Raw genomic sequence first — 288,358 nt, 5'->3', positions numbered from 1 at the left:
ATGCATATCTCACGGAGCACTGCATAAAACTGGACCTCAATATATTCAAGACAAACTAAAACCCTATCACCCTCCACGTACTCTAAGATCAAGCTCAGCCGGCCTCCTAGTCATACCTAAAACAAACTCAGTCAGGGCGGATCATCATTCTCAGCCTTGGCACCCATGCTGTGGAACGCACTCCCACCCCACATCCGCCTAACTGAAGATCTAATATCTTTCCGCAAACTACTGAAAACTTGGCTCTTCCCCTAAAACCAACCCGTACGCAAACTAACCCAAACTGATTAACAGCATCTCAATGACACCAACCCAACAAACTACTAGATCTTGAATAACAATAAGACAAACAATATAACAAAGATACATGCGAGACAACTAATAGCCACTAATGTAAACTAAAAGGACAAACAGAATAGAAAGAGTAAGATAGATCAAAGCAGTGAAGCGGATAAAAAGAATAAATCGTGCGAAAAAGTAATGAGGTTTAAATTAATGACATGGATGTAATGAGTGCAAAGGACACAATGAACAAAACGGGCGAAAAGAATAAAGAGAAGAGAATGGAAAGATGAATACAAGAGAATAATTGAATACACAGACAGTTGACACCAACGGTTTGAGTGCATGGTATAAATAGAAAGTACAGAATAGACGATTCAAGTACATGAGACAAGTGTAGTGCATGAAACAGAGAGAACACGGAATGGTTGACAAGTGACATGGCCTGAAATCGATAATGCATGACGAAGGAAGGAAAAGTGTGTAAGAGTGGATGAATGGGTAGAACAGACTAGTGGGTAGATCGGACGAGTGTATGGAGCAGACGAGTGTGTAAGAGCGAACAAGTGCGTAAGAGCGAGTGAGAGCGTAGAGCGAGTGAGAGCGTAGAGCGGGTGAGAGCGTAGAGCGGGTGAGAGCGTAGAGCTGACGAGGGCCTAGAGCAGAGGAGGGCCTAGAGCAGAGGAGGGCCTAGAGCAGAGGAGTACATAGAGTGGACGGAACGGGTGAAGTATGTGGATAGAATAGGTGACGTATGTGGACGGAACGGGTGACATATGTGGAAGATACTGGTGTAATAAGTGAAAGGTACAGGGAAGTATGTGGATGTGTCGTGATAAGCTGCTAGGCGCTTGCAGTAACCTGCATTTGCACTAACCCACTGAGCTATCGTGTGTGTATTAGAGCCTATTCGAAGCGTGGAGGAAAATGCTGACATCAACCAGGACTCTCGAACTGGGTGAGCCTGCATGCTTGCAAGGGGTTAATTGCGAAGGCCTTTTCTGAAGACATAAAACATCTAGCATTTGCAAGAGGCTCTATGCAGCCCTTGGGAGCCAGGCACAGCTTTGCTTGTCTTCGCTCTGCGAGTCAGGTGCACTGATAAGGCAAGAATGTCTGATCTTTTCAAAACACAGTGCCCGAAGCCTGGGAGCCAAGACTGGCTGTTTCCAGTCTTGTAACTTTCCAAGCAAAAAACATGTTTACTGCCGGGAAGGGAGAGCCTAGAAGCTTCTCGAAGAGCTGACACGTCATGATGATTGACGTGCAGCTCCTAATAAGAGAACTATACTTGGACCAGGGAAGGGGGGACTCATCCTGGGCTGTTGGAAAGACGCGCGCATCAAGAAGAACAGTGCCTGGACGACCAGCTGTGCACTATCAGGGCCGAGACTCCTAACATCACATCCCCGCTCTGGTGTAGGACTGTGGGGGCTTGGCCAGTCCTCCCCTCCTCTTCTGAGGAGTGCCGGGCACCTGTAGCGGCGAGGGTCCTGGGTGTGATCAGATCGTACCTTCATCTACATTTCATTAGGAGCGTAAGACCAAATAATTGCATATTCATCTGTGATTGATAATTGGCATTATATAGCTTGCACTTTCCATTTCCACATTATTATAAATTGCTGCTTAGTTTTCATTAGCCACTGTAGATAATAAATGCAAGCATCATATATTCTGTGTGGTTGGCTTTTTTCCAGACTGAGATCATCGTGTGTCTTAAACCTTATTTGTGTGGGTAGGTAATTAGGAGTGATTTACTTTGCACAAAGGGCTGGATCCCAGGGAGGTGCGGGTACTGCTTATCACTACATTTGGCGCTGTGAGCAGGGTTTACGAGCACAATGCCATTCTGGAAAACACATGCAAAAGATGAATGCAATGGGGAAGATAGTGCACTCTGTCACATTCCAGGATGGCCGGCATCAAATGCTTGGTCGGGTGTGGCAGATATTTTGCATCGGTACTCGGCACCGAGGGCATGGGACATGCTTGAAAATGATGTTTCCCCGGCGGTAATTAGTAAGTGCTTGGAGAGTTTACCGCTTGAGAGATGCAGAAGGGAGCTAAAGGCAGCAGGAAACATAGGCTGGTTATTCCTGCAGGCGCTCAGAAAGGTGCATGAGAATGAATTGCTTAAAGATGCGCAGATTCGCAAATTAACAGATGAGATTTCCCTGCTCCAAGAGCAACAAATTATTATGAGAGAGACCCTTGAATCGTCTGTTAAACGGGCTGATCAGATGGAGGACAGGTGTGCCTCTTTAGCTGTGCGTGTAGCCACGCACAAGCGCAGACAGCGGCGGGGCAATCCGTCAAAGATAATGATTCGCGCGCTAATTAGGAAAGATAACTGGGACCAAATTTACGGTCGGGTGAAGTCAGTGATAGTGAAACTGAGCAAGCATATGACTGGAATGAGTCTGTTGAAATTAGACTTGCTGAATTAAATTGTTCTGATGAAGAGGAGCTGGAATGTGCTCCAAAGAAATGTGTTTATCTAGCGCGGCCGTTAATCACTAACAAGTCAAAAGGCCAAGCTGGCGGTGCAAATATTCAGAATGCAAGGATTGTCCGCGATTATACACAGACAGAGCTTTTAGAGATTGCTAAGTTATTTAGACAGAAGCCAGGTGAAGCACTTCTGAGATGGTTCCTTCGCCTCTGGGACACGGGTGCCGATAGTATCTTCTTAACCCCAGAGGAACTGTTAAAGATGGGTTCACTCACTACTAATGTGATGTTGGGACAGATAGTGCGCGGTGCGCTCGGACAGCAAGGTTCTCATTCCTTGTTTAATTGGCTTCAGACTGCCTTAATGACTCTGTATGGGAGTCCAATGGATATGGAAGAGAGTTGGGGCGGTTGGCAATCACTAACTGAAGCAACAGATCAGCTTAGAGAGATGGGTTTGCAGTGTGCACTGTACAGTGCAAATTTTGCAGGGCCTGACATGGAGTGGTTTACAGCTGGCATGCGCGCACGTTTGTTAACAAATGCACCGAGTCACATGAAGGGCGCATTGCTTTCATTGCTGGGTCCACCGCAGGGCAAAGCCATTGGTGAAGTGGCACTTCCGTTAGGGCAATTAGAAGGGCTGGATGTGCGTAAAGCAGCGCGCCTAGTGGCTGCAAACAATGATTCAGAGAAAAAGCGTGGTAAAAATGTAAAGTCTAAAGAGAAAGCTGATGCTGTCGAGATCACACGCAGACAAATGTGGGTGGACCTGCTAAAAGCAGGAATCCCAAGGGAAGAGATAGATGGTAAACCCACATCTGTGCTGCTTGAGAAATGGAAAAAATTAAAAAGACAGGGATTGCAAAAAACTAAGCCCTCTGCACCCTCTGAAGAGGAGGTGTTAAAGCCCAAAGTGCGAGCAAAAGGTTACCCTGATTTGGCAAAGGACAAGTGGGAGGTCCCAGACCCCATTTTTGATTGAAGGGCTGGCTCTGTCTTTGAGGTACGGTTAATAAAGAGAACTAGTCCCAGAGACAGACGCCCTTTTGTGCCACTTACCTTGTACTTGGATGAGAAAGTAAAACATGTTTTGGCTCTACTAGACACAGGAGCTGAGGTAACCATTCTGAATGGCAATCCCAGTAAATTATCTGGTCCCAGAGTTTTGGTCAATGGTTATGGGGGAGCAGAAACTGTTGCAAAAGCCTTTAATGTAAAAATGTCAATTGGCAAGGGATTGCCTTTCACAGCAAATGTTTTGATTGCAGATATACCGGAGTACATCCTTGGCATGGATGTGTTGTTGGGCAAAAGTGTGACTACAGATTTAGGCGAATTTGTTTTTGGCAATCGAAAAATCCATGTGAGAGTTATTAACCCCGTTGTGGTTGGGCATGCCAAATGGTCCCCCTTGCATTTACCTCCTCCTGCTGACCCAGTGTGCGTGAAACAGTACCGGTTGCCAGGAGGACATAAAGAGATTGGTGAAACTATTGAGTCATTGGTGAAAGCTGGCATAATGAGGCCGGCAGTCAGTCCATTCAACTCGCCGATCTGGCCTGTCCGCCGCCCGGATGGGGCATGGCGTCTGACAATTGATTACCGCATTTTGAACAAGAAGGTGCCGCCCTTAGCTGCGGCGGTGCCAGACATCATCACCCTGATTGAAAACCTTACGAGAGAAGTGGGTGAATGGCATGTGGTCCTTGACCTGGCCAATGCATTTTTCTCCATTGATTAAATTGCCCCAGGGGTATGTGCATAGTCCCACTCTGTGTCATGGATTAATTGCCAGAGACTTAAAGATGGTGCAATTGGATAATGTATTTATTGCTCATTACATTGATGACATCATGCTGACCAGTGTTGAGAAAGAACATGTAGAAAACGCTGCTGAAAAGTTGATCACACACATGCAAAATCGGGGGTGGGCCATAAATCCCAAAAAGGTACAGGGGCCTGCTCAAGAGGTGAAATTTCTAGGTGCAATCTGGTCTGGGTCAGTTAAGAAAATTCCTGACCCGGTAATTGATATGGTTCAGCAGATGGCTCCACCAGCAGATAAAAAAGAGGCACAAAGATTCATTGGGTTAATGGGGTTTTGGAGAAATCACATACCTCATTTAAGCCCGATACTGAAACCCATTTACAAAGTCACCAGAAAGAAACATGACTTTACATGGGGCCTAGAGCAACAGACTTCCTTCCAACAGGCTAAAGAGGCATTGCAAAATTACATCACGCTGGGGCCCCTGACAAAAACTGATCCTTTTTAATTGGAAATTCTTGTCTACAATGACGTGGCTGTGTGGAGCTTGTGCCAAAAGCAAGGACAGAAAAGAGTGCCACAGGGGTTCTGGTCAAGGAAACTCACAGATCCTATGACAAGATACACTCCGCTTGAGAAACAAGTTGCTGCAGTGTACTGGGCTCTAGTTGAAACTGAAAGAATCACAGGCGAGCAACCAGTGACAATTTGCACAGAAATTCCAATCATGGGCTGGGTGCGTGACACTGCTGCAAATGGGAAAAGTGGCAGAGCACAAGACGCCACTCATGTCAAATGGAAATGGTATTTACAGCAACGTGCGAAAGCTGGCCGCACAGTGGTTTCCAGACTGCAACAACAAATGCTGGAGGCGGTAGATCTGGAAGCGATGCCTGAACCAAACACCCCTGTGGCGTTGCCAGAATCTCCCTTCAAAGTCGCACCCGCCTATGATACATTGACAGAAGAAGAACAAAAGTCTGCATGGTTCACGGACGGCACCGCAAAGTATGATAAAGGGCAAAGACACTGGCAAGCTGTTGCATTCCAGCCCCACCGAGAAACACTGCTAATGAGAGAAGGTGTGGGAGGATCAAGTCAGTATGCTGAACTGCAGGCAGTGGCCTCCGTGATTGAACAGGTGAAGGAAACAGACTGCATACATATACACAGACAGTTGGGCCACATATCAAGGCCTGACACATTGGGCACCGGCATGGAGAAGAGATGGTTGGCAGATCAAGAACACACCGATCTGGGGAGGGCCAGACATCTGGGAAGAGATGTGGTGCAAAGGTGAGAGGTGCAAAATCTGCATTGGGCATGTCGATGCACACATGCCCCCTGACACCTCACTGGCTGCCCTGTTCAACAATGAAGTGGACCAAATGGCAAAGATTCGCCCAGTGACAACACCGCAAGAAGCTGAGGTGCTGCAAGGGATGGCGGATTGGGCACACCAAACCTCAGGGCATCTAGGGCAAACAGGAACTTATCAATGGGCAAAAAAGAGACAATTGCCCATTACCATGGATCAAGCCATACAAGCTGCCTCCCAATGTTCTGTGTGCAGTGAAGTGAAGCACTACCCTCTGGAGAGGAAGCCTCAAGGCCCTTTGAGAAGAGGTGAAAGAGCTGCTAGCGTATGGCAAGTTGACTACATTGGCCCTTTACCGCCCGAGAATGGAAAGCATTATGTGTTGACCATGGTAGACACATACTCTGGACTGCTGTTAGCTTATCCAGTCGCCCATGCAGATCAACGGGCTACCTTGCAAGGCATGGAATACCTCATCAGACACTATGGCATCTCGGATGAAATCCAATCAGACCAAGGCAGCCATTTTGCTGGACACAATGTGCAAGACTGGGCACTAGAGCAAGGCATAAAATGGACACTGCACATCAGCCGATACCCAGAATCCTCTGCTCTGGTGGAACGTAGCAATGGGCTGCTCAAGCAACAAATAAAGAAGCTGACTAAGACTCACACTCTCAAGGGGTGGTCCAAACATCTGGCACAAGCACTGTTTGAACTGAACAATCGTCCACTGGGAAATCGCCAGACACCCTTTGTGAGACTGACAAGTGCGAAAGTGGAATCTACAAAGACTCTTGGAAAACCGACAAAGAGGCTAAGCTGCCTGTGCAAGCGACTGCAGGCAGCATTGGACTTGATCTATCTACCTGTGAAGATGTTATACCGGCGGGGCAAACCAAATCCATCTCGCTGGGTATTGGCATCAAATTGCCGGCTGGCACTTATGGACGCATTGCTGCACGATCCAGCCTGGCAAAACAAGGCATTGACATATTGGGAGGTGTGATTGATCCTGATTATAGAGGGACTGTTTCGGTACTTTTACATAATGCTGGTGCATCTGCAGTACCATTAACCAAATATGACCGAATTGCACAATTGATTTGTGAACGAGCAGTTGTCCCCCTAGTAGTAGAAAGCAAGCAATCCCCAGACACTACATTGAGGGGGGAAGGAGGCTTCGGTAGCACGGGAAAAAAGGTGTGGGTGCACCATCCTAACAAAAAGCCTGAGGCTGGGGAAGTGTTAAGTCAAGGTGTTGGAAGTACTTATGTTGTACTTTTGCATAATTCTGATGTGCCTGTTTATATTCCTGCTACTAGGCTCACACCACGAACGTAGAGCAGTATAATAATTTGGCATTTATATAGTGCTACGAACCCTCAGGTATCTGAGCGCTGCTTATTATTACCCACGGTGTGTGGTGCGTATTTATCGACCTCGGAAGGATGAAAGGCTGAGTTTGGCCCTGCAGGGATTCAAACCGGCGTTAGCAAGCTCTGCACCGATGTCAAAGCGAGCGCTCTACTCGCTGTGCCACTAGTATGAAAGGGATGGACTTGCCTTGCTGTGGGTGCTCCTAGCCTGCCAAACCAACGCTTTCTCTGTAAAGAGTGGGTTATTGCAAGACACTACATGGACTCTGAGAATCGCATGCACTACACCTGATGCTCCAGTCCTGCGTGATAACTACAACCGCACCGTAACCTGTGAGAAAAGCGTTACAAATGAGTATCCACATGGAACTGCAAGAGTTCTAGATTGGCACATTGTCGGACACCTTTTATCACTAACTCATATGACTGGCGCTTATGAAATCTTAGGTCCAAAGGCTTCAGTGAATGGATCAAATAATTTGTTTGATGTTTCATGTTTCTTTTGCCCCAAGAACTGCAATGAGTGAGTGTACTCACCAAGATTTTCTGGACTATAACTTGACCAAATGCCTTTCATACAATTGTACGTTGAAACAGCCTCTACCAGATGGTAGTATGGTGTTTGTATCAAAAACCAATATTGTATATGGTAGGCATCCCACTTGGAGGATGGTGTTTTTCAAATCACACAAAGTAGAAACTGTGAACATGCTAGATTTTCCAGTAGTAAGACAACAATTAAATTGCAGACATGTGATGCACGCTTCCATCATTTCAGAGGTACACTTAGACATAGACTTGTCACGGGGCAATGTCTCCTTAGTACTACCAAGCTGCTATAAATGGAGTCGATTTCTATGGCCCATCACCAAATTGCACGTAGCTAGGGGTTTAGATTCATTGATTGCGGGTGCAGCGGGAGTGGGAACGGGGGCTTTAAATGCTTTTGACATAGAAACTGTGCGCAACAAGTTAGCCACTATGGGTTCTGATGCCAGCGGCGCTATAAAACTTCTGGCCCAGTGGGGCCCATTGATAAGTCCTACCCTGCGCAACACTGCTACAAGTATTGGCAACCATTGGAAGTGACAGAATTTCAGCTATGAAGACATTTTCTCTGCCATAGGACAGGTCAACAAAACTGCTAAAGACACACGATGCATTTTATGGCAAACTTTGCTAAATCAGCAGGTGTTGGCTTTCCGCTCCGAATGGGGGCGACTATCTTCAACCCACTGGCACACAGAGCTACAGTTACCAGCAAACATATGGATTAAGCCGCTTGCTTTTGATTGCATGAATAACACCTGCCATGCGTTAATGCAAGTTAGTAGGACCGCTTATGCTCTAGAAATATGGTGCCCTTTTATAGTATTGCCTATGAAAATCAATGGTTCCTGGTGGGTTCCGCAAATACGAGGGGAATGGTTAGACAGCCAAAACTACACCATCCACAGTCACACCTGCATGCCCTGGGATCAGGGGTGGGTGTGTCCCCTAACTGGGAGGGTTCCGGACCCATGCATACATCCCGTAGCAGGGGAGTGCACCTGGATGCAATACCACATAAATGGGACTGACATCTTCCAGATAGATCAGCAGAAAGCTTGCGTAGTTACTAATCATTCCTTGCTTATTAACAATTATAGGTTATTAGGGAATCCTCAAGTATTTTGCGTAGATCAAGTTGTGACTATCTTAGACATTGTTACTCATACCCTATATTCTTTAACCCAGTGGTCTCACACTACTCTGCATGATGAGCTCACGCATTTGCTTAACTGGACTCTATCCTATGGATTGATTACTGCCCGGCTTCAAGCTATTAGAAAGTTTGCTCAAACTGCTTGGAAAGATTTCCAGACGCTAGCTACCCGTTATTTCTGCAGAGTACAAGCTAATAATCGACAGAAACCAATTGATCAAAACTGCTGACCATCTGCAATCAGTTACTACTCACCACTGGTGGGATATATTCACTGGATGGTCTCCCTCCTCCACTAAGCTGCTTAATATAATACTGCACCCATTGCTGTGGTTGCTGATTTCCCTAATATTCATACTTATCGTCTTCATTGGGCTCTTGCGCAGAATGTCTTTCCTTTATACTAGAATGACTGCGCTAGAGAAATGCTTAATTGGCCTACAGCACACTGTGCATGCTTCCAGATCATGGAACTGAGTCAGCATTTTCAGGCCTCACTTCGAAAGGGGTGGAATGTCGTGATAAGCTGCTAGGCGCTTGCAGTAACCTGCATTTGCACTAACCCACTGAGCTATCGTGTGTGTATTAGAGCCTATTCGAAGCGTGGAGGAAAATGCTGACATCAACCAGGACTCTCGAACTGGGTGAGCCTGCATGCTTGCAAGGGGTTAATTGCGAAGGCCTTTTCTGAAGACATAAAACATCTAGCATTTGCAAGAGGCTCTATGCAGCCCTTGGGAGCCAGGCACAGCTTTGCTCGTCTTCGCTCTGCGAGTCAGGTGCACTGATAAGGCAAGAATGTCTGATCTTTTCAAAACACAGTGCCCGAAGCCTGGGAGCCAAGACTGGCTGTTTCCAGTCTTGTAACTTTCCAAGCAAAAAACATGTTTACTGCCGGGAAGGGAGAGCCTAGAAGCTTCTCGAAGAGCTGACACGTCATGATGATTGACGTGCAGCTCCTAATAAGAGAACTATACTTGGACCAGGGAAGGGGGGACTCATCCTGGGCTGTTGGAAAGAGGCGCGTATCAAGAAGAACAGTGCCTGGACGACCAGCTGTGCACTATCAGGGCCGAGACTCCTAACATCACATCCCCGCTCTGGTGTAGGACTGTGGGGGCTTGGCCAGTCCTCCCCTCCTCTTCTGAGGAGTGCCGGGCACCTGTAGCGGCGAGGGTCCTGGGTGTGATCAGATCGTACCTTCATCTACATTTCATTAGGAGCGTAAGACCAAATAATTGCATATTCATCTGTGATTGATAATTGGCATTATATAGCTTGCACTTTCTATTTCCACATTATTATAAATTGCTGCTTAGTTTTCATTAGCCACTGTAGATAATAAATGCAAGCATCATATATTCTGTGTGATTGGCTTTTTTCCAGACTGAGATCATCGTGTGTCTTAAACCTTATTTGTGTGGGAAGGTAATTAGGAGTGATTTACTTTGCACAAAGGGCTGGATCCCAGGGAGGTGCGGGTACTGCTTATCACTACAGGATGGTATGGGTGAAATACGTGGATGGAGTGCATAAAACAACTTAGAAATACACGTAACTGATCGGAGGACATGGAACAGATTCAAATGCGTGGGACGGATTGGAGTGTGTGGGACGGATTCGAGTGCATGGCGCGGATTGAGTGCATGGCGCGGATTGAGTGCATGGCGCGGACTGGAGTGCATGGCGCGGACTGGAGTGCATGGCGCGGACTGGAGTGCATGGAATTGCGCAACTTACATTGAATGGAATGCATGGAACGTTTGAAAGAGCATGTAACCCATCATATCACATCACCACCATTACTCCCTTCTTTACACCACCATTCAACTAGCACACAGAGATACTATGACACCATTCGGTATAGCTGTTCTCATACCAACATCCACCTTATACTCCCCATTACTTACACACACCCCAGCCAGGCGTTCTCCTCAGGCCTAACGCAGACACAGTCGGTCTGGATAAATCCTGCCAGAACGAACACATACTCCTGATCTTTCAACCACCACACCTACCGCTAAGAAGCAGCTATTACACGAATGCCACACCAGCTGCACACATATCCGGTGCTCACACGCATCTTTATTTATTTATATTTATATATCGCGCAAGCAGCCCAGGGGCATTGAGGCGCCGTTACTTGCAATAACTTAGTTACAGGGTACAGGCAAGACTTTGACTCTCTCTACTGACTTGAACTTCGGTTCCCAAGGGCGTTCAACCTACCAGCGCCTTCAGACCATACCAATGGTACATAAGGCGCTACATAAATGCAAAGTAACATAACATAACAAGGTCATCATTAATGTTTACCTGAATAGCACAGTCTTGGTCCAAGGCCCTCAGGCCAAACTCCTCTTTGATAGCCGCTTTCCACGCCTTAATTTCCTTTCCTCTCCTGTTCATGCTCTCCCTCCTTCGGCTTCCTTGCCTCTTCTCTGCCACCCTCCTCCTCCTCCTTTGCTACCTTGCCCTCCTCTCCTACCCTACCTCAGGCTCCTTCAACACCTCCGCTCATCCCGGATAGTCTACAATCCAAGAATGGTGCACCGCCAATGATCTTGGCCTGAAAGCCAACAAGACGGAGATCCTCTTTATCGGCACCCCTTTCCATGCACTCTCTGACTGGCATCCTTTTGCCATCTTCCTGCTCCCACCTGCATGGCTAAGAACGTCAGGGTTCTTAATGACTTCACTCTCCTTATCTCCTCACATTTCTGACGTCTCTAACCAGTCAAACTACTAACTTCACCTCCTCAGTTATTTTTCCTTTCCTCTCCTTCCCCCAGAAGCTCACTGTCTCAAGAGCCCATGCCTTCTCTAGGATGGACTACTCTAACAGCCTCTTCTTAAAAATCTGCCTGCCTCTACTCTCCGTCCTCTCCAACTCATCCTGAACAGGACTGCGAGATTGGCTTCAAGCCCAGCGATCGCATCTCTCCAGCACGGAAACCTCTCCATTGGCTCCATGTGGCTGCAAGTATTCAATTCAAGACCATTTGCATTGTCCACAAGGCCTTCTGGGGCATGGGACCAAAATATCTCCCGCTTTCTCTTATGAAGTATCCCCCTACTCGAGCGCTTCGCTCTTCCACATCCAACTCCTTGAGGGTCAATCACTTTTCCAGACAAAGAGCTGGAGGCAGATGCCTCTCTTCGGCTGGCACCTCCCTCTGGAACAGCCTCCCTGCCACTGAAACTTGAGCAGAACCATCTCCAATTAAGGAAGCTGCTCAAGACTTTGCTTCTGCCTTCTCACTTCCTCTTCCCTGCTGATCTCCTGTCTGTCACTGCACTGGTTACCCTCTGAACCCCAGGACCCTGCCCTCAGTTGCAACCCTGCACTTGGGGCTATATCTGTAACCCTACAGTCCCCTTACCTGCACTTCCCAATCACCAGCACATAATCTGCGCTCTGCCTCCTGCTGGCCGCACATCTTTTTCTTGCTTGTTTTTGTGCTTTTGTTGATCCTATGTACTGCACTTCTCCCCCTTTACTCTCCCTGCACTTGAGCGATCTCAATGTCACTGGGTGTAGTTAGATCGTTGTCTTGTTCCCCCTGGTTCCCTTCCCATGCTTTGTTACGCCTTGAAACACTGTGCATAGGCGCACTATAATAAAACATATCATGTATGACATTGCTGTGGTGTTGTCCGTGTTGACCAACACTGTTGATTAACCTTGTTTGAAAGATTCAACACTATTCTGATGGCTAGGAGTTGCAGTAGGTTTATGTAATACTTCCTTCCTCTTGTGATCATGTTCCTTGGGATGTTAGTTCTTGGCCATGTGCAAGTCACTGGTTTAGTGTACGCATGTATAGCCGTGCATGTGGGACTATGTATATGCATGATGCCATCATACTTTAATTACCTTTTGTCCTATGTGGTATTTGGTGATCTGCACTAGGATCGCCTGCGCTCTTTCCTCCAATAGGTGAGCCTGTGCTTGTTCAGACTACTATGGTACAAAGGAACCGTTTAATTTGTGATGGAACTAGGCTCGACTTTGGTTCGTTGATGGTGAAACCTTGCATGTAGAAAAGACTTACACTCCGCGTTCTCTAGGCATAGCTGCAGACTTGCTTGCTATGAGCTCATTGTGTAGGTAGGGATAGACTGGTATGTTCTCGGTGCATAAGTGGGCTGCCACTGCTGCAAGAACATTTGTGAACAAACGTGGTGCCAATGCTATTCCAAAAGGTAGAAGCTTGAACTGGAGGTTCTGTCATTTCAGCGACAGGATTAACAAATATTTTTCAATAAAAAAAATTAATTGAATTTGATTTTCCTTTATTTTTGCCGGGAAGGGGGGGGGGGGGGGGTAAGGATCCCCCCCATACCCTATTGTTTTTTTTCACAATTCCCAACTCCCCCATGCCTTATATGCAGCCCCCACATATATTTTTCAATGAGTTTTTTAATTGAATAAAATGCAAATAGAAAAAAAACATTACAAAAAAGTCTGGACGTTGTACCAAACTGGAAGGGTCTTTCCTCTACCTTGAATTTTAGGAATTTTCTGTGACTGGGGAACATGGAAGTATGGATCTTTCATGTGCAGTGAGACCATGAATATTCCTCTCTTTGGCAATGGGATGGCCTCCTGCGGTTGTTCATCTTGAACTTGTGGTTTTCCGTACCAATCTAGCACTTGTCTCAACTTTCTGGTCCACACAAAGGACAAAACAAAAAGGATAAAACTTGTGGGGTACGCAATGTGGTGGTACGGGTTAAATTGAGTCCTTTGGTAGTAGGGATTCAACCTCATTTTGTAGCAGTTCCTGGTGTTCCATTGTCATTTTCTTTCCCCACAGTGGTAGACTGCAGGGAGGCTTGTTCAGTAGCTGATGCAGTACCTCTGGAACACAAATCCCAATGATCTGATGCCCTGCCATGCACGTGATGCATGGGAGGGGGGGAATGAATACTTGAGTTATGTGTGGGGGGTGACCCACTAGTGGGTTTGTACTCTACTCCTGGTCTTCCCTCTTAGCATATTTCGTGAAGGTCTTTCATTATCTTTTTTAGCACGTTTCAGGGCTATACCTGTGTGCCAAAAAGGTAGGGCCCTTCCAGGAGTAGCCAGAGTTCCTGGTTTGAAACCTGAACTCCTGAGCTGGTCTTCCCTTAAAGCGCCACTAGCTGAGTCACAACATTCTCACATGTAATGACATAGAATCCAGGAACAACTGCACCTGGCAAATGGACAGAAAAACAGGCCAATTACAACAATAGTACTAGAAGCACAGTGGTTGAGATAGAACCAATGCCTCCGCCACTGCATTTGAACACCTAACCCACATAGAAGAATCTGGCCTCATGTGGCGATTGGTTGGAACATAGATACACATCAGAATACAGCAAGGACCAAGACAAAACATTCAGTCATGCTGTTCACCAATTCTCCGCCTGCCTACGCCTTGCATCTCTTGACAGCAGAATGCAGAGCAGTCCTAGGATAATTTCAGGCACGTGGAATACACAGCGAGTCACTAGCACTGACCCCATTCTTCTCAGTACCCATCCACATGCCATACTACATGGGTTGCTTTTCTACCGGAGCCTGGCCAGCCCGGCTAAGCTTTTTTCAGCCAAATTATATATATACATACATATACACACACACACACACACACACCACAATCGTGCCCAAGGACCTCCAACACTCAGTTGGGTGCTCCCACTAACTGCACATTGAAACTACAACAATGGTAAAATTGGCACTATACAAATGACAAGTACAATACCTCTCGATTCGATTATGCTGTCCCTGCTATTTGTCAGCCACTTGTTTTTGCTCCGTCGAGACAATTTTTGATTATAGCATTTACAGAAAATGTCCCTTGTGCTAAGATCTTTCCAAATGTTCCCTGTATTTCCTCAGGTATGCGCATCTGGCCAAGCTCTCCATTTCATCCCATTGGGATCTGTTGTATGGCCATTAGCGCCATAGCGTTAACTATTCACATGCTGTATGCAGCAGATGAGGCAGCCCTCTCCCCAGTGTACGTATGCACCCACTTTCCTTATCTGGCAGGTGTTCAGTGGCTGCCATAGGTAGTGTTGCCCTTTTGTGTCCTGTGGTTATGACTAGGGAATCTGGGGTAGGTTGCCCCCTTATGCATAGGGAGTCTGCAGGCGAGGGTTTATAATGTTTCTCCACTCTGGTGGGCAAGGGGGTTCACTGCCCTAGTGGAGGCTGGTTTTAGTAGAGGGGGCTAACTCTTCTTTATGACATCTAGTACAGGTATGCAGTGCATGATCTTCTTTAATAATATTCTATGAAATCTACTTCTTTAATGTTAACGTTAAAGGATATTTGTACCACACACTATCACCACCTAAGTGGTTCCCCTGGCGCTCTGGCGGCTCTGAAAAAGCGAGGGGGGGAGTTATGTAGTGGGAATGAGCTGGAAAGTGCAAGATCGCAGTGATGTGCTGTTGGCAGCCTCAGCCCAGTTAGTCTATTGGCTGGGCGTGGGGTGTTCTTCGGTTGTGCTTGTCATGTGCTGTTGTGCATGTCTATGTGTGGTTTGTTTTGTTGTTGCAGTGTAGTGAAGTTTGTGTGGTTTTCTGCATTTAAGGGTTGTGTTTGGTTTCAGTGGTGTATGCAGAAGAGTGAAACTGTTAGTGGGTTAGTTATTGATTCAGGACTGCATGCTTGGTCTAGGCTTGGCAGGAGTCAAATCAATCATTGAATAACATCTCATGTGGTGCATGCTAAGCTTAGGCGTTCCCTCTATGTGTGCATATGCTAACATTCACAATTCTATCTAAATGCGATGCAGGCTACGTTGAGGATTCCAACTAAGTGCTTTAGTAGGTTCTTCTGCCAGAACTCCAAATTTCAGAGCTGCTTGTGACCAAGTCCAAGTTTAGGAAAGGGTCTTCCATAGCGGATGACGAAACATGTGGCTTTCTCTCATATGGTAAGGGTATTTGTGTAGTCATCAGGTTCTACATTCTCTTAAGGGTCTAGGAGAGTCTGAGCCCTATGAGCGGTCCTGTAACTCATGTTGTGAGCAGCTGGTCTCCTGTGGGCTTTGCTGTTCCTGAACCCTTGCCATATATGGGATACATTACTCACCGTAATCGTATTTCTGATGCTTGTATCTGCTTAGATTCACATGCTGTGCATAGGCCGACATCTAGTGGAAGCTGCGGAGTATTAGTTTGTTTTTCGAAACTCGAAAATGGGCGTCGACACAGGGCGTGCCAGTAATACTATCCCTAGTGTGACGTCTACTGTACCCAAGATCCCCCACGCGTCTAGGATCCTCAGATTGTATTTTTTCTGACATGAGGAGTAGCGGGAGTACAGATAATCCAAGCAGATAGACAGAAAGGTAAGACTACAAGCAATCATGCTCCTTCTCTCAGAGGGCAGGAAGGGTGGGTCGCATGTGAATCTAAGCAGATACAAGCATCAGAAATACGATTATGGTGAGTAATGTATCCCTTCTGAGGCTTGTGGAATCTGCTTAGATCACATGCTGTGCATAGATTAGCGAGCAGTACCTGAAGGAGGTGGGATGTGAGAAGGGTCATGAGCAAATAAGTGTCTTAGAACTGCTTGTCCCACTTGTGTATCTACCTTGGAATGGGTGTCAATGCAGTAATGCTGAGTAAAAGTGTGAATAGAGCTCCAAGTAGCTGCTTTGCAAATGGTGTCAAGGGGTACATTTGCAATGAAAGCCAGAGTGGCCCCAATGCCTCTAGTAGAGTGGGCTCTTGGCGTGAAAGGCAGAGTTCTTTCAGAGAGTGAGTAACACAGCTGGAATCAGTTAATAATCCACTTCGAGATGGCACCTTTAGAGACACGATCCCCCTCTCTGCCTGTAGCTACGGAGACAAACAGTTGATCTGTTTTTCTTAGCGGTCTGGTTTTATTTACATAGTAGAGGACCGCCCTACGCACATCTAGGGTGTGTAGTTTCACCTCAGCCGAGCTTTGCGGGTCCTGGAAGAAAGCCGGAAGCTTGATGGACTGGTTTACATGGAATTTAGATATAAATTTAGGTGAGAACCTAGGGTGTGTGCGTAAAACCAGTTTGTCTTTATGGACAGTAAAGAAGGGATCCTGCACCGACGGAGCCTGAATTTCACTGACCCTTCTTATAGAAGTAATAGCTACTAAGAAGGCCGTTTTATAAGTCAGGTGTTTGAGACTGCTTTTATGCATGGGTTCGAAAGGGGGGCCCATGAGCTTGGCTAGCACCACATTAAGGTCCCACCCTGGTGGTGGGTTTGAAATAGGAGGGTGAAGTCTCTTTACTCCTTCCATGAAGGCTTTAACTACTGGTACTTTCCACCACAAAACCTTGCTATGGGAAGTTGTGTAAGCCAAACAGGGCTGCCAGGTGTACTTTCAGTGAATTAAAAACCAATCCTGCATCTAGCAGGTGGAGCATGTATGTAACAATAGTGGAAGGAGTGCAATCAACCGGGTTGATTGATCTACTCTGGCACCAGATAACAAACCTCTTCCACTTGTCAAAGTAACAGTGCCTTGTGTTTGGTTTCCTAGATTCCTTTAGGATGTCCATACACCTCTGTGGCAAATTGAGATGTCCAAACTCTATGACCTCAGGAGCCATGCTGCCAGGTTCATTGAGTTGGGTTGCTGGTGCACCGTTTGACCTTGGTGCTGGGACAGTAGGTTGTACTAGGCTGGAAGTTTGATGGGCTCGCACACCGCCATCCTGCGTAGGTGTGGGAACCACGGTTGTCTTGCCCATGTGGGAGCAACTAGGACGAGCGTCATTGACTCTCTGTTCATCTTGTTCACCACTTTCCTGATGAGGAGTTGGTGGAAAAGCGTACGCAAACATCCCTGACCAGTTCATCCACAGGGAGTTCCCCTGGGAGTCTGGTTGGGGGAACCTGGATGCAAATCCCGGGCATTGTCTGTTTTCGCTTGTGGCGAATAAGTCTATAGTGGGGAAACCCCACTGAGAGAAGATATTTTCTACGACCTCTCTGTGTAGAACCCATTCGTGTTCCTCTGGGAGGGAGTCTCTGCTCAGGGCATCCGCTAGGGAATTGAGCTCCCCTGGAACATGTTGTGATGACAGGAAGATGTTCCGTCTGAGGGGCCATATCCAGATTTTCTGGGCAAGCTTGGACAGATTTGGCGAGCGAGTCCCTCCTTGCTTGTTCAGGTAGAACATGGCTGTAGTGCTGTCCGTCCGGATTTGCACTGACAGTTTTAGTAGGTGGGGCTCGAACGCCTGAAGCGCTCTGAATACTGCCAGAAGCTCTAGCAGGTTGATGTGGTTCTTGGCCACTGAGTGAGACCAGAGACCCTGAGCTGTGTGGTGGAGATGGTGAGCTCCGCACCCCGTCAGGCATGCATCTGTAGTGACTATTGCCTGTACTTCAGGATCGTAAAAGGGTTTTCCCTGTGCGAGATTCTCTCTTGTACACCAGTGAAGGCTTTGTACCAGTGTTGGCGAAACGACCACTAGATCGTCCCACTGACCACTTGCCTGAGACCACTGTTTCGCCAACCATTCCTGCATGGGAAGCATGCGCGCGTGGGGGACCAGGTAAATACATGACGCCATCATGCCCAGTAAACGCATTGCTTTGCGTACCGTTATTTGTTGACCGGACTGATAATGCGGAATTTGCAGTAGTATATTCCGAATTCTTTCTTCTGAAGGAAAGGTCAACCCCTCTTGGGTATCTAGGATTGCTCGTAGGAATTGTTTTGAGGTGCTTGGCACTAGGCTTGACTTTTTCTCGTTGATTGAGAAGCCTAACTCGTGGAGGAGGTCGATAGTGCTTTGAATGTTTGTCCTGCAAATTCCTGGGGTTTCCCCCGTTATGAGCCAGTCGTCCAGATAAGGGTACACTGGGATTGTCTCCCTGCGTAGGTGTGCAGCTGCCACCGCCAGTACCTTGGTGAATACCCTTGGTGCTGAAGCTATCCCGAAGGGCAGTATCTTGAATTGGTAGTGTCGACTGTCCACCTTGAAGCGCAAATACTTTGTGCGCTGGGAACATGGAAATATGAAAATAAGCATCTTTCATATCCAAGGTTGTCATGTAATCCCCCTTTTTTAGGAGGGGGATTACCTCTTGTAGCGTGGTCATAAGAAATTTTTGGGGCTTGACATACTTGTTGGCAGGCCGTAAGTCCAATACTGGGTGCATTGTCAAATCTTTCTTTGGCACAAGGAAGTAAGTTGAATAAATACCCTTGTTTGCCTGGTGTCCCGGGACGAGTTCTATCGCGTCCTTTTCTAGCAGAATGGCGATCTCCTCGAGGAGAATGTTCTGATGTTCTAAAGAATGTACTCTTTGTCGTGGAGGATGGTTTCGGGGACGCTGTAGTAGTTCTGTACAATATCCTGTGGATACTGTTGACAGCACCCATCTGTCTGATGTGATTCCTTCCCAAGCCTGGGTGAAGTTGGAAATGCGTCCCCCTACTGGGGTTGCGTGAGAAGGGACACTGAACTGAGCGTCACTGCTTTGGTGGAGGCGTGCCACCTCCCTTGTTGGGGCTGCCTCTGCCCTTACCACGACCTCTCCTATTACCCCTGCCGTAACCCTGGGTAGACTGTTGGTTGTTGTTCCACTGTGTACCCTGCCCCTGGGAATAGGTAGATCCTCTCTGGGAATTTTGGCCGCGTGGGCGACGAAAATTACTATTCCCTCTCTGGTTAGGGGGTTTATTGGTTAACTGGCCAAGGGACTTGAGTGTTTCGTATTCGTCCTTGGCATTTTTCAGTGCGTCTTCGACCGCCTTACCAAACAGATCGGTTTCCACCGGTTTGTCCAATAATGATGCCTGGGTTACTGCCTTAAAACCAGACTACCGTAACCACGCATGTCTCTTGATAACAGTGCCTTCCGCTATCAATCTGCCTGCGTTGTCCGCGGCGTCGAAGATTGCTTTCAAAATGCAACCAGACACGGCTCTACCCTCTGCGGAAATCCGAGATAACTGGCCCTTTAAAGGTTCAGGAGCAGAGGCTATGAGTGCTGCGACTTCTTCCCACTGATGGCAGTTGTAGCTGGCCAACAGGGTGGTGGAGTTTGCAATCCTTGCTTGATAGGCGGACGTTGAGGCTACTTTCCTGCCGAAACCGTATAGTTTTTTGCTCTCCTTGTCGGGAGGAGCTTCGGACGATGACAAGGGTGTTCCAGCCCTCTTACGAGTGTTGGTGACAACTAGGGAGTCTGGCTTCAGATGTCCTCTTATATAGAGAGGGTCAGACTGGGCCGCCCTGAAAAGCTTTTCAACCCTGGGATTGACTGCTCTGGTGAGGTTCGGGTTCACCAGGGACGGATCTATTCTCCGCTGAATGGACTTAAGGGATGGTCTAGTAAAAAATTTTATTTAAAAAATAGATAGCCACATAAAAAAAATACTAGCATTCTCCGTTTTAAAACTTCCTATGTAAAATTTTGAGCTATTCAAGCTCAAAATTCGCAAAAGCAAGCACAGGGGCGCAGCCATTTTGTGAAATGGAGGCCCTCCTGTGCTGGCTTTTGCGGCACTAATGAAGGAAAAGCCAGCCAGCTGTAGTAAACAAAGGCTACAGCTGGGTGGCTTTCCCTTCATTAGTGCTGTAGGCGGAGGACGGGGACCGGAGACCAGAGCAGGAAAGCTGCAGCTGAATCTCGGTAAGTGCTATTTATTTATTTTACAAAAAATAAGCACTAGCTGCGGTTTTTTTTCTAAGTTTTCCGGGCTGGAGGAGCCCGGAAAACTTAGAAATAAAACCGCAGCTTTAAAAACGCTGTATTTATGTTTGCGGTTGCTTTTGAAGCGACCGCAAACATAAATACAACGTTATTGTGTTGGAAAACGCGGTTTTTCTTTCCAAGTTTCTCAGGCTCCTCTGGCTCGGAGGAGCCTGAGAAACTTGGAAAGAAAAACCGCAGCGTAGAGCCAAAGTGAAAGCCACAGCAGGCAGAAACACACGCGGTTATGTTTACATGCCGCGTAGTGTTTCTACCTGCAGCCGATTTCCCATTTGGGGCTCTCGGGCTCCTCGTGGGGAGCCCGAGAGCCCCAAATGGAAAAGCAGATTCAGGCAGAAACAACGGGGTTGTTTTCCGCAATGCCGCGTTGTTTCTGCCTGAATCTGCTTTTCCATTTGGGGCTCTCGGGCTCCCGAGCCCGAGAGCCCCAAATGGTAAAGCAGATTCAGGCAGAAACAACGCGGTTGTGTTGGAAAACGCTGCGGTTTTTCTTTCCAAGTTTCTCAGGCTCCTCCGAGCCGGAGGAGCCTGTGAAACTTGGAAAGAAAAACCGCAGCGTTTTCCAACACAATAACGTTGTATTTATGTTTGCTGTCGCTTCAAAAGCGACCGCAAACATAAATACAACGTTTTTAAAGCTGCAGTTTTATTTCTAAGTTTTCCGGGCTCCTCCAGCCCGGAAAACTTAGAAAAATAACCGCAGCTAGTGCTTCTTTTTTGTAAAAAAAAATAAATAGCACTTACCGAGATTCAGCTGCAGCTTTCCTGCTCTGGTCTCCGGTCCCCGTCCTCCGCCTACAGCACTAATGAAGGGAAAGCCACCCAGCGGTAGCCTTTGTTTACTACAGCTGGCTGGCTTTTCCTTCATTAGTGCCGCAAAAGCCAGCACAGGAGGGCCTCCATTTCACAAAATGGCTGCGCCCCTGTGCTTGCTTTTGCGAATTTTGAGCTTGAATAGCTCAAAATTTTACATAGGAAGTTTTAAAACGGAGAATGCTAGTATTTTTTTTATGTGGCCTATCTATTTTTTAAATAAAATGTTTTACTAGACCATCCCTTTAAGGATGGGGATGGTCTGGGCAACAGGCCTCCTTTCTCCCACTAACTCTTCTGCGAAGTCCCTTTCCTCCTGGACACCGTGGGTGTAAATGTGGAAATGTTCTGCTGCGCGTGCGAGAACCTCGTTTAGGAGGGGTTGGTTATCGACCGGGGAGTCGGCAACTGGGGCTTCGTTCTCTACCGGGGAATCTACTCTGTATGTTTCCGGGTCCTCCTCTTCTTCCTGATCCTCATCATCCCCATTGTAGCCCGTCCCGGTTTGCTCTTCTACCATACCAAATTCTTGGTCCTCACCAAAGGAAGCCTCTCCTTGAAACAGTGAGTATGGTCTTGCGTATGGTTGTACCTCGAAGGGTTCTGACCTCATCGGAGTTTCAAACCGGGGCTTTTTACTCGGGGGGGGGGGGGGGGGGGGATAGGATCAGTAGAGCCTGAGGGTGTCGCCCCTTGTGGATCATACGAGAGGAAATGTTCTGGATTTTTATCATAAAAATCAGCCAAAGAAGGCAATCTTGACATGACCCTATCTATGTCTTCACTGGACCATTTTTTGGAACTGGGAATGACTCTCTCAGCAAGTCTATGGGATTTATCCTGAGTAGCTTTGCTGGTCTTAGACATATCAGCAGACCTGGTTTTGTCTGCCTGTTTAGGGGGAGTGGTGTGTTTCACAGGTGTGGAAGAGTGCAAAGGTTGTTTCTTCTGCTGTTTTCCCCCCTCCCCGTGCATGGAAAAATGTTTTCCCTGTCCTTTAGTGGCTCCGGAGGTTTTCGACGCCTGGCGTCGAGGATCGGTGGGGGTGTCCCTGTCCTTCGAGCGTGGGGCTTCGCTGGCTTTAACTGCGGGCTCCGACTCCTGGAGCGCGGCCTGGGGGTGGAAGTCGTCTTAGTCTTCCGACGATCGAACTTCTGTTAGCCTAGGGAGCGAGGCACTCTTGGCAAGAGTGGATGATTGTCTGGAGTCATGCAGCGATCTTGATCGAGAGCGCCCAGAGGACACCGAATCGGACCGTTCCGTTTGTGCCTCTTTCCGAGAACTGGACATCGTCAAGTCTCGGTTGGACTTAGTGTGTGTAGTATGTGAAGCGCTTGTGTCGCCGGGGGTCTTCCCCCATAGCCGCCCTGCCGGACGACCTTCCGAGGTCGGGGACCTGCGCTCGGCTGTCTTTCGACGCCGTAATGCCCTCGCCGTCCAAAAGTACGGCATCGCTGAAGGCGCCCTCCGCTGCCATGGCCGCCTGCCTGGCGTGGTGGGCCCAACGCTTTGTCGAACGGTCCTTAAGTGTCTTAGGTTTAAACCTACTACACGCTCTGCAGTTCGCTTCGGGGTGGTCCCTCGGCAAGCAGAGATTGCACGTGGCGTGCCTGTCGACCCAAGGGTATTTGCGATTGCACTTGGGGCAGAATTGAAAAGGGGTACCCTCCACACGCACCTTGAGGCAGCGGGCTGTTAAGTGTAGGAAATGTATAAGGTGTACCTATATACCAAGAGTGTAGAGTATGTACCACCCCCCACTCTCCCTACTTGCAGGGCCGAGGCCAGAGGCCTTCCAAGGCCCGGGCCGAGGCCAGAGGCCTTCCGAGGCCCAAATCCGTCGTGCAGCAGCCGACGGTCGATTTCTTCTCAAGCCGGCGTAGAGTGTCGAAGTTCGACGTTGAGGTGGGGAAGGATGTCAATAGATTATTTAAAATTTTTAGCAAAAGTATGGCTAAGGCCAGGGGACTCCGCAAAATGCTTCCGACCAGTATGGCGGAAAAAAACAATCTGAGGATCCTAGACGCGTGAGGGATCTTGGGTACAGTGGACGTCACACTAGGGATAGTATTACTGGCACGCCCTGTGTCTACGCCCATTTTCGAGTTTCGAAAAACAAACTAATACTCTGCAGCTTCCACTAGATGTCGGCCTATGCACAGCATGTGATCTAAGCAGATTCCACAAGCCTCAGAAATATATATATTTTTTTAATAGTTTTCACCTGCCTATAGACTGAGGTCCTCTTTTAAGGGTATTCATGGATCTCAATAAACGAAACCATTTTGGCAGCCTAGCTACATGTCTTTCATGGACCACTCTTCCAGAGTGGTGTCGCTCAGCGACAGAGTGGCTGGAGTCCAAGTCTCACCATCTGCAATTTCAACCTCTGGGCTACCACACCCCCAGCCCCATCATCATCATCATCATCATTGCAGTGCTCCTCCGAGACGGATATGTCCACCAACATTTTGTTTTTCATCGACCCCAAAAATGGAGCCCAACTCCAAGTAGGTCTGCTTTTGTGTGGTGGTGCAGATGTCTTGGGGATATTCATGTCTGTGTTTTTTCCATAGCAATCCGCAGCGTTCAAAAGAGAAAATAAACATCTACCACCCAACAAGACCACTCAGATCAAGCAACAACATTTGCCTAGAAGCAAAACCATATAAAAGAAAATGTGGAGGATCAGTTTTCTCTCACCTGGCTCCGATAACCTGGAATGAGCTACCAAAAAAAAACATACATAACACAAGAGATCATAATTCAGAAAACTACTCCACCTTGGCTCTTCGCCCCAGAACCAGAAGGAAACGACTGGGAAGCATATAGGCAGCATGAAGAATCCCAGAGAGGGAACCCATCCTCCCTAACTTATCTTCCCTAACCAGAGGGCAGGAGGAAAATGCCATTTCCACATACCACTAAGCCAAAGAGAAACATAGGTAGGTTAGGTTCTCACTTGGCAATGGGCAAAGAGGGTATGGGGAAGACGCCATATTCACATACCGCTAGTCCACAGAGGAAACATAGGCAGTTAAGGACCACCAACACGGAAATGGGCAGGAAGGGAGCTTAATCCTGTAAGCTATACATCGCCAACACCAGGAGGAGCTGGGGGGGGGGGGGGGGCTAGAACCCGCCTGCTTCAACCAGGTACCCAAACCACTAAAAAGTAGCACAGAGGAAAACTTCCACCCCATCGTACCTGCCAACTACATAGACAAAACTACAATACCAAACTCACAGGGTAACCATAGATGTGGAAAAAAAACGACTAAGAAGGAAAGACACCCCCAACCCCCAAAAACAACACTAACCACAACTAGAAAACCTCAACTTTCCCCATACAGTTTTCACAGAAACCCATGCAACCACTCCCCGCACAACAATATGCACGTACTTCACCACACTGCAACCAAACACAACCTGTACCAACAGCACATGGGACCTCTCACCAATCCAATAACCACACTCCAGCTCAGAGCACAGTGAAAACCGAACTGATGCTGCCAACAGAACATCACATCTCTCACTCTCCCACTATACCCTACTAACCCCCTCTTTCAGATGTGCCAGATCGCATGGGACCACTTCCGGTGGTGACAGTCCACGGTACAAATACCTTTAACATTATTCTGTGTTGTATGCTATGTGGGCATGGTCACCATTTTTCGGTGTAAGCGACCTCTGCTCTTTTCAAAACCAACATCCTATTTGTGTTTTGGCTTGTATTTAGCAGCCCAATCAATCACCAGGGGATTTCTCCCAAACTTGAAGTTGGCACTTTTTTGTTTTCCCTTGTTGCAAATAGGTAGAATATTGGGTGCCCCCATGTAGCAAAGATCTGCAGGAGTGCATGGGTGTGGTTACCACTCATGCTCTGGTATTAAAACCGAGCAAGTCTGCCAGACAGTTATGTTTGTGTGGAACATGTGCTTTGATGAATGTGTTCCAATATATCTACCAGTGCCAAATATTTTGTGCGAGAATGTATTGTCATTTATATAGCCCTTTTGTATGGCTTCAATGAGTTTTGTGGTTGAAAAGCCATCAGACACCGAAGTCCAGCTATGGGAGAGTTGAGTTCAGTTTAAGATGAGGGTGTGCATTCTGCCAAGATTAGGACTTGGGCGAGCTGGCTAGTTTCCAGTAAGCAACCGAGAGGTCAGGTGCTGTGGGCAGTTTAGGCAGATTGCTAGTGCAGGACAATATGTGAGCCCAGCTAGACTGAAATTGGTCATAGGTTGTCACTGCATACTCATGGCAGCGGTGTTAATAAGTCGGGGTTTCAGTGCAGACTATTTGTCATAGCCATAGCTGCATTCTAGAGTGCATGGATAGGGAAGCCGTGCCTGCGGCATGTGTCCACAGACATGGTGAAATGTATACATACCACAAACTCTGACAGAGTTTATCTTCAATGTCGCTTTCCTAGGTCTCCCAAGGAGAATGGCTTGTCTCACAAACAGAGCCAGAACTTGAGCAGTGGGAGAAACATCTACGTTCGAGGCATCACATTGGATGGAAAGTCGCCTAAACCTGAGATACAGCAGTAAATGGCAAACCACCTAGATGGCTAACAACCAATGGAGAAACATCCAAATTTGAGTCAGCAGTAAATGGATAAAGGCCCTAGATCTGAGAGACAGCATTAAGAGGAGAAACATTCAAAGATGAGACTCAATAGTAAATGGAGAAACACCTGCATTTGGGACACAAAAAATGGCCAGTTCTTTTGAGTGTTCAACCTTGCTTGTTGATGTAAAACATTGTGGTTTGTTTGTAGGAGGATCCCCTTCTTTGGTACCATCTGAAAGGAAATCAGTGCCATTTTGTGAGCTCTAACCAATGCATGTGGTAGCGTTACTGCTTTGACCATTTTCCTTGTGCAGCGAAGAGTTGACTATGCGCTCCCCATACTGGCAGATACATCGGTTATTGTGCTTTGTGGCAGTAGAGCAATTAAATGTCTTCCTTGGATCGTATTGTCAATTGAAAGCCAAAGACTTCTTTAGTTTAATGTTGGCGAGATTACAATTAGATCGTCCCACAGGCCTGTTTGTGACCATTGCGTCTTAAGTCACCGCTGTATTATGTACCTCCTGAGACATGCATTGGCATTATGAAGATGCATGATGCCACCATGCCCAGGAGGCCTTATCTTTGACAGTTATCATCTGACCAGACTGAACTGTGGGATGAGTGTAACGCCGGTACACTTTCTAGTGTAGGATAAGCTGTTGCAGATTGAGAGCTTAAAACGGCCCCAAGCAGTATGCAGCTGGACATTTTCTGTTTGATCGAGTATCCCAGGCTGTGTAGCAGATCTATGTGTAATGTTTGTGTACCAGACACTACTGTGCATTTTTTTTTCTCCAGTTGCCTAGATAAAGATACACTGGAATTGCTTTGCACCATAGGTATGCTGCAACTGAGCAGTTAACACAGAAGGTGCAAACACATAACCGAAAAGGAATAACCTTGAATTGGTAATGATTGTTTTTGCATCTGAGGTACTTTATATGACTTTGGAACATTAGAAATGAAAGATGCATATTACGTCATCATGAAGTTTCCTCTTTTTAGGAGCAGTATGTCCTCCTCTAGGGTGTTCATGCTGAACGTTTGCGATTTTACATATTCATTTGCAGATCTTCGATCTAGCTCTGGTCTCAGTGGTCTTTTTTGGAACTAGAAAATAAAGTGTTTGCTTTCCTGCGTTTACCTGTTCTGTTGGTACTCCTAGCGCTAATTTTTGGATGAGTGCATGACTACTGGTCACACAGTTTTGATATTCGCCTGATGAAGTAACTGTTAGGGGGAAATTTCATTTTAGTGCTCTTTTTAGTGCTCAATTCCTCCCACCTTAGAGACCCCTCCACCCCCAGCTCTTTTGCTGGAGTTTAGGATTAACCAGGTTACTCACCGTAGTGACCACCTTACTCCTAGTCCATTGTTCCATTTCCTCCATACTTATGGGACATCCCTCCGTCCTGTGGGACGGGACCAGAACACTGAGAAAGCATCAACATTTTGCAAAAATGTTAGTCCTTCCTCTCTTTCTGCGCAGGGCACAGCATACGGCCGTAACCCCGCCCATCTTGGCTCCGCCCCACACATCACCCATCAGTCCTTTTCTATGGCCAGGTCAGAGACCTTTAAGCAATAACAGAGAAACCTTATTAGAGGGGACGGCGGGTGGGCGTATGGAGGAAAGGGGACTACGGACGAGGAGTAAGGTCGTCACTACGGTGAGTAACCTGGTTATACTCCTACGTCCTGTCCCCTTTGCTCCATACTTATGGGAGATTCCCAAGCACTACTCACAGGAATTATAGGATGATGGAAAATCCCTTACTGAAAAAGTTTCTTCAGCATGGCCTGGCCAAACTGAGCATCAGATCTGGAGCTCAGGTCTAGGCAGTAATGCTTACAAAAAGCCGATGGGGAGGCCCAAGTAGCCCCCTTTGCGATGGTCTCCCAGGGGACATCTCTCTGAAGGGCAACTGCGGCTGCCTTGCCCCGCACCAGGTGTGCATGAATACCTTTAGGAGGCTGCAGTCCTTGGACAGTGTAAGACTCTCTAATACAGGCAGCGATCCATCTGGAGATAGTCGCCTTAGAGGCCTGCATACCTTGTAGATTACCAAAGGTCACCAACAGTTGGTAAGAGCTCCTAAATTCGGAAGTTCTGTCTAGATAGAACTTAAGAGCCCTTCGAACATCCAAGCAGTGCAGAACCCTTTCCTCTTCTGAAGCAGGGTTTGGGAAGAAGACCGGCAGGGAGATTGATTAATTCAGATGGAAATCAGAGACCACCTTTGGCAGGAAAGAAGGGTTTGTCCGTAGGACCACCTTATCCTTGTGAAAAACCAAGAAGGGATGCTCCACCGACAAAGCCTGGAGCTCACTCACACGCCTCGCTGAGATAACGGCAACCAAAAAGGACACCTTCCACGACAGGTGCTTGAGGTCCACCGTGGCCATTGGTTCGAAAGGTTTATGGCACAACGCCGTAAGCACCACATTCAGATCCCACGACGGGTGCGTATTACGAACAGGGGAATAAAGGTGTGTCAAACCTGCGAAATGTCTCTTAACCTCTGGATTAGACAGAGTGTAAGAACATTGGTCCGTAGATAGGTAAGCGGATACCGCCAAAAGATAAGTTCTGCATGACAGAACGTGAACTCCCAACTCTGCAGGTGGGATACAAATGACAATACAGTGTCAACTGTAGCCGTCCTTGGGTCCAGTTGTTTGTGTAAACACCAATGTCAGAACCTGAGCCATTTGCTCCTGTACTGAGACCTAGTCGACGGTTTCCTGGCTGCCTGAATAATGCGCATGTTATCCGCAGACAGGTTGAGATGTTCTAAAGACCTGCATTCAGGCACCATGCCGCCAAGCTGAACGATTGTGGGGAGGGGTGCCACAGCTGTTGATTCCCCTGGTGAAGAAGATCGGGACTCAACAGTAACTTGATCGGTGGACACACCGACAGGTGTTGAAGTTCTGAGAACCAAAACCTGGCCGGCCACCACAGGGCTATGAGCAGGAGAGAACAGTTCACCATGTTCTTCAGCTTGCAAATCGTCCGGTGAATCAGAGGCAGAGGCGGGAAAGCATAAGCCCTCATGTTGTGCCATGGAATCCCGAGAGCATCCCCCACAGAGTAGGCTCCACGCCCGTTTCTGGAGGCATACAGAGGAATCTTCTCGTTTGCGGCTGTCGCAAAGAGGCCCACTTCCTGAGTGCCCCAACGCAGGAAAATCCATGAGAGGATCTCCGCCTTCAATACCCACTCGTGGCTGACTATCGTCCACCAACTGAGGGCATCTGCCATGACATTCAGCTGGCCTGGAATGTGTACTGCAACTAGCCAGACACCATGACGTACCACCCCCTCCCAAATCTGGATGCACAGGCCCCCTTGCTTGTTGATGTAATACATTGACACCACATTGTCCGTGCGGATACGGACCACTTTGTTGGCAATGATCGGTCTGAACGCCTTGAGCGCTAGGAAGGTCGCCAGAAGCTCCAGATTTATGTGGAGGAGCTTGTCCTGAGGCGACCAAAGATCTGTGACCTGAAGAAGATCCAACATCGCACCCCACCCTATAAGGGAGGAGTCTGTCGTGACCGTTACCATAGGGGCTGGGTCCTGAAAACCCACCCCCACCGACAGGTTGCTGAGAGACGACCACCACTCCAGTTCCGCTCTCATGGAAGCTGGAATCATTATCAACTTGGAGCCCGGATCCACAGCCTGACGCCAAGAACTCCGAAGAGCCATCTGAGTCAGCCTCATCTTGAGGCGAGCAAGAGGAAGAGCCAATACGCACAAGGCTATGAGGCCCAGAAGCCTCTGGAACCACCAGGCTGACATGCTCTCCGACTGCACAAACATCTGACACGTGGCCAACAGATCCCCCATTCTGTCCCCCGTCAGGTACACTCTGCAGTCGATCGTGTTCCAGCAAAAACCCAGGAAAATAAAGTCCTGTGCGACCGTCATGGAAGATTTCCGCCAGTTCACCGACAGCCCAAGATGGAACAAGAGCTGAAGGGCAGACTGAAGTTTGCGCGTGGCTTTCAACAGGCAAGGGCTGCGTAAGAGGCAGTCGTCCAAATACAGATACACATGGATACCCTGCAGACAAAGATAGGCCACAATCACCAACATCACCTTCGTGAAGACACGCAGCGCCGAGCTGAGGCCAAAAGGAAGCACTCGAAATTGGAAGTGCTCCTCTCCCACAGAGAAACAGATCTGTGTGGATTCCAGATCAGAATATGCATGTACGCATCCTGAAGGTCCACCACGCTGAGCCAATCGCCCATCTGCAAGGAGGACCGTATCTGGCCGGGTGTGATCATCTTGAATGTCTCTTGGGGTAGGAAAAGATTGAACTGGGAAAGGTCTATGATGGTGCGCAGGCCAGCCTGGTTGGGTTTGGGCACCGTAAACAGCCGGGAGTAAAGCCCTCCCATCGCTCCCCAAGGGGAACGGGTTCTACAGCTGAGGTCCAGCAGTTTCTGAAACTCAGCTTTTAGGGAGGACGATCCAGACTGCTTGAAAGGAGGGTCGAAGGGTGGGGTAAGGGTAAGCGGAAGCCCGCCCGAGCGACTGACAAGACCCACCTGTCCTCGGTGATGGTCTGCCACACCTCCCAATGAAACTCAATGCGTCCTCCCACCGGAGTCTTGTGCGAGCACAGAACCCTCATTTGGCAGGCTTTTCAGTGGTACTACCACCTGAACCTGAGGAGGAGGCTGAGGAGCGGGAGAAAAACCGAGTCCGTTGCTGCCTCTGGCTGTTATTACCCAAAGGTGTATCCACTCCGCGGGATTTCCGATCTAGAAACCCTTTGAAACCAGAGGAAGGGCAGCTTTGCGACAATGGTCTCTGGGTTCTAAAAGGAGTTTTAACCAGGACGGACGGAAAATGACTTAGCTGTCTGGGTGCTGTCCTTTGTTTTAGTCAGCTCCACATCCGTTGTGGAATGGAAAAGCTTCTTACCGTCAAACGGCAGGTCCAAACACCTTGTCCTGCACCGCCTTTGAGAATTTGGTGGCATGCAACCACGCCTGTCGAGAGGTATCAACTCCCAGCATCAGGCCCTGAGCCGAAGTGTCGATGTGATGAGCTGCGGCCTCCCCAGAACCTGAGTAGCCGTCGTAGAAGAGGATGCTGCAGGCCTGGACTGTAAAGTGGCCGCAGCCACTACCGTGGAGGAAGGGGGGGTGGACAAAACGATAGGGCCACCTCTTCCGAAGAATGCAGCCTGTATCGCGTGTCAATTTTCTTATTGACGAAAAGTCCAGAGTGTGGTTTTTGCCAGACCCTACGGACCGTGGCCAAAATGTCCTTCTGCAAGAACAGGCCGGTACGCTCCAAAGGAGACAAGGTGATAGCCCCCCGAAAGCATACCCTCCTGCGGTGCGGGTGCCTCAGGCACTGGAACATCCAATAGGCAAATCATGTCCAGTAACCGGTCGTGAAAAGCTCTAATAGAGCGGAACTGGTCTTCGCTGTCCTGATTGCCCTGCGCATCATCCGACAGGTCAGGGTCGTGCTTAACCATGTCAGGCACCGCCTTGTCCATGGGGGACAACAGAGGCAAGGGAGGAAGGGTCGGGTAAGGCACCGTAGGCAAGAGTGGCGCCGGCGGATCCACCAGAGGAGCAGGTGGAGGCACCCCCCTAAAAAGACCCTTGAAATACTCCCTCATGGGGTCAGTACGCATGAGTACCTCAAATTTACCAAAGAAAAGCGTCCTCCGGAGAAAGCGTTGGAGCTGCCGGAGAAGGCCTCTCATGAGGGGGAAAATTCCACAGACGCAGAGGAGAGGGTTGCCAAGCCGGCCCATCCCCTGAAGTGTCCACATAAATCAAGGGCGCCAAACCCACAGGCAGCGAGATGTTATGCGGAAGAGGCATCCGAGCATTCCAGTTGTAAACTGGACGGAACGGGTGCGCAAACGGAACCTTATGTTCACCTACAGAACCGCTCCCCACACCTGAGGCTGATGGCGTTGTGGGAGAAGCACCCAAAATGGCTGCCATGGTTGTGGCGGGAATGGCTGCCATTTTGCCGTCACCTGAGGGGAATTGCAGCACGTGTGGAAGTGAGGTAGGGGCCCCTGTCAGTGGATAAGGGGTCTTCATTTTAGCCTTTACGCAAGCTACCTCGGCTGAGTCTGTACTATGCGGCCTGGAATGTTTCTGCGACATACCAATAGCCAAACTAGCCTTCACAGGAAGGACCTCGGCACTGCCGGTAAAGGAGTAACTTCGACTCCTTGCCCCCTCAGTAGTTCTGGCATCGCCACAAGAGCGGGAACGGTGAGAAGGGAATAGTTTCTTACCTGTAACTCCATTTCTCCAGCATTGGTATCTTTCATGGATTCACATGCTTAGAATATGCCCCGTCGTCAGGCTGGGAATCCTCGGTAAGTTATATAGACATTTTCCATAGGAAAACTTCTGACACTTGTGTCCCATCTACGTCGTTTTGGGCCGCGTACGCCAGCGCCACTAGGACGTAGAGGTATAAATAGCCCCACCCCCGCGGCTCCCTCAGATTTCGGCCCCCAAAGTAGAATGGGGGGGGGATCTCTGGTTTGCATGCTTAGGGGAGGCCAGCGGGCGCATGTGAATCCATGAAAGATCCAATGCTGGAGAAGGGAATAGTTTCTTACCTGTAACTCCATTTCTCCAGCATTGGATCTTTCATGGATTCACATACTTAGAATAGATTGTATAGCAGTATCCCCCAACGTTGGAGGTGTGTATGCAAACCAATATCACAATAACCATAATGCATATTTACCATGGCGAAACATCACATTATAATATGTCAACAGTGAAAGCACAACACTTTAAAGTACATTAGCCGAAGGATGTAACCCCTTAATTGGGGCTTACCTTATTGAAACAGGTGCCGTAGGACTGCACGACCCATCTGTGTATCCTCAGCATGTTGCTGTTCGAGGCAATAATGCCGGGTAAACGTGTGTGTGTGTGTGGTACCGACCAGGAAGCCACCTGACATATCGCCCCAGCAGAATTCCGGACCACAATGCAGTCGACGAAGAAGTGGATCTCGTCAAATGGGCCCTCGGACGCTTTTCCAGCGGTTTTCAGGCTTTTGAGCGACAAAAAGAAATGGCAGACACCCATCGGGCTAGTCCTTGTTTTGAGATCGGTTTACCTTTAGCCGAAGGGCCATAAGCCACAAATAGTTGTCTCGTGTCTCTGAAGCTTTGAGTGCGATGGAGGTAAAACTTTAAAGCTCTTTTCACGTCCAATGTATGGAGAGTCTTCTGCGCAACAGACAAAGGTGTTGGAAAAAACGTCGGCAGCACTATAGAAGAGTGCTTATGGAACATTGTAGGCACTTTAGGAATGAAATGAGGATTAGTAGCCAACACAACTTTATTACTGAAAAACCTCAAGTACGGTGGATCGATCACTAATGCTTGTATTTCTGACAGTCGTCGAGCCGAAGTAATAGCCACCAGAAAAGCCAACTTCCACGACAAAAATTTCAATGATGACGATGACATCGGCTCAAAAGGAGCCTTCATCAGCGCTGCCAGAACCCGGTTTAGACTCCAGATTGGAGGAAACTTTTTCGTGGGAGGAAAGGTTCGGAACAATCCTTTAAGGAAATGTTTAATCAGCCGGTCACTAAATAACAGAGTCGAATATCTCTTCCGGGTAAATCTCGAAATGGCAGCCAGATGCACTTTTATGGATGAAACAGACAAGCCTTTTTGAGCCAGGAGTAGCAAGTATGGTAGAAGCTGTTCCGGTGTGATATTAAACGGAACCAAACCTGGTTGACCTACGCTCCATATGCAGCATCTCTTCCATTTGTCTGAATATGAAGCGATCATGGACGGCGCCCTTGCAGCTTGCAAAATGCGACGGCAGTCTGCTGGAATCGCCAACGTACCAAACTCAGAGAAATCAGGAGCCAGGCTGTCAGACTGAGGCTGTTCGGGTCGTGATGCCAAACAACCCCTTTCTCTTGAGACAGAAGGTTCGGGATCTTCTGGAACCTCATTGGTTCTGCCAATGAAAGATGGAGTAGATCGGCGAACCACACTTGTCGGGCCAGGATCACCCGACATGGAGATCTGTGGATCATTGCAGCGTCCGACGTATGAGCGGAAACGGGGGAAAGGCATACAGAAACTTGTCCGTCCACAGGAAGGAGAATGCTTCCCCTAGTGAGCCTTGCTGTGGCCACCTGCTCGCGTATTGTGGGCATTTCCTGTTGTCTCTTGTCGCAAAGAGATCGAGGGCCAGACTACCTCATTTCTCGAAGACACGGTGTAGTTGTTGGTCGTTCAGTTCCCATTCATGTAGCCGATTCATCTCCCTGCTGAGGGAGTCTGCTTGCACATTGACTCCTGGCAAGTGGAACGCCAATAGATATATCTTCTGCTGGAGGGCCCAATGCCAGATCTCCTGGGCTTCGGTCGACAGAGTTCTGGAGAGAGTTCCTCCCTGCTTTCTTAGATAAAACATTGTTGTTGTGTTGTCTGTCATGATCCGTACAACTGATCCCTTTGTCCGTGGAAGAAAGGATTTCAGGGCCCAACGCACCGCCCTTAACTCCAGCACATTGATGTGAAGGCCAGACTCCTCCGATGACCAACGACCCTGAACCTGTAGGGAATCCAGATGAGCTCCCCATCCAGTTAGAGAAGCATCCGTCACCACTGTCATCTGGAACACAGGTTCCAGCAAGGGCATTCCCTTTGTCAGATTTATGGAAACTCTCCACCATTGAAGCGCCTGCACGAGCTTGCTGTTGGTCACTTTGTCCGACCAACGCCCTTGACTGTGCCCATCGATCCGCCAAGAATTCCTGAATCGACCTCATGAAGAGACTACAATTGTTGATTAAGGGTATGCAGGACGACATGGTCCCCAGTAGGGACATGTACCTTCACACTGACACTCTGGTGTCGACTTTCCAATCCGATGCTTTTTGCTGTAGTCTCAGAACCCTTTCGACAGATGGCTTTACCAGTCCTGACTGCGCCTGGAACTCCGCCCCCAGAAAGACGGTCCTTGATGGCGATAAGGAGGACTTTTCGAAGTTTATTGCGAAGCCCAAACTTTGTAGGAGGCACATGGTGGCATTCAGACTTTCCTGTGCCCTTTCCGGAGACAATCCCCTCAATAGCCAATCGGCCAGATAAAGGTACACATGATGACCTTTCCTTAACCAGGCTGCTACTGGAGCCAGACATTTTGTGAACGTCCTGGGAGTCCAAATGGGAGGACCTTGGAACGGATAGTGGGTTCGTCCGACGACGAACCGTAAAAATCTTTTGTGTCGTTGACGCATCGAGATATGGAAGTATGCGTCCTGAAGGTCTAGCGACATTAAATAATCTCCCGGTTGTATCGATCGGATCACCTCTTGGAGTGTAAGCATCTTGAATTTTAGATTCTTGAGCAGTTTGTTGAGAGCTCGTAGATCCAGAATGGGACGCCATTTTCCATTGGGTTTCTTGACGACAAAGTAATGGGAGTACACTCCGTCCTCTTTCTGCCACCGGGACCAGTTCTATAGCGCCGTTTTGCAGCATAAGCGCCACCTGTTGCATTAGTATTTGAAGGTGGGGCTGCGCCGAGAACACCGGTGGAATGTGTGGTGGCTTGCCCTTGAACTGTAGAGAATGGCCCAGATGTATCGTGTCCAAAACCCATTGGTCTGTTATGCGCTCCCACTTGTCGACGTGACAAGACACTCTGCTCCCCAGGACGTCCTGAAAGTTGTCATTGCTGCCTTTTGGCCCGTTTATCCTTAGTCGACGAGGAGTAGGCGCCTCGTCGTCTGGAGGTTTGGTATCTCTGCCTTTACGAGTAGCTTGGGCTGCACGTCTGTAGCCTTGGGAAGAGTAGGAGGGTCTGCTGAAACCTCGGTCTCTAGATGATCCAAACCGGGAGTTACCTGATGCTCCTCTGAAAGGAACGAAAATTCCTACCACCCTGGAGGGCTCCAAGAGAACGAGCCACGTCAGAATCTTCTTACATGCCCTTCAAGGCCTCATCCACTTTCTCCCCAATCAGGTGTTCTCCTTCGCACGGCATATCCAGTACCTTATATTGTACCTCTGGTCTGAACGTCGTGCACTTAAGCCAGGCTTGCCTTCGTAACACTACGCCATTGTTGATTTGCTTAAAGCCTGATTCCGCCAGGTTGACAGCAATGTTAATGGAATGATTGGAAGCCTCTTCTCCCTCACGTACGAGCAGCATGGCAGACTTCCTGTGTTCCTCAGGCAGATGGTCCAAGATCGGAGCCAACCGATGCCACATCTCTCTATCATACCTGGCCATAATAGCCAGGGAGTTGGCTGCTTTTACTGTAGTCGTTCCAACCGAAAGCACTTTCTTGCCAAAAGTATCTTGCCTCCTGGCTTTGTTGTCTGGCGGGGTCGTGCATTTGTGTTGAGACCTTGCCTTTCTGGCCGCCGCGGCGGATACCACCGATTCCGGCAAAGGTTGAGACGTCAAGCACTTGGGAGTCGATTCCGGAGGCTTGAATTTCTTTTCAAATCGACCTTTTATTGCCGGTTCCGAAAAAGGACGACGCATGGTTTTTAGTCCCTCCTGCCAGACATGTTCTAAAATGGGGATAGCAAATATCGACTTTCTTCTCTTGCTCACATGATCAAAAAGGAAAATCTTCTCTCTTCTTCTGGGACTAGGCCAAACTCTGCACATGCCTTACCCATCATGGCATGGAAAGCACCCATGGCTGCGCCGGACTTTTTGGAGTTTCCATCTCCGCTTCAGAGACCCATGTAGGGTCCCTTGAGGGGGGATAACGAGATGTCTGAACCAGACCCTTCACGTTCCGACTGACTCCGGCAGCTCTCCTTCCTGTGGGCGAGAGCGATCTTCCTCAACCGGGTAAGCGGTAGGAATTCTGGTTGTAGGGCGATGAGCCGGGCCTGGCTCGTCGACGACTGGCGTAGCCTGTAACACTGTCGGGACACTAGGATGAGGTAACCGTGTGTCAAACCGCTCCAACAGCTTCTGTAACGTGTTCAACACCTCCAGGGACAGAACTGTATGGGGATTCAGTAAGGAAGAGGTAACTGGAATGGCACTTCCACTCGAGAGCGACACCGAACCAGTTGGTTGCAATCCCAGATCGGTTGGATGTGCGACCGGACCACGGTCATCCTCCGCCGACGAGATGGAGAAAGCCGCTTCTGGTTGCAGCAAGGCCTCAGGCAGGATCAGATCGAAAACCTCCAGTTGCCATCCCACCGACGGGGCCACCGTCGACGATGACATCTTTTCCATAGCCGCTGTTTGACCTGACGAAATAACCGTAGTCACCGAAGACAAAGCAGACATCGACGATCGGACAGTCTAAGTCTGTGGCGCAGGGCCTTGAGGCGTTCCCACCATTTTTGAACTCTACTTGTGGGACGAGGACTCTCGACTCGAGGTAGACTTATGACGGTCTCCTGAGGAGAATTTCGATGGGTCTTTTCTCTCCTTTTTAGAGGAGGAAGAAGAAGCCTTATGTGAAGAGGAGGACCTTGCAGGATGTTTCTCCGAGGGGCGTTTTTCAGATGAACGCGATTTCTTCGCCGGAGGCTCCGCCGACACGGAGCGACGAGGGGGCACAGGAGGCTTAGATCTCGAGGCTGTAGAGCCTACCTCCGATGCCGGGTAAGCACCCGCTCCGTCATTGAGCCAAGTAACCAGGCGTCTGTTGCAGTCTTTTAGGGTCTTTTGTGAGAAGCCCTGACAGATCTCACACATGTCTGCCGTATGATGAGGGTGAAGACAGTAAATACAGTCCGTATGCCCGTCTCCTTCATACACTTTCTAAGACCGCATGTAGCACACAGACGAAATAACGCCTTTCCAGACACTTTTTTCGAAAGAAACAGTCGAAGAAGAACGCACAACCTAATAAAATAGTAGATACTTCAGGTAATCCCATGGAAGACGGTTGAAATCTGAGGGAGCCGCGGGGGCGGGGCTATTTATACTTCTACGTCCTAGTGGCGCTGGCGTACGCGGCCCAAAACGACGTAGATAGGACACAAAAGTGTCAGAAGTTTTCCTATGGAAAATGTCTATATAACTTACCGAGAATTCCCAGCCTGACGACGGGGAATATTCTAAGCATGTGAATCCATGAAAGAGCCAATGGTGGAGAACAGCCTTCACCGAGAAGGCCTTCTCAGGCCTCTCAGAAATGTTGGTTTCCTTAGCCTCTGTACGAGGGACCTCAGACCCAAGGCCGGTAGTAGCCTTTCCAGCGCGGGCCTCGAACATGCGTTCGGTAACACCAAGTCCTACCAAGGCCTCGGGGCACACCCCGTTACTTTTGAGGGAAGCCGACAAAGGCCTCAGAGCGAGCTCCGGTACCTCACGACTCAGTAGAACTATGTCTACAAGCAGCCCCCACAGGAGGAGCCTCGGAGCGTACTCCGGTATCCACAGGCCCCTTACGGAGACCCTCCGATAAAACTCTGGTACAATTATTAGACCCAGAAAGCACCTCAGGGCAAGCGCCGGTGATAGAGCGGTCGACGCGCCTTCCGGCTCAGGTAGAACCCGGGAAGGTGTCTCCCGCCAGGGGTGCTCTGAAAAGTAAAGAATTTACCAGGCGTTTCCTTCTTTTCAGCAAAGAAAGATTGAAAATGCGATGGAGGAGTATGTCGAAACACCTCCTCCCAACGCTCTAACCAAGGTTGTAGTGCCCAGACCGAAAGGAAATCACAATAAAATCAGGAGTCCCAACAGTGATCCGGACCCAAAAAACACTGAACAAAGGATGGAGATCCGCCCTCGCGAAGCGTCGATGACAGGAACAATCTGGAAAGTCTAGTTTAAACAAACTATTACGTGTTTGCTAGTGAGAGCCGGAGAGGAGGGGGAAAAAAAGGAAGAAAATCTTCTGCAGATGCACGTGCGTCCAGTCCCGAACAAGCAGAGAAAAAGTGATGGGCGATTCGCAACCCTGGAGAGAGTGAGCCCTTTTTCTCACTGTGTTTTGACTAATTTGGATTATGTGTTTCCTTCGGTTTTGGAGTCTGACATCCATAGGCATTTACTTTCTGTATGATGACAAAGCACCTTCAGTGCAGTGACAAAGAAACCCTTTAGATTTCTCATAAGGTTTAAATACATTTTCTTGTGTGAACTACAGTTCCCAAAAATAGTGCACAGTTTTTACTTAACGTTTCTCTTTGTAGGTTCAGCACACACCATCTTATGTGGAGTGCTGGAGGGGGGTTACTTAGTAGCTCCTTATCCTACCTACTTATGCAAAACATTGTTACCTTCACTACTTTAAATGGCTGGTGGCAGTTAATTGTCCTACCATTGTGCTTTTCTACCACAGGCTGAATCCTCAGCTGCAGTATAGCACCCATGGGTGACCATTTTGTCAAAATGACGGTCTTTTTTTTGCCATTTTCTGTTTGTGAGGTCTTTCTTGGGTTTTACTCTGCACACCAAGCCAGGTTTCAGCCCTTTGTTTTGCCTTTGGCAGGCTTCAGTACTGAAACCCACTTCTGGCTCCAGTGTGTCTGGAAGGGCAGGACGTGGGGAGGCTCCTGAAACTCCCGTCCTTTGTCTTTAGAAATGCCCAAATGCACCCAGTCCTGAATGGCCAGCTGGCTTTTAAGGACAGCCACCCTGCTGTTTGAGTGACAGCTAGGCTGTGCATGAATGGGAGAAACCTGCTTAAAAGGCAAGGGTTTTCGGACTGAAGACAGTCGACTACTGGGAACAACAACTTGGCAAAAAACTGAACAAAGCTTGCTGCATCCTCCTGGACATTTTAATGTCCTAGTAAAGCCCTGCTGCTGTGCTGAAACTCCTGTTTCTGATCGACAAGAGAAGCTCCGAAGGGACGACTTCTTCCCTTGGGTTATTGCGACCAACTAAATCACACCCCCACCCTCCCTGAGGCAAACTCCACTGGAGCATCTTCCCCAACTGGCTGCACTTCTTGGCTGCTGCAGGAACAGAGTGCCAGGGGTCAAGAAATCTGTAGTCACGTGCAACATCTATAAGCCAAAACAAAGAGGTGATGGCTGGAATGAATCTTAACCATGGCTGGAATGAATCTTAACCACTGGCATTGCTCTGGGCAACCCTCCAGACTACCGTTCTTCGCCTGCCAAGCCATTACAGAAGGGGAAAGACTATATGCAAATCAGGCTTGGCACCACCCCAAAAGGGGCAGTCCAGCCCGAACTACTAGGTCACATTCCTTCTGCACGAGACCACAAGCATCCCCAAACATGTTTCACCCTTGTTGGGGCTCATCAGGAGTAGCTTGGGTCTCTAGGCCCAGCAGGCACGGGACCCACGTCTGGGCATACCCGTCCCACTCGGGGTGACAAAGCAAAAACAAAGAGGTGATGGCTGGAAGGTTTAGAATGAATCTTAACCACTGGCATTGCTCTGGGCAACCCTCCAGACCACCGTTCTTGCCTGCCAAGCCATTACAGAAAGGGAAAGGCCATATGCAAATCAGGCTTGGCCCCACCTCAGAGGAGAATTGCCTAGCATTTCAGTGCTGGACCGCCGCAGGGCAGGACAAAGACTGATATGTTTGGGATATTTCTTCTCTGTGAAAGATAGTGAGCTAAAGACTCCGGGTAAGGCTCTTGTAACCAGGACTCATGTCTGGCAGAGAGTCTCCCAGGACCCCCCCCCCCCCTTGTTATTTGCATATCTCAAGTAACTTTGGGTCTCACCCTAAGTTACTAGGGGAATCCAGACGTGGACCCCTTGCTCACTATTCTTAGAGAGGCACAGCTACACCCTACTGATGAGGTTCAACCAGACCGAAACACGTGTCTGGGGTTGCTGTTGGTACTCTTGTTCAGAGGAGAGTTGTGTAGCCTTCCGGTGGCTGGACTGCCCCAGGGCAGGGCAAAGACTGATATGTTTGGGATATTTCTTCTCTGTGAAAGATGGTGAGGTAAGGCTCTTGTAACCAGGACTCATGTCTGGCAGAGAGTCTCCCAGGTCCCCCCCCCCCCCCCCTTGTTATTTGCACATCTATAAGCCAGCCAGAAAATCCAGGAGTCTCCCCAGGACACTCCAGTAGCAGGACGACCAGAGTGCAGCACTCAAGGAGTGAAGGAAGCCCAACCGGTGTTCAAGATATGCAGTGGTGCCATTTACTGAGCACTGAAACCGCAAAGTGCTGCTGACCTGAAAAGCACCGTAGCTGCCGCCGACCAGTGAATTGCTGCCGCAGGAGTCCTCCAGACCTTCTTGTCCCCGCGACTGAGGCCCAGGAACTCATCACTGCAACCAGATAAAAGCCAGCTAGACCACTCTAACCAAAGGTACTGTTCTGACTTGGGGTACTTACCTCAGTGTCTTCAGCTTTGCTCTTCTCAGTTGAGACTTGCAGTAGCTACTTTGCAAAGAGTTGATTTTCGGCTCTACCCATCACAAGTGTAACAGCTTGTGAGCCTACAGTGATCTTTTTTTTCATTTTTCAACAAACTATCTTTGTGCAAGACTTTGCTATATATGAAGTGACTCAGCACCATAGAGTCTGCTCCAATTGACTTTGGCTGTCTTGGCTCCCTGTAGAAGTCTAGTCCATTTGACTTTGATATTTACTGTCCCTCAGGTGATAACTAGGTTTTTAACTATTATTGCTGGAAAAGGTTTTGGTCTAGACTTTATTGAAAGATGTAAGTGCTCCCATGCTCTGAGAACCTGGTTAACCATTTTCCTTTCTACCAACCTAAGAATCTACAAAATGTACTAGTGGTATATAAATGCTATTACTGTCCTAGTTAGTGAAGTCACCTCAGGGTGTAGAAAGTGTGTAAAAAGCATCTCTACAGAGTATCTACTACCTTTGCGTTGATTCTGCAGTATATGTAGTATTTTAAAGTATATTTAGTTGTTACATACATTGCTCTTTTAAAAAAATGCTAATTGAAAAACAGCTGTTAAATAATTAGAACTACAAACCTTGAGTATAAGTGTTGCTTGGCTACTTGTATTTGTAGATTTCATTGCTACAGCTCACATTTACAACTCTTGAGACAAGCCTGGCTGCTCAGTCACACTACAAGTTGTGTAGTACAGGCCTACACCAAAAGGTGGGGTGGGTTACCCAATACCAAGAGCACAAGGATTGTGTATCCCACCGGTTACTACAATTCTTGCCTACAGCAACCCTCTTTTACTGAGCTCAAACGCCCACTTGTTAATGTTAAATATCTCTTATAAGGCACAAATCACCCGTGGGCCTCAGTGTGCAGCATGTAAGGAGAAACAGGAACTCTAGACCTTGTCTGACCTTATTACTTCCATGTGTTTATACAAGACATTATGTATCCTACTGGAGACGCATGCGAGAGGCCTTTCACTGGGCAGTTATTTTGTGGCAGGAGCCCGAGGTCTGCCCTTTAACAAGTGCTCAACCTCTGCAAGGTTGTTGCATGCTTGACTAGCCACTAGTTCCTTGTGGAAAGCTGCTTTGGTAACTGTAGATAACCTTGCAGGAAGTTTGAATGTCCTGCGGGTTAAATATAAAGCTGGGCCTGAAAGGACTGCTTGCCAGTAAAAGACCCCCCCCCCTCCGTGTTATAACGTTTTTCCAGTTATTTGTCATAGGCTTTCTAGTGTTGGTTCCCTTTTCACTTTCTCTAGAGCCTCGTCTACTGCAGCCATCAACAGGTTTGTCTAGTAGTTTAGGTTGTGTTTCGGGTTTAAAAATGGACACCCTAAGCCAGGCGTGTCTTGATTATGCTCAATCCGCTATTATCCTCCCCACCATTTCTGCCGCATCTAAGGTATTAAGAACGGTTCTTGCCCTCAGTTATAACTAAATAATCATTGCTGATTGAATGGTTTCAGCAACTTGGTCAGTGAGGCGTTCAATTCCATCATCGATCCTTACTAGATCTTGCAATGAGGGCTGTTGCATTAGCAATTCTCATGAGCTGCTGATGTAGCTATTTTTCTTTGAAAAGCATTGATTTCGTACTGGGGTGGGGGTGCCAGGGGAGCTTGGCTCAGGGTGCTCACAAGTTGATCAGGGTGCAACACCACTTTCTTGTTGTGGCTGCTGAGGGGAAAGCTACTACGGTGACCACTTCTGCATTGTGGATCGCTGAGGACTGCTTTGTATTTCTTTTCAATGCTAGAACTGCTTTAAGTTTGCACTCGGTTAAGGGTGGGGATAGTCTTTTAAGCAGTTTTATAAAGTGAGAGACTCTGAAATAGACCTTTCATTTAGGATATCGGTGTTTTGCAGTCTGTTTCTTTTTGAGGTTCCTCAGTTTGAATATCAAACCTTGCTGTTGGTCTTATCAGCAGATCACCCACAGAAGATCAGGCAGTTGCAGTCTCTGCTATGTCTGGTGAACAGAGATTATCTGGGTCATGTTCTCTTCCTCCCCCAATATCTGTATAGAAGTCTTCCTCAACTATATCCCCTCATGTACCTGTTCAATATGCTCTGGTGTAATCGAAAATGTATCGCATAATTCCAGGAAGGACTGCATTTTACACATTACTGAGCTGGGGCTGGTGGCGAGAAAGTATGCTTCCTCCACATTTGCTTTTTGTCAATAATCTAAGCAGATTCCTGCTTACTCTGCCTTGTAATCTTCAGCTGTAGCCTATATATTTAATCAACTTTTCTGCTTGCATTACATGGTTTGCACACCTTTAGCGTGACGCTCATTCAGTGTCTTCGGTTTAAAAAGTTTGCAATGAGATTCGTCATGATCCCTTGGAAGACAGCCATTGCACACTCAGTGCATGTTCTTCCAAGGGAATCGGATATTATGTTATGTTACTTTGCATTTATATAGCACCTTATATATCATTGGTATGATCGCAAAGTGCTGGTAGGTTGAACGCCCTCAGGAACCGCAGTTCAAGTCAGTAGAGAGAGGGAGAATCATAAGGTGCGTGGGTGCACCGGCTATGTGTGCAGCTGGTGTGGCACTTGTATGATAGCTGCTCCTTAGCGGTAGGTGTGGTGAATGAGAGGTCAGGAATATGTGTTCATTCTGGTGGGTTGATACCCAGACTGATTTCTGGCTGTGTTAGGCCTGAGGAGAGCTTAGGCTAGCGCTGTGTGCTCAGCTAGCTGTGTTGAATTAGGATGAGTATGTGGCGAGTACGACAGAATTTAAATAGTCTTCTCCATTCGGTAGCAAGGACAGGCAAGCTAAATGTATAGGGTGTAGGTTAAACTGCGATAGGAGGTAAAGGCATTCTCTAAACGTGTTTTAGAAAAGTGACTTGGCCCCCTCCCCCACTCTACTGCATCGCCTTTTTGCACCATGCAACTTTTGACTGTTTCCTGCAAGACTCCACGTTTAGCATCCAACCTCAATGGTGGAAAAAAACAGGATGTTACGGCATGAATGATCATAGTAACCCCTTGAATAGATAATGTTACAGGTACGCCCATGTCAACGCCAGCTTTTCAAAATTCAAAAAACATGTAATACTCTGCACCAACCACTACATGTATGCCCATGCAAAGCATGCAAATATAAGCATATTACCAAGTCCCAGAAGTGAGAGAGTTTCTATTGAGGTCTCCATAGGATAAACTGATACACCACCTCCATTATCCATGCCCCCAGCAAATTCACATTAGTCTTACATGCAATTATGCTGAACCAAGCCTTGGAACATAGTGTCCAGGGGAGGTTAACTGCGGCAGTTCAAAACCGTGCAATACACCAAGGAATTTACCCAGTTAATAGACAAGCTCCAGGCAAATCACTGGAGTCAAATACCAGAGGACATGAGGAAGCAATTCTGTTGTGCCCTGCAGCTGGACCTCAATCCAAAAAGGATGTTTTACTCGGTTTATGTCACAAGTGATTTATGCTGAAAATATGTAGCTATATTCTGTCTGTTCTCAGTCTACTATAATTTCAGGAAAGAAAAAACATGCCAGAATGTTGTTTTAAAATTAATTTGCCCTCCCATAGTAAGGCCATCTTTACCATAAATGGAGGGGTTGGGGATGTTCGAACTAATTGAAAAGACTTGAGTACATGTTCTGCCATCAGTATTCCAACAGACATGACCACTTCAAATACCACTGCACTGAAAGGTTTGGGACTGCATTTAAAGCATTACTTTGGTGCTTAATGTTGAAGAAATAAGCAAGCTAGGCTCTTTTTTAAAACAAATTCTGTAAATTCAACCTATTTCCCAAAAAGGAAACTTAATTTAAAAGGTCATCTCCTTTGCCCCGTTGGGCAATGCAAATAGCTTTCAAAACCCTGTCCAATCTTAGACACTCACTTCTCTGTAGGGGAACATTTCATGTATTGCTATAAGATCTAAGATGCCCCAAAAAGAATTCATCATTTATTTAGACTGTACAAAATATTTATATAAAACAGGTCATAAGATACATAGCACTGATAACACTGCCTTTCCCAGCTCCTTCCTTATTGTACACAAGGAAAATGCATCCGTGCACCCCCTCCCCCCCACAGCATCCGAGCAATGTTTGGAGCATACGTTTATGTTCACATATACAAGCAGCAACAGTTACTTATTTACATCATGTGCTGCACCCATCGCTTTTTAGTGCAAGCAGTTTCAACCTTTACATATATTACATATATTATCTCACATATTAACACTTTTACAAGTTTACAAGGTAGAAAAATGAAATCTGCAATGTTGCGGTCAAAGATTGCAAAAAACAGAGCACCATGTCCAAGAAATAATTAGGCTTCACCCCAGGTGGGCTAAAAATACTGTATAAAGACTGTTGTAAGACTCACACCAGGTCAGCTGAGCCCTCTTAGGGTATACCCGTCATGGCTTCTTGGGTCTCAAAGCTCCCTCCCACTCTTTCCACCCAGTCCAAAGTAGTGTCATCGGCTGATGTCCCTGTTTGAGTCCCATAGTTTTGTGCTTGGCTCAGTCTTTAAAGGGTCAAAGAAAGGGTGCTTCAAGCATTCAGCTAGTGTGATGCGCTTGCATGGCTCATACTCCAACATGCTCTCAATCAAGTCGAAAAGGTGGTGGTGCTCTTCGGCCTCAGACATCAGGTAGCGCTGCCAGGAAAGAATGACATTTTCGATTAGACTATGGCAAAGCAGAACAACCTGCCCACTCACTGCATCCGAGTGATATTAACTGCCTCAGCTCTAGAGTAAGAAGTTGCACACAAAGCTAAAAGAATTGGCAATACAACCTTTCCCATTCAATGCGAGTCAATCGCCATTTATCCCCAACTGTAATGAGTTGGTATACAGTACAATAATTGAAAAAAAATAAGTTGTCTCTTCGTGTCAATATAAACTACCCCCATTTTATGGAGGCTAGTTAGTGTGCCATAAGCTCTTACTGTACAGAGTAAAATAAATCAAATGCTTAGTGCAGCAGGACCACTAAACCCTCTCAACACACAGTGCCCTGGTTTTCAGTTATATGCCACAGCCCCACACCTAGGACCTGACAAAAAGTCTGCACAAGACAACATTTCCAGACAGCACTTGGTCCCTAGCGAAGTGACTGATGTTTCAGGCATTTTATCCTTTCATTCTTATCCAGAGGCTTTTCAAAACAGTATATATGGAACAGGTTACTTACCTGTAACTGTTCTTCTCTAGCATGGGTCTGGCATGGATTCACATGCTCATTAATATTCCCCGTCAGGCCTAGAATCCTTGGTAAAAGAAAAAGAAAAAAGTGTCTTTGCTTTATAGGAGAAAGACAGTTTTTAAACTAATCACTGAACTCTGGGTCATACTGCCCCCCCAGCCAATGACTGCCCCACCTCTGGCAGCCATCTTCAGATTTGGTAGCATGTACAGTGGCAGTATGACCAAGAGAGCCGCATAGGGGCAGGGAGGGAGGGTTCGCATGTGAACCTATGCCAGACCCACACTGGAGAACAATAGTTACAGTTAGCAACAGGTTCCTTCTCCAGCAAGGGGTTTGGCATAGATTGATAGTTAAATCTATAGATAATAAAGAATAAAGCTAATGGAGAGAATACATAGCAGTACATGCACAATCACGTGAGGTGGCAAGGCTCAACAGAAGGAATTACTCTTACCTCCTCACCAGGCTCATCTTCAAGCAAACAATTTGCATAGCATTACTTGGCCCACCCTGGACTCCTCCCTTGAATTCCTGTCGACGAAGTAGAATTTCGTGAAGGTGTGCATATACTTCCATGTAGCAGCCCTGCAGATGTCCAGCAGTGGCACACAAAACAGTAACGCCATCGTAGCAGCGATCGCTCCGGTACAATGGGCTCTTGGATGGCCAAGCAGCGATAGGTTTGCCAACCAGTGACACGAGTGATGCAGCCGGAGAGCCACCTGGCGATGGAAGCCTTGGACAAGGCCTTCCCATGGTTCACAGGACCAAAGTTCACAAAAAGCTGAGAAGTCTTCCGGAAACTTTGTGTGGGCCACATAAAACTTCAGCGCTCGAGCAACATCCACCAAGTGCAAAGTCCTTTCAGCCGGCGACTAAGGCATCGTAAAAAACACAGGCAACACCAAGGGTTCGTGGAGATGAAATTCCGACTGAACCTTGGGCATGAAGGAGGGGTGTGTCTGCAGCACCACCCTTGTCTCGTGGAAAGTCAAGTAGGGCCGCCAACAGGACAGGGCCTGGATCTCACCCACTTTCTTTGCAGAGATGATGGCCACGAGAAAAACAGTCTTCCAAGAAAGGAACTTGAGAGGAGCTTGATGCATAGGCTCAAAGCCCCCCCCCGCCCCGCCCTATGAGCCTAATCAGCACGACGTTTAGTTCCCACGCCGGAGCAGGCGCCTTCACCGGCGGGAACAAACAGAACAGTCCTTTAACAAACTCCTTCACTAGACGATGTGACCAAAGAGAAGTCCGTCCCGGAGAGCTAGTGTAGCAGGAGATAGCCACCAGATGCACTTTGTTGGAGGTGTGAGCCAGCCCAGACTTAAGCAATGACAACAAGTACAGAAGGACTTTGGGGAGAGGGGGCCGTAACCCTCAAAGGGTTAATCTTCTGCAGCCGGCACAAAGTTGCGAAACGCTTCCATTTGTGCCTGTAGCAAGAGTCAGACACCCTGGCAAGGACCTCACTGCAGTCCGCTGGAAGCTCATACCCACCAAACTAATGCTGGAATCTAGGGTCGTGGTGCAGGATTGTGCCCCCTTCTCTAGCGAGCAGATCCGTGACCACTAGTAGCTTGACTGGAGGTGCCGCTGACTGGCTGAGAAGGTCTGGGTACCAGATCTGCCTCAACCATGCCGGTACGAGGATCATCCTGTACAGACACCGGCTGACTTGACTGATGATTAGTAGAAATAGCGGCAACGTGTACAGGAACAGGTATTCCCACGGGAAGGAGAATGCGTGCCCCATGTTCCCCAGCTGGGGGAAGCTGCTGGTGAACCTCTGGCGCTTGGTGTTTCGTCACAATCACAAATAAATCGAACTGGGGTCTGGCCCCACCTGAGGAAGAGGCGGTCTACTCGATTGTGTCGAAGCTCCCACTCGTGGCAAATGCGCAGCTCCCTGCTGAGAGTCAGCGACAGTGTTGAAAAGAAACATCCCCTGGGCAACGGCCCAGTGCCACAGCTCCTGCGCCCCCTGGAGAGCGCTGGTGACCTGGTGCCTCCCTGCTTCCAGATATAAAACATTGTGGTGCTATTGTACGTGAAGACTCACCACCTTGCCCTCGAGACTGAAGAAAAGACTTGAGGGCCCAAAACACTGCCCGAAGCTCCAGGACGTTGTTGTGGAACTGCTTCTCCTCCATGACCGTCGCCTGGTACAGGGGACTCTGGAAGTCCATTCCCCAGGCAGTGTTGGAGCGCACACCCCACCACCTTATCGCTCATAGGAACTCCTCGTCAAGAACAATCCTGTCTTTGAAGTTTCCAGACACCAGGATCCCATGGAGTCCAGGAATTCCTAGAGTGGTCGCACCTGCAACCTGCAGAGCCTGATCAGGTAGCTGCACAACAACATGCCGAGCAGTGACTTGATGGTCCTCACTGTGGCGATCTTCAGTGCTAACAGCCGTTGCACCTTGCCAAAAATGGACGCTATCCTCCGAGGGGGCCACCAGGCAGGACATCGTGTTGATCCTGGCCCCAAGGAATAGCACGTCCTACGAGGACTTTGCATAGTTCACCGAGAACCCCAGATACGCCAGCATCCGGACGGTCCTGTGTGATTGACGGCGACATCCCTTGCCCGGATGAGCCAGTCGAGGTAGGGGTACACATCTATCCCCTGTAGGTGCAGATTGGCTGCCACCAGAGCCAGGAACTTCATAAAGACTCTGGGCGCCGACTTCACCCCGAAGGGGAGAGCCTTGAACTGTGTGCTTCCCTTTTATGCCGAATCACAGGACTTGCATTATTTCACGTGAATTGGAGATCCAATGACGACAGGAAGTCTCCCTCCTCCAGTTGGCAGAGCATGTGCTGCAACATGACCATCCTGAATTTTTGGGACTTGATGTACTTGAGTCACCGTAGCTCGAGAATGGGCCTCAAACACACGCTGATGAAGTTCGCCAGCCGGCCTCACACCTGAGTGGGGGGCCAACGTTTTGGCTGGTACAGTCCTGCTTGGAGGCCGGTGCACCGCATTGGGGGCCTCAACGACAGCAGCCACCTCTGAAGGCCTTGGAGCGATCCCTGTAGGCTTCCTGTGTCGTGGAACCAGAGGGCTGGCGGTAAGGGGACAATCCTCCACCGAAACCCTTCTAAGATCTGCCCGACTTCCCTCCTGAAGAACAAAAGGATGGTGTTGCTGCAGTGTGCCCAGGGCACGGGCAGCCAGTCTTGATGACCTGAAGAGATTCATCGACCGCCTTTCTGAAGAGATTGTCTCTGAACGGCATGTCCAAGACCCTCGTCTGGACCTCCTGCCTAAAGTTGGTGGCCTTCAGCCAGCCACGACGACAGAGGCAAACTGTTGCCCATCTGGCGGAACCCCGTGTCTGCAATGTCCAGGACCATGGTAATGGCGTGGTCCGATGCCATCTCGCCTTCCTGAAGGATCTCAATCGCCTTGACCCACTTGTCCTCTGGGAGGAAATCCAGGATCGGAGCCATCTTGTACCAAACCTACCGGTCGTATCTGGCCAGGCCTTGACCGTTGTCGCTGCCAAATAGATGACATTTCTACCCACAGTGTCCAACTTCTACCCGTCGCTGTCTGGGGGAATGGAACGGAGACAGAATGAAGGGTTTGACGATTTCTTCCGCGCCGCAAGACCACCGAGTCCGGTGATTGTTGTGACTGCAAACACCTGGGTGCAGATTCCAGTACCCGGTATTTCTTTTCAAGCTGGTCCCTTTTCACAGAGGCGGTTTCTTCAGCAGTGCCAGCCCCTCATCCCAGACATTATCCAGGAGGGGCACTGGCAATGATTTTCCTCCTCTTCCCGTCCCGGCGTTAAGGGAAACCTTCCTTCTCTGGTGTGAGCTGGAAGAGTTCTGATGCGCGGGCGATTGAGTGGAAGGAACCCACTTCATCCGGGGGATAAGCCCTTGGAGGCAGAGAGAAGCCGCCGTCGGCATTGGTGTCAGTCGTAGCCTTGTCTGTCCCCATACCCCTAGGGGGAGAGGGGAGGATACCAGCGGATGGAGCAGAGGCATAGGATGCCTCTTCCATTTCCTTAGCAGTTGTTGCCCCAGTGGGTCATCGCTGGTGGTGTCTGCATCCTCTTCTGAATCTCACACACCTGTGTGTGGAGGCTCGAGAGAATATCATGCAACAGATCTCTGGGAGGTGCCTGGGGAGTAAGGTCAGCCCAGTGCTTATGTCGTCCCTGCCAACGTAGTCGCTCGACGATCCAGTAATCACCTCCCAACCTCTTCTGGGATGTGTAGAGGGAACCCTCATCCTCTATGTCGGAAGACGAAATATCCGTGCCCTGGAGTTCCTCCACTCTCCCCCCCACCCCCCCCCCCGCTTTCCTGGGTCCTAAGGGGGTTGGCCTCGGGCTAAGAGACGGCATCCTCTTCGCCTTCGAAAGGGCTGCCGCTACTAGCTCAATGGATATGGACGTTTCGGCCTGTACCACCTGGGCCTTCATGGGCAGGTCGGAAATCTTCCTTGCTTAGCCTTCTCCGGTTTCTCCCATAGCTTCCCCGGGGTAGCGGATTTTCTATTCGAAGAGCTGGAGCGATGGCTGGAGATTGAGGCGGCTGGAGATTGAGGCAGCTGCAGATGACCAACACACCCTGTCAGTCGCGGGACCTGCATGTGCAGCGACCCGACGGACTTGCGGTGCTTGGCCTAGTCTTGGACCCCCACGGATGGCGCACCCACAAAGGACTAGAAGCCTAATATGGCTGGATCCGGAGGAGGCATCTCCCTGTGAACCACACGAGACAGGGGCCTTGGACTTGAGACACATCGCCAGCCTGCTGTGTCGATCCTTCATCGTGCGCTTGGTAAAGCCACAGCAGATCTCGCAATCTTCCTCCTTATGCGTTGGGTGAAGACAATAAAGGCACTGGGAATGCTTATCCTCCACAAAAACATTCTGTAAACCGCAGGTGCAGAACCTGAAGAGGGAAGCCCCGTTCTCCTATATAGTCCGGCATGCGGTGTAGGCCTAATGGTCTTCTGGAAACTGAACAAACACTCAACGATTCCGCCCTAAGGGGAGATGAATGATGCTGAAAACCAGATCCCCGTTATTCGGAAGAAGAAACAGTAGAACACACAGGCTCGATCAAACAAAAATAGGATTATCTAGCAAAAAAAGCACAAAAAACGCACAAAAGCTCTAAGAGCATAAGACTCCAACACTTGGATGTGCGGTAACAATCTGAAAATGGCTGCCAGAGGGGCTTAGGGAGATGGCAGTCATTGGCTGCGGCAGTATGACACCAGAGCTCAGTGATTGGTTTATAGGAGAAAGTTATTAAACGAAAGGATTCCCAGCGGGACAACGGGGAATATTCATGAGCATGTGAATCCATGCCAGACCCCAGGCTGGAGAAGTGACTTCTTCCCTTGGGTTAGTGGGACCAACTAACCCAGAAACCAACTTTGCTGGAAGATCTTCCCCGACTGGCTTTATTTGCTGCTGCAGGAACAGAGTGCCGTGGGTCGAGAAAGCCATAGTAGAGTACAACATCTCTAAGCTGGCCCTCCAGAAGCAGGACGACCAAAGCTTGAGTCAACTCACCAGAGCACAGGAGTGAAGGAGTGAAGGAAGCCCAACCGGTGTCAAAGATCTGCGGTGGTGCTGTTTACTGAGCGCTTGGGGAGCCCGAGAGCCCCAAATGGGAAATCAGCTGCAGGTAGAAACACTACGCGGCATGTAAACATAACCGCGTGTGTTTCTGCCTGCTGTGGCTTTCACTTTGGGTCTCCGGAGCTCCCTGGGAGCACCGGAGACCCAAAGTGATAGCCACAGCAGGCAGAAACACACGCGGTTGTGTTGGAAAACGCTGCGGTTTTTCTTTCCAAGTTTCTCAGGCTCCTCCGAGCCTGAGAAACTTGTAAAAAAAATAAATAGCACTTACCGAGATTCAGCTGCAGCTTTCCTGCTCTGGTCTCCGGTCCCCGTCCTCAGCCTACAGCACTAATGAAGGGAAAGCCACCCAGCGGTAGCCTTTGTTTACTACAGCTGGCTGGCTTTCCTTCATTAGTGCCGCAAAAGCAAAAGCCAGCACAGGAGGGCCTCCATTTCACAAAATGGCTGCGCCCCTATGCTTGCTTTTTCGAATTTTGAGCTTGAATAGCTCAAAATTTTACATAGGAAGTTTTAAAACGGAGAATGCTAGTATTTTTTTTTATGTGGCCTATCTATTTTTTAAATAAAAATGTTTACTAAACCATCCCTTTAAGCCTTTGAGTAGTAGCGGATGCAAGCAAGGTGACACAACAAGAGGCAAGTTCTTAGACTATACAGTACCTTTAGGTTGAAAAAAAGTGCAGCAGATGGCTTCTGTTCCTGTGCAGCTCTGCAGATCCTGGTGACAAGACGGAGGACTTGGTCTACCGCAAATAGCAACACCGCAGTTCCTGCCTGACGAGATGGGCTTTGCATGCATCTGGGGTCCAGCACTCTGTTGAGGTGGCTCAGGTTCGGTCAGTCCTGCTTCCTGGGAGTCCGGAGGATCTTCCTGGAGCTCTTGGCCAGCTTAAAAGGAACGCACACAATCTGAAGTTCCTCTCCCTGGCTATTCGGTTCCAGCAGCGACTGCAGTGAAAATTCAACCAGCTTTGAGAGGATGTCAGGTGGCTTACTTTTGAGTTGATTGGTCCCACCAACTCAAAAGGGAGAAGTCGTCCTTGCGGGCTTCTCTGTCGATACGAATTCAGAGCTACAGCACAGTAGCAGGGCTTCACCAGGCAAACCAACAGTCCAGGAGTTGCAGCAGGACTCTTCCAAGTTCTCCGGATTCCTTCGGCCAGTGGTCGACTCTGCCTTCCAAGCCAAAAAGCCTCGACATTTATGCAGGTTTCTCCCATTCATTGCAGCCTTGCTGTCCCTCACCCAGCAGGGTGGCTGGCCTTGCCGGACAGCCAAACAGCCAAAGAGCCAATCACCTAAGAGATCATTCCTGACTCCCAGGAGACCAAGCACAGTGAGTTTAGGGCACCTGCCTAGCTTCCTGCCCCCTGCAAAATACCCTGGAACCAGAGGCAGGCTTCACTCGTGAACCCCACCAAAGACAAAACGAACAAAGGGACCAAACCTGGTTTGGCGTGCAGAGTAAATCTCAAGAAGGACCTTTCCACAAAGAAATGGGGAAAAGACGACCGGGGCCATTTTGACAAAAATGGCACCCTTGGGTGCTTTACCGTGGCTGCGAACGCGTCCGCAGCACCACCCTCGTCTCGTGGAAAGTCAAGTAAGGTTGTTTACAGGAGAGGGCCTGGATCTCCCCCACTTGTCTTGTAGAGGTGTTGGTCACAAGAAAAGCAGTTTTTCACAACAAGAACTTGGGAGTGGTGCCGAATGCATAGGCTCGAATGGAGGTCCCATGAGCCTAGTAAGCACCACATTGAGCTCACACGCCGGTGCCTTCACCGGCGGAAGTCCCTTCACGAATTCCTTGACCAAGCGGTGCAACCACAAGGATGGTCCTCCTGGGGATCTGTTGTAGAGGGAGCTAGCTGCCAGATGAACCTTGATGAAGTGTGGGCCAGCCATGACCTGGCCAACGACAGCAAATATGGAAGTACCCGAGGAGCCTTGATCCTCAGCGGGTTGATCTTCTGGGAACTACACCAAACAGCAAATCTCTTCCACTTAAGCCTGTAGCATTTAAAAGTAGACTATGCTCTAGCCTTGGCGAGAAATTCCTTGCAGTCTGCCAGGAGATCATAGCCACCGAATTCTAACGCTGCAGTAGCCAGGCCTTCAGCAGGTTCAGAGACCCTGGATCGTGGTGAAGAATGGCGCCTCTTTCCCTGGCGCGAAGATCTGCGACCACTATCAGCTTGACTGGTGGAGACGCTGACATGTTATCCGGCATTTATATAGCGCCTTATGTATCATTGGTATGACCTCAAAGCGCTGGTAGGTGAACGCCCTTGGGAACCGCAGTTTAGTCAGTACAGAATGTGTGGTGTGGTGCGTGGGCACACTGGATATCTGTGCAGCTCGTGTGGTTGTTGCATGATCGCTGCTTCTTAGCGGTAGATGTGGTGCTGAGGAAATCAGTTGGATGTGTTCAGTCTGGAGGGTGGTCACCCAGACTGAGTTCTGGCTGCGTTAGGCCTGAGGAGATGCTTAAGATAGCCGGAATGTGCTCAGCTAGCTGCGTTTTATTAGGATGATGTGGAGTTCGTGGGGTCATGTTATTATGAGAACATCTAGATCGAATGTGTCATAGTGCAGCTGTGTTCTAGTTGAATGATGGTGTACTGGGGAGAGTAAGCGTAGCAGTGTGATATAGCACCTGCGATCAAGCACGAAAGCAGGATAAGGGGCGTGCATTAGGCACAATTACAAGTTTAACAATACCACAGTTATGTGCTTAGAAGGTCTGGATACCAGAACTTCCTCAGCCACACCAGTGCAACGAGGATCATTTGGCACGGACACTGTTGAGTAGATTGATGATTCGAAGTAACAACGGCAATGGAGGGAACACATACAGAAAGAGGTCTTCCAACGGGAATGAGAATGTGTCCCCCATGCTCCTCTGCTGGGGAAACCTGCTGGCAAACCTCAGCACTTGGTGTTCGTCGCAAACAAGTTGTTCTGTGGATTTCCCCCTCTGAGGAACAGGTTGTCCACTAGGTCCTGCTGAAGTTCCCATTCGAGACAAGAGCGAAGCTCCCTGCTCAGGGAGTAGTTTACCATCTTCTTTACTCCCGCCAGATGATACTGGAAAAGGAACATCCCCTGGGTGACGGCCCAGTGCCATAAGTCCTGCGCTTCTTTGGAGAGCGCCAGCAACCTGGTGTCCCATTTTCCGATTTAAAACATTGGTGGTATTGTCAGTGAAGACCCGCACCACCTTCCCCTTGAGGGACGGCAGGAACAATTTGAGGGCCCAAAACACCACTCCTAGCTCCAGAACGTTGATGTGCAACGTCTTTTGATCCGGCAGCCACAGGCCTCTGGCGTGATAACTTCCAGTGTGGGCTCCCATTCCTTCCAAGGAGGCATCCGTCGTTAGTCTCCTGGTCTGGTGTGGTCTGGAAATCTGCACACCTGGTGAGATGAGGGCATACGCCCCACCATTTTATCGCCCGACTGAACCCCTCGTGAAGAGCGATCTTGTCCTGGAAGCTTCCAGACACCCGAATCCAACGGTCGTCGAGGAACTCCTGCAGAGACCGCATCCGAAGCCTGCAGAGTCGAAATGCATGACATCATGCCAAGCAGAGACTTGATGGTCCTAACTGTGGTGATCTTTAGAGCGAGCAGCCATTTCACCTTGCCCAGGATGGCCGCCACTCTCCTCCGACGGTGACACCAGGCATGACACTGGATCCTGGATCCCAGAAACAGCGCGTCCTGCAATGGAGTCAAGAAGGACTTTGGATAGTTCACAGAGAATCCCAGATCCGTCAGGAGGCGGATGGTCCTCGGTGTGTGGTCAACGGCAATGTCCTTCGAGCTGGCACGGATGAGCCAGTCATCAAGTAAGGGTAGACGTGGATCCTTGTAGTCGTAGATGCGCCGCCACCAGCACCAGGCGCGTGGTGAAAAGCCTTGGCGCCGATTTCAATCCGGAGGGAAGGGCATTGAATTGCTAATGCTGGCCCTGAACAAAGCGCAGAAACATGGTGTCCCTTGTGAATTGGGATGTGGACTTCGCATCCTCCAAGTCCAGTGACGACGGAAAGTCTCCTTCGCGCTGTCCGAGCACATGCTGACGGGTGAACATCTGGAACTTTTGAGACTTGATGCATTTGTTTAGTCGTCGGAGTTCGAGGATGAGCCTCCACCCCCGGTCGTATTTTTCACAAGTAGTACCTTGAGTACCCAGAGCCCCGGAGCTGCTTTGGATGAGCTCTATAGCTCCTTTCTTCAGCATGGCCCGCACCTCCAGCAGCAGCTGAGGTATGTGGTTTTCCTGCTGGGCCACCGGTGGTATTCGGGGACACTTCTGTTGAAATTCGAGGGTGTGTCCGTGGGCGAGAGCGTCCAGCACCCAACTGTCAGTGGCGATGGTCTTCCACACGATGACGAAGTTCGCCAGCCGGCCTCCCACCGCGGTGCATGGGTCCAACGTCACGGCCTGTTCAACCTTGCTTGCATGTCGAAGGGCCGCCTTGGGGTCCCTGGCGACGACTACGTCGCCCTCCTCTGAAAGCCTTGAACAGCCCTTGTTGGTTTCATGGGCCGAGGAGCGGGTGGATTGGCAGCAAGAAGAGGCGCTCCCACCGAAACCTTGGGAAGATCCTTGGGACTTGCCTCCCGAGGGTGGAAATGACAGCTGTCGCTGTTGAAGAGTGCCCAAGGCATGTGCTGTCTGTCTTGATGGCCGGTAGAGACTCGTCTACAGCATTCCCGAAGAGATTGAATCCGTCAAAGGGCATGTCCAAAACCCTCATCTGAAAGTCCCGGCGAAAGCTGGTGGCCTTGAGCCAGCCACGATGAAGGCAAAGGGCGTTGCTCATCTGGCAGAACCCTGCATCAGCGATGTCCGTGGCCAACTTGACGGCATGGTCAGACGTCACTTCACCTTTTCCAGAGAATTTCCAACACCTGACCTCTGGGAGGAAATCCAGGATGGGAGCAATCTTGAACCACAGCTCTCGGGCGTAGTGCGCTACGATGCAGAAGGCATTGGCGGCCTGGATAGTGGCTGCAGTAGTAGATAACCTGCCACCCCATGTCATCCATTTCTTCCCCCTCGCTGTCTGGAAGAGTGGACGCTGCTGAGGAAGAAGCACCTGACGAGACTTCTTGACCGCTGCCAATACCGCAGAGTCTGGTGATGGTTTAGCCCACAAGCACTTGGGCGCAGAGTCCGGCACCCTGTACTACTTCTCAAGGCGATCCCTCACCAAGGCCGTAGAAGGGTTCTTCATGAGACAAGCCTTCGTCCCAAATGTCATCCAGTAGTGGGACCGAGAGGACTCACAGAGCTGGTACAAGAAGCCCTCTTCTCCTCTGGAGCGAGCTGGAAGAGCCCTGAAGCTCTGGAGATAATAGTATGAAACAAGCATATCTCGTCAGACAGAGAATCTGTGAGGCGGTGACGCGAGCCCCCCCCCCAATCGGGTGGGGGGACTGGGGGGCGAGTGGTGGCAAGGAGGCAGAGGGGCCCTCTTGGCCGGAGGTTCCTGTCGCCAGAGGGTTGCCGTCGCAGGAGGGACCGCCGGAGCAATATGCATCCTTGTCCATCTTGGAGACCAAACTTTGCAGTGCAGAGAGAATGTCCACCGAGAGGTCTATAGGAGGCAGCTGAAGCAGAATAAGAAGCTGGGGTGCAGGCAGGGTGCCCAGGCCCTTGTCACCCAGCGGTTCTCCGTCGCCTTACTCGACAGTATCCTCATCAGCGCAAATCGTAGGGCCTGTTCCCGACGTTCTCCTCCTGGATGGTTTGATGGTAGATTAGCTCCTCTGGGTAGATATCTGCCCTGGAGGACCTCTCCTCTGCGCCTCCACCCAGCCTTCTTCCTGTCCAGAGGCGACGGTCTCTGGGAAATGACTGCCATTTTCTCCAGGGTCTTCTCTATGGGCTGGAAAGAAACCTCCAGCCTGGCCGGGAAGGACACCTTTTGCCTTCGGGGGGTACGCCCTGCGGATCCACCTCGGCGGCCTTCGCGAGAGATGCCACCACTCCCTCGATGGAAGGTTGGGCCTTAGTCGGGTGTAACTGGGCCTTCATGGTCAGGACCGGTCCCTTGTCCTGTTTAGGGGAGATCATCAGCGCCCCGATCCCCCTTGGTAGGTTAGTCTTCGGCTTCTCCTCGAGTCTGCTCAGATGGTCGACTTCCTCTTGGATAAAGATCCCGAGCACTAACTGAAGTCGCTGGAGATGTTGGACATGCCCTGGCCACCGGGGCGCCCGCCGCAATGGCATTCCTGGGGGCAGTGGACTTGCAGTGCTTAGCCAAGGTCGTAGAAGCCTGCTCAGCTTTCTTGGAATGGGGAGAGGCATGCTCCTGGGACCCACCCGGAGCCGTTTTCAGCCAGCCACCTATGCCGATCCTTCAGCGTGCGAGCAGCCATCTCCTGGCAAAAAGCACAATTTTTCTCCTTGTGCATCGGGGACAGGCAGTAAAGGCACTGGGAATGTTTGTCGTCCAAGAAGACATACATAAGCTGCAGTCGGAGCAAAGCTTGAAAAAAAAGGGGGGGGGGGGGGGTTTGAGAATCCTTCTCCGACATGGTCCACGCAGTGCAGGCCTGCAGAATCTTCTGGAAGCCTCCACAAAGAAACTCGACGAAATCTTGATCGATGGAGCATAAGGCTCGATTGACCGAAATAGAGTAAAACTCTTCCAAAAAGCACAAAAACCCAGCAAAAGCTCGAGAGCTAAACACGAGGACTCCCAACACCTGAACGTGCAGTAAAAATCTGAAGATGGCTGCCAGAGGAGGGGTTTGGGTAGAGGGTAGTATGACCCAGAGCTCTGTGATTGGTTGTTAGGAGAAAGAGTTCAGAAATTAAACTGATTTTTCTTTTACCGAGGATTCCTAGCCTGACGGGGAATATTCATATGTGAATCCATGCCAGCCCCATGCTGGAGAAAGTAAGCTTTCTGTCTAATACATTCCAAATCTTAAATACACAAAGATATGCTTCAAGTTTAAACATAACATGTGAACAGTTCTAAGGAATGCAGTTCCTCCATAACCAGAATTTGCTTCGTGCATTCACTCTTTCATGCTTACCCTTAGAGGCTTGCAGTTCTCCCGCACGTATCGGCCTGCAGATGAATTTTCATCCCAGTCCAGGCGACCATGATAGAAATATTTCTGTTTCCTGCCATAAAACAGAACAATGTTACATACAGGAACCCTCCCAGAAAAAAAACAAGGATTCAAACCAAGGGTTCAACCCAGTCAATTTTAGCGGTTTGCAAATATATGCAAGTCATCACATGGTTAAAATTCCCATGAGCTGGCATGCAATAGCCACAAAACCCAGCTGAACGGCTTACAAATCTGCTTTATTTAGTTTAAAGTGCATTCAATAATTACAGGAAACCTACCCTCCCAAGAATCTGAAAGAATTTACAAACTAGCATTTCGGAGTATCATGTAATAACTGCAACACAATACATAATATTCCCTACAGTCATAGTTTCCTCCTCATCGCCTAAACTGCGTACCTCATTTTTGACAACTCCTTTTTCCTTTTCCTTTAGGTCTTAATTTACTTTGTACTCCATTAAAACAATGCAGCCAGAAATGTGGTTTTCAGCATGACACTTCTTCCAACAAACCTACCTAAAAGCATTACTCTGGCCTTATACAAGAAATAATATCAATAAATGTGCATTTTCAATTTATTCTGATTCCTACACTAAAGACATAACCTAAGTTGCTTCGATATATTATTCCTCAGGCCCATTAATTGCATCGATTCAAACAAATTAAATCTGAGTTCATGGGATCATTAGTGCAGTATAGTCTGACAGCTTTTTGTTTAGAGTATTAGAATAACTCTAGCCGAGATATGGTGTGTTTAAAATGCCCATATTCAAAAAAGCCATTGCACTACCGCATGGCATAGATCCGATTACAACATTGACTTCAGTGTTTCAAAAAGAACAAATTACTATGTTCCCTCCCAGATTACTCATTTTAGATATTTCTCCTGCTTTTTAGCACATCTCAAACTGCCAGCAGAGGGCACCATGCAATATTGGCTTCAAGGTCCCTCTGTGCTCTTCATGATCTAGGCCAGTTCTGACATTGGTAAAGTGCTCTATTGCTTCCCGAAGCTATATCATCGCTCCAAAAATATCCTAATAAAATAAGCAGCTTTCACTGCACCCCATGACCCCAGTACAATTGTCCCCCCGTCCCCCATGCTAACCCGCGTTGGGGAATTAACTGTTGTAGCATAATTTGTTAGAGAGATTGATGGAGAGCTCTTAGGAACATACATCAGAAAGAACATTCCTGAAGGCAAATAAGGAATGAGCATGTGAAACCATGAAAGATACAAATGCTGGAGAACAGGTGTTACAGGTAAGTAACGTGTTCCTTCTCCAGCATTGGATCTTTCATGGATTCACATGCCCATGAATAAGATTACACACCAGTACATATACACAACCAATGGGAGGCGGCACAACTCTACAGAAGCAATTGAACTCACCCCTGGAACACACTGCATGCAAATAGGTTGCAGAACGCTGCCTGGCTGACACTGGACTCCTCCTTGGAACCCCTGTCAATGCAGTAGAATCTTGTGAAGATGTGACCAGACCTCCAAGTAGCAGCCCTGCAGATGTAAAGCAGGGGAATACCAGACAGAACTCTTGTGTGTGCGATATAAAACTTTAAAGCATGCGTGACATCTAGCAAGTGTAATCTCAGCTGGAGAAGTGGCAAACCCAAAGAAAACTGGTAAAAGCGAAGGTTAATTCAAGTGGAAAGCTGAGGGAACGGAGGGCATGAAGGAAGGATTTGTGCGGCGCACCACCTTGGATTGGTGAAAAGAGCTACATCGGTTTACAGGAGACGGCTTGCAGTTCTCCCTCATACCTGGCAGATGTAACAGCCACCAAGAAAGCAGTCTTCATGATAGAAGCTTCAATGGAGCCCGGTGAAGAGGTTCAAACTGAGGGCCCATTCATTTGAAAAGATCCACATTGAGTTCCCACATTGGAGCTTTAATGGGAGGAAAAGTCTGGAAGAGTCCCTCGAGGCATTCTTTAACTCAACCTGTCGAACAGAGGTCAACCTGTAGTGAGAGGGTAGCGAGAAATGGCCACTAAATTTACTTTAATGGATGCGTGTTAGTACTGCTTTTGTCAGGGTAAAAGACGTGCGCACTTTTGATTTGCAGAGGGTTTAAGATGTTGCAATTGAACCAAATGGTAAAACGTTTCCAGTTGCACTTTTAGCACATTCATGTGCCCTTGACTTTCCAAGAATATCCCTGCATTCTAGAGGTTATGCAAAGTGTCTGAATTCTTGGGCTGTATGAACCAAGCCCTCCACGTTAGTGACACTGGATCGTGATCAGGGCTGATCCGCAAGTCTCTGTAAAGGTCCAACAGTCAGCAGCTTGATGCAAGGAGCGACTGACAGGTGAAGTAGGTCACAGCCCCAAATTTGGCGCAGCTATGCTGGGGCGATTAAAAGTGTGTGTGTGTGTGTGTAGTAATCGCAGAAGAAGACGACGCAGAGGGATTGCATAGAGGAACAGACCTTCCCATGGGAAGGGTGAATGCATCTCACAGACTCCCCTCTTGAGGTTCCCAGCTGGCAAACTGAGGGCACTTGGTGTTCTGTGCCGTGGCAAACAAATCAATTTCAGGGCTACCCCACAGGGTGACATGTGATTAACTTGGCTCTGGTGGATCTCCCATTTGTGACATGGTCGTAGCTCCCTGCGGGAGGGGGGTGGGGGGGGTCTGCAATAGAAGGAAATGGAGGCGAAACATGTGCGATATTGCTCAACTCCATAGCTCTTGAGCTTCCTTGGAAAGGGGGCACGAACTGCTTCTGGATATAAAACAGGATGTCGCGTTGTCAGCAAAAATGGGAACACAATTGGGAGGCCCAAAACACTGCTCTGAACTCCAAAAAATGTATGTGTCTGGCTTGGTCTTCAGGTTGCCACATGCCTGTGGTGTGGTGTTGGCCCTTGTGGTCTACCCATCCCTCCATGGAAGCATTAGTGGCGACGGTCCTGAAACTGGGAGGCAAAAAGTAGCACCCTGCGTGAGGTGCTTGCAATGATCGCACCACTGGAGAGTTTTGCGGATAGATGGCAGAGGGCAATCTTGTAGTTCCAAGAACCTGACACTTGCTGCAATCGAGGAACTCTTGGAGAAGCCTGCAGTGTGGAACTAACGGGATGCAAGAGGACATCCTCAGCAGAGATTTGATGGAGCAGACTGTTGCCACGTGCAAATGTGGACAATTGGTGAATCTTGTGGAGTATGGTTTTGACCCTCTCCTACGAGGGGGTAACAAGACACGTCAGGGTGTTGCGTCATGGACCCAGAATCAGAGCATTCTGCAACGGCAATATGCATGACTTCGGAAAGTTGATCGAGAATCTCAGAGAAGTCGGGCACCGGATGGTGGTCTCTGTTGCAAGGCGGGTGGCCGTGAGGGGGTGTGTGTGCGTTTATTAGCCAGTCATCCAGGTACGGCAGAGATGGGCTCCCACTGGGGCTAGGCATTTTGTTAATACTCTTGGAGCTGATTTGAGGTCGAAAAGCCTAGCCATGAATCAATGATGCTTTACTTGTACAACACATCTAAGGAAATGTCTGATGTACGGGGAAGTGGAAATAAATTTCAGAGAGGGGAACGCCTCCGTGTTCTAGTTGGTCGGGAATGTGCTGAAGCGAGCTGCCGAGGTCCAGGATGGGTCTCAACTCACCTGACTCAACAGAAAGTATCTAGAGTACACCGGAGCCCCAGAGGTGAGACGGTACGGCTTCTATAGCCCCCTTCTTTAGATGAGACTTTACTTCAAGACGAAGTGGTAGACATATGTCAGTTTTCTTTACGGTAAGGATGGAGGGGAATTTGCCCAGAAACTTGAAGGTGTCCCTGCCGAAAGATGCTTAGCACCCATTTATCGGTGGAGATGTTTTGCCACTGCGACAAACTGAGAAAACCGGCCTCCCACTGGGGTGCTGAAGTCGGGGTGCTGGTCGGGCCTGCTTAAGAGTTTTGAGTCACTCCACATCATTGAGAGTACCTCTGTACGTTTGACCTCTCCCTGTACACTTAGGAGCTGGTGCGAGACGGCTGGTGATAAGAAGGGCTAGTATTCTCTGGAGGTCCTGGAGAAGCTACCCTTACTGGAAAGAAAGGACTGCTTTTGCTGCTGCACGGTACCTAGGGCGTGTGCACTATAGTGGCAGCCTCGATGGCATGGAGGGTCTTCGTCCACCTTCTTTCCAAAGAGGTCCACTAAATCAAAGGGCATATCCACCACCTTGAACTGCATCTCTGGATGCAAATGATGGGCCTTCAGCCATCCTGACCTCAGGACTGCTCCCTTACCCATTTAGAAAAATGGGTGTGTCTGCTATACTTGGACAGTAATAGCGTGATCTGAAGCAGCCTCCCCTTCATGCACCAAAGCTAGCGCCTGGTCCCTCTAATCAGGGAGAAAGTCTAAGATGGAACCCATCTTGCACCACAACTCTGTTGTACTGCGTGAGGACTGCAATGAATTGACTGCCTTCATGGTTTTGACAGTAGTGGTAATAACTTGCATGCCAAACACGTTCAACTGTTAACCCACCCTTGTCCGGGGTACCATGCACGAAGAAAAAAGGATTGGGCAATCTTTTCCCGGCAACTGCCGACACCAGAGTTAGGGCAGGGCTAGGTGTGAAGACATTTAGGAGCCGTATCCAAAGCATCATATTTTTTTTCTCCTTTTTGGGGGAACTGAGAAAGGATTCTTCATAACCACTAGACCATCCGGCATCGGGATGAAGAGTGATTTTCTCAAGGCCTCATGCCTTTGAAACAGGAAGCCACATTTCCTCAGTTCTTCAGAATCCAAATCAAATAGCTACACTGCACGTGTAAAGAGTGCATGGAAAGCCTCTCTCGTCTGAAGCGAATACTGGGTGGGTAGGTCCAGGACTTAGTGTTCCAAGAATAAAGCCCCACAAGGCTCTTTCTGAAATTTTAAACCTCTTGTAGAAGCTGAGCAGAACAGACGACAAAGCAGGCCCCAGGGATAAGAGTGGCTTGGACTGTGTGGGCCGTGGTTGAAAACCGTGCTGTAGACACCTCTATACACACTTGCACCCCAGGGAAACTAAGCAAGGTAGCAGGTTCAACGGTGCTGAAGCCCCTCTGGCGAGCAAAGCAATTTTGGAGACTGCTGTGGATCAGTCAAAGCGATAGTTGGCTGGGCAATCAAACAAGTGGTAGATTTTCGTCTGTGGACTGTCAACACAGTTGTTGGTGTGTGAAGACGTATGCCTGTGGCTCATTGACAGAGTGGCTTGTCGACTGAGTCGTCGCAGAAGTCTTTCCGAAGAGAAAGACTGCAGTCTAGTGGTAGGCCCAGAGCCGTGGATAAAGTGGATGCAGCGGTCAGTGCTAGAGTCGGCGATGCCGCAGCCGGTGGAAAACAGTTGAATCGTGCAACTTGTGTCCCCTTTTAGGTTTCTTCCAGAAGGAAAGTTCCTCATGAGACCTTGATCTCTTGGAAGAGGGAGTTTGTTCCACAGGGCTGCCCACCATGGTAGACAAGAGGACCTGGCACCCTGCTCCAGCCAAATCACCAACCTTCGATGACTATGCTTGTGAGTCTTTGACGAGAAAGACTGGCAAATAGAACAGTCGCCCACATCAAGGTCAGGATGCAAGCAGTATAGGCATTAGTCATGCTGGTTGTCCACAAACGCGTTCTTGAGGCGACAACAGGCCTTGAAAAGGCCCTTTCCTGCACCCACCATAGGAGCATGTTGAAGGCCTCAACTCAAGAGTGCCTCACACATCGAAAATATCCGTCGATAGTCTGGAACACCGGCAACGGATCTCAGTTACCGGTAGTGACAGATGTTGAAGGATGGAAACAGTGAGGACTCCCAACACAAATGTGCCGTAGAAATCTGAAGATGGCCACTAGGGGTGGCGCCAAGGAGGACGAATGTCATTGGCTGGGGCAGTACGGCTGAATGTGACGGCAATAGTCTATGTAAGTGACTAGGAGTTTTAAGCTTTAAAGCCAAACTCTTTCAATATTAGAGACTCAAGCCTTGACAGTGAATATTCACGAGTATGTGAATCCATGAAAGATTCAATGCTGGAGAATTTATTCTTCTAACGGATTTTGTCCTTCCACAGATTACTCCTGCTTGCTCTACCCCTCCTTTTAAAAAGGAGAAATGCTATGGGAGTTAAACTCCCATAGAAATCGAATCAAAGCATGGACAGCTAGGCTGATTGAATGGGAGAAACTTGCATAAACGGCAAGGCTTTTTGGCTTGGAAGGCAGTCAACCACTGCACAAAGGAATCCGAAGAACAACTTTGAGACACCTGCTGCAACTCCTGGACCATTGGGTATGCCCGGTGAAGCCCTGCTGCTGTGCTGAAGCTCTGAATTCGCTTCCACTAGAGAAGCCCTGCAAGGAAGACTTCTCCCTTTGAGTTGGTGGGACCAATCAACTCCAAAGTAAGCCCGTATGGACATCCCCTCGGAGCTGGCTGTACTTCCACTGCGCTGCTGCAGGGACCGAAGTGCCAGGTAGAGGAACACCAGATTCTGTGCGTTGCTTTTAAGTCGGACCCGAGTGCCAGAAGATCCTCCGAATTTCCCCGATACAGGACTGACCAAGCCTAAGCCACAACAGAGTGCTGGACCCCAGGTGCAAGGAAAGTCCAGAGTGGTATCCGTGTTGCTATTTGCAGTCAGATGCGAGGAGCTGAAACACAGAAGAACAACTGAATTCAAGTTTGCCCATTGCTGCAGCTGACCTTCCCATTGCAGAGCAGGAGTCCCCAGACGTCCTCCCTGTTGTCCTCACAACTGAGGCTCAAGAACAACAGGATCTGCAGAGCTGTACAGGACAGAAGCCAGCTGGAACCATTTCTTCTAACCAGAGGTACTGTAAAGTCTAAGAACTTCGCTCTTGTTGTGTAGCCTTGAATGCGCCAAGTTGAGACAGTGGTTGGTTACCTTGCAGTTGCTAAAGCTTTGCCCCTCACAAGCATCCAAGCTTGTGGCCCTTGAAGTGTTCTATTTTCAACAATCATTTCTAAAAAATAAATAAAAACGTTGAGCAAGACTTTTTACCTACCTGCAAAGGAAGATCTTCAGCCCCTTGACATTGTGCAATTAACATGGCTGCCCTGGCTCCCTGAGAGACTCTTTACCTGACTGCGCTTTGGCCCTTTCCCCCAGGAAAGGGTTAATTTAGTCTGCATTGGAAGGTTTTAAAAGTAATTACCTGTTTGTGAATTATTTGTTAACCTTTGTTTTATCCCTCTATTCTATCTTCTACACCAAACTCAGTATTTCTCTAAATGTACCAGTGATAAATCAATGTCCACAGTGTCTTAGCTATTTAAGTCACCTGAGGGTGTAGGAAGTGTCTGTGTTCCATCCCCAATGGATATCATCTAATTCAGAGAAACAGAGTGCGTTTTGAAGTGTATTATAAGTGTTACATATATTGCTCCCTTCTGAAGGCTTATATAACTGACTGAAATAAATTAATTGTTTTATTAAGAAACCTTAAGTGCAAGTGTTTATTTGAATAATTGTACTGTGAAACTGTCACAATATTACTGCTCACATTGACCCCTCTTGAGATAAGCCTGTCTGCTCAGCCACACTACCAACCTGTGCATACAATCGTGCCTAACAGTCAGCAGTGCGGGGTAGGCCAGATGGCCTTCTGGCAAGTTTAGCGAAACGCAACGATCCTTGTCCTTGAGGGGTGCTGAAATTCACCAACAGAAAGATCTCTGCTCGTCAGCCAATGGAGAGAAAAGTATAGTGATTGGTTTAGAGAACAACAGTTTGCAAGTGAAAGTGAAACTATTTTCTTTTACAGAGGATTCCTGATCTGACTGGGAATATTCATGAGCATGTGAATCCATGCCAGACCCTCATGCTGGAGAAGGAACTTCTACCTCTTTAACACTTTGTTCATCCCAATTGTGAGATTACATTGCCTTGGCAAGCGAGCAGTTACGAAGAGCTCCAGGATCAAAATTTAACTCACCGGGTCTGGCGTGCTTGTCTGTTCGCCTCGCAGCATCCGGTCTTCCGCTTTCGTTTCTCTGCACGACTTCCTGCGGTCCACATCGGTCATTCTCAGAACTCTTCTGCGTTGCTGTCGGAGCCGGAACTCAATGCCCAAAAGCTGCAAAATGGTATGCCTTCCACTGAGCGACCTCTGCAGCTGCAAACTCGAGCATCATGGACTGGCATCACAATAATACTGACGTCATGGCGTCTACGCTCAAGTTTGCCTTCTGCTGCCACATGGAAAACACAAAACTGCTCCACCTGCTATTACTGCTGTCTCCTTCGCTTTATCTAATGGCATGCACTCGAGGGGGCTTTTTATGTCTCCCAGTCCTCCTCAGGTGTGGGTCATTCCTCCCTATTGACTGCAACCTGCAGTCTTGTGCCTCCGCAGTACTCTTCCCCAACCCAGTTCTTTGGGAATTATGGGACTTTAAGTCCCCAACGTGGTTTGGTTTCCACAGTGAAATTAACCTCCAAGTTCACTCCACTTCTCAGATATGTTAACACATGGAATTCAACTCAAAGGTCCTCTCTCGTTGCCTGAGGGCCCTTCTCCCAGGTGATCCACCCGGCTCATAGCACCCCCAGGGTTCAGCTCAGGAAGCTTCTGCCTTTCCTGAGCCACCTGGGAGGAGACTATAGGTAGGGTTTTCTGTGTGGACTCTGCAGGATTCATCACAAGACAACTAATATTGTGGATTTTAGGGACAACCTTTTGCTTCCCACCCTCCTTTTGGTTCTTCGATCTCTTTAGTGGTCAGGGAGACTCCTGCCCCCATTAGAGAAAACACTTATCAATGGGGGCGTTTCATCATGTAAGGGGCGTACAAGTTAGCCAAATCTAACTTTGAGGGGGATTTCCTTCACCCTTATTTGAGGTCCTGACCTTTGAACAACCTCCCCCTCCCCCCAACCCCCCTTATATCTGACCGAGACCTCAAGTCTTACTTCTATGCTAGCCAGAGACCAAATGTGTGAAAAGCCCTTAAAGGCCCACAAGGTTAGTCGAACAGAGCACCACAAAAGTGTTGGTTCTGAAAAATTCCCATCAGGTGTTTACATACTACAAGCCACTGGCGCTGCAGCAGTGACCATGTCAGTGGTTTGGGAGGTTTTGCCTCCAACAATAGTTGTTAAGCAGTCTCAAATAGTCATGAAATCTTTCACTTTGCCATGTAGAAGGGCGTGACCCTGTGGATAAAAAATGATTTCCACAAGGAATGCCTTTCGGGGGCTAGTACATGCACTTGGAAAGACGTAGATCATAAGGAGCTCGACTATATTAACACTGAACACTTAAACAGCACTTGGAAAAGCTTTATCCAGCCCAGCCTACGGTGGTGACTTTCCAAACAAGTTGGAGAGAGGGCAGGATGCCCAAGTAATAATTAAAGGTAATTTAGAAGAATACAATTTAACCCACAAAATATCTTCTAAACGTTTGAGTCAATATGAAAAGAGGATATCAAAGAAAGGCTTAGCACTCACCTGGTCTTCCGAGTCATTCGTGATGGAAGGGGACCAAGAATTCTTTCCATCATTGCCAGATGCTCACGGTTGTCGTGTGTCTGGAAAACAGAAGGATTATGATCTGCACACAGGAATTAAGTTGCTCCTCTGCAAGGAGCCATGTAATACAGATCTGTATAAACAGGAGAACATTTTACATCTGCCCATGGGCCTGTATATAAAAACAAAGTGTGGTATAGTTGGGGGCTATTGGCACAGATTACTGCAAAAATGCATTCAGGCTACCAAATGTTACCACCAATGATTACGCATGTTTCCACTTCAGATTTAATATTAACATTCACATTGGATGCAACCAGTGCAATTGAACCGTTCTATATTTCTGTAGGACAATTACTTGAGCATTTAGTCTGAAGACACAAACATAGCATCAAAACCCTGATAATCAGTCGAGCAAAGAGGTGCGGGGGGAAAGGGGATAGCTAATTATTAGATTTTCACTCAGTCTCGCAAACTTGCATGGCAAAGAAAGTATGGGGAGTGGGATAGCATAGAATAAGGAACAAGTTACTTACCTGTAACTATTTTTCTCCAGCACGGGTCTGTTTCACATGCTGATGAATAATGAATACATAACAGAACATTACACAACCACAGGAGGTGGCAAGGCTCAACAGAAGCCATTAACTCTTACCTTCGGAACAGACTCACCTCAGGCAAAAAGGTTGCGTAGCACTGCCTGGCCGACCCTGGAATCACTGTCGACGCAGTAGAACTTCATGAAGGTGTGTGTGTGTGGACCGCCACATCGCAGCCCTGCATATGTCTAACAGGGGCACACAAGACAGGAATGCGGTCGTTGCAGGGATTGCTCTGGTGGAGTGGGCTTCCAGACTGCCAAGCAACGGTCGGTTTGCCAACTGATGAGTGCATGAGTCAGCCAGAGAGCCACCTTGAGATGGAAGCCTTGGACAAGGCTGTCCCATAGTTCACAGGACCAAAAGTTCATGAACACTTCAGGGCATGAGCAACGTCCAGCAAGTGCAAGGCTCTTTCAGCCAGAGATGAAGGCTTTAGATTTTTTTTATTTGTATAAAAAAGGTGGAATTCCAACAGAACCTTCGGCATGAAACATGGGTGTGTCCGCAGCACCACCCTATTTGTGGAAAGTCAGGTATGGCTGCTTGCAGGATGGCGCCTGGATCTCACCTACCCTCCTCAGAGAGGTGACGGCCACAAGGAAAGCCGGTTTCCAAGAGAGGAACTTGGCAGAGCTGATGCATAGGCTCGAAGGGGGCTCCCCATGAGCCTCGTCAGGACCACAAGAGTTCCCATGCCAGGAAAGTTCAGGACAGTGCTTTGATGAAGTCCTTGACGAGTTGGTGAGATCACAGCGAAGATCTTCATGGTGACCTGCTGTAGCAGGAAATGGCAGTCAGATGCCCCTTCATAGAAGCATGTGCCAGGCTGGCCTTGACCACGGAAAACAAGTATGGAAGAATTTGCGGGGCCGTGACCCTCAGCAGGATAATCTTCTGCGACCGGCTCCACGTAGCAAAACGCTTCCACTTGGGACCGTAGCACTTCAAAGTCGACAACGCCCTGGTGAGGACCTCAGAGTGCAGCCAACTCGTATCCACCAAACTCTAGGGCTGCAGGAGTCAAGCCCTCGGGTTCAGCGATCCTGGGTCGTGATGCAGGATTGCACCTCCTCCTCGAAGATCCGGAACTACTGGGCAACTTGACCGGGGGGGGGGGGGGGGGAAGACGCTGACAGATGGTCTGGATACCAAATATGCCTCGGCCACTCCGGGACAAGGAGTATCATCTTGCACGGACACCGTCGAGTGCGTTGACGACTCTTAGCAGGAGAGGGAACGCATACAAGAACAGTCCTTCCCATGGAAAGGAGAACGCGTCACCCAGGCTCCTGGGCTGGTGGAACCACAGGCAGTCACCTGATCCTGACGAAGCTCCCACTAGTGGAAGGAGTGCAGTTCCCTGCTGAGGGAGTCCGCAATGGTGTTCTTGACTTCTGCCAGGTGAAGAGGGACGAGGAAAATCCCCTGTCCGACGGCCCATCGCCCAAAGTCCTGCGCCTCCTTGGAGAGCGCCAAGGATAGAGTGCTCCCTTGTGTCCAGATTTAAAACATGGTGGTGGTGTCCGTGAAGATCCTCACCACCTTGCCTTTCAGAGACAGTATGAACTGCTTGAGGGCCCAGAACAATGCCCGTAGCTCTAGGTGTTGATATGAAGATCCTTCTCTGGCAACCACAGGCCTCTGGTGTGCAGACGTCCGCTGTGCACTCCCCATCACTCTAGGGAGTCATCCGTGGTGACCATCTCGGGGTATGGCAGGTTCTGGAATCCCATGCCTTGGGCAAAGTTGGAGTGAACGCCCCACCATGCTGTTGCCTGCCGGAATTCGTCATTGAGCAAAATATTGTCCATGAAGCTTCCAGACACCTGTATCCAGCGGGCATCCAGGAATTCCTGCAAGGGCCACATCTGCAACCTGCAGAGCGTGATGCCCAGCAACGTGTTGAAGGCCCGCACCATGGCCGTCCTCATCGAGGACTGCCGCTGCACCTTCCCCAGAATTGCTGCCGTCTTCTCCTGAGTGATACGCCAGGCAAGACACTATGGAGTCTGGCACCTCTGAACAGCGCGTTCTGTGATGGCGTCAAGCAGGACTTTGGATAGTTGACGGAGAATCCCAGATTCGTTAGTAGCCCGACAGTCGCCTCTGAGTCCCCTTGGGCCAGCTCTTGCGAGCGTGCGCGAATCAGCCAGTCGTCCAGGTATGGTTATACGTGTATGCCCTGTAGGCTTAGATGGGCCGCCGGGCCCTTTGTGAACACTTGTTGGGATGGAATGGAAATTAGCTTATCCCCAGACCCCTAGGCGCTTCCAAATAAGGCAAACCCATATGAGGCAATGTAACACGCAAGGGGGGGGGGACCAATCTGCATCACCAGGTGCCATAGAGGCCTCAGCACATAAAAGCGGATGCTGAACACTAGAAGTGTCCACACTCTGCAACGCCATTTTGTAATATGCCCCAAGAGAACTAGATCACAGACCCATGCTGCTTGCGCATTCACAGAGCCCAATTTCTACACAGCATGCAGAGTCCACTTCCCTCTCGTCCTTCCAGTGTTGCGAATCCTCAGCATCGCCTTCAGGAATGTGCCCAGTACAGAGCATGAGCCAGTACCAGGCCCTGGGATGCATCTACTCACCTCCACCAAACGGCCATCAAGCCCTTGACCCCCTCCTCCTCCAGCCCCCCTGTCACTCCCCCCCACACAAGCCAGCCCAGTGATGGCTGCGCGTCACTATCCCGACCCCACTCCCTTGACTCTCCGATAGGTCTGACCCCCAGGTCCTAACCTCCATAAATTCCACAGATCAAAGCCCACATGACGTTCTCCATAGCAGCAACATGAGTCTCCAGTAACATGAGAAACCGGGAAAGGTAAATCAAAAGGTCAATCCCCAGAGGGAAGACATGAGGTGCGGGGACTGTGTTATCAATGGAGCCCTGAATGTATGGGCATGACTATTTTATCCTCCCCTCTCCCTGGCACCCCTTTCCTGTGCTGCCCAGGTGCCTGCCATGATGAATGAGTAGTCAGTCTTAGTTCAGAGAGGAAGACAATGCATTACTTACCGTAAAAGCATTTCTGATGGTTGTATCTGCTTAGATTCACATGCTGTGCATAGGTCCGACATCCAGTGCTCACTGCAGGGTATTGCATTTTGTTTTTCGTAGTCGAAAAGGGACGTCGACAAGGCGTGTATGAAATACTATCCCTATAGTGACGTGCGTTGTACCCACAATCCCTCACGCGTCGAGGTCCCTCTGTATTTTTCTGCCCTGAGGGAGCCTTCTAGACGTGAGTGAGTACAGAAAAGAGAGATATAAAAGGAAGTCTATGTTCCTTCCATCCGAGCGGGGAGGAAGGGTGGGCGCATGTGCATCTAAGCAGATACAACCATCAGAAATGCTTTTACGGTAAGTAATGCATTGTCTTCTGATGTTTGTTAATCTGCTTAGAATGACATGCTGTGCATAGACTAGCGAGCAGTACCCGGAGTTGGCGGTGGGTTATGAGAAGGAACAGTAGAGAAAAGATGTCTTAATACTGCCTGTCCCACCTGGGAGTCAGATCTCGAGTGTGCATCTAGATAGTGTTTTGTAAAGGTGTGCACAGAACTCCAGGTAGCCGCTTTGCAGATGGACTCAAGGGGAACATTTGCAATGAATGCTATGGACGCCCCCGTGCCTCGAGTAGAGTGTGCTCTTGGCTTAAAGGGCATTTCTCTCTTAGCAAGAGTATAGCAGAGAGTGATGCATTGAACAATCCATCTAGAAATAGTGGACTTTGAAACTGCATCCCCTTCTCTTCCTGCTGCCACCGACACGAAGAACTGATTAGTCTTCCTCAGTGGTCTGGTTCTTTCCATATAGAACATGACCGCTCTGCGCACATCTAGTGTGTGCAGAGTTTTTTCTCCCAAGTTGGAAGGATTTTGAAAGAACGTTGGCAGTTCTATAGACTGGTTTACGTGGAATTTCGAGATGAATTTCAGAGCAAACCTTGGGTGCGTGCCTAGAACCACCTTATCTCTGAACTGTAACGAAGGGGTCTAGAACAGAAAGAGCCTGTAGTTCACTTACTCTCCTGATGGAGGTGATAGCTATTAAAAAAGCAGTCTTAAGAGTGAGGTCTTTAAGAGATGCTTTGTGCATGGGTTCGAAAGGTGAGCCCATGAGTCTGGTAAGTACCACGTTAAGGTCCCATCCGGGAGCTGGGTCAGCTATCGGGGGGTGTATTCTCTTTATTCCCTCCATGAAGGCCTTTATAACAGGGATCTTCCACCACGACACCTTGAGTTGGGAAGTGGTGTATGCAGAAAGTGCCGCTAGGTGGACTTTAATGGAATTGAACACTAGACCTGAATCCAATAAGTGGGTCAGGTATAGAACAATATGTGTGGGAGAGCAGTCAATCGGGTTGATGCTTTTTCCTCTGCACCAGATGACAAATCTCTTCCACTTGCTAGAATAGTAGTGGCGAGTGTTAGGTTTTCTGGCTTCCCTGAGGATGTCCATGCATCTCTGCGGGAGCTGTAGATGTCCGAATTCTATGATCTCAGGAGCCAAGCTGCTAAGTTCATGTTCTGGGGGCATGGATGCAGAGTCCTGCCCTTGTCTTGTGACAGCATGTTGTACGGGCAGGGGAGTTTCACTGGGGGAGATTGAGACATCTCCATCAAGTGAGCAAACCATGGCTGTCGGGCCCACATTGGGGCCACCAGTATCATGGTCACTTGTTCCTGGTGCATCTTGTGCACCACCTTGTTGAGAAGGGGAGTCGGGGGGGGGAAAAGCGTAAACAAATTTCCCTGACCATTGCATCGACAGACCGTTCCCCTTGGATTGGTTCTGGGGGTACCTGGAGGCGTATCTTAGGCATTGTGAGTTCTCCAGGGTTGCGAATAGGTCTATTTCTGGGAATCCCCATTGTGTGCAGTCGCCATTCGTACTCTTCGGGCAGGGGGAAATCTCTGCTGAGTTTGTCTGCCAGCAGATTGAGTTCCCCTGGTACATGTGACAGTAGGAACATGTTTTGTTTGAGAGCCCACTTCCATATATTTTGGGCCAGTTTGGACAGTCCTGGAGAGTGGGTGCCCCCCTGCTTGTTGATGTAGTACATGGCTGTGGTGCTGTCTGTAAGGACCAACACAGTCTTGCCTTGTAGGTGTTCCTGGAAGGCTTTTAGCGCCTTGAACACAGCTAGTAGCTCCAGTAGATTTATGTGTTTGGATGCTACGTTCGGAGTCCACCCTCCGTGAGCAGTCTGATGGGATAGGTGAGCCCCCCCATCCTGTGAGGGATGCGTCTGTGGCAAAGGGTTTCCCTCTTTCCAGGTTTTCCTTTGTCCACCACCGTAGCGAGAGAACCAAGGCCTGCGAGACCACCACTAGATCGTCCCATAGTCCGCTGGCCTGACACCACTGGCTGTTGAGCCACTCTTGCATAGGGCGCAGGCGCGCGTGAGGTACCAAATAAATACACGACGCCATCATGCCTATCAAGCGCATTGCTTTGCGTACCGTCACCTCTCGACCGGTCACATATTGAGGGATCTAAAACCGCATGTTTTGGACCCTCTCGTTGGAGGGGAAGACGAGGCCGTCCTTTGTTTGAATTAGAGCCCCTAGGAATTGTTTGATTTGGATGGGGTCTAGGCTGGACTTCTTTTCGTTGATGGAGAAGCCCAACTGGAACAAAAGGTCTACAGTCTTTTGGGTATTGGAGAAGCATGTTTCGTAAGAATCCCCTGTTATGAGCCAGTCGTCGAGGTAAGGGTAAACTGGGATGGACAACCTGCGCAGGTGGGCCGCTGCCACTGCCAGTACCTTCGTGAATACCCTTGGTGCTGATGCTATGCCGAAGGGTAGCACTCTGAACTGGTAGTGTTTGCCCTCTATCATGAACCTGAGGTATCTTCTGTGCGCTGGCAACATTAAAATATGAAAGTATGCATCTTTCATGTCCAATGTTGTCATGTAATCTCCCTGTGATAGCAGTGGGATCACTTCCTGTAAGGTCACCATACGAAACTTCTGGGGTTTGATAAACTTGTTCGCTGGGCGCAGATCTAATACAGGGCGCATGGTTAGATCCTTTTTGGGTACAAGGAAGTACACTGAATAAATACCTTCCGTTACCTGAGATAGAGGCACGACCTCTATGGCTCCTTTTTCCAGCAGTAGTTGTACTTCTTGGAGAAGGATGGCAAGGTGTTCCGGTGTCATGCGTCGTCCGCTCGGGGGTCTGTATGTTGGGGAACTGTTAAATTCGATGCAGTATCCGTGGGCTACGGTGGAAAGTACCCAGCGGTCTGACGTTATTCCCTCCCATGCTGGAAGAAAGGATGTTATCCGGCCCCCGACCGGTGTTGCATGGGAGGGGACGCAAATCTTCGCGTCACTTGGTGTTGTTGGGGGCTTGGGAGCCTCTGGGGGTGGACCCCCGACCTCTCCCTTTGCCCCGGCGCTGGCCTCTTTGGCTGTACTGCCCACTATTGGTCTGGTAATTGGTGGCAGGGTACTGCTGCTGATTCTGCTGTTGGCGTTGGCCACGAAAAAAGCGTTTGTTGCCATAGCCGCGTCCGGTAGTGGGCTTAGAGATCTGGTCAAGAGTTTTGATAGTATCGAACTCTTTTTTAGCCATCTCCAGAGCCTCATCCACCACTTTCCCGAAGAGGTTTGAGTCTTCAACAGGTTTATTTATTAAAGACGCCTGTGTCTTCGGTTTGAACCCTGAGTTGCGCAGCCATACATGGCGTTTTAGGAGTATTCCCTGAACCAGGGAACGTCCCGCTGTCTCTGCAGCATCCAGAGAGTTCTTTACAATACTCTGGTTGACCTGGGTTCCTTCGCCAATAGTTGATAGCAGGCGTGTACGTAGTGGTTCCGGCGCTTCATTGGCGTCTTTACGCAGTTTGGCCCACTGCGCGTCCGCGTAGCTAGCTAGCAAAGAATTGTTGTTCGCAATTCTTGCCGAAAAGGCAGCCGAGGATGCGACTCTCTTTGCAAGGGCATATAACCTCTTGCCCTCCTTGTCAGGTGGTGCCTCGCTGATGGACAGCGGCACCCCTGCCCTCTTCCTTGTATTAGTTACTACAAGGGAATCCGGAATGGACAGCGGGTCTGAGGGTGAAGGAGTGAAAAGTTTTTCAATTCTTGGATTAAACTCCTCTGATTAGTGCGGGTGTGGATAGCGAAGGGATGATTCTTCTCTTCACTGACGCGAGGAGGGGAATGGTCTGGCTGACCGGGGGTTTCTCCTTAATTACTCTTTCCACAAAGTCTATTTCAGGAGAGATCTCCCCAGTGTCCAGTTCGAAATGAGCTGCTGCTCTGCGCAACAGGGCATTAAATGTGGGCTGATCGTCAATGGGAGACGTGTTTCTAACAGGTGAATTGTCAGGAGGATTTAGGTTCAGGACATCAGTGTCCGAATATACTGATGGGGATTGCCAGGGATGAGAAGGTCCTTCTTCTGGATTTTCTCCGAAGCCTTCTCCTACCATGTCTGGGCTGTCTTCCAGACCTTCCTCCTGGTTCTGTCCCTCTTCATCGTCCACAAATTCATCCTCCTCCTCCAAGTATTGTTCCTCACCAGTGAGGTCATACACATTATGGAAAACTGAGGCTGTGTCCTGCTGGGGATTGAATAGTCTCGGATATTTGGCCCTGGGGTCCTCCTGAGGCCCCTCTCTTGGGAGTAGGAGGGTTCTGGGTCTTCATAAACCTCTCCATTCTCTCCATGCAGAGATGGAGCCTTTCCATGGTTTCATGGGGTACCCCTGAGCGGTCTAGCGAGGAAAATTAGTGTCATCTAGCTGAAAACGGCTCGACCTCTCCCACAACGTCGAAGAAAGTGTCCCGTCGCCTTCTGAAAAGCCTTTCCGGTGTGCTAGGGGTCCCCCCCGACTGAAGGGGGTAGTCCCGGTCTTTCTTCGGGCTTTTTCGGCGTGTCTTTAGACCTTTGCGTAGCGCTCGACGTGTCTTTTGGCGTACGCTTCTGGGCGTCGGCTACAACGATCCTCGCCAAGCTCTCTGTGACTCGTTTGTCAGCGGAGGGCTGTGGTTTCGACGTTACGGGTGTCGATCGTTCTACGGCGGCGTGCGCTCTCTGCTGGTGCGCGCCGGCCGATGGTTTGAGGGCGGCGCCCTTATTTGCCGAAAGCCCAGTCGCTGGTCGCGGCTGCGAGAGGGGCTTCGAACCTGAACGGTCCGAGGAGGCCGCCGGTGGAACCTGCGTCTCCTTGGGCGCTGATGCTTTCTTCGTCTTGGACGAAGAAGAGCCATGGGTTGTGTGCTTATGTGTGGTATCGTGTGCGTCTGTCGCCGGAGTGTTCATCCCCATAAGCAGGGCGTGAGCCGAGCCCGTCGGGGCCGGGGACAGACGACGAAGAGCGCAAGCGCTCTTTAGAGGGGTGTACGACTTCCGTAGCGGAGGTCGTGTTATCACGTTCCTCGTCACTGTCGGTGGTAGCAGCGGCGGGTGAAGAATCGGCCTTCGACATAGCGTAGGCCGCCCACCTCTTGACCCTACGGTCTTTTAGAGTCTTTGGCTTAAGAAGCCGACAAGCCGTGCAACCCTCTTTGTGATCGAGGGGCAAGCAGCGGTTACACCGTGAATGCTTGTCCTTCCAAGTAAACTTGCCCTTGCAAAGCGGGCAAAACCTAAAAGGTGTCCTCTCCATAGCCGAGGCAATAAATCGTGATAACGACCCCATGGGAAAGGAAGGGGAAAAGGAAAGGCATTCTCAGAAAAGAACCAGAGATGTCCCACGACCCCACACTCCCTACTGTATTTGGCCTGCAAGGCCAGGCCACGTGTTAGGCAACGCCGAAGGATCTCCTCCGCTCGTCCCCTCCGTCGAAGATCTTGCTCGGCGGAGACAGCTTCACAACTGCGTCGAGGGAGGGATCGATGTGTTATAATTAAATAGGAACACGACCAAAGGTCGAGGAGATGAAATCTGCAATGTCTCTCGAGGAGCTCCGCGTAAAGGCGACCAGTAGCTGGGCGGAAAAAAACAATCTGAGGGACCTCGACGCATGAGGGATTGTGGGTACAACACACGTCACTATAGGGATAGTATTTCAGACACGCCTTGTCGACGTCCCTTTTCGACTACGAAAAACAAAATGCAATACTCCGCAGTGACCACTGGATGTCGGACCTATGCACAGCATGTGATTCTAAGCAGATTAACAAACATCAGAAACATTGTTATTAACTCACTGACCTTCACTGCGAGGATGAGCCCAGCTGACCCACGTGGACCCAGATTGACTGAGGATTAGGAGTACATTACTGCCTGGCATCCCTTTATGGAGCAGGACCATGTTGAGGGTGCCTCCAATCAGGAGCACCAATATGTCCTGTATACGAATGCCGCTTTCTACGTTTATAACCCCATGTTTACGAAAGTAAGACCAGAGCGCTCTCCAGCAGCAGAGATCTTTGCTGGCATTTGTATGTTGTACAAGTAAACCATGTTATCCTTGCAAAGGTATCTCTTGGCCTAATTCCCTAGCGTGTATCGAGGTCCAAGCTTTCACACTCTAGGAGCAGACTTCAAGCGGAAAGGTAGGGCCTTGAACTTTTAGTGCTGCCCCTGCACTACAAAGCGTAGAAATGTCCTGTGTTGCCTGTGAATGGGGGCGTGGAGGTAGGCGTCATTCAGATCCAGCGACGCCAAGAAGTCTTTTTCCAGTTGGCCGAGAAACTTTTGAAACGTGAACATACTGAATTTTGGGACTTTAGGTATTAGTTTAGACGTTGTAGGTCTAGATTGAGACTCCTGCCTGCTGTCTTCTTTCTGACCAGAAAGTATCTGGAATATACTGGCGCCCCGGAGTTTCTGGGGAACTAGCGCTATCACCTATTTCCGCAGCATGAGCTGTACCTCTTCCAGGAGCTGAGGGATGTGCTGTGCCTTACGGGCCACTGGAGGGATACGTGGACACTTAAGCCCAAGGACGTACCCTGGCGTTTGAGCACGAGTGTCCAGCACACATCTGTCAGTGATCTTTCTCCACTCGCTGATGAACCTCGTCAGCCGCCCTCCCACTGGGGTTCACGGGTGGGGGCCCAGACGTCCTGGTCAGTTCAGGCTCGCGTCAGAGCCGGCGTCCAGCCCTGCGGGCAACGGCAAAGCTTGCCTCTGCTACCATAGGCCTGGGAACGGCCTCTGCAGGTTTCCCCGAGTCGTGGATCTGGAAAGCTGACTGTACGATAAGGCGGAACCTTTGCAAGACCTGCTTGACTTTCTTCTGAAGGAGCAAAAAGAAGAGCGGTGCTGCTGAAGCATGCCCAGGGCAAGGGCCGTATCCGCCTTGATGCCTGGAGGGACTAGTCAGCGACCTTCCCTAATAGTACCTTCACTTGGACTACCGGGCGGAACTTCGTGGCCTTCATCCAGCCTAGGCGACCAAGGCAGACAACATCCCTCATTTGCCGGAACACCGTCAGTGATGTCCAATGCCACTGTGAATGCGTGATCAGACGCTAACTCCCCTTCCTGGAAGAGAGCGATTGCCTCCATCTTATTGTCAGGGAGGAACTCCAAATCGGCCCAAGCTTGTACCACAGCTCCACATCCTTCCTGGCTAGAATCACCAGTGTGTTGGCCATCTTGATAGTGGACGCTGTGGTGTAAATCACGTTCCTTCCCATGGCGTCAATCATCTTCCCATCCCTCCGAGGGAGCGGTAGGTGTCCAAACTATGACCTCAGGAGCCAGGCTGCTAAGGTAGGTTTGTGGGCAGGGGTGTAGGGGGGACATTTCCTAATAGCTCCAGCAAATTTATATGGTTGGACGCTACTTGAGGGGACCACACTCCATGTGCTGTCTGCTGAAGGAGGCGAGCCCCCCAACCTGTGAGATGTGTCTGTCGTGAGAGGGGCTTCCACTGCAGCGGTGGTGAAGGTCTTTGCCTTCAAGAGGGTTTTCTCTTGACCACCACTGTAGAGAGAACGAGGACTGGCGAGACAACTACCAGATCTTCCCATTGTCCGCTGGCCTGACATCACTGACTGTTGAGCCACTCATGGATGGGACACATGCGCAGCCGCGCATGGGGAAACAAGTATATGCACCACGCCATCATTCCTAGCAAACGCATGGCTTTGCGCACCGTCAACTCCCGACTGGCTACATATTGAGGGATCCACAGCCCTCCCCTCCTGTTTTAAATGGAGGGGCGGCGTGCCAGGAAGCGAAGCCGCGGAGGGGAAAGCCAGGAGAAAAGGCCTAAACCCCTCTCTGCAGCTCCGCTGCAAGGAGCGCTCTATCAGCGCCCAGCTGCCACCCCTGGATCGTGCCTGCATCCTCAGGCAGGCAAGAATATCCCCACCAGCGCTATTCCGCAACACGAGGCCCCTTCGACCTCAAAAAATGGCCGCCGTTATGGTCGCCATGGAAACCAACAAAATACAGCACCGGCATCCGGATTTTCTGCAACACCTCCCACGGCCCTACCCTCCTGCTTTAAATGGAGGGGAGGCGTGCCAGGAGGCAAAGCCGGTGAGGGGAAAGCCAGGAGAAAAGGCCTAAACACCTCTGCGCAGCCCTCCACTGCTCCAAGCTGCCGTATGCCGCAGAACCCCACTTCCGCGAAGAAAAGGGTTATTCCAACCCATCTGCACGGACTCCTGGCGTTAAGGCTCAGCCCCGTCCACCCCCTCAGCATCCCCATCACAGAACTGGAGGAATGAGCACTTCTGCTCAAGGCTCATCCCTGCCATTCCTGTCCCTACAATACGCACGCCAGCCGCTCACCCGCCCGGCCACCACCATGCCCCTCCTACATGTGTAAGGCACTGGATCCCCGCTATCCAACCCCCCCAGGGGAGACCTCTGCATGTAGGCCCCCCCCCCCCCCATCCGCCCTACGCTCACTAATGCCTTGGCAGGCACACCCAGACACTATCCAAGACTTCCCCAACGACTCCTACGACACCTTAACCCTAACACATGGGCCACCAAGTAAACACTGGTGGGCACAAAATGAGGTACAGCCTTCACAGCATGCATGTCCCACTACCACCATCGCCCCAATATTTACCAAACCTATATATCACCTGCTGGCACCATGATTAATGCGATTAATAATGCTACCACTGCCCATATGGCCGTTGCCACTGATATTGCTATGATCACTGCCAATGTTGTTGATATGGCTGTTGCCACAGATCTTGCTAGGACTACTGCCAATGTTGCTGATATGGCTGCTGCCACTGATATTGCTATGACCACTGCCAATGTTGCTGATATGGCTGCTGCCACTGATATTGCTATGACCACTGCCAATGTTGCTGATATGGCTGCTGCCACTGATATTGCTATGACCACTGCCAATGTTGTCGATACGGCTGCTGCCACCACTGTTGAGACTAACACCTATGATGAGCGAAGGGCACTGTTGCACCTATGACTTGCACCTAAAATGGGTGCACCCACGACGATCTATGCCGCCAGCACAACCAGTACTACAGCTCCCACATCCAATATGGTCAACCCTACATCACATCCTTACTCCGGAAGCACCTCAAAACCTTCCTCTTTGCCTCCGCTTTCTCTCCCCCTCTCCCCTGCTAATACTACTGAAACTGCACTGAATCTGCAACTGGGCCATTCACCGTTCTCGGCCCAGCCACTCTCCCCTGCACTGCCTCCACGGCAACCCCTGCACTACGGGACTGTGTCTGTATCCATACAGCCCCCCCCCTTCCCAGCACTTGTCTGCACTTGCCACCAGCTGGCCCTTGTTATTTATCCTGTATGCTGTATGCTTATAACCCTGTACTGCACTTTCCCCTCTCCCTTCCCCCATGCACTTTTCCCTTCCCCTCTACCCTTGCACTTGCGCGATCTGAATGACACCTGGCCTAGTAAGATCGTTGTCTGTCTCCTTGTTCTCCCCCCCCCCCCCCTGCCTCGTCGCGCCTTGAAACACTTGTGTATAGGCGCGTTACAAATGCCTTATCATATCATAAGTGTGCTCTCATTAATGCTCGATCACTCCCAGCCCACGCTCTTGAGATCCATGATCTTCTCTAACTCCAACCTCAACCTAATATTCATCAGCGAGACCTGGCTTCACGAGGCCTCTGGCCCGGCCGTCGCCCTAACTGCTGGATACACCATTTTTAGACAAGACCGAGGAACACAGAAAGGAGGAGGGGTTGCATTGATAGCCAAACAGTCCATCCACATCAGAAATATCCAAAGAGACCCACCCCATAACCGACTACATGCTCATCAAAATCAACCCCTCGCCCAACTGCACAATCACAGTCCACGTAACTTACCGCCCACCAGGTCCGGTCACAGAATTCCAAGACTATCTCCTCCCCATCCTTGGGGACAACCTCAAGAAATCTACCATGTCCATCCTCCTGGGAGACTTCAATCTTAACCCTGCAGACAGTAATGGGGCAGCCCTCGACAATGCCCTCTCCACATTGGGCTTTACACAAGTAGTGTCAGAGCCCATAACAAAGGTTGCACACTAGACTGGATTTCCTATCACAATTGTGATCTTTCCATACCGGTCGTCACCCCTATTCCTTGGTAGGAGCACACAGCCATCCACTTCAACCTCAACTATGCCAGTACCTCTTCCACCACCTCTACCACACTACCGCCCACCCTCACCAGAAGCACCAAGCAATTCACATAGGAAAGACTACTAATGCACCTCTAGGTCCCTGAATTAATGCATCCATCCACTGACAACCCGGATGCCATCGCCACTACCTACAACTCCATCTCTCAAGCCGTGGACGCCATTGCCCCCAGAAAATCAAAATCCTTAAAACAAGCAAACTCATGGTTCACCCCAGAACTCCTCCAGCAACGCACAACAACAAAAAAAAGTCAGCCCTTTCAGCCTGGCAAAGCAACCCAAGCGCAACAATACCAAACTGACCTTCAAAAATATAGCCAAACAATACAAAACCGCCACCACCTCAGCCAAAGCCAACTCCTTCAACTCCAGGATAACCAATGCCAAATCTGGCTCCAGGGAAATCTTCGCCATCTTCAGAGAATTGGAAACACCCGCCCCCGCACCAAACACCATTACCACAGACAAAGACTGGTGCAATAAAAACCAAGAGGCCATGCTCAACAAACTGAAACCTTACAAGAAAACAAAAATCAAAAAGCACTAAAACAACAACTTTCAGACATACAACAAAACGCACCAGTGGAAATTCCACCATTCTTATTCCAAGAAATGAAAGAACAGGACGTCCTGGCTATACTCAACTTGATCAAGCCCTCCAACCGTAAAGACGACTCCAGTCCTGCTCAACTCATCAAAGACAGCATGCCCGCACTGACACCCTTCATCAACGTTTCCTTCAAATCTAACTGAGTGCCCTCCTGCCTCAAAGCAGCCTGGATTCGCCCGCTGCTGAAGAAACCCACTCGATCCAAAAACACCAGGGAACTACAGGCCCATTACTACTGTACCCTTCCGACTGAAAATCCTGGATAAAGCAGCGTACCTTCAAGTCCAGAAACACCTGGAAACCTATCAGGCTTTTGCCCTACCAAGGAACAGAGACCGCCCTTTTGGACCTCAAGAACCAAATAGATGACCTCAGGGACGCATGTAAACCTGCCCTCCTACTACTTCTTGACCTGTCCGCTGCCTTCGACCTGGTCGAGCACAACACCCTTTGCTGCCATCTCTCAACTGCTGGCAACTTCTCACCCAATGCCACGGCATGGATCTCCTCCTTCCTCAGTGGTAGAGCAATGAAGGTCTTTTCAGACCAGGCCTGCGCCAAACCACACCTAATTAAATGTGGAGTTCCACAAGGGTCCTGCATTTCTCCCACCTTGTACAACCGCTTCACAAGGTCATTATTCAACTGCCTAGATTCCATGGGCATCACTTACACTGATGACACGCAGGCTGGCATTCCCACGTTGCTGACCCCTTGGTGGGTAGTATGCAGGGCTTCCAGATATTTGTCCAGCATTAAAGTTTCCCGTGCCATAGTAGTTTTGACTTGCACAGGACTGCCCTCGAAAGGACCGCAGAGAATTACTTCCTCTCTTGGGGGGAGGGGGAAGGGGAGAGAGCAGGGGGGGGGGGTTGTCTTCGGGTGATTTGTTGCAGGGACTTCATCTCATGCTCTTTTTTGGCTGTTTCTAGGGCCTCATCGACCGCCTTTCCGAAGAGGTTAGCTTCTCCGATTGGTTTACTGATGAGAGGCCTGTGTTTCAGGCTTACACCCTGGAGGTACGAAGCCAAGTGTGCTTTTTAAGTAAGGTTCCTTGGGCCAGAGACCTGCCTGCTGTTTCAGCCGTGTCCAGAGTGTTCTTTATTACCTTCTGGTTCACTTGCCTGCCTTCGGCCACAATAGTGAGAAGCTAGGAGCTGATGGGCTCTGGGACCTCTTGGAGACCTTCTTGTACTGGGTTCCATTGAGCGTCAGTATAACTCACCAGTAGCGTAGTGTTATTCGCTATGCGCGTGGTATATGCAGCAGCAGAGGTAACCCGCTTACCTAGGGCATATAACCTCTTATAACCTGTTGGATTCTCTATCTGGAGGTGCCTCCCCCGTAGCAAGGGGTACTCCTGCCCGTTTCCAGGTGGTAGTCACTACCAGAGAATCAGGGGTGGCGTGCCCTTTAATGTATTGAGGGTCCGAAGGAGCTGGCCGAAATAACTTTTCAACTCTCGGGTTCACTGCCCGGGTTTGAGCTGGTGACAATAGGGAGGGGAATGGCCAGGCTAGAGGGAGGTTTCGCCTTAAGAATTTCTACAAAGTCCTATGGCACAGCCTCTTGCGTAGAGATTTGAAAATGCTCAGATGCCTTCTTTAACATGGTATTGAATGCGATTTGGTCATCTACAGGAGAGGCCTGGCGAGCCGGGGTGGACGGAGGGGAATCCAGGCACAATACATCAGTGTCCGGATCTTGATGTGTAAGTGTCCATGGGTCCGTACCCACTTGCTGGGTTTCTTCCCAATTGTCCGTGGCATCCGCCTGGTCCTCATTGTAATTCTGTAGGAAGGAAGGTTCTTCATCCTCACTGTAAATGTCCCTAAAAGTAGCCATCTGGACGATGTCTTCACGATGGACGGGGACAGAAGGCTCATCTTCTGGGAAATGTGAAGCAGATTGAAGAGTAGGCTCTCCACAAGATTTTTTCGGGGAAGGATGTCAGAAAAATTGATAATTCTCTCAAGACGGTCCATACGCCCTTCAAATTTCTCTTGTCCATTTAGAGGACCCAGAAGGGCCTACGGGTGGAAAAGCGTAGTCTTCCACCCTATGGCGCCAAAAATACTCTCTCCGGGTGTTGGAAAGAGGCTCTTGACTGTCCTCAGTTATCGTGAGAATAGGGGCACCATGGCGTATCTAAAGATTTGTCCGCAGCCTGCCCCATGTTTTTCGGCAGAACAGGAATAAGCCCAACAGCCGAAGTAATTCTCACAATGCTTTGTTCAATTACCGCAGAATTGGCATGAGTTAGTGGGTCCGAAAGTCTATCAGTCGACTTACTATCCTTCCGTGGCGTTGAGGGCCTAGTGGTCGGTTTTTCGCCTGGAGGCCCAGTCGCGATTTTTGGGCCTACCGTGGCCCTGGGAACCGTTGTAGCATCAGATTTGCGAGCTTTGCCGTGTAAACCCGATTTAAGGGTAGCGCCCTGGTTTGTTTTGGAAAGCCCAGTCGCAAGACGCTGCTGCGGATGCGGGGAAGGCTTTGGATCTGAACGATCTGAGGAATCTGCCGAAAAATTGACGGCCCTGCTGGCGCTTTCACCCTTTACGACGTACCCGTCGAAATAGGTGTAGGGGTTGTGTGCTTAATTTAATGCGCTTGTACGCCCCTGTGGCCGGGTGTTGTCCCTGAAGCGAGACCAGAGTCCGGCCTTAAAGGGTCGGGGAAGGGCGTGGTGGACCTAGAAGTGTCTGCCTCGAGGTCGTTCACATCCGCAGCGGATGTTTGGTCAGAGGTGCCCCCATCACTTTCGGCGGGTGTGGCGGTGGGGGTTCCACCCGCGACATACCATAGCGGCCCACGCTTTACACAGTGCTCCTTAAGGGCCGAAGGAGTTTGCAAGCCGCACACCGCTTTTCGTCGTGATCTAAGGGGAGGCAGGAGTTGCAGGTCCTGTGTTCGCCCTTCCAAGGTTATCTAGTCCTACACTTAAGACAGAACCTAAAAGGAGTCCTTTCCATAGCAAAAGGGGAAGATGACCAGACCTATAGGGTAAAGAGGGGGGAAGAGGAAAGACATACTGGAAATATGGCCACCCCACTCTCCCTACTGTAAAGGCCGGCCACGTGGCTGCTTCAGCCTCCGGATCGTAGGCGCCGAAAACCACCACCGTAGACAAGTCCCCTGTAGTCTTCGTCGAAGTTGTTCTTGGCGTCGAAATGACTTAAGGGGGAAATAACCGACAAGTCAGTTAGGATAAACAATGTCACTTAAGTATCCCTGGTGGAAAAAAACAATCTGAGGGACCTTGGCACGTGAGGGATTTTGGGTACACTACACTTCACGATAGGGATAGTGTTAGACACGCCTATGCCGACGTTCCCTTCCAGTCCCCGAAAGACAAGATTCAATACTCTGCAGCTACCATTGGATGTCGGACCATATGCACAGCATGTGATTCTAAGCAGATTAACAAGCATCAGAAAACAAGGCTACCTTTAGGCCTAGTTCAAGTATTACCATTTGGATTTTGAAAATTCGAGGGCCACGTTTTGCTTTTTTATTAAATTGTATATTACAGGAGGGGTTAATTGTCCTATATAGATGTTTAACATAATAAATGTGTATATATGCGTTTTAACTGTCACAATAAACGGAGGAGACATCAACTTCATCCCGTGGCAAAGAGAACTCGGCACGACCCCAGCGCCATTGTCGATTTTAAAAAAACCTAGGGGTACTGATGGACAACAACCTCACTCTAGAGCCACAAGTAAATGCTCTACTCAAGAAATGCTTCCATCTCCTGCGAGCAGCAAAAAGGATCCCAACATTCTGGTAATTTGCCAACAAAACATGTACCCTCATCGCTCTGGTCATGTCCAGAGTAGACTTATGCCAATAGCCTATACCTGGGTATGCCTGAACGACTTCTAAAAAAAACTACAACGCATACAAAATGCAGAAGACGGACTCCTCCTCAAACTACCCCGAAGAGAACACATCACATCCGCGCAAAAAATACTACACTGGCTACCAATAAAACAGCGAATACAATTCTAATCAATGTGCATCATGCAGAGTGCAATACACAACCAAGGCGCAGAATTCGAGAGAGATACATTACGCCTACACCAGCTGACAAGAACGCTCAGATCAAGCAACGACATCCGCCTGGAACCAAAACCCTATAACAGAATAAAACTCGGAGGATCCTCTTTCTCTCACCAGGCACCGAAAACTTGGAATGACCCATATACGGAACACAAGAAACCACCGAGGATTCAGGAAATTGCAAAAATCCAGGCTCTTCACTGCGTAACTAGAAGACCACCCACAATGCTAATCAACGATGAATAAAGATACCGATCTCAGACCCCCACCAAAAAAACAGGCACAAACAGAATCCAAGGAAGGCACCCCACGACATACCATAAGACATGAGAGACAGCCACAAGAGCACACTAAAGACTGAACACAGTCAGACCAAGATGAAAGCACTTAGACGACTCACCCACAGCATCCCAGCCCGTACCACACCCAAAGTTACGGCAGACACACACAGATAGTAGGGCAAGAGGAACAACTCCTGCTCTGACACCCAAGGAGGAAAATAGACATTACAACCCCACTATACATAGCTCATTAGAATACAACAGGGAGTGTGTCGCACGATAACCTAAATCTCTGCCAGGCCTAGGCGCCTCTCCCCCCATGCAAGACTCAAATCTAGCTGCGTTTCAGGATTGTACTGAATTATTCAATTGTTTCTCAAATCGAGTGAAGTATGGTATAATGCTGCTCCGTTGGGTGTAGGCCTCTCCCCCACATGCAGGACTCTCAAACCTAGCTGTATCTGCACCATGCCCGATTCCCGAAACCTAGGCATTCAGCCATACTGTGAAGATTAGCTGCAAACATGTAACACACTAACCGAAAAAGCTCAAACTTTACACAAACTCACTAAATAAAAAAAATAAAAAAAAAAAACCTCTCGCACCGCAAGCCGCATTCACTTCACCACACTGCAACACAAACCACACCAACAGCACAGTGTATACCGAGATGAAGCTGCCAACAGAAGACCACTCCTTTCGCTATCCTATTCCCTCTTCACCCTACTAACCCATCCCGCCTTCTCGATTGCAGACGTGGCGCACCATAGTCCAAGGTATGAGGAAAAGTGTCAGACGGGTTAGAATGTTTGTGCATTTAGCCAAATAGAAAAATGGCTGGGGCGGCCGATCCCCAGTAAAGCTACCCATGATGGTCATGCATGTAGATGGTTGCCGAGAGGTGGTCAGGAGAGTGCACAGGGTTTTCCACATGTAGTGTAACTTGACTCCTTGTATTTTTGGTACTTACCTGGAGTGGATTTTTAAAAAAAAAAAAAAATCCAAAAAGCCAACTGACCTTGCCTTCAGTGAAGATGGATTTTTCAAAAACAGCTCTGGGAGGGGTCCAAGAGGCCACCCAAGTTAATGACCAGTGTAATTTACATTTCTTGTTAGCCAATCACACGATTAGGTAGATTTTCCTTTGAGTGAAATTCTCCCCACTTTGCGAGTCCACCAGCATTTTTTGCTGGACTATTGGATTTGACGACTTATTCTCCTGAGTGAGTGGGAACCTTTTCCCAGGTTTACTCACTCCTTCACTCCAACCATGGGAACCCTACTTGCCTCAGATACTTTTTAATGGAGTTATGCTTTCCTCACAATTACCTTTTATTATTGCAGCACATAGCACTTTCTGTGCAGTGTTGCTGGGAGCTTCCCTTTTTACTTTACCTTTGTGGACTCACTCATGTTACCGGGGGGGGGAGGGGGTGTTGACACACTGTCCCACTGGTTTTTTGCAAGATCAGCACACTCCACCGTAAGCAGAGTGCTGAGGGGAACAATCTCCCTTTTGCAGTAACTTCGTTACTACTCCAGTTCATCCGACTGGCTGGTGGCAGTGTACCTTTTTGAACGACAAAGACCTCAGGGCACACCTATAGTCAATGCACTACTACAGTTTTATAAAAACTATTATAAGCAACAAGTTACTTACCTGTAACTGTTCTCCAGCATGGGTCTGGCATGGATTCACATGCTCATGAATATTACCCGTCAGGCTGGGAATCCTCAGTAACGAAAACTGTCCTTCTCCTAACAACCAATCACTGGTCTCTGGGTCATACTGCCCCCCAGCCAATGACTGCCCTCTACCTAAGCCCCTCCTCTGGCAGCCATCTTCAGATTTGGTAGCATGTAAAGTGGCAGTAGGGCCAAGAGAAGACGGCAGAGGGGTAGGCGGGAGGGTTTGCATGAATAAAGAATACATAGCAGTACACACATGCACAACCACGGGAGGTGACAATGTTCAACATTAAGCATCGCTTACCTCCTCACCAGGCTTACCTTCAAGCGAACAGGTTGTGCAGCACTGCCTGGCCGACTCTGGACTCTTCTCTGGAATCCCTGTCGATGCAGTAGAACTTTGCGAAGGTGTGCGTCTACCTCCACGTAGCAGCCCTGCAGATGTCAAGCAGGGGCACAGCAAACAGGAACGCTGTCGTTGCAGCGATCACTCTGGTCGAATGGGCTCTCAAACGGTCGGTTTGCCAACCGGTGACAATGGGTGAGCCACCTGGAAATGGAAGCCTTGGAGAGGGCCTTTCCCATGGTTCACAGGGCCAAAGTTCACAAAAAGTTGCAACTTCTTCCGGAAACTCTTCGTGCAGTCCACATCCAGCGGGTGCAAAGTCCTCTCAACCGGCAACAAGGGCGTCAGGAAGAATACAGGAAACACCAAGGGCTTGTTTAGATGAAAGTCCGACGGCATCTTGGGCCTGAAGGAGGGGTGTCAAATAAGGTGGTTTACAAGAGGGCCTGCAACTCTCCCACTCGCCGTGCGGAGGTGATGGCCACAAGAGCGGTTTTACACAACAAAAATTGCAGAGGCGCCGAACGCATAAGCTCGAGCAGAGGACCCATGAGCCTAGTAAGCACCACATTGAGTTCCCATGCCGGGCCAGAGCCTTCACTGGTGGGAATGAGCGAAATAGTCCTTTGACAAACTCCTTGATCAACCGATGTGACCACAGGGATGATCGTCCAGGAGATCTGGTGTAGCAGGAGATCGCCGCCAGATGAACTTTGATGGAAGCGTGGGCCAACAACAGCAAATACGGTAGTACCTGCAGAGCCGTGACTCAGGGGCTCGATCATCTGTGCACGGCACCAAACAGCAAACCTTTTCCATTTATGTCCGTAGCATATGTGTAGGCGACGCTCTGGCCTTGGCAAGCACTTCCTTGCAGTCCGCTGGGAGATCGTAGCCTCCAAATTCTAACGCTACAGGAGTCAGGCCTGCAGGTTCAGCGATCCTGGGTCGTGGAGCAGAATTGAGCCCTCTTGCATGGCGAGAAGATCTGCGCCCACCAGAAGTTTGACTGGAGGGGCCGCTGACATGTCGAGAAGGTCCGGGATCATCCCAGGACAGTCTGAGTTAATCGATAGTCCGAAGAAGCAACGGCAGGTACGCATACAGAAACGATGCATTCCCAGGGTAATGAGAATGCGTTCCCCCATGCTCCCCAGCTGGGGAAACCTGCTGGCGAATCTCCGGCACTTGGTGTTTGTCGCTGTCAAGAATAGATCGGGATTGCCCCATCTGCGGAAAAGGAGATCCACTTGGTCCTGCCGAAGCTCCCACTCGTGGCAAGAGCGCAGCTCCCTGCTGAGGGAGTCGGCGACTGTTCTCCACTTCTGCCAGGTGAAATGGGACGAGAGTGCCCCCCTTCTTCCTGATGTAGAACATGGTGGTGGTGTTGTCTGAAGACCACCTTGCCCTTGAGGGACGGAATGAAAGACTTGAGGGCCCAAAACTCTTACCCGCAGCTCCAACACAATTGTAAAACGTCTTCTCCTCCGGCACCCACAGGCCTCTCGTGTGAAGGCTTCTGGTATGAGCTCCCCATCCTTCTAGAAAGGCGTCCGTCGTAACAGTCTCCTGGTGTGGTGGTGTCTGGAAATCTGCACCGCCGGACAGATGTGCGCGAACTCCTCACCACCAGATTGCTCGACGGACACTATGAGTGTGATCTTGTCCTCGAAGCTTCCTGACACTTTAATCCAACGGGCGTCGAGGAACTCCTGTTCCTGGACGCAGCCGCAGATTGCACAATCGAATGAGGTATATGCATGACGACCAAATCAATGCGAGCAGAGACTTGATGGACCTCACCCTTGCGATCTTCAGGGCCAACAGCCGTTGTACCTTGCCTAAGATGGCCACTATCCTCCCCTCTGACAGACGCCAGGCACAACACGGTTGAGACAGGCTCCCAGAAACAGTGCGTCCTGTGATTGAGTCAAGCAGGACTTTGCATAGTTTATCGAGAACCCCAGATCCGCCAGGAGCCAGACGGTCCTCGCCGTGTGGTCGACGGCGATGTCCTGTGAGTATTCCCCGATGAGCCAGTCGTCCAAATAAGGGTATATGTGGATCCTCGTAGACGCAGCTGTGCCGGCGCCAGGCACTTGGTGCAACCCCTTGGCACCGACTTCAATCCAAAGGGAAGGGCCTTGAATTGGTAATGTTACCCTTGAACCACGAAGCGAAGAAACTGGCAGTGCCCCTTGTGGATGGGGATGTGAAAGTAAGCATCCTCCAGGTCTAGCGACAACAGGAAATCCCCCTCTTCTAGCTGTCCTAGAACATGCTTAAGAATCACCATTCGGAACTTTTGGGACCTGGTGCACTTGTTCAGACCACAGTCTAGGATGGGCCTCCATCCGCCGGCCTTTTTGACGAGGCATTAACTCCAGAGCCTCTTTGGGGCGAGCTTTATTGCGCCCTTCCTTAGCATGGCCCACACCTCCAGCAGCAGTTGAGGGACATGTTTTTCCTGCCGGGCCACTGGTGGTATTCGTGGACACTCATTGAAATTCCAGGGTGTGTCCGTGGGCGAGTGTCCAGCACCCAACAGTGGTTGGAGATGGTCTTTCACATGCTGACGAAGATTGCCAGCCGGCCTCCCACTGGGGTGCACGGGTGTGGGCCCGACGCAACGGCCTGTTCAATCCTGTTTTGACGTCGAAGCGCTGCCTTGGCGACAACAGCGTCCTCCTCCAAATTTGGCACGGCCCCCGTCGGTCTCCTGGGCGACGAGCGGGAGGGTTGACAGTAGGATGAAGTCCCTCCACCGAATCCTTTGGAAGAACCTTGGGATTTTCCACCGGAAGTATGAAAGGACGGCCGCCGTCATTGGAGCGTGCCCAAGGCACGAGCCGTCTCAGTGTCCGCCTTGATGGCCTGAAGAGACTACCACGCTCTTTTTGAACAAATTGTCCCCGTTGAAGGGCATGTCCAACACCTTCGACTGAACATCCTGGCGAACTTTTGGCGCTCAGCCAGCCCCGCCAAAGGCAAACGCTGTTGCCCATTTAGCAGAACCCTGTGCCAGCGATGTCCGTACCCACTGTAATGGCGTGGTCAGATGCCACTTCGCCTTCCTGTAAGATCTCCAAAGCTTCCGCCCTCTTGTAGTCAGGAAGTCCAGGAGGGGCGCGATCTTGAACCAGAGCTGCCTGTCCTGTCGTAACGTGCCACAATGGCAAGGGCGTGTGCAGCTTTGATGGTCGTTGCTGCAGACGTGATAACTCTTCGCCCCATGGAATCCAACATCTTCCCCTCACTGTCCAGAGTCAGACGGCTGTGACTAAGCAATTGGGCGCAGAGTCCGGTGCCCTGTATTTCTTCAAATAACTGTCCCTCTGCGCCAGGGCAGAGGAACAGATCTTCATGAGGGGCAACCCCTCGTCCCAAATGTCATCCAAGAGCAGGATTGAAAGTACTGTCTTCCTCTTCCCCTCACGGCGCTGGTAAAGGAAACACTTCTCACGGACAAGCTGGAACCGAGGCCCTTGAGATGATGGCATGGAACAAGCTCATCTTGCCGGCGGTGAAGATCTGGGAGGCAGAGACCCCCAATCCGCCGTCATCCTTGCCAGTGCAAGCTGTCACCATGGCTGGATCCGCCTCCCGAGGGTCCCGATGATCCCCGATGGTCCCAGCGCCACGGGTGGGGCCGTCAGCGCAAGAGGCATCCTCGTCCAGATCTCCGAGCATAGGGTATGCAGGGCAGTGAGAAAGTCCGAGATATCCCCAGGTGGTGACTGAGGAGAGGGCGTTTGAGGGGCTGGAGGACCAGCCTAAGCCGCAACGCCCTGCTGCTCCTAGTCGGTCTCCTCGTAGTCACCTTAGTCACCCTCGTCGGGTTCCTTCAAGTAGTGCCTGCTCCCGACGCATCGTTCCTCCTGGAAGGTCGGTGGGTTGGTAACCTCCTCCTCTGAGGAGATATCCATGCCCCCCCCTTCTCTGCTGCCAAGGGAGACGGTTACGGTGAAATGATGGGCATCTTCTCCGGTGTCTTTTTGATGGGATGAAAAGAGTACTCCCTCCTGGCAGGCAGGGATACTCTTGCATTCAGGGTCGTGCCCTCCGGATCCGCCTCGGCCGCTTTCGCAAGAGATGCCACCACTCCTTCGATGGAAGGGGTCTTGGTCAGGCTCGACCAAGGCCGTGAAGGCCCAGGTACATCTGAGGCCTTCACCTTAGGGAGGCCTGCTCTCCCTTGGCCTTCTCAGTAGGGTCTGTCTGGGTTTTCTCCAAGAGCTTGCCCGGATGGTCAGACTTACTATGAAGATCCTGAGCGTTGGCTCTTGGTCGAAGATGCTGGAGACGCTGTACTCTCCCTGGCCACTGAGGAGCCCGTCGCAACGGCGCTACCGGTGGCAAGTGGATTTTAGAACAAACCAACAACCACCCGAATGTAGCTCAGTGTAGGCCTAAGAAAGGAATGCAGGTTAACAGCTCAACTGCAACCCTCTGAAGCACAAGAAGAAAAGAGGCCCCAGGAATTACTAGGGGCTGAACAGTAGCTCATCAGGGAAGAAGCTTGTGCAGCAGTACAGTGCCCACAGAGGGGCAACAGCAAGCCCCGGTTCAGGCTTCTTGGTCTTGGCCTGAAGAAAAGAACTTGCAATGGATTAGGTGGTGGCTCTAGAGTAGATCGACACCCAATAGAAAATCTTCATAGCACTGGCTCGTTGGCCCCTTTTTCAAGGCTCGTTTGAAGGACAGTTGTGCTGTACACTCTGCTCTGGTTCTCGGTACTTGTCTCGGCTGAAGGGACTTTCAGGAGCGTGATCCAGTCTCTGGCGTTCCAGGAAGATGCCTGCAAAGTTTCAGACTAAACTGCACTTCAGTTGATGCTGCACAGCAAAATGACACTGGACCCCTGAGTATTGAATTGCAGTTCGTGGAGATCGCAGCTCTTCCGTGGAGGGCACAAAATGCAGTCTGTCTTAGGACTAGTTAGGCCCACCAGTCCAAGGGAGGCAGCGTCTTCTGCGGGGCTTCCCAGGTTTAGGTCGGGACTGCAGCAGTTGCTCAGGCGGCTCTGGCTGTCACTGGAAATAGCTGCAGAAGTTGCTTTCAGATCTTCCGTTTCAATGGGCGACAGATTCTGCTCCAGGACACTCCTCTTATGAAAGAGGACTGGCTAAGCCCACCAGACATTTATTAATTCTAACTGGGGGGTGGCTGTCCATTGGTTTAACACAAAATAGACAGAACCGTTCAGTTAAAAAGTTATTCCTGTTCGACTGAATCCCTACATATACATAAATGTCCCCGTCAAAGACATCTAGCTGTCCCTCCAAATAACTGGTGCTTGCCCTAGGCAGCGCTGAGGTAGCACCCATCTAGGATAAGGCATAGACGAGATGACCCTATCCTCTCTCACTACTTTCCTGCATTTCTAAAAGTATGAACACAGTATTTGGAAGTCGATTATGAACTTTATTTGTTTCGCCTCCAAATTTGTGTCTTATTTTTTTACTGATATTAGAATCATTACGAGTTGGAATTTGTCAAAAGGAATGGACAAGTTACTCTCTTATGTTGCCCAATTATTAATTCACATGTCCAATGGTGACAGCGAGCCAGAGCACAAACTAGTTTGAGGCAGGCACACTGCAGGACAAACCTCCCCCATTTACTGTCCTTTCAGGCACTCCGAGCCTTGACAGACTTTACAAGGGACAACCGCCAAAGACAAAAGACCCAACAAGGCCTCCTCCAACCCAGGCGGGTAGAAGGCGGCTCAAGTAAGAACAAGTCATCATGAACAGACCTTAAGAGACCAGCCCCCATTTTTAGGCAAATGGTGATGCATGTCCCTTACCACAGCTACAATGGCAGCCCGCAATAAAAGTCCACCAAAAGGTGTGCTAAAAAGGCACACTGCCACAAGCCTGTCAGATGAACTTGTAACATTTAGTAAAACTTAAAAAGGAGACAAGGTTTCCCCTCATCACTCCACATAAGGTGAGTGTGCGGATCTCACAATAAAATATAGGAGGGACAAATGTCCCACTGCCTGGGTAACGAACAGGTAAAATAAAAAGGAAAGCTCAAAGGAGGGAAAGCTCAAAGAGCTTCCAGCAACACTACACAGAAAGTGCTGTGTGTTGCCAGAGCTCGGAACTACTGCAGGAGCAGTGGTTCACAGCACCATCCGGAGGCAAGGCAGCCCCACATCAAGGTATGCTGCAGACCCCACTTTTAGCACTGCATCCATAGTTTTTGGCTATTCTTAGCGCACTAAGCGCGGTAGCCCCCGAAATTCGCACAACATCGTGTGCTGTCACTATTATGTGCTTTTAATGCACCTGAGCTGCGCTGCCCCAGTGAATTGCAGAAACTCCAACAAATCGCCATTGTAACACACGAGGTGTGTGTTTTCAAAGATGGCCGCCCGTGTTAACTCTCCTGGCCTTCCTTGCTCAGCCTCCCCACCAGAGAGATGCCTGGTGTTGATTGGGCCTTGGACTCGCCTCCTCAGCCTATGGGAAACCGGCAGGCGTAAGCTGGCCCTTCCTGGAAAGGCCCTGATGGCAAGGCCAACAACTGTCCAGAGACTGTCCTGAGCTGACCAGGGCCCAGGGCAACCCCCCCTGCCTGTCTATGAGGTGTGAGTAATCTGGTCTTCCCTACCCTCCACCTCAGCATTTTAAATCGACTGCTTTTTGGCCCTATCTGCAAAAATCGAACCTAGGTATACCTGAACTATGCATTTGAACTTGTGCCCTTCTGCAGTGATTTATGTTGCACCCTATGGTCGCTAACAGATCACCTATCTAGACCCTCTATTCGCATGCCAGCTGTTAACAACTCGCAAGTCATGTATTCTAATCATCATAGTGAATCTTGAACACGTTTAGACTTCGAGAATACTAAAACTTCTAACTACCACAAGATAACCGGCTGACTAACACCATTATGACACCCTTTACGCCCAACACATCCATTGGCTATCTAGCCATACTCTACACTTTCTGCCTTAGCTTTTACAACAGCTCCTCGCCATATTCTGACTACAGAAAGGCAGCCTATCAGAAAGATGTACACACAGCCACCACCTAAACAGACTGCTCCCCTGACCTGGACCCAGCTGAATCAGGCTTGTCCAACTGGACTAAGGAACTCTAGACTAGGTACTAGACTACCCAAACAGCCTGCGCCCCTAGCCCAGACCCAACTGAGACAGGCTGATCGTATCGCACTAGAATTCTAGACTAGGCACTAGACTAGGCACTAGACTACCTAAACTGCCGACGCCCCTTTCCCAGGCCCTACAGAGCCAAGCCTACCCCACCGAACTACGAAACCCCAGACTAGGCTACCCGACTTCCCAAACTACCTAGCACTCACATACCCCTTAGCCACGCTAAGAAGGAGCTCAAACATACCAGCCGAATCAGGCACACAAGGAAACCTAGCTGCAATCTAACCCTTTGTACCAATTCCTCTGAAACTCTGCCTAATAAGGTCCACACTAGCAATAACACGCAAATAACTCAAAACCTCAAGGGTGGTCTTATCAACGCCAGATCCATAATAGCTCACGCCTCGGAAATTGCCGATATCATCACCTGTAACCAACTTGACTTCCTAGCAGTTACCGAAACATGGCTTCACAAAGCCGCTGGCCCTGCCCTCATGATAGCCATACCCCCTAACTTCACCATCTTCAGAAAAGACCGGGAAACTTCCAAAGGAGGAGGCATAGCTTTTATTTGTAGAGCCAATCTCACTATCAAAGAAATAGACCGCCTCACTATGCCGTCAGCTGAACTACTCTCCCTTAAACTAGAAATCTCGGCCACACGTACTATCACAATACACCTGATCTACAGACCCCGGTCTACTAGGCACTTTTGAAGAGGACTTAACCACCCTACTAAATACGAATGCCAAACCGGGAACTCAAATCTTCCTATTAGGAGATCTCAACTTAGGCTACAAAGACCCAAAAGAGACTAATGCCTCCACTATAGCTAACACTATTGAGGAGGCAGGCCTCACTATTCGAAATAACGGCCCCACTCATTCTAAAGGTCGCACACTGGACTGGGTCGCAGACATCAATTGCACCTCCCTCATAACGGCAATTGAACCCTGTATCTGGACTGATCACCATCTGATCTCCCTGACTATCTCGGACCTCCCACAACCTAAATCTACCAAACCTCATGCTCCATCTGCACTCGCCCGTTGCAAAAAAATATATAACACTCGCTAACATTCTCCCCTTGCTCCAACCCATCACCAACCACTCCAGCCAGCTCTCTAACCCCAACGATCTAGTTGACCTGTACAATAACACCGTCAACTCCGCGATCGACGCCATTGCGCCGCTGAAACCCACTAAATCAAAACCCATTGCTCATCTGAACACGTGGTTCACACCCGCGCTAAAAGCCTTGCGCAAAGAGAAACGACATGCAGAAGCCTGCTGGAGAAAAAAACCCTCCTCTCACAACAAAGACCTTCTCACTGCCCTCTCTAACAGCTACAAAAAATAAATCATTCAGGCAAAAAAGACCTTCAATGACAGAATCAAAAAAGCCAATTCGAACACCAGGGAAATCTCCATTCTGAGAGAATGAGAATCCCCAATTGCACCCATAGACTCTTGCATCAAAGACAAAGTCTGGTGCACCAACATTCAAAAAGCCCTATGCAACAAAATCACAATGCTACAAGACAAAATACGAGCTAAAAAATCTGCCCTCCACAACATCGCCCTCTCCACGCAAGAAACCATCCTCCAGGAACTTGCCACTAACCAAACCCCCCTAACCAATTTAGCTTTAGAGCCATCTCCACTGCAGAAACTAAAAACATCATCTTGTCCTTGAAACCATCCCGATGCCTCGGGGATACCTGTCCAGCCCCAATTATCAAAGAGGCTGCTCATGAACTAGCCCCCTTCGTCACATCATTCATTAACTCCTCATTTAAATCATGCTCTGTGCCAACAAACCTTAAAGACGCATGGATACTACCTCTACTAAAAAAAGCTAACCTGGACCCCAATGTCCCAATTATAGGCCAATAACGGTCCCGTTCCTCCTTAAAATCTTAGATAAAGCCGTATACCTTCAGATCCAAGATTATCTGGAGAGCAACAATCTACTAGGGTCAAGACAATCTGGATTTGGACCTAGAACCGAAACGGCACTCCTTGATCTTAAAAACCAGCTAGACGAGCGTAAAGACAGAGGAGATGTGTCTATTCTCCTACTTCTAGACCTATCAGCTGCTTTCGACCTGGTAGATCACAAGGTACTGTGCAATCACCTCAAATCGGCAGCCAACTTCTCCACAAAAGCCACAGCTTGGATAAATTCATTCCTGGACCAGAGAACTATAAGAGTCTTCTCTCCATCAGCAGCGGATCCAGCCCCCATCACTTGCGGAGTCACTCACGCTATACAATATTTTCACAAAGCCTCTCTGATATATTGGATAAACTAGGGGTCTCATATACCAATTACGCAGATGATACCCAAATCCTCATCCCAATCCAAGGCGACTATGAAAAAGACACCAGACTCAAACAAAATTTACCAAATCATCCAAACCTGGATGGCCACTCATGGCTTATGTCTTGACGATAAGACCGAGCTCCTAATCATTGGTTCTACCAACAAACTGAACAAACTACCCCAGCTGTACAATTCCATCACGATCGATGACATCAAAATAAAGGTAGCCAAAGAAGTAAAAACCTTAGGTTTCTACCTAGACTCGGCCCTCACCCTCGACAAGCAAGTAAATGCTACAGTCTCAGCAACCAGCTATACCTGCAAACTTATCCATGCCCGCAAACCATACCTTTCGACAGCTAGCTGCATCACCATTGCGCGAGCCCTCATCCTCTCCAAATTAGATTACTGTAATGCACTGTACCTAGGCACCAGCAAACACAAACTCCAAACCCTGCAGAACAATGCCCTCAGAACAGCCCTAGGCATACCCAAAGGACAACACATATCTACCCACAGAAGAGCCGTCCACTGGCTGGCCATCAATGACCGTATCAAACTCAAAACCCTGAACATTACACATAACTGAATAATAAAGCTCCTGCATACCTGTCAGAAAAATTCACCAAGCACACATCTGAACTTCCCATCAGAAAGACCCTCTCAAATAGCATCAAAGTCCCTAACTATAAACTAAAAAGAATCGGTGGGTCCAGCTTCCCGATTCAAGCAGCGCAGCTATGGAACTCCATCCCAGATACACTTAGAGCCACCCCCTCCTTCCATGTGTTCAAAGCGAACGCTAAACTCTGGCTTAAAAATAACGACCGCTAAACGCCCCAACTATACCAAAAACTTTGTATTCTCATTGCAAACATTGTAACTGTAACTTAGCTATACTGTAAGTCATCCGACAGTGCTACACAAAAGATTAAGATAAATGTAATATATCTCTCTTGTAAGTAAATATGCCTTGTAAGTAATGCTCGACATATGAGCCTGTAATATATGATACTGTAACTTAAGAAATGTAATGGAACTGTAATATATGTATGTAACCTAAGAAATGTAACAGTCATGCACCTGTAACCTAAGATTTATTTCACTGCAAGCGCCCAGTTGCTCAACGGCCAGGCGCGCTCTATAAACAAACAATAATAAAATGTAGATGCCAGAAAACCTGGAGGAAAGCATAACTCCATTAAAAAAGTATTAAAAACAGAGGGTTCCCAAAGTCAGTAAACGAAAGTGTAAAGAGGTACCCACGCTCTCGGGGGAATCAGTCCAAAAATCCAATTGTCCAATAAAAATGACAGTAGACTCAAAGTGGGGAGAATTTCTCAAGAAGGAAAAATCAGCCCAACATCAGCAAAACCATTTCGATCTTTGCCAGATTTTTCTTTTAAGTCCTTACTGCAACTATGCTTCCTTTCAGGGCAATCGCTGGGATAGGCTTAAAAACCTTCTGTGGCTGGGCAACCTCTCCTTATCCTCCTAGCCACCAGATTTTGCTTTGCAGGGCTCCCTAGAGTCTCTCGTCATTGCTTGTGTTTCAGGCTTGAGGGGACTTCGAGGGACGGCCACTGATTGTATGTCACTGGGATAGATGTTGGCCCAGGGATCCAAAGCCTGGCATTTGCATCCTGAAAACCACTCAAAAAAGAAGCCCTGTACCTAACGGATTTGTTCACCTTATAGGAGCAGCCTTTCTGAAAGCATGCGATTTGAGATGTTCACCCTCGGGGGTTGCAAGTAAGTCTCACCATTTCCCCATTGGTTTCAATTGGGGCTTTCCCTGAAATGCAGCATCTTCTGGGGTGCAGTGAGACTTAACTGCATTTTCACCAAATATGCAGATTGCCTACAGCCTGTCCAGTTTAGTTCTATGGACTTTTCTATTCATCCATCTTAAGTGCTCTTTAAGTTAATTGGCCTCATTTAACTGCACTTTAACATTTTTTCTCTGCATTTATTTTTGGGTCTGGCGAGTTTTAGACCGAAGACTAGAATTGTACTGAAGACATGCACTCCACACAATGCATATTTACACAAAGTAATTTTTGGTTGCACTTTAGCGCCTACAGGCGTACTACTTTATTGATAAAGTGCATATAGATTTTGCTGGGGAAATGGATACCACCTCTGGAACTTTATTAACTGATGTGTGCATTTGCGTTTCTGGAGGGTCTCAATTGACAATTGCTATTGCTATTTGTATAACACGTTAGGTATTTTTACTGTTCTTACTAAAGTAGTCAGACAACTAATAATAACTAAGAGTTACACACTTCTGTATACAAGTATGGTGTATATTCAATGATGGGGTTGTGGCATTGTCGTAGCTTTGTGTCAGCCAACATCCCCTTTCTGGATTTAAGCCAGACTGCTATACAACTAACATTTTAAGGGAGGTTTAGGCTTTTTCTGGTTGGGTGCAAACCACCTTAGCAGCAACCATTTACAAGACAGACAGTGCAAGTGTTTCTCTTATACATTCGGACACTGCCACACACATTTTACTCGTCATGGTGCTTACCTGGAAAAGCGTAAACCCTGCATAATATTCAAACACAATGGTGCCAATGCTCCAGACATCACAGGCATGGTCCCAACCGAGTTCTGCCAAAAAAGTAGCAAGACAAGCAAATAACATTTTAATAGGACTGCTTTACAAGATTAGCATTGAGCATATGACCAGAGTACAGAACATACCCAATATCACTTCAGGGGCTCTGTAGTGTCTTGTGGAAACTATGGTGCTGTGATGCTCATGGTCGAAGGTGGCGCTGCCAAAATCTACCACTTTTACTGCTGTGCTTTTCAAATTTCGCTCATCTCTTTTCTAAGTGGTGGCAGACAGGCAAGGGGAACAAGGAAATGTACAATTAGACAAATGTACTTGCTCAGCGAGTAATGAAAGTCAACGAAAGTGAAGAAAAACCCTGTTACGGTACCAACCCAACAAGCTCTTTGCAATCCTAAATTAAACGCATGCATTTTACTTAAATACCAAAAAGTTCTCCAGATGCCAGCATGACAAAGTTAAACAAAAATAAGGGAAAATGACTGTCTGGTGATTTCAGGTTCTTTCGTTCCTCACTTAATAGGGTAGGCAATTACCTGCACCAGGTGTAGATCTGTATTACCTCCAAGAGTTGCAAGATACACATGGCAGACCATGGCAGACCTTAAGCAGTAATAATCAGTGGCTTGCACTAGTTTGCTACATGCTTCAAACCAACCACTAAATTGTCCATGTAGAGTATCACAAATGGTTTACTTCCAAAGTAAAAAGGGTCTAGACTTGTGTGTGTGCCCATGATGCTGCACAGATAGCAGTCATCCTTTTTTTTTAACAAATCGACTCGCCCAGGTAGTACAGCTTCCATGTGGGGGAGATGGGTGGGCTTGTATGACCAACAAGCTACAAAAAAACTTGCAGGGTAAGTAACGACTGCTTTCAAAGGCTTGTGAATCAGCTTAAACTGGGCTGCTCTGCATAGATTGGCAAGCAGTACATGAAGGTGTAAGGGCGAGCTGAAGGAACAATGGAAATGAAGTGTTTGAAAACAGCTTAACCTACTGGTAAATCTGCTCTAGTTTTATCAACACAATGTTTTGCAAATGTATGGACTGAACTCCCAAGTTGCTGCTTAGCATATGGCATAGAGGGACATTTGCCACAAAATCATGGCTCTGCAACCCTTGTACAGTGTGCCTTTGGAGTGAAAACTAAGGGCTTGCGTTCTAGCTTGTAGAATTCCTGTAAACAAACCATCCTGCAATACATTAGCTAATACTAGATTAGCTTACAGGATTCCCCTCTTGTGGTGGTAAAAGAAACAAACTGACTGCTCTTACGAAGGTACTTCATTCTGTAAAACAAAGTAGGACGCTCTTCGGACATCAAATATATGCAATGCCTTTTCTCCACGTGAGGATTTAGGCGGAAAAACAAGCTGGGGCTCCACACCCAGACTTTCAGGCACCAGTGTAAAAGGGGACCAGACAATCCCACCCCCTTCCTGAGTGCCACACACAAATGCATCACCAACCTGCAAAATATATGGGATTTCTTGACAAGGCAGGAAGAAGGCCAACCAATATATGCCGGATGTATAAGAGAAAGTCTAGTGGTGTGACCATTTTAGGCCACTAGCCACATTTTAGGCCACTAGCCACATTTAGTAGCCATATGCAGTAAACGCGAATGTGCATACTAGAAATAAGACAAACGGTAAACATCAAATTGCTGCCAGCAGCTTGTCTTTAGGCACATGGAACAAGTTACTTACCGCCAACTGTTTTCCAGCATGGGTCTGTCATGGATTCACATGAATATTCCCCGTCAGGCTGGGAATCCTCCAATCCTCCGTAAAGGAAAAAAAAAAAATTCAGTTTCATTTCTGAACTGTTTTTCTCCTAACAAGCAATCACTGCCCCCAGCCAATGACTGCCCTCTACCTAAGCCCCTCCTCTGGCAGCCATCTTCAGATGTGGTAGCACGTAAAGTGGCAGTAGGACCAAGATAAGAGGCGCAGAGGGGTAGATGGGGGGGTTCAACCAAATTCATGCCAGACCCATGCTGGACAACAGTTACAGGTAAGTAACTTGTTCCTTCTCCAGCATGGGGTCTGGCATAGATTCACAAGCTCATGAATAAAGAATACATAGCAGTACACACATGCACAACCACAGGAGGTGGCAAGGCTCAACATAAGCATCTTTTACCTCCTCACCAGGCTCACCTTCAAGTGAACAGGTTGCGCAGCACTGCTTGGCCAACTCTGGACTCCTCCCCGGAATCCCTTTCGACGCAGTACAATTTCGTGAAGTGTGCGTCAACCTCTACGTAGAAGCCCTGCAGATGTACAGCATGGGCACACCAGACGGGAACGCCGTTGTAGCAGCGATCGCTCTGGTAGAGAGGGCTCTCGAATGGCCAGGCAGCGGTCGGTTTACCAAATGGTGACAGTGGGTGATACAGCCAGAGAACCACCTGGAAATGTAAGCCTTGGACAGGGCCTTCCCATGGTTTACAGGGCCAAAGTCCACAAAGAGCTGGGAGGTTTGCCAGAAACTCTTCATGTGGGCCACATAAAACTTCAGCGCTGTAGCCACATCCAGCAAGTGCATAGTCTCTTCAGCAGGCGACGAAGGCGTCAGAAAAAACTCTGGTAACACCAAGGGCTTGTTTAAATGAAAGTCCGACGGCACCTTGGGCATGAAGGAGGGGTGCGTCTGCAGCACCACCCTCGTCTCGTGGAAAGTCAAGTAAGGTGGTTCAGAGGAGAGGGCCTGGATCACCCCCACTCGTCGTGCAGCGGTGATGGCCACAAGAAAAGCGGGTTTCCACAACAAAAACAGAGTGGTGCAGAATGCATAGTCTCGAATGGGGGTCCCATGAGCCTAGTAAGAACCACATTGAGCTCCCACGCTGGGTCTGGAGCCTTCACCGGCAGGAACAAGCGGAATGGTACCTTGAATTCCTAGACAAATTCATTGACTAATCAGTGCGACCACAAGGATGTTCGTCCTGGGGATCTGGTGTAGCGGGAGCTAGCCGCCAGATGAACCTACATGGAGGCGTGGGCCAGTCCCAATTTGGCCAACGACAGCAAATATGAAGTACCTGCGGGGCCTTGACCCTCAGTGGATCGATCTTCTGGGAACTGCACCAAACAGCAAATCTCTTCCACTTTAGTCCATAACATTTCAGAGTAGACGACGCTCTAGCCTTGGCGAGAACTTTACAGTCCGCCGGGAGATCGTAGCCCCCGAATTCTAGCACTGCAGGAGCCAGGCCTTCAGGTTCAGAGAGCCTGGGTAGTGGTGAAGAAGGGCGCCTCCTACCCTGGCGAGAATATCTCAACCAGTGGCAGCTTGACTGGTGATGACGCTGACATGCTGAGAAGGCCCAGGAACCAGATCTGCCTCGGCCATGCCAGTGCAACGAGAATCATCCGGCACTGTTTGAGTTGACGGATAACTCTAAGTAACAACGGCAACGGAGGGAAAGCATACAGAAAGAGGCCGCCTCACGGGGATGAGAATGCGCCCCCCATGCTCTCCTGTTGGGGAAACCTGCTGGCAAGACTCCAGCACTTGGTCTTCATTGCCGCAAACAAGTCAATCTGGGGATTGCCCCATCTGAGAACTGGTTCTTCACTAGGTCCTATCGAAGCTCCCACTCGTGGCAAGAGCCAAGCTCCCTGCTCAGAAAGTCGGCACCACTGTTATGTACTGCTGCCAGATGAAACTGGATGAGCAACATCCCCTGGGCGACGACCCAATGCCATAAGACCCGCATCTATTTGGAGAGTGCCGGGGACCTTGTACCCCCCCCTGTTTCCTGATGTAAAATATTGTGGTGGTATGGTCTATGAAGACTCGCACTACCTTTCCCTTGAGGGACGGCAGGAACTATTTGAGGGCTCAAAACAATGTGCAATGCCTTCTCCTTCGGCAGCCACAGGCCTCTGGCGTGAAGACTTTCGTTGTGGGCTCCCCATCCTTCCAAGAAAGAGTCAGTCGTTACCATCGCCGGGTGTAGCGGGGCCTGGAAAATTGGCACCTCCGGTCAGATGAGAACACACGCACCACCACATCGCCTGATGGAACCCCTCATCGAGAGATCTTGTCCTGGAAACTCCCAGACACTTGTATCCAACGGGCGTCGAGAACTCCTGCAGTGGGCGCATCCATAATATACATAGTCTGATCAGGTAAATGCATGACATGCCAAGCAGAGACTTGATGGCCCTCACCGTGGCGATCTTCAGAGTGAGCAGCCGTTGCACCTTGCCCAAGATGACCGCTACCCTCTCCTCAGACGGTCTAGGCATGACACCGTTGAGCCGCAATCCCAGAAACAGCATGTCCTGCAATGGAGTCAGGCAGGACTTTGCATAGTTCACCGAGAACCCCAGATCCGTCAGTAGGCGGACAGGCCGCCTGCGGGTCTTTGGCGATGGCGACCTGAACCGAAGGTCTTGGAGCAGCCCCTGTTGGTCTCCTGGGGCGGGATTGGGATTTTGGCGGTACGAAGAAGAACCCCCACCGTAACCCTTCGAAGAACGGGGTGACTTGCCTAGTGCGGACCAAAAGGACAGCTGCCGTTGCTGTGGTGTGCCCAAGGCACGTGCGGTCTGTGTCCACCTGGATGGCTTGGAGAGACTCATCCACAGCCTTCCCGAACAGATTGTCTCTGTCAAAGGGCATGTCCAAAACCCTTGCCTAACTCCTGTCGATAGTTGGTGGCCTTGAGCCAGCCACGCGATGTTGCCCATCTGGCGGAAACCTGGGTCAGAGATGTCCATGGCCACCGTGATGGAGTGATCCAACGCCACCTCGCCCTCTTGCAGAATCTCCAACGCTTCTGACCTTTTGTCGTTGGGCAGGGGTGAGAACTTTAACCACAGCTCCTGGTTGTAGCATGCTATGATAGCGAGGACATTGGCAGCTTTCACTTCGCTGCAGAGTAGCTAACTGTTCGTCCTATAGCATCCAGCTTCTTCCAGATGAAGAACCAGGCGACTTCTTGTTTAAAGGCTGCTGCGGATACCACTGAATCAGGCGACGGTTGGGCTCGCAAGCACTTGGGAGCAGAGCCCGGGTCCCTATATTTCTTCTCAAAGTAGTCCTGCTCCCCTGGTGCCATGGACAGGTTCTTCATGAGCGCCAGTCTTCGTCCCAAATAACATCCAAGAGTGGGACTGACCGGATGATCTTTCTCTTCGCCCCGCGGCGCTGGTATAAGAAACCCTCCTTAGGAGCAAGCTGGAAGAGCTCTGAAGCCCTGGCAATCATTGCATGGAACAAGCCGATCTGGGAGGAGGCGACGCAAGGTCCCCCATCCGTGCCAGTCGTCGGTGTTTCCAACCCCCGTATCACCAGTAGGGGGTGCAGGTGAAGGAGGCGTCTGGTGGCAAGGAGGCAGATAGGGTGCCTCTTCCTCCTCTGGAAGGTGGTTCTGTCAGCAGGGTGGGTGGCACCAGAGCTGCTGGGGGTTGTGGGAGGAGGCATCGCCAGCATCCTCATCTTTATTTCCGATAAAAGGGGTTTGGAAGGTCTGCAGAATGTCCAGACTGATCTCTGGGAGGCAGCTCCGGTGTAGGAGGTGGCTCTGGTGCAGGAGGCTCCTGGGGTAAGGATGCGGGATCCGGAGTCTTGTCCAGCGAATCTCCGTCCTCCAAGGTATCCTTGTCGTCACTTCGTTAGCGCTCTCGTCGTAGGGCAGGCCCCAAACATTTTCCTCTTCGTTGCCGACCTCCTGGATGGTCTGGAGGGAGACTACTCATCTTCAGCAGGAGATATCGATGCCCTGGAGGACTTCACCCCCCGTTCGCGTACAGGGGGTGGGGTGGGGGACGGTGGGGGGGCCGTTTCAGGGAGATGACTGGCATCTTCTCCGGGGTCTTCTCGATGGGCTGGAATCCTGGGCGGGAGCGAAACTCTTGCCTTCGGAGGGGAGCCCTGAGGGTGCACCCCGACGGCCTTCGAGAGGGAAGCTACCACCCACTCAATGGAGGGAGCCATCTTCGTCTGGTGTACTTGGGCCTTCATGGTCAGGCCAGGACCCTTGTCCTGCTTGTCCTTCGAGGTCACTCCCGACACCTTCTCCTGCTTGGCCTTCTCCTTCGGGGCCTTCTCCGTCGCGGTTAGGCTGGATGCCGTACCCTGCTTGGACCTCCTTGATCTTTTCCGAGCCACCTTCAGCTTTACCGGGTCTTCCTCTTGGATGACGATCTGGAGCATTGGCTGAAGATCAATGCAGCAGGAGATGTAGGACGCGCCCTGTCCGCCGAGGTGTCTGCTGCAACAGTGCTCCCGGTGGTAGCAGACTTGCTGTGCTTAGTCTTTTGTTGGAACCCATTGGGAGAGTGCCGTCAAAGGACTTCGAAGCCTGCTCAGCACAGGGTGTGGCGAAGCTTGGTGTTTGGGGATTTTGAAAATCGTCGTCTGCGTAGTTGTAGCAGGTAAGGTTGTGTGAGCAGATGAGGCCTGGCAAAAGTTAAGGTAGAGGTTGAAAAGCAGTGGTGAGAAGTAGGCTCCTTGCAGCACTCCTTTTGTGACGGTGTGGGGAGGACGGAAGAGAGCGGGGGAAGGAGAACGATTCGTGAGCAGTTGGAGATGGCAGAGTGTTGGATAAGAATTAGTGCAGTCCAACTGCTGTGGGACTACACAAGACATCCCTTGGTATTAGGTAACCCACTTTTTAATATAGGCCCGTACTACATAAGTTGTTAGTGTTACTGAGCAGCCAGGCTTATCGAGGGGTAAAGTGAGCTGTACAATGAAATCAGTAAATACAGTTATCCAAGCAAACACTTATACACTTAGTTATATAATATTTAAACAAAGATATTTAAAGCACTCTTTAAAAGCAGTAACATTAATCCCAAGTTAGGATTCAATTTAAAAAGTGAATAAAGCAGGCAAGTAATTCAGTCATTTTCTAGCACCAAGTGTTATGTTATTTGAGGTCAGTAGAACACTTATTTTGTATCATGTTAGCGGTATTGAGTTATAAAGGAGGTTAGGGTTAGATCAGAACATACTAATATTCTATAAAAAAGTTAAGATTCTCCCAAAGGGATACAGGCAGGTCTTTTGTCCCAGCATTAAGAGTGTTCAACAATTAAAACATGTAAGGGAACAAGAATTGCAAAAACAAATAGGTTGAGATCCTTCTCAGATCAACTTGTTCCTACAAGTTACTCACCTGTAACTATGCTCCAGCATGGTTCTGGCATGGAGTCACATGCCCTCGTCAGGCTGGGAATCCTCAGTAAAAGAAAAGTTTCACTTTCGTTTATAAACTGTCTTCTTCTATAAACCAATCACTGAGCTCTGTCATACTGACCCCAGCAAATGACTGCACTCTCCCCAAGCCCCTCCTCTGGCAGCCATCTTCAAATTTGGTAGCGTGTAACGTGGCAGTATGACCAAAAAGAAATCTGCAGAGGGGCACGAGGGAGGGTTCGCATGTGAACCCATGCCAGACCCAAGCTGGAGAACAACAGTTACAGCTGAGTAACTTGTTACTTCTCCAGCATGGGGTCTGGCATGGATTCACATGCTCATGAATACAGAATACATAGCAGTACATACACAACCACGGGAGGTGGAAAGGCTCAACAGAAGAAATTAGTCTTACCCCCTCACCAGGCTTACCTTCAAGCAAACAGGTTGAGTAGCACTGCTTGGCCGACTCCTCACTGGAATCCCTGTCGATGCAGTAGAATTTTGTGAAGGCGTGCATAGACCTCCACGTAGCAGCCCTGCAGATGTCGAGCAGGCGCACACCAGACCGGAACGCCGTCATAGCAGCAAACTCTCTGGTAGAGTGGGCTCTCGGACAGCCAGTAGCGGTCAGTTTGATAACCCGGTGACAATGAGCGATGCAGCCGGAGAGCCACCTGGAGATGGAAGCCCTAAAACTTCAGACCTCGAGCCACATCCAGTGAGTGCAAAGTCCTTTCAGCCAGCAGAAAAAAAAAAAACACCCACAGGCAACACCAAGGGTTTGTGGCGATGAAATTCCGATGGAACCTTGGCGTCCGCTGCACTATTCTCGTCTCGTGGAAAGTCAAGTAGGGCCAGTTACAGGACAGGACCTGTATCTCACCCACTCTCCTGGCAGAGGTGATTGCCACGAGGAAAGCGGTCTTCCAAGAAAGGAGCGAGAGGAGCTCGATGCATAGGCTCGGGGGTGGGGGGGGGGGTGGGGGCTCCCAGGCGCCTTCACCGGCGGCAACAGCGAACTCCTTAACTAGACGATGTGACCAAAGAGAAGACCGTCCCGGAGATCTGGTGCAGCGGGAGATAGCAGCCAGATGCACTTTGATGGAGGCATGAGCCAGCAACGACAAGTACAGAAGAACTTGGGGCAGTGACTCAGGGTTAATCTTCTGCGACAGGCACCAAGTCAAAAAACGCTTCCATTTGTGCCCCTAGCACTTAGAGTCGACGACGCCCTGACAAGGACCGCCCTGCAGTCCGCCGGCAGCTCATACCCACCGAACCCACGTGGGTGCAATGAGGATCATCCAGGCAATGGAGGTAAAGTGTACATTAATGAGTCCCCCCCCCCCAAGCTCCCTGGCTGGGGGTACCTGCTGGCAAACCTCTGGCACTGTGTTCATCGCCATCGCAAATAGATCGATCTGGGGACTGCCCGACCAGAGGAAGAGGCTGTCCACTTGATCCTGCCGAAGATCCCACTCATGGAAAGAGCACAGCTCCCTGCAGAGAGACTCAGCGACAGTGTTTTTGACTCGCTAGGTGAAACATCCCCTGGGCGACAGCCCAGTGCCACAAGTCCTGCACCTCTCGGGAGAGCGCAGGTGACCTGGTGCCTCCCCGAGTCCTAAAAGATGCTGGTCGTACTTTCTGTGAAGAATTACCACCTTGCCTTTTAGAGGCCAAAGAGAAAAGACTTGAGGGCCCAAAACACTGCCCGAAGCTCCAGGACGTTGATGTGGAGCTGCTTCTGCTCCGGCAGCCACAGGCCTAGGGCATGGAGACGTCTGGTGTGTGCTCTCCAGCCCACCAGGGAGTTTTTGTATCCTGGTACGGGGGCTCTGGAAGTCTGTGCCCCCGGCGACGGGAGCGCACACGCCACCACCTTATCGCTCGACGGAACTCCACGTCGAGAAGAATCCGGTCTTTGATGCATCCAGACACCTGAATCCAATGGGAGTCCAGGAATTCCTGGAGTGGTTGCATCCGCAACCTGCAGAGCCTGATCAGGTAGATACACTATGACATAATGCCAAACAGCGACTTAATGGGCCTCACCATGGCGATCTACGGTGTAACAGCCGTTGTACCTTGCCCAAAACGGCCGCCATCATCTGGACACCGTATTGATCCTGGCCCCCAGGAATAGCGTGCCCTGCGATGGAGTTAAGCAGGATTTTGTATAGTTCACCGGATCTAACCCCAGATCATTCAGCAGCCGGACGGTCCTCTGTGTCCTCGACGGCGGCATCCCTTGCCCTGGCCCAGATGAGCCAGTTGTCTAGGTACGGGTACACATGTATCCCCTGCAGGCATGCCCTGGCCCGGATGAGCCAGTTGTCTAGTTACGGGTACACATGTATCCCCTGAAGGCACAGATGGGCCGCCACTGGAGCCAAGCACTTCGCAAAGACTCTGGGCACAGACTTTAGCCCGAAGGGGAGAGCCTTGAACTGGTAGTGCTTCCCCTTGTACGACAAAGCACAGGCACTTGCAATGTTTTTCGTGAATGGGGATGTGGAAGGAACAAGTTACTTACCTGTAACTGTTGCTCTCCAGCATGGGTCTGGCATGGATTCACATGCTCATGAATATTCCCCGACAGGCTGGGAATCCTCGGTAAAGAAAAAAATCAGTATCCGTTTCGTTTCTGATCGGTCTTTCTTAGTAGTAACCAATCACTGATCTCTGGGTCATACTGCCCCCAGCCAATGACTGCCCTCTCCCTAAGCCCCGCCTCTGGCAGCCATCCTCAGATTTGGTAGCACGCAAAGTGGCAGTATGACCAAGTGAAGAAGAGCCGCAGAGGGGTAGGCGGGAGGGTTCGCATGTGAATCCATGCCAGACCCATGCTGGAGAACAACAGTTACATGTAAGTAACTTGTTCCTTCTCCAGCATGGGGTCTGGCATGGATTCACATGCTCATGAATAAAAGAATACATAGCAGTACACACATGCACAACCACGGGAGGTGGCAAAGGCTCAACATTAAGCATTACATCCAAAACTCAACATTAAGCAATTTTTACCTCCTCACCAGGCTCACCTTAGGCGAACAGGTTGCGCAGCACTGCTTGGCTGACCCTGGACTCCTCCCTGGAGTCCCGATCGACACAGTAGAATCTTGTGATGGTGTGCGTCGACCTCCACCTAGCAGCCCTGCAGATGTCCAGCAGGGGCACACCAGACAGGAACGCCGTGGTAGCAGCGATCGCTCTGGTCGAATGGGCTCTCGGACGGCCGGGCAGCAGTCGGTTTGCCAACCGGTGACACTGCACGATGGCAGCCGGAGAGCCATCTGGAAATGGAAGTCTTTGAGAGAGCCTTCCCTTGATTCACAGACCCAAAGTACAAACAGCTGTGACGTCTTCCGAAAACTCTTTGTGCGGTCCACGTAGAACTTCAGCGCTCTAGCTACATCCAGCGAGTGCAAAGTCCTCTCAGCCGGCATCGAAGGCGACGGGAAGAAAACTGGTAACACCAAGGGCTCGTTGAGGTGGAAGTCAGACGGCACCTTGGCCATGAAGGAGAGGTGCGTCCTCAGCACCACCCTCGTGTCATGAAAAGTCAAGTATGGAGGCTTGCAAGATAGTGCCTGGATCTCTCCCACTCGTCATGCAGAGGTGATGGCCACGAGGAACGCTGTCTTCCATGACAGGAACTTCTAAGGCACCGAATGCATAGGCTCGAATCCCCCCCCCGTAGTCCTGGTATATCGGGAGATGGCAGCCAGAGGTATTTAGATGGAGGCGTGAGCCAGTCCAGCGACAGTAGGTACGGCAGTACTTGAGGGGCCGTAATCCGCAGAGGGTCAATCTTCTGTGCACGGCACCAGACAGAGAACCTCTTCCACTTATGGCCGTAACACGAGAGTGGAGGACGCCCTGGCTTTTGCAAGAACCTATCTGCAGTCAGCCGGGATATCGTACCGGCCAAACTCTAGTGATGCAGGAGCCAGGCCGTCAAGTTCAGCGACTCGGGGTCGTGATGATGAATGGCGCCTCCTTCTCTGGAGAGAAGATCCGCGTCCGCCGGCAGCTTGACTGGTGGGGACGTTGACAAGTCCAGAAGGTCCAGGAACTAGATCTGCCTCGGCCACGCCGGTGCGACGAGGATAATTCTGCACCTGGACTTCTTGAGCTGGTGGATGAGACGGAGCAGCAACGGCAACGGAGGGAACGCGTATAGAAACAGGCCGTCCCAAGGGAACGAGAAAGCATCGCCCATGCTCCTCGGCTGCGGGAACCTGCTTGCGAACCTCTGGCACTTGGAATTCGTCGCCATCGCAAAAAGGTCGATCCGGGGTTTGCCCCATCGTCGAAAGAGCCGATCCACCTGGTCCTGACGTAATTCCCACTCGTGGCACGAGCGCAGCTCCCTGCTGAGTGAGTCGGCGATGGTGTTTATTCCTGCCATGTGGAAGGGAACCAGAAACATGCCCTGGGCGACGGCCGAGTGCACAGATCCTGGGCCTCCTTGGATAGGGCTGGGGATCTGGTGCCTCCCTGCTTTTGTATGTAGAACATCGTGGTGGTGTTGTCGGTGAAGATCCTCACCACTTTGTCCTGAAGGAACGACTTTAGCGCCCAGAACACTGCTCGGAGCTCCAGAATGTTGATGTGGAGAGACCTCTCCTCCGGGAGCCAAAGGCCTCTTGCTTGGAGATCTCCAGTGTGGGCCCCCCCCCCCCCAACCCTTCAGCGAGGCATCCATCGTCACCGTCTCCTGAAACGCTGGGGTCTGAAAGTCCGTGCCTGTAGTGAGGTGCGCACGGGTACCCCACCATAGGATCACCCGACGAACTCCTCGTCGAGAGGGATCCTGTCTTCGAAGCAGCCCCTCGCCTGAAACCAGCAGGCGCATCCAAAGTCTGCAAAGGGGTACAAGGTAGATGCATGAGGACATAATCCCGAGGAGGGACTTGATGGACCTCACCCTGGCCACGTCCGTGGCTAGCAGGCGCCGCACCTTGTCCAGAATGGCCTTCGTCCTCTCCTCCGACGGGAAGGCCAATTGCCCCACTGTATCGAGCTTCGCTCCCAGAAACAGTGCTACTTGCGACGGAACCAGGTGGGATTTGGGGTAGTTGATGGCGAATCCCAGTTCTGTGAGCAGCCGGACGGTCCTCGCTGTGTGTTCGACGGCAAGTTCTCTTGTCCTTGCCCGGATTAGCCAGTCTTCCAGGTAGGGGTAGACGTGGATCCCCTGCAGGCGCAGCAGCGCCGCCACTGGTGCCAGGCACTTGGTGAAAACCCTGGGTGCCGACTTTAATCCGAACGGCAGGGCTCTGAATTGGTAGTGGCGTCCCTGAACCACAAACCTGAGAAACTTCGGGTGTCCTTTTAGAATGGGGATGTGGAAGTAAGCATCCTCCAGGTCGAACGACGATAGGAAGTCGCCCTACTCCAGCTATCCCAGCACGTGCTGGAGGGTGACCATCCTGAATTTCTGCGCCTTGATGTACTTGTTTAACCGACGCAGGTCCAGGATGGGACGCCAACCGCCTGTCTTCCTTCTGACGAGGAAGTACCTCGAGTACACTCCGGAGCCCCGGAGCCTCCTGGGGACGAGGTTGATGGCACCTTTCTTGAGCATCGCCCTTACCTCCAACAGCAGTTGAGGGACGTGATTCTCCTTCCTGGCCACGGGAGGAATGCGAGGACACTTCTTTTGGAATTCCAGCGAGTGCCCGTTGGCCAGGGTGTCCAGCACCCAACGGTCGGTGGAGATGGACTCCCACACGCTGACGAACTTCGTCAGCCGGCCTCCCACCGGGGTGCTTCGGTGGGGGCCTGACGCCACGGCCGGTTCAGTCTTGCTCGGAGGAGGCCATGCCGCCTTGGCCTCCTTGACGACGACGACGGGATCCCCCTTGCTTGCTGTGACCTCTGTAGGCCTCCTGGGACGAGGAGCGGGCCGCCTGGCGGTAAGTAGAAGAGCCACTGCTGGATCCCTTGGAGGCACCCTGTCTGCCTCCCGAGCTCCGAAGTACCCCTAGGGCCTGGGCCGTCTCCGAGTCGGCCTTGATGGCCTGGAGCGACTCGTCCACCATCTTCCAAAAAAGGTTGTTGCAGTCGAACGGCATATCCAACACTCTGGTCTGGACGTCCTGGCGAAAGTCCGTCGCCTTGAGCCACCCTCGTCGTCGGAAGCAAACCCCGTTGCCCAGTTGGCAAAATCCGGTATCGGCAATGTCCGTTGCCACCGTTATGGCGTGATCCGCCCTCTTGTCGTCCGGTAGGAAGTCTAGCAGGGGAGCTATCTTGACCCAAAGCTCCCTGTCGTAGCGGGCCACGATCTAAGGCATTGGCCGCCTTAATCGTCATCGCCGCCGACGAGATGACTCGTCTCATGGAGTCCAACTTCTTGCCCTCGCTGTCCGGCGGGGAAGTGGAAGTTGAAGCCGTCGCACCCGCTGCTTTCTTCTTGGCCGCTGCCGAGACGACAAAGTCCGGCGTGGGCTGGGCCCTGAGGCACAAGGGGGCGGCATCGGGGACTCTACTTTTTCTCGTACCTGTCCCTCTTGGCGGGTGTCGTGGAAGGGTTCTTGAGGATAGCTAGCCCCTCGTCCCAGAGGTCGTCGAGCAACGGCACCGCGAGGACCGTCTTCCTCTTGGCCTCTCGTCGTTGGTAAAGAAACCCTTCCTTTTTCTGTTCCTCAGGGCAGAGCTCGGATGCCCTGGTTATCATGGCGTAAAAGGAGCCAATTTTGTCAGGTGGAGAAGCCCGAGGGGGTGGGGGGGTGGGGTGATGACGGGATGTCTGTTGTGTCATCGCCGTCGTCCGTCCCTATATCCATCGCCGTATCGTCTCTAGGGTCTGGCGATGGGGATGAGGGGTCCACAGGCCTCACGGGCACGAAGGGAGGGGCGGGGTGGACTCTCCTCCGCTTGTTCGGAGGGCTTCTCGACGGGCCTGGTTCTGGATCCTCCGTCGGGGTCCGTGGTAACCTCGTCCTTCTCAGTACATAAGGATTGGATCACCAACAAAATGGCCGCCGAGCTATCCTGGGGCTCGGGTAATGGCTGCGACGGGCAGGATGGATGCTCCACTGGGCCCTCTGTCGTCATCATCGCTATCTTCGATCACATCAGCGGGAACCGTCCCCTGGGATCGAATCTTCTCGAACTTCTCGTTGAGGCCTATGAACCTCTCGTTGAGGCCCTTCCCGGTTTCCACCAGATCCTCCTCAGAGGCTGATTCCGAGTCTGTAATGGCCAACGGCCCCCCCCGCCCCTCTTTCAGCCAGGGTCTTCACGGGGGTCTTAACGATGGGCTGGAAAGAGGATTCCCTCCGCGGTGGCAGGGATACTCTGGGCCCAGAGGCCGTTTCCACTGGCGTAGTCTCAGCCGGCTTCGCCATGGTCGCAGCGACCACTTCGGAGGCCTTTGCCGGCTGGACCAAAGCCCTCTCCACCTTAGGTGCGTCCTGGGCCTTAGGGGGGAGGGTCAGTGCCTCGCTCCCACTTTGGTCCCTTCGAGATCGACCAGGGCCGCACCAGCAGCTTACCCGGGTTCTCGGCCTTCCTCTTCCCCGAACCAGAGCACTGGCTCGTGGTTGAACGTGCCGGGGAAGTCGCGCCCTGCCTGGCAGCCGAAGAGCCCGACCTTTCGGCGCTCGCGGTGCCCGCGGACTCGCGGTGCTTGGCCTTCTGTTGGGCCCCCATCGCCGGGGCACCCTCACAGGACTTGAAGCCCGCTCAGACTTTTTCTTCACCTTCTCGCCTGCTGTGCCCTTCTCCAGCCAGGCGACGAGGCGGGAACAACGATCTTGTTTGGTCCGTTCCGAAAGGTTCTTGCAGAACACAGTCCTTCTCCACGTGCGTCTTGTCCTCATGAAGGCAGTAGAGACATCGCGAATGCTCGTCCTCCTTGAAAACATTTTGTAATCCGCATCCAGGGCAGCACCTGAACAGTTTGGATCCGGGCGTCGAGCTTCCCTTGTCCTGGGCTATGTCCGTTGAGGTAGGCCGCAGATCTTCCGGAATCCTCCAAGAAGCGTAAACTCGACGAAAACTTCACGCTTGAGGAGCGTAGAAGAATTCCGAAACGGGTCCCCGTTATCGGAAGTAGAAACGGTGGAGCTTGAGGCTCGATTAAAATCGAAAAAATCTCCTGAAAAAGTGCAAAAACGCAGCAAAAACTCGAGCGCTAAAGCACAAGGACTCCCAACACTTGAGCGTGCAGTAAAAATCTGAGGATGGCTGCCGGAGGGGGGGCTTAGGGAGAGGGCAGTCATTGGCTGGGGGCAGTATGACCCAGAGATCAGTGATTGGTTACTACCAAGAAAGAGATCAGAAACTAAACGGATACTGATTTTTTTCTTTACCGAGGATTCCCAGCCTGACAACGGGGAATATTCATGAGCATGTGAATCCATGCCAGACCCCATGCTGGAGAAGTAGGCGTCCTCTAGAGCCAATGACGACATGAAGTCTCCCTCCTCCAGTTGGCAGAGCATGTGTTGCAAAGTGACCATCCTGAATTTTAGGGACTTGATGTAGTTGTCGTCGTAGATTGAGAATGGGCATCCAGCTTTCTTACCAGAAAGTATTTTGAATAAACCCCAGAGCCCTGGAGTCGCTTCAGAACCAGCTCTATCCCCACCCCCCCCTTTTTTATAAACATGGCCCGAAACTCCAGCAACAGCGGAAGAATGTGTTCCTGAGATGCATCCACGTGGCATCAGTGAACACTCACTGAAACCCGTGTCCGTGGGTGAGAGCGTCCTGCACCACACTGCCTTGGAGCCTTGGCAACAACAGCGGCCACCTCCGAAGGCCTTGGAACGACCCCTGTAGCCTTCCTCGGTCATGGACAGGGAGGCTGGCGGTAAGAGGACGATCCACCGTCGAAACTCGAAGATCTGCCAAAATTCCCTCCTGAGGAACGAAAGTACGGACTGTATTGCTGCAGTGTGCCCAGGGCACGTGCCATCTGTGTCGGTCTTCATGGCCTGAAGAGATTCATCAACAGCCTTTCCGAAGAGATTGTCTCTGAACAGCATGTCCAAGACCCTCGCATGGACCTCCTGCCTAAAGTTGGCAGCCTTCAGCCAGCCACGACGGCGGAGGCAAACCCTGCTGCCCATCTTATTTATTTCCATTTATAAAACGCACAACAGCCCTCAGGCATCGTGGCGCTGTTACAAGAATATTTACTTAGGTGCTGGTTACATGGGAGCATGTCTTGGTATTAGGTTAAGCAGAGTGTATTTGTTACATACATGCAGTTTACGTGTTAAGTACTTGTAGGTTAGCATACATGTTATACAGTAAAGTAATAAGGTTACAAGGCATAACAGCGGAAAGAGTATAGTCTACTTAAAAAGAATAGTCTTCAAGGCCTTTCTGAAGGCAATGAGAGAGGTTTCTTTCCCAAGTCTGAGCAGAAGTGTGTTTCAGGATTTTGGAGCTAGTACTAAAACTAGAGCCTCCTGCTTTGACTCTGTTAAAGGCGGGGATTTTGAGTTGGTTTGAGTACAAGTCACGTTTGGGTCTGGCATAATCCTGTGTCTGCAATGTCCAGGGCCACCTCGCCTTCCTGAAGGCTCTAAATCCCCCCAACTCGCTAATCCTCGGTGAGGAAATCCAGGCTCGGAGCCCTCTTGTACCAAAGCTACCGGTCGTACTTGGCTAGGATAGCTAAAGCGTAGGCCGCCGTGACCCTCTTCGCCGGAGACCCTCTTCGCCGGAGAGTAGATGAGTTATACCCACGGTGTCCAACTTCTTCCCCATCGCTGTCCGGGGAACGGAGGCCAAGGACGAAGGATTGGACGACTTATTGCGTGCGGCAGCTGAGCCCACCAAGTCCGGTGATAGTTGGGGCCGCAAACACGGTGCAGATTCCGGCAGCTGGTATTTTGTTGCCGGTTCCTTTTTGCTGGGGCTGAGGGGTTCTTCAGCAGCGCCAGCCCCTCATCCCAGACTACTTCTTAGGGAGAAATGGGCTAATACCCTTCACCTTAGAGACACCTAACGACTTTGCTGGATTTTGGAGGACTGGATTTTTTTTTACCTGGAAAGAGTGCAAGCCTTTTTCCCCCCACTCATGTATTTTGATGTGCGTTTTACACTTGTGTTCTTTGAATATGAGGTTTTAGATAACAGGCATCATCTTTTCATGTGTGCTACACAGCACCTTCAGTGCAGTGACAAAGGGATGTCTTTTAGATTTCCCAAAGGTTTCAATACCTTCTCTGGGATGAACTACTGTTTCCCAGAGAACGTAAAGTGAAATTGACTTTACTAGTCTTTTCAAATTCCTAGACCTAGCACACCCGATCTTACAATGGAGTGCTGAAGGGGTTATATAGTATCCCTTGTGTCTAAATACTCATGTAGCAGTCAAATGCTACCCTTTCGTATTGAAAAGGCTGGTGGCAGTGGTTTTACAACGAAATACCATGATTTTTCCAGACCGCGAACACCGGGGTTGAAACACGTCCCGGTATTCTTATTGGAAAGGTCCTTCTAGTGTTTGACTCTGCGTGCCAAACCACCAGGTTTTGTGGTTTTGGCGTGCTTCAGGACTGTAGACCGCCTCTGGCGTCTGAGTGTCTGGGGTGGGCAGGAAGTGAGGGAGGTGCCCGAAACTCCCTCTGCTTAGTCTCCTAGCAGACACAAATGCACTCTGGCATGATTGGCTGACTGTCCGGCAAGGACAGCCACCCTGCTGGGTGAGTGACAGCCAGGCTGGACTGAATGAAAAAAACTGTTTAAAAGGCAGGTCTCTTGGACTGGAAAACAGTTGACCACTGGAACGATAGAACCGAAGACGAGCTGGAAGAGGACGGCTGCTTCAACTCCTAGACTGTTGGTTTGTCCGGTGAAGCCCTGCTGCGTGTCAGAATTGCCAAAGCTCCATTCGACAGAGAAGCTCCCTCAAGGACGGCTTCTTCCTTTGAGTTGGTGGGACCAATCAACTCATAAGACAACTGGATACAGTTCTCAAGGCTGGTTAGGATTAACCAGGGAGAGGGACACCAGCTTGTGTTCTTGAATCTACAGCTACTCGAACTGAAATGACTCCATCTGGTTTGCTTTCTTCGACGATCCCGTGCAGTGCAGGAGTCCCGACGTCCTCCCTCTTGTCCCCACGACTGAGGCTCAGGAACCAACGACTTCAGCTGCATTTGTTTCTTCATATTAAGGTACTGTCCCAACCCTGCTGAGAGACCCTAACTCTTGCGGTGAAAGTTCGTGAAACTTTCCCAACTTGCAGGCCTAATCAGCTTGTGACCCAACATCCGATTCTTTTTCTTCAAAACTACTTCTAAGAACTTTTGCAAATACTTTACCGTTTGATACAAGAACAGCTCCTTCCTAACCAGAATATTAGCCCATTGACTTTGGCCTGGCCTATTGACTTGAATTGAACTATTGTGGTGAACTGAAACTATTTGCACTGTCTCACAAGTATATGTGACCTATTCTACTTACCTTGTGCCCTTGGCTCCTATTTCAGGGGAGCTCAAACTGTCTCAAAAGCTTGGAGTTTTGTATTGTAGTGTATTGACATATGAAATTAAGTTGTTCCCTTCTAGTGAATGTTTTCTAAATGATCGTGTAAATAAATGTATAAGTGTTTTATCAAGAAACCTGGAGTATAAGTGTCTACTTGCACCACTGTGATTGAAAGTCCTCTGTGTAAAGACTTGTATGCTCACATTCACTCTTGAGATAAGCCTGGCTGCTCAGCTCGCTACTAAAAACTGTGGTACAGACTTATATCAAAGGTTGGTCTTGCTTACACCTGTAGTCATAATTGTGTTTGGTGGTCCCAGAGGATACTGCACGCAATTCTGCCCAACATCTTCCAGGAGGAGTACTGACAGAATGGTCTTCCTCTTCCCCTCCCAGCATCGATACAGGAAACCCTCATCCTCCGGTGTGAGCTGGAAGAGAGCCGATGCACGGGCGACAATTGAGTGGAAGGAACCCGGCGGAGAGAAGCCCTTTGAGGCAGCGAGAAGCGGTGATGCCCGGGGGTCATAGCCAGTGCCGTTGGCATCTTCTTCTGAATCTCCCGACACCAGTGCATGGAGGGTCGAGAAAGTATCATGCGACAGATCTCTGGGAGGTGCATGGGGAGTAGGCCCAGCGCCTATGTAAACCCCGCCTTCGGCAACTACCTCAACGGTCCAGTCATCCCCAACCACTTCCGGGATGGTGTGGATAGAACCCTCGTCTCTACATCGGAAGACGAAATATCCATGCCCTAGATTTCTTCCGCCCGCCGCCCCCTCCCCCGCTTCGTGGGTCCTGAGGGGTCCGTTTCTGACCAAGGGATGGCTTTCTCTTCTCTGGGGTCTTTTCTGCTGGTTTGGCTGAAGCCTCCCGCCTGGGAGGAAGAGCCATTCTAGCTGCCGTCAGGGCACCCTGGGCCGGGTCAGCCCCCTTCGCCTTCGAAAGCGGGGCTGCCACCAGCTCGATAAACATTTTAGCCTGTACCTGCTGGGCCTTCATGGGTGGAAACATTTTCCTGTTGCTTGGCCTTGGGACCCCCCCCCGCCCCATGGGTGGATCACCCTAAAAGGACTTAGAAGCTTGCTCTGGCTGGCTGGATCCGGAGGCGGCATGTCCCTGTGAACCAAGCTTGTGTGTTAAATAAGTGTGCTGTGTGAGTTTTCCTTATGTGGTTGGTTTGGCCTTAACTTGTTTGTACAGAGGGGTGAAAGCTTCCCAACTCAAGATGGTGTGCAGCAAGTCCCTTGATTGGTTGAAAGGTTTGAAAGGCAGACAATGCACATTCCAATCTGCCTTTCATCGTCAGAAGCTAAAGATAGAGGTCCAAATACCATTGAACTCCTGTAATATAGGCCAATGGACCTTTTCTGGGCCTTTTGATGCAAGTATCTGAGTTTCAAGGAGATTGTTTTACAGAACTGTAAAGGAGTATCTGGAGTGGAGCCGATTTGGAGTCTGTTTGGAAAGTAAAAAGCTAAGTGACAATTAATCTCTTTTTTGTACTCATGACACTTTAAAAGAAGTTCTCTTAGGAATCTGATGCCAAATAACTGAAAAAAAAACCTGTGTACTTATTTAAAAGGATTGTTTTAAGCACAAGTTCAACTATGTTATAGACTGTTACCGTAGGTCGGAGCGCGATCGCGTATCCGCATGAAGCGTTGCTCGCTCATTCGTAGGTTAGGCATTTTCAGTAAGCCCTAGTAATACTGAGTGGATTCTCAGTCACGGGGCGTGGGAGCCTCTAGCATCAACTGCGCAAGTGTTGATGTGAAGACACTTCCGTCCTGCGGTTGGTCCTGGGAAGTCGCTGTGTTTTGACTGGGTCAGAAAGGAGTGCGTGCAGAGTTTATGAAAGCGGGATTAGCGTTTGTGCTCATGTGAAGATTTGGAAATCGAATCCTACTTTCACATGATGAAAGTAGGAACCGTGCGTTTCCGGCGTACTCTGGAGTTGATTTTCCGTCCAGCAGTTTGTCACCCACTGGTTTGTAAGGGACTTAATGGGTACACTTACATGTGCCCAATTTCCATGTGAAAACTGCCAAGCATTTTGCCCCAGTGCATTATCACGCTTGCACGCAGGAGTCGTTCTGAAGACTCTACTCGAGTGTATTAGATCTCGCACATGCGCAAAGGTGATCTTCTCAAGAAGAAACTTTCCCTGAGGGACGTTTAAAAGCACAAACTCTCAGGTGCAATGAGTGTGCTTGTCTACAGTGTACGCCTATAATAAACAAAGAAAAACAAACTGCCTGAGTGACAAGGTTCATAAACTAGGTGCTGCAAATTTACTTCGTCAATCGTTTTTTTGAACTGCAAGCAGCAGGATACAGGGACATTGTCTCCTCTCAAGCTGAACTCAGCATAACTTCAGGAAGGTGAATTTTTCAAGTAAGAGGGTTTCTTCCTGACTAAGCAGATAAAAACTCAGGCCATCAGCAGAGGAGAACCAGGTATGAATAATTTTCTTCTTAAAATTAGAATGAGGCAACAAGGGGTCCAAAGTAAAGAAGTTTAATAAGTTTGTGTTAACGTTTCCTTCCCTTGCAGAATTCGATAAGGAACACATCGAAAACTGTAGTTTGTTATTTTATCCCATTTTCCCCTGGGAGTGTACCTCGCTTAGCTTTCCAGTCAGTTCAGCGTGCTACATTACTGGGGGACTGTTGGGATTTAGCAGCTTCCGCAGACTTCAAGTTGGAGAACCACCTGACAGTCACACAGGACAGAGGCCTTGGGCTTGAGCCACGCCTCCAGCCTGTTGTGTCGATCCTTCATCATGCGCTTGGTAAAGCCACAGCAGATACCACAATCTCCCTCCTTGTACGTAGGGTGAAGACAAAGGGATTGGGAATGCTCATCCTTCACAAAAACATTCTGTAAACCGCAGCTGGTGCAGAGCCCAAAGAGGGAAGCTGCGTCGTAGTCGTCCTTCCAACATGGGCCGGCGTGCGGTGTAGGCCCGATGGTCTTCTGGAATCCAAGAAGAAATATGCAATGAAAGATGCCGAAACACGGATCCCCCCCATTAGTCTGAAGAAACGATCGAACACACAGGCACTATCCAACAAAAATAGGATCATGTAGCAAAAAAAAGCATGAAAAATGCAGAAAAGCGTGAAAAAAATGCAGAAAAGCTCCAAGAGCGAAACACAAGGACCCTCAACACTTGGACGTGCATTAAAAATCTGAAGATGGCTGCCAAAGGAGAGGGCAGTCATTGGCTTGGGGCAGTATGACCCAGAGCTCAGTGATTGGTTTATAAAGTTTCTCCTATAAACCAAAGTGCAACTTTTTTCTTTTAACAAGTATTCCCGGCCTGACGGGGAATATTCATGAGTATGTGAATCCATGCCAGACCCCATGCTGGAGAATATGCATCTTTTTTTTTTTTTTTAGACATGTCACATGAGCTTTTGGTAGGCATTTTACTATTTGTTACATATAGACTAGCAAATCTGGCGGTAAAAATGTTAAACTCGACAATGAGAAGTGGCACCTCACCTTTTCTAAATTGTATGTGAGCTCATAATCAGAAGACACAAACAAGATGTTCTCTGGTTTTAGATCTGTGTGCGTCAGCTTGTTATCATGAAGAACTGCAGAAGAGAAAGGGGAGGTTAAACCTAAAGTTTAATAGACCGAAACTTACAGAACACACTGCATTATGGTACATTCATGACTGCGACCTGTGTATTTTGAAGTGGCCATGTGGTATTCGAAGAACAGACGTTTATACAGAGGGTGAGTTTTAGGCCATCTTACAAAAAAGGCCTGCAAAGAAGCCAAATGAAATTTTCTGTTCACAGTTTTGGAAGCTAAAGCCATGGTTAAGGACCAAAAGAAAAACAGAAATTGCCTTTTAAAAAATATTTAGTTCTGCAACCAAGAAACCTAATGAGTCTTATACCTTGATACCTCAGGACTGAAGGAGTAAGGCATTGCATCGGATTGGTAGCAAACCTAGGGTCTGACCACATTTACAGAACTTACACTTCACAGCCAGGCAGAGCTGGTAGGCCATGTGCCGGACCTGATGGATAGGATACGGAAGGTAGTTGTTGTCTTTAAGGAAATCAAATGTGCTGAGGCCAAGAAGCTCAAACGAGATACACATATGGCCATGGTAATCGAACCAATCGAGCATCTGCACGCACAAGCTGGAGGAGAGAGCAAGACAACATAATGAGTATGTAGCCTCAAACCAATTCACATCACACTTGCTTTAAATTGGTTTGTGCCTTCGTGCCAGTTAGCAATACAATGGGAAAGCTCCCTTTTTGGTTCTAGGTAGCCAGGTGCATAAATGGTAAAATAACCACAATTTGGTTTACAAAGATTAAGGTATGCTCTTAAAATGTAAGCTCCCAGTAGCAGAGAAAATATTAAGTACGTCTAACAGGAAAGAAGTCCAGAAAGGTGTTAAGATGGATTGTTCGGAGAGTCCAGTAAGTCTTAAACTTCAGAAGACAAGGGGTGGTGTGATGGTACAAGAGAGCACTCGAATCACATTAGAAAGCAAGAATAAAATAAAGAAATCACAGGCAAGTATGACTTCTGAATCAGTACTATAAGAAATATTACATACCTTTAATCGTCTTTTTGATGCTTGTATCTACTTAGATTCACATTGCATAGCCCGACATCTATTGGTTGATGCTAGATTTCAAAAAGGGACTTAAGAATTGGTGCAGTCACAGACTAGACAGACTTATCTGCTTGGTATTCGATAACCAACCTTTTGGTATACATCTGTACTACACAGTTTGACTTAGCAGCCAGGCCCATCTCGTTATAGTTATTTAACGTCAGTTTTAAATAAGCATTCTTTAAAAAGGCAAAAAGGTAGTAACAATACGTATACATTTTGGAAATTACTTTTCAGAATCAAACCAGCCAGTGAATAATCTTTGGATACGAGTCATACACTTCTCCTACCCCCGGAGGTGACTACAATTACAAGGACCATATTTGCATTTATATATTACACTGTTATTGCAGATTCAGAGTTGTAGAAAGGGAAGTAAAAAAAAAAAATAAAAAAAAAAGGTTAGAACAGTTTCTCAGTAAATGTGATCACAACTAAATCCTCCAATGAAGTCTAGAGAAGCCTTTTCCAGCAGTACCAGTACACAATAAACTACCACCTATGAGGGACAAGCAATATCCAAGTCCATGGATTTTAGAAGAGTGCCTTTAGGGAGCCAGGAAAGCCAAAGTCATTCCGTGGAACAGTCTACGATCTGATGCACTTTGATCAGAGTCTTGCAAAGTTAGAGAGTTCAGAAAAATCACCTGTAGGGCCACAAGCTGTTAAACTTGTGAGATGGGAGTTGGACTAAACTCGGGGGGGGGGGAGGGGGGGGGGAGGAAATGGAGGGGGTGGGCGGCAAGGGGGTTTGAGGTAGCCAATGCAATTCCCCAGTGAGAAAAGCCTAAACAGTACCTCTGGTTAGAAGAGTGGTCCAGCTGGATTCAGTCTTGCTACAGCAGGGCAGACCCTTGTTTCTGAGCCTCAGTCGTGGGGCAAGAGGGAGGAAGTCTGGAGGGCTCCTGCAGCAGTACTTGGGAGGTCGTCGGCAGCTACAGGCTCTTTTTGGTTCAGAGGCACACTGCGGTTTCAGCGCTTAGCAAACAGCACCAGTGCTGCACTCTGGTGAGTGGACTTTGGATCTAGAGGTCCTGCTTCTGGAGGGTCCTTATGAGTCACCTGGAGCTTCTAGCCAGATTCATTCCGCGGCAGAATGTTGCCCTGGACTACAGACAACGCCAGGCATTGGGCTCCCGCAGCAACGGAGAGGCGCAGCAAGTCGGGGAAGGTGGTCCAGTGGAGTTAGTCTCACTAAACCAAGGGAAGAAGTCGTTCCATACAGAGCTTCTCCGTCGAGGTGAAAAAAGGAGGCCTGCACAGCAGCAGGGCTTCACTGGGAAATTCAAAGTCCCAAGAGGTTGCAACAGGCTTCGTTCCCGGTTTCGTCTGGTGTTTCTCCAAGTGGTCAAACCTCGCCTTTTAAGCAGGTTTCTCCCATTCATGCACAGCCTAGGTTGTCAATCACATAGCAGGGTGATGTCCTGAAAGGACAGCCAGCCAATCAGGACAAGTTGCATTCAGGCATTCCTAGAGACAAACAGGGGAGTTTCGGGACCCGCCCTCACATCCTGTCCTGAAGGCCGCCAAAGGCAAGACAAAGGGCTCAAACCTGTCTCCACGCACAGTAAAAGCCAAGACCCCACAAACAGAAAATGGTGAAAAAAGACAGGGGCCATTTTGACAAAATGTTCACCCATAGCTGCTGTACTGCAGCAGAGGGTTCAGCCTGCGGTAGAAAAGCACAATGGTAGGAAAAAGTAACCCGCTGCCACCAGCCATTTAAAGTAGCAAGGGTAACAAAAGTCACATGGGAATGTGGGAAAGGGGCTACTAGGTAACCCCCTCCCCACCCCCAGCACGGTGTGCTGGACCTACAAAGTGAAAAGGTAAGTTAATTTCACTTTACTATTCTTAGGAACTGTAGTTCACACAAGAAAAGGTATTTAATCAGCGACACTGCACTATAGGTGCAGTGTGTCACCATACAAAAAGCAGATGCCTATGGAGTTTGTCAGACTCGAAAAACAATGAAAACAAAATCAAAACTTCAAATCTGGTAAAAACACCAGGTCTCTCACTCCACGGTTAAAATTAAAAAGTCCCAAGTCCAACAAAAAAGAGCGGGGCGGGGAGCTTCTACGGTTGAAGGGAATTGTCACAGAAATTACAATTCTCCCCAACACCCCCCGCCAGCCCAAACCCCCACACCTCCTAGAGACTAAGCGACAGGAGGCTTTAATCCACTCCTGGATGATTCTCTTATTCCAGTCAGTCATACTTTCTGGAGAGACCATCAGCATTTTGGCAATTACACCCAGACCTGTGTTCTATGGTGAAATCAAACCCTTGTAGGCTGATTGACCATGTCAACAATTTTGGATGCTCTCCCTTCATCTGCATTAACCATCTCAAGGGTTGGTGGTCAGTCTGGATAATGAAAGTAAAACCATACAAGTATGGCCTAAACTTCTTCAGTGACCACACAATGGCAAAACATTCACTTTCTATGGTTGCCCACCTTATCCCACGGTCCTTCAGCTTCCTGCTGATGAAGTAGATAGGGTGTTTCCTGCCTTTCTCATCCAGTTGGCTAAAAACTGCACCCATCCCTGTACTAGAAGCATCTGTCTGTACAATGAGGGATTGGTTATACTCGGGAGCTCTCAAGACTGGTGCTTGTCAAGGTGCTTTCTGCAGTCCTTCAAAGGCCTTATTGCACTTATTCCACTTGACCTTCTTGGGGCATTTGGGTGAGGAGATTACACTAAGGGAGGAGCTATGGTCCCATAGTTCTCTATGACATTCCTGTAGTACCTAGCGAGACCTACAAAGGCTCTCACTTGGGTTTGAGTAGTAGGGGTGGCCAAGTCTTGTACATCTTGTACTAATGGCCTAATTTCACCTTCTCTTACATCATGCACAAGGTAACCGCTTAACTTGTGTCGGGAGGGTCGCTCAGTGGCAACACGCTCGCATTGGAAGCAAGACGATACGGAGCAACAGGTTCGATCCCCAGGTCCACGTTTAGAAACCTCTGAGTAGTAAGCGCGTTATAAATTGCCAATTACAATTACTCAGACCAATTTGACATACTAGCCTTTGTCAGATGGGCCTGTTCCAGAGCCTGCAAAACATATCCTAGGTGGTGAAGACGTTCTGCCCAAGTGGGGCTGAACACTGCAATGTCATCTAAGTAAGCCATGCAGAAGCCCTTTAACCCATTCAGAACTTGATTCACAATCCACTGAAATGTAGCAGGTGCCTTCTTAAGTCCAAAAGGCATAACCTTAAACTGGTATAAATCTCCTGGGGTGGAGAATACAGTTCTCCTTGGCATGGTCTGTCGGAGCTATTTGCCAATAGCCTGAGGAACTTGGCTGAGCCAAGCTTGTCCACCAGTTCATCTGTCCTGGGTAAAGGATGGGCATCAGTCGTGGTGACTGCATTTCAGGGCCCTATAGTCCATCCGGAATCTCAACTCTTTGGTTCCTGCCTTTGGCACTAGTACAACTGGACTAGCCCATGGACTGGTAAATTGCTTCATTACCCCAAGGTCAAGCGTCCTCTTGACCTCTTTTAGATCCGACATTCTGTAGCCCCTGCTTTTGACAGGGAGACTCACCAGTCAAAATGCTGCCACCCCCCAACCCCCCTCCAAGGGGCCAAGCCTGTTGTCAGAGAAAACAGGGAGGCAGACTGATTTAACAGATCCTTTCACAACTCCTGTTGCTACAGTCAAATCTGAATAGAGTTTCACTCCTTCAACTGTCATCTGAAGGTTGCCCCCTGAGGAGATCAGGGAGAGGATCACTCGCCTCTTGATCAGAGGCTAAGAGTAAAGCTCCAAGTTCTGGTCTAGTAACATAAGCCTTCAGACAGTGCGATAGACCCTAGGGGCCTCCTCCTTGGAAGAGTTCCGACGCTGTTGTGACCATGGCATGGAACAACCCCTCCACATCAGGGGGACAAGCCCTTAGCTGCGCCGAACAGCCTGCTGTGGCCATGTCGTCCGTGTCCATAGTCGCAGTGTCCGTCCGCGTGTCCCGGGGGCACCTGGGAAGGTTGATGCGGCAGCATAGGGTGCTGTTTCCTTGCTGGCAGCTGGTCCGGGGGCATTGTTGGCATCCTCGTCTGAATCTCCAAAACCAGGGTGCGTAGGGCCTTGGAGAGGGCGGCACCCACCAACTTGATCGTTGACTTCACCTGGGCCGCCATGACCATCTGGGGCAGGGTGGTCGCCTTTTCCTGCAGCTTCGCCAGGTTAGCCAATTTCCTCTTGGAGGAGGAGCCGGACCGATGGCTGGCGATTGACACAGATGTCTTGGGGCCCAAACGGATGGAGCACCCTCACCAGCCGGTCTTGGGTGAGGCATGCCTCTGCTTTCCGCACGGGGTAGAGGCCTTGGTGCTGAGCCATGCCGCCAACCTACTGGGACGATGCTTCACGGTTCACTTGGAGTACCCAAGGCAGATTTCATAACCTGCTTCCTGGGGATCCAGAGACAGAGGCACTGCAGGTGTTGGTCCCTCTACAAACACATTCCGGCGCTTGAAGACGGCGCTTCCCTCCTTCTCCTCTGACATGGTCCGGAGTAGGCGCAATGGCCTTCTGGAATCTTCGACGATTCTTGCCCTTGAGGGCATTGAAATTTACTGACAAAACAGATCCCCGCTTGTCAGCCAAAGGAGCAACAGAGCCAACAGGCTGTTCTTTAGGATGCAGGTGGACACTAACAGCTCTGGGACGGTTTCAATTCGCTGTAGTACTTGGTTGCACTTACTGCAATTGTAGCTAGTCAAAAGGGTGGTATTATTGGAAATTCTTGCCCGGTAGGCAGCAGAGGAAGCCACTTTCCTGCCCAGAGTGTAAATCTCCTTGCGCTCATCAGAATGAGCACCCTGAGAGGCTAGCAATGTGCCCCCTCCCCCTCAGGTTTTAACTGACCACTGATGTATAGACCGGTCTGAAAAAATATTTCTAAGCAAGGGTTAACTGCCCTTGTAAGATTAGGAGCGAGTAAGGAAGGCTGCATAAGTCTTTGAATGGATTGCAGGAGGGGAATGGATTGTGTCACGTACCTCTTGTCCCCAATAATGTCTTCAAAAAAAGTCCTTATCCACCTGAGCCTCCTGTGTGCCAATTTTAAAATGGTCTGCAACCTTGAGAAGTTTATTGTACTGGACCTAGTTTATCTACTGGGGAGTTGGCCACTGGCTAATCCCCGAAGGTCCAGTAATTGGATGACAGACGTCATCTTAATATTGGTCAGGATCATATTGATCCCCTGGCGACCCAGGATCTTGAGAACCTGAGGGGTCTATAAAATATAGATCCCGATTAGTGCCCTGTGTGGTGCTGGGCTCTAAATGTGGTCTTTTGGAAGCTGGTTGATCCTTAGCCACTTCCCCTCGAGGGGGTCCTTTAAGGCTAGTAAGTACATCAAGGTGACGGTCAAATCCCTGTCAAAACTCTGTAGTCCAAGAGGGAACAGGGGTGTCCTGAAGATTAATATGCGTACCCTCTAATGGTGCAGACAGGCCCCTGATAAGAATGTTTCTAGGAAGAGACATTATGGGAAGAAGAGGATAGTGATGCTAAATTCATTTAGGATTTATAAGAGTGACACCTTGGAGAGTGTCCTAAACGTGCTCTCATCTTGGAAGTAGTTGAAGGGGCCGAAGCACTTTTGGACGAACGTTGGTGCCCGAAAGGTGATCTGTTTTGTCAGAAACGGACCGAGACGTCTTTTACGGGGGCCTGTCAGGCGGCGAAAGTTCTCATCTCCAAGATGAGAACTCTGCCCTCCCCTCCAAAGATCGGGGTCTCGGGCACCATGCTTTTCTATACGCAGAGCCAACACCAGCATTATTGCTGTAGCGCATGGACGACGCACATACATCTTCGATCTCGGTATGCGCTGAATCGTTAAACTTCGAGAACGTTAAAACACGCAACGCTCATATCAATAGACTTGCAACTGGGGCCTTGCTTTTTAGCAGACTGTTGCAGCCCCATTACGGTGCATCTCCGTGCTGCCCGTCATATGTTCTGCTATCACTTATGTAATACTAAGTACCGCGCTCGGCTGCATCAATCCTAAAATATGTTAGGTATATTGACAAGACTAATCTCTGCTTAAAGTATACTGGATGGGCTTTATTCCACCAGCCATCTGTTAGGCCTGATAGCTGTTCATATGCTGTACCTACTTTGTCAACTTGCAAACTGGCTAACTACTGCCTTACTACTTCCCTGCCTGGCATTGCTTCCACAGAACCACCTGTGTAAGTCTTTACAATCTGTGCTTCGCCATGTTTGATCACATTGTCACTGCTTGGCCTGAGACGTGCCTTCTGCTTAACAGAACACTCGCCGTATTTATTGGGTATGACTAAGTGCCCACACGCCACATCTTTGCCTAGCTCTAAACTGGTCACATTGTTGTCATTGACCTGCCTTCTATGCAAGGCCATCGCGCCTTAACGTCACAGCCTGCCTCAGATCTGCTAATCATTTTACACATATCTACTATTCTGCTGAAACGTGCACTGTGAATTGCCCACGCGCCTAAATGGCTTTTCCCAAACCGTAGTCCACCCAATTGTCAGATACCTTAATGCTAAGCCTGCGACTAGCGGTATACCAGTGTACTTGCCCCAAGGCCTATACAGCCTACCATACACGGCATCCAAGGAACCCACACGTTCTCTTGGCAGCCCTAGAAATATTTTAAGCTGTCGCTTGATGCACACACTTCGCGCTCGTCACTGAACATATCAACCATAGATATCTTGCTGAAAAGTACTAGCGTTCCCATTAGCGGTCCTATACAGCCTTTGCTGCCCGTTATTTCCGCCTATATGCCTAACTCACATAAGGTAACCTCAACTAGGTCTAAGCCATTAACAACACTGATCAATCCCATAATACACTAAGTTCCTACCCGTTCTCCAGCCCGACAAGAGCACAACTAAACAAGGCACTATCATCAAGTAGCCACTGCCCTCTTACACCGCTACAATGGATCCAACTATATGCCACCCGGTCCACACCTAATCAACCATGTGCTGTTATCAAACTCCAGACTAGGATCCAGTCTAAAGAACAGCCGGTTGTTGCCCGCCCACTGTAGAATTTACCCAAGTACAAAGAATACTCCCATTAGGACAAAAAGGGACAGTCTGGACCATCTTAAAGATGGAAACAACCTGGCATCACCTGCCAATAACCGTCTACTCGCAGACATCCATCTCAGATAAACCACCAATTAAAGGTGCCCTCAAACGCTAGGTCACTTCTAGCACATGCACTAGATATAGCTGATCATATCGTAAACAATAACAGACTTCCTAGCAATCACAGAAACCTGGCTACATTTGGCAGCCGGCCCAACATTATCACTAGCCATATCTGAAAATTACACTGCTTGGAGCAGACGGAGAAGCTACCAGAGGCGGTGGCGTAGCCTTTATTGCCAAAAACCAAATTAGGCCTCAGAGAACACACTAATCAGCAGTGTCAAACTACCCTCAACGACCGCACGCACCATAATGATACAGCTCATGTATCTACCTCCAGGCCCAATATCTTCATTTGAAAAAGACATTACACAACTCCTTACTTGGAACACTAAACCCAGCTACCAAATGATGCTGCTGGTAGACCTAAACTTAAGCCTCAATGACACCAACAACGATAATGCAACAGCTTTAACACAATCACGGAGAAAGGTTTTTCTCACCGCATCACCAAGCCGACGCACATTATGACACCAAGATGCTCGCCAATACACCTTGCGCCTGGTCTGACCACCATGTTATTTCTTTCACTATCCAGGATAGTCAGCGCCCAAACTATAGCTCTACACAAGCACCACCAGCACTTACCAGAAATATGTTAATATTACAGCTAAGTTACTGCCCCTATTACAGCCCATCACTAATCAACCTAAGCTTACAAACATGGACCAGTCTTCTCTAGTGTAGTTGTATAATCACACCTTACTTCAGGCCTTAAAGTACCAACTTTAAAAATACATAAAGCCAAGCCACTAGCTCACCTAAACAAGTGTTGGGAAGGAGCTTATGCCTTCCTTCATTCCCAAGCACTTTCGAATTATTCAAGACTTCTTTTGACTGTTTCTAGGCACTACAAAGAGACCAGGTGGGGGGGAGGAGCACTGAGAAAGCATTTTGCATGCAAATATAATCACACACAGATAGTTAAATATAAAGGTGCAAATAACTATTAGCTTAATAAATTGGTAAATGTTAAATCCTTTTTTCGCAAACGCGTAACAGAAGCAGGCAATCTGTGGCCTGTGCTGAAAATAGGACTACATGCATTGCCGTGGTGTTTGTACTTGCACGAGCACACTGATCAGCTGTTTGCTGTGTCAAAAGCCCATGCAGACTAAGAATAGGGCACTTTACATGCTCCATGCACAATATGCATCAATAGGAAAATCAGGCTTAAAAGAAATTACAGGACCGTATACAAATATGAGTACAATGAGTGGAGTAAGAATTAAAATTAGTTATAAAAATGTTTGTTTCCTGAGGTTAGGCCCAACAGTCTTTAAAAGTATGTAGGGCTGCAGTGTGTGTGTCTATATATGGTGACAATATGTTAAGCAGCATGGCTGACAGAAATCGCTTATGATTAAGATAAGACGTTTTTGCAGCACCCCTTGTAGGGAAGAAGGGCCGTTTTGGATGGAGCCTTGCCTACAGCCAGTGACCAAGCGAGTATAAATGCTCCTGCCTGGCAATAGTTGGAGCAGAAGGACAGAAGATGCCGTTCAGGGAGCAGAGTACTCCCGCCCCCCCTCACCCCCTCCGCCGCCCCCCAGCCTCATTTCTGTAAAAAATACATTTGTTATCATTGCAAGTTAAGACTCTTGGACTTTCTTCCCAGACTACGCCTCAAGCTATCAAGAAGAGAACACATCACTCCTGCCCTAAAAACACTACACTGGCTCCCAGTAAAACATCGCATCACCTTCAAAACAATGTGCATAACGCACAGAGCAATCAGTGAACAAGGAGCAGAATTCCTACAAAAGAAAAACAATCTACAAGCCAACAAGACTCCTCAGGTCAAGTAACAAAATCCGCCTGGAACCAAAACCATACCTCAAGAAAAGACTTGGAGGCACCTCCTTCTACCACTTAGCCGCAAAAACCTAGAACACCCCGAAATAAATTAGAAACACCAAAAATAACCTACAATTTAGGAAATTACTAAAAACCTGTCTCTTCAACACCACAGACTCCAACTGAAAACCGAAACAGAAAGGAAAGGGATGACTAAACAGAAGTGGACACAGACAACTCCCAGAACCAACTGTGGACAACCTGCCATTAGGAGAAGCTTCCACGGCACCTGGACAAAGGACACCAGGCAGAGTGGAACACAGGCCACACCCATGAAGACAGAGTCAACAACTCACCCAACCCCACCCAACCCCCGCACTGTCGCCACCAGGCACCACTATTAAGGAATTATTCAGGATATTGGCATTCACCACACTACCTTAGCTGCGGATGCTTGGCCAATGCACTGGCCATATAAGTGAGGAGTGAAAAGTGGTAGGGATGCATGGGAGGCTGTGGGTGGGGAGGGGGGGGTAGGTAGAAGAAATCTCGAAGGGCATTCAAACTAAGTGCAGGACAAGGACGCAGGGGTGCTCCTGAACCCCACCTTGGGAGATCACAGAACCAGAACGCCTCAGTTAGGATAAAGATGCCAACTAACCAATTGCACTAACAATTTCCCCCCCTCTGCATACACCTCTCATACTCCAAACCAAACACAACCAAAAAGTCGCCGGTGGCCAGCCACGAAGGCCACACAAAGGCCCTGTTTTGCGCCTGTGTCCCCCCCATTCCATCCTTCCTCGCAGAGGGTAGAGGGCAGGAGACCCCCTCCCCCATCCCTGAAGCTGCTCCTTGCACATGGAGTGCACTGTAGCAACATCGCCAGCCTCGCCGTAGAAGGGTATGCCTGCCTGGCCCTGTCCCAAGAAGGTGCCCGACTCCCGCATGCCGGGCGCCGCGCGGCACGAGAACGAGGCTGAACCTCGTTTGCAGCAGATTTGAATTGGAAACATCTGCCGGTAGGCGGAGTCGCCGGTGGCCAGCCACGAAGGCCACACAAAGGCCCTGTTTTGCGCCTGTTTGGCGAATGGAAGGCGAGGAAGTGCCCATTCCTTTGTTCCTGTTTTCCAAAGGCGCCTCGGAGGGAGCCTTGCCCTCCTCTATGATGGGCCCCCACCACCACGGTAAGCCTTTGGGCTTTATTTTGCACCTTTAGCAGGGAAGCTAAAAATCTGCAAAATTGAGATTTAGTATCCATTTTATGATATAGAGCCATTCTGTAACACTTTTTGCGCTCCTGTGAGATGTGCAGATTTAACTTTGCCCACTATCGTGCAGCCCATACAGTCCCAAAGCATGAGGCTCGCCATTCCATAATGGCTGCTTTACTTCACTAAGGTGCTCCTCAAGTGTTCAAACTAGACACTACATGGCTGCTCAGGATTGCCCACCATAGTTCAACAGGGAGCTATAACGTGCTATCCCTTTTGCCCAGCCAGCGATCTGGTCACTTGCTTTTACCTTTGTTGCCTGCACTGTGCTATTGCCCTTTGAAATGCAATCATTATAGACCATCGTGCCTTGCTACTTGAACCTTAGTCAATGCAGCCCACTGTGCCTATGAGTATTTTAGTCATTGTAGACCATGGAGCCTATGCTGAACCTTGTCCACTGTGCCATTGTAACTAAGTCTTTGCAACCCACTGTGCTTATTTTACTTGAGCCTTAGTCACTGTGGCCTACTGTGCCTATGCTATATTCTGCAGAGTGTGCCCATTTGAAGTAGCCTTTCCAGCTCACTGTGCTTATTGGAACAGCTTCCACATCATGAGTAGCACACCCTGTATCCTGCTATTGTACTTACTCCTCTTAATTATCTGCCACCAGAGAGAGGACGGTAGCTTCCCCACAGCGTTCATGAGAGCCCTAAACAATTCTTCATGTCCTCCCTAGCTACCGGTACCACTATGGAACACCGGGATCCGAGTCCCTCAACTGAGTTTCCTAGTAACCCATGTAGTCTACTCCTCAGAAATTCCAGGCTACGAGCTAGTCTCGAGACTTCATGAGCCCCTGACTAGAACCCTACCTCCCACCAACAAAAGATCTAACACCCAGAAGGCAAATATCGTCCATCTCAATAGTCGGAGACCTCTGCTCACCCTCCTGCCCCCCCCCTCAGAGGATTAATAAATGCCAGATCCCTGACAGCACATGCCACAGACATCTGCGATTTGATTGAGATACCAAGGAAGTCCAAGTTATCGAGCACCGAGTCTTGGCTGCATGACGCAGCAGGACCCCTACTCTCCCTAGCAATCCCGGAAGACTATACAATATTCAGGCAAGACAGAACTAATATGCGCGGTGGCGGCATTGCCATCATTGCAGAGACCAGCTTAGGTATGAGAAATACACCCACCATAGCATCCGATTCATGTGAAAGGCTCACCATCAAACTTCCATTAGCTAGCTCCCAAACACCGACTATCCACCTCATCTATAGACCGCCTGGACCCATAGGGACATTTGAGGAGGACTTCCACAACCTACTCTCTAACAACCTTAAAACCTCCTCCCAACTACTTGTCGAAGGGGACTTTAACTTGGGTTTCAATAATGCCACCACCATTGCCAATTCTCTTTCCAACTTGGGTAGAACACAAAAAAATTCTAGAACCCACTCACAATAAAGGGAGAATCCTTGATTGGATAGCAGACTACAACTGCACCGCCAATATCAAAGCCATTGTCGCTCAACCCTGGACAGATCATTTCTTCTTGTCATTTGAATTATCTACCTCCAGACCACCTCCACCAGTATCTACCAAGGCCCCGCCATGCCCAACAAGAAATAAAAAGAACATCGCCAGAGATAGTGATCCCGGCTATTCTACCCACCCTTAACCGTTGAGGATCATTTAGACCCAGAAACATTAGTCAACGAGTATAACAAAATTATGTTAACCACCCTGGATTACATTGCACCTCTGAAACTTCGACCAAGTAAACCTAAATCTCACCTAAATAAATGGTTTACCCCTGAACTAAAGGATCTGCGACTACTTAAGGAGTTGCAACACAGCGTGGAGGCTTATCCCCTCAGAAGATCATACAATGAAGTTAACAGAAATCTCCTCCCAATATAAAAAAAGAAATCCATCTAGCCAAGCAGAACTCATTCAATAAGCCTATATCCAATGCCAATTCAAGCATGAGGGAACGGGTCACCATCCTCAAGGAACTAGAGTCACCCACCCCCATTCCAGATATATGCTCCAAAGATATAACCTGGTGCTCCGATATTCAACAAGCCCTATCAAATAAAAGCTCCTTACTCCAAACAAAAATAGCCTAAAAGAAAGCCTCCCTCACACAACCATCCATTACTCACAACCCAATTAGACTGTTCCAAAGTATCAGGACCCAGCTGTACGATTTATGTTCTCCAAAACTTCTATCCTTGAGGTGGAGAAAGTCATCCTCTCTCTCAAGCCGTCAAATTGTCAGGGCGATACCTGCCCTGCCCAGCTCATAAAAGATGCTGCTAGGTATCTTTCCCTGTTTATTGCAAAACTTCACGTCTGGCACGGTGCCCACCAATCTAAAACAATTTTGGGTACTACCACTGCTCAAAAATGCTAGACCCACTTTTACCCACGAACTAACGTCCCATCACGACAGTCCCCTTTCTGCTTAAAATCCTGGATAAGATTGCTTATAATCAAATCCAAAGTTTTCTGGAACACCACAAACTCTTAGGAGAGCGCCAATCAGGATTCCGTCCCCAACACGGCACAGGGACTGCCCTCATTGATCTGAAGGCATAAATAGATGAACTCACAGATAAAGGAAAAATGGCTCTCCTCTTGCTGTTGGACTTCTCAGTGGCATTTGACCTTGTGGACCATTGTGTACTTTGCAGCCATTTAGACTCTGCCGCACATTTCTCCAGCAAGGCCATAACTTGTATTGAATCCTTTCTTGGCGATAGGACAATGAGGGTGTTCTCCCATCGGCAGCGGCTGACCCAATCCCCATCCTGTGTGGAGTTCCTCAGGGCTCTTGCGTCTCCCCGACTCTATACAACATATTTACTAAGCCCCTTTTTGATGATTTGGACCTTCTCGTTATCACCTACGCTAACTATGCAGATGATACCCAGATTCTCCTCCCACTTTCCGGGGATTATAAGGATTTGGCTTTGGTAAATAGGGTGTATATCATCGTCCAGGCATGGATGGCAACCCACGGTCTATGCCTGAACGATGATTAAACAGAGCTCATCATCTTAGGGACTCATTCCCACCTCAAAAAACTAAGCCAGGAATACACCTCATTTGAAATTGATGGTAATATCATCAAGGTGTCTAAAGAGGTAAAGACACTTGGCTTCCATGTGGATGCCACCCTCTCTTTCGACAAACAGGTGAAGTCTTTGGCATCGGCCACCGCTTACACATCTAAGCTCATTAGAGCAGGCAAACACTTTCTCTCTGACAACTGCCTTATCTTAGCAAGAGCATTAATCCTCTCTAGGCTCGACTACTGTAATGCCCTCTACATTGGAGCCAATAAATCCATCACTCATCGAAATCAAATCTTACAATAACACCCTGCGAGCTGCCCTCGGTGTGTCCAAAAGATCGCATATTTCAAAGATCAGGCGCCATAACAACTAGTTGTCCACACAAAATAAAATCCACTCAAAAGTAGCATCCATTGTCCACAAAGCCTTGAACAATGCCGCACCGAGCTATCTCACTAACAAACTCACAAAAAGAAACCATATGCGCCCAACTAGAACCTCAAATGCCAATAGCCTCATCATACCAAGATTTAGGCTAACCAAGGCGGGGGGCAGCAGCTTCCAGGTTCGAGCGGCCCAACTATGGAACTCACTGCCCGAACCCTCTATGTGAGGAGCAGCCCTTTCCGACATTCAGATCCAACTACATTAATCTGCTGAGGTCTGCCAATGATTAGTCCATTAGCGCCTACTCATCCCCACGAGACCCTAGGATAGACATTACTATCCTGCTTTCTTTTGCTCCTCTGGACCTCCTCACTCTGCCCACCTGGCAGATGAGCTAATGTCCCTTTAGTGCCTGTACATATACTGTCCTCATTGTACTTTGTACTCATTATGCCCGTTTGCAAACTGTAATATACTGTATCTTGTATTTTGTACTCTGTATGTATTCTATGACCCTACCCTGTAACTTAAGCTTCACATCTTCTGTACTGCTGCGGCCGGCTACCTTCGGGTCTGGTGCGCATTATAAGTGTATAAAACAAACCTACAACACAGCAAACCACACAAACTTCACTACATTGCAACAAAACAAAAAACACAGACTCGCACAACAGTACACGACGTCTACCGGCCGAAAACACCCCAGGCCCAGCCAACGGATCCACCGGGCTGAGGCTGCCAACAGCACATCACTGCCCTCTTTCACTTTTCCAGCTTGCTCCCACTAACCACCCCCTCCTCCCTCTTTCAGGGCCGCCAGGGGACCACTCCGGTGGCGATAGTGCGCGGTACAAATGTCCTTTAACATAAACATTCCCTAGGGGTGCATTTATTTTGGTGTGAGTGTAATTAAGGGGTACCCCTGCAAGTTGGGCTACCCTTACACAAGTGGTTCACGTCCGACTTGCAATCCCTACACAGTACCAAAAGAATCACAAGTAAAATTGGAAAAAATACCCTACAGATCTAAACAAGGAAAGTTCATAACTGCAGCCATCCTACAAACTAAGTGTGACACCTACAATGACAGAATTATGAACGCCAACTCTGGATCTAAAGAGTTATTCGCCATCCTCAGAGAATTGGAATCCCCATCACAACCGATAGAATCGTGGACTAAAGACGCGACCTGGTGCGCAAATTTACCAAAAAGCGTTACTTGATCAAATTTCTCTCCTACAAACTAAAATAGAATCTAAAACGCGTAGCCTGCCAACTGGCACAAGATTCGCTGAGCCACACAACCCACATACCAAACCTTGCTGTCCATTCAGGTTTTCCCCTGTCACTAGAAAGGAAGTAGAAGGAATTATAGCTAGATTAAAACCATCAAGATACAAAGGGGACATCTGCCCGGGAACAGTCAAAGAAGGGGTGAATCACCTCCCTAATAAATGCCTCCTTTGAAACGTGCAGTCCCCAAGATGCCTAGGTCATGTTTCTACTTAAATAAAAAAAAATGAACCCTGACCCCCCCCCCCCCCACCCCAACATCCCTACTAACTACAGGCATAACCACATTACCCTTCTTACTGAAAATGTTGGACAGGGTGACTTACCTACAAATACAAAGCCATCTAGAATCTAATAACCTCTTAGGCCTTCGACAATCCCAGGACATGGCACGGAATGAGCCCTCTGACTTAAAAATCCAAATGGATGAATTGAAAGGCCTTCGATTTAGTCAACCACAAGTACTCAAGCACCTGACCTCAGCCTCCCTACGAATGCATGGATAGAGTCCTTGATACAGTCCTTCCTCGCTAATAGGACTATAAGGGTATTCGCACCGACTGCCTCGGCCGAACCAGCCCCAATCGCCTGTGGAGTACCGCAGGCTACCTGCATCTCCACTACATTATATAATATTTTCACTAAGCTACTATTCGACCACCTAGACTATTTGGTTGTCACCTACAACAACTATGTGGATGACACTCAAATCATCAACATTACAGGCTCCTACTAAGAGATGCGCCCGGATGCCTTTGGGCCTTGTGCGCTTTATAAATAAAATACAAAATAAACCTAAAGACTCAGGCGTGGATGGCCATACATGGCTTCTGTCTGAATGACGATAAGACAGAATTACTCCTTATTGGATCACAGACCTGACTAAATAAGCTAGCCAACCAATACAAATCCTTCAATATGGACGGCAATAACAAAGTATTGAACCAAGTCAAAACACTAGGCATATATCTGGACTCTACCCTCTTACTTACCAGACAAGTTAATGCGACGGCATCAGCAACAGCTTACACATCCAAACTGATTAATGCCTGTAGGCCCTTCGCTTTCTCCAATAGTAGCATTACCTTGGCTAAAGCACTTATATTATCGAAACTTGTTGAAATGCCTTATGCCTAGGTACAAATAAACTTAATATGAAAACACTACAAGTGCTAAAAAATAACATGCTTAGGTCTACACTAAACATCCCGAGAGTCAACCACAACTCCTCAGCAAGACGAAACGCCCATTGGTTGCCAGTGCAGGATAGAATCGCATTAAAAAAACTAGCGATTACTCACAAATGCCTCTCAAATTTTGCCCCAAAATACTTGGCAGACAAATTCACCAGAAATCAATCCCAGGCGTAACCGGGCTATACACACACCGTTTAAATTTTCCCAGATTCAAGCTACAAAAAGCAGGGGCAATAGTTTCCCAGGGTTTATAGTGATAATTTCGAATTACATTATGTCGAAAGTCATCATGTCGAAAAGGGGGGTCTCCCTCTCCTCCCCCCCCCCCCCCAACCCCTTTTTTTGTAATTTTTTTTTGTTTTACCCTTTTTTACTTGCGGAACCCAAAACAAAACATGTAAATAAAAAAAAAAAAGATTCGAAAAAAATATTTTTTCCCCCAACATTATGACTTTCGACATAGGTTTTTGACTTTTTCACTGCATACAGTTTCCGAGTACTAGCGGGCAAACTCTGGAACTCCCTGCACATCACACTTAGAGAGGAACCATCCTCTTAGGGTGGGAGGTGGTCCATCGAATTTGACGTACCCGTTGGCGCCTTGGACCGCTTCGACGGATCCGTCGAGTCAGTACCGGGGGTGGGGGAGGTTGTGCCCGCCTTTACGAGTAGCGGGTGTCACCAGGGTGTACATTCCCATAGCAGGTCTATCGGCGTGCTTGGTGGGGCCGGGGACTGATGGAGCGCGAGCACTCCGAGGTCAATGGCATTCGTATCGGAGCAACGTCCGTCACTTAGATCCTCATTCTTGAAAAGAATAGAAACTCCCAGACCACTCTCCCTACTGTATGGGCCGGCCAAAAGGCCCAGCCACGCGGTCGACAGCTCGACCGGAGCACCAGCCGCCAAAGTCTGTTCTTTCGCTGTCTTCTGCAGGGGCCAGGAAGTAATCGGAGAGGGGACAATAATATAGGAATGACCAGAGGTCGGGAAGAAATTATTTATTTTGCAATAAGTAAGCTCTACATAAGGCGACCAGCTAGCTGGGCGGAAAAAATCCAATCCAAGGGACCTGGACGCGTGAGGGATTTTGGGTACACCACACGTCACGGATAGTGTTACAGGTACACCCATGTCGACGTCCCCTTTCGATCATCGAAAGACTAGATGCAATACTCTGCTGTTACCACTAGATGTCGGACTATATGCACAGCATGTGATTCTAAACAGATTCACAAGCATCAGAAACACTGTTGCTAATCTCACTAAAGACGCTCCACAGAAGTTTAAAACCAATGTGGTTTAGCAATGCCAAAGAGTTACCCCAGCGTTATTAAAAAAATATAAATAAAAAAATAAAATAAACAAAAAATAAGCCCTTCACACCACTCAGAACCATTGAGAAATCCTTCCCTGCTAAGGCAAGTAGGCCTAGTGACCCAGACATCATAAATCCAAGTTAAGCACCTGTTGCAGAGAGGAGAAGTCTGTAAAGTGAAGCAGCAAGAATTGGCAAAGCCAAAAAAGGTAGGTAAAAAGTTCCAGGAATGAAGAAACAAAATGTAAGTTCAAAAGATTAAGGGGCATCTCCCAATCCGAACACTGTAGAGAAAGCCTGGTGGGGGGGTGGGGTGGAAAATACTTGAACTTCACAGATCATGAAAAGGCAAGGGAGCAAGGATGGACTTTTACAACCCTATGGCAGGAAAGTGGGGTGGAAACAGTATGCCAAAAAATAAACCTCAAGCGCCACCCGCCTCCCCCACTTCAATCATTGGTTCAGCTGCAGGGAGTCCAGGGGCTGCAGTGGTAGTTTGAGGTCAAGATTGGTAGCTAGTCATTTGTTCCACACATACCGTGCAGCCAGATGAGAAAGGCACCAAAGGATGAAGACCACCAAAGGTCTGGTGCAGTCGGCAGCAAAGAATACCACAATCAGGTGGTAGGAGACTCACATGGGGTGAGCAAAGACACTGCTCAAACAGGATCCCTCTGTGGTAGAGCATGGCAGCTGCAGGACAACGGGTCTTCAGCCACAAGCTGCTGACCTGCAAAGTTCTAAGCCTCAACTCCAAGACCAATGTACTGGCGATGCCCTGAGGGCGCTGGTCAGCCCACAGGATGCTTCTGAATGCTCCAGAGGACCAGCTAAATCCTGGTGAAGGCATTACAGACCCCTACATAAAGAGCCTGAGGCAATGCTTGATGTTGGTCACGGTCAACCTCGCGTCTTTAACCAGCTGCAACTCTTCAGCTTGTTATTTGGGGCAAACACCCTATGAAGAACAGCTGCAGGATTCCTTGCATCCCATATGCGAGCTAGGATCTCCACAGCCCACCAATAGTAACTATGGAACAAGTTACTTACCTGCAACTGTTGTTCTCCAGCATGGGTCTGGCATGGATTCACATGCTCATGAATATTCCCCGCCAGGCTAGGAATCCTCGGTAAAGAAAAAATTCAGTTTCATTTCTGAACTGTCTTTCTCCCAACAACCAATCACAGGTCTCTAGGTCATACTGCCCCCAACCAATGACTGCCCTCTACCTAAGCCCCTCCTCTGGCAGCCATCTTCAGATTGGCTAGCACGTAAAGTGGCAGTAGGACCAAGAGAAGAGCCGCAGAGGGGTAGGCGGGAGGGTTTGCATGTTAATTCATGCCAGAGAACAGATGCAGGTTAAGTAACTTGTTCCTGGTCTGGCATGGATTCACATGCTCATGAATAAATACATAGCAGTACACACATGCACAACCACGGGAGATGGCAAGGCTCAACATTAAGCATCTCTTACCTCCTCACCAGACTCACCTTCAAGCGAACAGGTTGTGCAGCACTGCTTGCCCGACTCTGGACTCCTCCCTGGAATCCCGGTTGACACAGTAGAATCTCACAAAGGCGTGCGTCGACCTCCACGTAGCAGCCCTGCAGATATCCAGCAGGGGCACACCAGACAAGAACGCTGTAGTTGCAGCGATCGTGCTGGTTGGATGGGCTCTCGGACAGCCAGGCAACGGTCGGTTTGCCAACCTGTGCCAATGGGTGATGCAGCCGGAGAGCCACCTGGAAATGGAAGCCTTGGAGAGGGCCTTTCCTTGATGCAAGCGTGAGCCAGTCCTGCTTTGGCCAGCGACAGCAAGTATGGTAGTACCTGAGGGGCCGTAATCCATAGAGGGTTTATCTTCTGTGCACAGCACCAGACAGTGAACCTCTTCCACTTATGTCCGTAGCATTTCAGTGTAGATGAAACACATAGCATTTCAGTGTAGACCTTGGCAAGGACATCCTTACAATCCGCCGGGATCTCGTATCCTCCAAACTCTAGTGCTGCAGAAGCCGGGCCTGCAAGTTTAGCGACCCTGGGTCGTGATGCAGGATCGCTCCTCTTCCTCGGGCGAGAAGATCTGCGACCACCGGAAGCTTGACTGGAGGGGATGCTGACAAGTCCAGAAAGTCTGGGTACCATATCTGTCTCGGCCACGCCGGTGCGACGAGGATCATCCTGCACCATCTGAGTTGATAGTCGCAGAAGCAACAGCGGGAACGCACAGAGAAACAGGCCGTCCCAGGGGAAAGAACGCATCTCCCATGCTCCCCGGCTGGGGATACCTGCTGGCGAACCTCCGGCACTTGGTGTTCGTCACCGCTGCAAACAGATGCGGCAGGGATTGCCCCATCGTCAGTACAGAAGTTACACTTGATCCTGCCGAAGCTCTCGTGGCACGAGCGCAGCTCCCTGCTGAGGGAGTCGGCGATCATGTTCTTCACTCCCGCGCCAGATGAAATGGGAGGAATATCCCCTGGGCCACGGCCCAGTGGTATAGGTCCTGTGCCTCTCGGAGAGGGCTGGGTGATCTGGTGGCCCCCTGCTTCCGGATGTAGAACATTGTGGTGGTATTGTCCATGAAAACCCGTACCACCTTGCCCTTGAGGGACAGAAGGCAAGACACCGCCCAAAACACTGCTCGTAGCCTCAGAATGTTGATATGCAACTTCTCCTCCGGCAGCCACAGGCCTCTTGAGTGGAGACCTCCGATGTGAGCACCCCATCCTTCCAGAAGTCGTCCGTCGTGACAGTCTCCTGATGAAGTGGGGTCTGGAAGTCTGTGCCCACCGACAGAGGCGCGCGGACACCCCACCACCATATTGCTCAACAGAACGTCTCGTCAAGAGAGATCTTGTCCTCAAAGCTTCCCGATACTTGGATCCAACGGGCGTCGAGGTACTCTTGCACTGGCCGCATCCGCAGCCTGCACAGTCAAACGAGGTATATGCATGAGGACATCATGCCGAAAAGGGATTATATGGACCTTACCCTTGCAATCTTCAGGGTCAACAACCGTTGCACCTTGCCCAGGATAGCCGATATCCTCTCATACGCAGACGCCAGGCACGACACCGTGTTGAGTCGAGACTCCAGAAACAGTGCGTCTTGCGATGGCTTCAAGCAAGACTTTGCAAAGTTCAGAGAACCCCCAGTTCTGTCAGCAGCTGGACGGTTTCCGCCGTGTGAGCGACGGCGATCTCCCTCTTTTTCGCTTGGATGAGCCAGTCGTCCATGTAGGGGTAAACATGGATCCCTCGTAGACGCATCTACCCCGCCACTGGCGCCAGGAACTTGGTGAAAACCCTTGGCGCCGACTTTAATCCAAAGGGAAAGGCCTTGAACCGAGTGCTGAAGGGTGAACCTCGAAACTTCTGGTATCTGATGTACTTGTTCAAGCAGCGGAGGTCCAGGATGGGTCTCCAACCACCAGTCTTCTTTTTGACGAGGAAATACCAAGAGTACACTCTGAGCCCCGAGTGTCTTTGGGACGACCTCCATCGCGCCCTTCAGCATTGCCCACACCTCCAGCAGAAGCTGAGGGACGTGGTTTTCCTGCCTGGCCACAGGTGGTATACGAGGACGCCTCCATTGGAATTCCAGAGTGTCAGTGGGCCAGCACTTCCAGCACCCCACGGTCGGTGGAGATGGTCTTCCACACACCAATCAAGTTCGTCAGCCGGCCTCCCGCTGGAGTGCGCAGGTGGGGGCACGACGTCCCGGCCGGTTCCATCTTGCTTCACTGTGGAGGAGCCACCTTGGGGACCTTGGTGACCTCCTCTGGCCCCTGTAGGCCACCTGGGTCAAAGCACGGGACGGTTGACGGTATGATGATGCAAAGCCACCAAAGGGTCAGCGCCACGCTCCCCTTTGGCCTTCTCAGTCGGAGCCGACTGGGACTTCTCCAGAAGTTTACCCGGATGATCAGACTTAGTCTTCGCCGAGCTGGACCGTTGGCTCGTGGTCGAAGGTGCTAAAGATGCTGCACCCACCCTGGTTGCTGAGGAGCCCGCACCCAAAGGCTCCCCCGGTGCCCGCGGACTTGCAGTGCTTTGCCTTCTGTTGGGCACCTGTCGCCGGAGCGCCCTTAAAGGTCTTAGAAGGCTGCTCCGATTTCTTCTTGCAGCTGGGTGACCGGGACTCACCCGTCTGGAGCCACTTGGTAAGCCGCTCGCGATGGTCCGTCATGGTGCAGGGAACCATATCCTTGCAAAATGCACAGGGCTCCTCCACGTGCGTCTGGTCGGTATTCAGTCAGTAGAGGCACAGGGGGTGACCATCGTCCAGGAAAGTGTTCCATAGGCCGCATCCTGGGCAAATCCTGAATAGAGGCGTTTAGTCTCCCCCATCTTCAGCCATGTCCACGCAGCGTAGGCCTCCAAGAATCTTCCAGGAAGGGAACTTGATGAAAAATCACCCTGATCAACCAATAGTACTACAGCGGCACGAGGTAAAACTTCAAAAGTGCATGCAAGAAGTTGATTTTACGTGAATTGAAAGCAACAAACTTTGAATTGGCACTGTTGGAGGACACGTATAAGGTTTGCAGTATTGAACGTGTAATATTCTCAACGCAAAAGAAGGTCTCCATTTTAAAAAATATGGTGCGTTTTCTTGGACTTGGATCTGGCATAGAAACTGAGCTGGATTTTGCTTAAGTCTGCTGGTAAGTGATTTTTAAGTTATTTTGTATACTGATATTGATGCATGATTTCATTTGTCTTGTGAATGGCCCGATGAGTCCTTCATGCTTTTATTTAGGCTTTGGTTGGTGTGTTTCCTGAACTTCAGAAGGAGCGCTTTCTGCATTTTTGAATGTGCGCTCCTGTCTACAGTCGGTCTATAGCAGCATTGCGAGCAGAGCTCTTGCTGCTCTATCCGCTTCCTGGAAGGGGCGGAGCCCTTGTGGAACACGTGACGGATTACGTGACCTACATCCACCACAAATTGCCGGCCCAACCACCCTTGCGGTGTTAAGCCCTGGAGGCAGTAAGGGCTGGAGCTTCCGTTTTGCTGTGACCTGTGCTTGTGCCTGTGCAACGGCCTTGTGAGTAACCTAGACTGCGGTTGTATGCTGGCTCTACAGTTGCTTCAATTTTAACCTGTACTTAGGATAGGGGGTGGGGGGGAGTCGGACTCTGGCAGCTCCTTAAGCTGTCTGGCGTTCCTTACCCTAAGACATGGTGCTTCTACAGTTGTTCGCTGATTTCTGTAACTTTTACCCAGTCTGACTTAACGTAATTTTCAAAGGACGTACCTTATGATACATTTGCCATCTATTCCCCTGATTTTAGTAAAGGATCCATATTATTCACCGTTATATTATAAATTGTACCTAGGGTAGTTTTTGATGTATTTTAGCTATCTTTTATTCAGTGCATTTTAATAATTACTGCTTGTTTCATAGGTTTTAATACTTGTGATTCCCAACCTTTCTGATACCAATTTTAATATTAGGTTTGTAAGTTTTTGTATTTAACCAATTACTGAGTTATTTTATTGTCTCCTACCTTTCATTTCTTCAGGCTCTCTCTCGGTTTGGATGACACGCAAGGGACTCGGGAGCCAGACCACTATGGAGGCCTCTTGATTCTACCCTCCCTATGGTGGTGCCTCTCTCTCTCTCCTGCTTTGATAGACCCTATCCCTCTTACGAACTCCATCCCTACTCCTTTGGGTAAGCCACAAACACTAGCTGAGAGCTTCCTGTACTCTCTTCAAAAAAGTGGCCCCAAGCCCAAATCCACTCAAGATCGGTCTGATGCATTTCACTCGATGGGTATCATCCCACGTACCCCAATCAATAATAGTTGCATCTTTATTGGAAATCAAGATATTTCCATAAATGCACAGGAAGAACGATTGGCAGCTACTATAGCTCTGAATTTGGAGGAAGTTGGTACTCGATCCAGGGCAAAGGTGGGTATTGATCACCCGAATAATAGCACAGTGAACACTACACACCCAGCCCCCGTCCAATTACATCCTAGGTTGCCTTTGCCTCCTCCAATGTTGGATGCCCCCTTATGGGAATTCTATAGAACCTTCTCTATTGTCTAAGGAGGCCATTGACTCACAACTTCCCGCCCAAGAAGGTTGTAGGAACAATGGTGTTTGTTCTGTCAATCCAATACCAGAGGTATCCTCAGGTGGGGAGGATAACCATACCTCCTCTATTCATGTTAATCTTTCTGCCATTTCTGTAGCTACTGCTCTTACTCTGAAACCCCTCGTCTTCAAAACCACACTCACAAAATCAAAATCATTACTTCATACACCTAAAACTAACTAGTATGGGTACCCACGGTAAACCTATCCAAGGGAAAAAAAAATCTCCAATTCTTTTGGAAAAAGGACTGCCACTAGTACCCTCATTAAACCTCTGCACTAAGTTTTAACAGTGGCTACCTTGGATCATACCCATCTGGCGAATGTAGCAAAGAAATTGGAGACTGAAGATCTTGCAGATAATGATATTGATATTAGCATTATAGCATGTGCTGCTAAGGCAATAACAGAGTGAGTTGGAACCTAACTCCTAATATAAATGATGTAACCCAGCAAACCTGTGATGCTCCCTACATGGGCTCTCCATCGGAACTCACCAATTTTATCGACGAGTACACAGAGAAGCAAAATTGGCTTAGAGAAAGGGGCTTACTCCCAGATATACAAAAGGATCGTGCCAGTGAGTCTTATGCACCATACCCTTAAATAGGCGGATGATAGAATGAAATTAACTCAACCCTCACTCTCAGCACTGAATATGGTTCTTTGCTCGTTTGCAACTCTGTATGATAACATTTGGTCAGAGGTTAGATCTCATTCTCTCCTACTTGCAGAAATCTATTCTAGGCTAGAAGGACTAGACAGATTTGAAGAGTTGGTTAAAATTATTAAGGAAGATAATCCCTCTATAACAAAACAGAACCCAGACTATTCCTTCTAGCCACCCTAGTATGGAAGGGCCCCAGGTTCAAAAAGCCCTTAATGTGGTAAAGGATAGTACCCCGGGGGACGTTCTGGATATGGTCCCAGCTATTACGGTTATTCCCTGTCCGGACAGGGGTACTGGTGTACAATCTTCTCAGATTCCCCCCATGAATGCCGAGGGCTTTTCAGTGGACCCTGCCCCGGATGCAAAACTCTGCCTCCCCCATAAAAGTGATTACTAACCGTTTAGAGGAAAAAGTCCAAGAGGGGCCAACTCCCTGGTTCCACTTCTCAGGGACTCTGCTGTGAATCTCTCTCATCAAAAATGGTTGAATCACATAAAGATAACATTGTTGCCCCCTCTTTTGTTTCTCCATCTGATCTATTGGAGAAGCCGTTTGACCTTATTGATCTTATTGATCTTATTGATCTCACAAAAGAAACGGTACCCTTAAAGGGCTTTGCTCATATAGGTAAAAAAAAAAATATAATCAACAAACAAAGAAAACTAAACCAGAAGAATCTGAAAAAAATGTACTAACATTTTTTAAAACTGGTTCTTGGCATGTGCCCCTGTGTGTGCTAGAACTCCTACACCTCTGAAGGGGGCTGAGATTCTGGTGGAAACAGTGGTAACTGATATCGCTACTTTTAATGTACCGCTGCTTCCGTCGGATCATCTCCTTTACCTACTATTTTAGCTGTCTCTGGTCAATCCGAAGCTATGGCAGTGAGTTCCATGCCAAAGGACAATATTCCCCCAGAGGTGGTGGACAATATAATGCGGGTGGAGGAAACCAACGCTATATGCCACCCAAAAATAATTTTAAATCAACCGGAGCCTTTAATAACTCTGCCACAGCCACTTTGAATACACAAACCGTATGTAACTCGCTGTCACTTGATTCGGATGTAGATCCCTCAACTACTACGTGCAACTCTACAACTGGTTTAAATTCTACCCACCCTGAGCCTAATACCATCCCTGCAATGGCCAATCTTGTTAATCTTGACATGGTGAAACAACTATTTCAGGATCTGGTTAGCACAAACTCACTTATTGGGGTTGATGTTAACTAGACTTTTGCTCATCTCAGGATAGGGCCTCTATAACAACTCTTTCTTCTGTAAATGGTCACTTGTTATGCCATTCTGCTGGTCATTTGACCAATACAGATTTTATCGTGGGGGAGACTTGGACCATTGGAAGGTCTATATGTTCCCAACTTTAATTCTGCTCACTCAAAGCCCCCAAGTGGAGGTTCTACTAATGGCCTTGCAGGTGCTTCCATTGGGCCTGAACCTTCCCAAAATAGGAATTCTCCCAATTTATATGAGATTTCCTGTGGGACCTCATGTAACCCAAAATAGGACTATATTAAGGGGCGCAAGGGGTACTGATTTGGAAGTTGATTCTTTAAGTCAGTTTACAAAAAGCCTTACTGACTCACTACCTCAACCTGCTGAGGCTAAATATCCTATGGAAATTCTGCAGCTTACTAGTCTATGGGCCAAGACATGCCTATCTGTCTTAATCGTGGAAATATTTAAAAAAACATTTCACCAACCTCCCTCACTCTCACTTATTTCTAGCTACGATATGGAAAGGATTTTTTTTCCTACCCAAGGACGGGTAGATATGAGCAACATTATTTTAAAATCTTGAGTGGTACTTGAACTAATTATGGGTCAAAAGGAAGGTCTAATGCAACTTGGCTTTGAAGTAAATTTGATACAATCCAATCAACATCCCGGAAAAAATGATGGGTGTGAAGACTATAGGGGAAACCTTAACATGGTTTATCACCCGGAAAGATCAGCACATCAACGGAGGCAATTTAAGCCCAGATTCAATGGTAATGCTAGAAACTGGGCCCAGGTCACTTCAGGTTTGTGGAAATGAGCCCTTTAAGTGCTCCGGTATTCTTACTAATGTTAAGGTCCTGAATAAATTCATTTTTCTCTCCTGGAATTCCAGGGGCAATTCCCACCGTTTCACGAATATTGATACAGTTCTTATGATTACTGCCTCAGATGTTTTTTAACAGGAAACCTGGTTACTCTAACCTCCTGTTGATTGATTTGATATCCATTCCCAAAATGCTAAATCTAGCTCAGGAGGGAGATCCTCTGGGGGTCTTATCGGATTTAGAGCTTCTCTTGGCTTTAGGAATAAGGTCCTTACGGACACGCCATTTGGCATTTTGGCTATGGAGGCCACCTCCCTCGATAAATTGGTTAATCTCCTCCTGATTAATGTATATTGGCACAAAGGCATGATTTCCCTTGAGCCTTTTTTGGAACGTTTAACGGATATGGTACTTACATGGAGATCCTTATATCCCAGGGGGAAATTGATCCTGGCTGGCGATTTTAACTCGGATTGTTCCATCTCGTCCGAGGCCAACTGTCGATATGGGTTTGGCTCTGGAGGCCGACAACCGGCAAGGCCAGAAATACGTATGGGGCAGACTTTGGAATCTTGCCTTGGACTCGGTTGGCTTAATATGTCTTAATGGTCTTTTGCTACTCTCCCTCTTTGTCCTACATGGCATAGAGGTCTATCAACGTCTACTATAGACTATGTCTATGTAGACCATTCTCTCTTCCCTCTCTCGTCTGAGGTCAAGGTCTACTTTAACCCATGGAGTGACCATGGCTCATTGCTGGTTACATTCTCTTCTCCCATGAAGTCTCTCCCCGCTGGGGGGCCTCGCAACCTTAATACCGTGGGACAAGGGACAGGAGTACGCTGGTCACCTGACAATATTAATCTCCTTAACTAAACTGATTCCTCGTTTAACACTTTTCTCTTGGAAACAAGTAGTATTTAATATCCTTTACTTTGATAGCTTTCTTAATGCTCTTCATAGTAGTATTTCTGGTTCACCACATCAGCTGCACACATATCCGGTGCTCACACGCACCTTTGACTCCCTCTACTCTCTACTGACCTGAACTTCGGTTCCCAAGGGCGTTCAACCTACCAGCGCCTTCAGACCATATAAGGCGCTATATAAATGCAATGTAACATAACTAAGGAAGGGTATTCCTAGAAAATCTCATACCCATAGGTTTGACCAGGAGTTGGCCACTGAAAAGGCCCACACTCGGAAACTTAGAGAGATCCGTTTCCTCGATATTGACTGTGATAACAAAAAAACAGATTAGAGCTATTCGTCAAAAGTATAAAAATTATTGCAAATCATGAAAATCTAGTTTGCTACAAAATGACGCAGAGCATATGCTTAGAGTCCTAGTCAAAAGAGATAACGGGGCTTTTTGGAATATTTTTTTCAGGCCAGGTTGATGTGGCAGTGGTCGACCAGTTGAATGCTATGCCTGAGGTGCAATGGGTTGAGCATTACACAGAACTTTTTGATACGGGGAGAGAAGGGATACAACTCTGTACAAAGAGGGAGTATGTTCTTAATGATAATTGGAAGCGAGGGGGCGTGGCTTGATGGCTACGTGAGAGGACGTTCCTTGGAGGAGCTCCCGATGATCCGATCCTGATCCTGGGAAAAAAGTGATTGTTTTTGGCGGACTTTCGAGCCCACGGTGCATCTAAAGGTGTATGAAAGTGGGGGGCATACGGTGTGTGCCCTCCCCAACGGCGGGACTGCATATTCACGGAACTAGACCCCGAAGAAGTTGGCGGTCGCGCAAAGGAAGGGGAGCACCCAAGATGGCCGCCTGTGGACAAAGGGCCATAAAAGGTCCGACGATCTGAGGAAGACAAGGTTGGTCGGAACGTGGGCGAGCCCAACCAGATAGACGGGTCGCATGCGCCTGGGCTGAAAGCAAGAACATAAGGGCGAGCCCCTACTGCAGAGGCCATGGGTTGTGGCGGACTAGCAGAGTGAACCCGCGAGGATACAGCTGGGCACGTGGGCCCAATCGACGCAACAGGATGTCTTCCAAGGTGGTGCGACCCCGAATCAAGCAGCCTACGATGGAGACCTACGTTAGGTCGCCCTCGGGCGCGGAAGGGGGCAAGAGCAAAGAAACCCCTGCGGCGGCGACGGACCCACTGGGTACCATACAGGAGGTGCTGGCAGCAATTGCTGACCTGAAGGTGGCCTGGGAGACGAAGCTGGGCCTGGCCATGAAAGAGTTGCAAGAGGGCCTAAACCTCAAGATAGGAGCGGTCTGAGAAGAAGTGAACCTGTTGCGCCAGGATGTGCGAACGATCGCGGAGCGCACTGGGGAACTGGAGCAGGAGTTGGCCCCGACCGTGGAGGCGTGCAATACACACGCCAAGGAACTTCATGCCCTCGTGGAGGACAGAGCAGGCGGAGGGGCGCGCCAGGCGCAACAACCTCATAGTGGGGGTACCGGAGGGAATGAAGGATCGAACCCCACGGATTTCGTTGAAACCATGCTTTTGCAGGAGATCACAGGCGGAGAGCTGACCCAGGGGTTCGCGGTCGAAAGGGCGCACAGGGCCCTGACCAGGAGACCGGCCCCAGGAGCCCCCCCCGCGGCCGTTGATTGCTAAGATCTTGAACTATCGTGACCGCGAGAAGATTCTCGAATTTTTCCGGAAAGGGGGCACGATAGAAAGGGGGTCAACGAATATAACAGCGTATCCAGATTACACGCTGCTTGTACAAAGGAGTCGAATGAACTTTGGAACGGTGAAGGAGGCTCAGAGAGGCAGGCCACCGCTACATGTTGCTTTACCCCGCCAGGTTAAAGGTGATCCATAAGAACAGATCCCTCTTCTTTGAGACGCCGAGCGACGCGATGGAATGGCTCGATATGCAAGGTCGACCACAGGAATCGGATGCCCAGACAGAAGCGGATGGAGATAAGTAGCACGCTGTAGAGGCACCCGTGAGGCCATAGCTATGACATTGAGACTAGAATATAGTTTGATATTGTGCTTGTGAGGGGGACGTCACGGCATCTGCCGGCGGGTCCCGTTGAATTCACTTCTCCTAAATAGATGACTGGGAGCTCCTGGGGAGCAACCTCTGCACCAGATAGTAGTATACTTAGTTAGGTCACTGTTAGATTGGTGACACCCCGCGGGGTCCTTGTTCTTGGTCACGAGACGGGTCCAGACGTGGGTAGGCCTGAGATCCAGGGATGGAGCTGGGCTATTGTTGGGGGTTGGTGGGAAGGGGGAGTTGTGTGCAGTGGTGTGAGGTTGGAGAAGGGGGGATGGGGGCACGGTTCGTTAATAGTAGAAGGAGCCAGAAACGACCCTACATGGGGAACATTATGGGGAGGGATGGGACGGAGATAGACCGACTAGATGGCATCGGGTAATCTCAGAATTGTGACCTGGAATGTACGGGGCCTCAACAGCTACCTTAAACGCAACAAAGTGATGATGTATTTAAAGAGGATGCGCGTGACATAGCCCTGCTGCAAGAGACCCACCTCACTAGGGAAAAGCTGGAGGTGGTCGGGAGGAAATGGAAGGGCACCGTTGTGGGGGCGGCGTACTCAGCGTATGCCAGAGGGGTCGTCACTTGGGTGGCGCCCCACGTGCCGTTTCGAGTGCTTGATTCTACGGTGGACCCGGAGGGTAGAATGGTGGTGGTAACGGGTCTCTTGGAAAACAGAGAAATACACATCATAAATTTGTACGCCCCCAATAACGATACAGCGGCTTACTTTAGGACCCTCTACGGTAAAAGTGGCCCCCTGGCGGGGGGGTACGGTAGTGTGGGGGGGGGGGGACTTTAACTGTACCGTAGACCCCAGTATGGATAGGTCCAAGGATAGGGCAGGAAAAATGGCACCGGCGGCTAAAGTGCTGAGTACCCTACTGAAAGACCTAGGCCTAGAGGATGCGTGGAGGAGGCTGCATCCCACGGATAGACAGTACTCACACTACACAGCGCCACATGATTTGTACACAAGGTTAGACTACATGTTTGTAACAGCCGGGATAGTGAGAGAAATAGAAGGAGCAGAATACAAGGCCCGAGTGCTGTCGGACCACTCGCCCTTGGTGGTAGACTGGAGACACCAGCCCCCACGCCCGCAGATCCCTACATGGAGACTTAGGACCGAGGCTCTGCAGGATGAGGGGTTTCGGGAGGGCCCGAGAGACGCCATTGAAGAATATTTTGATAAAAACACGGGAAGCGTAAGCACTGTGGGCACACTGTGGGAAGCGTTTAAGGTGGTGGTGCGTGGGGTAGCTATTTCCCAAGTTAAAGGGCTACAGGGGGGGTTGAAAGGGAGCTCCGGGAGGCGGAAAGAGAGCTAGACGAGCTCACGCGTTGCGTGAGCACCGCTCATGATAACAGAACCAAAGTAGAGGAGCTACAGTTGTCCTGTAGTGCACTCTGGGATAGACTGTGCAGACTCAGCTACAGGAAATATACGGAGCGGATACACGCAGGGGGGCGATAAGCCGGGCAGATTGCTGGCTTGGCTGTACAAGAGTGAGACCCCCCCCCGCTCGGTGATTAGTGAGATTCAGGGCGAAGGAGGTAGCATATGCAACACCCAGAAAGAGGTAAATGAGGAATTCCTTAAGTTTTACAGACACTTGTATGAGGACACGGGGGAGGATATGGGTCAAGACATACTAGACACATTGGGGGACATTGAGCTGCCCACCTTAGATGATCTAGAACGCTCTGAGTTGGACGCACCCGTCACCTCGGATGAGCTGAAGGTAGTGATTCGGAACTTGCCCACTTGCAAGGCGCCGGGTTCGGATGGGCTGCCCAGCGAGTTCTACAAAACATACCAGCAAGAGTTGCTCCAGCCACTGCTTGCCACTTTTAACGAGGCCTATGAGAAGGGAGAACTCCCGTTGTCTCTCCGTGAGGCCCTAATCATCCCACTCTTGAAACCAGGCAAGCCGGCCGTGGAGTGCGGGTCTTACAGACCGTTGTCCATGCTCAACCAGGACAGCAAAATATTCACGGGCGGTGCTGGCTAATAGACTGAAAAGGGTGATTAAGAAACTGATACACCCAGATCAGACGGGATATGTTCCGAGCAGGAACATCACCGACAACCACAAGAGGCTACACCATGTCATGGACCAAACTGAGGAGGACACGGGCGAGCTGGCCATAGTGTCGTTAGACGCGGTCAAGGCCTTCGACTCGGTACGATGGCCCTGGCTGAAAGCGGTCCTGAAGGTGTATGGAGTGGGACCCGGATACCTCAGATGGGTACAGTTGTTTTACAGCACCCCGATGGCGAGGGTCCACGGTCTCAGATTCTTGGCAACTGGGCAGGGGGACCAGACAGGGATGTCCCTGACACCAATGCTATATATACTGCCATTGGAGCCGCTGGCAATATGCCTGCGTCAACAATATGGGAGGTGGGCATAAACACGGCCAGTGGAGAGCATTTGATATTATATGCGGATGATATGCTCCTTTATTTACGCTATCCAGAAGAAAACCTACAGTACGTCCTAGAGGTGATAGAACGGTACGCCATCCTCTCCGGTATATCGGTGAACCCTGGAAAGTCCAGCCTGTTCCCTTTGGGTAGATATAGGAACGTCCCGGTGCAGAGGCTGCCTGTTCTGCCAATACCATGGCAGCCCGTAACATTTAGGTATCTGGGAATAAACATTTACCACAAGATCGAGACAGAACACAAGCACAACACGGAAAAGGCGATAGAGGGGATTAGGAACAGTATGGTGTTTTGGTCCAGCCTGCCCCTGACCATGATGGGGAGGGCGGCCTTGCTCAAGATGGTGGTCCTGCCTAGACTCTTGCACTTTTTTACAAACGTCCCGTTTCTGATACCCAGAAGCCTATTCGCGAAACTTCACAGCGTGTGTAGGGGTTTTGTGTGGGGCAGCTCTAGGAAGAGGGTGGCTCTGTGGAAGCTTCAGAACCCGTGCGACAGGGGGGGGATAGGCCTGCCTAACTTCGAACTCTATTACCTGGCGGGGCAGCTGCAGTATGTGGCCAGGTGGCTCTCGACTGAAGATTCGGCAGAAGCCAGGCTCCTGCGCGAAGATACAGCCCCATACTTTCTGATGGAAGTGGTGTGGTTGGGCAGAGATAAACTGGTGGGCAAGGGGCGGTTACTAAGGTTGGGCTGGGAGATCTGGCACAGGACATGGAAGATCGGGGGGGACTCGGAACCATACTCCCTGCAGGCCCCTTTGGCGGCTCTGTGTGGGAGCGACTCCCAACTACTTGAATCGGTCCGCAGATACTGGGAACAGGTAGGCCTAGCCACCCTCGGGGACATATGGCAGGAAGGGGAGGCGGTGGACTTCAGCGGCTGCAGGAAGAGACGGGAGTACATGGTGGCCAATATATAACCTACACTAGGCTGGTGAAAAAGACTAGAGAAAGATGGCCGGAGACAGTGCTCGCGGAGGATCCAGATGCCTCCCTGGAAACCATGTACGATGTATCGGAGGGCGGGCACGAAATATCGAGGATATATGAGCTCCTGCGGGCAAGGGCAGGGAAGGAGTTGCTCCAATTGAGACAAGATTGGGAGGAGGAGGTGGGAGGACCCATGACGGATGGGCAGTGGGAACGGGCCCAGAGGTACCATAAAAAGGTGTCCCGTAACGCGAGATTCCAACAGCTTCAGTTGTATGTTACCCACAGGGCTTATTTAACCCCCGGGAAGATTGCAAAGTTTGGGGGATCAGCTATACAGCAATGCCCCAGGTGTGGGGAGGTGAACACGGGACTGCTACACTTGTTTTGGGCTTGCCCGGAGGTGCATAGATTTTGGAATGAGGTCAAGTCGGGGGTGGGGGGGGGGGGGGTAGTGCTGGATGTGAAATCGGCCTGGTCATGCTTGCTTGGACTATTCCCTAGACCCCGGCATTTGAAACACATAAGCAAGATGAAGGACCTGGCCTATGTCTTGGCCAAACCTAGGATCGCCAGGGGCTGGAAGGCGGCCCATAGACCCAGGGTGGAGTTGTGGTGGACAGACCTCTTGAGATGGGCGGAAGCTGAATCCGTAGTCTGATTTGAAGCGGTCACCAGGGGTGGCGAAGAAGAAGTAGGGCCCCTGTTGGCCTGGCGGCAATTGGTGGCCTCGTTGGCAAACCCTCACCAGGGTGACAACGAAACAGAGGACCCGGTTGATGGCAGTCTAGGTAGTGTCCCACCCAGTGATGTTCCCGTAAATGATATGTGAGAACTGGCTCTAGTTTAAAGGGGGAGGGGGGAGTTGGGGAGTTTGAAAATGTGTTGAAATATGATGCTTTCTATGTTTTGAAACGGTTGTAGTGTGTTTGGTTGACCTTAATAAAATAAAAATATATACAAAAAAAAATTAATTGGAAGCCGGATGTTGACCATGAGACAATATTTGGTCTTATTGTCAAATCTAAGACATCTAGGGCCCGTGGTCCTAATGGCTTAACAAAAACACATTTAAAGCAGAACCTGAAATTTGGGCTAACTCCTCTGTCTGCTATTTCAGGACCGCCCACATTGTCCCCATCTTTAAGAGAGGTCTACGAACTTTGGTCAAGAATTATAGACCAATCGCTCTCATCGAAGCTCTTTGCCGCCATGCTTCTCTCCCACCTTAATGTTTGGATTAAGGAAAATCATTCTCCCAAAGCAACAAACCGGCTTCAGGGTCGGCCACTCAACCAATCTCAGACTTATCCTAACTGCCCTACAAAGTTCAACATGGGGAAAATATGGTGGTTCTCTTTATGTTGCTTCAATGGACCCATCTAATGCATTTGATCTAGTAATTAGGTCGAGACTCTGGGAAAAGCACTAAGTGGGGGATACCGGCAGGTCGTCTCTCTCTAATCATGGCTATGTATGAGAACTCAGGGGTTCATATTAGGATTGATCTTAAAGGAATCCTTTCTAGAAGGATAAGGACCCGTATTGGGGTCAGACAAGGTTGCTCGTTAGCTCCATGTCTTTTTATCCTCTACTTGGCAGATGTAGGGGGAATTTCTTGGAAATACTGGCATGGTAAATGCAAAATTGGGGGATCTCAGGCTCTCGTGGTTGGCTTATGCCGACGATTTTCTTCTCTTCGATCACACTAAAGTCAGCTTACAAAGGCTTATCTGCAAATTTGAAGAATATGCATCTCTTAACGGGTTAAAAATCAACCCAAGTAAAACTCGAACAATGGTCCTCTCTAGGGGGAGAAACGGTAACAAAAAACTGGCAAATTGGGGGTGAAAATATCAGAGCACACAAAATTGTCTCTGGGATTTCTTATTCTGGCCCAACCATCGGCCATTGAATTAAGACGTTCCCTTAGACATAAAATATTCCCGCTTATCTCCCAATCTATTAAGTTGAACAAATATGGCATGTTTTCCTTCAAACCTGTAGTGGATTTTTTCAAGGGAAAGGCGATTCCAAAACTAATGCACAGAATGGAACTGCATTATCCAGTTCTTTTGACCTCCTGGGACACCCTTGAGGGTATCTACTGGAGAAAAATTATGAAACTTCCTAATTGTGTTCCAATAGTGGCCATTAGGTACGAACTGGGTTTAGTCTCTTTGCAAGCTAGAATTTTATGTAGAGTCCTTACACTTTTTTCTGCCCTGCTTTCCCCTAAACAGGATACCCTCTATGTTGATCTGGGTAAGCTGTTCTCCTCGCGGTTATCACTAGACAAAAATGTATATCTCTCGAGATTTAGTGACCTCTGCGATAAGACCATCAGATCTTGCCACGGATAGGGATACCCTGCTAACTAACCCAAATAAAGTCAAAAAATGTGTTCTCTTGCGACTGGAGTAACACGCTGTAAAAATTGCATGCTTATCCATCTCTTGGTGATTTGCAATTTGACCATAAGAAAAAAGGATGCTTGTCTTTTATTTTCACTCAATTCCCTAACCGCTACTACCACTCACTTCTTAAACTTAGATGGAATCTCCAACTAAAGAAGCTCTGTATAGAAAGAAGGAGATCAGTGACTTGGACCTCTTATGTCGATTCTGCCACATGTCCGGGGTAATTGAATCTATACGCCATCTTTTCCTTAGAGTGCGTTTCTCTGAAAGGTTTTAGAGATACCTACTTAGGGAGATTCAACACCCTGGGACTATTAGGGGCAGAAAATGTTATCTGGTCCCAGTCTCTTTCCATTTCCAAAATTAAAGATGGGCTTGCTGGGGCGGGCTTTATCAAATCTCTTGATCTGTATCCCCCTTCTACCTGAAGAATCTGTATGATGAACTATATCTCTCTATACCATCGATCCTTTTATGTATGCATACAAAAATGTGGTATTTTAATTGGTACTCTCGTAAAAATCTGTTTATATGTAAAGGGAAAATTCTCTTTTAATGACAAATTTTTTTTTTTTTTAATTGATTTCTTTTATGCTCCCAAAATTGACAGAAAAAGGATATGTGGGTCTATACGTGTTTCTTTCAACTTATTTGTAATGAACTGAAATCAATTTGCAATGTAACAGTAACGTAATAGTAATGCATGTCTTTTTTTACTGATTTTGTAAAGGTTTCTTTTTGTAAACCATACACAAAAAAAAATATATATTTAGGTTTTGGTTGGGGGTAGGGGGGTGGGGTGTTTTCTTATCAATGATGGTTTATATATTGTACTGTGCATGTCTTCGGATATATGAATGCTTTGTATTATTTGTATTTTGAGGGGTGGGTTTCTCATGTTGATTGTGCCTTCAGTTTTTTCTTGTTATATGAAAACTTTAATTGGTTCCAAAAAGAAAATTCCAAAGAAACAGATTTTTTCTCTCTTTTTTAAAAAAAACACTTGGAAAGTATTCATTTCCATCAGCCAGTCTTGGACACATCACAAAAGTACTTCCTTTAAAGTCAGGACAGGAATCCAAATCCTAGCAAAACGTTGGGGGTGTGGTCCCAATGATGTCAATGGAGGGAAAGTCAGAATCACCAAGGTTCCTACGATAAGGAAGGCATCTTCGCTATTTAGGGAACATTGCAAAGCTGAACTTTAGCATTACCTAATAAGTTTCAGAGATGGTCTAAGTTTCAGTGGTGCCATCAGAATGCAACGAGTTTCAACAGAAAAGCAGCAATGACAATGCACAAATAAAACAAGGGACATGGAAAGTCGAATTGCACCCCTCCCAGACCCCTTTCCATAACCATACATCAAAATCACTTAGTACAATGGGGAGTTTATGATCAAAAATCAGCTGCAGGGCTGACAAACATTTGGATTTGTTTCACATCTTAATTACAATTTAAATGGAGAAAGTTATTCCCAAATATATGTAAATATCATGAACAGATATAAGTAAAAAAGGACACCATATAGCTACTTACTGTTTGTTTTCTGGGTCCCTCTCATTTATCTTGTCCAAAACATTGATCTCCAGCCGTGCAGCCTCCTTGTACTTCTCCACATTTTTTATCACTTTTAAAGCTATTCGTGCTCCACCCCTGTCAATAAAAAACATGTTTAATCATGTGAGATTTTGAGCGTGTATTGGTTTTTTTGAGTGCTTATTGGTTTGAACACCTAAAGGTTCAAGGTAGACTGATGGGTGCCCAGATGGGTATTATTCAAAAAGCAGAATGAGACTACAAAAATATAACTAGATCTATGCTGTAGGCCATGAACAGCTTAAAAACCATACATGGATAAACATAGGTTTAGGTTTTTTTTTTTTTTTTTATTAACCACCCACTGAAATTATGCAGTACAGCCCCACAACCACATACACTGGACAGACACTAGAAGCTAAAACATTTAATTGAACAACAACCATCCTCACTAGCAAGGACGATGTGGAGACTATGGGGATGGGAGCACACCTGCCTCCCAAGCCAGTCACAAATGTTAAGCAATATCCTGTTAAGACCACCACATTTGTCTCCACTGTACCACATAAAAACTGCTTTGTGGTCCGCTTTCCAAATGTCAGTGTGTGAAATTGCACTTCGAGAGGGATACAACGTGGTATGGATAGAAGCAGCTAATTTGTAAATCAGCAGCCCTTCACATTTTGCCCTAAGTGTTTTAGGTGTAGCTACCTTATTGGGTTGTCCATGAAATTATTAACTTAGTGGAAGAAACAACCGAAAGTTATTTGAGGCAAAATTACTTTGGTTTTGACTCCTGCAGACATTTCTGCAGACATTTCTGGCAGCCTGCTCCGCTCCACCCCTTTACTTGTAGGCGGCACACCTTGCCGTGTGCCGCCGACTCCTCCAGCCCTCTGCGACGCTGGTTCCCTTCACTTGCGTGCATGAGAACAGGCACTGCATGTTCCTTTAAAAAATATTTTACAAACGTTATCCTATCGGGAGCGGGGGGGGGGGGGGGGGGGAACAACCCTGCAAATACAGCTCCCCTTGTTCACTCTAATGGCACCGAATGGCATATCTGATCGCAATTCGGTCAAATATACCATTTTTGTTTTTTTAATTTGACAATTTCTACAGATTCCACCTTATTGAAGTGGCAAATATGACAATGCATCTATGAGTCAAAATGTCTAACCAGCTACAGAAACACTAAAATGTTTATTAAGGTTAAAGGGCTGAAATAATATAAAAGCCGCCAGACTAGATCCACTTCAAAATGAATAATGAAATCAAGTGAAATACAAAACAAAAAATAGTTAAAAAATGATGGAATATCCTTTATGGGACAGGGTGCCTCCAATGGACTATAAACGAAATGTAAGAGCAGAAAAGTACGCTTTACGAATACGGTTTCACACAAGCGCTACAAGAGTCCCGGATGAGCTGAACTCAGGCGGTGCCTCACAAATAATTGTATTGCAGTAGTCATTTATATAGCCTCAACGTGCACGGTGTTAAGAATGCCCTGAGGGAATGAAGTCCAGGTATGGGAAAGTTCGAGGAGGCTTGTGTATGTGCATTTGGCCAGGATTAGGACATAGAAGGGCTAGATAGGCTCCCGTAAACTACCCAAGAGGTCAGGCATGTGGATGGTTGCTGAGGGAGATCACGACTGAGTGCTAGTGCAGGAGACCCCGATATGCACCCAGCAAGACTGAAATTTGTGTAGTCTGGTGTTTCAGTGCTAAACAGATGTGACCAGCTACACCAAATTTGTCGTAGCTGCATTAAGTGGACGGATGGGTAGCGGTGCCTGTGGCAGGTGTCCACCGAAGTAGGTGTCCACCGAAGTGGTGTGTTCATACATACCTTAAGCTCAGATGGAGCTTACTTTTGATGTCTGTCATTGAGTCTTCAGTGGGGAAGAAAGGTCAGCTACTTTCGTTGACTTTTCTAGGCGCAACAAGTCCACATCTGCAATAGACTTGCAGTCCTACGGGATCAACAGGCTACCATAGAGACTAGGATAATGGGGTCCTCCAAGCGCAACAGACAGTTTTACCTCTATAGTCTCACTACATGTCTTCCAAGATCTACAGTCTACTAAGTGCAATATCAAGGAAATCTGCATATAACCAGTGCATATAGCCACTGCCTTGACCAAGCTAAAGCTACATCAGTCTTTATGTGAAACAGATTACCACAGCAATATGCAGTTATCACAAACATGTTGGTTTATGGTGACTTCTTTATTTGATTACTGGACACTGTCAAAATCACAAGCAAAGGCTGCGTTTAATTGCAATTTAAGGACTTTATGTCCCACCCGTAGCGGACTCACCTGCGATGGTCGATGCACTCCACTACTCTTCCAAAGGTGCCTTCCCCTAGGGTGCTGGCTATCTCATCTACAAAGGAAAAGACAGGAGCAAGAATGAGTCTCCCATCTCTGGAACTGCATGCAGCTATTCAAAGAGCAGGCGGAGAGGTCTGAACATGGCGAACGCTTAAATAAAAAAAGCACTCGCCGCGCGAAACTAAATAATAAAAATGTCACATGAGCAATGGGGACTGGGGTTGTCTGACGCAGAAGGCATAAACCATCTGCACATGTGGCTTGCTTTAAAAAATGTTTCCTGTACTTCAAGTAACAAGTCAAACAGTATAAAAAGGAGGACTTAAATAAAAAGGAGGAAATGGGAGAGGGTAGGTTTAAGAAAAACAAAAAATAAGAAAGAAACGAAAAAGAAAGGAGACAGGTCTGCAATTTTTGGGGGGATCTTAACTATAGAGCTAAATTATGTTACGATTTGGCTGTACATCTTTCTTGTAGCCAGTCGCCGATGCGATAGATCAGGTGGCCTTCAACGTCGTCTTCCACACTCTTGCCCCTTCTTGTGCTTTGTCGACTCCGCTGTTGCCATGTCATTCCAGGCAAATTCATCGCCATTCACCAGCCAATCAGATTTTTCAAACCAGCGCAGTAGCCAGCGTCACATTGGTTGGTTTGGACATTCACAATGTTGTTTGAGGTAGGAGGAGGGGTGCAGTAGATTCCAGGCCAATTCATACGGCACATAGGAATATATAACGATAGGGATATTGCAAGGGAACAGGTCAAGATACAGTACACTAACTCAGAAATCAAAAAAAAAAAATGAAAAAAACATTCTGCGTTGTTGCAAAGAAAAAAAGAAACCTACAGACCCACCCGTCCCAGTATAGTGGAGGGTTCAGAGCAGCTGGATCAAAAAGCAAAGCACCCATACCCTGGCATAAATACTACTATGAAAACAGTGCTTATGCTTTCCTTGAACAATTCAGAGACAGAAGGCTGCATTTCTTCAGTGATCAAGGGAGCTTCCATTGACACCTTTGGTCTCAGTAAAAAGACACGAACAACTGATGTCTTGCCAGACCACCATAAGGGACGACTGAGACATAGCAACATAATAGACGCTTCTATGTTGCATGATTGACTCATGCGTTTTGCTGAATGTTTAGTGTATAAAAGTATTTTTTTTTTTTTTAACTAGTCCACCATCAAGTCTAATGGAAAGGAGCACTGAAAAAATACAGCCTTACTCAGCACCAAACTAAACTGTACACTGAAGTCGACTACAGCAGTCTACATGGAATGTGAAGGGTGGGTGCCCTGTGGCTAATGAGAAGAATGGACTGTGGCTCCACTATTGACCATTGAGTCCCTGATGTGGCTTAACAGTGACAAAATGAACTTGCCTAGTAGCAGAAGACCATCCTAATCACCCCAGTGATCCACCAATATCCCAACAATATAGTTGGAAAAATAACCTACATTTTCAAATGCAACCCAATCAAACTAAACCGGCACACAACTAAGCCAAGTAGGAGCTCTTTGACAAGACCAAACTTCTAGGAACCTCAAAGCAAAAGAAAGTTGAATAGAATGCACAGAACCCATGTAAAAAAGTAAAATATTTTTTACATAATTTCATATTCATTCCCTGTAAAGTGTCCAGACTGCATTCAAAGACCACCGTAAGGCCTATTTTATTTATTTATTCATTCATTCATTTTTTAAGTAAAAGTTTGCATACATGCCTCTTAAGAAAAGGTGAGGCAAAGCAAGGCAACAGTCTAAGCTAGGCAGATATAGGACTCGATTCCCGTCACGATTGAGCAGAAAGCTCACACCAGCAAGTTCACCCTAACAAAATGTGTACAAGATGCCTTGACTTTCACCCTTCCAAATAACAGCGCAACCAGCCAGGACAATTAACATATGGCTAGTAAACCACTTTTTTAGATTTATGTACATTTCTTTGTTTAGTAGGTACACATGCAGTCATGACAACAGTTCCTGGGAGCATAAATATTGCCTGGAACAAAAATGTGAAAACGCCCCTCCCATTAAAGTAGTAAAAATATTTCTTAAGAATGGCTGCTACAAATAGATCACAGGAAAGGAAAACTCAAGAACATGGACCACAGACAGGCAAAGGCTACATCGGATAGATTAGGCATGAATGAGGCTTTGTTCTTGGCAAAGAGTACTCCATGGCTACCATGACATTCCTGAAATGAGCTTGAAATGCTGACAGCACCAATCGCCCCAATCTCACATCCTATGCTACAAAATATCCTTTTCATAATGACATGCAAAAATCTTATACTATAAACAAAAAAGAATGTCAACTTACCAAATCTTCATGAATCCTTAAATAGAAACAAATTGTGTGGGCTTGCCACGATTTACAAGAAAAGCAGAGTACTCACCGACGAAGACTGGCTACGTGACCTGGTTCGGCGTCGTCTTCGCCGTTGCTTACGCCGGCTGCTTTTGCAGCTCCTATAGCTGTTGTCCCGGGACCGCCTATAGTCGTAAGAGTGTCTGTAGTCTGCTTCGCTGTAAGCTTCGCCACGATCTCTGCTGTAGTCACACCGTCTGTGGTGGTCACAGTACCGTCTATCACATGGTCTTCGGTCCGAAGAACGTCTATCATAGCTAAACCAAGATACAGTAATTGAGGAGGGCTTCCAACAGAAAACTGACTGCTCTGCACAGTAAGCAATCATTCCCCAGGGCCAACATTATTAAGCTGTATAGACCACCTCAGGACAATAACCTGGTGAAGCGGTGGACTTTAATGAGGTTTCCAGGCCAACCCTGCTAAGGGTGTAGCCTATGTAGCCACTAACTCAATGCTCATGTAAACGAAAATAGGTTAAAATGGCATAAAGGGTGGATGAAAGTAATGCTGTTATAGGTCCATCTATAAAAACTGGTGGATTAGCATTGTCCACTTACTGGGAAAAATCCCCACTCCACCTTTGTGGAGTAGGTAGGGGTCTGTCCTGTCCAGATTTATATCTGTCTGGGGAGTCATTGTCTGGAGGTTCGCATGGGCAGGGCCAGAACAAAAAACGCTCACTGGAATTTGCTGCTGATGCGCTCCAACCTGCCGGTAGCCTAGGAAAGTGTCGTTCTTAACAATCTGCAGGCTTTACCAGTTTTGAGCCCAGAGACTTTCCAAGGACATATTAACATTCCACTTGTTATAATATAACCTAGATAAGATCTGTAAAAACTAGACAAAACAAATGTAGGGCTATATCCAGAACAAAGGATTAGCCTGGTACGTCAGGTCCTAATAATTTTTAATATTCCATGCAACACCACAGGAGAAGACTAAAATACTCCAAGAGGATCCCGTGCACAATCTACGATGCACTACTTCGCCAACCACAAATTCATTTTCCTCCGCTTCCAAAAGAACATGCATTTTAGTTTGTAGCAAGGCATCACGGAGGAAACGCTCAATTCTAGAAGTCAACGGGCAGAATTACTAGAACCAGAATGGATTCCGTTAAAGAATGTTCATTAAAAAAGTCTAAATTAGTTTGGGAGTATACCTCGATAAGTAGAAGGCAAAGTACCCTAGATAGTACAGTTTCAAAGAGAAAATAAGGAAGTTACACAGAACACTTCTTTGGTGTGGGATGCAATTTTGACAACCAATTCGTAGGGACGATGGACAGAAAGCAACAGGGGACATAATCAATGCGATTAAAACTACCCTCCCAACCCCCCCAAGATGGTAGTATTGTTCAAGATGAAAAAGCTGTACCGGTCTGAGATTTGTATGCACTGCAAACCATCTTCGTGCAGTTTACCACATATTTTGGAACTTAAATAGTAATTCATACCCCTGCACCACAGCTCAAAACTAAAAGGTGGTGGCCTGCTTCGCTCAATGCGTGGCCTCCTTCTTGAAGACAGACCTAGACGTGCCCGCCCTTACGTGGTTCAATGCCAGCTCAGTCATTGCTTTTGACTCGCCACTACCTGATAGATACAAGATCTCCCAGCCTCGTCCTTCCCGGGCTGGTGGGGGTTGAGCCCTAATCTTTCTTGAAAGGGTAACTTCCTCTCCCATACCCACCCAGCCTTACTCGTCACTCCTCTTTCGAAAGTCTTGTCTCTAAACTAAGGTTCTCTCACTGTTCCTCTCTCACCATTGCCACCATCTACAGACCCCCTGGACCATCTCCCTCTGAGTGTGCCGATTTCTCCTACACTCTTGGCCTCAATCCCTATAATCCTCCTCCAGGGTGATTTCAACATCCACCTCAACTCTACCATCTCCACTTCCTCCTCTTCAGGGACCTCTACTCTTAAATCTCACTCACTATTCTTCCCTCTGGCCCTACCCACTCCACTGGGCACACCCTTGACGCCATCATACATTCAGATCTTCTGCTCACAAATACCACCCCTCCCCCCCTGTCCTGGTCTGATCATTCCCTTCTCTTCCCACATGGGCCCTCTTGGCACCTTGACCAAGCCTCCCAGCACTGACACTGGTAGGATAGCTCAGTGGCGGTTACCAGTCATTTGGTCGAAAACCAAAGGATCGAATACCATTTGATCGACAGTCAAATGGTCGAAAAAAATGGTCTTTTTTTGGTTTTCTTTTAAGGGCCCCCCCCCCCAACCCTGTTTTCTTTATTAAAAATATTTAACCAACCAAAACCAAAAAAAATATATAAATAAATTAGACCTTTTTCCGACCATTTGACTGGACACCCTCACTGGTTCAAATCCCAGGTCCACACTTAATTAAGCACATTTTTATAACAATTATTTCACAGACATCCACCCAATAAAACTGAGCGTCTGCTTCGTTCACCCCCCCACTAACTCTCACATTGACTCCGCTCTTGACAATCTATCTCGCTGACTGACACTCTTGCCCCCGCCATGAAGATCGGACTGAAATCTGTCACTAGGCGTAATACTTGGTACAACGCCGACCGTGCTGCCCTTAAACGAAAGTGTAGAGCTGCAGAGTGAAGTGGCAAACCCTTAGACTCATCCTCTGACAAACTGGCCTGTCGCCTATTCCAAAGGAACTAGCGCCTCTATCCGCTCTAAGGAGAGGGCCCATTGCCCAGGCCTGCATCTCTTGACCCTACAACACGGCTTACCTCTTTAAGACCTGCAAGAAACAGGCCAATCCTTCTGCAGTCTACCTCTACTCCTCCTTCTCAGGCCCACTGCACTGGCCAACCATTTCTCTGCTAAAAGCCAGGATCTCTCCCTCCCTTACCTCCCTCCACCCGACTGACTGACCCACCTCCTTCTCTCCAGTCACTAGAGTTGTCTGCTCCAAGTCTCAGGAGGATAGCTCAGCGGCAACGCGCTTGCCTGGAAAGCAAGACTACACGGAGCAACACAGGTTCGATTCCCGGTTCCGTGCTTAGAAACCTCTGGTATTAAGCACGTTATAAATAACCTATCATATGCAAGTCTCACCCAAACAGGTCTCTCCCTGTCCTTCCAGAACGTTCAAGGACATCAGCTCCCTTGCTCCTACCCTCGCCGACTTCTGCAACCCCCCCCTTGTCTCTAGAGCCTTTCTTCCTCTCTCAAGCACTCCCCTGTGCGACCACTCCATAAAAAGCCATCCGATGACCCTTTGTGTCCAGCCACCTACCGTCCTATTTCCAGCACTCCCTTCCTTTTGAAACTCCTGGAGAAGTTGGTGTCTCCCCCCCCCCAATTGAACCAACATACTGAGCTCGTTGGTTGCCTTCATGACCATCAATCTGGATTTTGAGGCACAGAAACTGCTTTCTTGAACAGCAGTGTAGAGCTGCTTGCAAACACTGACTAACTCACCAGCTGTTCTCATTCTCCTTGACCTCTCCTCTGCGTTTGAAACGGTCAACCATGCCATCCTCAAAGCGGCTCCATAGTATCTTGGTCAGGCACCAAATTTGTTGACCTCCTTCCTCTCTAACCACCCCCTTCGCAGGTCAGCCTCGATTCCTCCCTGCTCCATTGCTATATCCACCTGTGCCATTCCGCAGGGCACCATGCTTTCACCCTGGTTTTTCAACATCTATCTCGCTCCGCTTGCTCACCGATCTCCACCTTCTCTCCTCATTTCCAATTTTACACAAATGACAGCCAACTCTTCTTCAAACGTCCCGCGTCATCTCTTCCCACCCCTTCTATAATCACTGACTGCCTTGCCGCCATCCAGTCCTGGTGCGCCAGCAATGATCTCTGCCTCAATGCTAGCAAGACAGTCAGTTCATATTGGGACCCCTGTTCCCATCTTCCCCTCCACACTGTCATCTTCGACTCATCGCCCTCCTTCACTCATATCAGGGACCTTGCCAAGAAGGTCCACTTTCCTCCTCAAAGGCATTCTCCCTTTCCTCACCTTCCCCCAGAAGCTCAATGTCTCCCTAGCTCTGGTTCTCTACAGACCGACTGCAACAGCCTCTTCCAAAATCCGCCTCATCTCTTCGCCCCCACAACTAATCCAGAATAGGGCTGCGCGATTTAGCCTTGTCCTCAATCCCAGGGACCGTATCTCACCAGCCCTAAAATATCTCCATTGGCTCCCGGTTGCTGCGCAGATCAAATCCCTCTGCATCTTCCACATGGCTGTATGGGGCCCGATGCCATGCTACCTGCAACTCACTCTCACTAAATACTCTCCTAGCTCCCACAGCTCCAACTCTCTGCTGGTCAAGCAGTTCTCCAAGCGGCGAGCTGGTGGCAGGTCCCTCTCTTCAACCAGCTGCTTCCTCTGGGACAGCCTCCCCCTTCATCTTGAACCGGACCTCCTCAAGTGTCGTAAACATCTCGAGACCCTACTCTTCTCTGCCTTCTCTCTCCCCCGCCTTCCTTCGCTCTCCCCCGCCTTCCTTCGCTCTCCCCCGCCTTCCTTCGCTCTCCCCAGCCTTCCTTCGCTCTCCCCCGCCTTCCTTCTCTCCCCCATCCCTGCTAAGTCGCTGTGATTGGATGGCCAGTCTTCGGGGGGTCCCCGACCTCTCCCCAATCTTTCAGCATCCTTACCCTGCACTTTCCTTCAGGCGCCAAACTGCACCACCACAGGCCTACACTTATTGAAAATCCTACATCAGGCTCCCCTGGCACTTCTCCACTGGTCACTGTTGTATCGTGCCTGAGTGTGTTTGTAATTGAGTCTGCCTAGTCTGGTCATGTGCTCAGTGATGTCATGCAAGCATCGATTGGAATGTTGATGTAGGAGTGAGAATGATGTGGTGTGTGTTCTGTAACTGGTCAGTCGGACCCTCCCTCCCTGGGTGATGGTGCCGGTGATTTATTGTCTTATACTTTGTCTTGTCCTGAAATATGTAACCTAAGGAACTGAAGTAAACTCATTAAGAAGCTACATAAAGCAGCCTGGAGTGTGCTTTTATATTACAATCACTCTTCTTGCATCCCCTCTCCCCCAACCCCATATTTTCTTCCTCCCCTCCATGCACGATCCAAATCTCACAACGCCCAGTAGGACCACTATATCTATTGTCATTTGCTCCCTTCCCTCTTGCCTTGTGGTGCTTTGAAACACCTGATGTATAAGCGCCTCATAAATGCTAAATACATACTACTGACAATTGTACTTTTCGCAACATTTCTTCATCCTCAGTCTACTTGCCTAAAGATTTTGCGTGATAGTAGGCAGCAATTCTGGATTAAGAAGGCAAGCAACAGCAATTTTCCTTTCTATAATAAAAAAACTCACCTCCTGGAACGGACATAGCTGTCTTCACGGCGGGGACGCCGGTCCCGGTCACTGCTGCTTGACCGAGACCTGCTTCTCCTCCTCTTATGCTTGCGACTTCTGTAACGCTCGCGATAGCTACCTCGGCTGCCACGCTCCGAAGAACGGTACCTTCTTGAGTGCGGCATCTGTAGAACAAACATGAGAGTGTAATTCGATCAAACCATATAGATGCACTCCAAAAACAAACAAAAGCAGAATATGGTACTGTAAAGTCGACCACACAAGGAAGGAGTTTCTTTTGCAGAAGAGGGCCTCAGCCAAAGGTCACTAGAAGGATCAACAGAATATGCAGCAATCAACGCCTGGAATTTCAGCTGGTTAGCACATAGTGGGAAGACACTAACATTACATATGCATGAGTCATGTAGCAGACAGCAGGGGGATCAATAATGTGAAAAAATGTTTAATACTTTATTTGGGGATGCATGCAGCGATTGGACAACTTAGAAACCTGAACTCCGGGGTATTCCCTCTCCCACCACCCCCTAAAAGTAACAAACCAGAATGACCACACCCAAATGTTTCTAAAATCAGTCTCTTCCTTGGTTTATTGCCACAGGTATCGGAGAGGGGGTTACGGCACCTTCCACTTGCATTGCAGGTTTAAGGGCATTTCACTTCTGCTCAAAAGCGTAGGTGCCGGCTTGCCAGGGTCCTGCAACCCACAACCAACTCTTGGATATTCGGCAAGGTACTCTAGAACTCCTGCATGATGGCACAGGGCTCAGCCAGGAGAAGCAGAATGACCACTCCCCATTGATATCAGAGCCTCTACGCTCCATAAAGTCTGTCTGGAACCTATCCAACACCCTTGGCATGCCTACAACCTAAACCTTTCTGCCCAGAGTAGCCCCCCCCCCGAACACCCCCCCCCCCACCACCACATCGAGCAGCTCTGCTGCGATAAAGGCCTGGTCTCCTAAATCACTGCCGTCATCCACTCTGAAATCACCACCGCTAGCCGCTGTTCTCTTCTACTGCCCCCCGCCACCTTGCTTTTACCACCCCAGTAGTACTTACCTTCACCCATTCAAGTCTCACCAACTCCTCCAACTTCCCCTTATCTACCACCACCACCATCGCCCATGCTAACTGTACCCCCCCCCCCCCACACACACACACCTTGTCTGTGGCTGTCACTTTCTCTCCTGCCACCTCCCTGAACATGAGACTCTTGCTCCAGCAATTCCCACCCAGCAACTGGGGCTGGATGTATTTCTAGTCTGTCTTCCACCTCTGTAGCGTGGGCAACTCTGCAACTCTGCCTCATTAATGGTGACGAGCGAGGGCTGGGATTATAGCTGGCTTCACCAAATGCACCTGGTGCCGATTAAGTCTCAGGGGTTTTCGGGACTAAGCACATTGTCAGATTTTAGAGTTATCGCTCTGATCCTGCCTCAAGATGCCTGCACAGAGCAGAAACCCCCTGCTTTCCTGGCCTACGATTTGAAAAGTGCAACAAGTCTTTTTTTTTTTAACACTTTAGATTTCACTGAATTGTCTGTTCTTGGGAAACCAGATCCACTGCATTCCAGGTAGAAGAAATTTATTTCAGGTAGAATACTGTGCCTTCGGCTTCAATCTGATACAATGCCTAATCCGAAAGTTGCTGACTTGGAACATATCAATAAGAGAGATTCATGCATTTTATTACCTACAAACATTTACGGATGATCAAGGTGAATCCACTAGGATACCAAGCAATAATTACAGAGGGTCCAGCTCAAGCAAGACCACCCCTCCCCCCCCCCACCCCCCCCATTTCCTTTATCCAGATCACGAGTTCTGTCCAGTATATCGGAATTGGGGACAGGACGGTTTATAGTAAAAATGTCGAAAACAAATGTTGAAAAGTGTGAAATGTTTTAACATTTTAATGCCCCCTCTCAACCCCCCCCCCATTTATTTTTTATAGCTAAACCCCAAAAAAAACATACAAATAAAAAACATTCAATATTTTTTCGGACATTTTTTTGTTTGACTTTTTTGCAGTCGCCATTATAACTGCACACCGGACAGGACCACCACATAAGGAACAAGGAACCCATTTGGCCACAAGCTCTAGGACCCTTGTGTTGGGGGTTGAGGGGGGAAGAAACACTCCATCGCACATGTTTGGGTGTCTCAGGGGACCTAGGTGCCATCTGTGCGGCATCTTGAAGTCAAAGCTCCATTGCTGCTGTATAGAGTTTACCCTGAAACATGACCCACCTTGCACATTTCCTCAGTAGTGTCCTTCACGGTCTGCTGGGCCAAGTAGTCTTTACATTTCTGCTTGCTAGCAACATCGGCCGTCACCGGGACCCTGTATAAGTTAGCCAGAATCCCCTTCCAGGAGAATGCATGGGCATAAGAGGTCGGGCCAACTGGTCCCTCCATTTAGCACCTACCAACATCCCTTTTAACCTTAAGTATTCAGACACTAATTACCTCTCGCCCCAGCATTTCAGACACGGCCTCCCAGAGAATCGTATAGCAAATAGCTATGCGACACGGCTTGTTTTATGCATTACCATATTTCCTTCCATTCTCTCCCCCCCCCCCCCCCCCCATCTATAGAACCTGGTCGTTTGTGGCTCAGGAGAGGAATAGAGGGGCTTTGCACATTGTGTTTTCTTGGGTATGGCTTTTACATGCCTTGGTTCACCATGAAAGTTGGACCACAGCCAAGGCATAGACAGACTTGCTGTTCTTAAGCACTTTGTGCACAAGCCTAGGGTTTTGTTAACCATGACAAATACATGAGGAAACCAAAAAAAGAGTATAGTTTTATTGCTCGCCTTTCAGGGAAGTTGTAAAAATTGGCAGAAACTAATTTCTGTCATACATCCCTTTCAAATGCTGGGGGTCTAGAAAGTAAGCAGAAGGGCTTTGTCACCCGTGTTTCCTTGGGAATGACTAAAACACGGCCCAGCACACCATGCAGAGAGTACATTCTAGACATTGCTCCAGGGGCGGGGTTGACAGGTGGGGGAGGGAGGGGCACCCGCCCTGGTGGGTCACAAACCCCACAAATTAAGAACAATACAACCGCTCAACAAGTACAGATGAGCGGCAAGTGCAGCCTCTGTCCCAGGGGCTCATAAGCTCTTTGTTGAGGAAAGGGGGTAGGGAGCAGAGGTGCGAGTTTCAGGAAATAAACAGCATGGAGGAGCATCCATGTTGTGTTAATTTCCTTTGTCTTTGGTGTTCAAATCGCCAATGCTGAGACAAGCACTGCGGCCTTACACCATAAATAGCTGTCGTTTAGAGAACTTGGGTGAGAGGAAAGGAGGGGAAATAAGGAAGTGAGAGGGAATGGTAATCAAGAGACAATTGGAAGGCGAGAATGTGTGAGGGTAAAGGAGGAAAGAAAAGGGCAAGAGAACAGGCGGGTTAGATAAGGCAGGATGAAAAGGAGGAAAAACAGGGTGACAATGGAAAATTGGAGGGAGAGAAAACAGGCAAGAGGCAGAAATGGCATGAGTGAAAAAGACCACAAGGACGGGCAAGGGGGTGGGACAAAAAAAAATTAGAAGGAAATACAACTAGGGACAGGAAAGCTAGAGGCTGAAAGCTGTAGTGAAAAACAACATAAGGAGGCAACATTTAAAAGAGTGAAAGAAAATATAGGAGGGAAAGAGCAAGAAAAGATAGTACAGGAAGAGAATGTGGAATGTGAGAAACTGGAATAAAGGACATTATGGAAGGGGAAAAGAGAAAGGAGAACAAAGCTAACATGAGGGAGTCAAGGGGAACACAGACCAAGACTGATAGAGCCAAGTGTTGGAATGAGTTGCAGAAAAACAATAGAATGCAAGAGAGGGGGCAAAATGCAAAGGAGACAAGAGACAGAAAAAGCAGGATGGAGAGAAGAAACAGCAGGCCAAGGAAAGAAAGGGAGAAAGTCACAAAAAGGGGGGGGGGGGAGAGGCAAATGTGCATGTGTAACAAGGAGAACGAAATGGCAGACTATGAGGGAATGAGAAAGACAAAGGCAAGAGTGCCAGAGTAACAGATAGCATGGCTGGAGAAGAGGGGGGAAGGGGAGAAATAGACAAGGAGGGAGTGACAATGAATTACAAATAAAATGCCAAGATAATGGAGAGGGGGTGTGCACAACTGGGTTTTTGATGCTATGATGGTCAGGCCAACCTAGGAAATGAGGCGTCGGCCATCCCTGCTGCCACATTGTTCCTCATTTGGAAAGTGCTACTCTTCTGTAAGAGCTACTCTTCTATTTTTACTACCAATGAACCAAATCACTAATATTGGCTTCAGTATGTATCAAGCGAAACATACACAAGTTTGAAGACCACTCGCCTATTGGAAGCATGCAGGTTTTCACAATCCTGTCCATTCAACTTTGTTTACTGCAGAGGGGACGGGGGACACGAGAGTGCACAAAGAGCGCACAGGAGGAGGATTTCTCAGACATTCATCTCTATTTGGAAATCGCCATTACAGACCAGCTCATATGCCAGGTTTAATAAAGAAAAATAGCAGCCCATTAATAGGAAGCAATCCAATCTTAATCTTGCAGTTTAAGGCCACATACCCCACCATTGTGCGTGTGACCTGCAGCTTTCATATGTTGGTCCGAGTGGTTCCTACTAACATGCTGTTGCAATAGCCCAACTTTAATAGAGACAGCAATCAATGCTCGACTAGCCTCAGAAATATGGGCGAATCTTGCCACAATAGATGAACATAGTAGGCACAGGAGAACGTGACAACCTTCACAGTTCTAACCATCACCTACTCCCTTCTCCACATATCCTCTCCCACTTGTGCCAGCTCGGTTAAATCACTGTAGCCGTTACAGTGTGGCACAAAACCTGTTCATAACCGGTTCTGTAGATTTCCTGCATTTCACCAATGTAAATTGTTCAGCTTTCTGGTCAATAGCCGTCCTTCCTCACAGCTGCTTTAAACTAAAACCATACGGGACAACTCCCTTCATGGGAGTACCTGGATTACGGTCCTCGCGTCACCATCTAAATCTGTGTTGACAAATGCTTGCTGGTGCTTTAGTCCAAGAAGCTCCTTGATCTGTGGCAATAAAATAGCACTCGTCATTAGAACACAGCACAAGCCGATCCCATCTTGCTACAACTTCCGTTTCAAACAGTGCTTCAAAACTCAACATGGTTTAAAATACAAGACCCTGCCAGAAATAAAAATACCAGAAGCTTGCGCAATTTACCAATCTTCACTGCATAAAAGGATTTCTACACTGAGGTGCATGAGGTGATCAACCATACTCACTCTTAGAAGGGGTCCAATCCTCGCCCCAGTTTTAATATCACAATCCCTTACTTTAGCATCTCATCTACTGCGTCATCCATAAATTTAAAAAAAATAAAATAAAAAAAGGCACACCCACTCTCCAGTCAATCTTATACCTGTATCCGCCCACAAAGCCAGTGGGAATTTAAAGGGCCGTCCAGTCACCACAATTGCATTTACCAAAAAGGTGAGTTTCCCACAGTACGGACATATTTAACATCTCCTGTGATTCATACACTTCCCACAGGGCAATGAAAAAAAGAGACAATCACAAGCTTCCTGGGACAACAAGGACATTGTTGCACTATCACACATCTTCCCTAGATAGTCAACCGCCTGAAGAGGTGGTCACTGATCAGCTGCAAAAGCATGTGGGAGAGAATGCAGTGCAAGACTGACAAAAATCATATTCTGCATCCAGCACCGACTGCCTAGCCTAGTTAGCTTACAGTTACCAGAAGCTACATTTGGCTCCCTAAAGAAGAATTATCACAGATTCAATAGTATGGATCATACAAACACTGCATCTCTTATTGAAATTAGATTTACAGTGTGATGGGTACTCGCTCCGGGTAACCCAGTGGTAGCTCTTGCCTACTGAGTAATGCCTAAGACCCAGGAGCTGGTTTGAGCTTCTGCTCATCGAATGGCTGAACCGTATTCTTAGATTGCTAAAATGGTCAGAGCCCATCCACTTAGAATGAATAGCAACAAAACACCTAGGCAAAGATAAAAAGTTAGAAATAGCAAACATATGGTCCAAACATACACTTGTAAAAATAAAGGGTTTATTTAAGTACACGTCAGCCCAGATAAATCTTGGAGGAAATAAGTACCATCATAGATCATATAAAACGCATTATAAAAACAATACTATGCTTTCAAGTACACAGACCAACGCATAGACATTTAAAAACAATATTTCTAGTTAAGTCGGACCATATCAAACACGTTTAGTATAGGGCACACCTATTCATGGGAAGTAACACCATTAGTTACTTTCAGATTACTTAACAGTAATTCAAGGGTAGTAGACCCTCTCAGTTATGCAGTGACACTTAAGAAATCACATAATCAACCAACCATGTTATCAGGATACTTTTCTGAAGAGTGGAACACAGATTCGAGGAGCAATATATACCTTTACCCATTATTCAGGATAACACACAGTTATACTAGGCGAGTAAGACATTTGGGTGGAATACAAGAATTACAGTTTCTTTTCAGCTCAGTGGAACAGTCCATGATAAATGACACTAATTTAGGATGCGCCAGGGAGAGCAAGGTCAGCTACACCTACAGAACACTTTCAAAGAATAGCACAGAGCTATTCTAGGCAGGTAAAACCCAATGTTGTAATATACTATTACAGTTGCTTTTCAGATCAGTGGAACACAGACTGAGAGGAGCATTTACTCCTAGAATGGCACAAGTAAAACCTATATACTTTTTAAAGGAGCCATCAGCAACTTAAAGTTTTGTATAGACCTAAGACAAGCATCTGTATAAAGGACCAGGGAAAGCAAAACCCAATGTTACACGTTATGAATGACTCCATGTTATTCTAGGTAGGTAAAACCTAAGGCAGACTTATTCTAAAAAGGCTAGTTAGGGGAAGCAAGACCCAGTTGGGAAACGCGCACCGATTCTCTGAAAGAAATAGTAAAGGGAAGCCTACAGCATTGCATTTGGGAAAGAGGCATACAAAATGAGAGATATATATATCTATCAGAATGGCACAACCCACATTAAGGTAATTAAGAACTTATTCGACTGCTCACTCTCAGAGTTACCGTTACCAACTAAGTACTTTTCAAACACTGGTTACACTTTTCAAAACAGAATCCTTTACTTATCCAGTCCTTCCCTAGTCTATTGCACAAGTTCACTCAGAGGCAGAAGAGGGTCCCTAGCGGTCTAGGTGCAAGCTGTAGGCAGGGTGAGATCGGGTTCTGTTGCAAACAAAAGTCAAGTGTTCCGGTGGAAAAAATTTCAAACAAGTAAGTAGTTCATTTTAAAGTCAGTAAGGGTGCAGGGACTTCAGAGAAGACACACTAGGAGGATTCCAGCAGTGGGCCTGGGTGAACTGGATGAGGGGACTCCCAATCACAGGAAACACCCCAAAAGCTTTACAGAATCAGGGTCTTCGTTTTTGGAGTCCCCATGTTGCTTGGAAGGAGGGGTAACAGGCTACAGTTACAAAGCAGACTCTCCAGTCGCTAGAAATCGCCCCAGCCGCATTTCATCTTCCTTTTAGGATTTGGTTCCAGTGGTCAACTTGTCAGCAGGTTCAGAGTTTTTATCAGGAACTACAGCACAACCCCTGCATTCTCTGCCTCCATTTTACAGAAAGGGGCAGCCTGGCTGTCTAAAAGGACAGCCAGCCAGCCCCCCCCCGTCCAACCCCCACTGGGAGTTTGATCCCCTTCAGGCAGGGAGGAAGACAAAGGGCTGCAGAGTTTTGGACTACTCCCTCGCTTCCTGCCTCTCCAGACCCCCTGGAGCCAGGGCAGGGAATCTAAAGGATTCCCACTGAAGACAGCCACCAAGGTCGTTCCGGCATATAATGGCGGGTGAAGAACTCAAACAGCAAGCACATAAGAAATGGCAAAAAAAGAAGGGGCCCACCGTTTTAGAAAAATTGTGCCCTTTCTCTGCATTACTGAAGTTGAACTAACATACTGCGAGTAATAAAGACAAAGTTGTAAAGGTAAAACGACTGCCACCAGCCAAGGAAACTTGCAATGATAACGGAATGTTACCAGGCAAGTAAGAAAGGGGATACATTGTATACCCCCAGCACTCTACATTTTATATAGTGAGCCAGCGCACCACACCTTATGTGGAGTGAGAAACTCACTCTTTACTACTTGGGAACTGTAGTTCACCCAAGTTCATGAAAGAGAAACAGGTGAGCCCATAAGGGCAACCCAGCCTAAGCCCAAAAGTTGAAGAAAAACATGACATAAAAAAGGTAACTCATAAAAAAAGCAAAAGACTAGGTGAGGGAGAAAGAGATTACCTTTCACCTAGGCACAAGGTAAATTAGTTACCTAGTCAAAGCAAAAAAGTTCTGTGGGTGACACAGGTCAGGAAGATTAGCACTGATACAATCTTACCTAACAGGGACCGCACTACATCCAACTCTTCCAAAACACCTTCCTTCCCGAGCCTTTCACTCAGCCACCTCTAACTCACCAAGAGGAGTGGGCGGGTAGATCTCCCTCTCCTCTGCAGGTGCCTCCTCCCTGCCCCTCAGATATAGCTGGTATGTTGATGGAGGGGTGTTGGGGGGGAGGGGGGAGGGCACGGGTGTAGCCTTTTGTTGAACTCTTGTATGTGCTACTGGGGCAGGTCATGTCTGCTTAGATTGCCCTCAGGATGGCAATGGGAGGGGTGATGGGTTGCCAATATGCTGGTTTATTTGTGTGATGGGGGGTAAGCAGCTTACTACGGTAATTACCTGGGATATTTGTGGACTGACTAACAAAGGAATTTTGTTTGATTGTGAATCGGGCCAAACAATATCAGGCGTATGTGCTGTGCCTGCAGAAAACACACTTACCCAAAGGAGGTATGCTCCCTGGGGCCTCCAGTGGGGGATAGATTCCATAGGTATAATTCATCTTATTCTTCCCATTCCAGTGGGGTCGCAAAGCATGTTCATGGGTCCCCGAATTTTCAACTGTACAATTGGGTTGCGGAGGGACGGACGCCGCCCTCGTCTGGCAGGGGAATGTCTGGGCAGGCAGCTCTTACTTGTTAACATCTATGCCCCAAATGTTGATACCCCAGAATTCTTTCATATGTGTGCGACCTACATTCATAAATTCCCCACTTATGAAGGAAACTAATATTGCTATAACTCAGGCGGCTCTTCCCAGGGCTGGGGTAGCGTGGAGGGTTATAGCGGAGTACCACAGTCTTGTGGCTATATGGCAGCATCTCCATTCCTCAGCGAGGGAGAATTCATTCTAGTCAGGAGTGCACAACAGTGCATCCAGAGTTGACTAGGTCATGGCCACGACAAACCTCGCCAGGTTGGCATAGACAGCCAGAATATTGCCACGGACAGTCGCCATCACTCCCCGGTGGTTGTGGAATTGGCCGAGTCAAGAGATTTCCCCACTTCAGTGGCATTTTTGGGCTGGTGCCCTTGAAGCCTCAGTGTTCCGGGATGAAATGGCACAGGACATATAGATCTTATGCGGGTTCAGTCCCCGATGGGGAAACCATTCATGTCTCTATACAGGGCTGCTGCATCTCCAAGGAACAGGGGGGTGTTGGAAGTCCTTGCGTAGGCCTATTGCATTTGGGGGGTGGGGGGATAAGGGGAGCAGAGACAGGTGGGGAGCAGAATGAGATTAGGACTAATTGTGGATGGTGGTCACCGCAGCACGGCCATGTAAAGGGACTTGGCAAACATGGTCCGACTTTCCCCTCTTCCTATCTGGGATCCCCTCGATGCTAGGATGCCAACGAGTACAGTCTCGTAGGGCCAGCTTAGCATTCCACCTCCGCCAGTTCCAAGTCGAAACTCGGAACGGTGACGCCGGCAGCACGATAGCACAAAAATCAAAGCTGGTCTGCCACAGGATGTTTCCAGGACACTTCTGAAGGCTTCCCTTGGCAGGGCACTGAGCAAATATCAGGAATACATGGTCCCTTCACTCCAAGGGTCGCAGCTGCTTGGCAGGACTGCTAAAGGTCACGAGCAAGACCGGGCTCCTTTAGGACTGCAGCAGAAGTTGGTCGCCAGGCCTCCTCCAGTCAGGTCTCAGGTTTCTTTACAGGTCTCGCAGCTGGATAGGCTTCTTGGCTCCTTCTGGTTTTTCCAAGATCTCTGAACAATGGGTGCAGGGGTCGTCTTATACTAAAAGCCACGCAGGACCAGACCACACACATCAATGGTGGGATCATTCATGCATACCACTCAGACACACTGAAACCAGTTTGTGGATTGGGACCAGACAATCCCAGCCTGCATCCTGCCAGCAAAGAACACAGCCCTTCAGTAGCCCGCCAAAAGCTTCTGCTCTCCCGGGGACCGTCAGTCCTAATGATTTTCCTGGCCTCTCAGGTGGGAAGAAGGCTAAAGTACAAGATGACAAAAGGACAAGCAAAGAAATCTTGGGGCACAGCCATGTTTGACCGGTAGTTACAGTTAGTAGCCAAACAGGTAAACGAGGCAAAGCTAAAACACCCCCAAAAGTGGGAAAAGGTTACTGCTGCCACCAGTTTATCCTTATAGCACAACTAGAGTAACCAAAAACCCTCAGAGTGCATGTACCCCATTGTACTGCAGTGTAAGCTGTACTGTACAATGATAAAAAGTTAACACAAGTGATAAAATGTTTCCCAGTACTGACAGACTGAAGGACATGTCAGTTTCCCCCCCCATGACATATGAGCAAAAGCCAGTGCAGTGAAGCTTAAGGCTTTGGCTTCACTGCACTGTAAAAGGCGCAGGTCAGATTCAAATATAAGAGCAAAAGGTTTGGGGGTTCCATAAAGATGGAAGGAAAGGTGCAGTAAAGAGTAATTTTTCCTAACGCTCCCCACTTACGCAGTATGTATGCACACTATTTCCTCTGGAGTGCTGCCGGAGTCTACGAGGACGGCATTGATGAGACTATTGTTAAAACCAGACAAAGTCCGCATCAATGCGTCTCCTATAGGTCCTTATCCTTAATAAATATGGTTAACAAGATTATTGTGAAGTTGCTCGCTGATCGGCTTCTCCCACATATGCAAGCTCTGGTCCTCCCGGATCAGGCAGGGTTATCCCCAGGAGATCCACTCAGAATAATGAGCGACCCCTATTCACATTGATGCATAATGTGGATGACGGAGTCCCCATAGGGGTAGCGGCATTGGATGCCGAAAAAGCCTTCAAATGTCAAAGGTTCCCAAGGCCTTCTGTGTGCAAGGTTGGGTCTAACGTATATTCACTGGATTAAGATACTGTATGCAGCTCCTCTGGCTAGGGTGTTCACCAACCAGACGCGGTCTGTCTGCATTATCCCTATTAGGGGCACTAGACAGGGATGTCCGGTAGCCCCCATTTTGTTCACCTTAGCGATCAAACCCTTGGCCTATAATATAAGGGAATATCATGCCCAGTTATGGGTCAAAATCTAATGCTCGACCATATCCTGATGAAATGCATGTCAAAAAATACTAAAAATAACCTGCAGCCTCTGGTACAAGAGATTGTGCTATGCGGATTACACTGGGCAAAATATAAATTGGTCAAAGTCCAAGTGCTGCCCTTAAATCTCCAGCCTGCACCGCAGGTGTCATCAGGGAGGGGTTCAGATGGTGCCCTAAGGGCATACGGTATCTGGGTGTCCACTCCCCGGACCATGCTTTATGTAGATAATTATATAGTGGCACTGGAACATCTGGGGTGGAGGCACGGATTCTCCTCCCACCGTCACAGGCCGCGAGGATTTCTCTGGCTAAAATTGTAATAGTCCAAGTAATTATATTTTTTACAATGTCCCGGCCATGGGCAATAAGACTGATGGTGAGGTTGGTGATAGAACAGGCTGAGGTCTCCCTTGATTCACTGAACCTCCCGTACGAAGAAGGGGGTCTGGAATACCCAGATCAGTTTGCATATTACCTAGCGGCATAACTGGTGGTGGCAACCATCACCAGAGTTCCCACATGCCAGGCTGAAGAGGGCAACGGCATGGCCGTATGACCTGAAAGATATCATGGGGGAGGAAGAAAACAGTAGTGAGGCCCAGCCGGTGGATGTCAACACGCTGAGCACAGGATCAGGTAAGAACGGAACAAGGGGCGTGAAAGGTGGTACTATTCTGAGTTTGCCATCTAGTTTACAAGCCTCACTTTGAAAGGCTGGGAATTCCCACTCTAGGAGACTTTGTACATGATGGTAATGGTTTCCCATGGGAATGTACTCAAAAGGTAGGTGGCCTGGAATGCAGCAACATTACTTCTCTACTTCCGCTTGAGGGAGATGGTCCATGTTTTCTAGAGGTCCAATTTGTAGTCAATCCACCTGAACACACCAAGACAGTGTCTTCATTATACAAACGGATGGAACGCTTAATATACAAACTCATTAAGGCGAGAGGTTTGGTGGGTCACACTATGTTCAGAGCAAAGTGGGAGCCATCCCTGGGGAAGGTCCAATCTGATACACAATGGAAGCAGATCTGTATGCTACCCCTAAATAAGGAGGTACCGATTAATACACTTCAAGTGTCTACACCAGATATACTATGCCCTGGCCCAATCGAAGCGTTATTACCCCAGTGCGCAAGATTCACTAGATGTGTGGTCAACACTCCAGACTTTATGCATGTAGCCTGGGAATGTGTGCATATATTGTCCTTCTGGGAACTGATACAGATTATGGGTGAGATGCTTCCCAACTGCCCCCACAGCTCCCCTGAGGCCTGGCTCCTGGCTATGTTTGATACCCCTGCTAAGGCAGACAGGAAACTGCTGGCTGGCCTCCACAGTGGCAAAGATTTGGGGCCCCTATGGTGCATGACTGGGTGACGTGTTTTACCTCGTTTGCTACCATGTTGCCGAGCCGGAGCAGACAACTGGACTTTTGGTCCCCTCTGCGCTCTTATTTATGCAGAGACCATCCAAATTTTGACACAGAGGGGAGTATCTAACAGACTGGCAAAGAAGTGTCTGACCGGATGAGGACGCTGGAACTGTTGGGGCAAGGGGTAGGGACACATTGTGTGCACTGGGAGGGTGGACGGAGTGGGGAAATGGGAAAACTATGTTCTAACGATCTCGGCTGCCACATTGAGTAAGGGATACGTTTTGCAGGGTGATGGCGGGCTAGGTTCAGGGAGGATTTGGCAATCATGATTATCACTATGGCAATGCAATCATGTTTTATTTTTGGATGAACCGTGCTCTTCTGGGGGAGTGAGGTATGGATCCAGGTTGGTTTTTTCATTGTGTGTGGGTACAGTATCAAAACTCAAAGAAAGTTTTTTTAAAAAAAATGTAATCTGCCTGCAGCCTTTACGAGTCAACAAGACCTCAACCTTTTTGCCAAGTGTTTCTCTTTTTTTTTTTTTTTTTAAATAAAGCCATTCTACCCGGTTGCTATGCCAAGTGTTTTAGTTCAAGTTTGTCACTGACAAATGTTAATGCACTCTGTGCTTCCATACTTCAATTCAACATGCCACCAAGTCTATGCCAATGGTTTCTCCCCAACACACAATAAATATTTGTGTGGGGTGAAGTCTTAGAAAGTTTGCTGAACAGGGCAATTCACATTTATTATTTCACCTTAAGTAACCAAGGCTAATCCAGACGTGGGCTTCCTCCGCCCCTGTGATTCCAGAGGGAGGCACCTGCAGAGGAATGAGATCCACCACCCAGTCTCTGCTTGGAGAAGCGACTCACCCGCTGCAGAGAATTTGGAGGTAGACGAGCGGAGGGCTCTGGAAGGAATAATCTACCTCGGAAGAGAGTGTCGGAGATAGCCCAGGCCCAGCCCCAGAAGGCCTTGTGGACAACGCAGAGGGTCTTTAACTTGATCCTTGCAGCCAGTGGAGCGATTTCAAAGCTGGAGAGTTGCAGTTCCTGGGCTTAAACCAAGAATAAGTCCTGTGGTCCCGTTTTGGATGAGCCACGGAGAGTAATTCACGATTTAGTCATACAGTTACACCAATAAAAGCCTAAGAAATATAAAAAGCCACGAGGGTATGGTCCAATAACTGGTGGCAACATCCTACGGAGTCAAACATGATGAATGTATTTAGCAACAAAATATATGTCGTTCATTATAAACAGTGGAGCTGCATAAGTGGTTAGCTTCCATAATGGTTTTAAATACATGCTTCCCTAAACAGTGGCATCAAGTACATTTTTCAGTAGTCGCTATTAACACGCAGAAAAGCAAAACATTGATAAGTTGACTCGGATCCAGGTCACGCATCGGGCATGTTTCAGAATTGCAACCCATCCAGCCACGAGGGAAGGTTGCAACCTGAAGGGTACCAGTCTCGAACTCCAACAATAAGGTGCGCGTGGGCTGTAGTTATTCGGTCCAAATATCTATCTCTCCACCTAGGACTGATTTCGAGGTGAAGTAAGCCAGCCCCACTTTCAAGTTTAGGCATGTAGTTATAAAATGTTCCTGATGTCACGTTTGGCAATCAGCTTTAACATCTCATGTTATGCTACGAGGCAGGTTGTACGGGTTCTGCTATATTCGGTCCAAACCTGCCAGTTTAAGTTTTTGCCTTACATGTTAATAGACATTTGTACCGCACACTATCACCACCGCAGTGGTCCCCTGGCGCTCTGAAAGAGGAACGGAGGGCGAGTTAGTGAGAGGAAGCTGGAAAAGTGCAAGAAAGCAGTGATGTGCTGTTGGCGGCCTCAGCCCGGTGTTTCCGTTGGCTGGGCCTGGGGTGTTTGCGGCCGGTAGTCGTCGTGTACGGTTGTGCGAGTCTGTTTTTTGTTTGTTTCAGTGTAGTGAAGTTTGTGCGGTTTGTTGTGCTGTAGGTTTGTGGTGGTGTTTGGTTTGGAGTTTGAGAGGTGTGTGCAAAGGGGGAAATTGTTAGTGGAATTGATTAGTTGACATTTCTATCTTGAATTGAGGCGCTGGGTTTGCGGAATCTCCCCAGATGGGGTGTGGGAGCATTTCTGCACATCTGTCCTGATCTGGGCTTGTCATGTATTCACGGTCCCTTTTACATCAGGCCTCCACTTCCATCATAACCTTACCTGTCTTCCTTTCCCACTCATATGGCAGGTCCTTACCAATGGTGGGCGATTTCAGTCCAAATCCTAGATGAAAGGAGGAATCTTGCAACCATTCGACGGATCATTGATGGGGCCAAGACCCCTACGAAGACATGCCGCCCACAAGAACAGAGGAAAACATTTGCAGCTGACCAGCATAGCCTCCAGCCAAGTCCCAGTGAAGCCCTGCTCCTCTGTTCTGATTCGACCCTTGCACTGGTTGAACCTGCCCTGAGCCTTGCTCGAGGATCCATGCCGGCTGAGCTTTCAGAAGTGTCCCTGGAACAGCCGGTGTACTGGCCAGCTCGCTCCTGGGCTAACTTGCTGCACCAGCTGCCACTCTGAGTTCAGCCTTGGAACTTCACTGATCTTCAGCCGGTGACACAAGACACCTTCCCCTGCAGCCGTCCCAACCGAAGAGAAGCAGTGCAAGGCCTGCACCACTGCTCTTGCTATGAGGATCGCTTGTTGCCACCAGATTGTGGCAACCACCGCTGCAACCCACCTTTTGTGTATTGAAGGTCCCGAGGTTGCCTGCTCATTGGAGGAGGTCTTCCTCATGTGCCAAGGTTGCCCAGCTGGCTAGCCGTCAGAACCGCCTCACCAGAGCCTGGTACCATGGTATAGCTGGATCCCAAAACCAGAAGGGACCTATGCACCAACAGCCCCTGGACTTCTCAACCGGATCTAGAAAGTATGTGGGTACAGTGTATTCAGGAGCACTTGAAGTGGTTGCTGGAGAAAGCGGAGGGATGGGGTGGAGTTTGCATAATATTCTGACCACAGGGTTGTAAGGGCATAATGTCCTGACCCTTGCTCTCTCTTGCCTGACTATGTTGGGGGGCAGATGAATACGCCATCTAGGACTTCTGCCACTCCCCTCGGTCCAATACCGCACATGTGAGAAATGTTACTTACTGGGGCAACCGTTCCGCCTTTATCCCAGGCAGGTGCAACAGGACAGACAATTTAAGCTGAAGATGGCAAAAGCAGTCTAATGTTGTAGCAGTAACAAGCGCATGCATTTGGCATGAAGCACATATGCACACCACATGAAGAGCACGTACAATAGGTTATATGAAGAACATAACATCCACAGACATGAACTCAAACATAACCAATGTATAAGATGAATATAAAATGAACGATCCGCAAATATAGCTCACTAAAAGTGACCAGGTGTAGTTAAGCAGCCATCTTCTTAAAAATGGAAGCCTCAGCGTGCTTTTTAATAAACAAAGGCCTCAAGACTTCGAGAGAACTCAAAATGCTGAATCCACAGAAATACAAATCGGTGCAGAACTCCATGCCAAGGTAAGAATGAAATAGGGAGGATAGGCACGTCGGAACGAGGGCACGAGATAGCAGTTCCCAAGACAAGCAGGATATCCTCCAGATTAATGAAAGTTTTAGAAGAATACAACCAGTCTGTTAGCCATATGCAGCACCAACAGTAAGCCAAAAGACTCTGAAGAATACCAGTGTCCCCAATGGTAATAGAGAACACAACACACATTAATGAGGAGAGGTACACTTTCAATAAATAGGAGGTCATTCCATTTCATACAGAGTCTCATAGCATGTGGCCCATAATTGGAGAACACTGATTATTCATTAGAAGCCAACATGGCTAATGTACCTGCAGTACCCCCTACACACGCACATAGACACAAGATGCCACACTAGGCCAAGTGCAAAGGGATTTGCTGGTCTAATGGCCTGAGAACGAAGTACGGTAACTTAATTGGAAGAAGAATGTTACATGGGACCCTCTGCCCCAGTGGAGTTCTGGCTCATACTGACAACTTGCCTAGTGTCCAAGTTTGGTAGGCAATGTGCCAACCTATCAAAATCCTTAGAGACATAATGCCCATCAAGTACTATGCCAACCAACCCCTTGTCGTGAAGATGATTTAGTTTAGCCTTTATCAATATAGGGGTGGTCCCAGGTGGAGCTATCAGATGTGTAACCTAGTGAGCATTTTTAACCCCTATAAAAAGCCATATGTAGCCAAGCTCACCAACCTATCCCCCAATCCCTGTATGTTTTTGTAAACCGTGATTATGTTATGACGTCACTGATATCTGTAGTATTTAGGCGGTTTTTAATTGGTATTTCGAGAGTCACAATATTTGACAACTTGTATGTGCTGTCCCTGCTTTATTTGGACGATAATAAAGCTGGATTTTGCTGCAGACTTGGTCTACTCCTTCATTTAAGTCGGTTTTGGATTGACCCCAGTTCCTCTTGGTCTGGTGGGACTTTTTGGGGCAATGGAAGCAGAGGACGGATGATTAAGTATCGTCAGATTGTCGAGGGGTCCCCGCCGTGGCCCCAACGACTGCGGGAGTGACTTGTGGAGAGCGGGTTCACGCGTAACAGAAGGGTCGACGGGAGCGCCCTTTGAAGAAAGTCCTTTCCAGTCACTCCAGGCTGTTCCTGTAGGGCGTGGTGGGGTGTAGGCTAATAGGGGAGACTCGACACCGAAGGCCTCCAGCAGATCCGTGGATGCAAGTATGACATGGGTTTGGCAAAAAGGGGGTTGGACGGGATTTAATATTGTGAAGAGATTTAAGAAACGAAAAAAAACTACCTTCCGACAAGGGTTGGGAAAGATCACGTGGTAAAAGTCGTTATGGGGCAGCAATAAAAAAAAGACGACTATTGCAGGGAATGCCCTCCAGCTCCAGGATGGTTCAAGAAGTCAAGAGTATGCATCCTGGAACTTTACAAGCTTGGGGGAGCCCCCCCCCTCCCCAAGAGTATGATCCAATAAAGACAGGTTTCCAGACCAACTGGTAAATAGGTTCAAGGCCATGTTCCATTAACAGCAGAGCACTTGGAAAACTACACGGTAGTCCACGTAGCTTTTTCAGGAATTTGCTCGCAGCTACTCTCAGATTCATGCAGTTTGTATGGCCCTATAGCTCAGCTCTGTAGAATACTCCAGACGGGGTCTGGATGGTGTAGATGTTTTTTGGGGGGTGGGGGTGGGAGCTTGCTCTCCAAGCGAAACAAAGAATTTCTTTCAGACCCTGCTGTTTCTTTCCAAAATGCACTTGCGACCTACTAGACTGGGCTAGCCATGCGCCTGTGTCAGTCAATCTCACTCCCAGGTAGTCATAGTTACTAACTTCCAAGGCAGTATCAGACCTCCATGCGAAGTACCACAGACTTGGATCTCGTTGGTCTGAACACAAACAACTTTGTCTTTAGTCCAGTTGAGGGTCAGGCCAAGCTGGGAACACTCAATCTACAAAACGCTCCATGCCACGTCGTGGCAGATAAAACGGATAGTCAGCAAAAAAATTAAAAATAAATAGTGCCGGATAAACATCAGCACCAAGTTTCGGAGGGTCCAATTTCAGCTAGAGCATACTACGATCATGTTAATGTAGAGTCTAAACAGAAGCAGTGCAAGGGTGCAGCCTTGCTGCACACTACTCCACTGGGAACTGGTCGGTGGATACCCCAACTTACTGCCACAGTGTTATCGGAACAGAGCTCAGCAATCAGAGACACCAGTTGTGCAGAGACCCCCACCGTAACAGAATTGCTATAGCTGGGCCCTGGGTACGCCGTCGTAGACCCGCATTAGTTTTAACACAGTAAAGTTCTGCAAGATAGTAGACAGGCGGAAACACTGGTCTACTGTGCTCAACCCTCGCTGGAACCCAAGTGGGAAATAAGACCATTGTTTGTCACCAAGTCCTGCAATTGTTGAAGGATCACCTTAGCAAATAGTCTGATGGTGGCAAGTAGTGAGATAGGCCTATAGTTGCCTGTGTTTTCTCCCCCAACCTTTTTTTTTTTATATATGGAGACTATCATCACAACTACATGATTCCGGGACCACGTTGCGGCCAACCACTGCTTGAAATAGCCTGAATGTTCTCAGCACCCAAATTTCAGGCTCATCCACAAGGTCAACCAACATTTTGTCTGGGCCTGGGGCTTACCGCCCCTTAATGTACGATACGGCTCTTTACACCAGCCATGGCAATAATGATAGTTGGACTAGTGCAATCGATTAACTTCGGGCCCCTCAGCTGGTCCTGCGGTATCAGAACCTTCTGGGGAAGCCTCGGCTTCGTATAAGCCATTCTGCTTCAGTGATCACACACAGACCAGAAAACCTTGATATGCTTGTTGCGGGCAGCTTCACTAAGGGCATTCCATTTAGATTTGTGAAATTTCGTTTTCCTGGTCTTCACTGTGTTTATGCACCACCTCCTTATACACCTTGCCATCAATTGCAAGGTAGAGCATAAGGTCGTCCAACAAGCGTGATCAGCCCAAACAGGTTTCTGCACTCTTCTCCGCTTGATGCGCTGGTGAACCAAGCTCAGAGGTCACATGTTCATATTCAACCAATACCTAATCATCATGGCTGTGGTCGCATAGGTGTTCAATAAAGGGGAAGATGAGTTTTAAATAGAGTGTCTTAACCCAGTCGTCAAATTATTAGCCCCATTCAATAACCTATCTAGTTTTCCCAGATCTCTCGATCGGCACAGTGGCCGCTACCAGCATCCAACTTGCCCTGCCACCTTTCTTTTAGGGAGAGGGATTTATGATCACTATGCATACGATCAGAGATGAATAACTTCCACTTCACCCCAATTACCCACAGCAAACAGAACGTTATCTATCCTGGAGGAACATTCAAACCCAAAGAATGCATCTTTCCCTGGCCTATCTTCATTGCGCCTTCCATTACATGTCTTTAAATGAAATCCAGACAATATCCGTGCTGTCTCCAGGGAATGTTTGTGTGCCTTCACAGGGAAGCTAGCCTCAAAAGCAGGGATCTCCCAACATCCACGTCCTCCCACAGTCCTTCCAATTCTAGGAGGGGCTTGCACTGAAGATTGAAGTCTCCCAACAATAACATGGAGTTGGCCAGACACATCAAACACCCAGCTAGTCACTAGGCCATGCAATAAGGCCAGTGACTGAAGCGCCCGAGGGAGAATAAATTCAACACTATTGCCATTAACCTCTCCACCTGCTTGCAGCCCCGCAAATGCAGTTCTATGTAGTCACCCTGGTTGTGGGCCATGTTCCCACGACCACCCCGTACAATATCTTCTCTAATAACCGGGCTACAACACCTCACATGGCAGATCCAGTGGATGCTCCTGTTAATAAGGGTGTCCTCGTTTTCATTAGTACTGGATTAAGTTTGGGAACATAACACCGAAAAATTGAGTTATAGTTCTGTGCTCCAAGTAGCTTCCGGTAAGTGGGTAAGAAAACCCCTTCCCGGGTAGTGCGACAAGGGTGTGTAACCAGATGCTTGTTGATAATGTCAGTTATGTGTTTAGCCCACTGGGGGCGGCGTGGGTCCTTCATAGGTCTAGTTTTTGAAGTTAGCAAGGGAGCTCCCCTTTCGTTGAAGCTACAATCCCCGGCCTGGTGCTGCGACGCCGAGGCCCCTCAACCTCCGTCCATGGCAGGGATTGTACTGCAATCAGTCTGGGGGTTACACAGAACAGGAGAGGTCCCTTCCTGGGCTTTTAGGAGCAGAGTCTTCTGATCAGCAACAGTTTTGGATGAGCTTGCGACCTGTTCCTTAAGTTTGCCAACCTCGGTTATTACTTTGTTAAGAAGACGTTTGCAATCGCATTTACGCTCCGGACACAAGATTTCAGGCAATGGAATCTGTTTCATAGTTGCAACTGAGCTCTGGTGCCCTTTTGGGGCATCCCCACTGTGCTTGGGGTGTGCTGCCAGTTGACTCGGCCTTTCACTCCCCTCCAGAACGTGGGAGTGCGGGCCCCCTCCCACCACAACCAATGTTGTAGTCCGATTTCTGCACAACAGTGTGGTTGTAAGCGCCAGAGATGATAATCTATTGTGGAGGATAACTTCCAGGGATACAATTGGGGTATGGGTGGGGGCAAATCCATGTCTGTACGGCCCTCGTTGGACTCATGTTGAATACCTTTGCCCCCTCTACAGTTCAAGGAGGGACAACTGAAACCAAATCTGGGTTGTGTTAGGGAGAATTCTCCAGAATGGATAATTTCCCTTACCTGCCGAGTCCCTCAGCAGCTTTGCTGGATTTCTAGGGTTTACATTTTTCACCTGGTAAGAGCGAGCCTTTTTCCCCCCCACTCTTACATGTTTTGCTGTGTGTTGTACATTTTTATGCTCATGGGCTGTGGAGTCTCACCCACCCCATAGGCATCTTTTCACTGTGTGTCACCCCGCACCTTCAGTGCAGTGACACTGGGTTGTCTTTACAGACTTCCCACTTTAAAGTCCATTTTCTGGGAATGACTACTGTCTCCCAGAAAATGTAAAGTTGCCATCGACTTTACTAGTCTTTTTAAATTTACAGACCCAGTACAACCCATCTTCCAATAGAGTACTGGAGGGGTTAATAGTTATCCCCTTTTGTCTGATGCTCATGGAACATTAGTATGTTCCCCTTTTCTAAGATTTAGCGGGTGGCAGTGGTAGCTACCATTTTTATTCTACCTACCGCGGACTATGAAAATAGCCTCTGTACCGTTAGAGGCTATGGTGGTAGCCTCAAACCCAAACCCGGTAATCCACTTTTAATTTAACTTGGTTCCAGTCGAGTTGTTCCCCTCATCTTTTTGTAAATGTCTTTCTAGCGTCTTACTCTGCGCGACAAACCAGGTTTTGTTCGCCGTCCTTTGGCAGGCTTCTGCACAGAAGCCCTCCTTACGCGCCCGAGTCTGGGTGGGCCGGATGTGAGGGAGGGGTTTGAGGCCCCCTGCACAGGGTCTCCTTGGAGACCCAAATCACACTCTTGTTTGATTGGCTAGGTGGCTGCCCTGCCAGGACAGCCAACCTGCTGTGTGATTGACAGCTAGGCTGTATGAATGGGGGATTTGGTGTATAAAAAGCCAGTCTCTGAGACTGGAAGGCAGAGTCGCCACTGGAACGAGAGAAACAACGAGCAGCTGAAGGAAGGCGACTGCTGCCAACTACTGCACACCCAGTGAAGCCCTGCTGTAGGTCCGAATCGCCTGAAACTTCGACAGGAGATCCGCAAGGAATCTTCTCCCCTTGAGCTTGGTGGGAACAACCAGCTCGCCAAACGCCAGACACCGGTCCTCATCCTGGTCAAATTTGTGGTGCATTGCTACAATAGATCGGATAGCCAGCGGGAAGAGAACCAGTTTGGGTTTTAAGGAGCGCACCTTTTATTCGACTTTTTGCTCTGCTGCTGGCTTCATCCCTGGGCAGTGCAGGACCCTCCAGCCATCCTCCTTGTCACCACAACTGAAACTTCAGGAACCGTGAGCCTGCAGGAACAACTCGTTCAGCTACAGCATTCTTCTTTTAAAAAGGTACTGTGCGTAATCGGTCGTTCTTTCCGTCCGACCTCAGTGAAAGTGCTAGAAATCTCACCTCTTCGAAGGCTTGTCCTTCTCTTTTCCTTTTAATAACTTTTACTCCGACCAACATTGTTTTGAACTCTTGGCAAAGACTCTGAACCATTAACATTGGCCCAGACCTATTGACTTGAATCCTAGTTATAGTAGTAGCCTTTTCTAGATTGCCCTGCCTATAACTTGTTTGTTTTATTGATTTTGAATAACCTTGTCATTTCTCCCTTTTAAACTGCTGGAGTGCCATTTTGCTCACACTCATTTTGAGCCTAACTTGTCCAGAATTGATGGTGTAGTATATTAGGACTCATTTTCTGCTGCGTTATGATAGTGAACTGTTTTATAACTGATGGTGTAAATGTATTCAGAAACATTGAATCAGTGTTTGTTTGAATCATAGTAATTGTCCTTCGAGTAAACTCTTGTACTGCTCACTTTACTCTTGAGATAAGTCTCACTGCTCAGCCATCACTACCACTTTACTGTGTAGTACAGGCTTGTACCAAAGGTGAAATTGTACTTACACTTGTAGTCTTAATTGTATGTAGTGGTCCCAAAGGGTACTGCATATGATTCTGCCTAACAGGTTGTAGTCAGGGTTATGCACAAAGTTAGCAGAGCTGTCACAGAGGGCTACATGGGAGTGAACTCCAATAACACTGCTCGTCTGACATCCCACGGGGCCCGATGTATCAGGGAGTGGACTGGGAGTAGGTAACTTCCCTCCTTCCTGGTCAGTTGCATTATAATATGAACTTGGCTAATGGAGCCGCTTTAGCTTGCTTCCTTGGGCCACTAAATAGTTGCGTTTTTTTCATGCCTTTTGCATGGCCGGCTGAGCTCTCCTCCCACGGCTCTATTGCACCTGCGACATTACAATCCTCATCTTGTATTGCACAGTTAGTATTGGCCTTTATTTGAGCCGGTGTGTCCACAACCCCCCCCCCCCACATCCCCCCCGGGCCACCATCCAATTCGTCCAAAAACACTTTTATTTCAGATATCAAGACTTTGGCTTCCTGGAGGGGCTCGAACAATTTAGGGCCCACACCTGGCGAGTTTGCATTGAGTTTGACCATCCTCCTCCCAATGGACTCCCAGGGATAACAGGAATTTATAGACCAGGGGGTGTGTGTCCAAGTGGACGGCAAGAATAAAAAAAAAACAGGGACAGGGAAATACACAGTACTAATTAAAATTAGGTGTGCAAATGTACAATGAGTTGGATAAACGTGTAAACAATGTGCGAATGATGCAGGTACAAAGTACAAATGCCTGGGAACCACGATCATTCAGGGCAGAAAAAAAAAACAACGCTTCATCAATCATGGCAGGGTTCCTCCAAATAAAGTGGTGCTTGAATACCTCAGGACCTGAGACAGAGTTACTGTTTAGGAAAATAGCAGAAAAAACCCAACTGTAAATGTAAGCATAGAAGCAACTAAAATGTTTTTTTAAGAAAAAAAAATGACTAAAAGCAGCAAATGAAGCCTTGCATGCCTGAAAATGCAGAGTAAGGATCACAATTAACATCGCTGATGCGTAAACCCAAATATGTACCAAAAATAAGAAGTCAGCCAGTGGCCAGGGAACGTCTGACGGCTCAAGGAGCTGCCATAGCCCGACTCTCCTCCCTTGCCCCAGCTGGAGAGCAAGCAGTATCACGCTTGGTTTGCTGTGTCTTAGCGGGTTGAGCCCCAAGGATCCTCGGCATTCTCACCTACTTGTTGATGCATAACACGCTTCTAACACATAGGAGCACTTCACTCAATTCCAGTGCGACCAAAGGTTTCAACAAGTAGAGGCTGATTTTCCCTGCTTTGGGGTGCTGTAGAGGTTGATTTTCCCGGCTTTGGGGTGCTTTAGAGGCTGATTTTCCCTGCTTTGGGGTGCTGCTCAAGCGCATCACTCTGCCGCAGAGCTGCGCAGGACTCATTTATTTACTTTTTTAAAGCGTGGAGCAGCCCGGAGGCATCGTGGCGCTGTTAGACATGTTACATAATGTGAAAATGTACCGAGTTTACAAAAGAAGGGCCAGTACATCCTTAGTTGCAGTCAGAGTGAGGGTAATAGGAGAGAGGAGGTGGTGTGGTGTAAGAGTGTAGTTCTGAGCTTTTCCCCCCGGAAGGCTGGGAGTGAGGTCTCGGCCCTGAGTGAGTTGGGCAAGTTGTTCCACAGTTTGGGTGCTAGGTGAGGGAAGCCAATCCCACCTGCTTTGGCTCTTTTAATGGGTGGGATGCCATTTGTGGCAGGTTCTTTTGGGATGTGATGGTGTCTCTGGATAAGTTCTCCAATAGGTAGGGAGGGGCTTAAGCATTTGTGTGCGTGAGAGTCTTTTGAAGGTGATTCTAGGCAGCTCACCGGGTCCGTTTATTTGTAATGCGCGCCAGACCCGAGGGTATCAGGAAGAAAAGGTACATAAATATGTTCAGCTTATGGTTACATAGTACACAAATTCTATACAGTCAAGGGTTTCACTACAACAGCAAGATATATACATACAGTAAGCACAGTTGGAGGACATTACACAGAAAGAGGTTCAACATGATATAGGCATAGTAGTGTATTTACAGTGCAAATGAGTATCGTGGGACAGTAGCCGGTGTATATTTAGTGGTCATTTTCTTTGAACCAGTTGATGTGTCTGAAGTTGGAGTATGTTTGGTCCGTCGTCAGAAAGGGGGGGTAGGATGTTCCAAAGCTTGTGAGGGCCAGGTGGAGGATTTTCTATTAATTCTCTCTACGAGATAGCGGGATGCAGCGTTGTTTAGGCACTTGTGAGTTAATGGGGCAGTTTTAAGCAGGATTGTCTCGCTGGTGGAGAGCCAATTATTTTGTCTCCTTACCTCAGAGATCTGCTCTTTCCTGGCTATGCCCAATGCTGCTCTAAGAGCGTTATTCTGTAGAATCTGATTTTTTCTGACAATACTTATTGGCACCAAGATATAAGGCATTTCAGTAGTCCAGTTTTGACAAGATTAGCGCTCTTGCCAGAGTAGTACAACTGTTTTTAGATAAAAATGATTTGCCAGCACTAATCAGTTTACATATATAAGCAGAGGCCATGGAATTAACCTGTTTGGCAAAGGCGAGGCTAGAATCCAGGTAAATGCCTAAGGTTTTTACCTCTTTGGCGACCTTAATGGTGTTGCCATCAATATTAAAGGAGGTGTATTTGTGGCCAAGTTTATTGAGAAGGCGTAGTTCCCAGAATGAGTAGTTCAGTTTTTTCATGATTCAGGCATAAACCATGGATCACCATCCATGCCTGGATGATGAGATATTTTATTTACCAAGGCCAAATCCTTATCATAATCCCCAGTAAGTGGTATGAGAATCTGGGTATCTGCTTAGTTAGTGTAGGCGATACCGAGATGGCCCAGATCAAAAAGGGGCTTGGTGAATATATTATACTTGTGGGTGAGACACACGAGCCCTGAGACACTCCACAAGTAATGGGGATGGGGTCTGCTGCTGATTGTGAGAAGGCAACACTCAGTCCTGTTGCTTAGAAAGGACTGGATACAGACTATGGCCTTCTGTGAGAAGTGTGCTGCTGAATCAAGGTGGTTACAGTGGTCCACCAAGTCGAACGCTGCTGTGTGAGTGAGTGAAATTATTTTTTCGACCTCAAGAATTGAGACTTGGCAAAATTAAAGCATTGTGCTGGTTTAGGTGGAAGCAATGTACTGCTAGTCTGTGTGGTCATATTGGGTACAGTTAGTTTTTTATTTGCAATTTTATCCTGAAGAGTGGTTATTTTGTTAGCGAGGGCCTTCTGTATGCCGAACACCAGGTTTTGTCAGGCATAGGGATAGGGTTTTCAAGTTCCTTGAGGATGACAAAGAGTTTATTTGTACTCGAGTTGGCTTGCAGGATCCTAGTGTTGCAAGTTTCCTGCTTGGTACGGAGTATTTCATTTTTGTACATGGTTGAAACATTGATAAGGTTGGCTCTGTTTACATCGGAAGGTATCTGCTGTAACGCTCACCTGATTCTCGCAGAGGCGCCGGTCTTGACTGGGCGACTACCGTATCTTCAAAGGTGATGTGCAGCACCCGGTTGGCTCTTTGGGCTGGACCTCTGTGCCCTGTATGCCTGACGTGCAGAGTGAGATGTCTGCAGATAGAAAATACGGGGTTAATGAACTGGGGTTATTGGGGTGTCCCTATCTCTTTCCTCTTCTCCTCTCCTGTAGACCCCCACAGGTTAACGCTCTCACCTTAGGTAAGTGAATGCCGAGCTCTCCATCTGCCTCGGGGCAGGGTGCTGTAACCAGTTTCTTCACTGGATAGGTAGCGCAGGCCTCTTGACTTCAGAGGACTGCTGTCCGTCGTTTACTGCACGAACGGTAAGTTTTGAGTAACTCAAATGTCTTTAAAGTCTTTAATAATGATGTCTCTTGTTTTGCAGGGTTCCGGCGATGGCGGATGACGGGCTGAAGTGAGTTGAAGATGGAGCCCGTGTGATGAATAGAAGCGCCTGGAAGCACGTAAGTAAGCGCTTGTTGCCAGCTTCACGAAGCGCTCTAACTGTCTTTTTATTTTGCAGGTACAAGTTCGGAGCGGCTGCAGGGTGCCGGGATACCCACTGGGTTAGATGTGGAAAGGAGTAATGGCACGTGAGTATTAAAGTTCCCCAATGTCTTTAAACGCACCTTGTTTTGTCTTTCAGATGCGAGATGCAGCGCCGACGGCCTCCGGAGCGTGCGAAGAGTTGGTAAGCTTTTGTCTTTCAGATGCCGGAATGCAGTGTGAAGACCTCCGGAGTGCACGAAGAGTAGGTAAGCCTTTGCCTTTCAGATGCCGGAATGCTAACCTGTTCTTTCTTGTCTTTATAGGTGTTGCTGAAGACTGGATTCAGGATGGTAAGCCTTTTTCCTTAGGCCCAGGACCGGATGCAGAAGACACGATGAGCGTTCTGCTGCACAGGGTGCAGAATAACGCAAAGCAAGATTCATCCACCGGGTGTGGTTTAAATAGCCTCCTGTAGTGCTTAGGTGTCTCCTTCCACAGCCACGCCTAAGTAAGAAAAGAGTTCCTGGTAAAAAAAAAAGAGTTCCTGCCTTCCAGAAGAGTTCCAGTGTTCTGAATCTAGAGAGTGGCTCCAGCCCCACCCAACAGGAAAAGTAGTTCCAAACAGAAGAGGATCAGAGGCTCAACTGGCAGGCAAGTAAGCAGCATGGTCTGCTGCAGGTAAGTCCACCCAAGCATTATGAGCCCGGCGCTTCCAGCGCTGGGACTGGGCATATTTATGAGCCTGGTGCCACCGGCGCCAGGACCTGGTCCAAAAGGTCCCAATTGGGACTGGTTGGCACTCAGAACCTGGGTTATGGATCTGCTTCCAAGGGAGTTGGGAAAACCCTGACCTTTTGGAAGCAGAGATCATGACATCTGCCTCCAGGTGACTTCACTTTTTCCTTTTTTCCTTTCTCAAGGGTTTGAGGTGTGGGGTGAACCGAGAGCTTGCCTTTTCTCATTTTTAGAGGGGCAAAAGTTTCTAGGGCTTCAATCAGTCTTATTATAGTCATTAACTGCGATGGTGGGATCAGTAGTATCTGGAAGCGCGTTGAGGGTAGGTAGTATAAGGGGTAGGAGTTTATCTGCGGTTATGTTCTTTTTGTTCCTTGTTAGGGTGGGAGGAGCGATTAGGTTATTTTTAGTTGAGAGGAATTTAGCATCTAGTGTAAATTCTACAAAGTGGTCCGTCCATAGCTAAGGGGTTATGGCAGTAATAGAGGTATTGTAATTTTAGTCAGCCACCCAATAAGTGTTCTACCTTTGTCATGGGTTGGTAGCGTCACTGAGTGAGGCCAAGTTCAGTGAGGACATTAGCAATTACTGCTGCTTGCTGGTCTTTGGGGTTGTTAAATCCCGGTCGAGATCCCGGCGCAAGAGTACCTGTGAGGTATTTTTTAGGTTGTCGGAGAGGATTGCGGAGGTGTCCTTCTCTAATGCGCCAATGGGGCCTGGAGGTCTGTAAATGAGCGTTTGGAGTCAGATGGGAAATTTGCCAGTGTGGGATTCACATGATTTGACATCAGGAGAGGCGACTAGCATCAGAGCTATGTTGGATTTGGCTACGATAGCTAAGCCTCCTCCCCAGGTCTCGGTTCTGTCTGCTCCAAGAATGGTATATTTGTCGGTGCTGCGAGCATAAGGGCAGGTCCTGCTGCTGCATGTAGCCATGATTCAGTAATGGCAAGAAAGTCTTAATTTTCTGCCTGAATTAAGTCAGCTACCTCTGTTGCATGAGCTACTAGGGACCTGGAGTTTATTAAGGACCCTTTAAGGTTTGGAACACAATTCCCCGTCAGTGGGACAGGTGATGTGCTGTTAGCTTCATCAGTCGGTGTAGGGAAGTGGGGTTTGTTCTGCTTGTATTTCCTGTAGGTGAGAATGTAAATCTAGGCATGGTGGCAAGAGTAGTAGGATTAGTATTTTTAGTTAAAATGGTTTGTTTGCTATAGAGGCATTTTCTCCTAAGGCCAGTATTGATTATTGAGCTGGCAGATAGTTTGAATAATTTCGTCAGTTTAGAGCAGAGTCTAATGTTTCTGGACGAAAAGTGACCGGGTGTATTAGTTCTAGGTGGACTCTTTGTGAGATTAGCAATAAATGACAATTGGGCCAGATCTGCGTCACCTGGTATGGCCACCACAGTGTTTATTGTAACAGAGTCTGGAGGATCTAGAACTAATGCCAGTATGGCCCACAGTAAATGTGGTCTCTTTTCGGGATCCCGAGAGCATTATTTTGGACTATTTGGAGTCCGTTTAGATCTTTAGTGGGCATGCCAGCTAGGCGAGCATTGCAGTAATCTAATTTAGCCCCAATGATTGCTCTCGTTATTGATAGGCAGTTCTAGTTCGGAGAGGAATAGCTTGACTGCGTTTATAAGCTTGGTGGTGTGGGCAGATACAGAGGTTCTAACCTGGCGAGTCAGACAATGTGGAGTCTAGGAAGACCCCCAGTGTCTTGACCGCTGATGAGACTGGGGTGGTGGAATTGTCGATAGTAAAGTTGCAGTGTTGTTGGCCGAGGTTGGCTAGTGTTTCTTTGGGGCCCATGATGTTTATCTCCGTTTTATCGCTGTCGAGACACAGCCCATTTGCTGCCATCCAGGTTTGGATGGTCATGTAGATTTGAAGGAGGGCTGCGGCATCCTGGTCATATATGCCTGAGAGTGGTAGGAGGACCTGCATATCATCGGTATAGTTGGTGTAAGCTATGCCAAGGGAGTCTTTTTCAAAGAGTGGTTTAGTAAACAGGTTATATAGGGTGGGAGCTTTGCAGGAGCCTTGGGGAACTCCACATTGGATGGTGGAGGGAGATCTGAAAAGACCTTGATGGCTCTTCCTTCAAAGATGAGCAATCAAACAATAGGCGCGGCCCTAGGAAGACCGGACTTTCGCCTCTCTCCTCTGTGCGTACGAGTAGTGCAGGGGATCGCTCCTAGTCACTGCATTCGAGCTTAAAAGTGTTGGGAGGCTGTGGCAACTTAGATAATTAGCTAACATGGATTGGTGCAAATATTTCCATATACCAAACGACCCTGAATTAAATAAATCCAAGTGTCCAAAAAAGGCCAGAAAACTCAGGCTAAAGATATAATCACAGGCACGTTAGCAGGGGACTGGTGTTCTGCCGCACGCTTTGTGCGCACATGCTTACCCATCATCCATGTTCTCCGCCTCAGGCCGCCCCACCACGAACCACCATTAACCACTTGTGGTCAACACCATGCTGAACTCTTTGAAGAGACAGGCAACAAAGCAGGTCACAGGGCTCCTCCTCCCACAGTGGAAGTGGGAAACAGACTGTAGTGCTGGGAATAGGCCACCATTAACCACTTCTGGTATGCGCTGGTCTGGCCTCTTTGTAGAGACAGGCATGGCCGTTTTGTAGGCTTGGCATGGGTGTACGGCGCGGCTTGTAGACAGTGTGTTGGTGACATTCGTAGCACCTGATAGAGAGTACAGAGAACCACTACTCGAAATGCTGGCCCTCATTTTAGCACTGTCAATCAGACCCCCAACAAATGTTCCTCAATGATCCATTAACAGAGCGTGTGTTTTGGTCATCTGCACTACCATTAAACACAGATCATTCCAATACCTGCTAAGAAATCTTTTGGTGTGAATTGATTAGCACATCTGTATGTTATTGGTAGGAGCGTGGTTTCGTTTTTTGATTTCCTGTCATAAGCCAAACTCTGGCTACTTTCGTGCCAGACTGCTTTGTCGCTATATTAGCTAGTTGTATTGTATGGTATCTGTGAGTGCCCTCTTAATTATTTCAAAGTGCTGCTGGCTCTACTTTTAGTGCTTTGAGCTATTTTAGAACCTTGAAGGGGATTGTGCATTTGTAATTTAATGAACTGAATAAGAAACTACACTTCCCAGGTGGTCGTGTTCTTAACATAAACCAGCGGTTTGCATCCGGGTCGCGGGGTGCGGCAGTGTGTCGGTCTGCCAGCACTAGCTTTGCTCTCATCCCTTAGATGCTATAGCCTTTGCAGGTATTTTCATCATTTGGGAGTGTGCCTTGACAATGCTGGTTTGTGAGTCGCGAGTGCAATGTGCAACAGTTTTTGTTATTTCGGTATTTGTTTGGTAACTACTCTCAACTGTTTGTCAAATATAGACATTACGGTTCCCGTTAGCCTTTCTCCTCGTATTCGGAGTTAGTTTATCTTAGAAAAATATATGGCGTTTCTGATGTAAACTTTGCAGTCTCCGCAAACATGATCATGGCTCTTCTCTTCCCAGAGTCTAGCCATCTCATTGCACCGTTGGGATCTTCAATACCTTCAGCCCTATAACTACATGATCAATCCAACTCTGCAATAGAATATAAATGTTCAGATCTCAAGATGGTGGTTCTTTGCAGCCTACTCATATTGCTCATAATGTAACCACTCTAATATCCAGTTTGAAAGTCTCAATTCCACATGTAAAACGGTGGTGGCGTCTGTTAAATACACGCGGCATTGTTAAACTCTTTTTTGAAGTAGCGGAGGTTATACAGGACCAAAATATTGGCATTGCCTTCTTTACAGAAACATGGCTTTCTGCTGCATCTGGTCCTGATTGAAGTGTGGCTATAACGGAAGGGTATTGCATGTTTAATCAGGACAGAAAATGTGGAGTAGTGGCTGCTTTGGCAATTACTTCGAGATTCCTTCACCAGCTGCATATTGAAAACCCAGTAGGAAGAAACTTATTTGTAAAACGTTGGGTTAATCCCAATGTTTTAGACTTTTATCCTTCAAACCCCCACATATAAAGGAATTATTTGAATAACAATTACTTGCATTACTTCGGTCTCCTCCCTCCTCTGAAAATTAAATAATTAACCCCTGGGACTGTAATTTGGCGTTTTATGATATTGCCCACAAAAAATAAAAAGCAGACCCGCTTAGCCTTGCCCTTCGGGATGCTTTAAATTCACTACCAAAAACTACATAGGAATGCTCCGATTTCATCTAGAATTAATCATCTTAACTGTATAGTTCAGGCCTCTTCTAAACCTCAAGTTGGAACTTCAGTGCCCAGATATTAAAAGGGTTGAGACTGTGATCAAAGTTTGTGACTGGCGTACCAGTATTCAGAAAGCTATGTTGAAGATTATGAAAGTTAAAGTAGATTTGCAGAGAAACAATTAACCCTATCCCTACCTCCTGTTGCCAACCATTTACCGTCGCTGGATAAACCCTCTTGATTTTAAAAGTGTTGGTGCAGAATGTAATCTTAGCACCCAAACCAACAAATTGTTTTGGAGATCCCTGGTCTTCAAAAACTGTCAAGACCCGTGTGTATAGTCTCCCTCGTATCATTGCTGAATGTTTCCTTATCTACAATGCCGCCCTGCATTAAGGACGCATGGATACCTCCACTGCTAAAGAAACCCTTATTTGATCCAGGCATTCCCGCCAACTACTGGACCCATGATGTGTCCCCTTCTTGCTGAAGACCCTTGATCGAATAGCTCATTTACAACTTCAACAGCCCATTGAAGATTGCGGAATAGTAACTGCGCTCTTGGATTTTAAATTTACGATGTTTCAGATCATGGATAGTGGCAAGATGGCTCTCTTAATTCAATGGACGTATATGCATCCTTTAATTTGTTTGACAGTACAGTCAAGTTTTTTTAACGGATTGATTTTCTACTGCTCTTTCTTGCAGGTCGCCAAGCCAGAGTTTCATAGGGTACGAGTGCCACTGCTGTGGTGTGTATGGGATTTTGCCTATCCCCAAACATTTTTTCATCTTTTCATGAAACCCCTTGATATTTTTGATGAGTATGGCATACTATACACCAATCACACCGATATTAGATATTAATTCAGCACACAGGGGTTTATGATACGGATTCTGTAAAAGTCAATGAGAGTTTCAGTCTTATTCAAAATTGATGTCCGATGATAGTAGCAAGACAAGAGCTATTATTGAGTAGCCTACCCAATTTGCATCAAGAGGTTCCTATTTCAGACTGCTCTAGCCAAGTTCTTCCTAAGGTAAAAAAAAAAAAAAAATAATAATCTTGGAGCCATGCTGGACTCCTTAATTATATTGCCATCATCACGATTTTACTAGATCATATCATACCTTTCCTCACAGGAGCAACTGTGCTCCAATAGCCAGAGTCACTGTGAGTGCAATGCTCGACTTCGGGGGCCTTTTTTGTTAGCTCTCCATCGAAACATATAAATTTGCAAATACTTCAGAATTGTGTGGTCTGTATTGTTGCTAATATTAGCCGTAGGGAACATATTACTGAAGCCTTAAAAGCTCTTTATTGGCTTCAAGTAAAAGCGTGACCCCCATTTTGCATTCTGACCACTGCACATAAATGCCTTTTTGCTTTAAGTCTGCTTTATCCACCTAAAATAATGTGTAGAAAGTTTACCAGCTTTTGAGATCCAATAATGGTAACCTTCTTGAGTCAAAAATGGACAAAATCGGTGAGGACTGGTAGATGTGCATTTGATTTTTTGGTAACCTCTGTTTGGAATAAACTACCAGTCAAGCTTAGACTTGAGACTGCCACAAGATGTTTAAGAAAAGCATGAATACTTTGTTTTTACTATCCATTTGACTCTGTTCTGGTTTTTGGGCCCATTGCAGATTATGGTGGAGAATGGATTTAGCCACTCAATTGTATACAAGGACGAATAAGGCCTGGAGGCCAGAAGCAGTATGCAGCCCCCCAATGCACTGGTGTTCTGCATTACATTCTATTTCTCTATATGCCTGGTCTACTGTGCATTTCTGTCAAGAGTGCCTGAGATGTTGTGGGGGAACTGGATGACTGGTATCGTGGAGAGCAGGGAGAGCCCATAAAACTGCATAGATTTAAGACGAAGAAGCAGTGTTTCCAGGTCCGCTTACGACTTTGGACCCATCCCACCCACCTAAGTCAATAATTGGAAGTAACTTGTCGCGGTTTTTGTCTGCGCATTAACCCCATAAAGGGCTTATTGTTGCGCTTGTTTTTTATTATGTGGCATATTGTTGCGCTTGTTTTTATTATGTGGCAAAGTGCTGCAATCACTCATTTCACACACTGCCGCATCCCTGCCTCTTCATCATAACATGAAAGAAAGTTCTTAACTGAATCATTCACAGCCTCTGCGACGCAAGTCATGCCAAACCCAGCAGCTACATTTAGCAGCATGCGTCAGTGTCGGCCATGCTATAGAGGGAAAGTGAAAAAACATGTTCTCCGGGGCGTCGGGCAGGCCTTTTTTACCCAAATCATGGCTGCAGCCGCGAGTCCGACCCCGGCTGCTAACTTCCATTAGCAGCATGCGTCACTGTGCGGCCTGCGACGAAGTTAAGAAGCAACAAAAAGCCAGGGAAGGTATCTCTTCCTCAATCAGGTTCTAATTTAGGATATGATTGAAAAAGGAGATAACTTCCCCGACCTTATTGTTGGATGACGGCTCTTCACTTCACCTGTGCGGTGGCTCTGCCGCTGACCCCTGCTGCTAATAAGTTTCGAAGCAGGGTGTCGCCGCCAACAATAAGCCACTGCCTAGGGACGCACTGGCTCCTGATATTAAGTTCACACGAGTGCCAACTGCTGCTCACACACACAGGTCACATCACACCGGTCCTGCGGCCGAGTTGCAGGCCCCTGCTAAGCTGCATTGAAAACAGCAGCAGTTAATGGGCAGCCAAGACCAACAGCCACTCACATCAAAAGAATGTAGGCACGAAATTGTTGCCAAGGGGGCTCTGTTCAAATTGACAGGAGGAAAGTGTGTGGGGGGGCAGGCGGGTTGTGTGCACACAAAGCCAGAAGTCAAGTTAGTCAGTAAAGTCACCCTGACTAGACTCCAGCAGCAGTGGCAGACCGACAGTGCCATTTGCCCACCAGCCCGCCTGCATCTTGCTTGCATCCTGTGATAGACAAAAAAAGTAGGACATGGGGTAAACAGACCTAAAGAAAAAGTGTGTTGGGCCTGGGGGGGGGGTGCACAATGGGATGTGAGGTCACCAGAAATTAGCATATGAAGGTGAAAAATGCTAATTTAATTAATGTGGCGTTGCATAAATTGTACAGGGCAAATGGCATTGGCCTTCTCATGAAATCAAAACACAAAAACCAAGGGACGATATTTTACTCTAATAATGTTTTGAAAACATTAAAATGTGAGAACGTTCTAAACTCCAAGAAGCAATACTAAATGTTTTCCCTGCAACATGCAGCCCCAAAAGTTGACATTCCACTGTTGGCCGTTTGTCGTATTTCATTGGGTTGTATGGTGCAGTGGAGAAGTGCCAGACCTACAACTCTGGCAAACGCTGTTCGAGTCCGGAGGTCGGGTTAAAAATGACCAAATGATGGTCAATGTTTGTTGTTTTACACACATATCTAAAATACCTGGAGGGGATGGTATCCGCCTCCTCAGAAAAAAAATGAGTGGATGCCGTCCACCCGCATGTACCCTCAACTTGAGCCCGGGGTTGGACCAGGAGTCTTTTCCGCCTGCAGATGCCCCAGTTATGGAAAAATGAGGGCCACGAGTGCTCTGTTCTGTCAGTATGAACAGAGACCCCATGGCACTCGTTTCTGTTACAGGAGCGGTTCTGGAAAGTCAAGTTCTCCGTGCACCGTATAATGAACTACTTCACACGCATCAAAGAGTTTGGAGTTGTGTCGGGACAGCCGGTCCCCTGCGCACCGTTTCAGTCTATGGTATGGGTCTTGTCTGCAGCTTGGCACATGGTTTGTCTGGGAACCAAAACTCCAGGGTTCCCGAGTGGTTTGGTACTGGGTGGGGTGACAAACCCTTGTTTGTTGTGGGCGCTGGCAGTTGTTGGTGGTCCAATTTCTGTGATACTCTTGATACTTATTGAAAATTGACACCTCAGTCTCGAGTTATTGCTGTACATGGTAGTTTAATGTACTAGTAAAGCATTACAAGTCTGACATCTTGTGCCGTGTGTGGTGAAACGAAAAAGCCGATGCGCGTTTTGACCGTAGTCTTTATCAAGGCTGCGATTGGTGAAGTGTTTGGATCGATAGGTGTGTGAGGAATTGGGCGGCGCAGTGGCATTATCCAGATTTACAACATTGGTGATAGCAACATAGTCAAGTTGGTCAAGCCATGATTTGTCACAGAGATACATTGGTAATAAAAGATTGCTTGGCAAGTTGATCAACATGACATGCATATCCAAACATGTGGTGGGGGGTGAGTTGTGGTGATGCAGTATACAAGAAAGCAGTGGAAATTAGGAGATATTAATGTAGGATTGCAATTCATGGGAAAGCAAGAATGTGACCTGGCTGCAAGTGCTTACCAGAAAAATGGGTGAACAGGCTCGTGATGGAGCAGGTGGCAGGTCGCCCTGCATACGGTACCGAATTGAATCTAGTTAGCTCATCTGAAATAAAGATGATGTAGCAGCTATAGTTTATAACACATTCTTGGAAACCGAGGATTAAGTCAGGGCGGAGCTCGTGGGGGAGGTGGATAGTGGGCCGTATGGCTCCTGGCTGGTGGAGTGGGATGAGCCCAGGGGTGATGGGCACACATGTAGGCATGGAAAACAATGATAAAGAGAGGGGCGAGAGTGCACAGCTTCTTTAATTGGACTTTTCCTTTTTAATCTGATAGTTCTTAATCCTATGGATTATATATGTATTAGTGGGGTGCAGCCCACTGTCTAGTGCCACCGTGTAGGGCACAGAAAATGAACATGACAGCCTGCTACGATGGGCTGGGTCCCGCATGTGCGGAGTGGGCGCCTGGACCTGTGTGCGGCAAAAAGGGGTGTGGCCGTGATGAGAGGGCCACAGGGTTGTGCCCTGGTGGAGCATGATGGTGAGGTGGGGTGAAGGAAACGCTGTAGGTTGAACATTGTGTTAGGGTCGCGGTTCGCAACTTGTGTCTGCTGAGAGGGCTGGGCCCTGAGGGTGGACAAGGAACAGTGGTTGCTAGGTGGGAACCCCAAAGTGAAGGAAGGGGAGCTGGCGTGTTGTCAGGGGGCCACGGAAACACAGACCCATGCAGTCGGGGCTGTCACGCTGCCTGGTGCTGGGAAGCCTGAGAGGTGAACCCGCCTGGCTGGGGAATTGGGGCACGGCCAACAAAAGGTCTGGTTATGTCCGTGTGCTAGAAAAGGAGAGGGGGGGGGGGGGGGGGAGAGAGGAGCGACGTGCCAGTGCATGGGAGGAGTGTCAACCGCAGGGCGACTGCGAAGGTAATTGCTTTCCCTGCACTGACCCCATGAATTTCAATCCTGCATCAATATATCCTACACTTTATCTCCCTTCCTTGGTACTTGTCTCCCTTGCATAATATGTCTAACCAACCTTGACATTACTGTGTTACTGTACTATTCATGATCACCTGTGATTTATTGTATACTGCAATCACCCTCCACATCTCACCCTCCACCACATGTTCGGATATGCATGTCATCCTGATCAACTTGCCAAACAATCTCATTACCAATGTATCTCTGTGACAAATCATGGCGTGACCAACTTGACTATGTTGCCACCACCAATGCTGTACATCTGGACAATGCCACTGCGCCACCCAATTCCTCACACTGTGAATGTTGGCATGATCACACCAGTATGGAGCCCCAATCATTGGCCTGCGCCGCGCCTAGATGGGAATGCGAGGGCCAACAAGTGCCACTCTCCCCAGAACCGCGAGTACTAGCATTGGTAAAGGTCAGGTAACCCACTAACCAATAAGCTCAAACTCCGCATACTTATCTCACTCAAAAACTCACACAACCATCTCTCGCACAACAAACCGCACGCACAACACTGCACCACCACATAAACCGGAACAACAGCACACGTGGACTGACTCCAATCCGATACCTGCACCAAAGCTCAGCACCCGGTGTATACTGAGTTGAAGCTGCCAACAGCACACTACTTCTCTCACTATCCTACTCCCTTCTTCAACCTACTAACCCATCCCACCTTTATCGTTTGCAGATCCGCCTGAGCGCCTGGGGACCAATTCCGTTGGTGACGGTGCGCGGTACAAATACCTTTAACATACATCACTCCAAACACCTCACCAATCACAGCCTTGATAAAGACTACGGTCGAAACGCACGTCAGCTTTTTCGTTTCACCACAGACGGCACAAAATGCCAGACTTGTAAAGCTTTACCAGTACATACCATGTACAAAAAATAACTCAAGACTGAGGTGTCACTAATGTTCATTAAGTATCACAGAAATTGGACCACCAACAACTGTCAGCAGCCAGAACCAAACTAGGGTTTGTCACCCCACCCAGTACTTCACACGCATCCTTTACCGTTATTTTTGTCAATTTAATGTGACAAATGCATACATCTGAACCATGAGGTCTGCTTTGTGGTGCTGAAACAGTCGAGCAGAAGGCAGGATGCATGTAACAAAGCCAAATTAAGTTGAACACAGGTATAAGAGTATTTAAAAAATATCTATTTTTTAAAAATTATTTTTTTTCAAAAGGCAGAGCAATTAACCTGAGCACCAACAAAAACAGGCGGCACCAGTTTAAAGTGTTAACGCATCTCTTGGAAGAAAACGCTCTCCTAACGTTCTACTACATTAGGACCCAATCACTGCCAAGCATTTTTAGAAAACACATAGAAACCACTCCAAACAGTGCGTCAGCTGCATAGTGCCAAGGCTGGCAAATAGTTTTCAAGTTGCTTTTTAGTCCATATGGTTTCACCACGGACGGTACACTTGCTCTGTTTTCTGTGCACTAGTGAATAATTTACATTTTTTATTGGACATTTGTATGGCGCTCATACACGTGTTTCCAGGCGCCACAAGACAAGATAGCGGGGGCGCATGGGAATCAGAAGAAACAAGACGGTGCAAAATCAAGATTCAATAAAGTATTTTTTTTTGTAACATACTATGCCTAGGTCCCCTCTGTATGTTTATAATGTAGTGTGACTTTGCTTAGTTGTGTGACTTTGCAGCATTTTAGGTGCACGCTTGGTTTTCAGCAGCATTTTAGGTGCATGCTCGTTTTTCAGCTTATTTGTAGTCAGCTTATTGTTCAATTCCCACCTGTCAACACTGCGAAGGAGCTGTGTTCAGGGCTTAAGTTTTACACTTTCAGAAAGATCATTTAACAGTCTCCATTATTCCACGCTGAACCCTACAACCACTTGTGTACAGGCGCGCTATAAATGACTTGTCATACCTCTGTCATTTAATGCGTTAAACCAAGCGTGGTGACCGTAAAATATGAGGATTCCAGAAAACTATCCATTATACCAAACCCATCGAACAAATGTATCATAAGGACTTGTGTCAATAGAAACCCCACGTTACACGTGTATTTTTACGTGGATAGGAACAGTCGTTAACCAATATATCGGCTAAAAACGACTGAAAGGGAATGCGGGGGCACACTAGTCATCAGTTTGTTTACTTCAGGTGGGTGCCCCCCCCTTTGGTGAAAAGAAGGACCCAAAGTGTCTTCTGTAAACCCCAGGCGATAGCAAAAAGGAACAACGCGTTTTTATGAATGAAACCATACTATGACATTTGTTCTATTTTAAGACTGTTGATTATTTTCATTGCATTTAAATAAAGTTGGTTGCAAGAAAGATCTGAATCAATTAAAATACTTCAATCCTATCATTCCTTAGCCCACCTCGATTAACAGCCATCGTGCTCGTATCAGACTGTCGCTTTCTTTCTCAAATGTCTATCTATACCAGACCCTTAGTTATCATTGCCAAGTGCGCCCTTATCTGCAATTCTTAGATCCTACCCTCAATAAGAACCTCACCCTACCTGCTCCCAAACATCTTCCCGCCTTTCCATTTCGCCTCCTCACCTCCCTGCCCGCCCCAAGTGTGCGTGACCGTCTCCCTTGATATAACCTCCCACCATGTTTCAAACAACCATCTGTCGCATCAGTGTCCACACTCTTACTGTACAGACAATTTTCCCTTCCGTTTCCATCGCTCCGGCCTTCTAAAATGCCAACAGAGTCCCGCCCACAATGGCTGCCATCTTGTCTGCGCGCGGCCTTCTAGACTCACCGTCTTCGCAGCGAGCCCGGTCCGCTTGTCCCATAGGAAGTCCGTCTTGGCGGTTGAGCCGAAACACGGAAGAGTGACTATTTCGTAGAAACTCCTTCTCACTGGTCTGCTGGCGCAGGGGACACAATATACCCGACTTTGCCTGCTTCTGCTTGAGAGCTCCGATATGATGTTGTCTATCTGGGCCTGTTTCCTCTGCGTGCGCGTTCCCGGACCCGGAGCTCGCGCAGTGTGCCCTGCTCAGTCAACACAAGGGCGTTCACGTTGCCCCCACTCAGTCACGTAATGTGCGTCACACTCAATGTATGCGTGCGCGCCTCTCTTTGCTTGCCGAAACCATGTCATATCGTGCGCATGCGCTCTCGGTCAGCAAGCGCTCGAGTCTACACATGCGCTTTCTTCTGCAGAATTGTAGTCCCCGGCTCATTGTTTGGTCATCGTGGTGGGTATAGGGCAGGGAGGCGAACAATAATGCGCTTTTTGCATCACTAAAAACGAGGATTGCGAAAGCTCGAAGAAATACTTTCTAATTGGTATGTTGTCTCATTTTCTTATGTTGTATTTTGCCAATATATATAGCTAAAGTCCCAACTTCTGCACAGTTTCAGGTCCTTCTGTATGGTTTAGGGTCTTGGGTTGTTTTGCCAACCATACAGATATAAACAGTTGACCACTGCCTATGTTACTTACTAATCTTCATTACCTCCACTCTTCCTCGTCCCAGTACTGTATGAGGCACCTGCCTCGATACAGGACCTTCTTCTGTTTCTTTAAATCCCTATAACTCCTCCCCCACATCCACGTCACTCAGTTTAATTTTTCCTGCCTCTGGCAGGTTGGACTTTTTCTTCCCAGTCCAGGGCACCGGGGAGCACCGATTGCTGGCCCCCTGGGGTGGGGGCTGTGTGGCGGGGCCCTCGGCTCCCTCAGGTGCAGCGCTTCTCCTGGGCCCCCTGCGGGGCTTGGGGTCACAGTTGAGCTGGATTGCCTCGCTCGGTTCTTTGCTGGGCTCCGGACCGCAGCGTGAGCATTGTGTCCCGGGTCCTGCTAAGCCCGGGGGAAGGTAAGGAGAGGGGAGGACTGGGCTTGATGTTTTTCCCCTCTCCTCCTGTTTTGGCCATCTTGATTAGACTTGGCAGTATGGGCTAGCCTTCCCTTTTGTTGTGAGGCCTCTCTGCTTCTTGCATAGCTCTCAACCATTTCTGTCGCAAAAGCGGGTGAAAACACCCGATTTTGTTTTTGGCGGATGAGAGCCTATTGGAATGAATGGGCGTACAGGAGGTTTGGCGGGTGAGTCAGCTCTTTACAAGGCGGGTGACACCCGCCAAAAGCGTGTGAGTTGAGAGCTAAGTTCTTGTCGTGGGGTGACGGTGGCAGATAGTCTGTGGGAGTGCAGGGGCTCTGTTCTGTCGCAGGCATGTCACATACCACCCGCTCCTCAGAGACACACGGCCCAGGATGCACCGGATGTTAGCTGCATTATCTGGGGGAAGGTAAGGAGAGGGGAGGACTGTGCTTGATATTTTTCCCCTCTACTGCTGGTATGGCCATCTTGACTCCTTCGACAGGCCGTTTTTCTCATGCTTTGTGTGCACATCTTTATTGGAAATGATGGCAAGCACTTGGCAGTATGGGCTAAGCTTTCCCTTTTGTTGTGAGGCCTCTCTGCTTCTTGTCGTGGGGTGACTGTGACAGAGAGTATTTGAAAGTGCGGGGCTCTGTTCTGTCGCAGGCATGTCATATACCACCCGCTCCTCAGAGACACACGGCCCAGGATGCACTGGATGTTAGCTGCATTATCTGGGGGAAGGTAAGGAGAGGGGAGGACTGTGCTTGATGTTTTCTCCTCTCTTGCTGGTATAGCCATCTTGACTCCTTCGACAGGCCGTTTCCTCGTGCTCTGTGTACACATCTTTATTGGAAATGATGGCAAGCACTTGGCAATATGGGCTATTCTTCCCTTTTTGTTGTGAGGCCTCTCTGCTTCTTGTCGTGGGGTGACTGTGACAGAGAGTATTTGAAAGTTCGGGAGCTCTGTACTGTCACAGGCATGTCACATACCACCCGCTCCTCAGACACACACAGCCCAGGATGCACCGGATTTTGGCTGCATTCCTTGCGTGCTGCCTGTGAATACGGCGCAGATTTGGACACGTCTGCAAGCGGCCGGAAGGATACCGGCCTGGCATAGTCTACACTTCGGGTTCGAGTCTCAGCGGTGCTGACTCGGTCCTTCCTAGACCAAAGCATCGGAACCATTTAGAGCATGGGGCTACCAGCTACTGGATACAGGGCTCAACCCACCTCTCAGTCATGTGGCGTGTAAGTGGTGTGTTTGGGTCTGTTCTAGCTATGGACGCAGACTCCTTGTCCTGTCCTCTTCCTCTAAACTGCGCGAGGGAAAGTCAAAGGAGTTGATTTGCGTTTCCCTTGTCCGGCATGGGATTATGGAAAATGCATCATGGAAGTAACGGCCATGCAGGGGGTTCCCTGTGTCTCTTCTTTTAGGGCCTACGTCCTCCGGTGCCGACGTGTTGCTTTCACGCCTCCTCTCAGACTTGTGGGAAGTGATAGGGTGGCACATGTCTGTGCTTAGAGGGGTTCTCAGAGCCCCTGGTGCCAGTGGAGGGCGATGTCACTTCAGTGGGTTTTCCAGTATAGGCATACCCCAGGTAGGGGGTTGCCTTTGATGTCTGCTATCCGGGATGGATTGCTTTGCCCCGCTTTGTGACAGTACTCTGCCCTTTTGACGCCAGCCTGGTGGCTCCTCTGTCGGCTGAGGGGGCCATAGTCTGCTGGACTTCTGGGCTGTCCTGTATCTTCCTTTTGATAAGTCAGATCTTTTTGTGGGCTGACAAGCATGCTGTTATATTGTGGCGCAGGCTTGTTTCAACGTCCTGTGATTTCCGTCTGGTATAAGTGCAATGACTGGCGGTTTTCCCTGGCTCCTCGTCTCTATCTTCTCGGAGGTGTATGGGACCGGTGGGGTTCGGCTTCCTGGGCAATGGGCTCCATCCGGAGGGGGGTATCAGTTTCCGTTCCCGTCTAGGTTTGCATGGTTAGGACTTTGGTACCCAGCTCACGGTCCAAGTAGTTGGCCATGGGATCCGTTCTCTCCGAACGGTTGTTGTGGGTTACCATCTTGCCCGTTCCTCTCCCTGTTCAGGGTCAAGTTTTCTACTTGCGGGTGTTCCTGGTCCCTATGCCTTCTAGGATGTGTCACCTGTTTATGGGTCTCAAGACCCTGCACTACTTGTCCGGACGTCTGGGGAGAGTGTACTCTGGATGTTGTGCAGGGGGGGGCGCTGCTGGCTGTTCTGGGCTATGTTCTCAGAAGGCAGTATGTCTCGGCTCGCCTGTTGCTGAGCTTACGGGGCACGTGGCGTCTTGTGTGTTTTCTGGTTCCTTGAGCCCGTCTTCGGTTACGTCCCCTGGTGTCTTATACTCTCTCCCACTGGCTCCTGACATCTCGGCTTTCGTAGTTTTGTTTTCAGTGTCCCCAGCGCTGCGAGTCTCCCTGCAATGGTGGCAGGGGGGGTTCAGGTTTACAGGCTGAGGTGTGCATGGTCCTTCCTCCTCTGGCCTCTCTTACTACCAACACCAGCAGAAAGGGTCTACATTGGGGGTTCTCTCAGCTCAAGGGTTGTGAGATCTGGGGAGAGCCGGCGATCATCCAATTGGCAAGAGTTGTGCCATTGTCCAAGCTCTGGTGTACTTAGAAGAGTTGCTAGACGGTCAGCGGTTTTTGGTCCGATCGGACAATACGACGGCCTTGGCATATGTCAACTGCAAAAGGGGTTCCAGCCACTCCTTGAATGCTCTGGCAGCGCTGATAGGCACCTGGGTGGAATCTCATCTGGTGTCTCTGGTGGCCTCACGTATCAGAAGGGTCGACAATGTTCAAGTAGATCTTTTCAGATGCCGGTTTTCACTCCTCTGCGGAACTGGTCCTGTTGGCCCAGGTCTTTGCGGTGACCTGTGTCAGATTAGGGTCCCTGGTTCTAGACCTGTTTGCATCCCCGGCCTCAGCAGAAGTTCCCCTCTTCTGCTCTCGGTTTCAGGCCGAGGGGATTGGGGGATGGATGCCCTCTCTGTACAGTGGCCTTGGGGTTTTCCTTTATGCCTTTCCGCCTATTCCCCTTCTGCCCCGGGTGGTTTGGCGCATCAGAGTGTCCAGGGTGACTGTGTTGTTGTTAGCTCTGTTCTGGTCCCGCCGGAGTTGGCTCCCCTCTCTGTTGGAGCTTCGGTTCTAGGAACCTTGGCTGGTTCCGAGGTGGCCGTGTCCCCTTCAAGGGGATCTGCGGTTGGAAGTCCACCGGATGCAATGGGCAGTGTGGCTATTGCTCAGTCTAGGTTGATATCTCAGGGGTTCTCAGATCCTGTAGTTGAGTCCATAATGGATGCTCTTAGACCCTCCACTCTGAAGGTGTTCGGCAGACATTGGGGCCATTTCCGAGACCGGTATGGGCGGTCTGGGATCCCCCCCCTGCGTTCTGGCCTCTCTGCTATCCTTCGGTTCCTCCAGGAGGGGTTTTGACAGGGGCCTGGCAGTTTTCCAGGCTTCGCTCTCAGTGGGCCTCCATGAAATTCCTTTTGGGGGACTCTGATGGTCACTTGGATGGGGAGGTGTTTGTGGGGAAGTTGATCCAGGGTTTTTCTTCTTCCCGTCCTTGTGCTGATAAAGGGCTTCCCCCTTGGGATCTCCCTCTTGTATTAAGGTTCCTTCACAGGCCTCCTTTTGAGCCCATTTCTGAGATTGATATCAAACATCTTACACTGAAATCTGCTTTTCTTATTGCCCTCACTTCTGCCTGTAGGCTTGGGGAGATTGGGGCTCTCTTATGTCACGCTCCTTTCCTGAGGGTGCTGCCAGACCCGATGGCGCTGGGGTGTGGTCCGAAGTTTCTCCCTTAAGTTGTCTCTCGGTTTTCACACCTCTCAGGGTCTGGTTCTCCCTGACTTCTTTCATGATCCAAGAACGCCTGAGGAGGTGGCTCGGCTTAACATTGATGTCCGGCGGGACGTGTTGGAGTATTTGGCTTGATTTGCTTTTTCCACCAATCTGATAGTCTTCTTATTGCTTGTGGTCCGGCTGGGGCTGGGCATAACGCATCTGTGGTTTCCTTTTTCCGGTGGTTCCGGGTTGTGATCTCCAGGGCCTATGTGGCTTCTGGCCTGCCTTTGCACGATCAGGGGCGGTGCACCAGGGGTTTGGCGGCTTCCTGGGCCAATGCAAGGAGGGTTTTTCTCTGCAAGAGATTTGTGTGGCTGCCGCCTTGGCTGGTCTAGGCATTTTCATCAACCGCTATGGGTTGAGTTTCTCCCACTCGGGGGTTGGTTCCTTAGTGGTTGGAGTTCTGTCTGTGGGGATGTGATTTAAGAGTTATTGTGGGTGTGTTTTGCTGCACTGTTTTTGGCTCTGTGTCTCATTGGGACCTTTTCCCCGTTGCTGCTTTGGTATACCTCATGAAGTAAGTACTGGGATGAGGAAGAGTGGACGTGGCGGTAATGCTCTGATTACTTACCGGTAATCTTCATTACTTCTATTCCTACTCTTCCTTGTCGCAGTACTGACCACCCTCCTCAACCTCCCTGCGGGGAAGGTCTCATGCTCCGGCTTGGTAATATGAAACTGAGTGATGTGGATGTGGGGGAGGAGTTATAGGGATTTAAAGAAATAGAAGAAGGTCCTGTGTCGGAAGCAGGTGCCTCATGAAGTAAGTACGGTGACGAGGAAGAGTAGGACTAGGAGTAATGAAGATTACCGGTAAGTAATCAGAGCATTACTCTTAGTGGCGTCGCCAGAAATCAAATTTAGGAGGGGCACAGAGGGGGCCACAGACACTCCCCCATCCACTTTTTTTGGTAACATACACGACCCAAAAACCGGTAGAACCATTATACATGCAGGACACGCATCTGTTAGAGCTCTGTCCAGGCCCTGTGGGGCAAAATATACACAAACATCCAAATTTGCATACGCATTTACAACAACATAAGTGACTTCACAAAAGAGCACTGCAAAAAGCATGACCAGTCTTTGATACTTAGAGACACCAAGGGAAGTAGCATTACAATAAGTTTCCATGAGTACATTGTCAAATAACTTTGTGGCGTGAAATGCATGAGTGGCACTTATTATTATATAGGTAGCAACTCTATAGCTATTAAAACCCTGAGCAAGGATGTTTTAATATCAATTTATAATAACATAATGGAATAGTAACATAAGCTATGAAATGAATCACTTACAGGGACTCCAGATGAGACACAGTGAGATTAAATTTTGTGCCCAGGATCACACACTTTGGTTAGAGAGTGAAAATGGAATGTGGGCAATTTAAGCAGTTGACCACATATCTTTCACGGTTTATTTGATATAGATATGTATTAAGAAGTTGTTTATAGAAATACCTTGGAAAAAAAGCACATAACATAAAAAACGAAAATTTCACAATAGACTTACCTTATACTATATAAGTTGTCATAGAGACATGTTGAGCAAGATGAGTATGACTTTAGCTTCATTTTCCCATCCTGCATGAAAGGTCATAGTAGCATCATCACACTAATGTGAGACAAAATGTTCTCACTTGGGTTTTCAAACCATAGGCTTATTTCAAATACAGCACTCTGCATTATGCACCCTTCCCATCCGAATCACATTTCTTAAAGTTCAAAAGTCCTTGCCAATATTTCCCCTCCCTCCTATTAATGTCTAATTGCTGCCATTGTAATGCTTTGGTGACCAAGAGCAACGTGTTAAGATGCTGCACCCTGGGAGAGCTGCTCTTCTGCCCTGAGCTTCAACTATCACACGGAAGTGTGAACTCAAGGCAGAAAAGGCATTGATCGGGCCATGGGTCGAGGCAAAGTCGGGACATCAATGCGGGTAAGTCCTGCAAAATGCGGGACGGTTGACCACCCTAGGGGGCGCCGCCTATAAAAGGGCAATGTGTGACGTCAGAAGCACTGCTGCAAAGAATCTTTTGTGCACACCAACTACTACACTTCTTGTGTGCACCTCCCCTCCCATCATAATGTAGGCACTAAACCATTAAGTCACTAATGATCCATCATTAGTAGTTCAGTGCCACTGCATTCTGATTGGAAGGGCTGCTCTTCCCTACAGGTTGACTTAACAGCTCTTCATTGTTCTGCAGCATTTCTTTTAATGCTGTGTTTCCCCCATCCCTCTCTAACCCGCCCCCACCACCTCACCCAACCCCCCCACCCATTCCCCTACCCCAAACACAGAACACATATTTATTTTAAAGAAAAATGCAGCAAAAACACCACAGGGAAAATTACAATGTTTGAAAGCACTGCAACTGAAACAAGGTACGCGCATAGCTTTAAGGGGTCTTCTAGTGGAGTTCATTTTATTAGCAACCTTTCAGGTGGAGGCACAAAAATTGAGATAAGAAATACTTTGATACATGTTTTGTCGATTTTCATTTACAAACCGCATCCGTTTTAGACTCGATAGTTGCAGCTTTATAGGTTCCTAGAGTATCTATGGCCAAACAGCGTATTCCAGAGTTTCCAGAAGGTTCAGCTGAATGCAAAGCACCGGACACACCATGCCGAATGAACCTTGTTTGCTAAACGTTGCTTACTCAGAAACCGATGCATGCGTTGGAGACAAAGAACTGCCCAGATGAGGTGGGGGGGCATTAGAGGGGGGCCCCAGGATTTCAGATGAGGGGTCTGCCCGTCCCCTCCCAGGCCTCCGCCTATCGACGCCACTGCTCCTAGTCGAACTTGTCCTCATCACAGCATTGACTTTTGAGGCCCAGCCTCCACTGACTGGCACTCCTTTTTAATTGTTCTGCCCTGTAGTGTCGTGAATCCACGAATTACATCATGTGACCAGGGAGGGAGCCAGTAGTCACGGGGAGCAGGGTGGCCGTAAAGGGCAGGGTCACTAGTTGTGGGCAGTTATAGAGTGGGAACACGATAATAAAGACATGTATGCCCCCCACTCCAGTGTCCGGGCCTGATTGTGTACTAGTCAGGTTGCCATGTGGGCCAGTGTGTCAAGGCAGGGCAGACCCCTGCCTCCGATTCTATGTCAAGACTGGAGGCGAGCATTATGCATCAACTTCTTTAATACCACACTTAAGCAGTTTCAACAAAATAACAGGAAAAAAACGCTGAAAATGTTTTGAACTACTCCATTTTTATTTGTTTTAAAAACGACATTGTCACTGTAGGCCTTGACAGTGCTTGCCCAGTCCATATGTCACTTCCTGTCCGTTGACTCCTCTTCTTTTCCTGCTCTTCAGCACGATACGTGGACTTTTCTTAGCAGAGAGCAGGTTATGTTTCATATTAATAGTTGTCTGAGCATGAATATATCACTAGTTCAAGGAGAGAGTTCAGTAATTGTACAGTGTTATTAAGTGCAGATTAGAATCACCTGTTAGAAGGTTCAGCATAGCTGTCATCTGGTCGAGAAGCGCATTAGTGCAGGTTTGCAGAGGGTAAATTATACTCGTGAGCGTGACATGCAAAATCGACAGTAGGAGCAAGAGGAGAGAGCGGAGAAAGATACACTGGCCCTGTGTCTTATTTCCAACATGATTGGGGGCCCGTTCTTACCTTCCCAGAGAGGAGTGAGTAGACCCTCTCCCCCGCCTGGGCGGGGACTAAGTGTTGACCAAACAGGAAGGAGTGTGCAGGCCCCCTCCCTCACGGGGGCCAGGCCTAGAGAGTAGGAGTGTCATCACAGCGACTCCTAGAGTTTCAAAGAACCCTGGCACGGCGGTGATCGAGATATGAAAGGGGGACCTAGCTTATAGCTTCAAAGAGGTGCTAGGAAGCTCGTTGGTGGATTAAGTTGCTAGGGGGTCAAACCCCTGCAAGAGAGGATGTCTACGCTAGAGTCCATCCTAAGCCAGACCCCTAAAAGCACCATAATAGAATGAAGCACGACCACCAAGACCTCTGAAGGGGGCGTTAAGAGGAGTACAGAGACCCGCAATAGGAAATCCTCTGCCGACCCCCTACATCTGAACTATGGGGCAAACAAGGAGGCTCCAGAGGCTGCTAGCGCTTTCAGGAAGCTGAGAAACGCTTTCCTGCAGAAATCAGCTCTGCAGAGCCTCAAGACACCCTCCCCAGGGGAAGATAATAGGAGAGAGCCAGACCTAGACTCGGAGGAAGAGTCACCGGAGGCAACGCTTGGTGAGTTGCCAAGAGAAGGTACTTGACCTCACAGGCCCGTTGGCAAAAATGATGGACTTAGCAGAGCGCTCCAGAAATACCGTAGAGGAGTTAGACGCGGACGCGCTAGCAAACTGGGTGGAAAGAGCATTTTGCCTGCTCGGGACCGCGAACTGTGCAATATTGTCAGAAAGGAGAAGAGGTCTCCTGCCGAAAATAGACGCAAAGCTAGGAGACCTTGCTACTTATGAAGCAGGGGAGTCTGCGCAGGGCTTTTTATTCAGAGAGACCTTTGGAAAAGAGATGGGGAGGTTCGTGGGAACCTACACCTCGCTTGAGAAAGCTCAGGCCTCCATCAGAAAGATCAGCCCGAGAAGAGTTTTTGCCGGGACCGGCCGCTACAGAGGTCGAGATGCTGGTCGGTTCCACGGAGGGAGGAGACCTCAAAACAACTGGGAGAACAGAGAGCAAGACTCCTTCTTCCCCACCAGAGGACAGTTTCCCGAGACGATGCAGAGGTAGAGGTTCAGGACGAGGTCAAGACCCCGCCACAGGTGAGAGCCTACACTTACCCACCCATTGGGGGAGGACAGCGCAATATTGGCAGACCTGGCACGCGCTTTCCAGTGATACATGGGTTCTGCAGACAGTGAAGAGGTTGCAATTAGAATTTGTGCAAGAGTTTGTCCCACGCACAATACACATGGCACAGTCAGCGAGAGAGCCTTTACTACGAGCTAATACAGCTTGAGCAGAAGAGGGCCATCGAATGATGTATAACTCCCCCAAAATTTGTAAGCAATATGTTCCTAGTGCACAGGAAGGAGAAAGTGAGGCAGGTGATAAACTTGAAGTAATTGAACGGCTGGATTCTATACCGCCACTTCAAGATGGAGAGTATTCACCAGCTGCAAGATACCTTAAGAGAAGGAGACTGGTTGAGCAGAATAGACCTGATAGATACCTATCTCACATTACCAGTTCGAGCAGAATTCCAGCCCTTTCTGGCTTTCGACTGCGGCGGGCAGTTCTGGCAGTTCAAGACAATGCCATTCGGACTGGCTTCGGCACCATGGGCGTTCACCAAGCTCATGAGACCAGTAGCAGTAGCAATCAGGGAGAAGGGGATCTGTATGATCATATACCTAGACGACATGCTACTTCTGGCAGACATGGAAACTCGGATATACCAGACTTCATGGGTGAAGGAACTCCTCGCTTCGCTAGAGGTCTTAGTGAATCAAGAGAAGTCAGACATGACAACATCAAGAAGGTTAGACTTCCTGGGTTTCATACTGGATACCAATAAAGCAACACTAGAGTTGCCAACTAGGAAGATCTGAGACATCAAGAAAGAAATCAGAGTATGCCTGAGCAAGCAGGTAGTGTCCCTCAGGATCCTAGTGAGAATAGTATGGCTTCTGGCCTCATCTATTCAAGCCATATTCCAAGGGCCCTTACATTATCGAGCCCTGCAAAGACTGAAAATAAAGTACCTCCAGCAGGGTCTGAGGTATCATCAGTTGGTCCCCCTAGATCGTGAGTTCATCACAGAGCTAGAGTAGTGTTTGAAGAATATGGAAGCAGGGAATGGGCGAGCCATCTTCGGGGTCCGCCCAACCTTGTTAGAGAGTTGGACGCCAGCAAAGAAGGCTTGGGAGCAAGATGCGGCCCACTAGAGACAGGAGGGAAATGGAGCACAGAAGAGTTGCAGCTCCACATAAACTGCTAGAACTACTAGCTGGGTCTTTTGTGATCAAAGCCTTCACAAAAGGGAAGGTAAATTCCTGCGTCCTGCTGAAGATGGACAACATCTAAGCAGTTTTGTACGATTGGACCGAAAAAAAAGGTCGGACCGTACCAAACGACCGTAAAATGCTAACACCAAAGGTTCGAACACCTTTGGTGGTAGCATTGCAGGTAAGTAAAAAAAAAAAGACTGTGGGGCTGCGGGGGTGTCCCCCGCAACACCCCTCCCACTATACTGTGTGGCATAGTGAGTGGGGTGTTGCGGGGGACACCCCCGCAGCACACCCGCAAAAAAAAATGTTTTACAAAAGCGGGGCTGCAGGGGTTTCCCCTGCAACCCCCCGCTCACTATACTGTAAATTACTGTAAAGTATAGTGAGCGGGGTGTTGCGGGGGACACCCCGCTCACTATATTTTGCAGTATAGTGAGCGGGGGTTGTGGCGGTAACTCCTGCAGCCCCCGTAGTCTGTAAGTGTGTTCGCATGAGAAAGGTGCAAACTTTTTGCGAACATTCCGGCCGCGGCAAAATCAGCCACGGCCGGATCACTTAAAATCCATCTCAGCAGTCAAATACATCAACCACTTAGGAGGAACGAGGTCCAAGCTCCTAGCGGAGCTGGCGAAGGACTGCTTGCCTTTTTGCCTACAATCGGGGACCTCAGTCAAAGCGGAGTATCTGCCAGGTACGCTCAACGTAGTAGCGGAGTGGAACTCCTGGTACCTGGTGGACTCCAGCGACTGGACGCTAGATGTAGAAGTGTTCCGGCAGCTGGAACTACTGTGGGGGCCAGTACAAACAGATCTGTTTGCTTCACGGTTGAATGCGTAGAACAGCTACTTCAGCTGGAGACTGGACCCGTCAGCCCGGGGAGTGGATGCTTTCCTGCAAGATTGGAGAGGAGAACTGCATTACGCCTTTACCTCTTCACAATGCTGAGCCGAGTGTTAGCAAAGAACTGACGAGAGAGGGCAGAATTGTTTGTAGTAGCCCAGATGTGGAAATCTCAAGTATGGTTTCCAACCCTGATGGAGTTATCCGCGGACCTCCCGTGGATCCTTCCAGCCGCAGAACACCTACTCGCAGACCCAGGTGGGTCGTTCATCCTCCAAGAGTGAAGGGGACTCTTCTGCTAATAGTGTGCAGGATATCAGGTAGTGCTGGGCGCTACTGTGCATTTCGAAACAGGCAGCAGAGCTCATCACAGAGTCATGGGCTCCCTCCACACGGAGGAGCTACGACACAGTTTGGAGCAAATGGTCGAGCTGATGCAGAGGGAGACATTTTATCCCGTTTCTGCCCCTGTAGTGGCAATCCTGAATTTCCTGGCACACCTATTGCAAGACAGTAAGGCTTTCAGGACCATGGGAGTCTACAGGTCGGCGATATCTGTGGGTCATCTACCCATTGACGGAGTCCCAGTAGGAGAGAACCCAGCAGTAGTGAGGCTCATTAAAGGGGCTCGATTTAGGGTGCCTCTAGAACATAAGTATCTACAATTATGAGACATAACGGTTGTACTGCGCCTTCAGCCAAGTTGGCCATCAAACGAGTACCTATCTTTAAAACAATTATCAGGCAAGCTAGCCATGCTGTTATGTCTAGTGTCGTGTAGGAGAGTGGCAGATGTCAGAGCCCTGGAAGTGAATAGGAAGACTTTCGGGCCAGAAGTGGTGTCCTTCACGTTAGCTAGGAGAACAAAAAAGAACTCCACCTCTATCTCTTATCCCTACCTACCAAGTCATCTGAAATGGTGCATACCTGCATGTATCAGAGAGTACGAGGACAGAACGGCAGAGACAAGACCAGCTGGCATCACCCAGCTCTTGATAGCGCATTGCAAGCCTTATCAGGCAGTAGCGACAGCCACACCCGCAAAAAAAAATGTTTAAAAAAAGCGGGGCTGCAGGGGTTTCCCCTGCAACCCCCCGCTCACTATACTGTAAATTACTGTAAAGTATAGTGAGCGGGGTGTTGCGGGGGACACCCCGCTCACTATATTTTGCAGTATAGTGAGCGGGGGTTGTGGCGGTAACTCCTGCAGCCCCCGTAGTCTGTAAGTGTGTTCGCATGAGAAAGGTGCAAACTTTTTGCGAACATTCCGGCCGCGGCAAAATCAGCCACGGCCGGATCACTTAAAATCCATCTCAGCAGTCAAATACATCAACCACTTAGGAGGAACGAGGTCCAAGCTCCTAGCGGAGCTGCCGAAGGACTGCTTGCCTTTTTGCCTACAATCGGGGACCTCAGTCAAAGCGGAGTATCTGCCAGGTACGCTCAACGTAGTAGCGGAGTGGAACTCCTGGTACCTGGTGGACTCCAGCGACTGGAAGCTAGATGTAGAAGTGTTCCGGCAGCTGGAACTACTGTGGGGGCCAGTACAAACAGATCTGTTTGCTTCACGGTTGAATGCGTAGAACAGCTACTTCAGCTGGAGACTGGACCCGTCAGCCCGGGGCGTGGATGCTTTCCTGCAAGATTGGAGAGGAGAACTGCATTACGCCTTTACCTCTTCACAATGCTGAGCCGAGTGTTAGCAAAGGACTGACGAGAGAGGGCAGAATTGTTTGTAGTAGCCCAGATGTGGAAATCTCAAGTATGGTTTCCAACCCTGATGGAGTTATCCGCGGACCTCCCGTGGATCCTCCCAGCCGCAGAACACCTACTCACAGACCCAGGTGGGTCGTTCATCCCCCAAGAGTGAAGGGGACTCTTCTGCTAATAGTGTGCAGGATATCAGGTAGTGCTGGGCGCTACTGTGCATTTCGAAACAGGCAGCAGAGCTCATCACAGAGTCATGGGCTCCCTCCACACGGAGGAGCTACGACACAGTTTGGAGCAAATGGTGGAGCTGATGCAGAGGGAGACATTTTATCCCGTTTCTGCCCCTGTAGTGGCAATCCTGAATTTCCTGGCACACCTATTGCAAGACAGTAAGGCTTTCAGGACCATGGGAGTCTACAGGTCGGCGATATCTGTGGGTCATCTACCCATTGACGGAGTCCCAGTAGGAGAGAACCCAGCAGTAGTGAGGCTCATTAAAGGGGCTCGATTTAGGGTGCCTCTAGAACATAAGTATCTACAATTATGAGACATAACGGTTGTACTGCGCCTTCAGCCAAGTTGGCCATCAAACGAGTACCTATCTTTAAAACAATTATCAGGCAAGCTAGCCATGCTGTTATGTCTAGTGTCGTGTAGGAGAGTGGCAGATGTCAGAGCCCTGGAAGTGAATAGGAAGACTTTCGGGCCAGAAGTGGTGTCCTTCACGTTAGCTAGGAGAACAAAAAAGAACTCCACCTCTATCTCTTATCCCTACCTACCAAGTCATCCGAAATGGTGCATACCTGCATGTATCAGAGAGTACGAGGACAGAACGGCAGAGACAAGACCAGCTGGCATCACCCAGCTCTTGATAGCGCATTGCAAGCCTTATCAGGCAGTAGCGACAGCCACAATCGTCAGATGGGTGCGAAGGATTATGCAGTTAGCAGGTATCGATTTGAGAAAGTTTAGGCACACTCAGTAAGAGAAGCTATGGCCTCAAAAGCTTTCACAGCAGGAGTGACACTACAGGATTTTATGCAAGCGGCAGACTGGGCTAGGGATAGTGCATTTAAGACCTTTTACTTTAAGCCGATTCAAGTAATGGTGACAACAGTTATGGGAAGCTTTGAACAAGCATAATGCTCGCCTCCTGTCTTGATATAGAATGAAGATTACCCATGCATACTGCGCAGGGTGTCTTGATTCTATTAAAGACAAGGAGGCGAGTATTTCCCGCCCAGCGCATGGACCGTGTGAATCATAAAATAAGAATGTTAATTATGATGCAGCAAACAGTACATGGACTCCACCCTAATGATGCTCCACAGGAGATGATCAGAAAGATAAATGATCGACAGAGAAGGAATGCCGGCGCAAAGTAGAGTGAAGGATAAAGCGCAGCAGGCATGCAGCAGGACCAAGGCAGTATGAAGGCAGAATTTTGTGGGACCTTTTGTTAATTAAAGTTACAGCGATGGATCATTTCACAGCATCCAAAGACGAGGAGGAGTCAGTGACATATGGATAGGGCAAGCACTGTCAAGGACTACAGTGACAATGGGTTATGTAGTTTTTTAAAAAGAGAAAAAAAAGAAAATGAGTAGTTCAAAACATTTTCAGCGTTTTTTTGTGGCTCTGTTATTTTGTTGAAACTGCTGAAGAGTGGCATTAAAGAGTTGAAGCATAATGCCTGCCTCCTTGTCTTTAATTGGAGCAAGACTCCCTGCGCAGTATGCAGGAGCAATCTTCTTTGTAGACTGGGAATGAGTCAGTCGTCACACTCGTGCCAAAGCTCGAGGCAGTCAAGTGGCATCCTGCTGTGAAGGTTGGGGGAGGAGCGTGCAGCACACTGTCTTGTCAATGTTACAATGGCACAGAAACGTCGGCGTGGAGCAGAACTCAGCTCCGCTGGTCACAGTGAAGAAGTGTGCGCACTCGCCGTGTAGATGGAGCAGGGTCCGGCTCATGCGGTGCAGATACACGTGCCCGAGAATCCTGCTTTCAAGGCAACCGAGACTGAGATTGCTCTGTCTCTCTTTCTCCAGATCGAGCGGATGAACCTGAGTGTGGCAGCACGGTAAGAAGTCACGCTGGGGGAAAGGAGCTGGGCCACCATTAAAAAGGGCCAGACAGCCAAGGACATTAGGAGGGCTGTGCACTCTGCCACTGTCAGTTTCAAGGAAGAAGGGGTGGAGCTACAGAGGGACTCCTGTGGTTCAGGCCTGGCAAGGGCTTTTGGAATGTTAGAGAAGACAGATGAGAGTGAGTAGGGCCAGTCCTGGAACGTGAGCTCTCCAACGCTGGCAACTGGAACACATACCTGTGCAGGCAGTCTGCTCTCCATGGGTTGTATGCTGGGGACGACCCAGAAGGCACAGTCAAGAGGACCACACAGTCCTCACAACTGGTTTGCCATGTCTGAAACAGAAAACCTAACGGGGCCCGTCACACCTCGATGGGGTTTACCCCTAAGGCTACAAGAGAATCTGGCTATGCAGCTTCCCAGATGTTATGCCCAAAGCCCCTTCTGTGCTCGGGCAGTGCTCACTTTGTCTGGGAGACGTGTCAGAGAGGTAATAAAAGGACTGAGCGTCTTCCTACTCGGCAGTTAGTCAACACAATAATTCTGGCTGTCTGCATCTCCTTTCTGTGCACGCTGGTGCTGCACACTATGCTGTGGGCCTCCCCCACTTGGCCCTTCTAACCACAGGGGCCGGGAATCCATGAGCCCCACAACATTTGGCGACGAGGATGGGATCCAGCCCTCTGCTGTTCCTGGTCACTGAACCAATGGCTCCCTGCATCGTGGAGCCTCCTGGACACGGCCTGTCCCTGCTGCACCATGGCCTCCCCCAGCGCGTGGTGAAGCTTGCTCCTGTAGGCCCGTGACGCGGATAAACCTTGACACCATGAACAAGGACAGATTGGTGGCCAGAACGAGGGGCGTAGCCTCCCCGAAGCCCCCAACAGGTATCAGACCTGCTGGTCTCCCCGGGTCACCAAAGGTCTGCCGGCCTGCCTGGCATGCAAAAGAAAGAAAGGAACTCCTGGGGAAGCGCGTCATGGCACAGCCTGGACCCTGCAGACAAATACTCCTACTGCAGGGAAGAAAAGTGCCCTGGCCTGAGGGGAATGGGAGCAGTGTGTAGCTGCAGTGAAATAAATGATTTCCTGCCGGGGGCGAGCAACGCGGAGCGCCTCGTCCTGGAGGGGGAGAGGGAGGAAGCGTGGTACTTACCACATCAGTTTGAATTTCCCACCTGGCGTAGAAAGAGCGGCCCGGACCGCCGCAGCAATCAAGTGTAACTCCCATCGCAGGGAGAAGAGGTGCGGTGAGTGATCAGCTGGCAGTTACATGGCCCTCCAGGGCCCCTCTGCTGAAGCAGGGCCCTGACTGGGGGAGAGCCATGTAAGAACGGTGCCGCCACATTCAGTGACTCCCGTCTGAGGGGGCAACAGTGCGGGTTTGCAGCAGCCACAGGAGGAGAGAGCGGCTTGCTGCTGCGCTAAAGAAAAGATCTCCCACCTGAGAGGAGAGGAGATAGCCAGCGGCCTTGGCAGCCATGTCAGAATGATCGTTTCCCACCTGGGGGATAGAAGGTGTGGCGGCGACAGCAGCCTTCACATTTGGCTGTCTCACCAGAAGGTAAGAATGAGCGGCATCACAAGAAGAAGCGGCATCGGCCGCTACCATAATATAATCACCTCCTCTGGTGGTAAGAAGGAATGGGGCAACACACGCCACAGCTGCCAGCCCCTCCACCCCATAGGGCGTGATCACACCCGGCTGCGGCTTTCCCGGTGGAAAGTGCTCGTGTGGCCGGGGTCTTTACCAGGCTATCAATCCAGCGACCTGCAGCCGGGACCAAGAGTCAAGTTTGCCCACCAGTGCTGCAGCATCTATTCCCCGCCGAGCCCCCCCAAGACAACTCAACCCTTCCCTCAGCAAGCCAGTGACGCAGGTGTCAAGTTGTTTGTCTGCACACTGCTCAATCTGGACTCAGCAATCCTGCTGCTGCCGGTAACCTAAGCCCCGCTACCCAAGGACCTAAGTGCAGACGTGGCCCCTGGTGTACCCAGGTGCGGCTTTTCCCGCCAACCCCCACCCTTATGTTCTAATAAAGTTTGCCCAAGTGGACTGTTTATTAATCAATGTTTGTCCATGGCTGTGATCAGCGATATGTTTAAACTGTTGTCTTGCATAGCCCTGTTTGCTTAAAGAGGACCCAGTAATACGTTGTTGATGCCATGAAGTTAATTGTTGTTCATATTGTTTCATTTTATACCCTTGGCATGAGATGTTATGCCCAAAGCCTCTTCTGGGATCGGGCAGCACACACATGGTCTGTGACATGTGGGAGAAGTGTCAGAGAGCTAACGAAAGGGCTGAGCCGCTTCCTGCTCGGCAATTAGTCACCACAGTAATTCTGGCTGTCTGCGTCTCCTTTCAGCGCGTGCTGGTGCTGCATGCTATGGGCCTCCCCAAAATGGCACTTCTAATCACGGGTGCCGCGCACCACTGGGCCCCACAACACCAGCCACTTCGATATTTGGGGCCCAGATGGGCAAGAGATTTTGACGTCTACATGAGAACCATAGGTCTCCTCAATGATGACAAAAACACAGACTGCATTCACTAGCGATAGGCCCAAACGTGCGTGACATTGTGGACGAAATTCCAGCTGGTGCCGCAGACTCATGTGGGTCTGTGAGCTGCTCTCACAGAATAATTCACTCCCCGTACCAATTTGGACTACGAACACTATATGTTGCTCACCACATAGGTAGAACGAAGGCGAATCAATTGACACTTTCGTGATGTGCCTACTCATCTGCCTGAAACACTGTGACTTTAACAACTATTCCATTGAGGAGGCTCTTCGCTCACAAATCGTTGCAGGTTGTGAATTCACAGATTTTTGGAAATGCCTGTTCCAGAAGCCCTGGAGGAAAAAGTGTGGTTGGCCAGATCCGATATGGCTTTGGAAATGCAGGTGGAGGCCATGAGTAACACAAAGGTGTCTGGTGCACCATCTGAGGCGCTCAACAAAATAGAGACTACCCCAATGCACAAGGGCAATGGCAACGCTTTTTGTTACAGATGTGGATATGAGTTCCCACACAAGGGTGCATGCCCTGCCAGTGAACAGCAATGCTTGGGATATGCTGCATGTCCCACAGCCAAGCAATTTGGGATAGACAGTGGCGCTGTGATGCCATGAGCCAGCGAGAAAGCCAGCGGATCCCAAGCAGGGGTACCTCAGCTCTACGAAACGCCTCAGAGAAGACACAAAGAAAGTAAGGAGGAGGGGATGCAATATTAGAGGGCATCACCGCAGTGGCAGTTGCACCGCTCGTCACCATCTCAGCCCAAGAGAAGACCAAAAGGATATGTTCGCTACCTGGTGGAACAATCCCAATCAGACAGTGGCGGACGCGCCAGGAAAGAAGGGGTACCTCTACACGCTAGGGAATTCCACAGTGAAGGAGCAGAGCCCCATCCTGCTGCTACAAGTGAATGACCTGCCGGCGGAGTTCTTTGTCGAGACAGAGGCGACAGTAAATGTCATCAGTGAGTCTATGGCAACATTCTACTCTCTACCAAGCTCAAGCTAGCAGATGTGAACATTTACCCCTACGGGTTGAGGACCCCGCTACCAATCAAGGGATACTTCATAGCTGAGTGCAAGTACAAAGCACAGACCAAGAAGTTGCCCATTCATGTATTGACGGTGGCCACAGAAAGCGGGTGCATCCTGAGCTTCAAGGCAGCACTAGATGCGGGGCTGATTCATGTACTTTATCGGCTCATGGTGCACAAATACATGGACTCTGCAGCAAGAATTGAGCATTTTTTTCCCACACTCTTCAGGGGCCTAGCGTAACAGTGGCATGGTATCACAAGTATGATACTGACATAAAAAAGTACAATTTGTAAAACCTTTATTAAAGTTTCTGGGTTTGGAAAAACTCCTACTTTGCCCTATAACTAAGATGGGAGTAGTCTCGACCATCAAACGATAAACAAAACAGTCCTAGTGGAGTCTGTCAAATCAAAATGGCCTATGTTAAATAAAAAATGTTGGCTCTATCTCTTGTACAAAAGAGATATGTATGTAAAGGAAAATCGGTGTTCAAACATAAAGAATACATGTGGCTGAATCCGCTCTCCTCCCCATGTTAGACAGCATGGAATAGGGCGGTCCTCATAGGCAGAACAACGCATTTAAAGACTCTCTTTACAGCCTTTGTAACAACATTCAACAAAAAGTTCACCCTGGTGCCCCTCTGTCAGGCTCACCTCTTCAAAACAAAAGTTCATGTTGGTGCCCCTCTGTCGGGCTCAGACCTCAAAAGGTTCACGTTGGTACCCCTCTGTTGGGCTCAGACCTTTCACGATAAAAGTTCATGTTGGTCCCCCTCTGTCGGGCTCAGACCTTTCGCAACAGAAAGTTCAGCAATCATTGTAGGGGCTTCCTTCCCAAAGTGTTTTACACTTCGGGCCTCCCTCAGTCAGACTTGGACCACTTTCGGATGTTGAAGACTTTTAAATGTGCATGGCTTTCTTTACAGACCTTCGAAGGATCACTTTGACTCAAACCTCAACATTCAGCTTTTTACCATCCCCTTCTCTCAGGGTTAATTTTGATTACTTCGCTTTTACAGTTCATTCACTTTATTGCTACAACAATGTACCTTTCCCTGAGTCTTTCGAGTGGGCTACTTCCTTTCGCCGGACCGCTCCATTACTCAGATGTCCTTACTTCAAAGTTCATTCACAGGTCTGCCTTTCCTTGTCTCTTATCCCGAAACATGCAGCCTTCACTTGTGATATAATGTTTCCACTTGAATCTTTCCTTAGCATAGACCGGTCTCTCAGGTCATTTGCCAAATCACTGGTTGTTTGCGTTTCTTTCTTTTCTTTACAGTTTTCCAATTCACGAGTCAAGGTTAGTACCACGAGCTTTGCCTCGCCTTCCCAACTCTGCCGTTCACACGGGTGGTTTGCTGGCATCCTCAAAACACAATGCAGCCTTCTGCCTTGGGATTTAGCCTTCTCCACATATATTTTGTGGCCTTTTGGAGGCAATGACCTCCTGTAGGGAACTCCTGGGCTTATTGACCTGCTGCTCTCGTCCCTTGGTTCATCGCTCTGCTCCAGTAGGTTTGCCTTCGCCCCAGAAGTTCTGCTCTTACTCGTGTTCCACGTTGCTCAGAGTGTGTCTCTAGGTACCACCCTTTATCCGTGTGAGGAGAGCTAGTTGGTATCAGGTGTATGCACTTAAATTCAAGCGCCTGACTTTGCCTGATCTGATTAGAGGGACATGTCCAGTGCAATGTATAAAAGTTAGTCTTGTTATTCTCAGTCTCCCTCTTCCTTGGCCCAGTGTTTGTGTAGAAAGGGGGTGGGAGTTGGGACCTCGGATAATCCTGAAATATAGGATGGGTTATGTGTACAACAAAGGGGGGAACACTACATCTCACCATTGGCTGCCTCACCCCCACTCTGCGAAGACCCCTCACCCACGTGATCCCCCCCGCACTGGTCCACCCCCAGGAACTTGATCCAAAAGCGATGGCCGTGTCCTGGCCACCTGGATGACAAGTTTCTGAGGACTAGCGGGTGAGACACCCTTTGGTTTCTCACACTAGGTATATTAAAAAACAGACAAATCAAGCTGTACATAGACCCGGAGGTACACTCTGTGGTACAACATTACAGGGGAGGTCCCTGTGAATATTCAGAGACAAGTAGAAGAAGAGTTACACAAACTCTTGGAACAAGACATCATTGAGCCAATGACAAGGCCGAACTCATGGGTCTCGCCCATAGTCCCTGACACAAAAAAGGGTTTGAACGCCATTAGACTGTGCGTTGACATGCACCGACCAAACGAGGTGATAATGAGGGAGAGGCATCTTTCCCCAAGTATCACCAACATGGTCCATTTCCTCAATGGAGCACAAGTGTTTTCTAAACTGGACCTAAACAAGAGATACCACCAGCGGAGCTGTGTGAGGCGTCCTGGCACATAATGACTTTTGTCACTCATTTAGGTCTCTTCAGGTATAAACGCCTCAGTTTCGGGGTTTCCTCGGCAGGCTGAAATTTTCCAGTTGGAGATCTATAACCTCATTAAACACATCCTCAACTGTTTTATCTACAGTGATGATATTTTGGTGTTTGGAAAGGACCAGGACCAGCAAGGCAGCATGCTGGCGAGGGTGTGCAAAGCGCTGGAAGCAGCTCTTCTTACGCTCAACAAGGAGAAATGTGAGTTCCGGAAAGGCAGGCAGCCTAAGATTTTTTGGACACATGTTCTCGGCCCAAGGAATGACACCGGACCCTGAGAAAGTGGCGGTGCTCAACAATGCAACTCAATCCTCCAATCTGTCAGACTTGCGTTCATTCTTAGGACTCGCAAGTTACCGCACTCGCTACATTCAAGACTTTGCATCGGTAAGTGAGCCGTTGTGATGATAGAAATGCATTGGAGGGACAGGGCCTCCATGTACTTGTCCTGTACTCCCTTATCATGTGTGTTCTGTGGGACTCCTGGCAGTGCAGCTCTTTCTCTTTTTGGTTGTGGTGAACAGAGACTCTTGGGATACCCTTATGACACCCATGGGTGGGGGTACAACCCTGTACCCCCCAGTGTATGTTTTTGGCACCTGTGTGTTGCCCACAGAGCAGGGTATGGGCTGGTGGCAGCTCCATGCTGAATTTGACAGGTGCTTTGAGTATTGGGACGCCCAGGCCCTGCCATAGGAATCAGTGGATTCCTGATAGAAGGCAAGATGGCTCCTGTGGCCGCTTGGTTTCTATTGCCTGTTGCCTTGTTTTCTCAAAGTCCTGGGAAGCCCCGACTCTGTCCCTTCCCCAGACTGGCTGTTGGGTGGAAGAACCATATATGATATTGTGGGGAAATCCAGGCCAGACTGGCTGGAGCCTTCCCAGTGACTGTATGTTGTGGGTACATCCTTGGGGTGGGACCTGTGGGAATAGAGTGTGTGACCAATATGCATTCTATGTTATAGGTGTCTGGTTTCTGTGTGTGTGACACAAATATTGAGACAGCCCTGCCTGAAACGGACATGAATGCAGCGTGGTGTGCAGAAAGGCTGGGTGCTTGCCCCAGTCCACATTCCTTGTTATGGGTGTCTGGTGGAAGTGAATAGCCTGAATGCCTGTGAGCCGGATTGGCTGCCTGCATGCATGAATGCCCTTCTGTCTGATTGGCTGACTGAGCTTGGCTTAGCAGAGTGAATGAGGGACAGATGTGTATATCTGGGACCTCTCACTTCCCATTTTGTTCAGAAGCTGAAGTTGAAACTTGAAGCTGCTTATCCTTGTAGCCCAGCTGGAAGAAGAATTGCTGCTGCTTTCCTTCGACCAAACCTAAAAGCTGGTTAAAGGAATATGATTATTTAGGCTAGCGCAACCATCCAGAGTCTTAGTTACCTTCTGAGGTTGGGAGTAGAGCCTCAAGGCTCTGGCAGTGCAGCAAGCCACACTATATCCAGGACAACAAGCGCACTGTGAGTCGGATCTACCTACTTTATTTAACTTACTGTCATTCCGCACGAGTGCCTGCTTAGTGTCCGACCTATCTATCATGGCAGAATGCTTACTCAATATCGAAGAGGATAGGGTAGCCCTGTTTGCTCCAAGGGGTACAGACAGTAATGCATTTCGAGATAGAAACCCTGCGACTGAAACACTGAGACAAAAATGTATCCGATTAGAAGGACTATCCAAGAAGGAAATCAACATATACTAGGAGCAAGCATCACTTTCCAACTATTTTGATAGCAGAAGAATCCCTCGTGGACTCGGGATACTAATATTTTCTAACTTTGAGAACATAGGAAATCAGAACATAGCTGACAAATCGGAGGACAATCTTAAACAGAGCTCCAAAACTATGATTGAACTGCTGATAGAACATGCTAAGAGAGAACTGTCATGCGCCCCCCTCAAATGCCCTCTTGGCGGCTGTGGTCTGCTTGGCGCTGGCGCCGCCATTAGATTGTGCCGTTCTCTGTTTGTCCTCTTCCTTGTTGTTCGCTCTAGTCTTTTTTGTGTTTTTCTTTCCTTCTGTATTTAGCCAAGCCGCTCGGCGCTTTGCAACCCCTTTGCTTTCTGCCTTTGGGTTTCTGTGCTAGGGTTTATGTACTTTCCTTACCTGTTTTCTTCCCTTCCTGGACTCTGTTTTTCTCCCAGGTTTCTTCGGGTCTCGTCCCGAGCCCCTTCGTTGTTCCGGTTTGACCCACTCTCTCTCTCTCCCTTTTCTTCCACCCGGTTTCGCTGTGGCGTCTTAGTTCTACTTTCCCTTTTGGCTTTCCCCTTTTGTTACTATCCATTTTCTTTCCTCTCGTTACCTCTTACCTAGTGCCTGCTTTCTTCTGTCTGGGCCACTCCCTGGCGCCCTGTTTCCTTTCTGCGGCTCCACTTTGCTTGTGGCTGTGGGCGCTGGACTTTGCAGTTTCCTGTCCTGCAGAGCCGTCCTTGTCTCCCCGTGGACTGCTTCATTTCTTGCGGCTGCGGACACTGGTGTTCGCAGCTTCTTGTCCTGCAGAGCCGTCCACTTCCCCTACGGACTACTTCATTGCTATTTCTATAACTCTGGACTCGAGATTGTAACAACAGATGACCAACACTGGAACTATACTCACCTGCATACGTGTCTACTACCTGGAACAAAGATATGTTTTTTTTAGCCTTGGGCTTTTTTCATCTCACTGGTGCTCTTGCTAATGGGTCCTCTGCTTGTCCTGTCAGATCGGGCGACAGAGTGGGTTCTACCCGTGGGAGGCCCTACCTCTACAAAAAGAAAAAGACTAAAGACAAGAAAAAGAAGAAACCTCAGGAATCACCATCAGAAGGTTCAGGTGAGGAGGAGGGGGATCTGGTGTTAAGTGATTTAACAGAAGAAGAGTCCAAGTTTGACAAGAACATGCAAGAGTACCTGCTGATATAGAAAAATTTAAAAGATAAATTGGTGAGATGACTAACCCAGAGAGAGAGCATTAAGCAGAGTAACTACAACAAGATGCATGATATTCTTGAAATCTATCAGGATGAAATCAAATTACGCAAATCATGCAGGTTCTTTAGGGGCGAACGTGATTATAGAGATGACACGGTACACACGTTCCAACCAAAATATGATGATGTTCCCAAAAATAGGTCTTGTGATAGCACACCTAATACCACGCCAGGAAGCTCTGATCTAGAATCCGAAGGAGAAACCACCACGGACGCTACACCTGAATCAGTAGACATGACTGCAGGCAGCAGAAGATCAGGGAGGTTTTTTTTAGAACAAATTTAGCGAGACAAAAAGGGCACCCAACAAGCAAATACCAGACACGTCAGATATCAGGACCCTCTAGTGTAAAATATCACAACACTGAATGCAACATTAGGGACAGGAGGGCCGGCACAAGGGGAGGTCAAAGGGCAACCAGAAGACTGACAAGATCAAGTACGAGGAGACTAGTACAAGGAGACTTGTACAATCATAACATCACCCAACTTAGTTATCAACCTATCCAATAGGGCACTTACAGAAACAAAAGAGGCTGTCCTTAACAAAGTCTTATCTTTAGCCCCAACTACCGGGACTAATTATGTGGATTTCCAAACAGATCTCTTTAAGTTTGTCCGCAAGTTGAAACTTAAAAAGTACTTTGCAACTCAAGTGAAAACTTACATTGCCAAAGACAAACCACCACCCACCAGCACAATTTCTATATCGGACATTGAAGATACTCACCTCCTTTTATCTCTGGACTACAGTGCACAAACCGATCGAGAGACAGTATGCACTGACTTACATGTGCTACAGAGTAACTTGCCACTATTAGAGCTCACATCCAAATCTAAATGTATGCCCCAGACAACTAGTGCCAATGTAATTGACACTTTGCACCAAGCAGTAATCACTGATATTCACAAACACCTTTACACCACCGGCAAAGTACAGCGTGCCAACAACAAAAATAATCTTATTTGGAACAAGAGATATGCTCTTAAGACACTTGCATCTGACAACAACATTGTCATCAAAGAAGCAGATACTGGCGGAAATGTGGTTATACTCAATAGAACAGATTACATTAGCATGGGTTTGACTCACTTAGCAACACCAGGTTGTTATAAAACTCTGGCCAGCAATCCTACTAAACAAATTGTTCTTAAACTCCAGACTGAAATGTCCAAATGGCACCATAGGGCTTCTCACTGACGACGAGAAGAAATTATTTTCGAGTAAGGATCCCAGGATTCCCACTATATACTTTCTACTGAAAATTCACAAGCCCTTTGACAAACTCCCAGAGATCAGACCCATTATGAGTGGGATTGGATGGGCGACCGAAGGCCTATCCAAATATATTGACCATACTATCAGGGAACATGTCTTCTCACACCCCTCATATCTCAGAGATAGCACAGCGGTCCTTTATTTATTAAAGGATTGCGAATGGAAGGATGGGTATCAGCTGGCCACACTTGATGTGGCAGCACTATATTCTTCAATAGATCATGATTTAGCCATTAGGGCAATCGATTACACATTTAGGAAACACTCTGCGTCCTATCTCAAACATGTTAAAATGATGAAATCCCTTTTGTAATTCACACTAAATAACAATATTTTTCTGTTTAATGAAAAATACTATTCATAAGTCAAGGGTGTCACCATGGGGGCCAAATATGTGCCGTCTTTGGCAAATCTCTTCATGGCTGAATATGAAGCCACACATGCACTCAATGACAATGGTTTTGCGGAACATGTGATTCTCTAGAAAAGATACTTTGGTGACATCCTACTAATTTGGGATGGATTAAGATCTGGTTTTCTTTTCCTCCCTCTGTGCTACTGACCCTCTTTTCTGCGCCCCCTTTTTCCGTTTGATGTTTTGTTTTTTGTCTCGTGAGCGCCCTGAGGCCTTCGGGCGTGTGGCGCGATGCAAGAAACTTATAGATAGATAGAACAAAATCGAGACAAAAACATTCAGAAAACCTACTGATGTCAATTCTACTCTTCATGCCTCAAGCTGTCATCGTAGGACTACTATCAACAATATACCTGCATAGGGAGTTTCATCAGGCTCGTAGAAACTGTAGCCAGGATTAACACTTTGAAGCTGAATGTGCCCTGCTGTCCACAAGATTCCAAGCAAGAAGATACTTGGCATCTGTAATTAATCAAAGTCTTAATAAAATAAAAGTATGCGCAAGGACAGAGGTGCTGCAACTTAAATTGATTAACCAATCTGAGAATAGAACAACCACAAATTCCATCACACAGTACTCGAGTGATGCTCATACATTATACGACATATTGCAGAAGCACTGGGGTCTACTGTGCATGAATAAAGATTTAAACAACCACATCTCCTCCAAACCTCAGTTTGTATACACTAGGGCACCCACAATCAGAAACTTGCTCTGTCTCTCATATTTGAGCAGCGAGACAGCCAAAACAGGGAGCACTCTAAATTGGATGACACCATTGCTTGGTTTGTAACGCTGTGGCTCATGCAATATGCATCAATATGTTCACAACAACTGTGATCGATTTACCCTAACACATGGAAGGGAGATTGTGATTAAAGACTTCATTAACTGCAAGACCACCTATGTGGTCTATCCCATTACATGTATTTTCAAAAAGGCCTATATCGGCAGCACTATAAGACAATTAAGAATTCATATTCGAGAACACCTGGTGAGTCTTAGCAGCCAGGACCCCAGATTACCCCTAGCACAACACTGTCAGAAAAACCATCAACTGTCAGATAAGAGAGATATTCAGTTCATAGGGCTACTGAAAGCCACCACTAACAAACGTGGGGGTAACTGGACGCTCATGTTGTGTCAAATGGAATTGAAACGTATATGTAAATGCAGAGGCACTAAAGATGGTCTTAATATAGAACATAAAATGAATGTGTTTCTTTAAAGTTGCCTTACTAATGCATTTGTATTTTTCCAACATTGCCAATAATGTACATACCAAGATATTTGGTTGACACTGTCTTTCTCTTTTACGTACTTGCAATGCTTGGATGATCTGTTCTGGACCTATTTATGTGATATTGGAAGGGAACCTACACTAATAGTTACCGATTCCTTTACACATTGCGTGGAAACAAGTGTGTTAACTTTGTGTAAAAACCACACCTTGAGTACTGGTTGTATGATATTTTATGTTTTTAGGGACTGCAACATGTGAGTTTCTGACAATTGGTTCAAGTGTCTTTTGTATTATTGTTGGCAGAAGAAGCACCCACATTACTCAGACTGATTTTCTAATATGTCACTGTGCATACCTCCCTCACAAATTACTATTCTAGTGATTCCTTGCCATATTGCTATTTGCTTTGCATCCCTCCACATCTGTTTACTATTTGCTATTCACCGGCAGCATTCGCCATACTTGTCTCAGGAATTTCCTCATGTGTTCTTCCTTCACGTGCACACTGCTAATCCAATATACTCCTTCATTTCAACCAATACCATTATCTCTCTAAACTTTATTTCGAACTTCTCTTCACTAGACATCCCTGATTATTTCTCAGGGAAATGCTTATGCCCCAATGCATTTGTATGTATATGTAACTCTACTGAATCCAAGGGGAGTACTTGCCAGAGTGATACTGTTTTGGCGATTTTTAAAGTAAATATTTACATTCGCCCTTACACATGCGCAGGCTCCCCGTCTCGTGATGCTCATACTTTTCGCCAAGAGAATATTAAATCATTGCCGTGCAGAAGTCTGCCACGCGGCAGACCACAAGGAATTCCTGGGTGCTTTGCCTCCCACCGGGTGAGTTAATTCATCTCTTGTTTCATGGCACACTCTTTGTCCCAACTTATGTATTCGTGGCCCCTTTTGGCTGACGCAACTCTAACACAAGTAGCAACACCACTTTATGGCAGCAATTTATGCGTATAAGCATCATTGAATGTGTGATCATAAGGAAATGCTCTGATAGCCACTTTTATGTACAGTATTTTGGCATATTTATCTTGATTAATGATTAGAGGTCTGCAGGGTCATAACTAGCAACGCTACTACATGATGTCAATTAATGCTTTCCAGCATCATTGAATGTGTGATCCAAAGGAAATGCTATGATAGCTACTATGTACAGCACTCTGATACATTTATCCTGATTGTAGGGTTATATCCAGAAATCCAGTCATATGCTTTTTTTTAAAAACTTTGTAATTTGACATGTTACTCTCCTCGCTGTTTAGTACACCACTAATTAGATTTGTCATTATGCAACCACTAGCTTACGGCCGGAACAAGACAAGTATGGATCTTTCACTGTGTTACTCAACCGCTTTTCTAATCCAACTTGAGGGATATATATGAAATACAGCCACTGTCCTGTAGAACATTTCACTTTAACTTTCCACTCAACCACTCTTTCAAACCAATTTGCAGGGATATATATTGATATACAGCCACTGTGCCGTTGAACTTTTCACTTTAATTTTCCACTCAAGCCGGAGGGGTAAGTATAAGTATTCCTCCTTGAAAGTGAATTGATGTGAGATATAATGTTTTACTCCAATGCGCCAACCTTTAGGGTTAAATTCGTTACGGTGAGTCTTCAAATTGTAGATCCAATTAATGATTTTTTTAAAAGAACAAGAAAAACATGGAATCTTCAATGTATTAGTTCTGTTTTGTAGTACTTTATATTGTGAATTCCACATGTTACCATCACATGTAAAGTTCTATTCAGTCTAAGTGTTAACTTCACACTTAAAAATTCAATAAGCAATCGTTCTCAATGAATAATATCAGTTTTCACACTTAATTGTTTTAGTTCCCTCTCGACACGTCTTTCCCCATTGTTAATTTGCAATGGTTCATCAGGAGAGCAAATCCTAGCCAATTTAACATTATAAAAAGAAAAGGAAAAAGAGAGAAAAAAAGAGAGATACCGTTGTCACAATTGTTATTTAAAGAAAAAGAAAATATTTTTTTGATAATATCAAATAATGTATTGTTTCATGACTCACCCAATTTAGTTCCTTCATATACACTTTATATAATGTGTTCACTTTATCCAAATTAGTTTAACTGTTGGTCGAAATAGGTGAACTGCATGGAACCAGCACCAGGAAGGATGCTCATTTGAAGAGGAAAACAATTAGAAAACCGAAGGTGAGCATTAGCAGATTTGCACTAGTAGGCAACTCTACTTTGGAAAGCTAAATTATTTCCAAGCTATCTTTAAACTAGATATTAGTAATCTGGAAAGACGGTCTACATTTCTAAGCTAGCCTTCTCTGTCTCAACAGATTGGATTTAGAATCAACAGCAGAGAGCTGACAATTATCCCAAAAAAATTCACCTATTTCGACCAACAGTTAAACTAATTTGGATAAAGTGAACACATTATATAAAGTGTATATGAAGGAACTAAATTGGGTGAGTCATGAAACAATACATTATTTGATATCAAAAAGAAATTTCTTTTTCTTTAAATAACAATTGTGACAACGGTATCTCTCTTTTTTTTCTCTCTCTTTTTCCTTTTCTTTTTATAATGTTAAATTGACTAGGATTTGCTCTCCTGATGAACCATTGCAAATTAACAATGGGGAAACACGTGTCGAGAGGGAACTAAAACAATTAATTGTGAAAACTGATATTATTCATTGAGAACCATTGCTTATTGAATTTTTAAGTGTGAAGTTAACACTTGGACTGAATAGAACTTTACATGTGATGGTAACATGTGGAATTCGCAATAAAAAGTACTACAAAACAGAACTAATACATTGAAGATTCCATGTTTTTCTTGTTCTTTTTCAAAAATCATTATTGGATCTATAATTTGAAGACTCACCGTAACAAATTTAACCCTAAAGGTTGGCGCATTGGAGTAAAACTTTATATCTCATATCAATTCTCTTTCAAATTGTTTCTGTGTAGCAGCCACACAAGGATTTAAGAATTACTCATGCAGACAACATTTTAATACTTACAGAAAACAAAAACCTTATAGAAAGCAGTCGCCAGGGACAAGCTTGTTTGGTTGCAAACTTTTTTCAATAAGTATTCCTCCTCTTGCGCGTTACTAGAGAGATGCACCCATACTCAAAACAATATCTTACTCAGATTACTCAATCTGATTTGTAGCTTTATATACAGAGTCACCCTAACCGTGAGAACGTCACTCATTACAGAAGAGTCCTTAGTCTTACCAACCAGGTTAGTGCCAATATTATCATCGTTACTTTCTTATACAGACTTACCAAGGTACTTATCTGTTGCCCTGGATCATTCCTTTTCAGGTCCCCTATAATACTTAGCATTAGTGAGTTTGGACCTTGTCCATGAGATTATTACTGACATTCATAATGCTCAACAATATCGCCCACACACCCCCAACTACTCCAAGAGTACAAGAGTAGAGAGAGCAATGTCTCTGCCCAACCACTGATTACATTCTCTAAAATTAACCCTCACCAACCAGAGGTGATGATTACAGTTATGGGATTTTTTGGGTGCTTCTCATACCACAGTTTCTGCTCACCGCTTTAAAACATACTTGTGATCCACTTGGAATTTATTCATGATGTAGTATTATTCTTGTATTCCCCATGAATTTCAAAGAACATGCTATGTTATGTTATGTTACTTTGCATTTATATAGCGCCTTATTTACCTTTGGTATAGTCTCAAGGCGCTGGTAGGTTGAACGCCCTCTGGAACCAAAGTTCAAGTCAGTAGAGAGCAGAGAGAGTCAAAAGGTGTGTGTGAGCACCGGATATGTGTGCAGCTAGTGTGGCATTCGTGTGATAGCTGCTTCTTAGCGGTAGGTGTGGTGGTTGAGAGATCAGGAGTATGTGTTCGTTCTGGCAGGTTGTAATCCAGACCGATTCTGGCTGCGTTAGGCCTGAGGAGAACGCCTAGGCTGGAGGGTGTGTAACCAGCTGTGTTTAGTTAGGGTGAGGGGGAGTATGAGGCAATTGATGGTATGAGAACAGCTATATCGAATAGTGTCATAGTATCGCTGTGTTCTAGTTGAGTGGTGGTGTAAAGAAGAGAGTGTGGAGATGTGAATATGGTGGGTTACCTTAGATGCTTGAGATCGAGCACACTCCAATAGTTCCTTGCACTACGACCGTTCCATGCACTCCAACCCGTTCCATGCACTCCAACCCGTTCCATGCACTCCAACCCGTTCCATGCACTCCAACCCATTCCATGCACTCCAACCCGTTCCGTCCACACACTTCTTTCGCTCCACACTCTACACCCGCTGCACACCCATTCGATACCCTACATCCACTCACACTACATCGGCTCAACAACACCACACCCTGCATCTGCTCAACACCCTAAATCTGCTCAACACCCTACATCTGCTCAACACCACCACACCCTACATCCGCTCAACATCCACTCCACGCTATCATCCACTCCACACCCTTCATCCGCACCACGCTCTCATATGCTCCACGCTCTCATCCGCCCCATGCCCTCATTCATTCTGCACTCTCATCCGCTCCACCAACTTCATCCGCTCCACCGACTTCATCCACTCCACCGACTTCATCCATTCATCCTGCATTATCGGTTCAGCCCATGTCACTTGTCGCACGCACTCGGTGCGTTCCATGCACTACTCCCGTCTCATGCACTCGAATAGTCTATTCTATTCGTTCCATTCATACCATGCACTCTTACATTCCATGCCATCTATCTGTGCACTCATCCTGTATTCATCTTTCCATCCTTTTCACGTTATTCCTCTCGCCTATTTTGTTCCATTCGTCCATTGCAATCATTTCATTAATTTCAACCGCTTTACTGCTTTCATACAATTCTATTCTCTTTGTCCTTTTTAGTTTACATTAGAGGTTATTAGCTTTCGATTTCTTGCTTGGATCTTGATGTTGGATATTTATTTTATTGTTATTTATGATCTAGTAGTTTGGGTTAGTTGAATTGCTGTTATCCACTTTATTCCTCTCGTCCACTGATCCTCTTCTCCATTACATTTATTTCGTCCATTTCATTAATTTCAGCCACCTTACTGCTCTCATACAACTTATTCTTTTTATCCACTTCACAGCTTTGATCCTTTTTACTATTGCTACTATAATACTACTATGGAGAAAAAAGCAACCAGTGGGGGACTTTTTTTTTTACGTCACTCTTAAACCTCCGCGACTTTAAATATTGTACTAGCTTCTTGGTGTCGCAGTGGTGCGTGCAGAAAAACGAAGACACAGAGTTCCCCTACTTTGTTTGTTAGTACTGAAGAAACAAGAGGGTTTCTGCATCCATCTATTACAGCGCCACACATAGATTTATCTTTTTAGGTTAAGGTTTATTTGGTAGCCCATAATGATAACACGTGTTTCGGCACCTTTGACGTGCCATTCTTAAATCTGGGCAATATAGTGCAAGTTACTGTTTTCAGAATGTTTTACAAATGCAAAAAATTAATATTTTGTAAATATTTTGCGGGACCATTATTAGCTCTGAAGTCCCTTAACGGGTCCCTTCCAAAACCAGGGCGTTAAGGAAGGGACACGCTAAGGGACCTCAGAATAGGGTGGTAAGGGATTACCGGCACTGGTGTCCTTACTGGTGCCGGTAATCCCTTACCACCTACCTCGTAATGAGGCCCAATGTGTCTTGGGTTGACTGGGTGAGTGCTGCTGTGGGTTGCTTACCCACCCAGCAGAATTCCCCTCAATCACCAATTTGCACTTCAGCATTTACCAGCAGAATGGCGCTCTGGCTCCTTTCAGCACCATTCCCTTGCATCAAAACTGTGTTTGAAGCTACAGAAATGATGGCTGGGCTGTCTTTGCCAAGCACCTATTGGGTAAGATGGAACAGGGAACACACCGAGAGAGGCTTCCAGTGTGTTTACTTAAGCGCACCAAAGAAGAGAATTGAAAAGCAGCGCTGCTTGGCTGCTCGCTCAAAATTTCCAAATGAAAAAGGAAATATTTTGCATTCAAATGTTGAAGCCTGATGCCCTTTTTCATCTGTTCAACAATACACATTTCTGATCCAGTGAGTCCCAGCTGTGCACAGCCATATTCAGGTTGTGCTCCAGCAAACGAAAGCATTTCTCACTGAATGACAAGCTGTGTCAGGCAAAATCTGTGAAATCACAAACAACTTTACTCCCAGCCGTACGGGAAAAAGGCTTCACTTTGCAACAAAATATCACAGCTGAACTCTTCAAAAGAAGCCCTATTTTTCTTTGCTATGTTAGTGTCAGTAGACCTTTGCCTTGAACAGATTTCTGTGTAAGAGAAACTGACTAGGGCTGTAAACAATGTTTAGAATCTAGATGGAAGAGAAAACGGCATTGCAATGTGACAGAAAAAGGAAAATTCACCACGTGTAAAAAGGGTTGCTTTTGCAAACAAGAAAAATGTCTGTTTTAAAAGTGTAATGTTGAATAAGGCCCTGTCCTTGTCTAGAAATGTATGGGCGGTTTTGTTTGAAAACATATATGGGATGTTTTATTTCAACAGACTTGCTTCTGATTCAGAAAAAAAATAAGTAAATAAATACGTGCATTTACTGTGGAAGCCACAGAACAAGTTTTCCTGCTTGGCTTCAAAGGACATTTGCTTGCTGGGAACAGGATTTGCCTTTACCCAAAGGAGCCAGCCCCTTGAAAACTATGAATGGACCAAGAGGAAGCATCTCACACGCTCTTCAGACTTTGTGTCTGGGCTTGAGCCTGGTACAATAGAGTTCCAGAACACTTAGGTGTGAAATTGCATAGCACACCTCCCCTCAACTGGGGGGCTTCACAGCCAACTACAAAGCAGCCTTGCAGATTATGACCTTATTTGGGAGACAACGCTTGCCATCTGGCTCAAAAGACTATTTTTATTAATAAACTTTAAGACTGTTATTTCTGCTGTTGGATAGCGCAAGTAATGCAAACGTTTTACAGTTTAAATGCAATTTTTGTGGCTTTTAAATTAAGACCTTGTAGCCCTCACTAGCATGTTGGGGATGGAAATGATGGAAAATTGTATATTCTGAGGAAAGTGTATATGGTGCCAGTTTGAAATTCAATACTAACATGCCCGATGACAATATGTTCACCTGTATAAAGTTATAGAATTGTAAGTGAAATATTTCCCACTGAAAATCACAAAAAATTATTTTAAGGATGAAACAATGTCGTACAAACCTGGGAATTGGACTGCCATACTCTGTGTGGAATATGTCATTTGCCTATGTGATTTGCAAAAGTGCCACAACTGTACAAATGTGCGATTTATGGCATAACTGATTTTTGGTAAAAATGACTGGGGATGATTCTGTACCTCATAAAAACACACCACATAAAACTCAGTCCCCTCCTCCAGCCCAATCTGCTTCCAGGGAGGAGGCGACATGACTTAGGCTCACCTATCTGATTCTTACAGAACAGGCTTCTTAGCTTGGAAAAGAGGTGGATCCATAGATTGGATTCTTTTGAAAATGGGCTGAACGAACAGGATCCCCCATGAATAGATTATGCACATTTGGATCTCCTTTGACAACCTAAATTGCACCTCCATGATCCATGGACCAGATACATTTGCTGCATTCGGAGCATTACCTCCCCTTGTTTGGGTACACATGCCCCATCTCTATACAGGGCATTACTAGTGGGCTCACATAGGGATGGATCCATATTAGGACTTCACTTCTTCACTCCTCTGTTGAAGCTGAGTTAGGGGTCCCACTTCTTTTTCATATTCATTCCAACCCTACTATATAAATGTTTATCATGCCTGATCACAGCCCCCACTTATACAGGTTCCTACTCTCCTCTTGTGGCACATTGCAGCCCATCATGTTTTTCCTGTCACAAACACTACCCTCTGTGACATAGAGATGACCTGAAGCATTTCGCATATGGCTGCCTGCCAACACATGATGGTGCATGATCACGACAACTACGCACCAACAAGATTTACCGGTTGATGCTTTACACAGCAACTGGTATCGGATCACTCACACTTTGCAGTTTTTGAGCAGTGCTGTGACTGAGCGGTATGGAGCTCAAGCACCCGTTCTTTTCCTGTTTTGGGTGCTCCCCTCCTCATCGGAGCCATGTCACGATGGCGCCTCGGCACCTCCCACACATGACAAGCACCAATCAGACCATACAGCACGTTCCCGGCCCCCACACGAGACGCCGTTACCATAGGAACAGGCCGAGTCCTTCCACATTCCACGTCGGACTGACGTGCTCCAGCACGGTCAAGGAGTTCCCCCCTTCTCACCTGGGTCCGGTGTTTGCCGGTGTCTTCGATCGCTGCCTTCTTGCGAATGCTCCTGGTCTTGAACAGCGCTGCTCGAGTCTTGTCTGGTTCCAGGTTGCGTTTAGTTCCGGGATCACGGAGTCCAGGAATCCGGGAGACTGAAAGGCTAGAAATGCCCGGGACCAGGAAGGGGGAAAGGGACAAGAGTGGGTAATAGCACTGGGATAAGGAAACAATACCGCGAGCTACGAACACACGTCTGGGCTACTCTGCAATAGCATTGAGACGCGCAGAGCCGCGGAAGGCGTGGTCTATAAATAGATCACGCCAAGCTCAGCGCATGGAGCGAGCAAGGGCTACAGCTCTGAATGGCCATGTTGGAAGTAGTACTGAATGTAAGCCCCGTTGAGACAAGGACCAGGAGGTCCAAAAGGGGCGTGATCTGAAGTTCATGACTGCTTGCCTCCTCCGAAGGCCTTTCCCTCCAGGTTTGCCCGGGTGTATTAGGTGGAATCTTCTGAGCAACCGAGGAGCCTTGATATTTGAAATAGGTTCCCAGGTCCTTTCGCTAGGAGGATATCCTTTCCACTCCACTAGGTATTGAAGATGGCCCCGCTTATACCTGGAGTCACAAATTCGGGACACCTCATATTCCAGTTGGTTGTCAACCAGTAGAGGAGGTGGTCTACTGGATTTTCAAGAGGATTGGATGTAGGGTTTCAATAGGGATGTGTGAAAAACTGGATGAATTCTTTTCCAGGAGTCAGGTAGCTTGATTCGATATGAGACAGGATTGATAATCTCCTTGATGGGAAATGGACCATGGTAGCGGGGAGCCAGCTTGTTTGGTCGTAAGTGTCGGGGAAGTAGTTTTGATGACAGCCACACTCGGTCACCGACCGTATAGGAAGGACCTGGTCTTCTCTTGGAATCCGCATACCTCTTGGTTTGTGATCTGGCTTTCTCTAAGTGTTCTTTAGCCTCCCGGTGAATGTTGATAAGAGTTTCAATCCAAGAGTCAACAGTAGGTACTGGTGTAGGGTAAGGAAGAACCGAGGGTAAGACTGATGGATGGAACCCCTGGCTCCAATAAAAGGGGCTGGTCTGTAGCGCTGAGTGGTCGGAGTTGTTGTAAGCGAATTCCGCAACGTGTATCAGGAGAGACCAGTCATCCTGGACCTTGGTGGCGAAACATCGGAGATATTGTTCCAGGGTCTGATTTGCACGTTCTGTGGCTCCGTTGGTTTGGGGGTGATATCCTGAAGAGAGGGCACGTTGGATTCCTAGTACCCGACAGAGGTGTTTCCAGAATTGTGAAATGTATTGGGGACCCCTGTCAGATATGATCTTGGAAGAAAGCCCATGTAGTTGGAATATGTGTTCCAGAAATATTCCAGCTAGCTCTGAAGAGGAGGGTAGTTTCATCAGTGGCGTAAAATGGGCCATATGGGTAAACAAATCTATGGTGACCATGATGGTAGTATATCCTCGGGAAGGTGGTAACTCCACTATGAAGTCTGTAGCGATGATTTCCCATGGTTTAGAGGGTAGAGTAGGCTGCAGAAGAAGACTCTCCGGTCTTTTGTTATCATGTTTATTTTGGGCACAGGTTATACAAGCCTGGATGTATTGCTGTACGTCAGACTTCATTTTAGGCCACCAGAACTGTATCTGTATAAGACGGAGGGTGTTGGTGATACCTCGGTGCCCGAATGGAGCGTGTCATGACAAAGGTTTATTATTTTTTACTGTAACTTCCGTGTTGGAATGAGTAGTGCATTGTCCTTGAATAAGTAGCCTTCCTTGGCTCTTAATTTCCAGAGATTTCGTGTTGAAATGTCCTTCCATAATTCCGAGGATTGAGTTTGCAATCAGACTTCTTCCAGGAGATCAACTGCTTGGGCTACGAAGATCGTGGGAGAGAACATTTTAGGAAATGCCTTATCTTCAGTGGTCACGTAGTCAGGACGGCGAGACAAGGCGTCAGCGATCAGGTTCTGTGATCCAGGGACATGGGTAATGTGGAACTGATAATTGGCAAAAAAGTAGGCCCAACGTGCCTGATGACTGTTCCTGCACTCCAGTGACTGTAGAATCTGAAGGTTTCGATGATCAGTACGGACTTGGACAGGATGTCTGGCTCCCAGAAGTAGGTGTCGCCATTCAGTGAAGGCTTGGCGAATGGCTAAGAGTTCCTTTTCTAGGATGGAGTAGTGCGTTTCACTAGGAGTTAAGGTTCTTGACAGATAAGCAACGGGGTGTTCCAAATCGTCCTCCATCTTCTGCTTCAACACTGCTCCTATAGCGTAATTAGAGGCATCCGTTTCCACTAAAAAGGGTCGACTTGTATCAGGTTGAGCCAAAATGGGAGCTTGTGTGAACTCAGTCTTTAAACGCTGAAATGCAGTTTCTTGTAATGTTGACCAGACAAATGGGGTGTCCTTCTTTAGCAGAGCCACCACGGGTTGTACAATCTCGGAAAAGGTGGCTATGAACTTCCGGTAGAAATTGGCTAGTCCCAGGAAGGATTGGATTTGTTTCACGGACGTGGGAGTAGGCGAGGCGAGAATGGCCTTTACTTTTGAAGGGTCCATGCCAATCCCCTCTGGACTAAGGATAAATCCCAGATAGTGCACACAGGTAACGTGAAACAAACATTTATAGAACTGCCTTAACATGTCCTTCATGCTTCAGAGGGTCTTTGGAAAAAATCAATATGGCGTCCAGATAGACAATGAGGAAGAGAAACAACATATCAGACAACACCCTATCCATAAAACATTGGAATACTGCTGGGGCATTGGCTAGTCCAAAGGGCATGACCAGGTACTCGTAGTGACCAAAGGGTGTTCTAAAGGCAGTCTTGCGCTCATCTCCTTCCCGGATACGGATCAAATGGTAGGCACCCCTGAGATCCAATTTGGTGAATATTACGGCTCCTCTCACAGCTTCCAGGATATCCGAGATCAGGGGCAGTGGGTACCGATCCTTGAGGGTGCATTGATTTAAGCCTCTATAGTCGAGGCAAGGTCTGAGTTCCTTGGTATCCTTCTTGGGAACGAAGAACAATGAAGCACCCGCTGGAGATTTCGAGGGTCTTATGGTGCCGTTTTCAAGATTAGTGTCTAGGTATTCCCGAAGGGCCTTTTTCTCGGGTCTGGAAAGAATGAACATTCTGCTGAAAGGAATTACAGCTGAGAGATCCGTATCTATGGCACAGTCTTCGGGCCTGTGAGGGGCTAAGGCCTGGACAATGGCAGTAGAAAATACATCAGCATATCCCTGATAGGCCTCTGGAACTTGTATGACATTGGAAACCATGAGTGGTTTTTCCTGGTCTCTTGGTAGTTCTTCAGGAGTTACCGAGGAGGGATCCAGGGATAGACAGTGGGACATACAGAACTCTGAGCCCAGGAATAATGATCCTGCTGTCCAATTGATATACGGATTGTGCTTTTGTAACCAGGGCATACCCAAAACCATGGAGTAATGGGCTGACTTAATGATGTCGAATGTAATCCGCTCTTGATGATGGTCTATGGAAAGTTGGATCTATTAGTCTGCAGGCTTATGGGTCCTGAAGAGAGGGGTCTTCCGTCAATTGCTTCCACCGGCTGCATGGTGTTTCGTGTCTCGTACGGAATATGATGACTAACAACCAAGTCTTGATCAATGAAAATTCCCATAGCTCTGCAGTCCACCAAGGCCAGAATGGGATAGGTCTTGTCTTTGGAGGGCGACAGGAAGGCCTGTAGTATCACCAAACTGTTTTGTCCAGGAGAGTTCAAGGATGGAATTGATGTGGAGCAAACATCTCTCTCCAGAATCTCTGCTCCATTTAAGATTGTGAGCTGGCGTTTCCCGAACGCCGAGGAGGTGCCAGAGGACATTCCCTGACCAAATGTCATGAACCCTCTCGGTTGGCGTTGGATGCCGTTGTTACGGCTTTGCCGCCATTAAACACTTCCACCACGGCTTCGTTCCATGTCAGAGCTCTAACAACGAAGAGTAAAAAGGATTACCTTGCCCACCGACACGGCGTCGGAGCGTCAGACCCTGAAGACTCAGGTGAGGAGAGTGGTGCATCGGGTGGGAAAGCGGAGCATTTGGACAATACCCCTACGGTAACTTCAAGTCTTACACAAGGTTGTGACAGTTTGCAACACCAGAAGATACCAATGGCTACTCCAGAACAGCTGCAGGATCAGATACAAGAGCTAAGGAAAGCTGTGCAGACTCTTTCTCAAGAGCTTCAGACTGTTAAGGCAGAAAATGTTGTATTAAAACAATTGGTTTCAGGTAAAGAACCTCCCCCTCCCCCAGAATTGCCACCGGTGGCCCTACCTTCGGGGAAGTTCGACGGTTCTCCCAAGAAGCTTAAAGAGTTTTTGGAAGCTGCCACTATTTACTTCACTTTCCGCCCTCGCATGTTTTCTTCTGATCAGGCTAAGGTTGGCTTCCTCATTTCGAATATGGTGGGCAATGCCCTTGCGTGGGCTACTCCTCTTGTGACAGGAGAGGATCCCGTTTTACAGAATTACGGGAATTTTAAGGCTCTTCTCAGAGAATCCTTTCAAAGACATGAGCTCACCTACACTGCTTGTGAGGATCTCCTGGATGTGAAACAGGGATCCTCAGACCTCCTCACTTACATCACTAAGTTTAAGACCCTGGCTGCAGGGGCTGGCTGACCTGAACAGGCACAATTTGCCATTTTTCATAGAGGTCTTAAAGAAGAGATAAAGGACGAATTAGCCCGGTCTCCCCGATCTGCCTCTTTTTCGGATCTTTTATCCTCGGTCCTACAGATTGATCATCGACTCCAGGAGAGGCATAATGAAAAAAAACGTTACAGAGAAAATCCCTCTACCATCGGTACATCATCCAAAACTCTTCCTCCATCTTCTAAACAGAGTGAAGAACCTATGCAGATTGGAACCACCCGAGCACCACTCACCGCGGAAGAAAGAAGGAGACGGAGAGAAAGAGGTCTTTGCGCCTACTGTGGGTCTGACAAACATCTGCTCAAAGACTGTTCCGAACTACCTCAACGGCGTTCGTGAAACGAATCACCCCGGTTTTAAAAGGGACAGAAAACTGGTGGTTATCTAAATCTTCCAGTCCCTACGTTTCATTGGTGGTATCCACAAAGAAGACACCAGAAGATTCCAGACTCATGGTTATCAATATCAGCGTGATGATCCAAGACCAGCTCGTAAGAGACTTTGGCACTCTTAGACTGCAGAGCAGCCGGTAACTTTGTTGATACCTTATGGGTTGACAAGGTGGGCCTCAAAAGGCTAGCAAGGCTCGAAGATCAGAAGGTGGAGGGTATAGATGGTACTCCCTTGTCTTCAGGACCAATAACGCAGACTACCGAGGAGCTAGAAGTCCAGATTTCCCAGCATGTGGAGAGTCTAAAATTCGACATCATTACAGCTGCCCATTTTCCTGTTATTTTGGGGATCACTTGGCTCAGGAGACATAACCCACAAATAGATTGGGTATCTAATTTGCTACTTCTCGAGTCTGAGTTTTGCAAGAAGCATTGTATTCCTCAACAATCTTATCTACAACTACAGGTCACCCCAGCTTCTTGTCAAGAATCCTCAACTGTCCATAATATGGCACATCTTGGTGAGACTTTCAGAGAGGTTTTCACAGAAGTCAAGCCAGCACCTTTGCCACCCAATCGTCCTGAGGACTGTTCCATCGATCTTGAGCCTAACGCCTTGGTTCCGTTCGGTCGTATGTTTTCCTTGTCCAGATCCGAGAAGGAGGTCTTACGAACTTACCTGGACGTGAATCTTCACAATGGTCTCATCCAACCGTCAAAATCTCCTGCCGGGGCTCCCTTATTCTTCATCCCCAAGAGGGATTCCAAAGAATTACGACCTTGCATAGATTATAGAGGTCTCAATAAGGTCACAGTCAGAGACCGCTATCCCATGCCACTCATCAGACATTCTTGAGGCGGTTCAAGGTGCTCACATTTTCACTAAGTTGGATCTTCGCAATGCGTACCATCTATTACGGATTGCTAAGGGTGATGAATGGAAGACTGCTTTTCGAACACCCTTCGGATTGTTTGAATATAGAGTCATGCCCTTTGGGCTAGTTAACGCTCCCGCAGTTTTCCAAAGATTTATGGACCGCATGTTTTCGGATCTCTTATTTGTTTCAGTGATCATCTATCTAGATGATATTCTTGTATTTTCCATCAACAAGGAAGAACATGAACAGCATGTACGGACAGTACTTACTCGACTTAAGGAGAACAGTTTACTGGCCAAGCCTGAGAAATGCCAGTTCGGGGTCTCGAGCATTCCCTATTTGGGGTTTATTTTGTCTGACCGGGGTATCTCCATGGACCCTCGCAAGGTGTCTGCCATTCTGGAGTGGTCTTCTCCCACCTCTGTCAAGGAGGTTCAGAGATTCTTGGGTTTAACAAATTTTTACAGAAGATTTATACCCCGGTTCTCCGAGATGGTGTTACCCATAACAACACTTCTCAAGAAATCATCTGGAACCTTTGTGTGGTCCTCGGCGGCAGAGTCTAGCTTCAGACATCTCAAGACTTTGTTTTTCTCAGCGCCCATATTGCTCCAGGCTGATCAAACTAAACAGTTTATCGTGGAAACTTATGCCTCTTCCGCCGCCATTGGTGCTGCCTTGCTCCAGTAGTTCGAAGGTATAGAACACCCAGTGGCCTACCTCTCTCGCACTCTCACCATCAGTCAACTTCACTATACCGTCCTTGAAAAGGAGTTACTAGCTATGAAATTGGCCTGTGAGGAATGGCCACATCTGCTATTGGGTGCCAGTATTCCCTTCGTCATACGTACGGACCATAAGAATCTAAAGGTCCTGCAGTCCCTCGTATGTGCCAACTCTCGCCAAGCGCGATGGGCTTACTTTTTTTCCCAATACGATTTCACCATTACCTATTTACTAGGCTCTCAGAATGTCCTAGCCGACGCCTTGTCTCGCAAGGAGTTGGTTACTGTCTTGGGTCGCCTCTCAACCGAACTTATGTTTCCATCTACTCGCATAGTGGCACCTCTACATACTTTCCTACAGGAGGTCAAAGAGGCTTCGGACTCTGAACCCTGCATTAGAGATAAACGCTTGGCATCTCAGTTTCGCACCAAAGATGGTCTCTGGTTCTACAAGAACCGACTATACATACCTTCAGGACATCTCCGCAAGAGGATTCTCTATTGGTGCCACGACAGCCGAGTTGCAGGACATCGAGGCCAGGCAAACACCATTGAACTCATTAAACACTCGTTTTACTGGCCCAACCTTCAACAAAAAGTCCAGTCCTACATAAAGGCATGCCCGGTTTGCGCTATGGCTAAGAATCCAACAGGCAAACCGTTGGGTCTCCTTACTCAGCCCGACTTACCACAAAGGCCATGGGGGAACCTGTCTACCGACTTCATTGCTGATTTACCCTTATCCGAGTCCTGTTCTTGCATTATGGTAACGGTAGATTAATTTACCAAGATGGCCCATTTCTCTCCACTGGAGGGCTTACCTACGGCTAATCGCATGGCCGAAGGCTTTGCCAGAGATATCTTTCGTCTTCATGGCTTGCCCGATAAAATTACTTCGGACCGTGGTAGCCAATATATTTCTAAGTTCTGGAAGGCTTTGTGTTCTCGTTTAGGTATTGACCGTGCTCTTTCCTCTGGGTACCATCCCCAGACTAATGGTCAGGCGGAAAGACTCAATTCCACTCTGGAACAATATCTCAGGTGCTACATTAATAGACTCCAGGATAATTGGGTACAACTCCTCCCCACGGCAGAATTCACTTACAACAACTCTAAACACACCGCCACGGGTATCTCTCCTTTTTACTGCAACTACGGACTTCATCCCAAGTCCATTTGGCCCATTGCTTCCCATACCAGTAACTCTCCTGCTGCTGAAGCCGCTTATCGGAAATTTCTGAGGCTTACCGGACAGCCAGAGACAGTCTAGCGAGGAGCCTTAGAACCTACAAGACTCTTGCTGATCAACATCGCCAAGCTGCCCCCAATTGGGCTAAAGGGACGAAGGTATGGCTTTCGATCAAATACCTACCAAGGTGGATTCGTTCCTCCAAGTTGTCTCCTCGATTCCTGGGCCCGTTTCCCATCCTAGAAAGAATCAACCCTGTAGCCTACAAGATTCAACTACCCTCCTATCTTCGCCGGGTGCACCCGGTGTTTCATACCCCTCTTCTCAAGGAGTCACAAACTGAACCACACTTTAGGTCAAGATCCTTGCAGGACATTTCACCCAGAGACTCCCAGGAGGTTTATGAAGTTTCTAAAATCCGAGACTCCCGCTACTACCGGGGACGTTTACAATATCTTATTTCCTGGAAGGGGTATCCCAGGTCTGAAGATTCCTGGGAACCTGTGCATTTTGTCAAGGCGCCCCATCTAGTAGCTAAATTTCATCGGATGCATCCTGGTAAGCCGGGCGGGGTCAGCAGTAAGAGGGGGCATACTGTCATGAACCCTCTCGGTTGGCGTTGGATGCCGTTGTTACGGCTTCGCCGCCATTAAACACTTCCACCACGGCTTCGTTCTGTGTCAGAGCTCTAACAACGAAGAGTAAAAAGGATTACCTTGTCCACCGACACAGCGTCGGAGCGTCAGACCCTGAAGACTTAGGTGAGGAGAGTGGTGCATCGGGTGGGAAAGCGGAGCATTTGGACAATACCCCTACGATAACTTCAAGTCTTACACAAGGTTGTGACACCAAATGTTTGTCTGAAGCACAATACATACACAAACCCGTATGGAGCCTTCTCAATCTTTCTTGAGGTGATATGGGTCCACGAAAGGCTCCAATTTGCATGGGTTCACATTCTGGGGCTGGACTTGGGTTTGCGTCCGTTCTGGCTGTGCTCTCAAAGAACGTCTTGAGTGGGTTTCCCTTGGATTTCTTCCTTTCAGCCTTCCTTTCCTGGATAAGAAAGTCTATTTGCAAGGCCAGGTCCATCAGTGCTTGGAATGAATTTGGTCTGGCCACCCTGGCTAGTTCATCCTTGATCTCTTCGTTTAGGCCTCTCCTGAACAGGGTAAAACTAGCCTCAGAGGACCAGTCTGCTTCCTTAATTGTTTAAATCTGGTCACATAAGTGAGCAAATCTTGGGAGCCCTGTTGAAAATCCAGCAAGCGTTCTTGGGCAGTATAGACCTGCTCTGGACGATCAAACATGCCTTTAAGGGCCTGTATGAACCCATCGTAGTCGTCTAGGAGGGCATCGCCGGAGTTAACAAGGTGTGTTGCCCAAGTTAAGGCGTTGCCGGAAAGGTGCGATATGATGAAACCCACCTTAGCCCTAGGAGTCGAGAAATAATAGGGCTTAAAGGTAAAATGGACCAGGCATGAATCCAGGAATCCGCGAAGTGTTTTTGGTGAACCATCATACTTGTCAACAATACCGCCCAACAGGGCACCTTCCTTCGTAGCAGAATCCCAGGACAAGACCAATTATTTGAGCACGGCGTTTTCCGCCTTAAGGTTTTGAACCTCGGTAGATAACTCTTGCATGCCTCGCATTAAGTCCTGCACGGCGGCTTCCATCTCGTTTTTAGGTTCGATCGGGTGGCGTCTCAAACTGTCAAGGAGTTCCCTCCTTCTCACCTGGGTCCGGTGTTTGCCGGTGTCTTCGATCGCTGCCTTCTTGCGAACGCTCCTGGTCTTGAACAGCGCTGCTCGAGTCTCGTCTGGTTCCAGGTTGCCTTTAGTTCCGGGATCACGGAGTCCAGGAATGCAGGAGACTGAAAGGCTGGAAATGCCCGGGACCAGGAAGGGGGAAAGGGACAGGAGTGGGTAATAGCACTGGGATAAGGAAACAATACCGCGAGCTACGAACACACGCCTGGGCTACTCTGCAATAGCATTGAGACGCGCGGAGCCGCGGAAGACGTGGTCTATAAATAGATCACGCCGCGCTCAGCGCATGGAGCGAGCAAGGGCTATAGCTCTGAACGGCCATGTTGGAAGTAGTACTGAATGTAAGCCCCGTTGAGACAAGAACCAGGAGGTCCAAAAGGGGCGTGATCTGAAGTTCATGACAAGCACTTGGAACTCTGCTGCGCCGAGCTCCTCCAGCCTCGGCTCCCGGATGCGCCAAGGAGAGCACTTCATTTTGCTCTACCAGGTACGTGTTCCCCTCTGCCACGCATACTTGGGAAACATGTCTTAGATCCCTTGTCCCCCGCCACACAGGCGTATTTATATTAGCGTTTATATATCCATCTATACGCCAAACACAGAGAGCTACGCTGCTTCATTTTTGACCTCCCTCTCTCTCCAACTCAGGCATACCACGCCACAATTTGGAGGAACTACGTGGATGCTGAATTGGATGATGAGACGATAGGCTGAGCATCTCCTTCAATCGCCCACTACACGACGCATTATACTAGCTGCTGTCTGTATCTTACCTCCCAGCAGACAGCAACCAGCCAGCCCATCACAGGTACCTTCCTTTACCTTTTTATAGCATGCCTGCTGTTGGTCACGGTGTGCGCCATTTGTGACCTTGGGTCCCCATTAACACAGTAGGGGGCGAGGCACCCATTCCTTTACCATTACTACCCTATCTATATGATTCAAACATTACGTCTGTATACTAATTTCTATTTTCTCTGTACACTTTGCAGGTGTACTACACCTAATGGCCCAAATGTAGACGCCAGACATCTGTGACTTCTCCGACTCACAGGAGCATTGAATTACTACTCTTACCAGGAACACAGTGGTCACGCGCTGGTTCCGACTGTTATAGGTGAGTTTGTCATCCCCCATGATGCAAAAACCAAAGAGAGGTAGAGCTGCTACTGACCAGGTTCGTCCCCAATATTTGTCAATAAATGAAACAACTATATCTTGGTATTGGGGATCCTGGTGTTATAGGTACTAATAGGTAAAATCTCTAAGTCTGTAACCCATGGGATTGTCCAGAAAGAAAAAAAGGGTTGAATGATGCACCTCACCCAGCTGCCAATTAAGATCCCCACCCCCTCCACCTGTGCCTGGTTCTTCACGTATGGGGAGCCAAACCCCCCATATGTTTTTTTTCTTGGTCGTTTAAACTTGGGATCCATGTGTGGCTCTAGAAGGGGCCCCTGAATCATGATTCCATATCCCCCGGGGTCTTTTAGCTGCAATCAGTTGAAGTATCCCCGAAATTGGGACCACATACATGGTTCGGAGCTTTCCATATGCATGTTTATGCAAATTGGGATATAATTGTTCTCCGGTGTAATTCTACATTCCATACATATTGAACCTCAACCTACAGTAGATAGGACTCCCTTTCCTACCCCGTTGTCTTTTCCTCAAATTACCCCTCACCACCCCTTTTTCTTTCTCCTCCCTTTCTTGAACCAGAGGGTCCTGCTACCCACTGCCCTGATGAAAGTCGGATCATTGTCTTCTGTTTTGAACAAATAATTCTACTTGCTCATAACCGCCGAAACGCACTGCTGCAAGAGGGGACTAAAGGTCCTGTACGGATCACTTCATCCACCTGGACCTTGGATTTTTGAGAGTCAACCGTTTGAAGGAACTTCTCTTTAGGTTCCTCCAAAGCTCCCCCTTCTGCGTTGGCAGACCCAATCCCAGATCAGAATAATCTCCAATCCTGGGATTTCCTTACAATCTAGAAAGAGGATCTATTACCCTCATATCTCAAACAAAAGATTCTTCTTTCCCCCCGCCCCCTTTTTTTGTTTGAGTTAGTAATGTAGTCAGAAATATAATTTGGTTAAAAAAAAAATAGCCTTATTTCTGATTAAGCAGACAGATTGAGCGTGCAATCTACACATGCCCCCTTTTTATGTTCGACTTGTTTTTGTTTTAACTTTATGTACCTCATGTTTATGTTTAAGATTGTGTATGTTTTGATGCAAATGTCATTTCAATGTGCCCCCTTTTGTTGGGCTTCACTGTAATTGTTTCTGTTCATTCTGCAATTGTAACATGTAAAATGCTATCCATCAATTTTTCCTTTTCTGATATCATTATGTTTTCAATAATAACATTTTGATTTTTTATAGACTTGGGACTGTATTGGGTGTCATGACCCACGTTTGGACTATTATGCTGCAACAATTGGTGCTGTGGACTTAGGAAATCCAAGAGGGCGGAAAAGCCCACATTTGCGCCAGAATCCTGGAGAACCGCGCAGTCTTTGCGCACAACAAAATGGTCGCCTGACCTGCCACCCACCAGTGTGAGCGTGAGGGACCCGAAGCGCCATGAGCGAAATCAGTGCTAAGGAATATGGTGCTGTTCAAAATCTGTTGTTATTAATGTCAAAAATAGGTGCAATACTGGTACTCACCACTACCAGAAAGCCGGCGTTTTAAAACCACCAGACACTTGTGTAAAACTGAACAAATGAACCAAACCAGGCCAAAGAAAGACTTACTAAGAGGTGGATACAATGTAAAACTATATTCTGAAATGACTTGAAGGAAGTAATTGTCTAATGTATGTATTGAAAATAGCTGGGGATGTCAGCAGCTGAAGTGAAATTGGACTTAAAGCCACTAAAATCGAAATGTTTAGAATAAATGAGTGACCTACTTTTGAGTGTCGCATAGGTTGCAATTGTTTAAATGTCATAGTTTTGAACTTAGAATCAGTGTTCTAGCTGCAGGTGTAAAAATTGCAAGTTTGGTTTGAATGTAGAAAACTGGGAACCAAAGTGACATTTAGCTGAAGCCTGGCTTAAAGAGAGTGAATTCTGCCTGACAAATACCCCCGACAGGAGTTGAAACTTGATCAGCAGCTGTGTTCCCAGGCCTGGCTGCATTCTGCTGCCCCTGCCAAAAGGCGATGACACCTCTCTGATTGAATTAGGGGAGTGGCACCTGGGGACTGCAGGAAAATAAACAATGTGCCTTCCTTGGCACAGGCAAATGTTAAATTAGGGGGGTCGTAAATGGCTTCCTCTTGGAAGGAAACGGGGAGGGGCACTGCATCTGTGAGCAAGCTGAGTTGGGGGAAGTGGACAAACCAGAAATTCCACCATGTGCTTTGGAAAACCACACCTCTTTGGGGCCAGAGCATAATTTTAAAAAGATGGATAATTCATAGTGCGGACTTGTAAAAATTATATAAATAATATCATCATTCTTGTGGTTTTTCTGTGCACATTTTAAGAGGTGTCAGGACTCTGTGGTATGTTCTTGGGGGTAGTAGTGGAAAATAAGGTATTACTCCAAATGTCTGTATGTTAAAAATCTGACACTTTATCATCTGATGCCCATATTCCTTGTGCATGTTTGTGTAAAATCTGGAAACGTTTAGAGGTCGTTATCTGGATGAAAAGGGTAGAATTCTGTCAAAAGTTGACACAACATCTTACAAAGACAGGGATCGGATGGTTTGGTGCTACAGAAAATATGTTAACCGGACATATAATATTAGAAAAATGGTACATAGATAAATGGGTATTTGGATCAGAAATAGATTTGTGTGCAATTTGACAAGGGGAGGACCCTCTGACCCATAAACCTACCTCATCACTCTGACTCACGGTTCCCTTCTCAAATCAGGTCCAAGAGAAATCCTTGACCTATCAAATCGTGAGTGGGTTGGGCAAAGAAAGTTAGCATCCACACCCATTTTCAAAAGACATAAAAGGAGCCACTGGAACCCAGTTGGGGACATTCACTTTCCACTTTCTTGCGGGACGCTTTGCCGGGAGACTCCAGACTTCAAATTCATCAATCTCCAGAGATCCAGAGAGACCAGAGATCCAGAGAGACCAGAACTGTGCAGTGCTGAGAGCTGAACCAGATTGCTGTGCGCAGAACCAGTACCAAGTGGCGAGAGAACCGCAGCCAATCCTGACCCGATCCGTGACGAAGTTGCATTCCTGTCCAAAATATAGTGCGAGTACTCAGCCAGAATTGTGCAAAACCAATCTCTTAGTTTAAAATAATCTAATTCAAACTATTTTAACCTATTGAGAACTGCATCATAGAAATCGTGTCCCTTCTTTTGATTCAAAGCTGCAAAACTGTCATCTGTCATTCTGAAACTTTAAAATTTCATTTCTGAAAAACTACTTTCACAAAATCGTCCGTATCTCTTGAACCGTTTGTGATAGAAGCGTGATTTAACTTTTATTTTAAAGCTGAGATTTTAAGCTCTAACCCGACTTGCTACTCCTTATACTTCCTCCGTAATTGCGCTCGACGCACATGACTAAATTGCCACGATTTGACATTTTGCTTCATTTCAGCCATGTGTAAAAATATTTGTCTTTTGCTTCCATTACGGAATTCTGTTTTCAACCTGGTAACCATCCCTGAATCATTGATAGGGCTGGCCTGAACTGATTAAAGTATCTCTCTCTCACCCTGAACCTCTAGAGGGAATTAAAATCATTTTAGCATATTTTTCTCTTCTTTGCCACCACATTTAAAAGGATTTTGCCTGTGTTTAAAATCATCCCTGTTTCTCTAAGCTTGCTAGGGGGGGAACTGAATTCGTATTGTACTGTGATTGTATTCCTGAGAACTGTGTGCTCTCCCTTCCATCTTCTATTGCATGGGGGGGGGGGGGTGAGTTGCCAAAAGGGGAAAAGTGATTCTATTACCTTTTGCTGAAATCATATCAAGTTTATTCCTGTGTTGCTTCTTTTCCACCTTGCATTTCCTTGTACCATATAAAGCATTCTCAGCTACCTTATCCTGTATACTACTCCTAAGTAATTAAACCAGTGTGCTAGTATAAAATCATCCATTGTTGATCACTGTCATATGTCTAAGTGTGATATCAAATATTAATTTATTATAAAAGTGTGATATATATCTATTGTTTAATTTTTCAAATAAACCTTTTCAATGTGCAAAACAAACCTACTTCTTGGCTCAGTGGGATCAGGGGGATTCTCAGAGAGGGGCGTGATACAAGGGTTCATCATCCAGATTATAACTTGTCATAAAAATATATAAATAAGGGCTTCCCTTGAGCAATCCCAGACAAGGCACTGACTTAGCGGGACTGCTTGATTGGAGTCTTTAACAGAGTGGGGGTTCGTAGCCGGGGATTCTGGATTAGATCTATCACTTGTGCAGATTAATACAGTGTGCTAATTGACAGAATATATAAATTCCGTTGGATCACCACGCCGTGTTACACTGTAAAAACACCCCTCAAAGGAACGCTCTAAGGAAACGGTCTGTTTTGCAAAATAAAATACAAACTTCTGTAAGTCAGGAAGGAAATCAAGTTCCAGAATGACGACCTTGGTAGATATCAAAATAACCAGAGAACACCTCTTACATAAGCTATTTGTGAGAGGTGAGTGGGCTCATCAGGACCAGGCGGTCTGGTTGCAGGCAATCGCACCCCAGATCACTGAAACAGGGTCAGATATATAGAGAGATCAGGGTCCCTTACATGTGGCCCTGAGTGAACTATATATGGCCCCTAAGGCCAAGGATGAGCACAACAAGATTGCCAGGGTAGCGGCATATTTATATTTACATATGGGAGCCATACAGGACAAATGTGCTGAACGCCAAGATCTGGCAAATAGGCAACTGATGGTATTAGAGAAGGCCCAATCTGACCTGGTCTCTTCTGAGCAGAGGCTGCAGAGGAGCCAGGAGTCAGAAAATGATAGTAGGCAGTATATTATTAAAATAAAGGAGGACATGGATATCCTGCAACAGGAAAAGTCTGACCAGGATAACAGATTTCTGGCCTTGCAGAAGGAGTACCAAGAAGGTTTGGACGCCCTACTGCAGAGCCAGAAAAAGCTGGAGCAACAAAAGGACTTCAATAGGGCATGCGCAGAGCAGGTAGTCACCCTGCAAAGCCACCTAGATAGAGAGAAAGAGGAAAGCAATACATTGATTTTGAAAGACCTGGATACCCAGGCAGAGTTTGATCAAGAACGGCAGAAGGCTGGTGCCTTTCAAAGGCAGAGGGACGACCTGGCGGCACAGATGCAGGCTCTTAGTCAGCAAAGGAACACCTTAGGCCAGGAAGTCTGCCAATTAAAAGAAAAAATTGAAGGAAATCACCTGGCCCTCCAGGGGCTGGGTGACCTCCAAAAAGAGCATCAGAACTTGTTAGAGCACACCAGGAGGGTGGAAGATGCTCTGGCAAGAAAGGAGCAGGCCAGTAGGGATGGGACTCAGGAGGTAACCCTCCTGCAGCAAAGACTGGCCCAGTACTCCAGGACCAATCAGGAGGCACAGAGAGAGAATGAGGCTATCTGCCAGCACAATGATAGGCTCCAGCAACAGGTAGCCATGCAGGAGAGACTGATAGAGTCTAGAAAGGCCTTAACTGAGGAACTGAAAGCGCAGGCTCTTGCATTGCAACAAGGAGCAGGGGCTGGCAGAGATAAAGTTCGCTGGGAAAGGGAAACACCTGAGCATAACCTCAGGAGCCCTAGTACCAGGCCTTCATCTCTCCCAGTCCTTGGACTCTGCCACCCCCATGTCCCCTGACGCACATGAGCACAGGGCCACAGGGAGGGACAGATTACTATCCGGCCAAAAGTATGGGGTTCATAGGCCAGTACCTCCCAGGAATGGATGGGCGGGCATCCGGGTATGGGCACCTAAGCACAGTGAAATTTAGTGGGGAACCCCAGGAAAGTAGGCCCACTAAGGGCATCCTGAAAACCTCCGCCCAGTTAGGTCAGTGGGGGGGGGGGTACCCATCAAATCCTGGCAGCAAGGAGGGATTTGAAGACTCCTCTGAGCGGCCCAGGACACAGGAGACCAGGTCCCCACAATCTGCCAGCCATTCCCAGGCTCGCAGAATCCGGGAAAACCTGGAAGATTAGACGGGCACCTCTGGGAGCAGTGCCTCTGAGTCAGAGGATGAGTGGACCAGGGTTACCCGAACCAAAAAGGCCAATAAGGCAAAAAGGGCCTTGCTTAAGGACCCCTTAAAGCAGATCAAGGCAATAAGGAGTGTCATCACCCCTTATCACAAGAACTCCAAGTATTCTGTTTGGGAACACTCGGAGCTCTTTGAGCAAATGATGGAGACTTTCCATTTGAAGGACAGCAGTAGCTGCATCCAGTATGTCAAATGGACATTCTCCCCAGAATACTCCAGTTTTTTTGCGGGGCTGGAGGACCAAAACCATTCAAGATGGTCCACATATAGGGCGGCCATCTTGAAACATTTTTTGTTCACTGGAATCCCCAAGAGGCTCGCAAGGCAGCCTACAATTTGCAATGTGGGGAGGATCAGGCCCCACAAGAATTTGTGCAAGAATTGAAGCGTGCCTTTGCGCAGACCACCAGAAGGGTGCGCACGGACAGCAGAGAATTCATCAACACATTCTTCCATGCTCTCCCCAAATACATAATGACCCAGCTCGTGAGAGATTTTCACGAGAAAAGATCTTTAGACTGGGTTATTGAGCAAGCCACCTGCATCTACGAGGTGCAGAAACCGGTGGAAAATAAGAATCACCCCAAAACCAACAGCACCCCTGCTGCTGCCAAGGTGGCAGAGTTAAAGGTTGCCCCCGTTTTAGATCTGGAGATGGGGGGACCTAAAAACCTGCCTGCACCAAATAATTCACAGCCCAGAAGGCCCTCGGGCCAGTCACAGACAGGGAGTGAAGGAGGTAGTCCCACAAATGGGGTCCCCCGCTCCCCTGACTATGTAAGTCCCGCTATAAGGGAAACAGACCAATCCTGGGTTATGTGTGGACTCCTCCAGCCCATGGGGGGGGATCCAGCCAAGCACCTGACCCAGGGAACTTCCCTCCTAACTTCCCACAGGAGGGCAGAAATTCCCCAAACACTGGGCAGAACATTTTTCCCAGGTATCCACCCAATTTCCAGCCCCAAAATCATCCATCCTTCTTTCCCCACTTCCCTGAGCCCAGACAAACTACTCCGGGAGAGGGGAGGCCAAGGGTGGAGGGGTACCCAAATCTTCCCAACCCAGGGCACTACCAGAGAAGGGATAGCTACCCTTCCCGGGATCAGCCCAGGGGAGAAAACAGAACCCCGTATCAGCCTGAGCGGGTTTCCCAACTTGAGCGCCAGGTCCAAAATATGGCACGGGGTCTGGGTCACATACTGAGGGCTCAACAGAACCCTCAGATGAGCATGCCACCGCAGAATGCCCCAAACTCTGGGCCTGGTGCTCCAGAACAATGACGGGGGCAGCACCCCAATAACCCACCGGTTCCCAGGGAGGGGGCACAAGGGGAAGGGGGGTGTAAAGCCTTGGAGGAAGCTTCCTTCCCAACTTGTAAACAGCCCCTGGAAAACCAGGAACCGGAAACAAAATCTCCTACCCCTGAAAGTCTGCCTCCCAAGGAGCAGAGGGGGGGTAGGAGAAACAAAGGACCCAAACAGACCCATTTTGTGGAGAAGGTACAGGTCTTCCAATTTGAGGGAGAGGGATCCTCAGAGGATCCTGGGAAAAGGATCTTCTCCTTCAGAGATGGGGGAACTCCTCCCAAGGAAAAATGGGTCCCAAGGGATTCCAACCCAGACTGGGTAGATGTGGGGATTGAGCTGTCGCCGCCCATCATTCTATCCCAGAACCAACAAGACCGAAAACCCCTGGTTCAAACCCATCCAGGTGACTGCCTCCAAAAAGGGGGGGGGGCGGCCCAGAACCGGAACCAGGAGAACCAAAAACCGCATCAATATCCAGTTGCAAACTTTTTCTTTCAGATTCCCATGACTCTCCACAGAATTCTGCCCAAATCTCTTCTCTCCCAATGTCCAAAACCAGAAAATTAGCCCACCAGTTGTCCAAAAATGTGCATTATCTGTGCCCCCTTGAGGAGAAGGAGGGAAGATATTATGCCCCGGTACAAGTACAGGGGCAGGGTACAATTTTGGCACTGATGGACACTGGATCCCAAGCTACCCTTCTGTCCAAAAGGGCCTTTGATGAACTAAATGCAGGAAGGGGGGAGAATTACCGTATTCCTCTCTTCCTGGACAACTCCAGAACTTTGACGGGAAGGAAATTCCCATCGAGGGGACTGCAGATTTGGACATCAAAATTGGGCGACACAAGGTGAAACACCCGGTCATAGTAGTGACTCCAGAGGGCACCCCTTGTTTACTAGGGAATGACCTCCTGAGAAGGTTGTCTCCCCTAATAGATTGTGTAAACAAGGTCCTCTGGACCCAGACTAGCCGACCAATAAAATTAAAGCAGAGTGTCAACCATGTTAGTTTAAACGGCACCGCCACATGGTTGAACAAAAATCTGACCAAGTAGAATTTCACTTCCAGAACAACCAAATTCCAGATGTGACAGTAATAGCAGTAGGACAACAGACTGGTGATGGGGGGTCCTCTCTATTTCTGAAAATCAACCTTCCTTCCAGTTTAAGGTGGTATTCCACACTGGAAGGAAATACTCTGAAATTCCTTACTAATCCACAACCAGACATTCCCACTCCTATAGTCCAGAAAGATGTGAAATCAGCTCAGAGCCTGGCTGATATTCAGCAAATTGGAGAGCAGTTGTTCATCCCTGTTCAGTTAAATGATGGGAAGGACTCTGTTCTCGCTCGAGTGTGTGTGAACAACGGTAAGAGCTTCATCAGCGAAGCCATGTTCCGCCAACTCCCAAAAGATCCAGCCTTTCCCACATTCAAACTGATAGACAAATGGGAAATGGATCTGGAAACACCCAATTCCAAACATCTCCTGCCAAGCAGGTGTATGCTCAAAATCTCCATTGCATTGGCAACAAGAGCATAGTCCATAATTGTTGGGTCGTGCGAGACGTCACTGCCGCCTTTTACTTAGGCAGTGATATTCTCAATCGCTTTGCCATTAGTTTGGACCTAATAAACTTCAAAGCTTGGTCCCGAGTAGCGGATAATCCCATGGGCTTTGATGATCCAGAAAAAGCATTTAGGTCAGCTCAATTGCTACCTTATGCAGTCGAAGTTCAGATTAAAGAGGAAGTCACCATCCCAGAAAGGACCCGACAATTCTCCCTGGAAGTGAAAGTTAAAAGAGGACAATAATTGAAAAAACCTGATGCTTATATATATCTAAATGCTTCTCTCCAACAGCAAGAGTTGGGGGTAAACCCAACACCATTAGTCAATATAGAGCATGACATCATTCCAGTAGAGGTGGATAACAGCGACTTAAAGAGTATCACTCTAGCCGCAGGCACCATTATTGGAATGGAGGTTGATGACCGACATTTCTCCATTGATCTAGGAAATGAAATGTTAGGACCGATCCCCAAGGACTGTTTTGACAGTGACAGTGATGACAATACAACACCAGACAGGATCTTCACCCGGCATGGGGGGAACTTCCTGGTGTACACTTCCTGCCATTATGATAAGGAGGATGTGACTTGTGACTTCAGAAGGGATGAGGTGATTTTCCAGGTCCATGAGGGCTGCCTTTCCCACCTGAAGCCCCCAGTCCAAATCAGCACTCTGACCAGGGACTTCTCCACCCAGCTGGAGGAGGCCGCGGAGATAGCAAAACCAGAAGTCTTTCCAGGCTTCAGGCAGATGGTGGAAGAGAGAGTCAACCTAGCTGATGCCTGCGTGACTCTGGAACAAAAGCAAAAGTTGAAACAAGTTTTCTTGGATTTCCAAGATCTCTTTGCGGTAGACTCATATGACTGTGGTCGCACCGACATCCACACAACAATTGCCACGGACCCTGGCATGACTCCAGTGTTTGTGAAGCAATATCACTTGCCTCTCGCATCCATGGAGTCCCTTACTGAAATAATTAAGAACGTTGAGTCCCGGGGAATAATCCGTCCAGTACACAGCACCTTCAATAATCCGGTGCTGGGAATATTGAAGCCAAACGGCCAGTGGAGACTCTATGCCGACCTTAGGGAGCTCAACAAACGGGTCCATACTTCCCGATGGCCTCTGCCCTACATTGACCAAGGGCTGCCCCAGATTCAGGGGTCACAGGTATTCACTGCAATAGACCTGACCAATGGATACTGGACCGTGCCTGTCAGTAGGCAGGACCAATACAGACTGGCTTTTACCTTTGGGGGCCAGCAGTACACATGGACCCGGACTCCCTTCGGATACCTCAACTCCGGCAATGAATTCAACATTTTCCTACATAAGGCCATGCCCGACCTGGGTGCGCGGGGTAACCTGGCTTATGTAGATGATGTCCTCATCAAAAGTTCATCTGTGGAGGAACACATAGCGGAGATCCGTTATGTTCTGACACAGTTGAGGGCCGCTGGAGCAAAACTTTCCTTTCAGAAAGCACAGTGGTGTAGAACCCGTGTTAATTTCTTGGGGCATGAGATTACTCCTCAGGGTCTTTGTCCCCAGGAAAAGAAAGTGGAAGCACTTCAGAAACTAAAAGACCCCACAACTCTGCGGGAACTAAGGAGCCTCCTTTGAGTGACTAATTACAGCAGAAAGTTCATTGAGGGCTACGCAGAGATCACTAGACCCCTGATTCATCTTTTGAAGGGGGGGTCAAGTGGGAATGGGGTCCAGAACAATCCGAGGCAGTAAGACAGCTCAAAAGAAGCCTCTCACAAGTGCCTTGCCTAGCTTACCCTGTCAGAAACAAGGAGTTGAAGACAGGGTTCTCTAATACGTGCTTGACGGCAGTATTATACCAAAAGCATGACAAGGTCAATAAAGTAATCTCCTATGCGAGCAAAACTTTATCCTCTGTGGAGGAAAAATTCAACGATTGTGAGAAGGCACTCCTGGCAACGGTGTGGGCATTGAAGAATTACCACCCGTTCATCCAGGGGGAACACATCATAGTGGAGACTCCACACCAGCCTCTGCAATATCTCCAAAGTGACAGAATCCGGCCCGGAAATGCGAGTAATTCCCAAATTACTTCCTGGATTCTGTCAATGCAAGGCTTTCCTGTGGAGGTCAGATATGGCCAAAACAAGAAGAGTCCCCTCGCGCAAGGTCTGGCTGACTTGCACGATTGTGCCAGAGAAAACTGTCTCGAGGACGAAAGTCTGAAAATCAAGGACAACATGGAGGCATACCTTAATTCCCCACACAAAGTATTTGAAGAAGACAAGTGTGAGGTAATGGCCACTGTCTATGTGGATGGATGCTCTTACCATGTTGACAACAACAGGGGAAAAGAACTGGTGGCCAGCGTAAGGAATGCATGGGTGAAGGAGTCCCCAGAACCGTCCGCTGGGTACAAAATCGGTCCCCGAAGTAGTCAGGTAGCAGAGTTGATGGCTGTGCATCAAGCCATCCTCACTGCTGTCCAACATCAACTCCACAAACTGGTCATAATCACGGATTCGGATTATGTACGGAATGGGTTCGTGGAGCACCTGGTTAATTGGAAAACCAGAGGCATGCTATGTGCTAATAACAAACCCTTGAAACATGGGAAGTTAATCCAAAATATTGATGATCTGCTCACCTCGAATGGGATGACCAACTACTGGAAAAAGATCAAGGGTCATTCCAAAGTAGAGGGACCAGACAAAACTGGAAATGACTTAGCGGATCAGCTGGCCAAAACCGGGGCATCCAAGGGGATCTAATAGAAATAGAGTCCCTGTTGGGGGAAATCCAGGTCCCTGCTATCACTAGGTCCCAGACAAATGCTCACAACTATGTTTCAACTGCACAATGGAGTAAGGAGACCCCTGATGCTGATTTAATTACGGCTCAGAAGGGGGATCCAATAATTGGTAAGTTTTACCAACACATTGAGGACCCTGAGAACTTTCCCCTGACGGATACCGACTACATTGGGAAAGAGGACCTAAGAGTGTTGATGAAATGTCCAAAAATGTTCTGAATCCAAGACGGTTTGTTGGTAAGGAAATCCAAAGCTGGCCATGATCAGTGGGTGGTTCCTACCTCATTCCGAAGCCTGATGTTAAGTCACGCCCATGATGCGGCCACAGCCGGTCATACGGGGTTTCACACAACACTGGAAATCTTAAGAGAGGTTGCATACTGGCCACACATGGGGCAGGACCTCGACCAATACTTGAAGGGGTGTCTTGTGTGTGCACAATTTCAGCCGACGTCCCTCACACACCGTGCACCTCTCCAAAAGAGGGGGATGACACTGCCGTGGTCAGATTTGCAAATCGACTTCGTAGACCCTGTGATTCGCTCGTCTAGGGGAAACAAGTACATGTTGACGGTCACATGCTTGTTTACCAAGTGGGTGGAATGTCTCCCGACCCCAACTGCAAGGCAGAAACAGCAGCTGTCCTGATGATTAACCACATCTTTTCCCGTTTTGGTCTACCTCAAAGGATTTTGTCAGACAGGGGTAGCCACTTCACTAGTGAAGTGATGACAAAGATGTGGGAGATACTGGGGGTCAAAAGGAAGCTACATATTGCTTACCGGCCAGCTTTTTCTGGAGCAGTAGAGAGATACAACCGAACCATTGTGAGCATATTAAAAAAGTTTGTGGCAGATTCGGGGCCAAGTTGGGATATCCGATTACCTCTGGTCCTAATGGCCATCAGATCTACCCCTTCATCTGCAACCAAAATGTCACCATTTGAGTTGATGACTGGACGCAAGATGGTGCTTCCCCAGCATTTGCTCTACAGGACCCAAGAGCAGACGTTGATCAATGCCTCCACAACTCATGAGTATGTGGAGAATTTGAGGAAACACCTCCAACATGCTTTTGCCTATGCTCAGCGGAATCTAGAAAGATCAGCTGATAGCATGAAAACGCACTATGATTTGAAAACTACCCGAAAAGTATATAATGTAGGAGACCGGGTCTATCTATACAATTTACAAAGAAACCAGGTCAAACAGCGAAAAGATTTGCCTACATGGAAGGGACCCTTTGAAATTATAGACAAGATCTCCCCAGTAGTGTCATGAGCACTGCTCCCGAGAAGCCAAGTCAAGCCCAGCATCCCCGGAAGCAGGCTCACGACCCTCGTCCCCGGCTCCAGCAAACCCCTATTGGGGCCCTTTGGACCATGTCCTGGCGCCTCTGGCGCCAGGCTCATAAGGAACCTCAGTCCCGGCGGCGCCGGGCTCATAATTCTTGCAAAGGTGCTTGGGTGGACCTACCTGTAGCAGACCATGCTGCATACTCACCTTTGCAAATGCTGGCAGGATGAAGTCCCCAGCCTTCTGCTGGGAGGAACTATTCCCTGAACTGGGACTACTTTCTTACCTGGGTGGGGCTGGTGCCACTCCTTAGCTCTGGAACACAGGAACTCTTTTACCTGGGCGAGGCTGAGGAAGAAGACACCCAATCACTCCAACACTATTTAAACCACACCCGATTGGGAAAACGTGCTTCGCGTTATTCTGCATCTGCAGCAGGACGCTCACCGAGTCAGCTCCAGCATTCCAGTGACATCTCCAGCTTCAGCTCAGCAACCTGTGGAAGAAAGACACGAGAACTATACTTACCATCCAGGAATCCAGACACCGGCAGAACCTGCAAGCAAAAGAAACATAAGGTTAGCAAGTTGCAACACGTTCGCAGCCGCGCTCGCTTACCTGATCCATCTGTGCTTTCACGGATTCTTCGCGGCCTTCTCTTCAGCAGCCTAACGGCACCTGTAAAGACAAAGAACATTGTTAAGTAGGAATCGGGTGAAGGCGGCCGCATTTACTTTTCTTACTTGCTTTTGTGCGCGTATTACGATCTCTTCAACCGCAGCAGCCCGGCACCTGAAAACAAGAAAAGACATTATTTAAGTGCCATTAAAGACTGCAAGAAAGCCTAACACTTACGTGTTTCCCCACGTGCATCCGCGACTGGGAAAACGCCCGCAAGGTCCCGACACCTGCAAATAAGAAAAGAACATTGTTAGAGGTGCTATAATAAGGCCACAGATCATTATACTCAAGTACTTCGCACGTGCAACGGACGAACAACGCCCGCAACATCTCAAGACCTGAAAATAGAAAACAAGGGACATTATTGAGGTGTCATTGAAATTCCCATACCTACGTACAACCGCATGTGTCGTGCTCTCAGTGACCACGCCCTCAGCATCCAGGCACCTGAAAAAGACAATGCAAAGACTTCATTAAAGGTGCCCATCTCTTCAAGACTATAAACTCTTATACCTACTGGCATCCGCTTGTGCAGTAACGGCGGCATCACCTTTTGGCATCTCAGCACCTGTGCCACTTCTAAGGCCACAAAAGACTTTGAGGACCTCCAGTGACGTAACTGGAACCCACGCACCCCTGCATAAGTCGCAGGATGGAGAGCCCCTCGACTCGAAATCAAAGCACAGTGAGGCGGGGGGGCTTGTTGGGTGTCATGACCCACGTTTGGACTATTATGCTGCAACAATTGGTGCTGTGGGCTTTGGAAATCCAAGAGGGCGGAAAAGCCCACATTTGCGCCAGAATCCTGGAGAACTGCACAGTCTTTGCGCACAACAAAATGCTCGCCTGACCTGCCACCCACCAGTGTGAGCGTGAGGGGCCAGAAGCGCCATGAGCGAAATCAGTGCTAAGGAATATGGTGCTGTTCAAAATCTGTTGTTATTAATGTCAAAAATAGGTGCAATACTGGTGCTCACCACTACCAGAAAGCCGGCGTTTTAAAACCACCAGACACTTGTGTAAAACTGAACAAATGAACCAAACCAGGCCAAAGAAAGACTTACTAAGAGGTGGATACAATGTAAAACTATATTCTGAAATGACTTGAAGGAAGTAATTGTCTCATGTATGTATTGAAAATAGCTGGGGATGTCAGCAGCTGAAGTGAAATTGGACTTAAAGCCACTAAAATCGAAATGTTTAGAATAAATGAGTGACCTACTTTTGAGTGTCGCATAGGTTGCAATTGTTTAAATGTCATAGTTTTGAACTTAGAATCAGTGTTCTAGCTGCAGGTGTAAAAATTGCAAGTTTGGTTTGAATGTAGAAAACTGGGAACCAAAGTGACATTTAGCTGAAGCCTGGCTTAAAGAGAGTGAATTCTGCCTGACAACTACCCCCGACAGGAGTTGAAACTTGATCAGCAGCTGTGTTCCCAGGCCTGGCTGCATTCTGCTGCCCCTGCCAAAAGGAGATGACACCTCTCTGATTGAACTAGGGGAGTGGCACCTGGGGACTGCAGGAAACTAAACAATGAGCCTTCCTTGTCCCAGGCAAATGTTAAATTAGGGGGGTCGTAAATGGCTTCCTCTTGGAAGGAAACTGGGAGGGGCACTGCATCTGTGAGCAAGCTGAGTTGGGGGAAGTGGACAAACCAGAAATTCCACCATGTGCTTTGGAAAACCACACCCCTTTGGGGCCAGAGCATAATTTTAAAAAGATGGATAATTCATAGTGCGGACTTGTAAAACTTATATAAATAATATCATCATTATTGTGGTTTTTCTATGCACATTTTAAGAGGTGTCAGGACTCTGTGGTATGTTCTTGGGGGTAGTAGTGGAAAATAAGGTATTACTCCAAATGTCTGTATGTTAAAAATCTGACACTTTATCTTTTACTCATGTGTGCAATTTGACAAGGGGAGGACCCTCTGACCCATAAACCTACCTCATCACTCTGACTCACGGTTCCCTTCTCAAATCAGGTCCAAGAGAAATCCTTGACCTATCAAATCATGAGTGGGTTGGGCAAAGAAAGTTAGCATCCACACCCATTTTCAAAAGACATAACAAGAGCCACTGGAACCCAGGTGGGGACCTTCACTTTCCACTTTCTTGCGGGACGCTTTGCCGGGAGACTCCAGACTTCAAATCCATCAATCTCCAGAGGTCCAGAGAGACCAGAGATCCAGAGAGACCAGAACTGTGCAGTGCTGAGAGCTGACCCAGATCGCAGTTCGCAGAACCAGTACCAAGTGGCGAGAGAACCGCAGCCAATCCTGACCCGATCCGTGACAAAGTCGCATTCCTGTCCAAAATATAGTGTGAGTACTCAGCCAGAACTGTGCAAAACCAATCTCTTAGTTTAAAATAATCTAATTCAAACTATTTTAACCTATTGATAACTGCATCATAGCAATCGTGTCCCTTCTTTTGATTCAAAGCTGCAAAACTGTCATCTGTCATTCTGAAACTTCAAAATTTCATTTCTGAAAAACTACCTTCACAAAATCGTCCGTATCTCTTGAGCCGTTTGTGATAGAAGCGTGAATTTATTTTAAAGCTGAGATTTTAAGCTTTCTAACAAGCTCTAAACCGACTTGCTACTCCTTATACTTCCTCCGTAATTGTGCTCGACGCACGCGACTAAATTGCCACGATTTGACATTTTGCTTCATTTCAGCCACGTGTAAAAATATTTGTCTTTTGCTTCCATTACGGAATTCCGTTTTCAACCTGGTAACCATCCCTGAATCATTGATAGGGCTGGCCTGAACTGATTAAAGTATCTCTCACTCACCCTGAACCTCTAGAGGGAATTAAAATCATTTTAGCATATTTTTCCCTTCTTTGCCACCACATTTAAAAGGATTTTGCCTGTGTTTAAAATCATCCCTGTTTCTCTAAGCTTGCTAGGGGGGAACTGAATTCGTATTGTACTGTGATTGTATTCCTGAGAACTGTGTGCTCTCCCTTCCATCTTCTATTGCATAGGGGAGGGGGGTGAGTTGCCAAAAGGGGAAAAGTGATTCTATTACCTTTTGCTGAAATCATATAAAGTTTATTCCTGTGTTGGTTCTTTTCCACCTTGCATTTCCTTGTACCATATAAAGCATTCTCAGCTACCTTATCCTCTATACTACTCCTAAGTAATTAAACCAGTGTGCTAGTATAACATCATCCATTGTTGATCACTGTCATATGTCTAAGTGTGATATCAAATATTAATTTATTATAAAAGTGTGATATATATCTATTGTTTAATTTTTCAAATAAACCTTTTCAATTTGCAAAACAAACCTACTTCTTGGCTCAGTGGGGTCAGGGGGATTCTCAGAGAGGGGCGTGATACAAGGGTTCATCATCCAGATTATAACTTGTCATAAAAATATATAAATAAGGGCTTCCCTTGAGCAATCCCAGACAAGGCACTGACTTAGCGGGACTGCTTCATTGGAGTCTTTAACAACTGACAAGGTGACTTTTGTTTTGTATGATTGAATGTAGAAGGAAAAACCTTTGTTGTTTATTAGGATTGGACCAGGTAATTGCTTTCAATGATTTAAACCTAATAGAGCCAATCCGCGACGTAACAGTACCTCTTTGTCTTGATCCAGGGAGGAGGCGACATGATTTAGGCTGACCTATCCGATTCTTAAGGGTAGGTCTAGCTTAGTTCTGCCCCAGAGTAAATCCTGTGATGTCACCCGCCTTATAAAAGGGGGAAGCTCACAGAGACAAAGGACACACTCTTCTGAATTTTCCAGCTGCTGCGTATCCAGACATTTCATATTCATCCTGCAGATTCCAGATCCACTGCCAGGCGGGAGCATAGCTGACCCTATCCAGGCAGAACCACCCTTCAGAACTAAACCCCATACCAAATCCCCCTAACTCAGGGAGAAAGGGGCAAAAGCTGTCGTACCCTTTTTGGAGAGTATCCTCTGACCAGACCAGCTTTTTGCCCCACTACCTGCATGCCGCTGTGCCGTAACCAGACAGGACCAGCTGTTTCCTGCTAGGAGAGACACGCCATGGTGCTGTGACCAGATCCCTTGAGTCCAGAAACCTGGTTGGCTGTCCCGCATCCCAAACTCCAGCGCTGATTGTGAGTATCTCCCCATCGCATAACAACACATAGCCTACCCAATCTTGATACTTTGTCTTGGTTCCACCTTCTAAGTAATCCCATCCATACCGTGATAACTTGTTAGAAGTCTGAATCCTCTGTGTATCCTGTTTCTTAATTTCATGTGTTGGCATCCATTGCATAAGTCCTTAGACATAATTGGAGTAAATTAATGAATTTCCACATAAGGAGACACGCGGCGTGAAGGGGGTTAAGACGGCTGCTTAACCTGTTTCATGGGCAGCACTATCTTCTTGATAATCTAGTTACAAAGATATAGTTGTAGTAGCACTTGTCACTTTTCTTTCCCAGAAGATTTTCTCTATTAACTGCTTTTATTTTCCCAAAACCGAATTTCCTTTCACATTGAAAATCTCATCCAGTTATTCAGGTAGAGTGCCTCTTTCACCTTCCTATTATCCCTGCGATGTGCATCTATCACCCAGCCTAAAAACCGCATTCCGATTCTGTCTAGTTCACCCATTTTCTTTCTCCAAACCGTTTTGACATTTAAAACTGTAAAAAGAGGAAAATACAACTTTACAACGTGTGATTTTGGCTGCACTGTGTTCTTACTTTCAAGTAGATTTTTGAACTGTATGGCCTTTGTTGACACCTTGCCTGGTAGTTGCTAGTGTACTTACATCTCTGATACTGTTATAACTTATATGGACCCCATTTATTCAACCGCAGATGTAAATTAATTATTTACCAATTCCGAGTGTTATTTATGCCATAGCAAAGGATTTCAAACCCGATTTTCATGAGGGAAGCTTGGATTGTAATTCTGTTTGCTGCCTAGTATCCTTGACTCCTTGCTGCTCCTTTCTATCCATTCACAATTGGATTAATTGGGGTTTGAGGGAGCATTGCAGGGGGAAATCTTAACTCAAGTGCTATCTGCCCAAACAGTAAAATTGCTCCTATTCATCTGTGCTTTGGATATGTTCTAGTAGAAGGTCAACCAAGTGCATTTCATCAGTTTACATTTCAATTATCACCCCATTGGTGATTGCTGCCCAATATTAAAATTGTGTGATTTTTCTTTGAATTTTAAATAAATAAATATTGTATTCCCACCTACCGGCCTGGTTCATGGTCCATTGTGACCCAGGGTATTTGTAAAAGGGGATGTGAGATGGGTTGGGTGCCAGCCAAGTCCAAATTCTAGGGAATAAAGAAAAAGTATTTTAATTGTGCGCTACATCCTAGTCTAAGGGCAAAAGTCCTGGTCTGGTGTGTGACGCCCGATTAGAATCCTTAACAGCTTGGGGGCTCATGCCAGGGACTGGGTAAGTGTTGCCACCTGTGGCAGCTTAACACAGCAGGATAACCTTCAAGGTAGTGATACTTTGTGCGGCTAGAAAGCTTTGTTACGCTGTAAAAAGCACCTCCCCAAACATAGACCCTAAGTACCAGGCCTGTGTATAAAATGAAAGCTAAATCAACCACAAAATAGACAAAAAGCAACAGAATACAGATTACCCTTATATAAATAAATGAATAAAGAAAGAACACCCTCCAAAATGACATCAGTAGAGATAAATATGGCCAGGGAGCACCTTCTGCACAAATTATTGAGGAGAATGGGCACACCAAGAGGAGGAGGTCTGGCTAGGAGAGTTGATGCAACAAGTCACCGCCATGGATGTGTAACATCAAGCTTTAAGTGAGTTCTATATGACTCCAAAGCTTAAAGCGCCGATTAAAATGGTCCGAATCACAGCCTACATGTATCTCCATATTGGAGTGATGCCGAGAAAACATGAAGAAAATAGAACTCTTGGGCAAAACCAATCTGAACTCTTAACTCAAATCCAGACTGAGCTAAAATTAGCAGAACAAAACTTGCAAAAGAGCCAAGATTCTGACGTCCAAGTTGAGAACTACATCAAACAGTTAAAAGAGGACTTGGCTCTACAACAGCATAATAATGTAGACCAAGAGTCCCAATTAAATGCCTTAAGAGTGGAGTGTCAAGAAAAGGTTGACTCTTTGGAAGAGAGTAAACTGCAATTAAAATAACAAGTGAGATACAATAACGTCAGCGTAGAGCAAATGGTCACTTTACAGAATCAGATAAAAAAATTGGAAGAGGAAAATAATCAATTAATTATGAAAGAACTCTACTCTCAATCAGAATTTGATGAAGAGCGCCAGAAATGAGGCGCCATAACACAACAAAGGGATTACCTGGCTGAACAAATGGGCGCTCTGCATCAGGAGAAAGAGGCCCTATATCAGGAAATGTGCAATTTAAAAACCAATACAGAGAGAAGGGCGTCAAACCTCCAGGGACTGACTGGCATAAAAGAAGAATGTGATCAATTAATGGGATATAGGAGACAAATAGAACTTGAGTTAGAGCAGGCCATAGAGGCTTTAAATGTGCAGAAAAAGGAGGTTCACCTCCTGCAACAGAAATTGTCTCAGTGTTCCCAGACCATTCAGGTAGCACAAAGAGACAATGAGGCCTTCTGTGAGGAGAACAATGGACTCCACAAGCAGGTGGCAGCTCAAGAGCGGAGTCATAAAGGCCAGTCAAGCCCTGATAGCGGAGCAAAAAGCTCAGGCCATTGCCTATTATCAAGAGGTACGGGCTGAGAAGGAGAAACTAGGGAGGTTGGAGAAAGAGTATGCCAGGCTAAACCCAAACTTGAGGGACCCTGAAGAAGTAGAGAGGTACAGGGCTACCCCTGATCCCAGTGAGATGCCCTCTGTACTAAGGGACTCGCACACATTTAATACTTTGTGCACTGCTGACTTCATGTCTACTGGTTCACATGAGCAAGAAGCCATGAGGCCTTCAGAATTAAATAGGCCTAGCATGATGGAGCTCACAGGTCAGCGCCCCTCGGAAATTGATGGACGGGCGTCCCTGTATAGATACAAAGATATTAGGGCTGATGTCTCTGACCAGGAAGCCTCCTATGAGGAGAAAGTCAGGGAATTAGATCTGCAAAAGCACTATCTCCAAAGGGACCATTTGGGTCGATTTGCACAAAAACAGCATGAAATAAGGCCCCAAAAGAGCATTCTGAAGACCTCCACCCAATCAGGGCAGTGGGGGAGATCCTCCACTAACCCTGGAAGCAGGGAGGAGTCAGAAGACTACTCCCCTGTGCGCCACAGGGGGGAAGAAACTAGGCCCCACCATTCTGCGAGCCCCTCACAAGCTCAAAGAATCAGGGTGCGCCTAGAAGATCATGAGGGGACCTCAAACAGTAGCACCTCAGAGTCTGAGGGCAAGTGGACTCGGTTAACACGGCAAAAGAAGGCAAATAAACAGAGGAGAGTTATAGTGAAAGACCCTATTAGGCAGATAAAGGCCATTAGGAATTTCATAACACCGTACCACAAAAACGCAAAATATTCTGTTTGGGAGTATCTGGAACACTATGAACAAATGATGGACACTTTCCACCTTAAAGATAGCCAGAACTGCATAGATTATGCCAAATGGACGTTCTCTCCGGAGTACTCCAGCTTCTTTGCTGGACTGGAAGACCAAAACCATTCAAGATGGTCCACCTACAAGGTGGCCATCTTGAAGCACTTTTCCGTCCACAGAAACCCCCAAGATGCTCGCAAAGCGGCCTACAATTTGCAATGCGGAGATCAGGCACCACGAGAATTTGTGCAGGAGCTAAAACGCGCCTTTGCACAAACTACCAGGAGGGTGCGCACGGATAGCAGAGTTTGTAACTACCTATTTTCATGCGCTCCCAAAATACATCATGAGCCAGCTGGTAAGGGATTTTCATGATGAAAGGACCCTGGACTGGGTAATAGAGCAGGCTACCTGGATCTATGAGGTCCAAAAGCCTGCAGAAAATAAAAATCAGGTAAAAAAGCCCAAACCAACCAACACCCCTGCTGCTGCTAAGGTGGCAGAGGTGAAGGTTGCCCCCATTTTGGATCTAGAAATGGGGGAGCCTAAAAATGCACCTACACAAAACCAGTAAAATCAGATGCAAAGAAGGCATTCTAACCAATCAGCAACAGGTGGCAGTCAGGGAGGTAATCCCACCAATGGGACCCCTAATTCTCCTGATTATATAAGTCCCAGATACAAGGGCAACCAGCCTATCTTGGGGTATGTATGGACTCCCCCAGCCCAAGGGGGGGATCCAACCATGTAAGTACTGCCCCGGGAAAACTTCCCTCCTAGCTTCCCTCAGGAGGGCAGTAATCCCCCAAATCCTGGGTTAAGTTTCTTTCCCCGGTATCTACAAAACCCCAACTTGCAGGAGAACCCTCCTTTCTTTCAGTCCAGACCACCCAATCTGGGAGAGTGGAGTACAAAGGCGGAGGGTTACCAAAATCCTCAATAGCCAGGGTACTCTGGTAGAAGGGATAGTTACCCTTCTTGTGAGCCCCCTAGGTATGAACAAAGACCCCCATACCAGCCGGAATGGGTGGCCCAACTGAAGCGCCAGATCCAGAACCTCACGGAGGATCTGAGTCGCATGTTGAGGGCTCAGCAGAACCTCTCAAACCAAGGGTGTGGCACCCCAGAACAATGACGGGGAGAGAATCCCGATAATTCACCGGTTCCCGAGGAGGAGGCACGGTAGAAAGGGGGTGTAAAGCCCTAGAGGAAGATTCCTTCCTCACCCGTCAAGAGCACTTGGACACCCTGGAACCAAAACTAAAATCTCTTGCCCCCGAAAATCTGCAACCCAGGGAACGGAGGGTGGGTAAGAGAATAAAGACATCAAAAAGGCCCATTTTATGGAGGAAGTTAGTGTCCTCCAGTTTGAAGGGGAAGAATCCTTAGAGGATTCTGGGAAAAAATCTTCTTCAGGGACAGGGGAATTCCTCCCAAAGAAAAATGGGTCCCAAGAGATCTGAATGAAGACTGGGTGGGTGTGGGGACTGATTCAGAGTCACCCATCCCTGAACCCCAGAATTGTCATCGTGAGAGAAAAATATTAATGAGGGATCCTCCCCACAAACTGCTTCTAGTGAATGCCTCCAGGTAAGAGGGGATAGCACACAGCTAAGGGAAAGAGGGGATTCTGAAATCCCATCTATTGCAGGATGTCAAATTTTTATTACAGATTCCCAGACTCCAGCACAGAAAATTGTCCAAAACTCCACTGTATCAGAGTCCAAAAAAAAGAAATTGACCACCCAACTGGCCCAAAATGCCCATTACCTTTGCCCACTTGAGGAGAAGGAGGGGAGATTCTATGCCCCCGTTCGAGTGCAAGGGCAATGTGCATTTTCAGCTCTGGTGGACACTGGATCCCAAGCCACTCTACTTTCAAAAAGGGCCTTTGAACAGCTACATTCGGGAATGTGGGGAGAGACACCAGATCCCTCTCACCCCTCTTCCTGGGAAACTCCAGCACTTCGACGGGAATGAAATTACTGTCGAGGGGGACTGCGGATTTGGAAATAAAGATTGGGCGACATAAGGTGAAACAACCGGTCATAGTCGTGACTCCAGAAGGAACCCCCTGTCTATTAGGGATTGACATCCTTCGCAGGCTGTCTCCCCTAATAGACTGTGTGAATAATGTTCTCTGGACTCAGACTAACCGGCCAATAAAATTAAAACAGCCATGTTAGTTTAAATAGCACATGGTTGAACAAAAATCTGATCATATTGGCCCTCATTACGACCCTGGCGGAAAGTGACTGACCGGACCGCCACAGCGTAAATAGCGTTTCCGCCATTGCAAGAAGGAGCAAAGTGCGGCCCATTCCGACCCATCGGGCACGAGCACCACGGCATGGCGGAAGTGCAAAGTCCGCGATGGCGGAAATGACCCCAAAACGGCCCAAACCGCCGCCGTACGGCGCCCTAGGTGCAATACCGCCACCCATCACAGCGGACACCGCAGTGTGCACCTACCGTAAAGTACGGTGACCGGAAATATACGGAAACGGAAGTTAAAACACGGGCCCGGAACGGGAAACAACCCGCCGTACACCTATAAAACCACTAAAACCACACAACCACTAAAATCACCACCCTGAGACACAACCCAACCCGTCATCCACCCTAGCGAAACCAAGAAAAATGGGAAAAGTAGCGAAGAAAGCGTGCGACCGCAAGCGGCAGGTCCACTTCTCCCGTGAGGAACTCACCGTGCTAACAGAGACCCTCCAGGAGAATGCTGCCGTCGTCTTCTCCACGCAAATGACCAGGACGGCACTCGCAAACAAGAAGGCCATATGGGCTCTGGTGGCACAGCGGGTAAGTGCGGTGGGGACCGCACCCCGCACCCCACAGCAATGCCGCAAGCGATGGGACGACCTGCGGATACGCGTCCGCAGCATACTCTCTGCCAACCGCAACATTGCCACAGCCACCGGGGGAGGGTCGGAATCACCAATCAAGCTGACCCCCTGGGAAGAAATCTGTGCCTCCACCATCGGAATGGAGAGCATAGAGGGAGTCGGAGGGATGGAGAAAGGAGTGCAGACATCCGAAGATTCAGGTAGGTGGGCCTAATGAAACAATGCTAAATCCACAAAGTCCATCCATTCGAAGCACCATGTGTCCCCATAGTGCAACAGAAACACATGTCCAGGAGAACGTCCACACACATTGGCCTGATAGCGCACGTTAAAACCCACAATAAATACATAAATAATTAAAAACCCCTAAAACACGCACTACACGTGCAGCAGGCACACCCTAACTGCAGGCTGCCAAACAACTGCACCCTCACTCCACACACAAATGGAAGCACCTCCAAGGCCCCGACCCAAATCACCCTCAGGTACCACCCCAATGCATGTGATACATTGCCATTCCAATTCCCACAGACCCACCAATAACCCTCGCCCTCCTTTACTCCACCACAGGGTCCGATCCAAACGACGAGCTGCAGGACACCCCTACCAGCACACCTGCAAAGAGGGCCAAGACCGACGGCCAAAGACCCTCCACCTCAGCTGCACGCATCAAGACACGGCAGCAGCACAAATCAGGTGGCAGCACACAGGAGGGAACATCAACAGGCACCCCAGCAGCCAGCATGGCCACAACACCACCACCACAGGTCCCCCCAACGGATGCCACAGAAGGCACTGCCTCCGGTGGCAGCAGCACCATAGGTGACACCCCATTGATGGCAGCATGCTCCGACACAGAAGACGGGGATGTCGAAGTCAGATCCATCCATGACCTGTCCCAATCCCCCTGTCTGTTCCATCCCGTACTACATGAGGATACCACGCAGGGGCACCCACAAGACGACGACTGGCCATCCCCCACAAGCCCCTTGGCAGGGCAACATGAGGACAACAGCCCCTCTGTGACACCCCCGCAAATGGCCATGGCCCAGCAGAGGCAACAGTCCCTCGACTAGTTAATCGTGCAACAGCAGCAACTGGCCACGCTCCTCAAGGACCATGCCGATGAATGTGGGGGCACTAAGGCAGACATAGAAACATCAACTGAGACACTTAGGGCACAAATGGAGAGTGGCACAGAGACACTAAGGGCACAAATGGAGAGTAGCACCGAGAGCCTGAGAGTCCAAATGGAGAGAAGCACCGAGAGCCTGAGGGGGGAACTGCATGCGACGTCCAAAGACGTATGTGGTGAACTTGCCGCAGTGCGCCGTGTGCTCACTGAGCTCTCGCAAACCCTTAGGGACATGCATGGACGTGAGCAGGCAGAGACATCATCCGTTGCAAGTTCCGTCCAGGGCAGCCCCCAACGTAGATCTGGGAGGAACCTGCGCTCCACAGGCAGGGGTGCCCCTGATACCCGCAGAGGGGGCTTGCAATAGCGACTGCCCACGGACGATGAGCATCTTTGGACACTGGTGTTCGGGGGGGAGGTGGGAGGGTGGAGGGGGTGTGTTGGGCTCACTTGGGTGGCGGGTCGATAGGGTGTACAACATGATATCACATATGCCATAAAAAGTGCACGATCAACCAATGAGATGTGTGGACATTGATCTTTGTGTACTAGGCCATTATAGGCGTACAGTCCATATTGTGCATGTACCAGACACACACAGTGCCACGCATCCCGTGTCCATGTATCAGCCACCAGGCGTGAGTGCTAGAAGCATGCATCAATGAGATGCTGACGAATGTCACGGGCCTCCGGTGCCTCGCAGACTCCTTGAGGTGCTGCCACATCCCCACCCTCATCATGACCATCTTCAGGTGCTTGCAGTTCTGCGTCAGGGGGCATGGGCACATTTCTACGTACGCACATGTTGTGGAGCATGACACATGCCATCACCATCTTTGCAACCTTCTCATGGCGGTACAGGAGTGCCCCGCCAGACCTGCTGAGGCAGCGGAAACGACCCTTCAGTAGGCCGAATGCCTGTTCAATGACTACACGGGTACGTGAGTGGGCATGGTTGTAGTCCTCCTCATGCTGGTCCCGTGGGTTCCGGACTGGTGTGAGGAGCCATCTCTTCAGTGGATATCCAGCATCACCTGTATGTGGACGAGAAACGTATGATGTGGAATGCCATTGCTACGTACGCACACCCCCCCCCCTTCCTGCCAGGTCATTGCCGAATCACATACCCCACATTATCATGCATGTAATGAGACTCACCGAGTAGCCAGGATCTGTTCCCTGCGTGTCGCTCCATGTAGCGTGGTATTGTAGAGTTCCTCAAGACCATAGAATCATGGGTTGATCCAGGGAATCGGGCACAACAATGAGTAATGATCCTGTTGGAGTCACACACCATTTGTACATTCAGGGAATGAAATTGTTTTCGGTTGCGGTACTGGGCCTCCATGGCATGTGGGGCGACCAATTCCACATGGGTGCAGTCGATGGCACCAATGCAACCCGGTATGCCGCCAAGTGCATGGAATCCCACTTTTGTGTTGGTAATTTCCTGCTCCGAGCGTGGTAGAGAGATGTAGTCGTCTGCGTGCTGCAGGAGGGCATCGAGCACTTGCAATAGTGTCCGTGAGAACAGTGGCTGAGAAATGCCATGCAACTGTCCGACTGTGTGCTGGTAGGTGCCTGTGGCCAGGAAGTGGAGTACAGACACCACCTTCAGTAGGGGTGGGATGGCGGTTGGGCTATCTATCATGCTGACAAGGTCAGCCTGTGTCATGTCCACAATGGCGGTTATGGTGTCCCGGTCCAGACGGTAGAGGGTGTGGATCTGCTCATCAGTGAGGTTGAACGGATGTGCTCGGAGGCGTGGGATTGCGGGCTGCCTGCGTGGTGGTAGTGGCTGTGCTGGCGGCCCTTGCTGGCCCTGCCTTGGCCTCCTCCTCCTCCTGCGTCTCCTCCGTGCGGCCGGTTGTAGTTGGTGTTCGTCTTCTTCTTGGAGTTGGAGTACTTGCAGTGCTATCAGGTCCCCCACGGCCAACATCGCGAGTCCTGCCGGTAGCATTTCGGAGTGGGTGTGGGAGGAGACTGGCTGTGCAATTTATGTGTTTCCAGGCTGAATGGCCTCCACCTGTGGTGATTCATTCCACCTGTGCAAACTGCTCTCCCCTTCGGCCGAGCACGTCCCGCGCACAACGCTGCAATTCGTGGAATGGCATCTTGCTATTGCAATCTTGTATTTGTACCCGATGGCCGTGTAACATTGGTTGATATGTACATTCTGTTGTGGTCCCATTGTTTCACATACTATCTGTGCAGTCGCGAACAGAGTTGTGAAGGGTTAGTGGAACGTATTACTCGAGTAACGGTGGGCCCTCATTCATCACTGTACCGAGTTGCAACGACGGGCGGGGCGTCCCATTCGTGGGTGAAGGCAGTTGCCATTTTCACACACAGCCGCACTCGATGGATTAATTAGTGTTTTCAAACGGCCACAGATGCCTCTTCGACGTGATGTTGCAAATGAGGAATTCGAAGGGCGGCGCTTTCGGTTTTCAGCTAGCGGCGAGGAGATGCCCACAGGTCTGACTGCAAATATAACGTTCTATTGTTCAATGTCCTTGGGACAGGGGCCATGGCGAGAATGCTATGATTGATATGAATAGTATGGGATGCGCAATTGCGTAGTGGACGATAAGGCAGGACGTTCCCAAATACATGTTACTTCACTAGACTGGAATTACGTGCTGGGGCACTGTGGATTTTGCAGGCTGCATAACGCACAGACTCAATGGATATTTCTAATGTTATGTGAGTAAATATTCAGGCGTTTTCATTACGGGATGAGGGAATGATGAATGGATGCATGGGCAGGTGATTTGATACAGTGTTTGCCATGTACAGGGCTTCTTGGGATCTGTCCGCCCCCCCTGCGCTATGTGATGCAGGGCTGCCATAGTGGGACCATCGTCTATCTGGCCTTGTTGTGCCCTCCCTGTCTCGACGCGCCTTCAGACACTTGTGTCCATGCACGTTACCAATCCCATCTGAAGGATTCTGTTTTCACAGGCGCATGCACAGGTACACTCGTTTGTGATGGTGTTTTCACCTCGATATAGATAGTTATGATTCGCAAGTGGTTTTGGGGTGGTGATGATCCTTTGGAGTGGGCTTGCATGCATATGGCTGTGGATCTAGTATGATCATTGATGTGAGTTGTTCGAATGTAGTTCTGATGGCCATTCTATTCTGTTTCTTTTCTTTTGGTTGACAGGTATCTCCTCCCCTTTTGCCACTGCCATCTGTATGCCACTCCTGCAGATGGATTTTACTCCCGACACCTGCTGCTTCGTGTTAATCAGTGGAGCAGCATTACGATCTTATGGGACGATCGCCAATGGGCCACATGCCCTTACGCAGTACTGGTGGCTCGGAGCAACATTTCGGCCTTTCAGCTGGACTAGTGCCTCCCCATTGGGACGGCCCTGCGGTTCTGTGCGCTTCCATGTTGCCTTTTCGTACGTGTATGTGGCTCTGTGTACCATGAGGGAACAGGGCGTCACACGAGTAGTGGCTGGTCATTTCTTGCGGATGCAGCCCACAATGGTGAAATGTGTTTTGGAGTTCATGGCCTGATGGCTGTATGGGCTTGGTGATATTGATGTGCATTAAAATTCTATTCTGATATGGGCCGTGTAGCGTTCTTCTTCGCAAGTGATGTGGCATATTCCTATTTGGGGAGCGATGTATTGTGAGGGGATCTGCATTGGGTTCCAGCTTCGGAGTTTTGTTGCGTGGTCCTGTACTGGGCGCGTTTGCCTACGAAGCCCGTGAGGTCAGGGATGGGGGCTGCCAATATGACAGTTTGAATGTTGTCATGCTCAGGGGCGGGGGATTGGGATTTGTGTGACAGATGCCGGTCAGCCAGGTGGACTGGTGGAATGTTGTGATTTTCGGAATATTGCTGGTCACAGGTGCCTGTGTTTGCGTGCGTTTCTTGGTGGGGGACTGTGGTCATGTCCATTGGGATGGCGTCTGTATTCGTGCCATCTGTGCCCTGCAGCTCCCATTGGCCCCTCTTGGGGTCCATTTGTTCGTTGGCATGCATGGGTGACTTGTGCATTTCACTGGTTGCATTGTGGCTTCGTTGCACCTACGGGGAGTTGTACTTTGTGGGCAGGGAGCGGTGTACGGGCAGTCAGTGGGGCCGTTTACGGTTGATTCGCGATGCCGTACTTCTCACCATGGCGGTATGGTGCATTCTGCCATGCTTGATGGCGTTAGGTACATGTCCGCTGGGGTCGGAATTGGCGTACCGTTGCGCCATGGTGGTGTTTACGGTTTGGCATGGCGCGCGCGCGCGTGCTTGGTGCAGTTAGCGTTGGCGTTCACTACGGTGTCGCTAATGGCATCGTACTTTGCGGTGACGGGTCATAGTCGCACCGAGCGCTATTCGATGGCGGTATTGCATTTCCGCCATCGTTTTCCGAATTCCGCCAGGGTCGTAATGAGGGCCATTGAGTTTCATTTCCAGAATAATCAAATACCTGACGTTACAGTGATTGCTGTAGGACAACAAACTGGTGATG

At 48.3% G+C, this 288,358-nt stretch overlaps 1 protein-coding gene and 1 long non-coding RNA gene across 8 annotated transcripts; one reads left to right on the top strand and one right to left on the bottom strand.

Moving 5' to 3' along the window:
• Window positions 1–45,331: 45,331 nt before the first annotated feature.
• Window positions 45,332–212,402, bottom strand: CLK2 (CDC like kinase 2). 6 transcript variants are annotated; one of them, XR_011304148.1, is made up of 14 exons: window positions 212,063–212,314; window positions 172,081–172,247; window positions 166,790–167,018; window positions 164,852–164,945; window positions 164,373–164,439; window positions 162,047–162,163; window positions 124,668–124,834; window positions 124,179–124,273; window positions 102,171–102,300; window positions 101,995–102,077; window positions 68,804–68,883; window positions 67,287–67,466; window positions 66,902–67,026; window positions 59,282–59,372 (listed from the first exon to the last, which is right to left on the bottom strand). XR_011304148.1 is itself a non-coding variant. In XM_069650096.1 (13 exons), the coding sequence occupies exons 2-13, from the start codon at window positions 172,245–172,247 to the stop codon at window positions 45,863–45,865; spliced, it is 1,503 nt and encodes a 500-aa protein (XP_069506197.1). In that variant the 5' UTR covers window positions 212,063–212,402; the 3' UTR covers window positions 45,332–45,862. The 6 variants fall into 6 exon arrangements, 3 of the variants coding, with proteins under 3 accessions (XP_069506197.1, XP_069506205.1, XP_069506204.1); XR_011304150.1 differs by having other exon boundaries at window positions 67,287–67,427; window positions 212,063–212,313; XM_069650096.1 differs by lacking the exons at window positions 66,902–67,026; window positions 67,287–67,466 and adding an exon at window positions 45,332–46,045 and having other exon boundaries at window positions 212,063–212,402.
• A 75-nt stretch (window positions 212,403–212,477) lies between these two features.
• LOC138579861 (uncharacterized) lies at window positions 212,478–262,680 on the top strand. 2 transcript variants are annotated; one of them, XR_011304145.1, is made up of 3 exons: window positions 212,478–212,595; window positions 258,480–258,604; window positions 259,878–262,680. It is a non-coding gene; the product is annotated as an uncharacterized lncRNA (long non-coding RNA). The 2 variants fall into 2 exon arrangements; XR_011304146.1 differs by lacking the exon at window positions 212,478–212,595 and adding an exon at window positions 236,319–236,418.
• The last annotated feature ends 25,678 nt before the right edge of the window (window positions 262,681–288,358 follow it).

The sequence above is a fragment of the Ambystoma mexicanum genome, chromosome 1p (assembly GCF_040938575.1).
Source record: "Ambystoma mexicanum isolate Mex_15411 chromosome 1p, UKY_AmexF1_1, whole genome shotgun sequence".
In the NCBI taxonomy this organism is placed as follows: Eukaryota; Metazoa; Chordata; class Amphibia; order Caudata; family Ambystomatidae; genus Ambystoma; species Ambystoma mexicanum.
The sequence above is the reverse complement of the archived record's forward strand: the minus strand, read 5'-3'. Positions and strand labels throughout refer to the sequence as shown.

Excerpts from the sequence above, each read along its gene's own strand:
- CLK2 (XM_069650096.1), bottom strand. The coding sequence starts at position 172,247 with ATGCCGCACTCAAGAAGGTACCGTTCTTCGGAGCGTGGCAGCCGAGGT. Across the intron at positions 167,019-172,080 it reads AGCTATGTCCGTTCCAGGAG|CTATGATAGACGTTCTTCGG; the intron begins GTGAGTTTTTTT and ends ATCTTGGTTTAG. Across the intron at positions 162,164-164,372 it reads GAGTGCATCGACCATCGCAG|GGGTGGAGCACGAATAGCTT; the intron begins GTGAGTCCGCTA and ends TTTTATTGACAG.